Here is a 288358-nt window from a genome sequence, read left to right as displayed (position 1 = left end):
ACATATATGTGCAATTTATAACAAAATTAATTACTGCGGCTATTTTTTTATAAGCAACTGCTATACATCGCTAAACCTATGCAAACCTGAACATTTATTTAAAATTAATTTCATCCAAAAAATCTGCAGAATCGAGCAGTAGGACCGTAGTCCATGTCATTGACTAATCCGACAAACAATTTCGTAACAGAAACTGTTTCGTTGATATACGATTCATTCATTTATTATTCAGCATCGAAAATATCTATAGGGAAAATAAATAATGACCCAGCACTTTCCAGCATACAAATATTAATTACTCATACTCCTTCAAAGATTTGGGGCTGAGTGAAGATAAAGATCCAACAGAGCAAACTGAAAAGATTCTCTTTTAATGCGGTCGGGACAAACATTCCTTTGTACATTCAAACATTACGTAGGATAATTTAATGTAAAAAGGAGATAATGTGCTATTTTAAAGTCATATTATCTTAAAAGGGAACTTTGTTATTTTGGTTTTGACAAATGATAATGCGTGTAGAATAAAAGTTATCTACGAGATGTGAGTTCGTAAGGTAGATATATTTTAAATAATTAATTCGAACCGAAATTCACTGATCTTAGAACGGAAAGCGATTCTTTGTATGGGTTAAAATACCTGGTATGATCTGCAAAACTTATTCAATACTATACCCAACGCGTATTTTCAAAGGAGATAAACAAATCGAATGGATGTTTAATAATAATATACAAGCAGACACACACATTTACACACCCCCAATTTTACACATTACCACAAAACTCAACAAATAAATTATTATTGCATTGTCTTGTAACAAAATAATCCGTTATGGCTATATTTTCAACTCAAAACTTGTAAATATTATCTTTCAAAACCGTGGATTATCAATTAACTGTTAAATAGATTAATAAACATAAAACCAGTATTTCAATTGTCGTTTGAGTGACAACTACTTGGGATGTTATAATTTTTTTTATTCTTCTAAGATTCCTTAAAGTTATTGGATTCTAAGTCATCAATACACATCGCAGGTGTTCATCAATCACGAAGTGTCGATGCTGTCGTGTTGTTACAATGTTAAGGAAATTTGCTGACAAAATATATTAAGACGTAGATTTAGTTTCATACCTGTTGATATTAAAGGTTGAAAAACAACAAAACTGTTGAAAACGAACGTATTGAGTCAAGCGTTTCCATAAAGTACACATATACATCAAACAAAATAGTTAAAAAAATCGCAACTTAACGCAAGTAACATTAATAACATGAATATATAATGGGTGTACTCTTCTAACTAGAGGAATAACCTAGTAGTGTCAGCTACACTCTCAACTCTCAAAGGCCGTGTGTTTAAGCCCGGCTGTGCACCAATTTTTCTACCTATGAGCGCAAGTTATTATATTGGTCTTACGGTGTATTTCACTAGTGAATCCAGTGCGTGTCAGACCCACGACCAAGGTCAGGCACAGTCTACCATTTGCCTATGATGAAAAATAATACAAATATAGGAAATTGAGGCCACGACTTTTTTATAACTTAAAGAGAGTTTCTAAAGGCTTGAGCTGATAAATGTCGATACAAAGTTATAAGACAAATAAAATTGTGTTGTTTTTCTTAAAGTTCAATGAGACCATATCTAAGTTCATGATCGAGATGAAATTTATCTGAAAAGTTTTGATAGAATTGGTCTTAGCTGGAAACCAAGTCATTATACTTTTATGAACTCAAATATTAAGAAATTAATTATGATTTATATATTAATTTTCTTTTATGACACAAGAGAATTGGTGTCAATATGGTACTAACTAATTAACAGTTGTTAAACAAATGATATTAGGAAACTATCGAATTATGTTAGCACAGAAATTAAAGTCGCTTATACGTTTTATAACCGCTCCAACATTTAGATATCTTACGTATACACCCTCCTACGCTTTATCTATTATAAACAATTAAATTATTACGTGTTATAACAGAAAGTAACTTTGGTAAAAATAAACCAAAACATTTCGGGCTCACGAAACTTAACTTCGGAGGAGGTATACAATTCAATGCGAAGGCTTTCGCAATCGATTCAATGGCTGCAAATGGTACGCTCTACCATGGAATCAGAGATAGGATTACACACAATTTCTATTGTACACATAGACATGTGTGGAGGCTTACCGCCCGAAGGGACCAGTTATCCTATAAGAGGCTAATCCTATTATTTTACACAAATTGAAATTTAATTATTTATTATTCATGTTAAACAATTTTCCCAACAGATTACAGAGTCGACTACATACATACTTTAATTCTAAATTGTTATGTTTACGTTTGAAATGAATAAACATAGAGAGAACTTACAAGAAGTTTCCAATTCTCCGTAGTGGGTTTAGGCTCTATTTGCTTATATTGATGCCACTAAATTAATAGAGATTGGCTGCAGCTCTGCACTCCCATACAGTAGGCAGCTAAGATTTTTTCTTCAAAACCAACATGCCAAATACCCTGGATTTTACCAATTTTTAGTTTAGTTTGTTATTATTTTGTTATTCCTGTTTAGTTTTTGTCTTAATAACTGTGTATAACATGTATTTTTGCACTACTTGTATATCTTATGGTTGCCTATAATAATAGTCACCGTGACCACGCACGCTGTAAGGCACGCGGCACGTGGGAAAAAATTAAATTTAAAATTATGTAAATAATTATAAGTTTATAATAATAATACATAGCTTCCGTTTATAAAGTGTTTACTTAATAGTAACTACTATAATAACTAACAACAAAAAAAATTCTAACATTTGTTGTCTCAGTTCTCGAATTACATAAGCCAGCTTTTACAACGCTTATATAAAGATATCTTACATGCTTCGTAGCAAAACATTAAATACCGTAAAATATTTATTTTATTTGGATATATATGTATTATATACTATATTAAATACGAATATCGAGTAACACAACTTGATTCTCACAAAAGCGCAAAAGATTTGAAGCAATTTTGTACTAGTTCTATTGAAATGCGACCTCCTTACGAACAAAATAATGTAATATTGAAAATAACTTGAGCTTTTTAACATCGCTTTTCTAGTTCTGCTATCGCACGTAGAAATAAAGTGTTGGAATATAGTTGAGCTGTTTAAGATGATTTTTTGGGACTCAGCCAAAACGCGTTTACGGCTAAAAGCTATTATTTATTTATTCATTAAAATACATCCCCTATCTGTACAGTACTAAAAACGATAATACGAAATTAAATATAATATTGAATACATCGAATAAGTACACAATATCGCTCCTGCTAATATATAAAGATGTATATAACATGACTATGATATGATACATAGAATAATCCTTTCTCGACAGTGTCGAGGACAGCATTCAGCAGGGGTCAGTGCAGCAGACTGGTTCTGGGTCTTGATACCACAACAAAGCTTGTTCATCGCCCTTACATTTTTTTCCCATTAGGCTTCCCATAGACATCTTAGACAAAAAAGTTACTATAATTAAGTTCGTTCTTGTAGAACTACACCTGTAAACACAGAAGTAAGAACACCGCCTATAAGTTTCCTTTCTATGTTTTCAATGAATACTGCAAGAAAACATCGCGAAGAAATGTGTACCTATCAAAAATATCCAAAAAACAGGCGCAGAAACGTTTTCGTCAAGATTAATTTATTTTGACGTATAACTTGTGGCGCCGTTTTCCAATTTAAGAAGTCACATAATCTATATAACCTATGGTTACGGTATCCTCCTACCTCCTCATATTTATTTGTTTAATGGGTTTCGTCAAATCATGTTTAGGGGCTAACTGTGACCGAATCGTACATTCCATATAAGAATTTTATTCATTCACGTATTAGTAGATTGTACACAATCACTTGTTGATAGGGAGTATAAGTATATCACAATTTCATTTATTGTGTTCCGCGCCCTCTATCGGCTACTTTTAAGGTATTAAAAATATATAGTTCCATAGGTGTACACTAAAACACAAATTACAATAGCGCCATCTAGTGGTATATTAATAAAGTGTTTACATATATCATCTACATCTCGAGGAATTCGTAAAACATGAATCCGTTTACAGTACAAAGATGGTACTTTTATAAAAATTAATTAATTCATTCATCAAAACGTTAATATATGAAGCTGTACAACACATAAATATAACGGGTGATTCTAGACAGTCAATTGCTCAGGAACAAACACCTAGAATACAAACTTAATAAAGCAGGGATCGCCTTCTATCAATGCAAAATGTTAATTGTAAATGCCGTTAAAGGCAGAATTCGTCGAAACCCCATTAGGAAGCAAAAAATGTTATAGCGAGAAATGAAGATTCCCGCTATGACTCTGTCGCGTATATATACATATATTTATAAATCAAAAACTGAAGCTCGCTGCTTTTCGTCGATATACAGGACATGCCCCAAATGAATCTTTGCAATTAAAGAGAGTGGATCGACCAAAACCACCTTCTGTCGCGTTAAGCTGTCGAAAAAAATTTTCGCGACTAAAGAAAATTACAATAAAAAAATGATAAAGAGTACGCTCACAGTTCTAATGAAGCTGCTCCAGTGGTCGGAAAGGTACAACGTGGTCATCATTCTGTGTTAGTGATGGTGGGGCGTGTGTTATCAAGGAGTCAGAAAACTAAATTTTTGTGAAAAAGTGTGAAAGCTTCAGCCGAAGTGTATCAAGATGCAGTCTTGGATCGTGTTGTGAAACCTCTCAGCAATATACTTTTAAAAAATAAACCGAGGATTGTCCAGCAGGATTCAGCACCTGGTCACAAGGCACGAACTACCCAAGCCTGCCTTGAAACCAACGTTCCGGACTTTATAAGAGCTGGAGACTGCCTTTATCTAGCCCAGACCTCAACCCTTTAGACTTCAAATTATGGTTAGTTTTAGAAGTTTTAGGCCTGCTTCTAAACGTCACGATGACTTTGAAGCAAGCAGTGATGAAATTTCTCTTGGACTGGGAAACGTTCACGTAAATCCATAGATTCGTGGCCAAACAGATTATTATTGTTTTATTTTTTGCTGAGACTTTCATAAATATGTAGGTATACATTATAATAATATGACATTACTTTTTAAAATTGCATTTTCATTTGGGATCATAGGAACTGACGGCTAAAAACAAGGTGTGGCTCCGGCGCTGGCATAGTCTCTTTTGATCACAACACCAACATAGCTTTAGGCACAAATAGATTTATTTTTCAGTGTTTCGCTCTAAACAGACCACCTAGAGACGTACAACGGTTAGGAATTGATAACTTCAGTATTAAATTCGTATCTGATAGTCCCTCTGTGCTGATGTCGTTTGAAAAAAAGAGTAACAACAAACTAATACTGGAGGCTTACCATGCACTGGAGGCAACCCTGTTAGAGTTACCCTCTAGTGGATAAAAGAACACAGTGGATCTCTTGGCAATAATGCTGACGATGAGCTGGCAAAGAGAGGATCCGGAATGTTCCAGCTGGCCCGTGTCGACACCGTCCTTTGCCCTTCTTGCAAGTACGAATCTGGATTCACCATGAATCCTGTGGACTTTAAAATCTCCGTTGGTCAGAAAATTGCAGATATATTGCAGGTGGACTATAGACAGTAAACCGAGTGGCAAAGCGACAATCAATCAAATCAATGTCAAAATAACGATATGGACGTTTACGGACTGCCGTCTAAATAAACATTTCTTTGTCTGTGCCACATACAGTACCTTGTGCAGAGACTGTATGAGTGCGGAGGAATCATTCACCTATGTAGTTCTGGAATCACTCTTCGATCGCTCCGTGAAGCTGCGAATTGCCCAGGAAACTTTTGAGTTTCTGTAAGAGCTAGACTGGCTTAATCAGCCAGAACTTAACGCACAACGGACCAAATGTGCGTCTAAGTGCGGAATGTTCTTTAAAAGACTTCTTACAGGATTTCATCGCTACATTATAAGTGGCTAGGTGTGACACACAAGCATTTATAGAATGACGACTGAAAGACTAAGAATAGATAAATTTTATAAAAATGTAATTACATTTGAAGGAATATAAATTCTTCTTCACTAGATGGTCTATAGAGTAAGAGATGTTGCAAACCTCGAAAGAATACATAAAACATATAATAAAGACATACCTTAACGACTCTTTCCTTCCTGCTGCTCTTTCTTTCTTTCCTTGCTATTATTATAAGGTGTGTCGATTTGATGTTTTGTGTCTTACAGACATGGCATATTACAAATGTCATATTAATTTAATTTATCATAAAAAGTACGCACCACCGCTATGTAGAAGCTGCCCACTGAAGTATTTCCGAACCAGTCCGACTTAGGATCCTTCAAGAAAAGAGCGTACCAATTCTAAAAAGGAGCTTCCGAGCCTCCTGGCAGTGTGAATGTCTATGGGAGGTGTCTATCACTTAACATCAGGAAAGCCGCCTGCCCGTTAGCCAGGCCTGCCATAGCCTATAGAGTAATACTAAATATATATCTTGTTATTACTTAGTCTCTTAATGAAAAATTACAATATAGAAACAATAAAATAAATTAAGCCTAAAAAAATCACCGATGCGTCAGTCAACGATTTATCAAATGAATTGATGGTTTGCATCAAACAATATATTTTCATTCGAATAATCTCCAGCTTTTAGTGGTCTTTTGTGAGGTGAAAAGCTCTCATATAGCGTGTTATCAAATAAGGTGTGAATTTTCACAGGCGGTAAGCCCCACCCACTAAGATGGCGGGCACCCCTCTACCGTCTTACTAACCAGTAGCATTTGAGTATTTCACGACAGTACCTCCTCCAGCCTGTTTTGTTGTTTACACGGTAACACCTATTTTGACAGGCAATTATCAGTTCGCGTCAAAACTGCGGCTCATAATGTCACTGTTACGTTTATTGCAAAGAAGTTTCGTACCAAAGATAAAACAATGAACATGTCAGAACGCATATCCAGTTCGTGTGATGGCGGTTATAAAAAAAGTAAAAGCGCGTGCGATTCAGATAGTGATAGTGAAAATGAAATTGATGTGATTTGTGAAAATAGTGAAACTAGTGTTGATGGTCAATCCGAAGTTTTTAGTCATCCAACTGGGGGAAATGTTTATGAAAAATTATTTAATAAAGACTACGTCTTATCTAGTCATGATTTGCATAAAAACTCCTTGCTTACAGACAACAAAAGTAAAACCTTTTTGATAGATAATATTTTAGGTAATTTTCAAAATAAGCCAAGTGATAGAAATGATAATCATCTTGAAGGTGGCGATGAACATAATGGTAATAGTTCATTATATTTATTGAATTTTTCTTACTTGATATAATGAGTTCTTCAAATTAGAAGACAAAATGTAGGATTGTAATTTAAAAATATATACTTGTCATTTTTATTTCCTAAAAAGTCTCCTTCTTTTTAAAACTATAGTCTAATTCGAATTCTAAATTTCGCCGTTAATTCGGGTTGAAGCGCTAAAAGGGCTGAACTGTCGCAGAAATATCCTCACGGAGGAATGTAGAGCAAATACAAACGCTCACATTTTTTCTATATCCGATATTGTTTAGAACTTTATTACCGTCTTGTGAAGCTCTAACACTTATCTAACTAAGACTATATCGTTTTACCATAAATAAATACATTAAGTCAGTAACTCACTCTCTTTATAACTTTACAGTTTTAATTAACATTTCAGAATGAATATTAAAAAAACGTTTCGGATACATAATTACTACAGTCACTTTAAAAAACATTTTAAAGAAAAGTAATTAATTAGTAAAAGGTTTAAATTATTTTTAGTATATATTATGATAGGCTTAACAGTCGTCATCTCGGTTTGCTATATCTTTAAAATTTGTTATTGTTACCATATGTTTTACCATAAATTGGAGTTTTATCAGCTATACTCAACATACCTTTTGTTTTTAGTATCATCAACGTCAACGTGTGCAGAACTAGGTGTTTTGAATGGAGCAGAAATTCTAGCTGGCCATGCCTACGCGCACTGGCTGGCGACAAGGCAGACATCATCAAATTTCTATGGTGTGTAGTTTTTAAAAATTAAACGTAAAAGTAAGCATATTTTATCTGTTAAATGGTTACGTTAATTCAACTAAACAGTTTGTCAATTTGTCACTAAGTATAATGACATTTAAATAATAGACAGTTCAACTAAGTAACAATCACAGATAATCAGTATCGGATTTACAAATTTTCATAGTATAGACTATAGCATATATAGTATATGAAGTTGGCCTTTGTCTCTACAATCCAACAATTTCGTTGAAATTGCATGTAACATAATTTTGGTTTGATTTTACTGGTAGGGGGCGTACTATTTGGTTTACTCCAGAATATTTGGAAGTTTGCTACTCCGAATGTCCAATGACAAGTGAGAGGGGAAGATCATCGGGAATTTTGTTGCAGAAAACAATTCTATCGGTAAAACATTAAAAAATCGTTAAGAAAAAATCTTTTTGATATCTCTAAAGCAAAAATAAATTCGGTTACCAAATGCCGCCCGTAAAATCTGCCGCCCTAGGCTCCAGTCTACTCAGCCTGCTGGTAAATCCGCCACTGCAGATAATAAATATTACCGGCCAATCTAACGATACTATAATTCCGATTTGTCTATAATCATTTTTATAAGCTAGCTTAATAAGCTACATTTTGGTATAAAAAAATAATCAGTTTTACAATATATTTAGGTCTGGGCCTGATATTTCTGTATCTGTATCTTGATCATCTGTTAATCTAATAGGCATTTGAAATTAAGAGAATTATAAAAAGAAACCAGTGGCGCTACAACCTTTTTAGGTCTGGGCCTCAGCCTCTTGGGCCTGACACACGCCTCCTCACGATGTTCTCCTTCACCGTTTAGGCGAATGTTAAATGTGCACATAAAAAGAAAGACAAGGGGAGGGATTGAACCTACGACCTCAGGGGTGAGAGTCACACACTAAAGGGCAAGACTGTACAATATTTTGACTATTTTATTTGAAATATTTAAGAAATTCAGTTATATCGAAACGAAAAATTTACTTGCCTTTCAGATTTGGATTACTTACCATTTAATACATATTTCTACTGCAAAGACAGAAACAGTTTTGGTTATTTCTGTTATTTAATTAATATTTTTAAGCATGTTTAGCATTTTAAAAATGGAACATTACAGATAAACTGTTAATTTATAAAAATAAAAATAGGTTTTTCGTTTTACGTTAACCATACCAAACAACTATACAAATTTATTTTATATGCATTCCGTCAATTGCCACGTCCTTCCTCAATACACTTCAAACCTCTTTCGATCTTAGTATTAGATTAGTGCATATTAAATAGGTATCTCCATTTCTTATTGGGTATTCCCAATGCTTAAATTTTTTATAGCGCTCTGTCCAGCGTTTTGCCAGCCTATTGCCATTACAATATCTTCTCTCGGTTTAAGTTTCGATTTTTCCTAACATTAACGATTTCTATTGAATTGAATAGTGCAACCAATATATTTCCGAACCAATTCGGGTCCTTTAAGAAAAATGCGTACCAAATCTATCAAGGCCGGCAAAGCATTTGCAAGCCCTCTGGCAATGTTTGTGTCTATGGGCAGCGGTATCACATAGCATCGGATGAGCCTCCTACCCCCTTGCCCCCTGTTATATAAAAAACAATCACAGAAATGTAGGTATGATATCTTATGGAAGGCAACGTGCATTTCATACTATTCAGCTATTCGGTTTGTGATATTTACCTAAATATCCAAAGGTATCGAGAAATAATAAATATCTGTTAATCTCTTACGACGGTGCTAAAACGCCGTGTAAGGTCGCGTGATCACGTACCGGTGTGATTGTTCACACGTATTTATCTCCTCTCTCACGCAATCATCCCTCTCATAAATTAATTTTATTATCCGATTTCCCTTACAACAGTTAATCAATTACTGAAGTGAGTGGGAATTATGAGAGTGGGTAAAACGAGATAGGTTTAATAGGGTCAGAGCAAGTGTCTCTACTCTTTGAGAAAAAGCTCATAAAATATTGATTAAAGTCCGTGTTTTACAGAATACATACGTATATGCAATTTTATAACTTATAGTTTTCAAAAATATATATAGGTAGCGATGAAAGGTTCAATTGACGGCAAAGTTAATAAATTTGAACAGATATATTATTTCCATAATCAGTCATCAGTTTCATTAATATTATAATGTTAGCCACCTCTGCTTGAAACAATAATAAAATAAATATAATTCTAACTAGAATCTTCTGCCTATACGAAGCAGCGTTATGCTTAATTTACTTAAAAAAACTGAAAATAAAAATATACCAAGTAATGCATTACCATACCGTTATTTAAGTAACGAAATTTACAAAAATCCTTCCTTACTTCGTCATACTCGTACAATGCATCGACTGATCTATGTTCCTTATACTTTTGGTTTAGGCTCTGTATAGATGAGTTGACTAGTAGTTTTGTGAATACAAGTAAAATCTCAACTTTCATCTAATGTTCATATTTAAAGTGTTATGCTCTAAAGTATTAAAAAAGAATGTGTTAAAATTAATAGTAGAATTGTGTACGTAGCTGTTTCTAGTAGACACGCTGAATCACTTCCTGTCCTCTGGGTAGGCCAATCTAAATACTTAATAAAAGCATTATGTACCGTCATTTTACTTCATCACTTTTGTATTACCAGTAATCACATTGCGTACTTATGGATTTTTTTATATTTATTTATGTAACTCAATGAAGGAGGTATAGGAATGTATAGTCCTGATATGTAAATTAAATATATTTATACGCACAATACATATTTTAAATTCTTGCAAATAGGATTTAATGTGAAAAACGTCATGTAAAACCTCTAACTGTTTAAGCTAATATAGCTTACACGGTGCCGTAATTCTAGCGATGCGTCTGAGGATATTCGACGAAATGTCACCAGCCGACGGTCGGTGGTCGCGACTTCGCACCGAGGTGTCGACAAACAGCTGCTGCAACGATAATTATTAACAAAGCTCTTGTTTGTCCCCCACCTTAAGCCCTACGGAGTACGAGCTAAAGAATTTAATGTTACGTGAAATTTTTACAGAATGTGTCAAATTGTTTTATTCTGACACTTTATAATTGATAGTTTTATTTTATTATTTATATCGTAGAAGTTACGCTCCTTGAGTATAGCCAGGCACTCTTCGTTCATTAATTTAATTGCATTGTGATATGTACGCAAGTGGATCTTATAGAGTTAATTTTCTAATTCTATCATTTAAGGTATTGTACAGTGTATATAAAACGTATCCATATAAAACAGAACTTGTCGTAACACCTAGTTGGATTTGTTATATTATACCTGGTTGAAATAGGAAGAATTACTTAAACAAAAAGTCATGATTAGCTTTTACTAATTTACTACAGTCAAAATGTTTGTTATTGATGTTTGAATAAATACTTATTGATTCCCAATATCAATTTCGTGACTACCTTTTCACTTAAAGTTCTGGATCAATAGGTATATTATAGATACGAGAAATGTGCCTGTAATTTGTGAACTACATTCGCAAATAGTTATCAGTCTGTTAGCGAGGCCATCACACACCATACACACGACACAAAGCCGTGTTGACACACGAGATGTCAAACTGCGCAGGCGCAGAGCAAACAAACTGATTGTGTTTATAGCCACTTAACGAGAAGCTGCGACAATTCCGATTAGTGTTCGAAAAAATTGTCCCGTGTTTGTCTTAAGTGAGAGCAGCTACTTTGTAAATGAGGACGTACTTTATTTAATCTGTATACAGCATTTATTGAATAATATTTTATATTATTTACAGAAAAGACTATGTCAGGTTATGGTTGCTAGATGATAAAAGATTTTATTATTCGTTTGAAGCCCCGTAACTCCTCCACTTGTGTGGACATATCTCAGCTTCGAACCTAGGACTTCCGGTTTATACGTTATGTAAGATATCCACTGTTAGTAATTGTGGAATGCCTTAGAGGAGACTTTTACCCGTACCCATATAAATAAAAACAGAATATTTTATTGTATTACTAACCGGCACATTTACCTGTAAGCATACAATAATTATATTATACAGATAATTTGTTGTTCACAGATGACAAAGCCAATCGAAGAACGCGTCGATCGGGACCCGAAAGAAAGCCGCGTCAAGCATACAGTGCAAAACAATTGGAAAGACTCGAAGCTGAGTTTAAAGTGGACAAATATTTAAGTGTATCAAAACGTATGGAACTGTCAAAGGCCTTAGATCTAACAGAGGTTCAAATAAAAACGTGGTTTCAAAATCGTAGAACTAAGTGGAAAAAGCAATTAACATCTCGCTTGAAGATCGCTCAACGGCAGGGTTTGTTTCCGGGACACATCTTGGGACACACTCCACAAACATACTCCCTTTTGAGTCCTTACGTCTACCAACCACTAAGTTGTGTGTTCACACCTGTAACGCTACCATCTTCGCCTCCATAAACTATTTGTATATCATTTATATAATTTTATCGAGCAAAGGTGATTACATTGTAATACTACCTACATCGAATAAAAGAAGTAGTTAATATGGAAAAATAGTACTAATTGTGGGGCCATCTACAATCTGCGCTTACAAATCACTGCGAAGACGTCATACCCTAACGCGCCAACGAAGTTATAAGGATATATAGTGCCTCTCGACCTTAGCCACTGGAGCCTTCAGACCGGCCACTGACTGGTCGAGAATTCCCTAAGGTTAGAGGAATAGTACACCATCCATCTATCACACAATATTTGAAATCACTACTTGACACCAACGGTACTACAGAGAAATCTAGACTTCTGCTAAGATTATATTTATGTTTTGAGATGGGGCTAAAAATTGAGTAACTTAAGTCGTAAACGTTTATCGACAGACTATAGCTAGGCTTTTTCATGGACATAGTGTGCCTGTACACACTGGTTAAAAGGCGGTTGTTTACTATATAAGGAGTGTTGAATAAAAAGTAATAATGAGTATGTAATTAGTATAAATCATCAATTTGAAGCCAGCATCGTGAGTAGCAGCCACCGCAAACCTGGACTCGTGCGCGGGGGTGTTACCTAAGTGAACCAACTTTAGCGAGATTTCTACAGCGCACTTGATAATTTCGTCTTTTGTTTCACACTCCGTCTTCAAAAATTTACATCAAACTATATGTAGGTACTGTACACGTTTCTTCTTCTAGTGAGTCTAGTTATTACTAGAGACTGACCACCAGTCTCACGAAGCATGTCAAGTCTTGTGCTAGATGCGACAAGTCTACAGTCCTAGTACTCAATCACTTCCTAACATAAGCGATGATGTTTCCCTTCTACCAACGGTCTTTTATTTGGATCTTGAACCCACCACAGTGTGTTGAAGCTGCTAGCAGCGCAATACGCAACTTTCCGTTGCAAAGTTTAACGAAATTTTTAAACCTAATTACTTCGTATTTATGTACAGTAGTGCTAAGTTTATTTATTAATATGAAAATAAAGTATTTTGGTATATTATAGATCTTCCTATTGTACAAATATTTTAAAACTATGCCATTGTAAAATTTAAAAATAAGCGTATAATATAATTAGGTATTAGTTTATAGAATAGATGTAGAATGTACATATTATAAGTATAGATAATAAAAATAAGATACTGTAACGTATTTGATTTTTTAGTATGCAACCTTTAAACACATTATATTAAATGACTCATTAATTCAATCAGATAGTAGTAATTAACCGAATCGTAAATAAACTATAAAGTTTAAGTACAATTAAATAATGTCTTATATATATGTATTTGATTCATAAACAATAAATCAGTATAATTTCACCGTTCTTATCTTTTCTTTTTTATCACAGCGTAAATAGAATTTGAAAGAACGAGACGACTCATTTAATTCTGAATAATTATATATATACACGCATGTCAAAATCAATCCGTGTTAATGATTTAATACGGTCTTTTGTCTCTTTCCGTTGAATTGTATTCACGCTGTGATAAAAACCGATAGAATAGTGCTTTTGTAAAAAAGGTGCAATTCACGGAATCACTTTTTTGAATAACGGGCTACATATGTAAACGAATCATTGATAGAACCGACCGATGATTAGGTAAGATTTTGTAAATGCATATAGATCCATTGATCGTAAACGTCATAGCTAATTTAAGTATGGAAGTGAATGTTTGCAGAGGACTAGCTTTTTTGTCATACGTAGGAGTTGAGGCAAAAGTTATTTCGATTATATTCTAGCCATTTTAAAATCATTCATATTAAATATCAATGGTACCCTTACTTATTTGGATTTTTTTTTGGATTACATAATTAGAACAAACACATGATATAAATTGACATACATACAAAAAAAAATATAAAAAGCGGTGCCGTCCCTATAACATGTGGACACTACCATTATAGAGAAAGAGAGACTGATCATTTAAAAATGATCAGAATATACAAGTACCAGTACTAGAAATAATAACCAAATTTATTGATAACACATATCTTTCGGATAAATTTTATTGCAGTCGGCATCACCAAGACCTAGGGTAGCTGCGCGCAATGCTCCCAAAGTCACGCCGCGGGTCCAAGCAATCCCAGCACTGGAATATACAACATGATAATAATAGTACACTACATTCATGACAGAAATATGGTTGTGACAAAATTGATCTAATGCGAATGCCCCACACTAGGTAGTCCCTGTTGGGTAACTATATTACAATTATTCCGTGTTAATAGTGCATATTTAAAACTGTTTTTAAACAAAAGCATGACTGCTATAATGAGTTTTTATTTGGATAACATAATAAATCTTTATTACTAAGCTTCCTTAATCAGAAAGATCTAGAAAAATATTTTTTTTTTATTTTGAACAAAATCTTTACTAAATGGCTTACGTAACCTCTGAATGAAGCATTTGCTCTTTCATACTTAAATATAAAAAATATTTTGGATTTAACAAACTAGAGTTATACTTATAGTTAAATCTGGATTCTGAATCTTAAGATTAATTCATAATCCTGAGTCGGTAAGTCGTTCCGTTAGAGTTCAAAACGCATACAACAACAAAAAATATCAGTCGAAAGAAACTCACTGAATCAAAGGTAGCCAATATCTTTCCTTATCCCGCAGAGTCCTCATATGTTTATTCCCCAAACACAGTGTCCTGTAAAGGCACATATTTGTTTGCGGCTTCAATGCCATAAGAGCGTACCGTGAGATACTATTTAATGATTTCAATTGTCGGGGTTGTGTTTCACGTTTGAAGCGGAATACATTATCAACGTTGATATTATCTGTGTTGTCCACCATTTGCATCACTTGGGGTTGTTGCTCGGTCTAAAAACGTAAAGCTATAAAAGTTATACAATCTGTAACACTATACTGCCGATTCAAATTAACAAGAATACGGCACATTCAATATAATAATAAATAATAAATGTCAACGGCGCAACGCAATTCTGATCTTTATTTTAATTATATATAATATTTATTTGCAATAAATAGGATTTATTTGGTTTTTTATTTCGTGCTTATTTAATCCGTTAAGTGATGATTCCTACTTATTCCCGACAGATGAATAACTGAAGCTAAACTAAAAAGACTAATTGATACCTATTTAAAATTATGATCCACTCATAGCTTTAAGCGAAAATATTTTTTTCGGTGATGTTGGAGTGCCTTTTAATTATTTTAATATTTATTAAAATGGCACTAAATCTGACGTCCCGAACTCCATTGAGGGGTTACGGTGTTATTGATTTTTAGCACTTACCATAGTAATACACATGAGAACTTGCAGGACAAACATGCCGAATGAAAGAAATGCAATGCCTGTAAGTGATATTTCGAATAAGTCTGCGACGCTCAGACCATGCGACTCCTTCTCTATGTGATGATCATCTGGCTCGTGTTCAGTGTGGTACATTGGTGGTGGCGGGGGAGGCATGGAATACTCGTAACCCCCAGCTGCAATAATTGTTAGTACATCATTACCAAGGGTGGTCGAGGAAGTCACAATCCAGTCCTGAGGCCTGAACAAGGTCTTCCTTGTGCTACTTACTTGAAACTTGTGTTAAAGTGCAAAAGTCTTTAATCAGTATTATTAAGTATTAGGCATTTATAGATTACTAGCGGACCCGACAGATGTTGTCTCGTACTTGTAAAAATATCAAACCAATAAAAAGCAAAAAATCATCTAATTGTAAACATACAGTGTCGAATCTACACACAATAAATTCGTAAAAATTGAGCCTGTTAATTTAATTACAAACACACGCATAGAAGATTTATATATATAAACACACACCAAATTGGTCATATAGGTATTTTAATTGTCTTTGTAGACTGCAAACGTTACCATTCTACGTCCCAGGTTTTATAGATGATTCATCATACATATCTCCAATTATTTACATTTAAATTAGGCAATATTGCATTATACTACAAGAGCGTTTGTCAAAATTTGACTTAGAAACAAAGTATTTTAAATAGTATTAACTTAGTCTCACACATAAATCCTTCTCCCAATCAGGAACCGTATAATAAGGAGCATGAAGAAACAATAAAAAAACGTCTCTCCCATCGGTAATTTTTATATGCTTTTTTACTCTATAACTAACCACTCGCGTATATATATGCAGAATAATTAAATGATAATTGCTATGAACCCAATGATTGCAATATAACTGTTGAAGAGAGTGCCTACGTTTGGCTATGCCCTCGGGGCGTAACTCCCACGATTTAGGTAATCGCCATTTTTATAAGAAAGCCTGAGTGAGCAAAATGTAGTCTTGGCTCGTACAATTATATATATACCTATTTGTTAGCCTTCTTTTACCTATAACATACGATTTAACTAACAGGGACTAATTTATGCATATTTATTAAGATATAACTTTCATTGGACAAAGTGAGATTCGACTTACCGTGTTTAGATAAGTCATGTGTCACATCCGGGTCACCGAAAATTGTTTCGCCTGACTCCATCACTTCATAACCATCTCTAGGGTTGGCCTGCACTGTTTGAGGATTGACTGGTAATGAACCGGTTATATTTGGATTAATAGTCATATTGTAATGACGGTATATGTCGTTCATAGCCGATACCCTATAGTGACAACATAAGAGATTAGAACAAAGCGTTATTAGGCAAGTAACTTTATCACGCACCTCGTACTTGTCATAGAAAGCTGATCATACCTGCCAATTAAAAAAAACTGGGGCAACTCTCGCTTTGTTTCTTTCTTGATTTAACATCACCCGGAAAATCTTTCTCGATAACTAATACGAATCAAGCAAAAATTGCGTTTTGTAGCGTATTTCCTATATAAGTATATTATTATATATTGATATTAACGATTTCACGAGCTCGAATCGGTTTTTATTATAGAATAGCCGCTGATATCGACGGCCATGGCCATTCTCAATGCCAGAGAAAGCGTTGTTGCCATTTTAATAATTGGTACACTCTTTGCTTGAACTACCCTAAGTTGTGGAACCTCGACATCGAGGTGATACAGGTGGAATTTCGTATTCTGCCTCGATGATAAAATTGCAAATTAAACTCAGCGGCAGGTATATATCCAAACAACTCCTTTAAATACTCTGGTAAATGCGGTAGAAGATGCAGTAAGACCCCACATCTTGACACAAGGGATCAAGCCGTTGGGGAAGTTCCTGGTGGTTGACGATTCGAACCGAATTCCTTGAATATGGTCAAGTGGAAGGAGCTGGTACTGGGGAGCCCGCCCAAAGGTGAGTACAGTAAACCGAATTGGCACTTTATACAGTTGCAATCAATGGCCCAGAGTGAAGTGTGAAGTTAAGTGTAACAAAAAATTGCTGCCTCGCAAAATATTAGGTATCTACTTGAAAACTATATTCTAGTGTCTTTGTTACTTACTTGGCAAGCCACTCTTGATAATTTGCTGAGCCCACGTCGTATAAATTTTGAGATCGCGGATAACCACTTTTGCTTTGGCCGATATCAAATGGCATCCCGAGACGCCTTTGCAAGGAATTTTTGCCTACCTCTTCCAGAATTTGTTCAGCAATATAATTTCTACAGTGATATTCATTCATCATTTTTCTGTAATTAAAAATGTTTATAAAGTTATTAGTATTTAGTTAGCGACCATACATATTAGGTACAGCAATTACACGTCAATACCAATTAATGGAATAATTCCTTACACTATATTAAAAACAATAAAAGCTAAAAACCTACAATATCACAGACCTAACATAATAGTTTAGGATATGTGACGATGTGTTTCATCAGATATAGATATTTTAAATTATTTTTATATATAATTTATTATGCACACTATTCTGGTATATATAATTTGTATATATGTTAATGATTTAAATATGTTCGACGTCCTGGTGAAAACAAAAACTGTATACAGTTTGTGTTGCCACCACACCAACTTCCTTTATATTAAGTTCATTTATACAATGAATAAATAAAGAAAAATCAAAAATGATAATGGATGATAATGGATGCTGGATATTGGAATAAAGAAAAAACCTTAATGCAAGTATTTTTTTAGATACGATAGCTTAACTGAAATTGTTTAATGTTCTACGAGTATAGTTTTCGTTTATAAGTTATATTAACTATTATCTAAAAATTTACCTGTGAAATGTGAGAGTCGATAAAGCCGCATCGATTGACCCATTAGTAGATGGCGTATTACTTCGTTCCCTCGACTTTTGAGACGCATCATCATTCGCCAGAAAAAATGTCGGCATCAAATCAGTACGAAGAATATCATTCACATTTAGTTCACTATAAAACTTGTCTGATGACAAACTGTAATGAACCTTTACTAAAATAATAATAAGCACAGTAAAATACATTTTTATTGAAAGGCTTGGGTGCTGCAAGACGTTTCTAAGAAGCAAATGGTATTTTAGTATAGAATTTTCATGTCATTATGCGAGTTATAGAGCAGAAAATTCTTTGGCGTGGAGATTTTATCACGTTTAAAACTGTTGTCATAATAACTAGGTAGCTACGGGTTGGTGGGCACAGAAGAACCGCTTGACATCGAAGTCTAGATTTTTCTTAGGTATCTAGGTAGGACTTATAGAAATTTCATAGTATACTAGGGAAAAAAGATACATTATTGTGTACAACATTGCATTATCAAGGTTAGTCAAATTAAAATTAATTAAGTAAACTAGTAACATAATCTAAAGGTTTAACTCCCACACATCACTGCACTAGATTTATAAATAAAACAACGCTTTTTCTTCCATTATCAGAGTAAGCAATACTTACTAACTAACTAACTACTTACTCTCCCAGACTTAAGAGGTAGATTATCTACTGCCTATGTGCCCTCGACTTTGCTTAATGTCACACAAAAAATTATAATTAATTGTTTCCTCTAAGAGGATAACAATATTCTGAATTTATATTTTATATACTGAACAACATATAGTCTACAAAATGTATCGTTCCGGGGCCAGTTCAGCTAATTGCAGTTTATATTTTACCTTTCTTATTTTGTTTGTTAAAATTCAGGTTCATAACAATGTATGTAAATGTATGTTGTCATTTAATATAAAGAGTCGACCACGACGAAAAAAATACGATCTTGTTTTAATACGATAATAAATTTAATAGCGGGGATATTTGTAAAAGTACGCTGATAGCTATTTAAACACCCCTGGTTCCTTAAGTGCCCCGTCGAGCTGGTAAAAGGATCTATTGTAATACACAATATTACAAATGTTTGGGTGTCAGCAGCGTGACATTTGACGTGGGAACAAACCCTGCTGCACTCCATTCCAAAAACCCTCTTCTCCAATATTTCGTACGATTTCATCTCAAGTTACTTGTGTGCTCACTTTTTAATAACACTTATAGGTTCGCAATGTTTCTTAAGCGTGACATTTTTCTATATTAATAATATAAATAAAAAATTACAAGTCACAATGTTCGATGTTTTAATTCAGCGCGTAACCCGAATACACTTTTACATTTTTATTTATTGCTATGATTATCATCGAGATTATGTAAGTTACTGAATTTAATAATGTAGTATTTAAATTTCCGTAATCCTCAAATGGAGTAGGTAAACCGTGGGCAGCAACTCTTCAGCACGGTTAGGTAGGGACTTTATAGGCAAGTAAAGGCTTGACCTGTTTTCCAAAACAGTGGTGATACCAATATTTGCTCGTGCCCTCGAGGATTTCTGCATAAATTAGCTTAATGAAGGTAATCTTTCTGTCTGACTTACGTGGCTTAGGATTGAGCGCACCTAGCCACGAAGTTAACTTCCAATAAATTTACAATAGGTAAGAATTACACAGGCCGTAATTTCTCGGGATGTGTAAAAATGTGCTGAGCAGAGAAATTATGCTATTATTATTAGGTTTCAATGTGTGGCCCATCACGCAGGTCATTAGTCAAACCAAGACATGTTCTCTATGAAGTAAAGCATGTGAAATGTACCTTGTTATAAACGTTTAAAAAAGCAATTTCATATGAACACCATCATCAATCCATTTTAACTATGAATGTTGATTCTCTCAAAAAAAATTACCGCTTCAACCATACAAAAGAAACGCATTTCTAGTTTAATATTATGTAATAAATAAATCTACAATCCATGTTCAGAATATTATAGACGTGTTTGTTTTTCTAAATAATAATTAAGGAAAATCAGGCTGAAGTTTGAGCACTCTCAGTGTGTCAGTCAGGGTCCTTTTTTTAACGTTCATAAGTTTACATTGTGTTATTCATATAATAACTGATTTTTTTACATTGACTTTGACTAACATATAGCAAGGACAGTTAATATTTTAAGAAAAAAATAAAAGATTCTACTATACCACATTTATTCTTTCAAAAAAGTTACTTCAAAAACGTATATAAACATGATTTTGACTACATTACATGATAGATATACACTAAAGTACTATAACATAATAAAATACAATGGATTTAACAAACATCTACTCATATTATTTATAGTCATCTTGAAACCTAATTATTACATATTGGGAGTTAATTTCATGAATTTATTTAGAATATTTTAATTTATTAGTACTACTAATTATGTCAAACCTTATTTGAAAATCAAATTATTATTAAATTTTATTAGTTAACAAATATCTATAAAAATATTTTACAAGTTTCAAAGAGATTTTTAAACACATACAAGTTGAACATTTGTCATCAAACATTCCAGCCTTACATTGTTTTGCTTCCATTTGCATACAATCGGCTTTCAAATGATTCATTATGATACACTTCTCTCTCTAGCCATATTTCATAATTTTCCTTAAATTCTTCATCAAGCTCAATGTTTACATCAAGCACGTCATTTATATTTGTGTCAACAGGTGCCCATTCAGTATCTATATACTTTCTTACACTAGTTACAGGTCCCGTTATGTAACGCCTCCTATTAAAATTCTCAACACAAGCCCGGAGGGTACATTCTTCATCCTGAAAGTCCCATGGCCGAGCATCTACGTCATTCCCATACGCCCAATCGTCATTGAGTCTATGTCGCACCTTAGAATATATAGCACTTATTGTTTTCATGTTCGTTTTTCTCCACTGTCTTCCCAAATATTTTGTTTGCATTTTTAAAAGCTTTAGAACATAGAACTGCATCAGCGCATGCCGTACTTTGAGAGTGCGTTTTAAAATTGGAGCACTTTTAAACACAACTAACATCATAATCCTTGCATTTTTCCATTTAGTCAATTTATTCAGTATTCTTAAAAGATTTATACATGAAAAAACATTTCTCCAGGAGTAGGGGACAGATGTTTCACCAATGTCTAAACACTCTTTAGTAAGTTCTGGTTGTTCCCCAATAACACAAGCAGGGAAATCAAATATAGGTATAGTATTTTTTGCCCCAACATAGGACAAAATATTCTGATTAAAAAATTTTAAAACCAGGGGCATACAGTTGGCAAAAACCAAATGTTGGGACATGTATTCAAATTGGTAAATATGATTTTGTTTAAAATGTTTTAAAAGTAACAGGAGGATTGCAGTAACTGCCTTGACTATGATTTCTTTATGCCTGTTAACATCTATTCCTAATTTCAGTGACTGAAGTACAGTCATTGGCATCTCCTCAGGTAATAAATCAGCCATAATATTCATTGAATACGTTTTTGCTGTAGACGTTGGAGCAGCAGCTAACAATATTTTTAATAGTGCTATCATGTACTGGGGTAGATTAGGTAACATTTCCCTATACAAAAGTTCTGTTTCAGTCTCCTCAATATCTTTTTCACCTTTGGTGAGTGGACTTCGGGAAATTTCTATTTCTCGTTCAACTTGAATTTCAGAAATGCTAGTATAAATGTGTTTTTTTAATACCTCTAATCCTTCATGAATAGGGTTTGGTAGGCCTGCGATAGTCTGCCTATCACCTGGTAGAGAATACCCAATGAACTTAATTCTCACATTATGGAGAAAGTTATCAATATCTTTCTGCCGGACTTTTGATTGCCACGGCAGACTTTTAGGGGGTGGTGGAGGAGGGGGACTGTCTAATTGCTTAAAGTACATGTAATATGGACAATTTTGATTTGAATTTTGTGAACCATCATTAGACATGGACTGAAACTCCATAGAATAGTCCTCAGAACCATTACCTGTGTCTTCTTTATCCACATATAGTTGCTCATCAGATTCGTCCATAGAAGTTTGCTTCATAAATGTTTGCCGCCTTATAGCTCTCTCACTTTCCTTCAACATGATTTTTTTTCTTTGAACTGGATTCTGATTTTCAAGAATATCAACAGCACTTGGTGGTGGAGAACTGGCCCTCATGCCTTTTACAACTTCTAAAGTGTCTTCAGCAATTAAAGGTAAGCCATATTGTTCACGTAATTTAGTTTTCTTCTCTTTAAGCTCTTTAATACCCCCCAAATATACCAATAAAATTTTCCATAATAACAGTAAAACCTTTTTCATTGGAAAATTAGGAGATGAACCAGCACAAAGCTGAGTGATCATATTTAAAAGTTGAACTGGCAACAATTCTTCACCATAGTGTGTTCCTAATTCCTCTTTAAAAAGTTTTAATAGATGGACATACTCAGAATTAGTATTAGCTATTTCAGTTCTCATGTGTTCAGTGATAAGATACAAGACAGAGAGAATTACTCTTAAATCAGTGGAATCTGCTAAAGATTCAGCTAGCTTTCTAGATGAAATAGTGGATGTTTGACTTTTTGTTATTTCGAGTTGCAGCAATTCTACAAATGCTGGAAATATACCCATTTCATAGAGCAAGAAGATGTTTCTGCGAGCCCAAAGAGCCTGTTCAGTATCAGATTGCATTTCAGCCCAACAACCTTGTGCTAGATACAAAATACATCGAGCGGCTCGTGTTCGTATTTCACTGATTACTATGTCTAAGTATTCTAAGAGTTTCATAATTACAGCTCGCCTATGAGATTCAGATAATCGCTGCCAACTGGGTGGGAAGCTAAATTCTTCCATGACTTCTTCGAATGCTTTGACATTTAGTTGAAATTCCGGATGTTCTGTATAACTATACAGTTCAGCAATTTCATTATTTTGTGAATCGCAGTCGTCATAAACAAAATCTAACTCGGGGCTCTCCATATCATTGTTACAATCGCCTTCTTCCATGTTCATTTTTGCGCCACCACTCCTTCCGTTACCGTTTGTACCCATTTTAATCAATATTTTTTAATATACACATTATATGGTTCAGGCGATACCAAGCTTTATAATTAAAAGAAAGTCAAATATAAAAATTACGATATAATATCATCACAACAAAATCAATTTTCTAGGTAGTGCAAAGTGTTGCCGCTTGCCAACCACCACAGAACAAGTTTAGTCTAGAATCTAGACTAGACTAGAGATTTTATTAAGTTGATAAATTAAAGATATGATTCCAAGTGTTCAGTTTACGTTTTATTTTATTTGTTGTTACAAATAAAATAAAACGTAAAAGTAGCAGCACCTTGCAGTTTTGATTGAAATCATTAATGATTTAGAATCTAGGATGTTTTTTACCCTGTAGATCTGATGCTGTACACTGTTACCTCATGCGTCTGTGGTCAGCCATATTAGTATTAACTTACCTCTACTTAATCTATGGTTTATCAAATTTGAATCCATCTGCGGTTAATTTTATTTTACTCAGGTCTTAAACACCTAAAAATTAATTTTAAACTACCACTGAACATATTCATAATGTAAGGTAATTAATTGAATCAAAGAATTCCGTAAGTTATCATAATTTTATTAAATCTAAAATGAAATTGAACATTCGTCAAACCTTTACTTTTTAAAACCCAATTCAGTAAGCTAAACCAACTAACTTTATATTAAGTATTACTTTATTATGGTTATCTACACATATTTTGTACGAATATAGAATAAAAATACAATATATATATATATATATATATTAATATAAACATTAAACAGGAAAGATATACGAAAAAGATACATTTTTAGGGTAGGTGCACAGTGGCAGTGAGAGTAGCAAATACTATGTATAAATTTCATAAAGTTTACTTAGTTTACACCTAGAAAGTGGGTCACAGCAATGATGTAATAAATGTGTTTCTACTATATGGTAAATGTTTTCTTTTTCTGTATCTTTTATATCTTGCATTAAAATTTACCATATTAGGTGAACAACCAATTGAATGTTGATTACAGTTATCATTTGAACTGTCACACCCTATACACTCATTTATTTATTATTATTCGCTCACATCTGTACCTCACTTGAACTAGTTTTTGAGTATGGTATTTGCCAGAAGATATCTTAACATTGTTCTAACCAACTTTGATGTACGATCAGATGCCATTTTTTTTATTTTTCTGATGTAGAAAGGTGTTCCTTCATTCAAGTCTAGATATCATCTAAACATTGTGTCTTATCATGGAATTCAGTTCCAGTTGTATAATATTCTAATTGCATTGTAATTTATCACTAACAAATAACTAGAATTTGATGTATCTTTACCAAAGGAGCCGAAACAGTAAATCTTTTATGTATTTTAAGTAGATTCAGTGTAGGTTTTGATAATAATATAACAAATACTTCTCAGCACACACAGCTTTTAGGAATATTTCAACAGTGTCATTGGAAATAACATCCAATTTTCTCTTCTCTTTCTGATAAACAAAAATCTTTTTTTATTATCTATTAATGATTTGTTGTTGACAAAATAGAAGCAACTGTTTGCATTGAGTCTCTCAGTATCAGTAATGCAGGGTGCTATTCAGTGTAACCTCTTCATTGTGATGGTATATGTGATCTACTTAAACCATTCTTCAACTATGCTGGTACCATTGTCTTTCCCATTACAATTTGTAGTTTTTTTTTTTTTTAATAGGACTACCTTAATTCTGTTTTTCTATTAACAAATTGATTTATATTAGTAGCTTTTTATTATAGCCTTTGTTAATAACTCTTGCATTCGTAATATGTTATCATCTTATCCCTATTCTTGATAGTTGAGCTATATCCGAAAATTATTTTTTTGGTCGTTGAAAGTTCCCTTATATTTAAAGCTTCAAAGTCTGGTATTTCTTGAAAAAATTGAAACTGGTTAACTGTCACATTGATAAGATTTTTTTTCATATTGCTAATACAACTATTTCCATTTGCGTATTAATTAGACTCAAAGCAGTGTCTGCATAATAGGTTGTTATAGGTACCTTCTTGACATGTTCACAATAGGTGTCGTAAGTCTTCCTAACTTGACTTTACAAATAATAATGCATGTACTATGACATAATTCAATAGAATAATAGCTGATATACTATGAGTTAAAATTCGTGCGTCTAAGTACAGACTAATGAAGTCCTTATGCGATCGCACTTTGCAGAAAGTTTGCAAATAGATTTAAATCGGGTCATTAGGTAATCGGTTGGTGTCTCTTCCCGTACTGACGCCCGACGTAGAGATTGATACCATTTCTTTTTCAGGTACCTGTAAATTGATTCTGTTTTTGATGAATGTTGCTTAAAAATTGGCAACAATAATATATTTTATTATTGAAAAAAAAAAAAGGAGTTTGACTTACAATCGAAGTTTGTTGGTTATGATTTATGAATCATTCTTTTGTCTTTCCATTGTCGAGTTGCGATCTAAAATTCATAATATCATCATAAGCCTTTAATTAATTCATTCTGAATCCACGAAGATTACGCAACTATTATTTTCGTAGTTAGGGTGAGTGAGATGAGCAGAGTTGTGTTTAACCTCTTGTAGAACAATAAATATTAATCTGTACTAATAATATCAATGACATATTGTTAAATTGGTTCAAAAACAGAGATAATAAGTAAATATAAAAACAAAGATGCGACTACAAAATAGGGTAAAAATGAAAACGTGACGAATGTTTTTTTTTCTAAAATCGTTAAAATTAATGTGAGACAAAATTGTCCCAACATAATGTTAACATTCTTTTTTGTTGGAAACTGCACAGCATATGGTATTTCAATTAATCCTCATGCACGTAGATCTATATTCTCTAAATCTTCGTATCATTCTTTCAATTACTTTTCTATATATTGTTACAATCAGAGTCATCGCTTTCAATAGTCACAACTCCCATTTCGCTAGCCGAACTTTCTGTGTCTGAAAACAATATTTTTATTTTCTTTTGTATGACCTTACTTGCTCATTTTGTCTTATTGTCTTCTTTTTTATTTTCCTTTTGTTAATGTATGTATCCTTTCTTAATATTTCAAAGTCTATTTTTCTAATATTTTAATTACATTTGGAGTATTTTCCTCTGGTAGTGTTATATTTTTTTTAGGACATTTTGTGTAGTTTGTTTGCTCAATCGTTCTTTCATACTGATTATAATTACGTCCGCTCGTATCGCTGCGCGATTTTTGTGTGAGTTAATTTCTGAGTGCTTTTTAATTATTGAATCTTAGAATGGACTACCAAGTATGATTGGTGTTCGTTTTGTCACATTTTCGTTTAATAGATTTTTAGATTCACATTTTGGGCATTTTTTTTTCCCGGTACGCTATGAATGACTAGCCATCTTCTTTGTAATTTGACACGTCCGCCAACGTATGAACTTTTATTGACTCCTCCGCTTGCGAATTCTTATTATTATTTTCGAAACTTAACTATGTTGTCATATTGGGCATTAATGGTAATTATGCAGACCTCTTTATCAATCCCGGAATTTTAATTATCTGGACTTGTAACCGGGTACCTGGCTATGAAAACTGTATATATCTAAGTAAGGGCACAGAATGCTGTGTATCATGTTTTGTCGGAGATTGAGATTGTTTTAGCATTTATTGAAATTTTTGCACTTCTTCCCAGCGTTTATATACTATTGGGTCATACTTTTCAATTGTATGTGCCTCAAGTGTGCCTCCTGCTTTTAAAAATCATTTAAATTAGTTTCTTCTTTGATATCATTCCAAACTTCGGCAAAATGCGCAGAAAATAATTATTAAAATATTACATCTGTATTGTGTCTTTGCCATTCAACTAATTTAGAGTCCCATTCACGATTGAAGGACTTGAATACCGCCACAGGGCTTGTAGGAGTTGGGATGTGTGGGGTGGTAGTTTTAAAATTGTGATATTGTTTTTTAATAGCTAATTTAACCACTTGGGGTCAACATGTCCATCGTAAACAAGTAGAACTCTTCTTTGGTTTCTATTAATATCTTCGTATTCAACCAACTTTAAGAAGTTAGCAGCATAAGACAGCTCAAAATCATATTTATTCTCAGTTTCAGCCATCTACAAATCCCACACAAATTTTCCTTTAAATATAATTAAGGGATTAATTTTCTTCGCACTTGCATTAACGGCCGTTAAAACAGTTATATTTTGTTTGCCTGAGCCATGTGTTGTTCGAGAAGATGGGGCTCCCTTCATTCCAACTACTTTTGTCTTTGAAGGGTCTAAGCACACTGATATTTCGTCCAAGTTCTATAAAAAATGAGGGTTGTGCTCTAAATTCAATTTATTTAATGTTGTAGTATTCTATAATAAACGGGTCATTTTATAGAAATTAATGAACCAATCTGGGCCTGGAACATTATTATTTAATCAAACATAGCATTCCACAAGAAAAAATACTTCTTTTCTAGACAGCCCGAAGCCTAATTTTAAGTCTATTTGCTAATCTCATTTCGATTTCATGAAGTAAGATAGGAGGGCGGCCTTATTGATATACTTTTACCGCCAGTTGTAAAGCGTAGCAATTGGTATTTTAAATTTTTTGCTGCTACAAATAATGTCAACTCCTTTCTTTTTACTTTTTCTATGGCTTCGGGCACATCGTCTTGAGCATACACATTTCTTTTTTTCTCTCACTCTAATCAGAATCAGCAGGTATTGTATTATTATTAATTTGGCTACGTAGCATCTTACTCTCATCGGCACACTTTGTCGTGATGCTTTTTCTGCAAGCACGATTTTTATCTGGAAAACAAACTTAGATAAAGTATTTCAGGCATAGTCTGGCCCTCCATCATCAACAGGTACGGGATAGGGAAAAAACCCTTTGGATATCCCCCAACTACCTTTAGAGTTTTCGTTTGGTCCTCCGCGGAACAAAACTTCTGGTTTCAGGCGTCCTTCTTCGTCCCGCATATTTTCCTTGAAATTGCTTAGAGTAGCTAGGTTATTGCAGGCCAGTATGTAAAGCGTAAGTAGAAGCTGACAGAGAGGAATGTTTGCCATTATAATCGCCACGTATGTAGGCCCTGGGTACGTAATTGCTCCAGCACGGCCCCTATCATATCGGTTTACACTCACAATTAATTTGTGCCTCGTAGCAATCACCCAATCATGATCAAGCTATGAAACACGATATACAACATGCATCAAGAAAGGACCTTGTTAATTTGCCGCTGTCAAGCCTATAAGTACCCGGGAATTATCGTCTTGCGACAGGAACAAAACACTTGGTTTGGCCCTACAATAACAACTGGCAACTGACAAGCTGAGCCCGGCGTTCGTCGCGGCGCGCGGGAATTTCGTTCGTTGCCTGGCGAGTCAGTTGAGTGACTGACGCCGCTTTACACATTATCGAAATCCCTTTCAAGCCGGCTCCTAAAAACAATAATTATGTAAATTAATATACATACGAAGAAGAGGTGCAGGTCCTTTTGCGATCGCAGACAGTTTGAAATTAGCTTAAATACGTCGTTGGGTAATAGGTCTTCTTTTGAATGGTCACCTGACCTGATTTCATTTGATTTCCAGCGTCTCCTAGTTCCTTTCTTTACATGTACTTGACATTTAATATTATTCCATGCTAGCCTAGAGCCAACAGTTTTAGAAATGTATTTCTATATTACGGAACAATCAACATTAAACATTATAAAATATTTGATATAGATTTTTATAAAACTGAATATTTTTACCTGTAATCAGAATAAAATGTTGAATGATTTCCTTTCGAGGATTGCCATTAATTATTCCTATTTTGGCTACGTTGCATCTTGCTCTCATCGGCACATTTTGTCGTGATGCTTTTCCTGAAACAAGAATAGTAGTCTTTTAAATTAATTATGAAGGATCTGGAAAACAAACTTAGATAAAGTATTTTATTTTCCCTTTTCGAGATAACTAGACAATATTATAAATCCTAAAACTCTTCCATTTGCAATGATTTTACCAGGCTAATAGTCCTAATTTCACCACCGATATGCTGCTGTATTCCTTGTCATTTCTAAGGCCTTCTATACAGTTCGGCACGCAAGCCTCTTGGGCAAGCTCTCATCATTTGGTCTACTGGATGACCTCTGCAAATGGATAGCAGATTTCTTGAGGTGCTTGTCGATGGCTGCTCTTCTGATCTGGTGGCTGTAAATGCCGTTGTACCAAGGATTTGTTCTTTCTGCGACTCTCTTCCTGATAAATATCAACCACATGCTGAAATCAAATATTTTCGGCTATTCTGATGACGGAAGTATCATTGAAAGATATCTGCCTAACGCTAGAGCGTCGTTGAACGTCTAAATTGGACCTTAAAGGAGGTTTCTTATTGAGGCGATGCAAATCTAGTCCAATTTAACACAAATAAAATATACAATATATATAAATACTGTCGCCTTTCAGTTGCCTGCTTTCCAGTCTTTTATAGATTACAATCCGAAGAATGCTCCGTGGAACTACACAATCTGGTCCCTTTGTCGCCTTTTAAACAATGCTCATCTAAAAGCTCGCTGGAGTTTCACCCCTTCGTTGTCGACATCTCCCGTCTTCCCTACGCAGTATGATATGGGTTTATTCAATCGGCGGTTGAACAGGTATCTCCTGGAGAACGTGTCCCCATTAGTCCACATCTCGCTTAACTTTAGCTTAACTTAACGAAATGTAAAAAGATAAAGACATACAATACAGATAAGCATATTTAATGAAGTTTTGCATTTATGTGTTTATATGGAACACATTAAATTTATTATGCAAGCAGGCTGACATGACATTACTGGGGATTTTTTGGTTGGGTTTTTCTGATACAGCGTAGCGTATACAATTAAGAAATATCACTTGCTATATTTTACCGGAGGGGCGTAAAACTGTTCTACACAGAAGGTGAAAATGTAATGTGTTTCTACACTAAATTAGATTGCACAAAACTTACTGCCGAGAGAAAACAGAACTCAACAACTTTCTAGTTGCGATGGTATAGGAAGAGCCAGCTAGATTTTCCAACAACTTTGCTGGTACTATTGCCTTTTCCATTCCGATTTGTACCTAAAATATATTTTATTCTAAATAATATTGCCTTAATTTAATTTATTTTATAAACATATTTATTGGTATTAGTAGCCATCAATTATTGAAAATCGTAATCTTTTACCATTTGTTCGCCATTTCCGGAAACAATTTTTTGGCTGTCGGAAGTTCCCTTACGTCTTTTATTTGAAGGTACGCCAAAGTCAAAGTCCGATATTTCCTAATAGAAAATTGATTTGAATGATTATTAATTGTTACATTGCTAGTTATCATTATCATATTCCTAGTACAACTATTTCCATTTGCGTAATAATTAGACTCAAAGTAGTGTGTATATTATGTTATATTAGGTCCTTACATATGAAATTGTCGTTTTGTATGGGAGGAACAAAATGTCGAATATTTTTAAATATAATATATTTAATTAATCAAAGTATGAACCATTGTTTTCTAGGCACTTTTGCCATCTCGTAGGTAGTTCATTTATCCCTTTACTAAAAAACCAGTCGGACGGGAATCAATAAAATATGTGAAGGCGATTTGGACTGCTCCATCAGAGTTAAGTTGCCCAAATTTCTAAAAAAATGGTAATCTGTTGGAGCAAGGTCCGGGGAGTACGGAGGATGTCTTAGATATTCCAATTGAAGCTCTTCTAATTTGGTAGCCGTCTGTTGTGCAGTGTGTGGTCTAGCGTTGTCGTGAAGTAGCAGTTGCGTGGAGCGATTGACCAGCCTAGGTTGTTTAGCCGCTAACTTTTCCATCATGGTTTGCTATTGCTATACAAAAAACATCAGCCGTAATAGTCTGGCCAGATTTGAGAAAACTGCAATGAACAATACCCGCACTAGTCCACCAAACGCTTACAAGTAACTTTTTTGGGGTTAATTTTCGTTTGGGGCAGTAATTGGGCTGGCTGGCCAGAATCCAGCCATTGCGCTTAGCGCTTCCGATTATTTCAATCGCCAAGTTTTTAATACAAATTGTTTGAACTGGAGCAAATCAATCCCAAGGATTAGGATCATTTAGGTATTCGTCACATTTATAAACGGCTTTATTAATTAATTTGCTTTTAACAAGGGCTTTATTAAGTGACAGTTCTCTAATTTCGCTTGGGAGTTTGTTGTAAAAACGAATACAATTTACATATAAGGAGTGGTTTATCTTCCGGAGCCTGGTTGGTCGCACACTCAAATTAGTTCTATTACGCGTATTATACTGGTGAAAGTCACCATTTGTTTTAAAATCGTTTAAGTTTTTTTGTACATACAACAAGGCTTCAAGAATATATTGACCAGATAATGTCATAATATTTAGTTCCTTAAATCTATTCCGTACCGACTCCCTCGGGAAAACACAACAAATACCCCGAACAGCCCGCTTCTGCAACACAAATATGGATTGAACCTCTGCACCAGCACCCCACAGTAGAATACCGTACGACATAATGCTGTGAAAGTAGCTATGGTACACAATTTTAGCCGTATCCTTATCAGTAAGCTGTCGGATTTTCTTTACTGCGTATGCTGCAGAGCTCAGCCTATTCGAAAGAGTTTCTATTTGTGGGCCCCACTGGAGATTACTATCTATTGTTATGCCTAGGAAAACAGTTTTGTCAACAAAGTTTAGTTCACTGTCCTTAACTTTCAGGTTACCAATATCTCGCTTTACGTTATTAGTGGTAAATCTAATACATTTGTTTTATTCTCATTAAGCAGTAAGTTATTCACATTAAACCAGTTAACTATACGAGAGATGGAATTGTTTACATCGTTCAATAATATGTTTTTCCTATTCACTTTAAATAAAAGTGAAGTTTCATCTGCAAACAATACCATCTCATGAACTTCGTTGACAAAGAATGGGAGGTCGTTTATGTAAATCATAAATAAGAAAGGCCCGAGAATCGAGCCTTGGGGGACGCCGATTGACACCTGCGAACCCGGAGAGGTGACTCCATTGATATGCACTTTTTGGATCCTTCCATTTAAATATGAATTCATCAGGCTGGAAGCTTTGCCATCAACGCCATAGTGTTGAAGCTTCCCAACTAGTATATCTGGATGAAGACAGTCAAAGGCCTTTGACAGGTCACAAAAGACGCCGACTCCATCATATGATTCTTCCCAGGCGTTAAATATGTCCGAAATCAACTTCACACCGGCATCGATTGTAGAGCGACCCTTAGTAAAACAATACTGTTTATTATGTAGGAGTTTATTTTTATTAAAATGTAAAGAAAGTTGGTCTAGCATTATCTTTTCAAAAACTGCTCAACGCGGGGAGCACTGAAACAGGTCTGAAGTTCCAGGAAAGACTCCACAATCGATACATCTGTTAAAAATAATACAAAATTCAGAGCTTATTACATCAATAACGGAATTTAAAATGACTGTTGACATACCCCAAATATCTTTACTTTTTTTTTTAATTAATAAGCTTAAAGGTTTTGACGATATCATTACAAGTTATATGTTTAAAATGAAATTTAATATTACATTTAGGTACACATTTTTCTAGTAATGGCATCGCAGCAGCAGGTGAAGAATCCATGGACTTGGTCGTACTGTAAATATTTATTAGTAAATTATTTAACTATTTCGCGCATGCATACCGTTTGAAATATTATAGAAATCCGTCTTTTGTTTTTCACAGGTAGAAAGATCAAAAGTATTACAGTAGGTACCATTGTCTAGATTCTCGCAATATTCCTAATTTGTTACTTCTTAAAAGGGAAATATAAATAAGATGCTTGTACAGGTAGTATTATATAATAACCTATAGTAACAATCATATTTTTAATAACAATAGTTTGGTACTGCTAGTCGAATCATAATTCAAGGTTCTGGAACCCGTCCGAATATTGCCGACTTCCGTTTGCTTATACGTTAAGTTATTTCTGAAACCAAACCAAAAAGCTATTTGTCATATTATTGTAATGATTACATTCATATTTTTTTCCCATGGTGTTTAATGGTGTACATATATAGTCTAAACTAATAAGTTTCGATATAAGCTTAGGCAGGGCCACCACACATTTTACAATAATCTTTAAAGATTCAGGTGTTTTCCTGAATGGCATCGATTATAAGTAATAAGATAGTAACGCTGCATCACGTAGTAAGACAAGGAGGTTTCAGTTATCTCTACTTGATCAATCTGTACATTAGTGGACTGACCGTTCCTTGATTCAATTAAGAAGTGTAGATATCATCTAACCATTGTCTTAATCTTTTGCTAAAAAGTAAAGTAACTATTTGCTTTTTATTTAAATGTAATGGAATTCAGTTCCAGTTGTATAATATTCTAATTGTATTGTAATTTATGACTAACAAATAACTAGAATTTTATGTATTTTTATCAAAGGAGCCGAAACAGTAAATCTTTTATGTATTCAGGGTGCTATTCCAGGGTGCTATTCAGTGTAACCTCTTCATTGTGATGGTATATGTGATCTACTTAAACCATTCTTCAACTATGCTGGCACCATTGTCTTTCCCATTACAATTTGTAGTTTTTTTTTTTTTTAATAGGACTACCTTAATTCTGTTTTTCTATTAACAAATTGATTTATATTAGTAGCTTTTTATTATAGCCTTTGTTAATAACTCTTGCATTCGTAATATGTTATCATCTTATCCCTATTCTTGATAGTTGAGCTATATCCGAAAATTATTTTTTTGGTCGTTGAAAGTTCCCTTATATTTAAAGCTTCAAAGTCTGGTATTTCTTGAAAAAATTGAAACTGGTTAACTGTCACATTGATAAGATTTTTTTTCATATTGCTAATACAACTATTTCCATTTGCGTATTAATTAGACTCAAAGCAGTGTCTGCATAATAGGTTGTTATAGGTACCTTCTTGACATGTTCACAATAGGTGTCGTAAGTCTTCCTAACTTGACTTTACAAATAATAATGCATGTACTATGACATAATTCAATAGAATAATAGCTGATATACTATGAGTTAAAATTCGTGCGTCTAAGTACAGACTAATGAAGTCCTTATGCGATCGCACTTTGCAGAAAGTTTGCAAATAGATTTAAATCGGGTCATTAGGTAATCGGTTGGTGTCTCTTCCCGTACTGACGCCCGACGTAGAGATTGATACCATTTCTTTTTCAGGTACCTGTAAATTGATTCTGTTTTTGATGAATGTTGCTTAAAAATTGGCAACAATAATATATTTTATTATTGAAAAAAAAAAAGGAGTTTGACTTACAATCGAAGTTTGTTGGTTATGATTTATGAATCATTCTTTTGTCTTTCCATTGTCGAGTTGCGATCTAAAATTCATAATATCATCATAAGCCTTTAATTAATTCATTCTGAATCCACGAAGATTACGCAACTATTATTTTCGTAGTTAGGGTGAGTGAGATGAGCAGAGTTGTGTTTAACCTCTTGTAGAACAATAAATATTAATCTGTACTAATAATATCAATGACATATTGTTAAATTGGTTCAAAAACAGAGATAATAAGTAAATATAAAAACAAAGATGCGACTACAAAATAGGGTAAAAATGAAAACGTGACGAATGTTTTTTTTTCTAAAATCGTTAAAATTAATGTGAGACAAAATTGTCCCAACATAATGTTAACATTCTTTTTTGTTGGAAACTGCACAGCATATGGTATTTCAATTAATCCTCATGCACGTAGATCTATATTCTCTAAATCTTCGTATCATTCTTTCAATTACTTTTCTATATATTGTTACAATCAGAGTCATCGCTTTCAATAGTCACAACTCCCATTTCGCTAGCCGAACTTTCTGTGTCTGAAAACAATATTTTTATTTTCTTTTGTATGACCTTACTTGCTCATTTTGTCTTATTGTCTTCTTTTTTATTTTCCTTTTGTTAATGTATGTATCCTTTCTTAATATTTTAAAGTCTATTTTTCTAATATTTTAATTACATTTGGAGTATTTTCCTCTGGTAGTGTTATATTTTTTTTAGGACATTTTGTGTAGTTTGTTTGCTCAATCGTTCTTTCATACTGATTATAATTACGTCCGCTCGTATCGCTGCGCGATTTTTGTGTGAGTTAATTTCTGAGTGCTTTTTAATTATTGAATCTTAGAATGGACTACCAAGTATGATTGGTGTTCGTTTTGTCACATTTTCGTTTAATAGATTTTTAGATTCACATTTTGGGCAATTTTTTTTCCCGGTACGCTATGAATGACTAGCCATCTTCTTTGTAATTTGACACGTCCGCCAACGTATGAACTTTTATTGACTCCTCCGTTTGCGAATTCTTATTATTATTTTCGAAACTTAACTATGTTGTCATATTGGGCATTAATGGTAATTATGCAGACCTCTTTATCAATCCCGGAATTTTAATTATCTGGACTTGTAACCGGGTACCTGGCTATGAAAACTGTATATATCTAAGTAAGGGCACAGAATGCTGTGTATCATGTTTTGTCGGAGATTGAGATTGTTTTAGCATTTATTGAAATTTTTGCACTTCTTCCCAGCGTTTATATACTATTGGGTCATACTTTTCAATTGTATGTGCCTCAAGTGTGCCTCCTGCTTTTAAAAATCATTTAAATTAGTTTCTTCTTTGATATCATTCCAAACTTCGGCAAAATGCGCAGAAAATAATTATTAAAATATTACATCTGTATTGTGTCTTTGCCATTCAACTAATTTAGAGTCCCATTCACGATTGAAGGACTTGAATACCGCCACAGGGCTTGTAGGAGTTGGGATGTGTGGGGTGGTAGTTTTAAAATTGTGATATTGTTTTCAATAGCTAATTTAACCACTTGGGGTCAACATGCCCATCGTAAACAAGTAGAACTCTTCTTTGGTTTCTATTAATATCTTCGTATTCAACCAACTTTAAGAAGTTAGCAGCATAAGACAGCTCAAAATCATATTTATTCTCAGTTTCAGCCATCTACAAATCCCACACAAATTTTCCTTTAAATATAATTAAGGGATTAATTTTCTTCGCACTTGCATTAACGGCCGTTAAAACAGTTATATTTTGTTTGCCTGAGCCATGTGTTGTTCGAGAAGATGGGGCTCCCTTCATTCCAACTACTTTTGTCTTTGAAGGGTCTAAGCACACTGATATTTCGTCCAAGTTCTATAAAAAATGAGGGTTGTGCTCTAAATTCAATTTATTTAATGTTGTAGTATTCTATAATAAACGGGTCATTTTATAGAAATTAATGAACCAATCTGGGCCTGGAACATTATTATTTAATCAAACATAGCATTCCACAAGAAAAAATACTTCTTTTCTAGACAGCCCGAAGCCTAATTTTAAGTCTATTTGCTAATCTCATTTCGATTTCATGAAGTAAGATAGGAGGGCGGCCTTATTGATATACTTTTACCGCCAGTTGTAAAGCGTAGCAATTGGTATTTTAAATTTTTTGCTGCTACAAATAATGTCAACTCCTTTCTTTTTACTTTTTCTATGGCTTCGGGCACATCGTCTTGAGCATACACATTTCTTTTTTTCTCTCACTCTAATCAGAATCAGCAGGTATTGTATTATTATTAATTTGGCTACGTAGCATCTTACTCTCATCGGCACACTTTGTCGTGATGCTTTTTCTGCAAGCACGATTTTTATCTGGAAAACAAACTTAGATAAAGTATTTCAGGCATAGTCTGGCCCTCCATCATCAACAGGTACGGGATAGGGAAAAAACCCTTTGGATATCCCCCAACTACCTTTAGAGTTTTCGTTTGGTCCTCCGCGGAACAAAACTTCTGGTTTCAGGCGTCCTTCTTCGTCCCGCATATTTTCCTTGAAATTGCTTAGAGTAGCTAGGTTATTGCAGGCCAGTATGTAAAGCGTAAGTAGAAGCTGACAGAGAGGAATGTTTGCCATTATAATCGCCACGTATGTAGGCCCTGGGTACGTAATTGCTCCAGCACGGCCCCTATCATATCGGTTTACACTCACAATTAATTTGTGCCTCGTAGCAATCACCCAATCATGATCAAGCTATGAAACACGATATACAACATGCATCAAGAAAGGACCTTGTTAATTTGCCGCTGTCAAGCCTATAAGTACCCGGGAATTATCGTCTTGCGACAGGAACAAAACACTTGGTTTGGCCCTACAATAACAACTGGCAACTGACAAGCTGAGCCCGGCGTTCGTCGCGGCGCGCGGGAATTTCGTTCGTTGCCTGGCGAGTCAGTTGAGTGACTGACGCCGCTTTACACATTATCGAAATCCCTTTCAAGCCGGCTCCTAAAAACAATAATTATGTAAATTAATATACATACGAAGAAGAGGTGCAGGTCCTTTTGCGATCGCAGACAGTTTGAAATTAGCTTAAATACGTCGTTGGGTAATAGGTCTTCTTTTGAATGGTCACCTGACCTGATTTCATTTGATTTCCAGCGTCTCCTAGTTCCTTTCTTTACATGTACTTGACATTTAATATTATTCCATGCTAGCCTAGAGCCAACAGTTTTAGAAATGTATTTCCATATTACGGAACAATCAACATTAAACATTATAAAATATTTGATATAGATTTTTATAAAACTGAATATTTTTACCTGTAATCAGAATAAAATGTTGAATGATTTCCTTTCGAGGATTGCCATTAATTATTCCTATTTTGGCTACGTCGCATCTTGCTCTCATCGGCACATTTTGTCGTGATGCTTTTCCTGAAACAAGAATAGTAGTCTTTTAAATTAATTATGAAGGATCTGGAAAACAAACTTAGATAAAGTATTTTATTTTCCCTTTTCGAGATAACTAGACAATATTATAAATCCTAAAACTCTTCCATTTGCAATGATTTTACCAGGCTAATAGTCCTAATTTCACCACCGATATGCTGCTGTATTCCTTGTCATTTCTAAGGCCTTCTATACAGTTCGGCACGCAAGCCTCTTGGGCAAGCTCTCATCATTTGGTCTACTCGATGACCTCTGCAAATGGATAGCAGATTTCTTGAGGTGCTTGTCGATGGCTGCTCTTCTGATCTGGTGGCTGTAAATGCCGTTGTACCAAGGATTTGTTCTTTCTGCGACTCTCTTCCTGATAAATATCAACCACATGCTGAAATCAAATATTTTCGGCTATTCTGATGACGGAAGTATCATTGAAAGATATCTGCCTAACGCTAGAGCGTCGTTGAACGTCTAAATTGGACCTTAAAGGAGGTTTCTTATTGAGGCGATGCAAATCTAGTCCAATTTAACACAAATAAAATCCAGGCATGTCTAATGAGTTGCTAAAACTCGTTTAATCTTGACTCTTGACTGTCGCCTTTCAGTTGCCTGCTTTCCAGTCTTTTATAGATTACAATCCGAAGAATGCTCCGTGGAACTACACAATCTGGTCCCTTTGTCGCCTTTTAAACAATGCTCATCTAAAAGCTCGCTGGAGTTTCACCCCTTCGTTGTCGACATCTCCCGTCTTCCCTACGCAGTATGATATGGGTTTATTCAATCGGCGGTTGAACAGGTATCTCCTGGAGAACGTGTCCCCATTAGTCCACATCTCGCTTAACTTTAGCTTAACTTAACGAAATGTAAAAAGATAAAGACATACAATACAGATAAGCATATTTAATGAAGTTTTGCATTTATGTGTTTATATGGAACACATTAAATTTATTATGCAAGCAGGCTGACATGACATTACTGGGGATTTTTTGGTTGGGTTTTTCTGATACAGCGTAGCGTATACAATTAAGAAATATCACTTGCTATATTTTACCGGAGGGGCGTAAAACTGTTCTACACAGAAGGTGAAAATGTAATGTGTTTCTACACTAAATTAGATTGCACAAAACTTACTGCCGAGAGAAAACAGAACTCAACAACTTTCTAGTTGCGATGGTATAGGAAGAGCCAGCTAGATTTTCCAACAACTTTGCTGGTACTATTGCCTTTTCCATTCCGATTTGTACCTAAAATATATTTTATTCTAAATAATATTGCCTTAATTTAATTTATTTTATAAACATATTTATTGGTATTAGTAGCCATCAATTATTGAAAATCGTAATCTTTTACCATTTGTTCGCCATTTCCGGAAACAATTTTTTGGCTGTCGGAAGTTCCCTTACGTCTTTTATTTGAAGGTACGCCAAAGTCAAAGTCCGATATTTCCTAATAGAAAATTGATTTGAATGATTATTAATTGTTACATTGCTAGTTATCATTATCATATTCCTAGTACAACTATTTCCATTTGCGTAATAATTAGACTCAAAGTAGTGTGTAAATTATGTTATATTAGGTCCTTACATATGAAATTGTCGTTTTGTATGGGAGGAACAAAATGTCGAATATTTTTAAATATAATATATTTAATTAATCAAAGTATGAACCATTGTTTTCTAGGCACTTTTGCCATCTCGTAGGTAGTTCATTTATCCCTTTACTAAAAAACCAGTCGGACGGGAATCAATAAAATATGTGAAGGCGATTTGGACTGCTCCATCAGAGTTAAGTTGCCCAAATTTCTAAAAAAATGGTAATCTGTTGGAGCAAGGTCCGGGGAGTACGGAGGATGTCTTAGATATTCCAATTGAAGCTCTTCTAATTTGGTAGCCGTCTGTTGTGCAGTGTGTGGTCTAGCGTTGTCGTGAAGTAGCAGTTGCGTGGAGCGATTGACCAGCCTAGGTTGTTTAGCCGCTAACTTTTCCATCATGGTTTGCTATTGCTATACAAAAAACATCAGCCGTAATAGTCTGGCCAGATTTGAGAAAACTGCAATGAACAATACCCGCACTAGTCCACCAAACGCTTACAAGTAACTTTTTTGGGGTTAATTTTCGTTTGGGGCAGTAATTGGGCTGGCTGGCCAGAATCCAGCCATTGCGCTTAGCGCTTCCGATTATTTCAATCGCCAAGTTTTTAATACAAATTGTTTGAACTGGAGCAAATCAATCCCAAGGATTAGGATCATTTAGGTATTCGTCACATTTATAAACGGCTTTATTAATTAATTTGCTTTTAACAAGGGCTTTATTAAGTGACAGTTCTCTAATTTCGCTTGGGAGTTTGTTGTAAAAACGAATACAATTTACATATAAGGAGTGGTTTATCTTCCGGAGCCTGGTTGGTCGCACACTCAAATTAGTTCTATTACGCGTATTATACTGGTGAAAGTCACCATTTGTTTTAAAATCGTTTAAGTTTTTTTGTACATACAACAAGGCTTCAAGAATATATTGACCAGATAATGTCATAATATTTAGTTCCTTAAATCTATTCCGTACCGACTCCCTCGGGAAAACACAACAAATACCCCGAACAGCCCGCTTCTGCAACACAAATATGGATTGAACCTCTGCACCAGCACCCCACAGTAGAATACCGTACGACATAATGCTGTGAAAGTAGCTATGGTACACAATTTTAGCCGTATCCTTATCAGTAAGCTGTCGGATTTTCTTTACTGCGTATGCTGCAGAGCTCAGCCTATTCGAAAGAGTTTCTATTTGTGGGCCCCACTGGAGATTACTATCTATTGTTATGCCTAGGAAAACTGTTTTGTCAACAAAGTTTAGTTCACTGTCCTTAACTTTCAGGTTACCAATATCTCGCTTTACGTTATTAGTGGTAAATCTAATACATTTGTTTTATTCTCATTAAGCAGTAAGTTATTCACATTAAACCAGTTAACTATACGAGAGATGGAATTGTTTACATCGTTCAATAATATGTTTTTCCTATTCACTTTAAATAAAAGTGAAGTTTCATCTGCAAACAATACCATCTCATGAACTTCGTTGACAAAGAATGGGAGGTCGTTTATGTAAATCATAAATAAGAAAGGCCCGAGAATCGAGCCTTGGGGGACGCCGATTGACACCTGCGAACCCGGAGAGGTGACTCCATTGATATGCACTTTTTGGATCCTTCCATTTAAATATGAATTCATCAGGCTGGAAGCTTTGCCATCAACGCCATAGTGTTGAAGCTTCCCAACTAGTATATCTGGATGAAGACAGTCAAAGGCCTTTGACAGGTCACAAAAGACGCCGACTCCATCATATGATTCTTCCCAGGCGTTAAATATGTCCGAAATCAACTTCACACCGGCATCGATTGTAGAGCGACCCTTAGTAAAACAATACTGTTTATTATGTAGGAGTTTATTTTTATTAAAATGTAAAGAAAGTTGGTCTAGCATTATCTTTTCAAAAACTGCTCAACGCGGGGAGCACTGAAACAGGTCTGAAGTTCCAGGAAAGACTCCACAATCGATACATCTGTTAAAAATAATACAAAATTCAGAGCTTATTACATCAATAACGGAATTTAAAATGACTGTTGACATACCCCAAATATCTTTACTTTTTTTTTTAATTAATAAGCTTAAAGGTTTTGACGATATCATTACAAGTTATATGTTTAAAATGAAATTTAATATTACATTTAGGTACACATTTTTCTAGTAATGGCATCGCAGCAGCAGGTGAAGAATCCATGGACTTGGTCGTACTGTAAATATTTATTAGTAAATTATTTAACTATTTCGCGCATGCATACCGTTTGAAATATTATAGAAATCCGTCTTTTGTTTTTCACAGGTAGAAAGATCAAAAGTATTACAGTAGGTACCATTGTCTAGATTCTCGCAATATTCCTAATTTGTTACTTCTTAAAAGGGAAATATAAATAAGATGCTTGTACAGGTAGTATTATATAATAACCTATAGTAACAATCATATTTTTAATAACAATAGTTCGGTACTGCTAGTCGAATCATAATTCAAGGTTCTGGAACCCGTCCGAATATTGCCGACTTCCGTTTGCTTATACGTTAAGTTATTTCTGAAACCAAACCAAAAAGCTATTTGTCATATTATTGTAATGATTACATTCATATTTTTTTCCTATGGTGTTTAATGGTGTACATATATAGTCTAAACTAATAAGTTTCGATATAAGCTTAGGCAGGGCCACCACACATTTTACAATAATCTTTAAAGATTCAGGTGTTTTCCTGAATGGCATCGATTATAAGTAATAAGATAGTAACGCTGCATCACGTAGTAAGACAAGGAGGTTTCAGTTATCTCTACTTGTTCAATCTGTACATTAGTGGACTGACCGTTCCTTGATTCAATTAAGAAGTGTAGATATCATCTAACCATTGTCTTAATCTTTTGCTAAAAAGTAAAGTAACTATTTGCTTTTTATTTAAATGTAATGGAATTCAGTTCCAGTTGTATAATATTCTAATTGTATTGTAATTTATGACTAACAAATAACTAGAATTTTATGTATTTTTATCAAAGGAGCCGAAACAGTAAATCTTTTATGTATTTTAAATAGATTCAGTGTAGGTTTTGATAATAATATAACAAATACTTATCACCACACACAGCTTTTAGGAATATTTCAACAATGTCATTGGAAAAAAAATCAAATTTTGTCTTCTCTTACTGATAAACAAACAATTTTTTATTATTATGTATTAATGTTTTTGTTTGTTGACAAAATAGAAGCAACTGTTTGCATTGAGTCTCTCAGTATCAGTAATGCAGGTTGCTATTCAGTGTAACCTCTTCATTGTGATGGTATATGTGATCTACTTAAACCATTCTTCAACTATGCTGGTACCATTGTCTTTCCCATTACAATTTGTAGTTTTTTTTTTTTTTAATAGGACTACCTTAATTCTGTTTTTCTATTAACAAATTGATTTATATTAGTAGCTTTTTATTATAGCCTTTGTTAATAACTCTTGCATTCGTAATATGTTATCATCTTATCCCTATTCTTGATAGTTGAGCTATATCCGAAAATTATTTTTTTGGTCGTTGAAAGTTCCCTTATATTTAAAGCTTCAAAGTCTGGTATTTCTTGAAAAAATTGAAACTGGTTAACTGTCACATTGATAAGATTTTTTTTCATATTGCTAATACAACTATTTCCATTTGCGTATTAATTAGACTCAAAGCAGTGTCTGCATAATAGGTTGTTATAGGTACCTTCTTGACATGTTCACAATAGGTGTCGTAAGTCTTCCTAACTTGACTTTACAAATAATAATGCATGTACTATGACATAATTCAATAGAATAATAGCTGATATACTATGAGTTAAAATTCGTGCGTCTAAGTACAGACTAATGAAGTCCTTATGCGATCGCACTTTGCAGAAAGTTTGCAAATAGATTTAAATCGGGTCATTAGGTAATCGGTTGGTGTCTCTTCCCGTACTGACGCCCGACGTAGAGATTGATACCATTTCTTTTTCAGGTACCTGTAAATTGATTCTGTTTTTGATGAATGTTGCTTAAAAATTGGCAACAATAATATATGTTATTATTGAAAAAAAAGGAGTTTGAATCGAAGTTTGTTGGTTATGATTTATGAATCATTCTTTTGTCTTTCCATTGTCGAGTTGCGATCTAAAATTCATAATATCATCATAAGCCTTTAATTAATTCATTCTGAATCCACGAAGATTACGCAACTATTATTTTCGTAGTTAGGGTGAGTGAGATGAGCAGAGTTGTGTTTAACCTCTTGTAGAACAATAAATATTAATCTGTACTAATAATATCAATGACATATTGTTAAATTGGTTCAAAAACAGAGATAATAAGTAAATATAAAAACAAAGATGCGACTACAAAATAGGGTAAAAATGAAAACGTGACGAATGTTTTTTTTTCTAAAATCGTTAAAATTAATGTGAGACAAAATTGTCCCAACATAATGTTAACATTCTTTTTTGTTGGAAACTGCACAGCATATGGTATTTCAATTAATCCTCATGCACGTAGATCTATATTCTCTAAATCTTCGTATCATTCTTTCAATTACTTTTCTATATATTGTTACAATCAGAGTCATCGCTTTCAATAGTCACAACTCCCATTTCGCTAGCCGAACTTTCTGTGTCTGAAAACAATATTTTTATTTTCTTTTGTATGACCTTACTTGCTCATTTTGTCTTATTGTCTTCTTTTTTATTTTCCTTTTGTTAATGTATGTATCCTTTCTTAATATTTCAAAGTCTATTTTTCTAATATTTTAATTACATTTGGAGTATTTTCCTCTGGTAGTGTTATATTTTTTTTAGGACATTTTGTGTAGTTTGTTTGCTCAATCGTTCTTTCATACTGATTATAATTACGTCCGCTCGTATCGCTGCGCGATTTTTGTGTGAGTTAATTTCTGAGTGCTTTTTAATTATTGAATCTTAGAATGGACTACCAAGTATGATTGGTGTTCGTTTTGTCACATTTTCGTTTAATAGATTTTTAGATTCACATTTTGGGCATTTTTTTTTCCCGGTACGCTATGAATGACTAGCCATCTTCTTTGTAATTTGACACGTCCGCCAACGTATGAACTTTTATTGACTCCTCCGCTTGCGAATTCTTATTATTATTTTCGAAACTTAACTATGTTGTCATATTGGGCATTAATGGTAATTATGCAGACCTCTTTATCAATCCCGGAATTTTAATTATCTGGACTTGTAACCGGGTACCTGGCTATGAAAACTGTATATATCTAAGTAAGGGCACAGAATGCTGTGTATCATGTTTTGTCGGAGATTGAGATTGTTTTAGCATTTATTGAAATTTTTGCACTTCTTCCCAGCGTTTATATACTATTGGGTCATACTTTTCAATTGTATGTGCCTCAAGTGTGCCTCCTGCTTTTAAAAATCATTTAAATTAGTTTCTTCTTTGATATCATTCCAAACTTCGGCAAAATGCGCAGAAAATAATTATTAAAATATTACATCTGTATTGTGTCTTTGCCATTCAACTAATTTAGAGTCCCATTCACGATTGAAGGACTTGAATACCGCCACAGGGCTTGTAGGAGTTGGGATGTGTGGGGTGGTAGTTTTAAAATTGTGATATTGTTTTTTAATAGCTAATTTAACCACTTGGGGTCAACATGTCCATCGTAAACAAGTAGAACTCTTCTTTGGTTTCTATTAATATCTTCGTATTCAACCAACTTTAAGAAGTTAGCAGCATAAGACAGCTCAAAATCATATTTATTCTCAGTTTCAGCCATCTACAAATCCCACACAAATTTTCCTTTAAATATAATTAAGGGATTAATTTTCTTCGCACTTGCATTAACGGCCGTTAAAACAGTTATATTTTGTTTGCCTGAGCCATGTGTTGTTCGAGAAGATGGGGCTCCCTTCATTCCAACTACTTTTGTCTTTGAAGGGTCTAAGCACACTGATATTTCGTCCAAGTTCTATAAAAAATGAGGGTTGTGCTCTAAATTCAATTTATTTAATGTTGTAGTATTCTATAATAAACGGGTCATTTTATAGAAATTAATGAACCAATCTGGGCCTGGAACATTATTATTTAATCAAACATAGCATTCCACAAGAAAAAATACTTCTTTTCTAGACAGCCCGAAGCCTAATTTTAAGTCTATTTGCTAATCTCATTTCGATTTCATGAAGTAAGATAGGAGGGCGGCCTTATTGATATACTTTTACCGCCAGTTGTAAAGCGTAGCAATTGGTATTTTAAATTTTTTGCTGCTACAAATAATGTCAACTCCTTTCTTTTTACTTTTTCTATGGCTTCGGGCACATCGTCTTGAGCATACACATTTCTTTTTTTCTCTCACTCTAATCAGAATCAGCAGGTATTGTATTATTATTAATTTGGCTACGTAGCATCTTACTCTCATCGGCACACTTTGTCGTGATGCTTTTTCTGCAAGCACGATTTTTATCTGGAAAACAAACTTAGATAAAGTATTTCAGGCATAGTCTGGCCCTCCATCATCAACAGGTACGGGATAGGGAAAAAACCCTTTGGATATCCCCCAACTACCTTTAGAGTTTTCGTTTGGTCCTCCGCGGAACAAAACTTCTGGTTTCAGGCGTCCTTCTTCGTCCCGCATATTTTCCTTGAAATTGCTTAGAGTAGCTAGGTTATTGCAGGCCAGTATGTAAAGCGTAAGTAGAAGCTGACAGAGAGGAATGTTTGCCATTATAATCGCCACGTATGTAGGCCCTGGGTACGTAATTGCTCCAGCACGGCCCCTATCATATCGGTTTACACTCACAATTAATTTGTGCCTCGTAGCAATCACCCAATCATGATCAAGCTATGAAACACGATATACAACATGCATCAAGAAAGGACCTTGTTAATTTGCCGCTGTCAAGCCTATAAGTACCCGGGAATTATCGTCTTGCGACAGGAACAAAACACTTGGTTTGGCCCTACAATAACAACTGGCAACTGACAAGCTGAGCCCGGCGTTCGTCGCGGCGCGCGGGAATTTCGTTCGTTGCCTGGCGAGTCAGTTGAGTGACTGACGCCGCTTTACACATTATCGAAATCCCTTTCAAGCCGGCTCCTAAAAACAATAATTATGTAAATTAATATACATACGAAGAAGAGGTGCAGGTCCTTTTGCGATCGCAGACAGTTTGAAATTAGCTTAAATACGTCGTTGGGTAATAGGTCTTCTTTTGAATGGTCACCTGACCTGATTTCATTTGATTTCCAGCGTCTCCTAGTTCCTTTCTTTACATGTACTTGACATTTAATATTATTCCATGCTAGCCTAGAGCCAACAGTTTTAGAAATGTATTTCTATATTACGGAACAATCAACATTAAACATTATAAAATATTTGATATAGATTTTTATAAAACTGAATATTTTTACCTGTAATCAGAATAAAATGTTGAATGATTTCCTTTCGAGGATTGCCATTAATTATTCCTATTTTGGCTACGTTGCATCTTGCTCTCATCGGCACATTTTGTCGTGATGCTTTTCCTGAAACAAGAATAGTAGTCTTTTAAATTAATTATGAAGGATCTGGAAAACAAACTTAGATAAAGTATTTTATTTTCCCTTTTCGAGATAACTAGACAATATTATAAATCCTAAAACTCTTCCATTTGCAATGATTTTACCAGGCTAATAGTCCTAATTTCACCACCGATATGCTGCTGTATTCCTTGTCATTTCTAAGGCCTTCTATACAGTTCGGCACGCAAGCCTCTTGGGCAAGCTCTCATCATTTGGTCTACTGGATGACCTCTGCAAATGGATAGCAGATTTCTTGAGGTGCTTGTCGATGGCTGCTCTTCTGATCTGGTGGCTGTAAATGCCGTTGTACCAAGGATTTGTTCTTTCTGCGACTCTCTTCCTGATAAATATCAACCACATGCTGAAATCAAATATTTTCGGCTATTCTGATGACGGAAGTATCATTGAAAGATATCTGCCTAACGCTAGAGCGTCGTTGAACGTCTAAATTGGACCTTAAAGGAGGTTTCTTATTGAGGCGATGCAAATCTAGTCCAATTTAACACAAATAAAATATACAATATATATAAATACTGTCGCCTTTCAGTTGCCTGCTTTCCAGTCTTTTATAGATTACAATCCGAAGAATGCTCCGTGGAACTACACAATCTGGTCCCTTTGTCGCCTTTTAAACAATGCTCATCTAAAAGCTCGCTGGAGTTTCACCCCTTCGTTGTCGACATCTCCCGTCTTCCCTACGCAGTATGATATGGGTTTATTCAATCGGCGGTTGAACAGGTATCTCCTGGAGAACGTGTCCCCATTAGTCCACATCTCGCTTAACTTTAGCTTAACTTAACGAAATGTAAAAAGATAAAGACATACAATACAGATAAGCATATTTAATGAAGTTTTGCATTTATGTGTTTATATGGAACACATTAAATTTATTATGCAAGCAGGCTGACATGACATTACTGGGGATTTTTTGGTTGGGTTTTTCTGATACAGCGTAGCGTATACAATTAAGAAATATCACTTGCTATATTTTACCGGAGGGGCGTAAAACTGTTCTACACAGAAGGTGAAAATGTAATGTGTTTCTACACTAAATTAGATTGCACAAAACTTACTGCCGAGAGAAAACAGAACTCAACAACTTTCTAGTTGCGATGGTATAGGAAGAGCCAGCTAGATTTTCCAACAACTTTGCTGGTACTATTGCCTTTTCCATTCCGATTTGTACCTAAAATATATTTTATTCTAAATAATATTGCCTTAATTTAATTTATTTTATAAACATATTTATTGGTATTAGTAGCCATCAATTATTGAAAATCGTAATCTTTTACCATTTGTTCGCCATTTCCGGAAACAATTTTTTGGCTGTCGGAAGTTCCCTTACGTCTTTTATTTGAAGGTACGCCAAAGTCAAAGTCCGATATTTCCTAATAGAAAATTGATTTGAATGATTATTAATTGTTACATTGCTAGTTATCATTATCATATTCCTAGTACAACTATTTCCATTTGCGTAATAATTAGACTCAAAGTAGTGTGTAAATTATGTTATATTAGGTCCTTACATATGAAATTGTCGTTTTGTATGGGAGGAACAAAATGTCGAATATTTTTAAATATAATATATTTAATTAATCAAAGTATGAACCATTGTTTTCTAGGCACTTTTGCCATCTCGTAGGTAGTTCATTTATCCCTTTACTAAAAAACCAGTCGGACGGGAATCAATAAAATATGTGAAGGCGATTTGGACTGCTCCATCAGAGTTAAGTTGCCCAAATTTCTAAAAAAATGGTAATCTGTTGGAGCAAGGTCCGGGGAGTACGGAGGATGTCTTAGATATTCCAATTGAAGCTCTTCTAATTTGGTAGCCGTCTGTTGTGCAGTGTGTGGTCTAGCGTTGTCGTGAAGTAGCAGTTGCGTGGAGCGATTGACCAGCCTAGGTTGTTTAGCCGCTAACTTTTCCATCATGGTTTGCTATTGCTATACAAAAAACATCAGCCGTAATAGTCTGGCCAGATTTGAGAAAACTGCAATGAACAATACCCGCACTAGTCCACCAAACGCTTACAAGTAACTTTTTTGGGGTTAATTTTCGTTTGGGGCAGTAATTGGGCTGGCTGGCCAGAATCCAGCCATTGCGCTTAGCGCTTCCGATTATTTCAATCGCCAAGTTTTTAATACAAATTGTTTGAACTGGAGCAAATCAATCCCAAGGATTAGGATCATTTAGGTATTCGTCACATTTATAAACGGCTTTATTAATTAATTTGCTTTTAACAAGGGCTTTATTAAGTGACAGTTCTCTAATTTCGCTTGGGAGTTTGTTGTAAAAACGAATACAATTTACATATAAGGAGTGGTTTATCTTCCGGAGCCTGGTTGGTCGCACACTCAAATTAGTTCTATTACGCGTATTATACTGGTGAAAGTCACCATTTGTTTTAAAATCGTTTAAGTTTTTTTGTACATACAACAAGGCTTCAAGAATATATTGACCAGATAATGTCATAATATTTAGTTCCTTAAATCTATTCCGTACCGACTCCCTCGGGAAAACACAACAAATACCCCGAACAGCCCGCTTCTGCAACACAAATATGGATTGAACCTCTGCACCAGCACCCCACAGTAGAATACCGTACGACATAATGCTGTGAAAGTAGCTATGGTACACAATTTTAGCCGTATCCTTATCAGTAAGCTGTCGGATTTTCTTTACTGCGTATGCTGCAGAGCTCAGCCTATTCGAAAGAGTTTCTATTTGTGGGCCCCACTGGAGATTACTATCTATTGTTATGCCTAGGAAAACTGTTTTGTCAACAAAGTTTAGTTCACTGTCCTTAACTTTCAGGTTACCAATATCTCGCTTTACGTTATTAGTGGTAAATCTAATACATTTGTTTTATTCTCATTAAGCAGTAAGTTATTCACATTAAACCAGTTAACTATACGAGAGATGGAATTGTTTACATCGTTCAATAATATGTTTTTCCTATTCACTTTAAATAAAAGTGAAGTTTCATCTGCAAACAATACCATCTCATGAACTTCGTTGACAAAGAATGGGAGGTCGTTTATGTAAATCATAAATAAGAAAGGCCCGAGAATCGAGCCTTGGGGGACGCCGATTGACACCTGCGAACCCGGAGAGGTGACTCCATTGATATGCACTTTTTGGATCCTTCCATTTAAATATGAATTCATCAGGCTGGAAGCTTTGCCATCAACGCCATAGTGTTGAAGCTTCCCAACTAGTATATCTGGATGAAGACAGTCAAAGGCCTTTGACAGGTCACAAAAGACGCCGACTCCATCATATGATTCTTCCCAGGCGTTAAATATGTCCGAAATCAACTTCACACCGGCATCGATTGTAGAGCGACCCTTAGTAAAACAATACTGTTTATTATGTAGGAGTTTATTTTTATTAAAATGTAAAGAAAGTTGGTCTAGCATTATCTTTTCAAAAACTGCTCAACGCGGGGAGCACTGAAACAGGTCTGAAGTTCCAGGAAAGACTCCACAATCGATACATCTGTTAAAAATAATACAAAATTCAGAGCTTATTACATCAATAACGGAATTTAAAATGACTGTTGACATACCCCAAATATCTTTACTTTTTTTTTTAATTAATAAGCTTAAAGGTTTTGACGATATCATTACAAGTTATATGTTTAAAATGAAATTTAATATTACATTTAGGTACACATTTTTCTAGTAATGGCATCGCAGCAGCAGGTGAAGAATCCATGGACTTGGTCGTACTGTAAATATTTATTAGTAAATTATTTAACTATTTCGCGCATGCATACCGTTTGAAATATTATAGAAATCCGTCTTTTGTTTTTCACAGGTAGAAAGATCAAAAGTATTACAGTAGGTACCATTGTCTAGATTCTCGCAATATTCCTAATTTGTTACTTCTTAAAAGGGAAATATAAATAAGATGCTTGTACAGGTAGTATTATATAATAACCTATAGTAACAATCATATTTTTAATAACAATAGTTCGGTACTGCTAGTCGAATCATAATTCAAGGTTCTGGAACCCGTCCGAATATTGCCGACTTCCGTTTGCTTATACGTTAAGTTATTTCTGAAACCAAACCAAAAAGCTATTTGTCATATTATTGTAATGATTACATTCATATTTTTTTCCTATGGTGTTTAATGGTGTACATATATAGTCTAAACTAATAAGTTTCGATATAAGCTTAGGCAGGGCCACCACACATTTTACAATAATCTTTAAAGATTCAGGTGTTTTCCTGAATGGCATCGATTATAAGTAATAAGATAGTAACGCTGCATCACGTAGTAAGACAAGGAGGTTTCAGTTATCTCTACTTGTTCAATCTGTACATTAGTGGACTGACCGTTCCTTGATTCAATTAAGAAGTGTAGATATCATCTAACCATTGTCTTAATCTTTTGCTAAAAAGTAAAGTAACTATTTGCTTTTTATTTAAATGTAATGGAATTCAGTTCCAGTTGTATAATATTCTAATTGTATTGTAATTTATGACTAACAAATAACTAGAATTTTATGTATTTTTATCAAAGGAGCCGAAACAGTAAATCTTTTATGTATTTTAAATAGATTCAGTGTAGGTTTTGATAATAATATAACAAATACTTATCACCACACACAGCTTTTAGGAATATTTCAACAATGTCATTGGAAAAAAAATCAAATTTTGTCTTCTCTTACTGATAAACAAACAATTTTTTATTATTATGTATTAATGTTTTTGTTTGTTGACAAAATAGAAGCAACTGTTTGCATTGAGTCTCTCAGTATCAGTAATGCAGGGTGCTATTCAGTGTAACCTCTTCATTGTGATGGTATATGTGATCTACTTAAACCATTCTTCAACTATGCTGGTACCATTGTCTTTCCCATTACAATTTGTAGTTTTTTTTTTTTTTAATAGGACTACCTTAATTCTGTTTTTCTATTAACAAATTGATTTATATTAGTAGCTTTTTATTATAGCCTTTGTTAATAACTCTTGCATTCGTAATATGTTATCATCTTATCCCTATTCTTGATAGTTGAGCTATATCCGAAAATTATTTTTTTGGTCGTTGAAAGTTCCCTTATATTTAAAGCTTCAAAGTCTGGTATTTCTTGAAAAAATTGAAACTGGTTAACTGTCACATTGATAAGATTTTTTTTCATATTGCTAATACAACTATTTCCATTTGCGTATTAATTAGACTCAAAGCAGTGTCTGCATAATAGGTTGTTATAGGTACCTTCTTGACATGTTCACAATAGGTGTCGTAAGTCTTCCTAACTTGACTTTACAAATAATAATGCATGTACTATGACATAATTCAATAGAATAATAGCTGATATACTATGAGTTAAAATTCGTGCGTCTAAGTACAGACTAATGAAGTCCTTATGCGATCGCACTTTGCAGAAAGTTTGCAAATAGATTTAAATCGGGTCATTAGGTAATCGGTTGGTGTCTCTTCCCGTACTGACGCCCGACGTAGAGATTGATACCATTTCTTTTTCAGGTACCTGTAAATTGATTCTGTTTTTGATGAATGTTGCTTAAAAATTGGCAACAATAATATATGTTATTATTGAAAAAAAAGGAGTTTGAATCGAAGTTTGTTGGTTATGATTTATGAATCATTCTTTTGTCTTTCCATTGTCGAGTTGCGATCTAAAATTCATAATATCATCATAAGCCTTTAATTAATTCATTCTGAATCCACGAAGATTACGCAACTATTATTTTCGTAGTTAGGGTGAGTGAGATGAGCAGAGTTGTGTTTAACCTCTTGTAGAACAATAAATATTAATCTGTACTAATAATATCAATGACATATTGTTAAATTGGTTCAAAAACAGAGATAATAAGTAAATATAAAAACAAAGATGCGACTACAAAATAGGGTAAAAATGAAAACGTGACGAATGTTTTTTTTTCTAAAATCGTTAAAATTAATGTGAGACAAAATTGTCCCAACATAATGTTAACATTCTTTTTTGTTGGAAACTGCACAGCATATGGTATTTCAATTAATCCTCATGCACGTAGATCTATATTCTCTAAATCTTCGTATCATTCTTTCAATTACTTTTCTATATATTGTTACAATCAGAGTCATCGCTTTCAATAGTCACAACTCCCATTTCGCTAGCCGAACTTTCTGTGTCTGAAAACAATATTTTTATTTTCTTTTGTATGACCTTACTTGCTCATTTTGTCTTATTGTCTTCTTTTTTATTTTCCTTTTGTTAATGTATATATCCTTTCTTAATATTTTAAAGTCTATTTTTCTAATATTTTAATTACATTTGGAGTATTTTCCTCTGGTAGTGTTATATTTTTTTTAGGACATTTTGTGTAGTTTGTTTGCTCAATCGTTCTTTCATACTGATTATAATTACGTCCGCTCGTATCGCTGCGCGATTTTTGTGTGAGTTAATTTCTGAGTGCTTTTTAATTTTTAATTATTGAATCTTAGAATGGACTACCAAGTATGATTGGTGTTCGTTTTGTCACATTTTCGTTTAATAGATTTTTAGATTCACATTTTGGGCATTTTTTTTTCCCGGTACGCTATGAATGACTAGCCATCTTCTTTGTAATTTGACACGTCCGCCAACGTATGAACTTTTATTGACTCCTCCGCTTGCGAATTCTTATTATTATTTTCGAAACTTAACTATGTTGTCATATTGGGCATTAATGGTAATTATGCAGACCTCTTTATCAATCCCGGAATTTTAATTATCTGGACTTGTAACCGGGTACCTGGCTATGAAAACTGTATATATCTAAGTAAGGGCACAGAATGCTGTGTATCATGTTTTGTCGGAGATTGAGATTGTTTTAGCATTTATTGAAATTTTTGCACTTCTTCCCAGCGTTTATATACTATTGGGTCATACTTTTCAATTGTATGTGCCTCAAGTGTGCCTCCTGCTTTTAAAAATCATTTAAATTAGTTTCTTCTTTGATATCATTCCAAACTTCGGCAAAATGCGCAGAAAATAATTATTAAAATATTACATCTGTATTGTGTCTTTGCCATTCAACTAATTTAGAGTCCCATTCACGATTGAAGGACTTGAATACCGCCACAGGGCTTGTAGGAGTTGGGATGTGTGGGGTGGTAGTTTTAAAATTGTGATATTGTTTTTTAATAGCTAATTTAACCACTTGGGGTCAACATGTCCATCGTAAACAAGTAGAACTCTTCTTTGGTTTCTATTAATATCTTCGTATTCAACCAACTTTAAGAAGTTAGCAGCATAAGACAGCTCAAAATCATATTTATTCTCAGTTTCAGCCATCTACAAATCCCACACAAATTTTCCTTTAAATATAATTAAGGGATTAATTTTCTTCGCACTTGCATTAACGGCCGTTAAAACAGTTATATTTTGTTTGCCTGAGCCATGTGTTGTTCGAGAAGATGGGGCTCCCTTCATTCCAACTACTTTTGTCTTTGAAGGGTCTAAGCACACTGATATTTCGTCCAAGTTCTATAAAAAATGAGGGTTGTGCTCTAAATTCAATTTATTTAATGTTGTAGTATTCTATAATAAACGGGTCATTTTATAGAAATTAATGAACCAATCTGGGCCTGGAACATTATTATTTAATCAAACATAGCATTCCACAAGAAAAAATACTTCTTTTCTAGACAGCCCGAAGCCTAATTTTAAGTCTATTTGCTAATCTCATTTCGATTTCATGAAGTAAGATAGGAGGGCGGCCTTATTGATATACTTTTACCGCCAGTTGTAAAGCGTAGCAATTGGTATTTTAAATTTTTTGCTGCTACAAATAATGTCAACTCCTTTCTTTTTACTTTTTCTATGGCTTCGGGCACATCGTCTTGAGCATACACATTTCTTTTTTTCTCTCACTCTAATCAGAATCAGCAGGTATTGTATTATTATTAATTTGGCTACGTAGCATCTTACTCTCATCGGCACACTTTGTCGTGATGCTTTTTCTGCAAGCACGATTTTTATCTGGAAAACAAACTTAGATAAAGTATTTCAGGCATAGTCTGGCCCTCCATCATCAACAGGTACGGGATAGGGAAAAAACCCTTTGGATATCCCCCAACTACCTTTAGAGTTTTCGTTTGGTCCTCCGCGGAACAAAACTTCTGGTTTCAGGCGTCCTTCTTCGTCCCGCATATTTTCCTTGAAATTGCTTAGAGTAGCTAGGTTATTGCAGGCCAGTATGTAAAGCGTAAGTAGAAGCTGACAGAGAGGAATGTTTGCCATTATAATCGCCACGTATGTAGGCCCTGGGTACGTAATTGCTCCAGCACGGCCCCTATCATATCGGTTTACACTCACAATTAATTTGTGCCTCGTAGCAATCACCCAATCATGATCAAGCTATGAAACACGATATACAACATGCATCAAGAAAGGACCTTGTTAATTTGCCGCTGTCAAGCCTATAAGTACCCGGGAATTATCGTCTTGCGACAGGAACAAAACACTTGGTTTGGCCCTACAATAACAACTGGCAACTGACAAGCTGAGCCCGGCGTTCGTCGCGGCGCGCGGGAATTTCGTTCGTTGCCTGGCGAGTCAGTTGAGTGACTGACGCCGCTTTACACATTATCGAAATCCCTTTCAAGCCGGCTCCTAAAAACAATAATTATGTAAATTAATATACATACGAAGAAGAGGTGCAGGTCCTTTTGCGATCGCAGACAGTTTGAAATTAGCTTAAATACGTCGTTGGGTAATAGGTCTTCTTTTGAATGGTCACCTGACCTGATTTCATTTGATTTCCAGCGTCTCCTAGTTCCTTTCTTTACATGTACTTGACATTTAATATTATTCCATGCTAGCCTAGAGCCAACAGTTTTAGAAATGTATTTCTATATTACGGAACAATCAACATTAAACATTATAAAATATTTGATATAGATTTTTATAAAACTGAATATTTTTACCTGTAATCAGAATAAAATGTTGAATGATTTCCTTTCGAGGATTGCCATTAATTATTCCTATTTTGGCTACGTTGCATCTTGCTCTCATCGGCACATTTTGTCGTGATGCTTTTCCTGAAACAAGAATAGTAGTCTTTTAAATTAATTATGAAGGATCTGGAAAACAAACTTAGATAAAGTATTTTATTTTCCCTTTTCGAGATAACTAGACAATATTATAAATCCTAAAACTCTTCCATTTGCAATGATTTTACCAGGCTAATAGTCCTAATTTCACCACCGATATGCTGCTGTATTCCTTGTCATTTCTAAGGCCTTCTATACAGTTCGGCACGCAAGCCTCTTGGGCAAGCTCTCATCATTTGGTCTACTGGATGACCTCTGCAAATGGATAGCAGATTTCTTGAGGTGCTTGTCGATGGCTGCTCTTCTGATCTGGTGGCTGTAAATGCCGTTGTACCAAGGATTTGTTCTTTCTGCGACTCTCTTCCTGATAAATATCAACCACATGCTGAAATCAAATATTTTCGGCTATTCTGATGACGGAAGTATCATTGAAAGATATCTGCCTAACGCTAGAGCGTCGTTGAACGTCTAAATTGGACCTTAAAGGAGGTTTCTTATTGAGGCGATGCAAATCTAGTCCAATTTAACACAAATAAAATATACAATATATATAAATACTGTCGCCTTTCAGTTGCCTGCTTTCCAGTCTTTTATAGATTACAATCCGAAGAATGCTCCGTGGAACTACACAATCTGGTCCCTTTGTCGCCTTTTAAACAATGCTCATCTAAAAGCTCGCTGGAGTTTCACCCCTTCGTTGTCGACATCTCCCGTCTTCCCTACGCAGTATGATATGGGTTTATTCAATCGGCGGTTGAACAGGTATCTCCTGGAGAACGTGTCCCCATTAGTCCACATCTCGCTTAACTTTAGCTTAACTTAACGAAATGTAAAAAGATAAAGACATACAATACAGATAAGCATATTTAATGAAGTTTTGCATTTATGTGTTTATATGGAACACATTAAATTTATTATGCAAGCAGGCTGACATGACATTACTGGGGATTTTTTGGTTGGGTTTTTCTGATACAGCGTAGCGTATACAATTAAGAAATATCACTTGCTATATTTTACCGGAGGGGCGTAAAACTGTTCTACACAGAAGGTGAAAATGTAATGTGTTTCTACACTAAATTAGATTGCACAAAACTTACTGCCGAGAGAAAACAGAACTCAACAACTTTCTAGTTGCGATGGTATAGGAAGAGCCAGCTAGATTTTCCAACAACTTTGCTGGTACTATTGCCTTTTCCATTCCGATTTGTACCTAAAATATATTTTATTCTAAATAATATTGCCTTAATTTAATTTATTTTATAAACATATTTATTGGTATTAGTAGCCATCAATTATTGAAAATCGTAATCTTTTACCATTTGTTCGCCATTTCCGGAAACAATTTTTTGGCTGTCGGAAGTTCCCTTACGTCTTTTATTTGAAGGTACGCCAAAGTCAAAGTCCGATATTTCCTAATAGAAAATTGATTTGAATGATTATTAATTGTTACATTGCTAGTTATCATTATCATATTCCTAGTACAACTATTTCCATTTGCGTAATAATTAGACTCAAAGTAGTGTGTAAATTATGTTATATTAGGTCCTTACATATGAAATTGTCGTTTTGTATGGGAGGAACAAAATGTCGAATATTTTTAAATATAATATATTTAATTAATCAAAGTATGAACCATTGTTTTCTAGGCACTTTTGCCATCTCGTAGGTAGTTCATTTATCCCTTTACTAAAAAACCAGTCGGACGGGAATCAATAAAATATGTGAAGGCGATTTGGACTGCTCCATCAGAGTTAAGTTGCCCAAATTTCTAAAAAAATGGTAATCTGTTGGAGCAAGGTCCGGGGAGTACGGAGGATGTCTTAGATATTCCAATTGAAGCTCTTCTAATTTGGTAGCCGTCTGTTGTGCAGTGTGTGGTCTAGCGTTGTCGTGAAGTAGCAGTTGCGTGGAGCGATTGACCAGCCTAGGTTGTTTAGCCGCTAACTTTTCCATCATGGTTTGCTATTGCTATACAAAAAACATCAGCCGTAATAGTCTGGCCAGATTTGAGAAAACTGCAATGAACAATACCCGCACTAGTCCACCAAACGCTTACAAGTAACTTTTTTGGGGTTAATTTTCGTTTGGGGCAGTAATTGGGCTGGCTGGCCAGAATCCAGCCATTGCGCTTAGCGCTTCCGATTATTTCAATCGCCAAGTTTTTAATACAAATTGTTTGAACTGGAGCAAATCAATCCCAAGGATTAGGATCATTTAGGTATTCGTCACATTTATAAACGGCTTTATTAATTAATTTGCTTTTAACAAGGGCTTTATTAAGTGACAGTTCTCTAATTTCGCTTGGGAGTTTGTTGTAAAAACGAATACAATTTACATATAAGGAGTGGTTTATCTTCCGGAGCCTGGTTGGTCGCACACTCAAATTAGTTCTATTACGCGTATTATACTGGTGAAAGTCACCATTTGTTTTAAAATCGTTTAAGTTTTTTTGTACATACAACAAGGCTTCAAGAATATATTGACCAGATAATGTCATAATATTTAGTTCCTTAAATCTATTCCGTACCGACTCCCTCGGGAAAACACAACAAATACCCCGAACAGCCCGCTTCTGCAACACAAATATGGATTGAACCTCTGCACCAGCACCCCACAGTAGAATACCGTACGACATAATGCTGTGAAAGTAGCTATGGTACACAATTTTAGCCGTATCCTTATCAGTAAGCTGTCGGATTTTCTTTACTGCGTATGCTGCAGAGCTCAGCCTATTCGAAAGAGTTTCTATTTGTGGGCCCCACTGGAGATTACTATCTATTGTTATGCCTAGGAAAACTGTTTTGTCAACAAAGTTTAGTTCACTGTCCTTAACTTTCAGGTTACCAATATCTCGCTTTACGTTATTAGTGGTAAATCTAATACATTTGTTTTATTCTCATTAAGCAGTAAGTTATTCACATTAAACCAGTTAACTATACGAGAGATGGAATTGTTTACATCGTTCAATAATATGTTTTTCCTATTCACTTTAAATAAAAGTGAAGTTTCATCTGCAAACAATACCATCTCATGAACTTCGTTGACAAAGAATGGGAGGTCGTTTATGTAAATCATAAATAAGAAAGGCCCGAGAATCGAGCCTTGGGGGACGCCGATTGACACCTGCGAACCCGGAGAGGTGACTCCATTGATATGCACTTTTTGGATCCTTCCATTTAAATATGAATTCATCAGGCTGGAAGCTTTGCCATCAACGCCATAGTGTTGAAGCTTCCCAACTAGTATATCTGGATGAAGACAGTCAAAGGCCTTTGACAGGTCACAAAAGACGCCGACTCCATCATATGATTCTTCCCAGGCGTTAAATATGTCCGAAATCAACTTCACACCGGCATCGATTGTAGAGCGACCCTTAGTAAAACAATACTGTTTATTATGTAGGAGTTTATTTTTATTAAAATGTAAAGAAAGTTGGTCTAGCATTATCTTTTCAAAAACTGCTCAACGCGGGGAGCACTGAAACAGGTCTGAAGTTCCAGGAAAGACTCCACAATCGATACATCTGTTAAAAATAATACAAAATTCAGAGCTTATTACATCAATAACGGAATTTAAAATGACTGTTGACATACCCCAAATATCTTTACTTTTTTTTTTAATTAATAAGCTTAAAGGTTTTGACGATATCATTACAAGTTATATGTTTAAAATGAAATTTAATATTACATTTAGGTACACATTTTTCTAGTAATGGCATCGCAGCAGCAGGTGAAGAATCCATGGACTTGGTCGTACTGTAAATATTTATTAGTAAATTATTTAACTATTTCGCGCATGCATACCGTTTGAAATATTATAGAAATCCGTCTTTTGTTTTTCACAGGTAGAAAGATCAAAAGTATTACAGTAGGTACCATTGTCTAGATTCTCGCAATATTCCTAATTTGTTACTTCTTAAAAGGGAAATATAAATAAGATGCTTGTACAGGTAGTATTATATAATAACCTATAGTAACAATCATATTTTTAATAACAATAGTTCGGTACTGCTAGTCGAATCATAATTCAAGGTTCTGGAACCCGTCCGAATATTGCCGACTTCCGTTTGCTTATACGTTAAGTTATTTCTGAAACCAAACCAAAAAGCTATTTGTCATATTATTGTAATGATTACATTCATATTTTTTTCCTATGGTGTTTAATGGTGTACATATATAGTCTAAACTAATAAGTTTCGATATAAGCTTAGGCAGGGCCACCACACATTTTACAATAATCTTTAAAGATTCAGGTGTTTTCCTGAATGGCATCGATTATAAGTAATAAGATAGTAACGCTGCATCACGTAGTAAGACAAGGAGGTTTCAGTTATCTCTACTTGTTCAATCTGTACATTAGTGGACTGACCGTTCCTTGATTCAATTAAGAAGTGTAGATATCATCTAACCATTGTCTTAATCTTTTGCTAAAAAGTAAAGTAACTATTTGCTTTTTATTTAAATGTAATGGAATTCAGTTCCAGTTGTATAATATTCTAATTGTATTGTAATTTATGACTAACAAATAACTAGAATTTTATGTATTTTTATCAAAGGAGCCGAAACAGTAAATCTTTTATGTATTTTAAATAGATTCAGTGTAGGTTTTGATAATAATATAACAAATACTTATCACCACACACAGCTTTTAGGAATATTTCAACAATGTCATTGGAAAAAAAATCAAATTTTGTCTTCTCTTACTGATAAACAAACAATTTTTTATTATTATGTATTAATGTTTTTGTTTGTTGACAAAATAGAAGCAACTGTTTGCATTGAGTCTCTCAGTATCAGTAATGCAGGGTGCTATTCAGTGTAACCTCTTCATTGTGATGGTATATGTGATCTACTTAAACCATTCTTCAACTATGCTGGTACCATTGTCTTTCCCATTACAATTTGTAGTTTTTTTTTTTTTTAATAGGACTACCTTAATTCTGTTTTTCTATTAACAAATTGATTTATATTAGTAGCTTTTTATTATAGCCTTTGTTAATAACTCTTGCATTCGTAATATGTTATCATCTTATCCCTATTCTTGATAGTTGAGCTATATCCGAAAATTATTTTTTTGGTCGTTGAAAGTTCCCTTATATTTAAAGCTTCAAAGTCTGGTATTTCTTGAAAAAATTGAAACTGGTTAACTGTCACATTGATAAGATTTTTTTTCATATTGCTAATACAACTATTTCCATTTGCGTATTAATTAGACTCAAAGCAGTGTCTGCATAATAGGTTGTTATAGGTACCTTCTTGACATGTTCACAATAGGTGTCGTAAGTCTTCCTAACTTGACTTTACAAATAATAATGCATGTACTATGACATAATTCAATAGAATAATAGCTGATATACTATGAGTTAAAATTCGTGCGTCTAAGTACAGACTAATGAAGTCCTTATGCGATCGCACTTTGCAGAAAGTTTGCAAATAGATTTAAATCGGGTCATTAGGTAATCGGTTGGTGTCTCTTCCCGTACTGACGCCCGACGTAGAGATTGATACCATTTCTTTTTCAGGTACCTGTAAATTGATTCTGTTTTTGATGAATGTTGCTTAAAAATTGGCAACAATAATATATGTTATTATTGAAAAAAAAGGAGTTTGAATCGAAGTTTGTTGGTTATGATTTATGAATCATTCTTTTGTCTTTCCATTGTCGAGTTGCGATCTAAAATTCATAATATCATCATAAGCCTTTAATTAATTCATTCTGAATCCACGAAGATTACGCAACTATTATTTTCGTAGTTAGGGTGAGTGAGATGAGCAGAGTTGTGTTTAACCTCTTGTAGAACAATAAATATTAATCTGTACTAATAATATCAATGACATATTGTTAAATTGGTTCAAAAACAGAGATAATAAGTAAATATAAAAACAAAGATGCGACTACAAAATAGGGTAAAAATGAAAACGTGACGAATGTTTTTTTTTTCTAAAATCGTTAAAATTAATGTGAGACAAAATTGTCCCAACATAATGTTAACATTCTTTTTTGTTGGAAACTGCACAGCATATGGTATTTCAATTAATCCTCATGCACGTAGATCTATATTCTCTAAATCTTCGTATCATTCTTTCAATTACTTTTCTATATATTGTTACAATCAGAGTCATCGCTTTCAATAGTCACAACTCCCATTTCGCTAGCCGAACTTTCTGTGTCTGAAAACAATATTTTTATTTTCTTTTGTATGACCTTACTTGCTCATTTTGTCTTATTGTCTTCTTTTTTATTTTCCTTTTGTTAATGTATATATCCTTTCTTAATATTTTAAAGTCTATTTTTCTAATATTTTAATTACATTTGGAGTATTTTCCTCTGGTAGTGTTATATTTTTTTTAGGACATTTTGTGTAGTTTGTTTGCTCAATCGTTCTTTCATACTGATTATAATTACGTCCGCTCGTATCGCTGCGCGATTTTTGTGTGAGTTAATTTCTGAGTGCTTTTTAATTTTTAATTATTGAATCTTAGAATGGACTACCAAGTATGATTGGTGTTCGTTTTGTCACATTTTCGTTTAATAGATTTTTAGATTCACATTTTGGGCAATTTTTTTTCCCGGTACGCTATGAATGACTAGCCATCTTCTTTGTAATTTGACACGTCCGCCAACGTATGAACTTTTATTGACTCCTCCGCTTGCGAATTCTTATTATTATTTTCGAAACTTAACTATGTTGTCATATTGGGCATTAATGGTAATTATGCAGACCTCTTTATCAATCCCGGAATTTTAATTATCTGGACTTGTAACCGGGTACCTGGCTATGAAAACTGTATATATCTAAGTAAGGGCACAGAATGCTGTGTATCATGTTTTGTCGGAGATTGAGATTGTTTTAGCATTTATTGAAATTTTTGCACTTCTTCCCAGCGTTTATATACTATTGGGTCATACTTTTCAATTGTATGTGCCTCAAGTGTGCCTCCTGCTTTTAAAAATCATTTAAATTAGTTTCTTCTTTGATATCATTCCAAACTTCGGCAAAATGCGCAGAAAATAATTATTAAAATATTACATCTGTATTGTGTCTTTGCCATTCAACTAATTTAGAGTCCCATTCACGATTGAAGGACTTGAATACCGCCACAGGGCTTGTAGGAGTTGGGATGTGTGGGGTGGTAGTTTTAAAATTGTGATATTGTTTTTTAATAGCTAATTTAACCACTTGGGGTCAACATGTCCATCGTAAACAAGTAGAACTCTTCTTTGGTTTCTATTAATATCTTCGTATTCAACCAACTTTAAGAAGTTAGCAGCATAAGACAGCTCAAAATCATATTTATTCTCAGTTTCAGCCATCTACAAATCCCACACAAATTTTCCTTTAAATATAATTAAGGGATTAATTTTCTTCGCACTTGCATTAACAGCCGTTAAAACAGTTTTATTTTGTTTGCCTGAGCCATGTGTTGTTCTAGAAGATGGGGCTCCCTTCTTTCCAACTACTTTTGTCTTTGAAGGGTCTAAGCACACTGATATTTCGTCCAAGTTCTATAAAAAATGAGGGTTGTGCTCTAAATTCAATTTATTTAATGTTGTAGTATTCTATAATAAACGGGTCATTTTATAGAAATTAGTGAACCAATCTGGGCCTGGAACATTATTATTTAATCAAACATAGCATTCCACAAGAAAAATTACTTCTTTTCTAGACAGCCCGAAGCCTAATTTTAAGTCTATTTGCTAATCTCATTTCGATTTCATGAAGTAAGATAGGAGGGCGGCCTTATTGATATACTTTTACCGCCAGTTGTAAAGCGTAGCAATTGGTATTTTAAATTTTTTGCTGCTACAAATAATGTCAACTCCTTTCTTTTTACTTTTTCTATGGCTTCGGGCACATCGTCTTGAGCATACACATTTCTTTTTTTCTCTCACTCTAATCAGAGTCAGCAGGTATTGTATTATTATTAATTTGGCTACGTAGCATCTTACTCTCATCGGCACACTTTGTCGTGATGCTTTTTCTGCAAGCACGATTTTTATCTGGAGAACAAACTTAGATAAAGTATTTCAGGCATAGTCTGGCCCTCCATCATCAACAGGTACGGGATAGGGAAAAAACCCTTTGGATATCCCCCAACTACCTTTAGAGTTTTCGTTTGGTCCTCCGCGGAACAAAACTTCTGGTTTCAGGCGTCCTTCTTCGTCCCGCATATTTTCCTTGAAATTGCTTAGAGTAGCTAGGTTATTGCGGGCCAGTATGTAAAGCGTAAGTAGAAGCTGACAGAGAGGAATGTTTGCCATTATAATCGCCACGTATGTAGGCCCTGGGTACGTAATTGCTCCAGCACGGCCCCTATCATATCGGTTTACACTCACAATTAATTTGTGCCTCGTAGCAATCACCCAATCATGATCAAGCTATGAAACACGATATACAACATGCATCAAGAAAGGACCTTGTTAATTTGTCGCTGTCAAGCCTATAGGTACCCGGGAATTATCGTCTTGCGACAGGAACAAAACACTTGGTTTGGCCCTACAATAACAACTGGCAACTGACAAGCCGAGCCCGGCGTTCGTCGCGGCGCGCGGGAATTTCGTTCCTTGCCTGGCGAGTCAGTTGAGTGACTGACGCCGCTTTACACATTGTCGAAATCCCTTTCAAGCCTCACGTGATTTATGGCCGGCTCCTAAAACCAATAATTATGTGAATTAATATATATTCGAAGAAGAGGTACAGGTCCTTTTGCGATCGCAAACAGTTTGAAATTAGCTTAAATAGGTCTTTAGGTAAAAGGTCTTCTGAATGGTCACCTGACCTCATTTCATTTCCAGCGTCTCCTAGTTCCTTTCTTTACATGTACTTGACATTTAATATTATTCCATGCTAGCCTACAGACGACAGTTTTAGAAATGTATTTCCATATTACGTAACAATCAACATTAAATATTATAAAATATTTGATATAGATTTTTATAAAACTGAATATTTTTACCTGTAATCAGAATAAAATGTTGAATGATTTCCTTTCGAGGATTGCCATTAATTATTCCTATTTTGGCTACGTTGCATCTTGCTCTCATCGGCACATTTTGTCGTGATGCTTTTCCTGAAACAAGAATAGTAGTCTTTTAAATTAATTATGAAGGATCTGGAAAACAAACTTAGATAAAGCATTTTATTTTTATGTCCCTTTTCGAGATGACTAGACAATATTATAACTCCTAAAACTCTTCCATTTATAATGATTATACAGTTCGGCACGCAAGCCTCTTGGGCAAGCTCTCATCATTTGGTCTACTCGATGACCTCTGCAAAAGGATTGCAGACTTCTGCTTCTTCTTCTTGAGGTGCTTGTCGATGGCTGCTCTTCTGATCTGGTGGCTGTAAATGCCGTTGTACCAAGGATTAGATCTTTCTGCGACTCTCTTCCTGATAAATATCAACCACATGCTGAAATCAAATATTTACGGCTATGCTGATGACGGAAGTATCATTGAAAGATATCTGTCCAACGCTAGAGCGTCGTTGAACGTCTAAATTGGACCTTAAAGGAGGTTTCTTATGGAGGCGATGCAAACCTAGTCCAATTTAACACAAATAAAATCCAGGCGTGTCTAATGAGTTGCTAAAACTCGTCTAATCTTGACTCTCTTGACCGTCGCCTTTCGGTTACCTGCTTTCCAGACTTTATAGTTTGTAATCCGAAGAATGCTGGAACTACACAATCCGGTTCCTTTGTCTCCTTTCAAACAATGCTCATCTAGAAGCTCGCTGGAGTTTCACCCCTTCGTTGTCGATATCCCCGTCTTCCCTACGCAGTATGATATGGGTTTATTCAATCCGGTTGAACAGGTATCTCCTGGAAAACGTGCCCCCATTAGTCTACATCTCGCTTAACTTTAGGTTAATAACGAAATGTAAAAAGATAAAGACATACAATACAGATAAGCAATATTTAATGAAGTTTTGCATTTATGTGTTTATATGGAACACATTAAATTTATTATGCAAGCAGGCTGACATGACATTACTGGGGATTTTTTGGTTGGGTTTTCTGATACAGCGTAGCGTATACAATTAAGAAATATCACTTGCTATATTTTACCGGAGGGGCGTAAAACTGTTCTACACAGAAGGTGAAAATGTAATGTGTTTCTACACTACATTAGATTGCACAAAACTTACTGCCGTGAGAAAACAGAACTCAACAACTTTCTAGTTGCGATGGTATAGGAAGAGCCAGCTAGATTTTCCAACAACTTTGCTGGTACTATTGCCTTTTCCATTCCGATTTGTACCTAAAATATATTTTATTCTAAATAAGACTGCCTTAATTTAATTTATTTTATAAACATATTTATTGGTATTAGTAGCCATCAATTATTGAAAATCGTAATCTTTTACCATTTGTTCGCCATTTCCGGAAACAATTTTTTGGCTGTCGGAAGTTCCCTTACGTCTTTTATTTGAAGGTACGTCAAAGTCAAAGTCCGATGTTTCCTGATAGAAAATTGATTTGAATGATGATTAATTGTTACATTGCTAGTTATCATTATCATATTCCTAGTACAACTATTTCCATTTGCGTAATAATTAGACTCAAAGTAGTGTGTAAATTATGTTATATTAGGTCCTTACATATGAAATTGTCGTTTTGTATGGGAGGAACAAAATGTCGAATATTTTAAATATAATATATTTAATTAATCAAAGTATGAACCATTGTTTTCTAGGCACTTTTGCCATCTCGTAGGTAGTTCATTTATCCCTTTACTAAAAAACCAGTCGGACGGGAATCAATAAAATATGTGAAGGCGATTTGGACTGCTCCATCAGAGTTAAGTTGCCCAAATTTCTAAAAAAATGGTAATCTGTTGGAGCAAGGTCCGGGGAGTACGGAGGATGTCTTAGATATTCCAATTGAAGCTCTTCTAATTTGGTAGCCGTCTGTTGTGCAGTGTGTGGTCTAGCGTTGTCGTGAAGTAGCAGTTGCGTGGAGCGATTGACCAGCCTAGGGTTGTTTAGCCGCTAACTTTTCCATCATGGTTTGCTATTGCTATACAAAAAACATCAGCCGTAATAGTCTGGCCAGATTTGAGAAAACTGCAATGAACAATACCCGCACTAGTCCACCAAACGCTTACAAGTAACTTTTTGGGGTTAATTTTCGTTTGGGGCAGTAATTGGGCTGGCTGGCCAGAATCCAGCCATTGCGCTTAGGCGCTTCCGATTATTTCAATCGCCAAGTTTTTAATACAAATTGTTTGAACTGGAAGCAAATCAATCCCAAGGATTAGGATCATTTAGGTATTAGTCACATTTATAAACGGCTTTATTAATTAATTTGCTTTTAACAAGGGCTTTATTAAGTGACAGTTCTCTAATTTCGCTTGGGAGTTTGTTGTAAAAACGAATACAATTTACATATAAGGAGTGGTTTATCTTCCGGAGCCTGGTTGGTCGCACACTCAAATTAGTTCTATTACGCGTATTATACTGGTGAAAGTCACCATTTGTTTTAAAATCGTTTAAGTTTTTTTTGTACATACAACAAGGCTTCAAGAATATATTGACCAGATAATGTCATAATATTTAGTTCCTTAAATCTATTCCGTACCGACTCCCTCGGGAAAACACAACAAATACCCCGACAGCCCGCTTCTGCAACACAAATATGGATTGAACCTCTGCACCAGCACCCCACAGTAGAATACCGTACGACATAATGCTGTGAAAGTAGCTATGGTACACAATTTTAGCCGTATCCTTATCAGTAAGCTGTCGGATTTTCTTTACTGCGTATGCTGCAGAGCTCAGGCTATTCGAAAGAGTTTCTATTTGTGGGCCCCACTGGAGATTACTATCTATTGTTATGCCTAGGAAAACTGTTTTGTCAACAAAGTTTAGTTCACTGTCCTTAACTTTCAGGTTACCAATATCTCGCTTTACGTTATTAGTGGTAAATCTAATACATTTGTTTTATTCTCATTAAGCAGTAAGTTTATTCACATTAAACCAGTTAACTATACGAGAGATGGAATTGTTTACATCGTTCAATAATATGTTTTTCCTATTCACTTTAATAAAAGTGAAGTTTCATCTGCAAACAATACCATCTCATGAACTCGTTGACAAAGAATGGGAGGTCGTTTATGTAAATCATAAATAAGAAAGGCCCGAGAATCGAGCCTTGGGGGACGCCGATTGACACCTGCGAACCCGGAGAGGTGACTCCATTGATATGCACTTTTTGGATCCTTCCATTTAAATATGAATTCATCAGGCTGGAAGCTTTGCCATCAACGCCATAGTGTTGAAGCTTCCCAACTAGTATATCTGGATGAAGACAGTCAAAGGCCTTTGACAGGTCACAAAAGACGCCGACTCCATCATATGATTCTTCCCAGGCGTTAAATATGTCCGAAATCAACTTCACACCGGCATCGATTGTAGAGCGACCCTTAGTAAAACAATACTGTTTATTATGTAGGAGTTTATTTTTATTAAAATGTAAAGAAAAGTTGGTCTAGCATTATCTTTCAAAAACTGCTCAACGCGGGGAGCACTGAAACAGGTCTGAAGTTCCAGGAAAGACTCCACAATCGATACATCTGTTAAAAATAATACAAAATTCAGAGCTTATTACATCAATAACGGAATTTAAAATGACTGTTGACATACCCCAAATATCTTTACTTTTTTTTTTTAATTAATAAGCTTAAAGGTTTTGACGATATCATTACAAGTTATATGTTTAAAATGAAATTTAATATTACATTTAGGTACACATTTTTCTAGTAATGGCATCGCAGCAGCAGGTGAAGAATCCATGGACTTGGTCGTACTGTAAATATTTATTAGTAAATTATTTAACTATTTCGCGCATGCATACCGTTTGAAATATTATAGAAATCCGTCTTTTGTTTTTTCACAGGTAGAAAGATCAAAAGTATTACAGTAGGTACCATTGTCTAGATTCTCGCAATATTCCTAATTTGTTACTTCTTAAAAGGGAAAATATAAATAAGATGCTTGTACAGGTAGTATTATATAATAACCCATAGTAACAATCATATTTTTAATAACAATATTTCGGTACTGCTAGTCGAATCATAATTCAAGGTTCTGGAACCCGTCCGAATATTGCCGACTGCCGTTTGCTTATACGTTAAGTTATTTCTGAAACCAAACCAATAAGTTATTTGTCATATTACTGTAATGATTACATTCATAATTTTTTTCCCTATGGTGTTTAATGTTGTACATATATAGTCTAAACTAATTAGTTTCGATATAAGCTTAGGCAGGGGCCACCACACATTTTACAATAATCTTTAAAGATTCAGGTGTTTTCCTGAATGGCATCGATTATAAGTAATAAGATAGTAACGCTGCATCACGTAGTAAGACAAGGAGGTTTCAAGTATATCTCTACTTGTTCAATCTGTACATTAGTGGACTGACCGTTCCTTGATTCAATTAAGAAGTGTAGATATCATCTAAACCATTGTCTTAATCTTTTGCTAAAAAGTAAAGTAACTATTTGCTTTTTATTTAAATGTAATGGAATTCAGTTCCAGTTGTATAATATTCTAATTGTATTGTAATTTATGACTAACAAATAACTAGAATTTTATGTATTTTTATCAAAGGAGCCGAAACAGTAAATCTTTTATGTATTTTAAATAGATTCAGTGTAGGTTTTGATAATAATATAACAAATACTTATCACCACACACAGCTTTTAGGAATATTTCAACAATGTCATTGGAAAAAAAATCAAATTTTGTCTTCTCTTACTGATAAACAAACAATTTTTTATTATTATTGTATTAATGTTTTTGTTTGTTGACAAAATAGAAGCAACTGTTTGCATTGAGTCTCTCAGTATCAGTAATGCAGGGTGCTATTCAGTGTAACCTCTTCATTGTGATGGTATATGTGATCTACTTAAACCATTCTTCAACTATGCTGGTACCATTGTCTTTCCATTACAATTGTAGTTTTTTTTTTTTTAATAGGACTACCTTAATTCTGTTTTTCTATTAACAAATTGATTTATATTAGTAGCTTTTTATTATAGCCTTTGTTAATAACTCTTGCATTCGTAATATGTTATCATCTTATCCCTATTCTTGATAGTTGAGCTATATCCGAAAATTATTTTTTTGGTCGTTGAAAGTTCCCTTATATTTAAAGCTTCAAAGTCTGGTATTTCTTGAAAAATTGAAACTGGTTAACTGTCACATTGATAAGATTTTTTTTCATATTGCTAATACAACTATTTCCATTTGCGTATTAATTAGACTCAAAGCAGTGTCTGCATAATAGGTTGTTATAGGTACCTTCTTGACATGTTCACAATAGGTGTCGTAAGTCTTCCTAACTTGACTTTACAAATAATAATGCATGTACTATGACATAATTCAATAGAATAATAGCTGATATACTATGAGTTAAAATTCGTGCGTCTAAGTACAGACTAATGAAGTCCTTATGCGATCGCACTTTGCAGAAAGTTTGCAAATAGATTTAAATCGGGTCATTAGGTAATCGGTTGGTGTCTCTTCCCGTACTGACGCCCGACGTAGAGATTGATACCATTTCTTTTTCAGGTACCTGTAAATTGATTCTGTTTTTGATGAATGTTGCTTAAAAATTGGCAACAATAATATATGTTATTATTGAAAAAAAAGGAGTTTGAATCGAAGTTTGTTGGTTATGATTTATGAATCATTCTTTTGTCTTTCCATTGTCGAGTTGCGATCTAAAATTCATAATATCATCATAAGCCTTTAATTAATTCATTCTGAAATCCACGAAGATTACGCAACTATTATTTTCGTAGTTAGGGTGAGTGAGATGAGCAGAGTTGTGTTTAACCTCTTGTAGAACAATAGCTATAATGAATACTTTTCGTTACTAATGTAATTATTATTTATTACTTCTCCTAATTTGCAATACTTTACCGAAAAAAATATAAAATTTACTACATACTAATAATACCGTTATATTGATTCATTTGTTCTTATTATAATCACTTATGCAACTGTTCTCTTGTTCAGGGCCTTTAGTTAAGATGCCTTATCTACCTATGCCTACACTACTGTGTACTATGTAGAAAGTCGAAAACTAAATTTGTATGAAAATTTGTCGACACGAACTGTCATTTTCATTCAAATTAAGTTCTCTGCATTCTTCATACATTACTGTTGTCTTGACTAAGCCCCTTCAATAAATATTTCGATAGTAAAACCTGCCATAAAGTTATTTTGTTCATAAACGCGTTTATAAACGTGTTTTTTTTATTAAATAGGAATAATTTGACACCGTAAATAAACAGCTGTTACGCTAATTTAATTACTTTATCGTTACATATTATGTTGAATAGTATACTTACTCCATGTTTGAAATGCTTTTGTGTATAATTTTTCAGATACTAAGCGTCATTTAAAGGAAATGAAAGTAATGTTAGAACGGCAAGATAATCAAGTGAAGAGCGTGCTATCACTATGTATGAATACAATCAAAGAAATGAAGACTAGGACAATGGTATGTTGATGATTAAAAATGATGTATTCATTTAATTATCATCATATAATATTTTATATGAAGGAAGTCAAGTAGCAAGATTTAGAGTCTCAACTCGTTTAGAGTAGACTTAATTCAAAGTATGACTCCCGTTTGCCAAACTTATTGAATTGAAAAAAATGTAACAACGCTCTGTAGCTACGTTTGCAAAACGTTTGTAGGAGTATACACTAACCTACCTTGAAAGTATACTGGCAAACAAATTGAATTGTCGCAACTCATGAAACGTCAATTCAAATAGGTACCTACCTCGCCATTGTTCTCTTCTGACAAACCGGTTCATAAAGTTGGCTATTATCAAAATAATTCTCAAAATAAACTGTTATAACATTGGTTTAATGCTTATCCTTCAAACACTGGCACCCTGCTCCTTGTGTACGTTAGCCCCGTCTCACCTCCCTCGGATAAGCAAAAAAGCTGGGGCAGCCGCATAGCAGGTGGAAAATAATAAACGGCTCAAATATAAGAGTCATTCCTCCAACTTCGATTCTGTTCCATTTAGAGTAGAAACGCTAATTAAAGATTTAAGTTGGCGTCTGGTAGACAGTACCTGTGACCCCAGAGCTGGTGCTCACCTCGCTCAACGAATAAGACGTATGCAATACAGGGAGGAAATGCTGCCAGCGTCAAACTAGATTAAACTTTTTAAATTTATTTAAATTTTCTTTTTTTTTTTAATTTCTAAGTAGGTTGAGAAAATATTGAATACTGTATATTTGATTGTTATGTTTTTTAATAAACGATTTTACATTAGAACTAGATATTATTACCACTATAAGAAATAAGCTTATTTGAATTATTTATTATTTCAGTTTCCGCCTCAACTTAACCAAAGTGGTCACGTATTGCAAGAAAGAAATGAAATTGATAGCAGTGATAGTGAAACAGATCAAGAGGTTCGTATCTAAATGCTTTATTTATAGTTATTACTACTTTGTAAATATCTAATACTCCGCGAAGTTCAGTCGCTGGTTAACTACCTATCCTATCAAAAATCGTATTGTAGTATAATATCATTTCTATTTCTCTGACTAGGCTGTACCACCTAATCTCTGGGCTCGATTCCGTTCAAAGATGAGTTTACGTAGAAGTATTCTTGACCAGAAGATACTTAAAGCGTTAACAATATATAAATTAAATAGTATTTTTTTATTAATGTTTTAACAATTTTTTTAAGGTGAATCCAGAATTAAATTTCACCCAATCATCCATAAAGATTAATCAGGCTAATCATCCGGAATTTATGAACAACCAATTGATTCGTAAACTTTATGAAAGGACATTAAACCGTCGATCAATGGCAAGCAGTACACCTATACCTCAAAAGATCGCCGAACCTAAACTAACCTTTGACCAGGCAACCCAAACCGAAGCAGTTTTACCAACACCGGAAAAAATCACCGAACTAGAAGCCTTAGTACACACTCTACATAGACAATTCTTGAATTTAACTTCTAATCTAGAAAACATTCAAGCACAATCTGCCCTTTCTGAGGATTACTCTGAAGTTGAAAATGGTGAGATAAGAGAAGCAAATGAAACCCATAGTTCGACTAGTGGAAATCAAGACATCAATATCAAGGGTCTAATGGTTCGAAGGGCATCTGCCCAGACAACGAATACAACCGTGGAGGTTGCTGCATCGCATAGTGTTGATAAAATGGTAAGTACAAGAAAACCTAATATTTTGTATAAATTACTTAGAAAAAATACACATAAAAAAATCGCAGCTCGGATGAAACTACTTATTTCACCCAGCGTTAGAAGGATAGGAAGGTTGGTATGAGGTCGACAGCCACACTCATGTGGCCATTAAAGCGGAAAAAATGTACGATAATGTTCTAATGTTAGGAAATTTGCAGGTTGGTATCGGAAGTGGAAATGTAATGGTACCAGCCCGAATTTTGGATGAAATAGATTGGACTTCGTACTCATCCGCAACGCGGCAATTATTGCAAGCTGTATTTCCAAGAAGGTAAAATTATGCTAATTTTGAAGATTACATATTATCTAGACGCAATATGGGCGGGCACTTTAATTCACCTCCTTTTTATAGTCTTTTTAAAGTAGTTTAGTGCCCACATTTGCCCTCATGTAATGCCTCATGCCCGAAGGTAACGCCTGAGGGCAAATGTGGGCAATTTTAAAATCAAGTAAAAATTTACATTGTTTTTTTTTAAGGCTGGATAAATTATTTTGTCATAAGATGTTGACGTACTTTATTGACTGAAGGTGTTGTGGACAGTTTTAATCCATTTACGTTCTTTATAGAGTACTAGCAACCCACTCGTTGACTGGCAAACAGTCACCTGCATTTGCCGATAAACCAGCGAAGAAATGTTTAGACCCAGCTGTGGTAGATGACATCGTCAACACGGTTTCTGAAAGATGCGGTGTTCCAAAGGGCGTTATTAGGTATTTATTATATTAATATAATCAAATTGTTATTTTTTTGCTGGCAATTATTATTATCAAATGATTTCGCATTTTTAAATATTTACGACGTTTTATTGTTACGTTTCTTCTTAACCTGAATCGATTTATATGCATAATAGTATAGTGATAAAATCGCCCATCGAAAAGAGGCTTGTTACCTATCAGCCAAATTTTCACCAATACATTAAAATATATGTCTTTTTAATCAAAAATAATTAAACTGGGTAATAAATTATTTTATTTTTTTATTTTAGGGGTTGCATCACAACCAAATGTACCGACGAAGCAAAACTTTATCGCAATCGTCAAATGTTCAAAAAGATACGCCAACAACAGCACCAAGAGAACAATCCACCGTGCCCAGCCTCATCTAATGAGGCTCCCAACGTTAGGGAGTAAAACATCCCTATTCAATTTTAAAATTTATAATAAATTCACGTAATGAGTGTAAATGGTATTTTATTTATTATTTTATCTATTAAGAGTAATTCTAGTAGTTTAAAACGAATTAATAACAATTAATTGTAAATGTAAACTCTTTTTGCTTATTAAAATGAATATAATATTTTACATTCTAATTCATTGATTAGAGTAGGTAATATAGTCAACAAAAACATAATCTAAGAAATTTTCAACAAAAGCAAAATTCGTTGACCTCTCTTGAATATACAGGGTGGGCTACGGAGGCTTACGAATTTAAAAAGCTATAGCGTTGAAACGGCGAATGGAAGCGAAGCGCGGGAGCTGGGGCTCTGTAGCTGGATCTCGGAAATTTAGTCGTGATGGAGCACTTGACGGGTGAACAGGATGCGTTCTGTGTACAAAATTATGACAAAAATGCCGATTCGTGCGTTATTGTTCGACGTTTATTTCCCTCTCACTATGGATTGCATAACTTAAATCAGTGTCCGAGTGAAAGTTTGATTAGGGCGTGGGTCAGAAAGTTCGAGGCTATCGGTTCGATCAAGTACAAAACGGTCAGAGGAAACCATAAACGTACTACGCAATCCTGGGTAATCAACTCGCAAGCGATCATCTGAGCTCTCTGTACCAAGAACGACTTTGCGCCGAATTTTAAAGAATGATTTACAATTGCACCCCTATAAAGTTCAACTAGTACAAGATTTGAAGCCGAATGATCACATTTTATGAAGTGATTTCGTCGTTAGAGCGTTTTCGAAGCTTCAACAATATTCTTTTTTCAGACGAAGCCCATTTCCATTTAAATGGGCACACACAAACAAAATAGTCCTTATTCGACTTAGACAATCCACGTTACAAACACCAAAAGCCTTTGATGAAACTTAAAAGTTTGGGCCGCTATTTCAGCACAGTGAATCATCGGACCCTTCTCCTTTGTAGACCAGCAATTCTGTGACAGTAACTTCTGAGCAATATATAGCCATGTTAGGCAATTTCTTTTTCCCGCAGCTGTCAGAATTTCAGGGGTACAATAGTGCGACATGGTTTCAACAAGATGGCGCCACATGATATACATTTCGCGGCAAACTCATTTCGCGTCGAGGTGACACCTTGGTAGCCGGATTTACCCCCACCAGACTTTCCTGTGGAGATACATAAAAAGTAGAGTCTACACCAATAATCCGACAACAATTTCCCAGTTGTAGGCCAACATCCGCGGAGAAATGGCCGCTATTCCGCGCGCCATGTACGAACGAGTATCAGCAATTTGAAGTCAAGATTCGAAGAGTGTTTGCAGCGCGATGGTGCACATCTAGATGATATTATTTTTTTAAAGTGAATTTCTCAAATGTTCACATTAATTTAAAAATAAATTTGTATTACTAATAAGTATAGCTTTTGATTTTTTCAAAATCAAAAATCTTCGACCCTGTACATTATACACAAACTACAAAATATTTTTACATTTAGACATTTTACAAACTCCATTGTCTGTATCGACTATAATACTCAATTCTCATTATCTTCTCTCTGTTTAAGAGCGTCATCTTTTACTTATTTACTTAAATGAGGTCTTGATATAAAATTGCAAAACATAATGGCAATACTGGCTTAAGATACAATTCTGAGTTAAAATATGTTCAAACTTATTTAAAGAGTAGAAAAGATGTGGTCAGAGGATGTCCACTTCATCACCGCGTTATATTAATCTTAAAATTATGGATCGGATAAATACATAAACTTTACATTTTTAGAAACAATCTGAACATATACTTACTTTTATAAATATAAAGACTTCCTTGTACTCTAATTATTCTATATCTTGGTATTCATAGTTAATGGCAATAATAATTTTAGAAAACAATCAAAAGATACCATAAAATATACCACAAAGGATACCATAAAATATAGAAGTAAGTGAGGGACGCTTCAGCGCATTTGTTATCAAGAGCTCTAGTAACGCTGGTCATGGTCTCTACTCTCTGCTCATAGTGATAGATAATAGATTATAAAATTTTGACATCTATTAAATAGTTAAAAATAATCACAATAATATCTTTAAAATATAATTTCGTGTGCACTGTTTTTGTTTGAGGAGAAACCGAATCCTTATTAGAGATTAGGCCGTTCTTTAGTCTTACATTGATCACAATTCATACTTGATACGACTAATATTAAACAGGTACCTATTTGTGTTTGGGCGTGTAGCAAACCAACTGTGCACTACTTAAACTCAATTTACTTGTCTTTAATAAGGATTATAATAATATACCTGTGAAATTACTTTTGACTGCAGTTTCAATATGGCTGAGCTTGCTGCATTACTACAAACAGAGATTCCTGAAGGACGAAATCACCTTACAGATAGTCATACGAATCTCGAAAGAGTGGCAGAATACTGCGAAGCAAATTATTTCCAGTCTGAAAACAAACGATTAGCACTCGAAAGTACTAAGAATTATACTACTCAGTCTTTGGCAAGTGTTGCATACCAAATCAACACTCTTGCATATAACTTTTTACAATTGTTGGAGCTACAAACCATGCAGTTGGCGGAAATGGAGGGACAAATGAACCACATTGCTCAGACTGTTGCTATACACAAGGAAAAGGTTGCTCGCAGAGAAATTGGAGTTCTTACTGCTAATAAAGTAACTAACAGGCAATATAAAATAATCGCACCAGCTAATCCTGAAAAGCCTATAAAGTATGTAAGGAAGAGTATTGATTATACAGGTAAGACCTAGGTCTTGATGAGGATGAGACTAGTCTCATCTTTATTCTGAGTGTAAGTCTATAAAAAAATTCAAGGCCATCTTAAATAAAGACCTCTAGGCATAGATTATTTTAATTAAAAGCTAACTAAGCAATATTTCATAATTACAGCTCTGGATGATATTGGTCATGGTGCTCGTTGGAACAGTAATGCCAGTGGAACCCCTCGTGGACGTAGGTCGAGCTCAGTGCCTGGGGCTGCACCTCTTCCGGCCCCAACTACAAAACCTCCCACACCTCCAGCTGCTGTGCGTTCTGCCTCAGCATCCAATACTGGCACTTTAGGACGTGGTACACTTGGTAAATTGATAAATCATATTAATATTTAAATTTAATAGGAACATTTTTATGATCTGACATCCTCCTTAACTATAATAAATAATTTGGATATTGTAGTTAGTAAGTTTAATGTATGATTATTTCAGGCAAGTCATCACGTGAGTACCGTACACCTCCTGCTGTGGCTCCCCCTCAGGTGCCATCACATTATGCACCTAACTACCCTCGACGCCCTCCTGGCTACTCCACCTTACCTGTAGCACAACCTCAGGTAATCTAAAAAAATTATCTAGTAACAGGAATAGAGAAATACAATTACAATTTACTGTACAATGTAATGTAACAAATTATATATGTTAAATAAGACTTATAAAATTTTAGAATGTTATGATCTCTGCAAATAGGGTTAATTATTGTATTGCCACTAACCTGTAATCCATATAATTGGCTTATCGAAATCACATTAAATATTCATTTTGAATTTCAATAGGTTGGTATGGTACATCCAACTCAACATCAGTCTCCTAACAACTATTCTCAACAAGATCTGCATGCAAGTATGCCACGTAAGTATAAAAAAATTCTTTGACAATATTAACCCATTATTAAGTAAACCAAAGATTAATTGAGTCTTTTTAAGTGCCATTCAAGCAAAAATATTATTAGAGAAAGATATTTTTGAACAGTTTTATTTATTGACAGCATACATAGACAATATTTAAAATGACATTGCTAAATGTTGTCATTTCCAGCCTACTATTGTACATGTGATGTCTTACAATTATAAATTGTTTATTTCACAGAAATTGTTCTTGACTAAATTAAGTATAAAGAAATATACAATAAGGACAAAGCTTATTTTATTAATTTATGAGCTTCATGAAAATATTTCAGCCCCTCCATCACCTTTGATTGGATCTGATGGAGAACACAGCCAGCATTCTATGAGCCTTCCTGGTCAGGTATGAATTAATAAATTTTATAAGAAACTAAAAAAAATAGTTAAGATTATCTAACCTTTCATTTATTTCATTATTATATAATTTCTTTAATAGCGTGCGTCTTCATCTTCGGCGGGTGGGTCGATCCGCGGTGGTTCGGTCTCTCCTCCCCTCCCGCCGCCCCCCATGGACGACGAACTGGCGCACGACGGGTTCGGAAGACAACAGCACGTGCATGTAAGTAATTATATTGGTAGCCAGAGATCACAAAAACACCTCAAAATTAATTTAATAAAATAGTAATAATTACAAGCTAGTCGAGTGTATTACCTTGATGGTATATATACATTTAACAATAATGAAATGGAATCTTACAAACTAAAATGTCCAAACCATTTTGTTTTTGGGCTTCAGGCTGTGTCAATTGCACGCGTCATTTAGGGCTGTTGCATAAGTCACAAATACACACACACACACATACAATAATAAAAGAAAAAAACATACATTAGGCACATTAATTTCATCTGCATTCCTGGATTTTAGTTTGTCTAACTATTTCCAACTATAAATATAAATTACTAGAATTTTTAGGAGTGGGATCAATAAAACAATTGCACAAATGTGCCTGTAGCTTGGTATTTAATTACTTTCAGAACAAGATGGGTCCATACAGTGGAGCAGTGCCGGCCATAGTACCAGATGAAGAAGACTTGCCCGGGTGGGTGCCCAAGAACTACATTGAGAAAGGTGAGTATTAAATGGAAGGAATAATTGTTTGTAAATAATGCCTTCGAATTTTGTAGTCGTAATATAATAACAAAAACTATAATACATGAATACATTTAGAATTGAAAACTAACAAATGCAGTTTTCTATGCTAATATTATTAGGAGGAAAGATTTGTATGTTTGTAAACTAATAATCTCATACAATTAGAATGCTAATTAATTTAAAAAAACCATGCATGCATGATACTTCATATGTGGTGAGAATCAAATGTTAATTGGTTAATGCTTGGTTAATAGTTAAATGATTTAAGTTTGGTTTGTCTGGTCCGACCTAATAAAATGTAATTAGGGTTATGGATATATACACACGATTCCTTTTAAAATATCGCTTAGTAGAGATAAGGCTGCCCATTGCACCATGTTTTTCTGTACTCTATTGTTAATATTATCATATAATTGCTGTGCTAATAGCATAAATAAATAAATCTCATATCTCTCATATTCATATTCAATTCTCATATTTATTTTCAGTTGTGGCAATATATGACTACTATGCCGACAAAGAGGATGAACTGTCATTCCAAGAGAGTTCTGTTATCTATGTTCTGAAAAAGAATGATGATGGATGGTGGGAAGGTGTTATGGATGGAGTCACTGGGCTCTTCCCTGGTAATTATGTTGAACCCTGCGTGTAATTAAAAAATGTATGTTATTATCATCCTAAATTGCTGATATCTAACTTATTTATGGCCCACAATCTGTCACAGACTATCAAAATTTGGCTTAAAAATATTACATTTATTGCATTTTGTGGAGCTAAAACATTAAAAATTTACACAGCTGTCAAAACGCTTGTTTGTACAAGACGGCATCAAGTAACAACTTAGTAGTTACAAAGTGGGGAGCAAAGGAATCCAATGAAATATTATTTAAGTATTATAAAAATGCCAACAGAGCTTTTGTAATAAACTGCAATGGTTTTGAAAAACTTTTTTGTATTGTCTCTCAATCGAATGTTTCAAGTGTTTAAAAAGCCAATATTTAAAGCTGTTGATTTAGTGGTCCCTGTGTAGGAAATGCCACGAAATCACTCATTAAAACAGCAAAATATAGAACGCGTGTAATACGAGTGAAGTCTGGTATTAGTACCATATTTCCAATTAAAGATTTTTATTATTATTCCTAAGTAATTGTATTCTTGATTAAAATTAGACAATTATAGTTTAATAATTAGAATTTATGTTGTTGGATTATGTAATACATATATAATATTCGTAATTTATCTGTATTTTGTAAGCCAAAGGAGTAACATTAATAGCATTCCATTAATTTTGATGTTTGGAATGATTTATTTTAAGGTATTAACTGATAGAGTTAAGCGATTTAGATTTAATAGTTCAAGTCATATCTTGCCGGAGCATAACACATTTACATGTTTTATATTAAGGGGTTTTCACGTTTTTCTTTGTAACCCATTATTTTTTATGTAATATATATTTTAGAATATTGATAAAAAGGTAAATTTCCGAGGTTTGTCAGATTCATTTTTTTTTAACAAGCCTGAATGTCCGTAATAATGGATAGTTTTCTATACTCTAAAATTTTGGCGCCATTTTACGATATTACGCTTCGATATTATAAAACTCGTGTTTTGTCGCATTTAAGTGTAGTATACACTCTAATGCGACATATAAAATTTACTATTTTCATTAATTATATAATTAGGGATGCCGCCGATACCGATATATTGGCGATACTTAGGCTTTGCCGATTTATCGGTATCGATATTTTAATTGCCGATACAACGATACTTTTCAGATTTCGCGCTTTAAAAAAATAATGTAAACGCGTATTCCATTCCGCTAGACACTTAGTATTTTAAATGCTATCGCGTAGTATTTTTTCGATACCAACTTAAATAAAATACAGAATTACAAAAATTTTAATCTTAACAGTTATTTATTTTATTCTTAAACTCTTAATGTTATTCAAAGTTTGTGACTGATTATATTTTATAACAAAAATTTGAAAAACTTTAACTAAACTTGATATATTTTACCATAATGTAATTTTAATTCAATAAGCGTTGGTATAGGCGATATGTCTATAAGAGTATCGGCATCGGTAAAAAGGCTTAGTGACGCATCCCTATATATAATATATTGGACAAATAGCGATGCCTTAGCTTTTTAAGTTTAAAGTTATAAATATTAAGATTTTATTTAGGTTATGTTAATTTAATACAACAATTTTCATACTCCAAGTATTGTATTTTAGGATAGACTCTTACATCTATGGTTATGAACTAATTTACAAAATAAAATTATTATTATCCATAGAACTATTATTTCATTCCATTACTATTAATAGACTACAAATAGTAGAAGTTGTCACCAAGCAGCTTAACCTCAATGTGAGGGTAAATAAATGACAAATAACTATCGTTATTTATTCAAGTTATGTTTTAAACTGTTTAAAATTAGTTACGTAGGTCCCCTGGAGTCATTTAGCCATCCCATACTTTCACACAAAAATTAAAATTCCTTTTGACTAATACTAAAAATATCCACATATCAAGAATTTATCAGAAACAGTGTCGTGTTATTCCTTATCATCTAAGTCCATATTTTCTGTACTTATAATGTCCTTGTCCTTTTTGACGTCTTTATCTTTCACCTCTTCCTTTATCTCTACTTTTACTTCTTTCTGTTTCGATTCAGATTCCTTTTCCTCTCTGAAAATGAGTTTTAAATTAGTATGACGGATAGAAAATACGCTTCAACTGACTGAAGAACACAGTCCAAATTTGGTCTAGCGGTTTAATTTTTGGATTTAAAAAGCAATTGCAAAAACCGTCAGTATTTTTTCAGTCGATCAAAAATTAGTATTTCTATAGTTACTAAAATTGAATAAGTTTGTTTTTTGAATAATTGGCCTACTTACTTGGCCGGTCCGTTGACGACTTCAACGACGTCATCATCTTCGTACTTTATGTTGACCACTGCGTCTGCTTTGCTCTTTATGCTCTTTAGCGCCGCGTGGAAGATCTTGGAACTAGCCTGATATTTAAAAAAAAATTCAAATCAAGTCACAGTGTACATAACTATGTCAATATTAAAGCAAGATCTAAGATTACATTTACCACCAGTTCCCAAATAACTGGCAAGAAACTCTCCGCCACTTTTTTTGGTGTAATAGGAAATTGTTACGAACGGCGCTACAACTCTTGAGTTTGGCCTAATATTTATGTTTAAAGAACTTTATTTCTCATTTTAAAATTATATTTTATTTACATGAGAAACTTAATATTATTATTTATATATTTTTTATATAAAATAGGGGGCAAACGGGCAGGAGGCTCACCTGATGTTAAGTGATACCGGCGCCCATGGACACTCTCAATGCCAGAGGGTTTGCGAGTGCGTTGCCGACCTTTTAAGAATTTGTACGACCTTTTCTTGAAGGACCCTAAGTCGAATTGGTTCGGAAATACTTCAGTGGGCAGCTGGTTCCACATAGCGGTGGTGCGCGGCAAAAATTACTTGAAGAAATTTATGTATATAGGAGCGAGATACACGTCCACTACATTCACTTTGACATGCATTTTTAATGCCCCCTTGAATCTGTCAAACACGCCAATATTGCGAATTTTAGATGGCAACTGATTAAACAGTTGCACACCCTCACACCCAATCGACCTCTTCAAATAATTTGTGCGCGACTTCGACAACATAAGCAAACTCGCTCGACGAGTGTTTGTGTCCTTGATATTTTTAAATGATAAGCCACTATGGAGAGAGCCATTTAATTTTTTTTGTAACAAGTGCTATAAACATACAGTTGTTTAATAGTCATAATTTTGGTTTCTTGTTAAATTGTATTATGTTTCTGATTCGTGATCATTTCGTTCTTTTTAAATAGACACCCTGATATAAATCCTTGACACAGGCCGTCGATGTTTGGGTCTAAAGACGGTTACTGTACCAAGTTTGCTTACTTAAAGGCGAGCCTTAATCACACATGGAAAAGAGAGTCAGCATAGATACCCATACGAGATCTTGACCGCAAGGGTCCTACTATTGATTTTTCGTAAATCACCTATGCTATTATTATTTTAAGATTTTATTATAAAAAAGTACTAAATGGTACCGTATTAGTAAGTATAGTTATCATTATTTTCACGGCATCTAAGGTCGAATTAATTTGTCGAATAAATTAAATTACCACATCGATATTTGATGTGGTAATTAAGACATTTAAAAAAAATCTAACCATAAGTGACGTGATTCTAGCCCTTGCAGCGGCGAGGTCAGCGTTTAGATCGCTAAGTTGGCTCTTAGCACCCCGCTCCGCCTGTTGCGTTGAAGCCGCAGTCGCCCTAGCTGCCTTTAATGCTGCCTGCGCTTGTTCCAGCGCTGTTTGCAAGCGAGCGCGCTCAGCTTGCCATTTAGCGGCCGAGTTTACTAACGCACCCACGTCCACTATTCGAGATTTGTATGAGACTAAACCTGGTGAAATAAACTTTGTATTAATGTAACATAGAGTAATTAGGCTCTTTAAAATAAATCCAAGAAATTTGTTAGTCTTGAAAATAGTAAATGTGTTTAAGATATTATATATATTAATCGATTTATATACTTTGAAGATATTATATATATTAATTGATTTATATACTTTGATTATTTATTTATTTTAGATATTTCTAGCGTACATCGAAAGAAGAATACAATATATATTTAAATAATTTTGATATCTAAAGCAATACCAACCTGTATCACTAACGTCCTTTGTCTCTGCGGTAGAAGGTTGTAAAGTGGAGTCCTGTGCGAAAACCGGTAATAAATTACGATTACCGGACGCTATTACCGATTCCAAATCGGCAACCTGTAAAATACATCATAAATTCAGGACATAATTTTTCCGCAGACAGACATATTATGCCTTTAACAAAAATATGTATGTTATTAATTGAATTTTATTCAGTTGTAAGAAATTTTGTCACGTGACCAATTCAACTATATAGTAGTAATTCTTATATTACAATATAAATAAGGAGGTAGATCATACGTTCAAATTCCGGTTGTTCACATATAAATATATGTCTTTGTATGCAAACACGCTGGTTCGTTCATTCGTTCGTGACTTGGCTTACGCTAAAAAATATCAACTGTTCCTGATACACAACTAATCAAAGTTAAAGTCAAAAATCATTTATTCATATAGGTAGCAAGAATGTACACTTATGAACGTCAAAAAAACTAATATATATTAAATGCTTCTCATTTTACATTTACTGCCAGTTCTCAAATCAAGGTCGTGCGGAAGAGAAGAACTGGCAATAAACTCTCAGCCGCTCTTTTTAATCGCCAAGGTTTTTTGTTCTACACAACGTTTGTAAGGAGCTGCAACCATTACCATGTTCCACATGACATATATTTGTCATAGATTGTCAAAGATCGTCTATCAGCAGGAGGCATGGTGAAATAGAAGCACGCACTGACATTCTCGTGGGAACAACATGCAAATACATCGTCGAAATAACTAACATCACCGCATACACGAATTCAAGTACGACCAGTCACCACGAGTAGCACCCGTTCACAAGTATCACGCATGGCCATCAGACCCCTCGCCATAATATCCATAAAACCAAGACCAATGCGTTTTCATACCATAGAAATTGAGCGTTTGCGCATATTTTACGTATGACTGCATCGAAGTCTCAAAATCATAATGAATTTTTGAGTTTATTTCAGTCAAAAATTTCTAACAAGGGAATGCACAAACAAGAAAGTTTATTTATTTCAAATTACAGAACTATCTTCAAAGTTAAATAGCTAAGCGATAGTTGTCTTTAAACAATTTAATGCAAGTAAAATATATATTAACTTAAATAAGAATATTTATATCATATAACAGAGAGCAGTCTTTTGTAAATTCACGCTAATTTTATTTTTATTGCTTAATCATTTAAAATAAACTAAAAGTACAAAAACGTTAGTTAATAAAGTAATAATAATAAAAATAAAGAGTTAATAAATACAATCAATACACATACGAATCGACTACCGTATTTATACCATACAATCTTTCTTAAATTGGAGCCAAGCAATCCCATGCTAGATTGTCAAAAAAACACCTTTAAATTTTTGAGTGTTATTTTGACGTTTGAGGGTAAACAAAAAATATGTTGATTATTTCGAAATCAGTATTAAGAACGTGTTTGTTAAGGCTACGCATTCGTTCTGCCATTATATTTAAAAAATATATATTTTATTAAAAATAATATAAATCTTCAATGGCATTATTTAAACTCTATAAGTGATAGATTTTTTTTTCGGTATACGAATGACTCAAGATAAACGTCTGTTTTTTTACAAATTAGGGCGCCTACGACGCCCATAAACGACAGCCATTGTAACCTAAGGACACCCATTTTAGTGGATGTTTGCCGTCCTTTATGTCATACAGTTTCAAGGTAATATTTTCCATGTGTGTTATGGCTGGTTTACATTTGCTATAAATTCCGTGCTAATTAGCATGGTTTTTTTAGCATGCTAAACTAAAAGGGTGCTAATTAAGATGCCGATATACATTTGCTATGCTATTTTCATCACAAGTTGACTCAAAAGCGACGAAAGCACTCGCATCACAAGTAGAAAATATGGAATCTCTAATTATTTTGCAAGCGGTGGAAATTTTTCGACAACTTTACCTTCTTAAGTTCTGTACTGTAAGAAGATCGAATATTCTTCATTTTTAGTTTCACATAATTTATATTTATGTTTAAAGTTTAACCGCACTTTTTTAAAACCACAGATAACGATAAAAAATCTCACGGTAATTTTTAGCGTGCTTTATATGCGTGTTTTTTAGATTTCTTGGAAAAAGAATGCTAAAAACGTATTAAAAAGTAGCAAATGTAAATCAGCCTTTACTGTGCCTTGTGAATAAATGAACTAATAACTTAAATAGCAAGTAAATAAATACTTACATGAGGTGGTTCTTCAGTAGACACAGCGGAATCCAATGATAGATCTTGAATACTGTCCGCTCCACTCCCCAAGTCTTTAAGTGTTTGAATCAGGGGTCTGGAAATTAGCAAAAGCAATCTCTATAATTGAATAGTTATGCTAGAACTGGGACTTGATAATGAAGAACCGTAATCACGTTACTACGAAGGAACCTAATTTTTAGGTAGTTCAAGAAATCCCAGTGGCCCTACAACCTACGGCCTTCAGATTTCAAAATGTTTCGTCATTGCTTTTAATAGATAAATTATCAGTCTTCTGTGCTTCACGCCGTCGACTTGTTGCTAATTAAGCATCCGTGTAAGAGATATTTTTATATGCTTTTTTTTATATTCGATGCCTACTTTTAACTATCTGCCTAGAAGATATCCCTCGAAAGCGAAAAGGCCGCCAGTTGCCCTCCTTTTTATTAAATTTTACTGTTTTTCTTTAATAATGATATTAATCGTTTATTTGCCATCGGCATAAGTAGGCAAGCAAATGTCATATAATTTTTTTTTACTTATTTAATTTCAACAAAGTATAAATTAATAGCTGTACTTTTGCCACTTACTTGTAACTAAAATTATCCCGAACGCAAACTTTTTCCAATACAGCTCGTATCTGAGACCTGGAGAGCTGAAGACCTAGACTGATGAAAAGGCTCTGCAGATCTTTTCTCGAGACAGTTCCACCTCTGGCTGTGTCAAAGTAGACCAGGGATAATAGAAGGTAAGGGTCTGCTGGCAAGTCAACTCCACGACTGCGTCTACGCGGCGATTTGCTACGCTCGTCGTCGCTATGCGAGTCCTGAAACAAAAACATAATTAAAAAATATATATATATATATACTAGCTGACCCGGCAAACGTCGTTTTGACATGTATATTATTTACAGGAAACATTTTTTTAGTTTAATATAAATAACCTATCTACTATAATAAAAAATAGGGGTTGATCGTAGAGGGTTGACAAATAAGAGTTGTATGTATGTTTGCATGCTGTATCATAAAAAAATAAACAATAAATAAACAATTTTTTTTTCTAAAAAATAAAAAATAGGGGTGGACACTCCTTATCACTTTGGGGTTAGAAATATAGATAGTAGCCGATTTTCAGGCTTACTGAATATGCATAAAAGATTTCATTAGAATCGGTCGAGCCGTTTCGGAGGAGTATGGGAACGAACATTGTGACATAAGATATATATTTATATATCTAAAAGTAGGAAAAAAATATTATGATCTGGTAAAAGCGCAGATCAATTATTAAAAAATTTAAAAATGTATGTGTGTGTGTGTTATATGTAAGTCCAGTTATCTAAAATAAAGTTATTGTCATAAAAATTTTAAATGCAATTTTTTTATAGCAATTTTAATCGAATCTTTTCAAAGTAATATAACGGTAACTCTGAAAAAATAATTGCAGAAAGTCAAGATCAAAGAGAAAAACACGTTTTTGGAATATGGTCTAAGAAAGTTAGTTACCCTTCGATCACGCCGGCGAGCATCACGTTTGTCGTCCTTTTTATCTTTATCCTCTTTATCCTTGTCTTCTTTCTTTTTATCTTCGTCTTCTTTCTTGACATCTTCCTTTTCATCTTTCTTTTCTTCTTTCTTGTCGTCTTTTTTCTCGTCTTTAATTTCTTCCGCTTTCTCGGGCAGAGTATAAAGTGTCTTGTAGATGTAGAACCCAAAGTCACGCATCAACATTTCATTGAAGAGTTCTGCGAACACGAACAGCTGAAACGATTCATTATTAAGATTACAAGTGTAGAAATAACGAGCAGTGTTGGCATAGTGGCTCGAGCGCATCCCAGAGGCCGTACGTACCAAACCCCGGCCATCATAAGACTATACTATCTATGTGCGCATTTAACACTCGCTTGTACGGTGAAGGAAAACATCGTAAGGAAATCGGCATGAATTAGATCCAAGAGTCGCCGGCGTGTCAGGCTCAGAACTGATCACGTAGGTATCTATTATGTAAAAAAATATAACAAACCAGATACAGAACGCTGAGACCTGATCAAAGGTTTTTTTTTATTTTATTTACAAAGAAATTATAAAAATAAATAGATATTTATAAAAAATCCAAAAATACATTAATATTGAATAACATTATTTCTATATCTTACAGATAGGCTCCCTTATTATATTTTAAATACAAAAAATATTGTATAATAATCATTATAATCGATTCTTACCTCAAAGCTATGTTCCTTATTATCTGTGACGCGGTAATCCAAAAGTAGAGATAGTGTGGCAACACTGCAACCAAACTTGCCACCTTTTGCCGTCGCAGACGGATGGACAATAATATGAGGTGTGGTTGGGAGCTCATAGCGGGATTTTATCATTTGCTTTTCTTTTTCTAGCTAAAAGGATAATTAGGTTATTTATTTAGAACGCCAACACCAATTAAGAGGTTTACAGACTAAATAATAAATACAGAGAGAATGCGTGTAGGATGTTGGTGTGTATTTGTTTGTGTAACAGAACATGCAAAATCGGTCAGATTTCGTTAGTCTGGTATTCTACGGACTATTTCAAAAGAGTTGCGAGGGGAATCAAATATCACTAGTGTTGAAAAAATGTGTATAGTGTAGTTAATCGATTAATTAAATTAATGTTCAGTATAATTATGAAATGTACGCAGAACAGGGTTTCTAGTCCTTGTGTTAAATACTCCTCCTCCTCCTAGTATTGAAGGTTATATAGCCCAGCAATTGAGGACAATCGAATTTATTATTAAGTACATCAGCCAGAAGTTAACACCTTTCATTTAAGATATTGATATGGAAGAAGGAACACGATTCCCGATAATCATTAACATTTAAAAAACAAACTAAAGCCATTTTTCATAATTATAATTAACACAAAAAAGATTTAAAGTAACGACACAAACTCAATGAAATGAATTTAATAAATGAACCCACTTTAATAAAAATTAAAGGAATAGTAACTATGGAAACGATTATTGATATAGATGTAAAAAGTGATTGTTAAATGGAACTAACCTTTTTCTTATCTTCTTCAATTTCCTTCTCTGTTTTCGGCTTTTCTTTTTTCACTTTGTCATCTTTTTTTTCCTTATCATCTTTTACGTCTTTTGTATCTTTATCGTCTTTCCTCTCCTCTTCCTTTTTGTCTGGTTTATCTGTTCTCTCCTCTTTCTTTTCTTCAGCTTCAATTTCTTTGACTTCCTCATCCTTAGTGGCTTCCGGTTTGGTTTCTTTTACATCCTTGTCTGAAGTTTTTTCTTGTTCATCATCATCTTCTACTTCCATTATCTCTTCTCCTTTTGTGTCCTTATCTTGTTCTCCTTTAAATAGTTTTGAAAGACGCGAAATGAGTTGAGATCGTATGCCTAAAAATTGATAAGATATTTAAATCTCTTAGAGCAGAAGCAGTGCTTAGGGTCCCAGTTTTTTTAAGTCCAGACCAAAATAATATGCTTTGCGATGTCAAACCAGAAGATTAATGTACACATATAAATTACAAATGACTCAGTAATTATAAGAGGAACTTTGTAATATTTAGATATATCTCATTAATCTCAAAATATGATTTAATTTATATGCAAGTATAATAAAAATAAAATCCCAACATCAGCTTATGTTGTTTTATGGAACATATGTATAATATACAGATGTCCAATACACAAGGAGTACAGTGAATCTCAGATAAATCAAACTTTTTAAGCATCAACTCTGCCTTATTGACAATATATTAAAGAATATAGAGTAAGCTTTTACAACTATTGCTAGTGTGGTGGACTGCTTACTTGATTGACAATAAACATTTACCGCTCTACACTACAACCAATTCTCTAGTATTTTTTTAGTTGTTTATGCATTTATCTATTATATGGAAGGGCTCACCTTTACAGCTAACACCACGCGCTCTTAACTCATGTCTCAAAGCGTCCACTTTAATGGTCCTTAGATCAATTTTTGAATAGTGAGTTGGTTCAAGTTTAGCCTCATCGTCATCATTCTCATCAATAGTTATCGTGCTATCCAGATCTTGGTTTTCCTAAAAAACACAAATCTTTCAGTACCCAGCGGAGTATACAAATTTCGATGTCGTCGTTTTTACTTTTATACTTCAAAACATTAAACTTTAAAAGCAAGTAATTCAGTACACCTAGCTACTTCTATACGGGAACCTGTCCTTCGCAAAGGTCTCCACCTATCGGAGAGTTGCAGATAGGACGCCATTGCGCGATCGCAAAGGCTGCCGAAGTCCTTAAAGCGCACGCAGCCGGAAGCAAAACTAAACAAAACTGGGAACAAACAATTTGTGATCTCTCCGGGATGTCCTCTGCCGTAGTAGACTGGATGGCGTCGGGGCACAGAGCCCTGAGGGCTGCGTCTTCCGTGGCCTTATAGCGCTCCCCGAGGCCGGCCCACTCGGCCCCCGCCAACTGCACGGCCCACACGTCGGGCAGGAACAACACCACACACTCAAGCCGCGATTTTCCACCGCTCTCGCGCCAGTAGTAAAACTCCACCATTCGGTACCTGTACGGTTAATTATGTTAATAAATACTCACTGCTAGACCGCTCCCGGCAGACACACATCCTCTACGCGAAAATAATCAGCGCTATTAGCCTCTGCTTCCCAAAGGTTGCTACGGAATCGCCCCCATACTATCACATATTGAATGTGTGCTGTACAATGTTTGACTTTTCAATTAATATCGAAAGTTTCTTTTTGTTCGAAAATGATCTAAGAACATTTAGCACAGCCCTTACATTATTATCTTGAAACTTTTGATATTAATATGAGAATAAACATCTGCAAAATAGCTGCGAATGTCCAAAATCAACAAAAACTTACCATTGGGTGCATTCAGATAGATCAATGCCAGTAAGTGCTTTACATGTTCGAATTGCAGTTTTGACTAATACTCCAGGATCTGATTCAGGCTTTTCTCCATCCAGAGATGGACTCCAAGGTCCACCTATAGCAAAATTTTCAGTACCCTTGCCTTTTTGACCCACAAGAAACTTAATCAATCTAGTAGGATGTAATGGTGATTTACTACTGCGTTTGTCTTTTTCGTCTACTTTGGTGAGCCCACATTTCTGATAGAGTGACTCCAATGTTGGCATACTAATAAGCATTACCTAAAATTAAAAGTTAATATTATAAGCATAATTACAAACTATAAATAATTGTTTAAATATATTAATTAATTTACCTTTGCTGAAAACCGATAATCTGCATCTGGTGGTTCAAGAACTGCATCATTTGGGTGAGGTGTTGAGACTGTCTTGTCCAGAATATGGTATTGACAGGAACTATTAAGAGAAAATGGTGATTGTGGAGGGAAAGTTTCTCCCCATTTTACGTGTGCATTGAAAAAGTCAGAAGGTATGTACAGATTACTGTATCTTTGACTTATTGCAGGAACATCCATTTTTTGTCTGAAATAATAATTTTTTAAGTTCATATTTTTTTTAATATTTGCTATGAATATAGATATAAGATATATAAGACCTATTAAGTTATTCTCAAGCATATATTTAATAAATCTGACATTAGAATTTTTTAAAGTAGTTCTTACATATCAAGGGGCATCTTTGGTACTCTGACCATATACTTGACCGGAGATGGCTGGTGTACAATGGGACGTTTCCGAGGGGGTGAATCACGACGATTGCGACTATCGCGCCGATCACGCGAGCGTGAACGGCTTCTTGAGCGGGAGCGTTTCTGTAATAATACAACTTATTATTAAAAAAATTAAGTGAAGAAGCGGGTATAGTTTTGTAAGCCTTCTTTCAATTGCAATAACAGGCAAATAAACAGATTTTTTAGCTTCGTGTGAACAATTAAATAGATAATGATCAAAACTCTAGTTTATAATTATCATATGACAGGACATCATATTGAAAAATAATGTTTTCCTCACCACCCAAACAAATACATACTGTACATAAAATACTTTTTGTAAAGAAAATAATTTACATGTAGCTTTTAATTGTACCATCTCAATCACATTAAGAATCAAAAGGATAGGTAATAATACATGTAACAATATGTACAATAAAAAATATGTATAATTTGTATAAATACATATTTTTTTGACAATGAGAAGTTACAAAAATGGTTTATAATAAAGCATGACTATTCCAAAATACTCAAAAAATATAAACTCAGTATCGGCTAAATCTCAATCAATAAAAGAAAAAGATAGAAGAATAGAATATATATGAAGCTGAGATCCTGGTAGTTTTATACTTACATAAAACAGAATTGAAGTGAAAATAAAGGAGAGCAAAATTGATATATAGTAAATAAACTGTAAACAAAAATATAAAATTAAACCTACCCTATCATCCCTCCTTGAGGAGCGATCATCTCGACGATCGTCATTTCTCCGAATCATCATAGGTTTCTTATTTGGTGGTGGTACAGCAGCATAATTATTAGGTTTTGAATTTCCCCCCTTCTGATTTGGATTGTTTTTGGGTAGAACTTGCACCCTAGTCGCATTCCATTTAAATGGCATATTAGGATTGTATGTTGCTTCAACAAGAACTCTATCGTTTACTTTAGGAATAACGCCTTTAGCACATACAGAGATTTGGTAGAAAACGTCATGATCAACAAAACCAAAATCATTATGTGTCTTTGTGACAGTGCCGGTAAAAACCCGCTGTTCATTTCCTTGAGGTGCTTGATTTGCAGTATTTTGGTACATATTTGGATTCATAGCACGCGGTGTAGGATACGCTACAACATTTCCTGGGTACATCTGTCCTTGCGCCATCTGATTAAGAGGCATTTGTCCACCCATCGACATAGCCATACCGCTTTGTGTTTGCATCATACCTGGATTAAAAACGGCTGCAGTTTGCTGAAAAGGCATTATACTTTGTTGTGACATCATGGCATTTGGATCCATTATTTGTGGATTAATGCCGGTTATATTTGAGTTTACATTCGAGCGAGCCCACGGCGGGTTTTTCGCTCCACTTCCAGTTTGCATAATTGGACACTGTTTTAAAATATTAACGTAAACTACTTATACACCAGGATGATAAATTACAGCATTAAGGGAAAAATATTGAAAAAGGTGCCAGAACCCCAAACATTGAGTAATCAATAAAATAAAAATAATGTATTTCAAAGACCAAATCTGCAATCACAGAGCACACATCAGAGACTAGAGATTCTTAAACCACAGTCTATCATAGATATGACCAACATAGGTATTAATTTAATTTTTACTATAGATATACGTTATTAGAAGAAGTATTATTTGTTTTATTTTTGTTTATAACGGATAAACACTAATTAAATTTTTAAAATTACTTAATATCTTAAAGGCTTAACAATCAGCAATTCATTTTAATAAGTTTAATAAAGATCTCTACGAAAATTACTGCTTTTCAGAACACTTTGATATCCATATAGAAAATTGTTATTTTTCATTAAATACATTTTTATTAAAGAGGTCAATGGTTAATGTGATTTTAGTCTGGATTTAGGTGGAATCAGTTGTTTTTTTAGGGTCTTAGTGAGAAAAAATTGTAAAAAGGAAAAAAATGTATATTTATATACAATTTATATAAATCATAACGTAATGAAATTAATAATCACTGAATGAAAAAAATAGACTATTAATTAATAATCAGTGTAGAATTTCATAGCAGTGACATTTACCGCTATTACACTATATTTTGTATATAGTATGTGAATAGTAGTCTAAATATAATAAATCAGGATGCTTTCCCTCTTTTAACAAGGTCCATCTCTGTCTGTTAAACTTTCTTTACACGGTGATAAAAAGAGACAGATAAGTAGATGCTTTAGCTAATGCACTGTGCATTAGACTAATTTATTTTTTATGAATAAACGGTAAATCTAAGCAATCAATTAAAGTTCGTAAAATGACATTGAATTGTATTTGCCTAGCCCAGATTTCATGTATAACATAAGAATTCTCATATATCATAATTAAACATATTTTGACGTTATCGTAAATATGTTTGTTTATTCAGAACTAGGAGTTGCTGTGAGTTATCGCTTTTACGCACTTTACTACACAGCGAGACCATATCAAGACTATAAAATTTCTTATTCACAAGTCAGAAACTCGACGTGACAGCGCGTTTGCACATTTCACGTCTCTTGTGAAAAACGCGGGAAAAATATTCGACATCTACAGATTACAGACGTATTTGCAAATTTTATAGTGTTTTTTATATATTTCTCTACTGTGTGGAGGTCAAGGTGCAGTTTAATATTAGATGTTGGGCATAGTGCCAGTATGTTAGTAAACAGTGTGTTATAAAAATAATTACATTCGTATACCAGTGATATTAAATTGTAATAAATAAAAAAAACTAGGTCAAAGTCAATATTATTTACGTTTTTGTGAGGGTTTATGACTGTACAATTTAAAGTGAACTATAGTAAGAAAAACAAAGAAGTGAAATCGTACCTCTGTGTTTCTTATCTTTTGGGTAAATTTATTTAGAATAGTCATGAAGTTAGTAGAATGAGTGTCGATATGAAATCATCGGCACAAGAAGGATCAAGTCAAATTCAGGACGTCCCTGACAGGAATGAAAGATCAAGGGCCCCAAAACAAACCCTAGAGTCAAGACTATGGGATTTATTGCAGCCCCTGGCTAGGCTATGGGGCATCATTACAGCCGTAGGTAAGACTTTCGTTTAACTAAAAAAAGTAAAATTAGTATATTCAATAATACAATTGATTATAAAAGCTAGAATTGTTTTATTATTAGAAAAATACATACAATTCAATGCTATGTTAAAAAAACAACAATTTTTTTTCTTAAAGACGTGTATATAATTCTCGAAGAACATTATGGTGTGCATTAAACTTTTTATGTCAACAGTGATGAGCGGTGCTGGGGCAGAGCTTACGGTACTGGAGTATGATGTAGCACCGGCTTTGATGTAAGTTCTTGTATTTAATTTAGGTTTTCTTGTATTTAGTTGGTCGATTTACAGACTAAACAGTCGATTCCAATTTCGACCCTTTATCTAATTTAAGGATCATCAATTACGGCTTCGATAAATAAAGTTGTTTAATCTATAATTTGTTTTGGGTTTTTAATTTTTTATTTATTTATCAGAGGCGGGGCGGCGTTAGTATTAATTATGGAGACTATGTGGGTGATTGCTCTCTTTGTGGACCTGCTGGCTCGTCGTGGGGAGTACACACTTGGTTTGAGGTGCTGGGACTTCTTCAGATGGTGCTGTGGTAGGGCGCGAGCGCCATTCTATGCTTGCGTTGCTACTGCTCTGCTCTTTGCCAATCTCACACTACTTGCTACAGTATCGGGTAATATATTAGGAATTAAACACATTTCGGGGCATTTCTATGGCATTGTACCTCATGCAAAAGGCATATCGTATCAAATAAAAGTTATATATGTAAGTTTCATGGGCGTAGAGTCCAAGAGTCAAGAAGTATTTTCGAAAGGAAAAATGCAGGTTTTTAAGCCTGAATCAAAGAATTTTAGACTTATAACAATTTAAATAAAGAAATATAACACAAAAGAAATTCTAACGAGTGAGCAAAGGCGTGTGGTTGATATGTGAATAAATGTTGTTAAAGATACCAAACTGTGTCATTTCTCTCAGTTTTCCATTCGCACATATAGTCGTCAACGACCTAGCTCACAGCGAGATTTCCCGATATTTTCTTTTCTAAGAAATTGTGCGAAAACATGGTTAAAGTATTATTGTTGCGATAAAAGTTAAAGCGATAAATATATCGAGTGATAAGTGCGTTTGTATTAATTATATCTAGTTCAGTTTGTAGTTGATACGTTTAATAAATTTGTATTCTTCCGGAATAAATCTCTCCCCACACCTCAATATTTTCTTTATTCTATTTAGATACATACAGCAAAACCTAAGCATTTTTTTTATTTATTATTATTAAAATATAATATAACATAATGCACCACCGCTACGGCTACAATGACATGAATATAATTCAATTTGTCAAATTTCATAAAGAAAAATATGGAGTTTGACTGCTCTTGTCACTAGATAGTTAAATTTGCGCTTAACTTTAACTAACGTACTGGTCTACTACGTTGTAAGGTAGTTTTTAAATATAATAATAAGTTTTCTACAAAAATAATTCATATATGTTCTAACATTTCTAAAAAAAAAACTAAGTCAAAATTTCGTGTGCGATAAATAGTCATAGCACGTACCGGTGTAATGTGATGAGTTCAGAGGAGATTCGTCATATTTTACACACAAAAATCTTTTCACGATTCCCGTGCATGAATTTTACCGTCTTGCGGAAAGTACGGCGTTACTTAATTCTATTAACCATCGCATATATTTTAATTGCCTTATTATAAACGTTATTATAACAAAATATCATGCTACTACCGTAAATCAGTTTTACTTAGTTTTCAATACGACTAGTAAAACGATTTGTCTGTAAGCTGTCGTTTAAATGTAGTTTCCACTCAAATTTTATTGGAATAAAGTGTTTATAAATCATTAAGCACTTTATTAATTTGTTTTAACTTTATTAAGTTATACCGAACTAACTTGAGTTTTTGACTTTAAAAAAGTGTAGCCAGTTCTAAAATCTTAAAACTTGTTTTGTATATTAATGCTAAAATTGTTAAATAATTATCAGGTGGAATGTTATTAGTACTAGCCGCCCTACGAGCGGCAGTACCCTTCTCGCCTTACGCTCGACAAGGGCCCCATTCACCAAGGGCGGGCAGTTCCTTGCTGAGCCAACATGAGAATCTACCAGACGTCTACTATAACGCAGCTAATAGTAATGGTGAAAGGTCTGTGAAGTTTTTGTACGAGGCGTGCTTGAAATAATTATAATATTCTCCGTCTTTCCGTGTGGTACCTTAATTATTTTACAATTTATATTTAACTTTCTCGAATTAAAATACAGAATTTTGATATTCAAAAGATTCTCGTAACGATATTATTCGACTTTAGGAAAATACAATAAAAAATAAAATAATTACATGTTGTATCCTATTACGTTGGTCTTCATATGTTTCATAATCTTTTTAAATCTCTTTTCAGATGCGAAGAAATGACAGTTTTAAATGTACAATCTCCGAAGAAATCACGTTCTGTTTCACCGAAACCGAAGCTTTTGGAAATATAAAACATATTTTAAATTGTCTCTTGAATGTATTACTATTATCAAAAAGATTTACTATGTTTAAATATGTTTGGTTATATCAAAGAAGTACTGGTTACATGTTAACAAAATGGTAACCATGGTAACCGAAATCGTACTCTTTTTATAAGGTTATCATTCATTTTTAATATTGTTGTACGACTAAAAATAGGTAGTCTTTGTACAGTGTATTGTGCGTTTGATTTATTGATCCAGCCCCAGATATGAGGAATTTGACCAGTTCAATGCAAACACTATATAAATATAATAATAGGTAGCTTAGACCGACCTCAATTACAATTAAAGTTATACATATTCAGAACTTTACCGCAAGATCTAGAACTACTTCGTGTACTTATTTAATTAACCAGATACTTAAAAATACTTATTAATTAAATATCGAATAAGAAACTGTGATAGTTTGTGTAAGTGTTCGTGTGATTTGTTAATAAATAGTAATTGTAGTACAAATAAATAGTTTTATTTTACGACTTCGCAAATGAAGTTGTTCATTGTTTTTGACTTAATACGGCGTAATATGAATAGGCAGCTTTCATTATCTGAAAAATATATTTTATCAATTAAATACGATAAGTGGAAGATTTTCTTTATTAATTAATTCAATCGTTTGCGCGGATAAATAGGTCACCTTATATTAAACATTTTTCAAATAGTTCAATGCAATTACTGTATTTTCCATTTAATAAGTTTAATTAACATGTATACACATATTTTTTGGATAAAAACAGACCCGATTTAAGCACCTACAGAGAGTTCAGGGTTTGAAATGACACATTCCTTATTGTATATTCAGTTCAATACTTACTGCTAGAAAGCAATTATTGTCCATATTAGCAAATCCAGCTGCAGTCAAACGAAGAGGTCTCTGTGTTCTCATCATAATCATGATTAATAGGGGGCGAAGGCGCGGCGGCATTTGCTCCCATTTGCATTGCATTACAGACTCTGATACTAGACTGGCCTGCAACATGCCTTTAAAAACTTATCTGTAATAGCGAAAGTATTTAGAGATGCTTGAATAGCCTTATTAGGCTTTGTAAGTGAAACTACCGCGTATGTCTGTATTCTCATCTTTTAAATACTTGTTTTATGTCTGTATTCTCATCTTTTAAATACTTACTTATCTTGCATACAATATGAAAACCCCTGAACCATCTCGTTTATGAATTAGAAACGTCGGTGTGTATCATTTCTAATTTTGTGGGAGTAATAGGTCGTTTTAATAAAATAATAATATCTGTACACAAACATAACCATAGACAACATATGCATATACGAGTATAACGCACATCTCGTCTGGTCTCGTTTGGCACAGATAAAATATCCTACTTGCCTATCCTTATAACTTCATACCCCAACGGATGTTCCGCAATCTTCACATGATATTCTAGTAGGTATGCCTACATACTTTTTTTTTATAAATGTTGACATTTTAAATTCTGGCGTTCATATCCGATTCATAATTTTGTAAAAGATTGTGAGTTTATAAAAATAGTTTATTCGAAGAAGTTATTAAAACGATTCCCTTCGAGGAATGTCGATTTTTTAGTTTTATTTTGCAGTTAACAAATAATTTAACTGAACACAATTCTCAGAACGAGCTCGCTGGACTCTAACAAGTTTTATTAATTTATTTTTTGATACTCCATACAAACGGGCAAATAAATGCATATTCTAAACTACAAATTAAATAATAGAATATTAAAGTTTTTGTTATATTACGAACGTAATTTTGGAAAGTATACATTTATTGTAATTAATTTAAATTCAAGCTGTTTAACGTAACCTAATTGCCACCTAATTTATTGAATAAAATTCCTTCAGAATATAGCAAAAGTTAGCAGGTATGGTACTAGAACTTCAACTTATAGCGGTGTAAAAGTACCTACGAATATAACGTTTGTATGTAATAGTATTATGAAACCTAAAGTACCGTGATTTTATTAGACACGAAGTGGCACAAGAAAATTGGACAATCATACAATGTAGAAACTATACGTTTAATTACATGATAAACATTACTTGGTTGGAAAAAGTATGCCACGAACTTACTTGATATGTCAGTTCATTCGCTGTGAAGCACTGAATAGCCAACTGTATAATCATTGCCGCAAAGAAAGCTAACGATGTAACCAGTCGTATGGATTTAAAACTAGATGCATCTTGCTATAAAATGTATGTAAAATTAATGAAATGTTAGTTAGTTAGTATATCTATATATATAATAAAGATCTTACTTTTCGCTCTAATCTAACACAGACTTTGGGATATTTTAGGTCCTTCTAATCTCCATAAATAAATAAATTTTCTGTTAAAATTATTTACCGAGATATTCGACGTCTTATATTAAATCTTATATTTTCAAATAAACATAATTTTACTTTTAAAAATCGCTTCACCGAAAGAATCGAAATAAACGCGCTTTTTATCCCAGATCGCATTTACGCATTTTCTAATTACAATAGAAGAGAATTATTAGGTACTATTATATTTATAATACCATAGTGATTTATAAGATTAACAACGAGCTAATTACAGTTATTAATTAGAGACCGTTCCGCATGAAAAATATTGTGCTAGATATTTTTTCATACAACCTTACCGAAACTTGAACCATTACAACGCAAATCGCCGCCATACTGGATAGAAGCTGCGTCATAAAGCCATAGGAATACGTATTCGCAAATTTCTCTACACATCTGTAAGGAAAATCACGCAGAACAATTAATTAGTAGGGTATCTCATAAGGGACATAATATGCTATTTTCTCGGGTGCCTCATAACCACGCCATATAGGGTATAGATTTTAAGTGAAAGACGTTGACAAAAGGTATACATATTTCTGTGTTATAAAAGTTATATTATATTATTATATCTAAAAGGAAGAATATCTTGGAAAAGCACTAATTCTCCTAATCACGCAGTGTAAGTATCACCAGTAGATATTATTATGGATGAACATTAGAAGTGAAACATAGTTCAGCAATAAGCAAAATTGTAATTAAATTTCTGAGCAAATAATTAAATAAACAATTTGTTTAAACAATAAAAATATATATATACGATAGATGAAGTTGGTTATTATAGATACTAATAAATAATTTCTTCAATTAAGTAACTTGTAATATAGATGATTAAGTCTAGATTACCAAAGTAGATTGCGATTTACCTAATACATAACGTATGGAAACCCTATGTCTTTTTCAAAGTATTGATAATCCCTTTGCTAGTAATATAAAGTAAAATCATCATCAAATAAAAGTAATACGCAATAGTGGATAGTAGTGTTGATTGCTACGCCTTCTACGGTGCGACTTAGTACCTAAGCGTCAAAGTATTTGAAGATTTATCACAAACTATGCACCCCTTCATATCGCACTAGAGGTGAATATGAAATGCCGATTATGTTGATTCAGGCGTGAGAAAAAAGCATTTTATATTACAATATTTGGGCGGTAATCCGAGAATATTGCGTCGTATCTTTATAGAAACCGGCATTTATTACTTGCAGGAGTTTTGAATGATCTCGCGTTGGGTGAAGATATATTTGTAATTTCAAATTCTACTACACAAGAAATAATTTATAGATTACTGGCCTTTTTATGCGCGTAATTCAAATTCGGCTGGTTCACCGAGACTGCTTGATGCGACTTTTCTTTCCCTATGCAATAAACCATGATTGTGTCAGCTCTTCTTGACATAGGGAACATGAAATAACTAATTATCATATTATATAGCCGTTTAGTTCGGAGATAGAAGTCAGTAGACAACATTATTATAGGTGACGTGCCAAACTTGTCTAGACTTCTGATAATGTACATGTTTTCAACGAAATATACGATTAAATAACATTCAATTATATTTTTACGAGTATAATTTGAAAGGAAACTAAGGCGGTGAAAACAATTGATTAAGGTTAAAAATGATAACGCTTTAAATAATTTAAATGATAATCATTTGCAATTTAAAACATGGCACTTAAAAAAAATAGGTCGGAATTCGTTTTTTAAAGTCTAGTGCCGGTTTTTGATCATATGTCATTTGTATCTGTCAAGATAGTGTTCTGTTTGTAATTGGACATCGGTAAGTCATATTTTGAATATAGAGTGTTTGTAATACGAGTTATCGGACCTCCGTCCGATGTTACGATAAATTACAAAGGCGAAAATTGTATGTGAACCAATCCATAAAATACCTAACAATACTATACATGAATCACAGAACAAAATTAAATAGATACTGCAGTAGTAACAATAAACATTTGTACAAAAACATAGTGCAGTATTTGGAACAAAACGGAAGCAAATACATACATCGTTCGAATACTAACCGCATACTTTGGTACTGTTAGAAATTGACAGTTCCGTTGTGATGCAATATACTTGACTTATATAGTAAACTATGTATAAGTGAACTTACGAAATCAACAGCTGATGCTGCTTTATGCAATCCATTAGAGCTATATTTAATGCCTTTTCAAAATCTTCTTCTTTATTCATTCTTAAGTCCAAATCTGCAGCCGTATTACTTGCATCTTTAGCTAATTTCATTCTAGTGCGGTCATAAACTGTTATCAGTGCCTCTTGCAATATCGTGAACTGATTACTCATGTGCAGTATAACTGATCCTATGAATGTGTCTATAGTCATTACGATATGTCCCGTCCATAACAGACCTATGGTTTCTAATAAAAATGTAGAAATGTAAGCTTTATCCGTCTGATAAGTCCATGGTATGTAAATTGGTTGAGGTAAAGTCCTCGGTGGTCTTCCAGTGTCATTATACAGTGTGAAATCGTCTTTCCATCTTATATCCTGTATGATGCCGTAAACATTACTATTTCCAATTGTTATCCATCCAAAGAACAAAAATGCACCAGTCAATATTCGCGTTACCTTAACTGTTCGTCTATTTCGTTCGTTGTTCTGATAGAACATTTGCAAGTCGATTTCCAAAATGTGCACGATTTCCTGTATATCCTTGTTCTTAAAGAAAAATATATAGAGCTTTATGAGTGTTAAATTATGAGTTATGACAAATGAAAGGCTGAACATGAAGCGGTCGAGATCTTTCTCTCCAACGAAAGGGTCAACCGTCTCCAGACCGACGAAACCAGCGACCCAAACCAGTTCTGTGAGTATGGCATAATAAAGGTATACTCCAGGAAAATTCCTGGTATCCCCCTCGTCAGGATGGTGCCAGTAACCTAATCCTAGGAAACGCAGTAAAAGGAAATGAATTGCAAAGTAACGGCGAGGTCCGTCCATTCCTTTTGGTTACATCAGAATTACTCTAAAGCACAATTCAATATACCTACTCTTCCAACCAAAATTCAGTCAATAACGTAATAATTATTATATTTCCGTACAATTTAGTAGCGAAGGCGATTTTGTTCTATTAAATAAAAGAATTATAAACACATCGATTAAAATGCAACCCTAAGTGTTTTGTGTCCATTGTTGGACAAAGGAAATTGAAAACTCGCACTCGGACCTCGAACGACAAGATCGATTAAAAAAACAAAAGGCAAGGGTAATTGTGTGGTTTTGTTTATATTTGTCTCACTTATCGGTCGGTTTCACAAAATTTTGACACAAAAATGTTGACGAAAAAAATCTTGTTTTCTTATAATTGGGAAATCTGTAACGACTATCTTCTTTACATATATAATTCTACCGTACGTGCGTATGTAACTGCATTTCTCTTAAACGGCTGAACCGATTTCAATCAATTTTGGGAAACGTTTGGGTGGCGCCCTGGATGGTTTAGATTCACAAATCAGCCCGGCAGATGGCGATGCAATTGCAAACTAAGTTATGTACCTATACAGCAAATATACAGCTGGTATATATATAAATCTTTTGAGCATGTGCTCGTATTTAAACTCCTAAACGGCTGGACAGATTTTGATGAATTTTTTGTTAGTTCAAGTGGAGTTGAGAATGATTTACATCAGATATTTTTAGGATAAAAGACATGTCATACAGGACAGCGTGTGTCGGATCCGCTAGTAGTAAATATAAATAGAGTCTAAAAGTTTCATTGTTTCATTGAAAATAAAAATAAAACGACCTATGATAAACCTACAATAATTAATTCTGACATTTTAGTAATTTATGTATACAACTATAGAAACTTTTTTTTTCTTTGTATAAAATATTTTGTAAAATATTATTGTACTACAACTGAAATGCCTAATAAAATATTAGCAGAAATATATTCTAGTATTGTCATTAAAAGGCGTAATCTAATTGGTACTTTCAGAATAACGTGTAAGGTATTATTTGAAGCGAACATTTAATTGCAGGGCTTTTAACGCCGGTCATTTAGCTTAATAGCATTATCATATTTAAGTAATACTATAGACGTAGGTATATAGAGACCATATTTCGATGGGCCTTGTCCACCCTAGGGTGTCGGGTTACTGATCTGAAATTCTATGCTGGATACTTAAGAAAATTCACACAGGTTCCCAGGTCCTGTAAAATATTCCTGCAGAATTGTTCCTTCTCGTGTTGCGTACTCTAATACCAACTAAACACATCATACACATACAGTATATACGGACGGCAGCAAACAAAACGAAGGCTCTGTCGGCGAGGCATATGTTGTCTTTCCACCCTACGCGCAGGCACACAAATTTACAAAACTGTTTAAATTAAACAGCACTTTCAAGCTGAGCTGTTCGCAATCCTCCAAGCAGTATTCTACATCCACAAAAATAAAATAACGCACTCGCTCATTCCTACTGATTCACAATCATCGGTAGACGCACTCAAACAAATCACGATAATTTAAGATCAGTCTCATGTCAGTTAGTACGAAAGTTAGGGATACGATGTGGACAGGTAATGTTTGTACAGAAGAAATTTTAAGGAAGTTAAAGAAGGAGCCAAGCCAACACTTATTCAGTTGATGACTCATATCGTTTTAAATTGCCTTAAGGAATTCAACCCAGATTAGGTTTTCACATTTTGTTTTTTTGTATATTTTATTTTAGTATTTTACTCTGTATGTAATACAGATTTTTAAAAAAAATTATTAATGTTAGCCATATTACAGTGGTACCTTCACCCTTCTGTGTATCATTTTTTGTTTATTTTATAAGCCTCACTATACATTAAAAAAACCACTGAGACTAAAATAATTATTTAACAAAAAGAAAAAAAAAAAACCTAAGTACAGGCACCATTGCCAATGAGTTCTAGCTTAAAGCCTGATGGTAATTTCTACAATTACTAATTGGACTGACTACTGTATTGGAGGTTCACTCAATGAGTGCAGCAGGATGATCTCTAATAGTAAACGATGGCGAAACATCCTGAATCACATGAGAACATTAAGTAATTCACGATTGATTTATTTTTCGTAACATATTTTCCTATCTTACAAACCCGATGTACAACATTCTTCATACAAATAACTAATATACTTCATCATACTAAAGACAAAAAAAAGCATCAAGATCATTCAATTATATATCATTCATGTACACACACTTTTATTTCCCAATTTACCAAGAGATTCCGGTAGAACTATGTACAATACATATCCAGTCGTCCCTCTTATGACAGACAAATTGAAACAAAACTTAATTTCTCAAACATATTATAGTATATATACGCACCAACAATACAGCTTAAAGTTACAGAAATACTTATACTTCTCAATAGATGGCACTTATTTATGTTGTAAGGTTTACTTTATAAGTATGTTTTGCATGGCAAGTAATATGTTACTAATTGTTAAAATTAAAATATTTATTATTTGAGCATAAAAGATTACAAATAAATTACAGTCGCTCAAAATCATAAACTTGGTTACTTCACATGACAAGTTGTACGAGAATAACGCTTTTAGTATTTATAGCGCTTAAGGTAGCGTGGTTTTATTTGTAAATACTTTTTTCGTATTTTTATTTGTTTTAAACATATTTGGTATAAATTTCAAAATTCTATAGCTTAATTTAAATCATAAATATTTTATATCAGATCAAAACCCGAATAAAACAGTTATATTATATTCAGTAATATCTCAGCGCTTTCAATGCTGACGTGAAATCGGATGACTGTCCGTCTAATCGTATCCATTGTTATTGGTAAAATTCCATCTGTCAAATCAAGGGATGGCAATTGATTAGTGAATTAGAAATGAACTGTTGAAGTGTCCAATGTGCGTACGGGAATAAATTCTCTTAACCTAAATTATTGATAGCTTTAATTTTCATGATAAACAAACTAAATAAGTAATTTTATTTTCTTCCGCCATAGCTATATCTGTATTCTGTGCATTCCGCGAATGGAATGTCATTTACATTGACGTGTGTATCGCGCGATAGCAGCATTCATATTATTTAAATTGTGTGTTAAATTTTATTTGTTAAAATTGTATTTTACATAAATGAATACAGTATAACAGACAAATGCCCGTGATATATAAATTGTATAGTTATTGATCTCTTAAAACTGGCAGCCGCTGATCGAAAATTAATTACTAAAACTAGAGTTTAAACAAAATAATCAAGACAATAATTACTCTTTATTAAATGTAATAAGGGATCAAGAAATCAGACAGCATTCAAGTATTGTAAGTATTATTGGTTTATTGTTCGTTTTATTTAAAATAATAGTATTTACTAAAAAATAGTTACTTCAATAATCCAAGATATATATTTTTACGAAGATTCCTTTAGGTGGTGCTTCTTATTGTATCATTAATTAAAGGATAATTGAGTACCTACGTCATGTTATTGTTTCTTAGACCTGATAATCTAGGTAATATGAATGTTTTTTGTATAAAGGTATCCTATTAAACAAGTAGGTAAAATCTATTGTTATTGTCAATTAAACGTATTTATGTCAATTTACGTAATTCCTAAATTACGTAAACATTTTTTAAGAAAATTATAAAATACATTTTATTATTTCGTAGATAATATCTTTATCAGACCTATCGTTTTAATGTTTTTTGTGTAATTTAAGACGCGTATAGTTATCTTGTAGTAATGAACTAAACATTGATGGTTCCCATGACCTATAATCTAATTGTACTAAATGCTTAAAAGGTTGTGTTATTTCATATAGTTGTAATATATTAATGTGATGTTTGTTTATTAAATATATATTTATAACTGTTCCATCGAAACAAACGGTAGAAACTTATCCTTCATATTAACGGTTTAACCGTAGATTTATAATCTTTTTTATTCAGTTTCAGAAATCCTAAAAATCCCACATCATAATTGCTTATACTAGGTTCCTACTTTTTTATATATATTTCTTTTTTAAAAATTAAATACTCACATAATACTACATACATAGGAATGATGTCTTTCGTACACACCATTCCTATACGGTTTTAATGACGTAATGTCAATGACTTAAATCTCATCCTTGCTCTAGTTACAGCCTTAAAGACGGGTAAACAAAATGTATTAAACTAATTTATTTAATTAAGTCGAATGTGTGAACACGAGAACTAATTTCGGCATACATTACGCACTCCAGATATGAATACATATGTATACGTTATATTTTTTTCGTATTCCTTTTGTTTTAACAGAAAATTTGGACTATTAAAGTATGTCATTAAAATTATAAAGATAAACGTTTATAACGCCTATTTTCTTTATAATGTAGTAATAAATATTCTTTAGATTATGAAATTAAGATAACTAAACTACATGTTATTTTAATACAATTATATACTGAAATGTGAGTTTAGTAGCACCTCATGTCGGAGCCTGTGTAATATTACAGCATGCGCTTTTTAAAGATGAGGTCTAAGGATTATGTGCGCAAAGAACACTTGCTCGTACGGTGAAGGAAAACCATCTTAAGGAACTCGACTTGCCTTAGATCTGAAAATGGACGCTTAGCACTGAACATTTATAATCTGCTATGAAAAACTTTATCACGAAACCATTAAAAACATCACTGCCCAAGACCGCTTAGGCTGTAGTGCCATTGCTTAATTTAATAAAAATTAATAGGCCATATTTTTGCTATAATTATTACAATTTATATGTTACATATACAATTTTGTTTTGTAATAACTGAAAAGTAAATTATAACATTCATTGTAATTTCAATAATAGATGACACAGTAAATTATGACGAAATGGTCTAGTGTTTGGTAGAATTCACTTACGTAAGATCTTATTTACATATATAGATTGAAAAACCGACCGCAATATGTTTAAAAGTAAAATTGAAAATAGTCTACAAAAACCCTACAGAAAAAAGTTTACAGTTTCGCTGGAGTTTTTACTTGGTATCAAAGTGCTTTTCTAATATCATTTATTTTTGCCAAAAAGAACTTGATTAATTGTGCGACGGCTCTGTTTAAAATTGTAAAAAAAGTCTAAACGTAAATAAAAAAATCAAAAGACGTATATTTATTGAAAAAACTAATTAAAATTTAAGCCTTTTGTGAATTAAATAAGAATTGTTCGATGGATTGTTATTGTTCATAGTCAGTCAAAATGTATGGAAACTTATTATACGAATTACTAAGATCGCTCAACAGGACTAGAGTCAAGACCAATCGCATTCAAGCGAAGCCATATGTCGTTTCGTTTATTTACTTGATAAATATTAGGTGGACTGAAATGTTTGCAGGCTAACATAGAAAAATCTTCTTCTGATAGAATTTCATTTGATTATTCAATATAGTTGCCTTCGGTACAATGAGTATAGCGGTCATAAAAATTTTGATACCATTTTTATAGTACGATTTGTCTTCAGTCTCAAAAAAGGCTTCAGGTTCGGCGATTACCTCTTCATCAGCGCAAAATTTCTATTCAGAGAATCTTTCGGTCTGAAAATAGGAAAAAGTCACTGGGTTGCATCTGGAGAATATGGTGTTAGATACCAAACCCAATGTATGATCTACTGACGCCCTCTACAGTTAGATTTATGAATTGCTTATCAAAAAACTTAAGAACCTTAAGAAGAAGAAAGAAGAAAAGAGATGTCAAAAATCTATAGATATTGTTTAATATTATATTAATATGCAAAGTATGACATGTTAAAAAAAACATTATCGTCTAAGGAGACGCGTAAGGCCGCGATCGCGGAATTTGCATATTAAATCATCTTCGTTCAGAATGTAATCTTATAAACTTATCTCGTACTGTCAATATAAGCCTTAGCTATACGTTTTATTGTTAAGAATATATAACGATTGCAGATATGTTGTCTTGTCTACATTTATAGCCAGAAATAAATATTTAAGAGATCCAGTTTTTATATTGTTTTCAGCAGGACAAGATGGTGCAATCAGTTTTTGGAGTATGGGACTATATTATAATGGTTGCCACTATGGTGTTATCGGTACTTATTGGCATATATTTTCGATTCAGCGGCGGAAAACAAAAAACAAATGAGGTATTTCTTGCTTTTTTATACCGTATCACATGTAGGTAACAGTATACACCACCACAATTTAATATAACTGTTCCATTATAAACTGTCAATACAATACGAAACTTTATACAACTGTGGTTAAATTTAATTAAAAAAATTCGTTTTATTTATTAAATAGCTATTATTATTTCAGGAATATCTTCTAGCCGATAGGAACATGTCAATATTTCCCGTGGCGGTCTCCCTGGTAGCATCATTCATGTCAGCTATCACCCTCATGGGAGTGTCAGCGGAGAACTATTACCACGGCATGATTTTTTTTATTGTGAACATAGCCTATGGCATTGCGACTCCTATAGCAGCCTATTTCTACCTTCCAGTGTTTTTTGGTCTACAAAAAACAAGCACGTATGAATATTTGGAATTGCGTTTTGGGCCGAATATCCGGATGTTGACATCGCTTACCTACACACTGCAAATGATACTTTACAATGGCATTGTTCTGTATGCCCCAGCGATCGCTTTGGAAGCGGTGACAGGGTTGGACCGGCTTATTTCTATTTTAGTGGTTGGACTTGCCTGTACATTTTATTCGTCTTTAGGTGGAATGAAAGCAGTGTTATTTACGGATCTATTGCAAATGTTTTTAATGTTCGCTGCTGTTACAACTATACCAATATTTGCCGCGATTCAAATGGGGGGATTCGGCAATATATTTTCTATCGCCAAGGAAGGAGGCAGGCTTGACTTCTCGAAGTAAGATTAATGAGCCTTAGAGATATATAGGCCTTGCATGTATTATAAAATATCAGAAACACGTGTAACGAAAAGTGAAAATTGTATTTTCTGATATAATTGCTTTTTCAAGCTTAATGTGTCTCTACGATAACGCAGAAACATTTTTACGACTGCATTAATTGCTAGACTCAGTAAAACTACTTTCTATGTAAAATGTACTAATGGGTAAGAATACATTGCTTTAAAAAAACAATTTTTTCAGTATAAGTCCTGATCCAACAGAAAGACATACAATATGGTCACTTGGTATTGGTGGTTTTTTTACATATCTCTCCCTGTATGCAGTTAATCATACTCAGGTAAGAATCAGTCTAGTAACGCATTCGAACATGCTATCTGTATCTTCATAGGTTTTTTTATAATAATTTTAGTTAAAATTTGACCATACAGGAGATGTAAAACACATAATAATATCGATGTTTGCATTATAGGTGCAGCGCCTTATGACTGTTAGTACTGTGGAAAAATCTCAGAAATGTCTATTGTGGAGCTGGCCCGTCACAGTGCTATTAAGTTTCGTTACTTGCTTAAGTGGGTTGGCGATGTATGCAGTCTACAAGGACTGCGATCCGTTCGTATCTAAGAAGATATCAGCAGTACGTTTTTAGGTAGCCCACAAGAGGCTGCTGACAAAATATCAAAACATTGTACATATACGGCATAGTCTTTTAAATACGGCGGTCTGTCCTGAGTTTCCACAGCTGGACTATTATTCAATATAATTTGAAAAATAATTAGAGTTATATACGTAACTCAGGGATGTATATGTTTTGTTATTTTATATGAGTGAATTAGAAGCAACTTTGAGTAAATTTAAAAACTCGTATAATTAACAATAAGATTGAGCTGAAATCGTAATTAGGATGACTTTTCGCAACAGATAGACCAGCTGATGCCGTACTACGTGGTAGACGCGATGCGCTCAGTGCCAGGTCTGGCAGGACTTTTCGTGGCGGGAATCTTCAGCGCTTCTCTTTCCACCATTTCCGCCTCTTGCAACGCGCTCGCTGCAGTCACTCTCACAGACTACGTTAACAGGTATAAGAACTTAGTAGAGCTTTATTCACGACTTCTTTCAGGTATTCGCAAGGATTTCCAGAACCTATAAATACTACAAGAACAGAAAAAATTTGCTCTACTTACGAATATCTTTACGTTAACAATTTTAGGAGATTTTACATTTTTACGAGCAGTGGCTTCAGTGTGTGACTCTGATCCCTGAGGTCGTAGGTTCTATCCCCGGCTGTGCACAAATGGACTTTCTTTCTATGTGCGCATTTAACATTCGCTCGAACGGTGAAGGAAAACATCGTGAGGAAACCGGCTTACCTTAGACCCAAAAAGTCGACGGCATGCGTCAAGCACAAGGCTGATCACCTGCTTGGCCATTTGATTAACAAGTGATCATGATACAGATACAGAAATCTAAAAAGGCCCAGCCCTAAAAAGGTTGTAGCACCATTGGTTTATTTATTTTATACAATTTTATAGGTGGTGTAAAATAAAGGAAGAATACATAATATGGCTGACGAAACTGGCTGCATTTGCATATGGTTTAGTGTTCTTAGTGCTGGCATTTTTGGCTCAATATTTGGGTGGAGTGCTGCAAGCAGCTCTTACGATATTTGGGGCTGTGGGTGGACCCTTATTTGGAGTATTTACTTTGGGGATGTTCACAACGTACGCTACTGAAATGGTAAGTTATTCACACGCGCAAACGATGTTATATAATATGTCGCGTTGCCATTCCAGGTCTTATCATTACAAGATTTATTTTAAAATAAATCTTGTAATTCTCATTAATAAAAAGTAAGAAAATCATTTTACTTCAGATTCCTACTCTTCTAGGCATAAATATTTGTAACAACGAAGCAATTGTTATATTGGAATCGTTTCGCAGATATGGACATTCAATAACGTTGATATCTTGACATATTTATTTCGTAGTCGAGGCCTGTCAACCCGTTAATTGAGACTAATAGGCTTGCTTGTTCTTATTAAACTTTATCAAATATTACCATATAATATTGCTTTATATTTGTTAAATACGCATGTTAGCTATAAAATACAGCTTATAACGAATTAGTAGACGTCAATAATTTACATAAAATAATTCAGATATTGACCCATGGTTGAATGAAAATCAATTCTTGTTATAAGTTTTGGGAAAAGTGAAATGTCTTCTTGATTTGTTTCATATGACTGAAGTGTTTATAAATATCAAATTCGATTAATTGGCCAGCAAGTTGGTTACTACTTATAAGCCTAAGTTCAATGTCCAGCAAAATTGTGAGCCTTGAACCATTTTATGGAGTACATATGGTTACACCATAATAATATTTTTCAAGGGCACATCGGTAGCTTTAATAAGCGGACTCTCAATGACCTTATGGACTAGTTTTGGGGGACCGCGGCCATCACCTGTCAAGCTACCCCTTAACGTTGACGGCTGCACAAATTTCACTGCACCCCTGGCGATGACGTCAAACACAGATTATTTCTACCTGTACAAATTATCTTATATGTGGAATAGTCCGGTAAGTATTGTATATCTTTAAGTTTTCTTATACTTTGATAATTTTCGGGTTTTGGCTTGTAATATTCTTTCTTTTGAGAGGACAAACAACGAGTTGAGCATGACGTACAGACCCGAGCTGTTACGCAAGTTTGGCTCTGTACTTCGATAGCAAACAACATCTATAGCCGCGTTCCTTACATGACTACATTACTACAGTGATTTTTAAATGTACCATGATTTAGATTGTATAGTTCTGTAAAATAAAATAAAAAAAACTAGCCTTGGCCTAAGATGATTTCGAATTTTGAATTCTGCTATGTGCAAGTAAACACTTCTTCAGAGAGCGAAGGAAAGGAAACTGTGCCAGAAGAGTGCAGGGCTTCTCCTCCTTTCACTCCCTTCCTTGATTATATAAAAAACTTTTAAAAGACCCATAATGGCCCACTGGACTATAAAAAGGCATCCAAGCCATCTCTAACTATATTGCATTTAAAGTAAAAACATTTTTTATTATTTGTCATATTTAAGATTGCATAAAAAAGCGAGATAACGATTTTGAATGAAGTTGCGTGTCAAATAAAAGTTCAAAATCACTAACGTACTTGGTGTGATAAGATCGTGTTCGTGACGTCATACGACAATGGAATCTGGAGATTCGCATTTACTTGAACCTTGTATCTCATCGCGGTTCTAGAGAATTTCATCAAACTATGTAATTAAAATTTAATAAGAAATTGGTCATTTTTTGTTTGGTGTTTTTTTGAAAGTTACGACAAGTAAGATATTTTAAGTTAATTGACTCGCAAATTGTCCGCTAACTCCGGTAGACGTAGGAGAAAAATTAAAATCAAATTAAAAAATAAATTTATGAATCGGGACAACAAAGATACTGTGGGTGTAGGTGCAATACGTTTGTAGTTGGAGTACATTTCGCTGATAAGATAAATTGACATCATTATCATACCACAGCAGAATGCTTCTCAAGTGGTTGTTTTATCTTTACAAACTTCTATCTCTTTTGGTTACAGTAGGTAAATAATTTGATAGTTATAAGCAGTGTTAAACGCCTGTTGTTCACATCCGTACTATGCCCTTGATTCGAGATGTGGCAGGAAATGTAAAAGCATACATTTTTTTTAAAACAAATGTATATTATTGACGTTTTTAGGTATAAATAAATGATACGATTATAATTTGGATGGATCAAGCTTTTACATAAATATGTTTTTTTACAGTTAGGATTTTTATGGGTCTTCATAGTGGGCTCTATAATATCGCTTGTATGGCGTCAGCCTCAACCCTGGATGCGAGCGGGAAAGCGCCATCCTGATCCCAAACTTTTCACTCCTCCACTCGCCAACTGGCTGAGGAGGAAATATCAAATTAAAGAAGAGGTTCAGGTAGAGTAGACTGGGTGCTATGAGACGCTTATTTAAGCTTTAATTAATTCTAAATACATCTTAAAACGCTATTAACCTTGTAAAGCGGGATTTCTTATGATTTATTTGGTAATTTTATCATTCTTTTGTTTGGGGACTATACGCTAATATTAATATTGCTCAACCTTTTCAACTTCAGCATGAGCTAACTTATCTTGGAATGGTTAATAACGCGATATATTGCTGTAATATATTTAACCTCATTAAATAAGATTTCGATTAAAATATCATAAGAATACTTTAAAAAGTGTCGAGTCTCACGAGTATTCAATTACAAAAATCTTTCGCGGAGTACTACGAAGACGTCTAAAGAGTTCTATATAATTTGAATGTTATGCATTTTAAGTAGACACCATAGTTCACCGAGTCCTGCTAATGGTATGATCACTAAATTTTTAATAAATTATGTATTTAATCAAATAATCAGAAGTCTATTATGTTAGTGTCGTGTTACAATATGGACAATAAGTATTATATTAGTAGGTAACTTTCAAAGCATATTTTAATTCTCTTAAATCTTGCAATATATTTTTAGTTTTAATATTATATATAAGAATGGTTGTGGAGAAAATGTGTTTTTCGCTTATCGCGGGATCGGTCGTACCACTGACTCGTCCGCCAGAAGAGCCGTGTTGCTAAGTTTGAGAAGTTGTATGTATCGTAAGCGGCGGGAATAGTTTGTGACGTCATCGTAAATTGTCATTTAGCAATAATTTAGTTCATGATATCATTTAAAAAAGTAAATTCCTTAAAACTCAAAAAAACACAAATGTTACGAAATTGTTTGAACAATCGAAAGTTGTAAGCAATTTTTTATTGCTTATTGATGAAACGCTCAAATTACAAGAATTGATTGATTTTTTCATTCACTTGTAAATTTTAAGAAGCACTTTAAAGAAGTTGTGCTCACCGATACACGTTTGTATATGTATAACTTAAATTTAAATTTACTAAAAAGTAAAACCCCAAAGACAAAAATGTGCTATAACTTTTTATAACGGTCCTATACATTACCGATATTCAAATGTTTTGTTCAAATACACATATTTAGTCTCTTTGACCGGATAGGACCGAATATATTTTTACTAACTTTTACTAGGGTAGGCAGATCTAGAGACGGCTTATGCTTGAAAAAAGTTCTTAGCTTGTACCACGTAATTTGGCAAGAGTCGTTGTGAAGTAGATTTTTATCCCCGATGTCTAAAAATCGTGTTTCAAAATGTAGTCCGGAACACTTAAAACTATTGAAAAATTGTTTGACATTCGTTAATTACAACTAAAAGGATAATAAGCCTTTTAGAAGAATGGCTGAAAAAAACAACTACAAACTTTACCAACAGATCTTGCCAAGTTACGTGCGCGATAACAGTTGGCTGGTAGTTTTATAATTGCGCACGCATGAATAGTTTATTTTCTAGATTGACACTGGTGTGGTATTATAATCAAGAAATTTCTGACCAAGGGACTTAGACGAGGTAAACTATTTCGATATTTTAAGTCTACTATTATTTGGGGAAACAGATTGTCACGGGCTTGGAAAAATTCTTTACTAATTTACGATTCGAGACTGTTATTTATGGGAATCACACATTAGCGATAAGGCGGGTTAAATCACGATTAATTGGGGTAATGTAGAATTAAAAATAAATTCTATTAATTTAAAAAAAATATTACGTCCTTTACGGGTTTTTGTAAGCACTGATTTATATGAATAAATTATTTAATAAGTTATTGCTTACGTTCAAATAATGTAAAAGGCATTCAAAAGTTTATATTAATCCTTAAATTTTTCACTTAATGTAAGACTTTCTAGAGAAGTATTCATGATTAAGAATTCAAATCGATTATATTAAGTTATACAAAACTATGCTATTTACGAAATATATTTATTTTACAGTGTGAATTATTGAAACAAGACGGTGACTTCAAATAACATATCTTTTCTTCTAATGATGTTTTAATTAAGACAAAAATATACAATTGAAAATAATGAGATAAATCAAAAAGCAATTCTAGAACCGTCAAAACAGGCAAAGTTGCAGTATTCTATGGAAAGTTTAAGTTAAACACTGCCTTTACATTATAAATGTATAGATAAGTGAACACAGAAAAATATATTTTTTATTCATGTTACATACACGAACGTTTTTAATGATTTTTGTTTTTGCGGAAGCCCTAAAATATTTAATCCGGTAGATGGCGCTCTTAAAATAAATCAGATTTATCACGCTGTACTAACACTAATTTGTCTTCAATAATACAAATGGTCAGAGATACTTTTTATCTAAAGAACTACGTATACTTTAAGTGCTATAGGTAAAGCAGTGTAATCAGATTGATTTAGTTTTTAGTGTGTGAGTGAATTTGTATTGTACTTAAAAAATGTGGTACCTATGTGGAAAGTAGGTAAAATTTGTTTTTAAATTTACGAGTTATATAATTAATTATACAGACACAAGTGCGTGCCTTAAGCTTCAATTTGTGCTTCCTTCATTTGACGAAAATGTGTAAAACATATCAATCACCATGGACTTTACATTACAATGTCTAGATAATCAGAACTAGTGCTTAGCATATACTCAGTTACGTTGGCTATTTTATGTAAGTTTACATAGTAATAAAATATATATTAAAGTATTCTGTTATTGACGTGAGGTCGACCCAATGTCGTTAATTTGTTTAAAAAGATAGCAAACTATAAAAGTTTGCTATCGATGTAATTGATAAATCAAATTTGTTATAAGTACTGGCGTTCTTTTCCATTTTACATATAAGTCATATGACTTAATCACCATTCCGTTCCTAAAACTCATATTTAAAATACACTCGCCGACTTATGGCACAAGGTCAAGTTTATAGGTTCGTGAACTTTGAGCGGTGAATGAACCGACGTTTGATTTTTTTAACTGTATTACCATAAATATACGCATAGCCATATACTGAACTATTTTTATCATTAGCTTTAATTAATAAATGTAATATTGAGTTTTTGAATAATGTCATGTTCCAGACATTTAAAATGTATTTTTATTAACTTTTCACAGGTAGCTCAAATGTACATAAATATATAATTTACTTGAATATTTGTTGGTTTTTAGTTCCTATGGTGAAATGTTGTGTTTTGTAGGTGCATGTAAAGAAAATACAGCCATTAGATTATTGCTATACAGATTTTAAATAATGTGTATCAAAATGTATTATTTGATAAATTAAATACTATTTTGTATCTACTTATATTATAAACATTATAATTATTAAAGACAATAATTCTTACAATATCTCTAATTATTTCTGACGTTTCTTAATTATTATTGTAGTTTACTCCAGTATTTAAAAGTTTTTTTTCCATGTACCTATTTAGTTATCTTAATGAAAATGTGTAAAAGGTAATACTTAATTTATTATTACAGTGTTATTGCTGTTGTTGGCACTACTTAAAAGCGATTATAAATGTACTATTAGGGGGTTTGTGACAATACAATTTATTTATAATATATGTTGGTTTTATTTTTAATTTATCAAACCCGCCTAACAAATTAGAATGAATGAAATTCCCATATTACATCTCCTTTCGAGTATTCGAGTTGAAATTACTACAAAGTACAAGGTTAGTATATATATCTACTTATTATACAACACCGGGCGACGGGCGTCTGCATAACCTAAAAAAACGTATCGTACGATGTCGACTGACGGGAATGGCCTCTTGTTTCGCAGTTCGCACTCGATATAATCAATAGATTGGACGTGTTCCGTGCAAATTAATTCGAAATAAGATAAAATATTAAGTTATGATAACTGTTAATTTGTATCATAAAGTGTGGTTACATTTATATTAGAAAATTTTTCCGTATTTAAAATATTGCACAACTATGAACTAACGTTAAACCAACGTGGAACGAAGTATAGACTACAGAATTTTAACCTTTGATCAGTCAGCTGTCTTATGTGACAAATTGCCGTCGAAGTTTATGAAACCCCAGAAATTAGTAAGGATTAATATTTTTATATTATTTTCTAGATAAATTACAAATTAATAATTAAATAATGTGTCTCCTTTACAAACTTTAATCACCTTTGCATTTATGAAAATACATAATGATATTTAATATGGCGCGAAGATTTAAATATATTGATGCCTATAAGATTTCGTGTTAGAATTTTGCTGTAAAAATTAATTGTAACTTTTATTACAGTTGATTGGTAACAATTACTCATAGAAAACTCGTAGTGTATATTAACTACTTGTAATGTACATTTATGCCTGACATACATATAATAATATGTTTATTTAGATACATCTCTTTTGGTAATCATACATATTGTTTTACCCATAACAGTCTGTAAAATAAGGAGTTTATATGAATAATATTATGGATGGATAACCTATAATATTTTGGAGGTGACCTATGTTCTTGAACATTTCGGCTATGGTTATTCTGCCGCTTGTTATAATTGCCCGCACCGTTAATTTTGCTTATACAGTGTGAAAAATGTTTAGACTAAACGCTCCGTACTGTACACAAAAATAAAATCAACCCGTTAGACAATACTGTTATTTGCTTATATTTCGTTCCGTACTTTCGAATGACGATTGTTATCAAACATGTGCCTTGTGATCTTATGAGTTAAGTATGTTTTGTCGAAATCAACAGCTAAAAAATCCTCTTTATATATTATCTTTCTTTTAGTTCAATTAATTCTAAATGATGACTTCAACCTTTGAAATTGACGAACCCAAATACGATAAGGAGCACAAAGTCCAATAGGACGGATTTCCAAGAAAATTATGCTGGTCTGAACGTGAAGGACAATAAAAAAATTACAAAGCAATCGGAAAAGATACCTTTTAAATAAAACTAAGGTACTTAATCTTAAGGTACTTATCTTGATCCATATATTAAGGTTCATAAAAATTTATAATTTCATGCATTCATTTTTGTTTTCCTTTCCGGAATAACATATATTCTAATCCTAATATCGTCTTCATCGAAAAATGGAATAAAAAAAGTCAGAACACGAAAGCGGCAATTTCAGTAAAAGATAAATATATTTAAAATTAGTATCTACCTAATTACTGAATATTTTCATTTTGTTTGAGTGAACGGGATACGGCCTAAGGGATTGATAAGTATGTAATGATGATGTAGCCACCAATTGTTCTCCAATTATGTTCACTGTGTGATTAAACAATCATATTTCATAGATTTTGTGTTTTGGTGCAACGAAATAGTTTTAGTCAATGTAATGCTGGTCACAATTCACAAGGACTTATAAGCATGATTGTAAAATGCGTAATTAGAGATTTACGATGAATTGAATTACGTATTTTTTAGATGTTTTATTTATTACTTATCTCTTACGATATAGTCATGATTCAATTTGTTAATTAGTAACATTTCCATCTATACATGTTAGTAAATTCTTAATTTCTATATGGCCACTACACACATACGTTCATTTTTCTTTTTTTATCAATCATTTTGTATATTTTAGATAAGATGACGCGAATGGTGTTTGGGCCTTGGGACTTTGTCATTATGACATTGACTATGATTACGTCCATCGGCATTGGTATATATTTTAGATTTAGTGGAGGCAAGCAGAAAACAAACGAGGTATGCAGTTTTATGTTATAGACTTCGGGGTTCATAGTTATAGTCTCAATGTTACCCTCAGTTACCAGACGTAGGTCCTATGCTGCTTGTCAATCCACCAAAATACCACCAACTTCTGTGTCATCTGTGGCCCTGCAATGTCGGTGGTATATTTTAAAGCTTTCACCATAGATTATATTAGATTAATACTAGATTTTCACGTAATCCTAAATCATATCACAATAGGGTATTGTCTGTCAAGTTTAAAGGTCAAAACACAACGTAACTATTACTGAATAACTAACACTGAATTAATTGTTTCAGGAATACCTCATGGCCAATCGTAATATGTCAGTATTTCCAGTCGCTGTATCATTGATGGCATCATTTGTATCAGCCATTACCCTATTAGGGATATCGTCTGAAAATTACTATAATGGCATGCAATTTGTTGTTATAAACATATCTTACTTTTTGGCTACTCCGATAGCTTCTAGATATTATTTGCCGGTGTTCTTCGGCTTGCAGAAGACAAGTACTTACGAATATTTGGAATTAAGATTTGGCCCGCGTATACGCACGTTGGCGTCTTTAACGTACACACTTCAGATGATACTTTATAATGGAGTTGTGTTGTATGCACCAGCGATTGTTCTAGAATCAGTGACGGGTCTGGATAGAGTAATCTCAATACTAGTGGTGGGACTTGTATGCACGTTTTATTCGACTATAGGAGGTATGAAGGCTGTTCTCTTTACGGATTTGCTGCAATCGTTTCTGATGTTTGCATCTGTGGTCAGCGTGTTAGTATTTGCATCCATACAAGTTGGAGGTTTGGGAAATATATTTGCAGCAGCCAAGGAAGGCGGGCGTTTGGATTTTTCACAGTGAGTAACATTTAATTACAATTAAAAACTACTCCTTATTTGTAATCTGTGTTATTTGTCTCTTATCCTTACTCGTTACTTATATTACGTCAAGTTCATCTCAAAATGAATTCGGTTCTGTAAGCATTGCCCTACAAAATATAAGTTGCCTGGAATAAAATCTATTTACGTTGCAAATTGCGTATAGACGCAACGTATTAATATGATTACAATGTATAATTATACTTATAGGCATTATAATAACTAATTTAATTAATTAATATTTTTTTAGCGTAAGCTTGGATCCGACAGAACGCCATACATGGTGGTCACTCATCATTGGTGGTTTAATTATGTATCTATCTTTATATGCTGTTAATCATACGCAAGTGAGTATATTTATTTGTAGAATCGGAACTTTGTGTGATTTGCCGAAAATAAAGGCTATGATAATAAGAATTTTTCGTTCTCAATCCGATAACTACTTGTTTCACTTCACTAAGTATGCAATGAAAGGCTAGTCTAGCATTATAAGGCATCCTAAATAATAAAGTATTTAAAATGTTAGTTCTTATTCTAATGAAATTATATCTACTGCAAAAGTTATTATACAAACGTAAAATATCATAAAAAAGGTATGTATCCATAAAAAATAAAGTAAGTTCATTATATTACATGCAAGTACTTTAATTGGTAAATGTAAGGTTTTTTTTCTGTTTATAATGTTAATATTAAGTAACACGATTTTCCACAAACTTCTCCGATATACAATAATATACCTGACGATCTTTTCTCCGTGGTTATCGCACTATCGCGTAATAGCGACTTAAATGCTACGGATATTAAAATATTAAAATTGGGAACAAACGTCGATATTGAAAGTTACAAAACACCTGTTCACGTAGGGTTATTATGAAGCAGCGAAGTTAAGTATCATATATCTGCCTATGCCAGCATTGAAGCTTGTGGAACTCCTTTTTATTGAAGTAGAAATCGTAATGTTTTGAAAACTGCTGACTAATTCATTTCAGATTCAACGTCTGTTAACGGTGAGCACATTGGCCCGTTCCCAGCAATGTATGTGGTGGAATTTGCCCGTATTGTCTATCCTAAGTATTGTAACTTGTATCAGTGGACTCGCGATATATGCGGTGTACAAGGATTGTGATCCGTATGCTGCTGGATATATCACAGCTGTAAGTAGAACGTCATTAAGGATCGCCATTCATTCACATTGTGTGAAAAAAATTACGCACAAGCACAAAAGTTAAGGACGTGATGTGAACTATTTATTTATATTATATATATAAATGTAAATACAAATAAATTTATAAAGAATATATTATTTTTTTCTATGGTTCGTTCCGTTAAGGGCCAGTTAATAGCTATATAAAACAACTTTGGTAGGGTGTACTTTGAATTTTGACTCCCTTTGTACTTCATATGTCAAAGTCAAAATGTATTACTTTTGACATACGGCTTCTGTAAGTCTCGACTCTGATTCTTTCCCTATGTATATACACGTAGTCTGTGTCGTGTAGTCTAATATGGTTTTTGATGAAAATTTACCGAGCCACTGACGAGGTTGTGGAAATGTCGATTCTGTGACCCTAGTCGTATTGGACATCCTTTTCTTGGCTTTCAGAGTTATGGAAAATATTTCATCTGGGCCCATGATATACTCCTACTACTACAGCCTCAATAAAAATTAACCGTTGTTTATTTTATTTATATATATTTCCAACAGATAGACCAGCTGATGCCGTACTACGTGGTAGACTCGATGCGCTCAGTGCCAGGTTTGGCAGGACTTTTTGTGGCGGGAATCTTCAGCGCTTCTCTTTCCACGATTTCGGCCTCTTGCAACGCGTTAGCTGCTGTTACTCTCACAGACTACGTCAGCAGGTATAGTTTAGTCCTTCGAAACAGAATATCTTGAATTACTTCTTCCTTTTAAGCTTGACAGTTTGAGCTATGTTGCCAGAATAATCTACAGCTGACACTTCCACTATCTACTTTACAATGATATTGACTGTATTAAAAAATCCGACGCAAAGCAAATCCTCTAAACAACTACTTCTATTTGTGTCCAATATATTTGTCGGAATGTATACTTAAGGCAAATTTACACCTTCCTTTTATGCATGACTTGGTCTTAGTCTTGGTCAACAAAACAATTTACGTTTTGGCTGAATAAATGTAGTCACAAATACAATGTAGGCATTCTATAATCTATAATAAAGATAAGGATGAATTTGTGGTTTTCCTTAAAATATTTTAACGAAGTTTCATATACAGATGTACCACTGAATTTTATGTAGTAGACGTGGGAATAAAACAGACAATAAGTACTTAATGTAGGTACTAATCTACGATAGACAGTAATTACTATCGAAATTTTTATTGACCAGTTGCATAGGGGACGTCACCGACCGCTCTCCTATGTCACTTTCCCAAAAAGCATAAAACTCGGTTCTCGTCACAAAATAGGACTGAAAACTCAAATACTTTCAATTTTTTTTAGTTAAAAACCATCACACGTATTTTCTCAGTGTAACTTAATTTATAAAGCCTGTTTAGTTCCAATCAATTGTTTAGAATAAACCATTTAAATTTATTTTGTTTTACTTATTAGGTACTCGCTACTTCCTTGAGTGCCATTAATCGGAACCCCATAAATGGCTTCTCCACCTTTTTCCAAATTTCTCTATCAATGGATAGACAAATGGAGAAAGAATCAATTGCTTTCTTTTTTTATATCTTTGTCTCCTCCTGACCCTCTTCTCCTTCCTCTCATTTATATTTGCGTATATAACATTGTTGCTTTGGACAATTATGTGGCATCGTTACTCGCTAAGAAACTCACGACGTCATCTAACGATCAAAACCCGATGTAGTTCTTTTGCTGTTGAAATTGCAAATTCAAATTGCGAATTATGAATACTCGTGAAATGAATTGTAAGCTTGCAGACTCCACTTTTTATTAAGATACTTTTCAGATGGTGCAAAATTAATGACATGTACATACCTTGGTTGACTAAAATCGCGGCGTGCGGATATGGCTTGTTGTTTCTGGCTCTAGCCTTTTTGGCTGGGTATTTGGGAGGCGTTCTCCAAGCTGCGTTTACGATTTTCAGTGCTGTTGGTGGGCCATTGTTCGGCGTTTTTACTCTTGGAATGTTCACTACGTATGCTACGGAGATGGTAAGAGGCTTGATTACTAGGAATTAGTAACAAACGACTGTACAAATGTATATTTTTTTCATACCTGTTGAATGACATTAAGATGAATAAAACTTTTAAAAACAATAGTTTACAATTTCAAAAGTTATCTAAGTTCAATAATAAATATATTAAAGTTTTAACTTTTAACGAATTGTAAGAAATACTGATAATTTTGAATTCAGATTGAACCTTTTTATTCTCTCACTTTTAATAACCACACATCTATTTAATTCATTCCCAGCATATTAATAATTTAATTATGAAATACATTTTTACTGCTTTCATATGGATTTCTGCATTCTTGCTCTTGGTATGGCACCTAACGGTAGTTAGGTAAATGCCATTGCCATAAAATATATAAACAATAGCGGATTACGCCTATTGCTAAGAATATTTGTCTAATGTCTAAATTAATAAAGCATACAAATGTAATTTTTAGGGTGTAACGCTATCTCTAATTAGTGGTATGTCTCTCACTCTATTGATGAATTTTGGCCGGCCTCGCCCTGCGCTCGTAAAATTACCCGTGAATGTGGGTAATTGTCCGGGAAATGTGACACTCACACCAACACCTATTGTTGACCCTAGTGAATACTTCTACTTGTACAGGATCTCATATATGTGGTCAAGTCCGGTGAGTTTTTTAAGTATAAAAAATGCAGCGCCAAAATGCACTTTGATATGATTGTTTCGTTAGTATTTTACCTAGACTTAAACTATACCCTCTATCCTTTAAGTTGTTCGTTTAAAAATCATTTTACTTTAAAAATGTAGTTAAAATGTTAATTCAGATTAAGAACTTAGGGGTACGTTGAATTACCGTATGTTAAATCATTCTAGCATATGGCATATCTATCATAAGCTTTATTAACAAGTGAGTGCGTATATTTTCGTACGTAAATATATAGATACATAAAAGGGAACTTTATCATCGTTTTAAAACTATTCTTGCTCTGTTTGTTGCAAATACTGAATGTGTTTTTAATGGAATCTCGTTCAGCTAGGGCTGTATTGGCCGGAATCGGGTTGTAGTTCGCGTAGCTTAGTTTTTCTATTTAGCACAGTCCCAGATGAAACGTGAAGACGCTCCTTAAGTTAAAGGCTTTTAATTATTGTGTAAACTTTTGATTTTAGATTGGCTTCGTATGGGTTCTCGTAGTGGGTTCTATAATATCGCTGGCCTGGCGTCAACCCCAACCGTGGCATCAAGCAGGAAAGCGCCATCCTGATCCAAAGCTCTTCACTCCACCACTAGCTAAGTGGTTAAAGCGTAAATACCAAGAAGACCAGAGCGTTGAGGTAAAAATATTTTTTTATAGCACATTTAATTAATGAAAAAATAGCATTGCTGGGAGTCGAATCCAAGACCTACAGATAAAAAACTTAATATAATACACGACGATGAACAAGCAAAATAAGTTATATTTCACAATAAATTTATTTACAGGTACACCTCATCAACGCCGAATATAAATCGTAATTTTTTTTAGGATTTTTAAAACGATGACTTTTAAAATAGATTTTGTAGAATTTTATGATCTGATCGTGTATTGTGTTGCTAAGTAACACAAAATGGCTGTGAAGGGCAGTATTGTAACAATGATAAGAAAAAGTACTTAATTAAATGCAATTACATCTACAGTGATTCTAACCTACACCTTTGTCCGACATTCCTTTATCTAGAATATCTATTTATTTGTTTTGAATTTCCTGTCCAGTATCCCAGCTGGCTTTTTAAATCTGCCTTGGTCACAAGTTAGGCGAGTTTTTTCCAGGGTACTAAGTGAGGGTACCAAATTAACACTTAATTCAAGCACTTATGTTATTGCTAAAATATTCTAAATTTAAATTTGGATTATAAAAATTAAATAAACGAAACAAATGAAATTTTTGCTATTCACATGAAATATGCAATTTATTGTATTCAGTATTCATTTGTCATAGATATTAAGTATTTATGTAGTTAAGACATGAACAGTTTATATAAATAAAAACAATTAATTGAAAATGTATTTTTATTTATTTCTCTAATGAAGCTCATTTCTTAAACTCTATACTGGGTTTCAGTAATAACTTAGAAGATTAAAAATTGTTGGTAGTATTGTCATTTACGCTGAGAAAGCTCCACCTTGATTGTCAGTCACTTGTTCTAAGCGTCGTCGTAACATCACATTCTGTACAGAAAATTTAAATATGAAATCAATTTTTTTGCTTTTCTTCTATAAAACCACAAAACTACCGAGTGCCTAAACATATTCTAGTTATTTGTAGGTGTATAATCTAAACTTGGGCATTATCTCGGAAACATCTTTTAAAATTTGACTTTGCAGTTCACAACAATAATATTTGTATGAAAAATAAAATTATTCTTAAACCATATTCGAATACAGCATAACTTTATTTCTCATAAGAATTGCATACAGAATTCACATACATGAGAGAAACAATATGTAAAACTAAGATTAATAATTAGAGTATAACGGTCAGTATCGCTTATAATTGAAATATACGGGGCTAAACTGTATGGTACCTCTTGAAGTAAATCTTCCTCCCTATCTGCAGCGATTTTCAGCATTTCCTTTGATTTTTCCAGAAGCATATCTTTATCGTGAATGATCCGTTTCAGATTGGTAATCTCAATTCTTAAAGAGTCTGAGTTTGTGTTGCGATTCTAAAAAAATAAAATGTAACTCCAAGAAGTGCTAGTCAAAGGAGGCCGCCCCAAAAAAGTTTTCTGGATAATGAATGAAGACGAGTCGATGGTGAGTGTTTTGATTGTTGGCGACACCTCGTTATCTCTGATTCGGTTGACCTAGTCTTTCTGTTTGACCAATTAAAATCGGTTAAGTTTTCTTAACATTTGGAGCAAAATAATATAAATAATGACGTCATCTTTTCGTCTTTGGTTTTATTGTGCAAACATAAATTATTTTGCAATGTAGACCAAAAACCTGACACGAGGCTAACGCAAAAGGGCTCTCGAGTGCGATGCGATTTTCAAAGAATAGAATGAAATGAAAATTATTAAAATATAAGTCTTTTGATATCTTTTGTAATTTACATATTATTTAATTAATTAAATTTATATTGCTACAGCTAATACATAGAAACAATTATTCTTAAATATATAGCTTATGAAAGACACTTTTCTGAAAATGCTTTTAAACAATTTGAACTTTTAGTTGGGTAAAATTTTTCGGATTTATTCGTATATGTTATTATGTAACCTAATTATAAAACCTTTTTAAACTATATTTAATAGTATTGTCATTTCTTAACATAGCTTTTACACATTAAGAAAACACTTTTTAAACGGATTGAAGCTATGTATTATTAACATAAACTTATTTACATAATATTAAATTTAAATTTTTCCAAAGGTTCGCGTGCTTTACAGCGTGCGTGGTCGGTGAATGTAGACAAAAGGTGTTGAATGTCAAAAGTATCAAAGTTACTAAAGGTTGTAAGTAGTTAGGTAGTAAGATAGTTAAGTATCAAGTACGCACGCTGTAAAGCACGCGAAACGTCGAATTTTTTTTAATTTAAAATTATGTAAATAATTATAAGTTTATAATAATAATATATAGCTTCAATCCGTTTAAAAAGTGTTTTCTTAACTATATTTAAATAAACAACAAATTTGATTATAAATGATATTAATTCTTACTCTATCCATAGAGTTGCGTCCACTTGTGGGTCGGGAGTCGGGTCGCTTAGAGATGGCGTGTGATGATTTTTGTTCCGCTTGTAATTTACTGACTAATCCTGAAAAACAAAATAATTTATTATTGACACGTGTGAAGGAGTTTTCAGCAATACTAAAATCTGATTAACTTAGCTATAGATTTTTGTATGGAAAATCTATATACCTATTTTTCTATATATATAGATGTCAAAAATGACAAAATTCCATCTGTCAAAAAGCGACAGTTACGAAAGTAAGGTAAAATGCCTGTGTACCTTTCGACCACAATTACCTCTTAATGTAAGAACAGTCTGTTCCAAGTCGTTGACTCGTTGTGAAGACGCAGGCGCACATTCTAAAGAACTCACGCGAAGTGATAACTGCACGTTTTCTTCCTTCAGCATTTCACAATAACTGGAATTGTATTACAATTAATCCGCTATAACGAGTTCAAATTAAGGTTAACGTAAAACATAACTAGTGAAAAACTACTTTCACTTATATTTTCATGAATCTGGAAAAAATGTAAATGTTTTGCTGTTAAAAGTAAGTGAATTCGAATTTCGCTCATACTCAAGTGTTAAAATCGCATTGAATTATGACATACTCAGCACTAAGTCTCGACTGCAAATCCAACTCTAAAACACTTTAAACACACTCTAAACATCTATGCTCATAATTTCTGAACGACTGCCTCAGATTGGGTATTTGTGTTAATTTTTCTTATTATAAAGTTCATGTAAAAGAAAACTAATAAAAACCCTTAATTACCAAAAAAAAAAATACGTCAATCACGTGACACAAAACATTTAGGGTAAGCCGAATCGATGATTGCTTAGGATGCATGATTTTTTTATAGTATAGGGTGCCTTCGTGATACCCAAAAAGGGCAGTCATCGCAGCTCATGAAAACGCATTTTAAGCGGTTGCGTTGCCGGCCTTTGAGGGAGGAGTATATTATTTCTTTAAACAATTGGAGGTCTCTTCTCCCAGACAATACCCCCACCGGAAGTCTATACCACAGTTCGCATTCTAATTAGAAAATTATATACTTTTGCCTGTCTATTCCAAATGGAATTTGGTCTGATATTATTTTTAATCGAAATATAATGTGTATATGTATTTATATAATTAAAGAATGACAATAAACACGTATCACACTTGACCTTTGTTTACAAGCATGATACGTCATAGGGACAGGTGCAATGCCATCTTGCCGCGTATTTGAGGATTCTCGAAAGTATGAATGTTTAATTTAAATCTCTAAACAATTAAAAATAACAAAAATTGTACAGATTCTATAGTCACTGATATGGTTTTTAATTCTCATCTCTATTTGGAAAATCAAACCTTTTCCAATATTCAAGTTCGGGCTCGTTATCGTGACTAGACTTGAGCGGAGATTTGATTTGAGCCTCAAGCAGCGCCGACTCCAGTTTGAGCACTTGTCCCTTGAGCGATGTTATTTCGGCCAACGATTTCTCGTATTCAGACACTAGGGGTTCATTACCCTGGAATTATTTACAAAATGTAAATTAATATTGGAAAAATGGAATATCTGTGTTCCGAAGAACTTTTTGGACCAGTTCACCTTCACGTTCCAAGACGGACCGCTTTTAAAGATACTTACCGCGCCCCAGCACTATGGATCCAGCTGCCATTCCAGGTTTCCCAACCATTACGTTAGGGACCATCCTACTACTAGTTGCAAATATCCAGGTGTTGCGGATGTCCATGAGCGGCGATAAACACTGAGCTTGAAGTTGCCAGTTCATTTGCCCATAAAAAAACCTTGCACATTACCTTCTCCGCAAACTCCAGTGCCACAATTCTTCTCTGTTGGGCTTCGATTCTTTCAACCAAAGCCTTAGTAGAAACGGGCGGCATCTCGCAGTAGTCTGGTCTTGCTGATTTTTCTGATGGTTCACAGTCATGTTTTTCTATAGCTAGGGTTTTTGTACCTGGATTTTTTTTATAAATTAAAAACCAATAAAATTATTATATTTTACATACGCAATTTCTAAAAAGCTCGTACGTCTTCGTAACCAGAAATGCGTATACGTACGCAAAAACTACGTAACCGATTTTAATAAAGCTTGGAGCGTCAATTTAAAAAATCAAAAGGTATGTTGATATGACTTTCAGCATCAAAATAAACTAACATAGAAGTTTAACACACACGCTTGGAAGCATAAATAAATCACCAATATAATGACAGCCTCCATTTTTTTGAAGTCTGTTAAAAAGACATCAAGGAGAACAAAACTGGATCTACACTTAGCCTCAGGTTGCAAACAACACGCCGTTATTTTTTAGGTCTAAAGCATTCCTTACTATGTCTTCCTGCACCGTACGATCAAGTGTTAAATTCGTACATAAAACGAAAATTCCATTGATAAGCCCTGATTAGAACACGATATAATTTTTATGTAATAGGAGGCAAACGGGCAGGAGGCACACTTGATGATAAGTGACACCTCCGCCAATGGACATTGCCAGAAGGCTCGCAAGTGCGTTGCAGGCCTTTCAAGAATTGCTAAGCTCTTTTCTTAAAGGATCTAAAGTCGAATTGGTTCAGAAATACTTTAGTGGGCAGCTGGTGGTGTGCGGCAAAAAATGCCTTAGAAAACGCTCAGTTGTGGCATGACGGCCAATACTGCTCAAGAACAGAGAATAAAATGTCATACTTTTTGCTTCTAATCTTGATAAAAGCACACGTTTTTCCTTCTCCAACCGCTGCATAGACGATCTCGCTAGATTTAAACTGGATTCAAGTTTTATAACCTCTTGGCATTTCTCTTCGTATTTCGTTTGCCAACGATCCGACGACTGTTGTGCCCTGAAAATAAATTTAGATTTTTGTATCTACTATTAACATTTTAGTAATCATGTTTTCATACTTACATTGGCTTTTACATTTTCTCTCTGTTTTGATAAGTTAATAAGGATTTATAATATAAATTAGTTGCTCCCGCGAACTTCGTTTCGTTCGCTTTCTATGTTTGTTACTTTATAACATGCAAGTGATGACAGAATACACTTGTTTGAGGATTTTAATACGTTTATGAAAAAGGATATTGAACTACCTCCTAATTTAAAAAATAAATTAAATAATTTCATTTCATATCAATTTCCTTCGTAATATTCGCTCTCGTCCCTATAAACAATATTATGCTACTACCACATATATAATGTCTATATGCTATTCTCACTCAAACATATTGTTACGAAGACGGGTCGACTGCAATGTTTCTAGTTTTTCCACTACTTAGAGAACTGTTTAGCAGGCTGTAATATGATTTCTGACCGTTTTAGGAGAGGGTCAATCACATATTAGAAAATTGTAATTTCCATAATGTTACCCTAGTTTTCAGGAAGCTGAAACATTTTTTCAGTCAGTTTCGGCACATGTCTAGTCGAGTGGTGCAGTTTTCAGGAGACCCGTTTTCAGGCCTAGTTATACCCCTTTGAGGGAGGAATATTCTAGACCGAACTTTCTAGGTGTGGGACAAGGAGGAAATGATACGAGAGGGAGAGAGGGAAGATTGGAACCTTCTCGAAGCTTGACTAAGCACTCTAGAACGCCGTACGACAAGGACAGAGCAATGTGCGAAAAAGACAAAGGGTACGGACGTTCTAGAATTGGGCAATCGCTACCCCGTAGCTATCGCGTATATTTTGTGCTCATAAATTCCTCATTGATTTATCAAGAAACCTTTGCAGAAATCTACGGCATTTTCTATCCGATCCCCTAGCTCGTAACAATATATTTATGTTTCCGAAGTGCACAATTGCTGAACTTTTTTTCAATTCCGATAACATATCTATTGTAAATTGACAATAGAAGGTGATTTAGCGATTAACTTTTACTTATAATCCACTCATAATAAACAATTTCAGTACTAACAAGAACTGACACGTTACCAAAAAATCGAAAGTTGATAAATAGAAATTAATGTTATAGTTTGTAATGAAATATAATAATGAGAAAACTAAATACTAAATTTTATAAGAACTAAATTCAATTATAATGTTTGAAGTTAGTATCGATAAAATTGGCCATAAACCTGCAATTGTATTTGTAAAAATATTAGCTACGTTATAATTGAAATTAATGAGTCACGTGTTTTTTTGAATTTTGTTATATGTAAGTATGGGGTAGTGCCGAGACTTGGGTTGTTGACCCAAAAGGTAGCATGCTTATGTGGGACTCCCATATGAACCACACCAGTGTCTCAAACACTTAAAAACTCGGTGAACAATACCCACTAAAACCTCCGGTATTTCCCGACTAGAGGCTTTGGGCTCGCTCTCGCATTCTACCGGGGCAAATACTTTTATACTTTTTAGGCAAATACTCCCGAAGGAGAATAATAAGAAAAACTTTTTTTTATCATACCTCTTCCATTTATCCCAAAGAGCAACAGTGGAATGCGCGTCTCTTCTTGCACTTGTCAGCTGTGCTTGTAATGAGGCGATTTTGTTTTGAAGCGTGGCTGATTCTACTGACGAGACTTTGTTACCGGATGTGCTTCTGAAATTTTATCCATCAGGAGATTAAATTTTTTTTATATTCAATTAAGTTTCATGAGGCATTCATGTTTTCTTGCTTAATTATTGTCGATTATGTCTCGACGTCAGAATCACGAACATTTGGTACTATTACCTATCTAGCCAGCAAATATATGGTTATACATTCGTAAAATAATTACACAAAAATAATTACTTTTTTTGTTAATATCCATATTTTTAGTTCGTTGTATTTATAATTGTAACAATAATATTAACCAGTAGCGGTACCTTTTAGGTCTGAGCTTCAGATTTCTGTATTAGTTTCGTAATAATTTATTTTTCTAATAGGCTTTGTGTGTCGACTTGTACAGCTAAGAGAGTTAAATGCGCACATATACACAACATCGTTTATGGAGTCTGGAATAAACCTACGACTTCAGTGATGAGTCGTACGCTAAAACAAATACAGTAATCTGAGTCCCAGAACTTAGGTTGTAGCGTCTTTTCTTTAGTATTTAAAAAAAAATTGTCGGCAGGGAATGTTTATATATATGTCGCAGATTCACCCAATTAATATTTGCAAAATTAGTGTTACTACCGTCGTCCGACATTATAACTCAATATTTAAACACAGTCAGTGCGCACATCCGGCGCAGGCGCCGATCAGAGAGCTGCTTCCGTCTGAACTCAACGATCGATTCTACGCACTACTGACAAATTGACAACTTACAACCTGTAAGATTTCGTGATGTTGCCATTCTAATAAAACGAATGGCATCGTGTTCATTTATTACGTAATCTCTAATATATATATATAAGTATATATAGGCATTTATTACTGATAAATGCCTTACACACCATCCGAAAATCCTGCAAACCTGGCCGGTTACATTTAATATAAAAACAATTATTCATTAAATACTCACATTCTAAATACTTGGTTTTTAAGATTTTGTGCGTCGAGACGTGCTCGTCGTTCTCTCCCAGCGAGTGCTTTTATTTGTTTCCGTAGAATTGCATTTTGTTTGCTGACTTGTTGTTTTTCCCTTCGTAACCTTTCTATTAACGGCTCCTGCCTGAAAGTGAATTAAATTGTTTTGTAATGCGTCAAAAATATAATGTCTACCCTAAAATTAAGCATCTACCCTCAAAATATAAAAATATCTAAAGGTAGAATAAAATCATTACCATATAGCTGTAGAACTGCTAGGAAACTTCAGGTCATCTTGGTCATTAAGATCGCCCGTTGAACCGAACTTCAGCTCCAGTCGGTCTGAGTCTTGATGTGAGATCGCGTCGCTCGCTTCTTCAACCTCCACAATAGCGGAGAGGTCAAAACTGGGATCATTTATCGAGATCATAGTTTGCATGTTAATTATTTGAGTCTGTAATTAAAACTCTAATTAATACAGCTTCATTGTTACTGTCAGTCTCGTCAAGTAGAAACTTATTGATAATAACAATTTGACTTAAAATGATTGACTTCCTAAAATCTTTACGGAAGTCATAGTCTCTAATATTATTAGGTCACCGTCTAATCATCTAAAATCTAGGCAGGCACTCAGGTCTCTTAGATACAAAAACTTGATATTGCAAGTACTAAGACAATACATATTGTTGCATGCTTTTCAATTAGTAATATTGAATATGGATTAAAATATGCCACACAGGAATAGAGAAACTATTTTTCTAATCTTTGTTATTACACTCAAATGACAATTGGACCAATGGAAAATGTCTTTAGTGAATCATCTTACAATGACGTTTACATTAAGAAACTTACACATGTAATGAATGTAAGTTTATGTTACTAAAAAATGTTTCTTAACCTTCCTGATTTTTCCAACCAGTTTTAGAATTAAAATCCCACATTTTACGTATTTTCGCAGTACTTGTACGCAGTTATTTATAGAAATTATTGGTTCGATCATTAAAATTAATTATTTTAGACTGATAATTTCAAAAAAGGTTTGTAATAAAAGGCAATTTTGGTGCCAGTAAAAAATCAGTCAAACAAAGCAGAAACAATTCTTAGCTTTAAAGTTTAAATAAAGTTATTTAAACCTTATACATTAATCATACAAATTCTTCAATTGACCTCTTTTTAACGTGTCATCTATATGTTTATGTATAATAAGTACAATAGAATATAAAAAAAAACAGAGCCAACACGGAGATAAAAAAGGAAACATTTAAACAATCAAACTACGCTTTATTTCCATCACAAAAGACGAGAGTGTCTTCTCCTTAATAGAAACTGTAATTAGTGTTATAGGACACTTTCTTATGTTAACTAAATTAATTAGCAAATAACATTAGACTTAAATTACTTATTAGTCTAAAGTTACGCTAGATCGTTATTAAAAAAACAAACTTATACGTTGGCTGGTAAGCAATAACTCACCTTAAGATTGTTGATAACGGAGCGAAGGTGTTCGATATGTGCGTCCTTTTCAGCCATTTGTTTTATGTGCAACGATTTTTGTTCTGCGAGCTTATTTCTTAACTCGACGTGTTCGCGCTGAGTTTCATTCAATTGCAGAAGCCAGTGTTCGTTCTCTGCTTTATATGAATCCACCTGTAAATTTATGTATTTATCAACAAAGAAACATAACTGACACATCACAAATACAAAAAAAAATACAGATAAGATTTTTTTTATTACAATTTGGAGTACATGCATAAAAGACAAAACTACAACAACATCGATTTTAAAAAGCGATAGAAAACAGAATCACAAAAACATATAAATATTGAAAAAGTGTTATAGCAATTACACATTATATGTATGAGGGCACGAATCCTGATGTTAGTATGCGTAATAGGTTAATCAAATGGAAGCGAAAAGACCTGGCTGGAACCGACTAAACTTTTATTAGACCGAGGAAAGCGGAGGATGTCAAGTCGGCAGTACAAATTTTTCAACGGATAGTGCAATCAATTAAAGTTCAGCGTTGAAAATAATATTACGAATGTATATCTTTTATGAGTTTAACACAAAAAAATCCTTTTCATACATGTATAATTTTCTGAAGTCTGGTAAAGCCGATTTATTACTTTTACATATAATATATTTATATAATTATGTCAATCTATAAGATCACGTAAAGGCAGCCAAAATCAGAAATGAAATGAAAAATAATTACATTGTGGAATGAATGTCTTATAGAAAATAAAAAAGCTAAAATGGCGATGGTCAGGGCACAAGATAGGAGCAAGTTGTGAGAAAGAGACACTGAATGACAGACCCGAGGTGGTAAAATAAAACGTAGACAGGACAGACAATAAAGGAATGATCTGCATATAAGGGATGTTGAAAGGGCCTGTAGAGACAATATTTTGTTTTATATTATCTATATTTAAAATTATTCTAACGTAACAGAAAAAAACAAGTCTTATTATTTACATAATGTCATCATATAATATAACGTAGAAGAAAATAATCTGTAAATTTTACTATCCGATAAATATCGGCTAAAGCGTTTTCACAAATTGCTAAATTATAGCATGGTTAAATTGAAGATTTAAGATTCTTTGTCGATAATTAGCTCGAATTATAACTCCTGTATTTTTAAATCCAAGAAGTATAAAGTACATAAGAGAGTAAGGAAGTATATATCCATACAGAATCATACTTAGCGCCAAGTCACGGCTCTGAATATTATCCTAATTCTTAATTAATTAATTAATCCAACCACTTGGAACAAAATAATGTACATACTTCTTGGTTGTGCCGCTCCTTCAGTTGATTGCTTAAGTGCTCCATTTTTGTAAGTCTTTCCGAAGCTAAATTTTTCCAACGTTCCAATTCAGCATTACACGTTTTCCTAAATAATTAACATGATTGTTTAACACCTTATTGCTCTTATAGCCTACTTCGGCTTCACGATTGGAAATTTATTTGTCAAATAAATATGTTAGTCTGGTTCTAATGGTAATTTTTTTGCAATTGTTCTAGTAAATTACAAAACAGGCTTTTATCTAATGAGCCAAGAAAGAGTTTAAAATAACACACACTTTCAGGATAATATCATTGTTCTGTCTTAACTTTGCTAAGAAATGATTATTTCAGAGAATCTCAACAATTAGACCCTGATTCACAGAAATTGAACACATATAAATTTTCCTGGAAATACACAATATTCATTATAAAATTCACACAATTCACTAACAGGTCCGACTCGCATGTATCCAATTCCGTGTTCAATTTAAAACATTTATCTTCTAATTCTGCAATTTTTGTATTTAACTTCTCCGGTACAGGTTTCTCTGAGACATTGTTTCCTTTACTGAAAATTTTACGTAATACAAGATAAGATTATCATAGCATCTAATTGATTAATGAGGATGAGGCATCGTTACAAAGGTTCTTCGGCCTTCAATTTGTATGCTCTCGAATAATTATAACATTTCTGCAAATGACGATAATTTATCTACTATAAATTTAATGGCAAAAAGTATTTCCCGACCCTCAACCGTGATCAAGTCAGGTCGTACGAATGATGGAGTTGCACCAATTATATTTTCTTTCTATTAGCGAAAAAGACGCTTACTACGTACAGGCGAACTTCGTGACCGTGACGTGTACGCATCCAAAACTCGACATGTTTCAAACACAGAAGGCTGCTCACCTGCTGCTAAGAAACAGAGACCCTTATAGGGTCACATAGCCACTAAAGTATAATTCTATTTATTTGTGTTTGGTCCCCCATTTACAAGAAATACATTGAAGCAATAGAGAACATTCAAAAAAAGTTTCTTAAGTTTTAAGGATTTCCGAAAGTATAGTAGCTACATTGATTCCTGCAACTACTTTAGAATCTCTTGAATAATAGACGTAAAAAATACGACCTAATGATTTTACACGCTATTTGCAACGGTTTAATTGACTGCCCTGACTTATTGTCGCTTTTACTATTTCACTCCCCTTCATCATACAATACAAGGCAAACCCAACTATTCCAAATTCCTCGGTCTAAAAAAAACTATTTACGTAACTCAGCCATGTATCGTAACACAAATTACCAGCAAATAGATATATTTAATGTCACTAAAAATGCTTTAAAAAAACTCACTCAACCATTAATAATGGCTTTGTTATTCTTACTTTATATTAAATATTTATTATAATTATCAATGAATCTTGGAACTTATAATTTAGAATTTAGTATAAATTTGTACTTTGTTATATTTTTTGTATAAATAGTTAAAACTGGGCTTTATGTTTATGGTTGAATGTGTATTCCCTTTTTGGCTTTTGTGTATAATGTAATTGTTTGAATGAGTAGCTGTAGGTATACTTTAATAAAAAATAGAAAAATTATCTGGAAAGTGCTAAACAGTGTAATAAATTTATAAATGAGGTAAATCAATAAAAGGTCTATTACCCTATGAATCACGAGAGGCAGTACGCATCAAGTATATATCACTTCTAAAAAATAAAATCTACTACAATCTCTTGAAGCACATACTTATCTAATTCTAACTGCAAAACTGCGATTTTCGTTTGAAATTCGTGTATTGATTTTGCAAAATCATCTCTCTCGTTATTCAACAAATTTTTGTATTCCTCTATAATATACTTTTTATCATTCTCAAGCTTTTTGATTAGTAGAAGGCTTTTATTTTCTTCATCAGTTTTGCTCTGTGCTCGGATAGTTTCGTTATTTCTTAAATCATTTAATTGTGTTTGTAATTTATCTGCTGTGGTTTGGAGATTCTGGCATATTACATCTTTATCTTTGTATGAATCCTTTAACCTTCTTAAATTCTCTTCTAAGTCACATTTTTCTTTCGTCAATTGATTTATGTTACTTCGTAATAGACTCATGTCTCGTGATTGTTCTTTATACGTGAGTAAGATTTCATTTAATTTTTGTTCGTATATTTTCTTGTCATTTTTTAAAGTATCAATTTGGTATTTGAGGTCTTTGTTAGCTTGATCACTAGCTTGTATTTCTTTGTTTTTTGTTTCAATGATTGTTTGTGTATGAACAGCTTTTGTTTCAATAATTTTCTCTTGAATTATTAGAGATTTTTTTTCACTCTTTGGAGATAATGTATAAGTTTCATTTCCTAAAATGGATTTCTAATTTAAAAGCTTTAGTCGAATGATTAGAATATACAGGGCTATTAGTAATTCGACTTATTCCCGTCAGCAGTTGATAAGGGTTGCAATAACGTTTGCCATGTTTATTTTGCTATTAGTTTTTTTTTAACTCAAAAATGCAACATCAATTTAAATATCATTTTTTATTCTGATTTATGAAAACGGTTAAACACTGGTTATCTATCAATAATAAAAAAAAACCGCTATCACTTGTCGAATTAAAAAAACCCAAATAATAATAAGTATAAGTATTCTGTATATAATCTATTAAAATTTATTTTCATATGGATTTAATGATTCCTTGTGTATCGCAATATCAAAATCGGTAGTGTAGTTATAACTTACCTTTTTCGTTCGATTCAGAATCAGACTGTACATCTTCCACTTCAACAGAACCGTCATCACTACATAGAGTATTAATGGTCTTTTCAAATGCTTTAGGTTTGAATCCCTGGTTGATTAAAAGTAGTGTTTTTTCTAATTTATTATACCGCTGTAGTAAATGATCACGTGACTGTTCGGTAGTAGCTATCTTTTTGTTGCAATGATCTAGTTCCAATGCTTTGGTTTTTTCCTGTAAAATTTGTATGTTTAAATATTTCTTTTTGTAGGACTTTATATTAGAGCATGATTTTTAAGGGCTCCTAGACGGGTCAATATTTTGAGTATGGTGGGGATATGTTGCCAAATATTTTTTGTATTTCCGATGAATGTTTGGCCGGAACGATCCCATTGCCATCGAAAATACTGCAATATTTCTCAGCCACATAATTGCCGTCTTGCTTTACGGCTGAAGTTCGTCCCTTTTTCATACAAAATGCTAATACGAGAGGTAAAAAACGGACTTTTTTTTTGAATTGGACGTTTAATAATATTGTAAATACATACCAACATCATGTATTTTATTTTATGTGGGCAGGCATCCCCACATTTTGGTTTCAAATTCAGTATCTGATCGCAAACTGTGTGTTTAATCATCAAATTATTCCGTATGTCTTCAATATCGTTTAACTTTGCATCAACTTCAATATTTTTGCGATATAATTCTTCTACACTTTTTAAATAATTCTCTATCGAAATAGTTGGTATTATTCCCTGATATTGATTCCTTAATACTTCTATTATATCGATCATGTTTCTGTAGTTAAATCATATTTAGTTATGAAATGAAAAAAAAATTGTCTTCTATACAATTAATAAATATTAAACTGGTGTCTAAAAATAAATTTTTACCAGGTTAAAACGCAGTTTAAAATGTCTGTAAATATCCTATATACTCTTTAGAAAAACAAAAACGAAGCACCTTAGTAAATTTAGATTCCAAAGTCGATTTCACTTCGAAGATTATTAACATGTATTGCAATGTCGGGAAAGATTTATAATTTTAAATTCAGGGATTTTATGGCGATACAACAATAAATAAAGAGAGATAAACATACAAACCTATTTCTAAAGTAATTATATAGGGGCTGTTAAAGTATTACGTAAGCACTAAAGGGGGGTTCTTTTATTGTCTTATTTGGTGATTACGTCAACAGTAATTATTTACTTTTTTACACGTATTACCCACACATTGTCTATGCTTGAACGCGACATGCATTTTCAAGAATTCCTAAAAAAATGTATACGTTTATGTACTATTATTTTTGAGAGCTGAGCTTACTTTTGCCGACAAGAAGAGGCATGGGGGGGGGGGGGATAAATTTCAGTCAATCTGCTTACGTAATACTTGAATGGTAATAACTAACTATTTTATTTAGAATTAACATTTACCTGAATTGGAGATTATTTCGTGTGACATAAATATCAAATTTCTTCTGTTGCTTACGTAAAATGTCCTCTACGTCTAATCTGAGTTTTCTTTCCTTATTATATGATAATTTAAGACTTTCCACTTTATGCAAGTTTTCCGTCGCTTGCAAATGACATATTAAAATTTCGTTGCTTAGTCTACAAGTACAATATTATAACATAAAAATTTGATATTGTAGTGTTTGATATTTACAAAATTTATTAAAACCGACAAAACTCTATCTGCCTCATCCATACATAATATAGAAGATTTAAGTTTAAGTAATCTTCACGTTACTTGATCTTTAGAAAAGTTTTATACGTATAAAAATTGGACTAAAACTATCATCGTGTTGGTTACTATGGTAACGATATTTTCTTCACGATTCTTCTATGCGATAAAAGTATTATGTCGTATTCCCAACGCCTCAACTCCCATATCTTTCCTGTCTCGTCTCGTACCATTGGGAAGAATACATAAAGCAAGCAGGGTATTAGGATAGCCAATGACAGAGCAACATTTCGATTCCTTTGTCGAGAGACAAGCTGATTAGTTACAAGTTACGTAATGTAAATTATTTGACGTCCTTCACATCAACGCAACGCAAACACTTAGTTTTGTATACCACAGCCAGGACATACAACGATCACTATTAAAGCTTTATTTAAGCTATTACGTTTAAAAACAGTATTCAGAACGCTGAAGAGTGGTTATCATGAGCATCACTGAAGCACCGGAATTATGTATAGTTAGTTCAATGTTTTAAATTTATTCTTTTTTCTTTCCTAAGCTTCGTAACTGTCTGAACCTTTTCGTCTATATTTAGCTGTTTTTGTAGAATAATTATTTTTTAAATAAAGTAAAGTACAGTAAAGGATTTGTTTTAGTCTTTGCTTAATGGATTTATATAACGTTTCAAGATCATGTTGGCTTGTAAGATCAGTGTAAGGTCCATACAAATCCTTTAATTTTAGTTTTTTTTTAAACCTTACCTTGATACCACTGCATTTTGGCCACTTGATTGTAAGTCCAATATTTGATGTCGTAGAAAGTCAAGTTCTACATCTGATGTTAATTCCTTTTGAGTATACGCTTGTAACTGAAATCAAAGCAAATCTCAAAGGAATTATTGTGTTGTTAAGTTATTTATGTATATATTTTAATAAAATTACGAAAAAAATTAAGTATCTAATAAAACCCGAGTAAAATAAATAAAAATTATTGACGAAATGGCATAAGTAGGTTATTGTTCAATTTGTACTAATATTATTAACAGGAAATTTGAATTTTTATAGCGAATGTATTAAAAACTAAAAATTCTTTTACCGATGTATTGCTGCTAATGAGGGTTTTTTTTGGGACTGGCAGTCTTTTATAATGATTTTTTTTTCAATCTTTAAGTGTATTCAAATTCATGAGTACTGTTGTCTCAGTGGCTTCAGCGAACGATTTCCATCCGTGGTCGTATATTCGAACCCCGGCTGGGCAACAGTACTTTCTGTCTATGTGCGCATTTTACACGGGCTCGTGTCGTGCGGAAACGGGCATGCCCTTAAACCTGCTTTATACTTGCGGCTCGTTTGGGGTGCCTACAATTTCATTTATTTCATGTGAAATACCTGTGTGGTGACGAGGTCCAACTCTGAATTGAGATGTTGACAATGTTCTTTAAGAGATTTATTTTCACCTGATAGTGTTTTTAGATCTTCTTTCATCGATTTCACCTCTTCGTTTGGTAATGAAGATGACAGTGTATTTCTGAAACAAAACAATTAACATATACTTTGATATAGTTAAAATTCATCGTAACTAATAATAATAAAATAAAAATTAGTTTAAAGAAATATAAACCCCGATTTACAACGTTTTAATACGAAAGTGAATGCAAGATAAGTTTCTTTGTAAACAAATCAAACAGGAAGAAAAAAAAATATTTTAACTTTATAGGTAATATGCGATAATATCGGGAACTTTTTCCTAGGGCTGTAAAACGTGTAGTCTGTGCGGAAACAGAACGAAATAGGGTTTAAAAACCTTTTTTATGACGTCATATTATTCGACAGCTATCGTGATACGGAATATGAAAAAAAAATCGTGAATAAAATGACATAGCAAATGACAATTGTGTTAATAATAAAACTTTATTCAGTAACTAGTCTCCACTCTATGGAGTTGTTGTGCTTAACTAAATTACTATTGTATTTGTTAAAAAAGCTTTCTTAATGTGTAAGAAAAACACTTTTTGAACGGATTAAAGCTATGTATTATTAATAAAACTTATAGTTATTTACCGTCGAGTCACCGTGACCACGCACGCTAAAAAGCATGCGACCCGTCGAAAAAAATTTGAATATAAAATTATGTAAATAACTATAAGTTTTAATAATAATACATAGTTTTAATCCGTTCAAAAAGTGTTTTTCTAAATTACTATTATTCTGTGGTAGATGGTTTCAACCAATTTATTTAAGAAAGATGGAACACTAAGTATGTAAGACTACTTTTACATAATTAGTGTTACATCTCATAAAACTATTATGTATATATTCTGGAAAGTATTCCAGTTACGTAATAACAAAACTTACATAAATTGATTTTGTGCTTTTTGAAGCTCTTCTATAGTTGTGTTCAGCTGTTGTATTTCTTTGGTCTTACCGTGTAATTCATTTGATAACAAAACGAGTTGTTTTTGAGCGATCGATTTTTCAATCTCAATCATATGACTGCGTGAGTTTTCGATGTTACCTAAAAAAACTATAGATTAAAGGCCATCCATTTACATGGAGAGTTTCTCGTCTCGAAGGTACGATTATCGAAAGAATGTAAAAAAGTTTCTTCGCCTAAACATTCACACTTCTCGCTCTTCCACTTTGGCGACAATTGCCAAATTTGGCAAACATTGGCAAATTTTGTCCGTGTAAACAGAATTTCAAAAGCAATAATCGTAGAAGAAAAAACCTGCAAACTTAAAAAAGACAAAGGCCCACCCACTAACAAAGTGTCCATGGGCTACGGCAGCTATTTCTTAGACTTGTTTATCTTATTTAAAAAAATACCATTTCTCATTTGATCCTCAAAATTCTTCATGATATCTGCTTTAGTTTTTTTCAATTCTGCCGAAAAATCCACACTTTTCATACAATTACTGGTATTATTTTCAATTAATTTCCGATATTTTAAATTACACTCATTAAGTAAATTATTTTGCCTCCAAAATACATCAATAGGTATTGATTGACGTAATCTATCCGTTATACTAATTATAACCGCCATTAAATCTTGTACTTTTCTCTCATAATCAGAAATGGTTATAAGAGATTCCTTTTTGCTGTCCAAACATTCATTTCTTAAATTTTCATTCAATGTCCGTAAATATTTGTAATTCTCTTGCAAGAAATTACATTTTAAATTAATCGCCAGATTTGAGTTTTCAACGAGTCCTGGCGATGGTTCACTTATGTCGTCTTGTATTTCCGCTTTTAGTTTAACTATTTCTATTTTATAGTTTTCTTCTTGTTTGAGCCACTTATATTTTTCTTCTTTAACCGTAATAACTAGATTAGTAAGTTTTTCGTATAGTGTTTTAAATTTATTTTGGAAATATATTAGGCAATATTTAATTTGGTTTTCATATATTTTTTCTCCCTTTGCGAGTATATTTTGTATTTGTTCTGTGTCTTCAAAATCTGTATTGTATTCGGTATCTAATATCCAGGGACCAAATTCGCCATCACTGAAGTTTACCGATTCCTTTTCAGTCTCTACATTAGACTTGAGTTCCGTTAATTCCTTCTCTAGATCAATAGCTTTTTTACTTTCTTTAGACAGTTGATGCATTACTTGGAATGTTTCTTTCCTGAGAAATTATCAGAAATATGAATCACAGGGTTGCCATGGCTAACAATTTAACGCTTTACTCAAGATTTTTATAAAATAGACTCCATTTTAATTATAAAATAAAAAACCAAATACACAAAAACAAAAGACATCTAATTGATAAGCTCAAGAAAAGCTTAATGAGTTAAAAAGGGAAAGGTTTGGTATCCTCTAAGAACAATTTTAGTACAATATTTTAAATCTGAGGTCATCATTTCGTAAACTCATTTTTTTAATATGTAATTTTTGATATCTACACAGTTTAGGCGTGGCGAATTTTTTTTAGTTTTCGTATGTAAAAGATAGATATATATATAGAATAATTATATATATATATAAGATATTTAGAATACCTAAAAAATTTCTACGCAATTCTTCCTTAAGACCTATTTTACCTGGATTCATGTAAGGCAGTTAGGAGTGCATCCCTTCCACCGAGCGCAGTCCTCAATTCCAAGACCGTCTTCATATGAGGAGCAAACCAACCAGCTATCTTACGAGCCTCCATCGACTGTAATACTGAGTCTAGACTTGGACACTCCAATGTTAGAATACCGGAAGTTGTAGTACCTGAAGTAACATAATTATGATGCCCAAAAAAAACCTAACGGCTTATTGTAATTTCGTCTCATTCTTTTAAATTATATTTACGTTATGTGTAACAGAGATGGGTACTTTAGTAGTAACGGTGAAATTATTATTTTTTTTAAATAAAAAAGTTATATTGAAATTTACATTCAGTACCAGTCCCAGTCCCAGTACCAGGTGTTAATATTTTATTGTTGATTAACTGTGCCGTGTGTGTAAAATGGACTATACACTATTTTGTACATAAGGGCATCTCCGCATATTTATGTTAAACGAACTTTATTTTTCATTACAAAAAATGTATTATTGACATATACGAACGAGATACACGTCGGCATCAAGAAAACTAACCATCCAACTTACCAGGTCTAGTGTAGTTTTATTTCTAGTTAAATATAGATGGTTAATGCATTTTAATGCGCTTACTGACACACTACAACCAGTAAACCTACCACGCAACTTCAGTAGCGTTTCTGATTTTAATATAGCTTTCGTACCATGTAAATTGGTATTGAAGTAACCTTGCTTGTGTCATGCAAAGAAATGAAATTAAACCTAAATACGTACTGTTATCCTTCAAACAGTTTAATATCTCAGACAAGCTGGAACGTAGAGCTTCGTTCTCCTCAAGGATTCTTTGATAATCATCAGGCTCTTGGGTAATGGATGAGACGGGAATGTCACCTTGATCGAGGGATTTATTCCTAAAATTCAATTGGAATCATTCTTTTATGAACATGCTACGGCAACGTTGGCAGGTTAGCTGTATTAATATTCATAATATAGTATAGTTAGGAGTTGATATAAGCGTTTTCTATAAATGTGATTGCTTGAAATTTAATTATAGGGAGGTAATTTTAAATAGTTAAAACGCCTCTGCGAAGATATTGTTATAATTAGATTATTGAGTTAAAATATTAATATATAAATAAGTGACCAGTGGCGCTACGCTTTCAGGTCTGGGGCTCAGATTTCGTGATGATTTGTTTTCTCTAATAGGAAAGTAGGTGATCAGCCTTCTGACACACGCTGTCGATTTTTTATCGTATGCAGGTGTCCTCACGATGTTTTCTTTCACTATACGTATGTAATATATGCACATATAAAGACCATTGGTGCACAACCGGGGCTCGAAACGACGACCTCAGGGATAAGACGCTCAATCTACTCTTACACATGATTTTTATAATTAAGAAATAGATCTTTCAAAATTGTTTTTTTAATAAACTATTTTAATAGTTTCCGGTATGAGTCACTCAACCCGCTATAAAATGAATAACTTCTTAAATTATTACAATTAAAATTACCTATTCTGCTTTGAACACGAATCTTCCATACCATCGTCATCATTCAAGATTGTATCCAGTTTTTCCTTTGGATATTGCATAATTTTGAGAACATTAACCAATTTTGTTATTCGTTTATCGTTTAAACGGTTTTCAACTTCCATATTTAAAAGTTTATTTTCAATTTCCTTTAATTCCTGTGTCAGTGTGACGTTCTCTTGTTTCGTATCGTAGTACACTTTTAGAAATCCAGTTGTATTGACTTTTTCATTTATAGGAAGATTGAGTTGTTCCCTGAAATTTAATTTTCAATATTTCATAAATGCTGTTTATTTATTGAGGGATACTCGCTGTTGGCGTTAAGGGCCTTTACAGTTAAGCTAGGGTTGTCTAGCATAGCTCTGCCTGAAGAGCAGCAGTCGGAAAAAATTTGTTAGTGCGATTCAGTCATCCTACAGTAGCTGCAGAATATAAGTGTCGCAACCAAAGACGTGAACATAACACAAGGACGCGGCAATATCAAACAAAAGCGAGCTATCTTCTATCAGCTGAGCTAGCTTATAAGTATAAACGACACAAAACAGAAATAAATTTGTTATGTTCCTTTCATGACTTTTTCGTCGTTAATAGAACCCAGGTCCTCCGAGTTATAGGTTGTTAACTATGATGATACATTTATATCACAACTCATTGGTAAAGCATCACTCCTGCTTTGGGTAATTGTTAGTTGCTTGTACTAACCTCATACTTTCATTTTCAATTTGTATATCATTTAACTTTTGGTTAAGACTATTAACCTCTTCAACTAGGGACTTAATTCCATCATCCTTGACTCTTATCTGTTGTTTCTTGTTTTTTAATCCATTTAAAAGAGTTCTTATACCATTGTCTGTTTGCAATAGTTGTAACTGAGCTGTGATTTCAGCAAGCTACGACAGAAGAATAAGAAATATAGGATTGAGTCTCAAGCTAGATAGTATGGTAGTATTAAACATTGATATTTTAGTGGGTGCTTAATTGTTCATAATTCCCATAATAAAATGTCATGAGTCATATTAGATTGAAGTAACTATAGATATCTCTTTCTATCACAATATTCATAGAGGTGAAGAGAATGAAACAAATGATTAGTGTAATTAAACAGTGGTAATAATACCAAGTATAAGTAATAAAACCTTCAGGTTTTTTTATAAAAAAGATAGACTTTTGTAAATGCTAGGCTATGTAATTATAAGTGATGTGTGTGTAGAGGGCTGTATTTCTAATATACAGCACAATTTATGTTAGGAGGACTTGAAAAAAATTATCTATAGATAAACGGATCAAAAAGTGAAATGTGTGCAATAATTATATAATTTGAATTATCTCTCTCTAGTATAAAATAAGTAATATAAAAAACAAGAAACCTGTAAGCCATTTGTAGCCTTTTACTAAAAGAAACATAAGTGATCTGAGTAGTAACTCACCTCCTTTTCTCTTAAAGCAATCATCTCTTCTGCTCCATGCAACGAACATGTCAACCTCATTATTTGTTTTTGTAAGGTTTTAATTGCATTTTTTTCTTTTGTATCTTTAACATCAACATTTTTTTCATGTTCACAAGGGCTGACTTTCATATTCTTTTTGTGATTATGATTTTCCTTTTTTAATATATTAATGAGTTCCGCTGACTCTAACATTTGTCTTGATGCTTCCTCTAGTTTTTCTTGCAATTCTTTAACTTTTAGTTCTTGGTTGTCATGCTTAAAGTTTAAATTGACATATTATGTCAATATACATTAAAGAATATTTAAGTTTCTTATACATTAAAGAAACTAGCATTTAACACAAATAGAAAGACAAGACAAGACAGATAATAGTTTTATGAATAAGGAGGTAATTGTTTACAAGTTAAATATTTGAAAGGCTAATTAATGATCCAAATAGATAGTGAAAACTAAAGTTAACTTGTTAAAATAAAATAAAATATGAAATTACAAGATATATTAATATACTAATAGAAGTTTGATGAGTTTGAATGTTAAAATTACAAAAAGTAAATGTACTGTAAACAATAACATCATATAAAGAAAACTAATTTTTACCATTACATTGAAGCAAATCAATTGTTACATTAATAAAATGCTATGTTGTTTTTATTTTGTAAGTAATTTCAAATGATATTCGCGTAAATAATAATACCATACTTGTTTTGATGGGGAACCGTTGTTCTTTAGTTTAGCAATTTCCTCTTTTTGATTAATATTTTCCATTGTCAATTGTTTTATTTCATTATTTTGCTCTTTGATAATATCCTAAAACAATTACATATTTAAATTATTTTTATATATTATCATAACATTAATAACTACATATATAGAGTAGTATTGTTGAAGTTACCTTAAATTGTTGAAGTTTTTTTTTTAATTCTTCCTGGACTCCATTTTTCTTTAAACTGTTATCTTGTATTTTTTTGTTTGAACTTTCAATATCTACTTTGTAGCGATTCTTTTCTTCTTCAGAATTTCCTAGAGCAGCTTTATAATAATTTAAGTATTACATTGTTTTTAAATGGTATAAATTCCTAATAATTTATTAATTACGAAATTGTAAGTGAAATATACTTACTTTTTAATTGTGAACATTCACTGTTAAGTGTAAATAGCTGTTCAGTTAAATTTTCAATAACCAATGTGGATTCTTTAAGTTTTTCTTTAAAAACTGACAGCTTTTCCTTAAATGTAACATTTTCTTCCTCAAGTGTCTAAAACCAACCAAGAATTTATACATTATTATACCTTAATGTCTTTGATAAAATTGTTATATGGATTGTTGTTTAAGGATTCATCAGGCAACAGGATAGCTAATGTTATCCAGCCTTACTGAAGAAGTCAATATCTTCGATGTTGCCTAGCCTGTAACGGTTTTCGTTAAACATTGTATATACAAATATCAACTTGCAAAAATAAACACTTTTTACTTGTTTAAAACTCATGGTAGAAGGTAATATTTGTAGTTTATACGTAAATTAAATTAGAATTAAACAAAGTACGAACAACTGCGGTAATCGTTATGGCAAATTGAAATTTGAAAATAATATGAAGTTAGGCGTTTGCTCCTAACACAAGTTATATTATTTAAGAACGGCGAGTCCCGGATTGGATATAGTTTCTTAGGTAAATTACAAAGCAAGCAAAATCACGGCAAAGTATTTCGTTTAACTGCTAATCAGGATCAAAAACGAATTAAATTTAATAATCTTAACATTTGTATCATTCAAATGACATCCACAAACATAGCATTAGTCCATGCAGGAATAAAAATCACCTCTAAAAGGAGCGCGCTTATTTTTAAATAACATTAAATTTTTAAATATAATATATAATTACCGTGAATTAAAATTAATTTATTTACACTTCATTACATTTATTAAAAGAACAACAAATAAATAAGGGACTTAACGGACGACCTTATTGCAACAAGCCTACCTACCAACCCTCAGAAAGGAAAAAAACAAAAAACAATATTGTGGATAAAGAGCAAGAAGCGCATAACTAAATCTTATAAAAAAATATAAAATCACCAACCTTAATCTAAAATAATACAAAAGGAAATTGTAATATAAATTAAGAACTAAGAAGCTAATCGCACGGATTCATGCAATACAAAAGAATAACAAATACAAGAATTACAAAAGTCATGATTGATCAGGATAGGATATGGTTAAGTTGAAGGAGATGACCGCCACGAATCGACTAGCCACCTGAGCTGCTTGCGGAATTTAGACACATGGTAATATTTCCAAAGAACAAATATAAAACGTATGCAGAAATTATGTGGGCGATCGATCTTGTCCAGCAGCTTTTCATTTATATCATTCAGAGGTACATGAGTCCGCATAATCATGAAGGAAGGAAACAGATAGGAAGAAAATTAGAAAGACGTCTCATATCATTAGAAGTGGCGTAAAGTTTGCGCCTCATTTCCATTACGTGATGACCTCAGAGTAACATTAAGTTTTTTAGCAGCCTTATTGAAAGCCAAGGCCACGCCGTCAAGGTATCTGGCGAGGAAGCTGAGCCCATTTGACCCATGACATAAAGAAATGGCTTCCGATGATGATGACTTGGCTTTTGGCAAGATTAATTTTCAGACCAAAGTCTTAACTCCAATTGTCAGTCGCCAGAGGAAGTTCATCCAGTATAGACTGAACGCAAATTTGGAAGTCATCATAATTTACATTTACACATTAACATATTTTATCATTGTTTGGTAACACAGTATTTTTTTTTAAAGTCTTACCTTTACGTCATTTAGTAGTTTTCTTATGTGTCTATTCTTTTTAACTACTTCGTCTTCAAGTTGTGCAATAGCACCCATTTCTGACAAAGCATCGCGACTAGATTCACTATCTTCTTCCATATATTTGGTTTTACGACGTTCTAACTCTGCAATTTCTGAATACAATTTCTCCAATATTTCTTTGTTAGCTTTAACCAGTTTGTCATGATGGGATATTGTTTCTAAAGCGCCTGAATCACTCACAGGAGAATCTAAGAAAAGTACAGATACAGATAGAAAATGCTATAAAAAAATGTGCAACACGTTCGTTGACAACATCGCGTAAATTTATCATACACTGTAAGTACTGAGTTCCGGTGCACAGCGGTTAATCAATTAATTAACCGTAAATGTCATTATTGCACAATTTATATAATTGATTATTATAAAAGTAATCAATCTAAGTCAATAGTATCCTTTAAAAGTAACATACCCATTGTGACAATTTTTTCTTTAGCCTTCCCGTATTTCCGCTTAAGCGTTTCCACCTGACTGAGAAGACTGTGTACCTACACCAATCAATCCACCACACAAAATCACAATTGAACGTAATGCAAGCAAATGTTATATTTCTATAAAATTCATATGTAACTCTATCTTTGAATCAACAGAAGGTTTTTTTTACTTCATAGATGTTTGATCGCTTTTTCTTTCAGGGTTTAGAACCAATCAGAGAAACAAAGGGCTTTGTTTTCCTCTCTTGAAAGTGGAGATATTTTTGGTAGAATACAAAATCATTACAAGTTTTTACTTTAGAAAAAAAAACTTACCTGTTCACTTTTAAATTTCAACATATCTTGGGCAAGTCTAAATAATGATTTTAAATCGGAAAAGTTCAGTTCTATATCATCAGCTTCCATCCATGAGAGGTTTTCACAAAGTTTTTCTTTATCCGTCTGCTTTAATTCTTTTTGAGAGTAGTTCAGAATTTCTCTCCAATCTGTTTCAACCATTATTAGGGTTTTAAGTAATATTAAGACTCTATGTAAATATTTATATTAAGTTATTTAACTTTTCGGGTTAAAAACTTAATTATAACTTGTGTTTACTGTGTGTCGTTGCTAAGAAACGATGACATTTTTATTATTATTTAGGTTTTTTTATATTGGCGCCATCTAGTTTACAATTTATAAGACACGCTTGAACATTGGTAATGTATTTGATGTAAAATAAATTACCGCTCCAGTAAGGCTCAATTAATTTGGGTAAATTTATTGTTCAATAGACAATCCTAATTATAGAAGCACTTTTACAGAAACACAATTTTGGAATATTCTCATATTACGGAATATTGTGAGGTATACAGTTTTTGCAGGTATTTCGTAAGCTTTTAAGCGGTACTGGAACGTGCGTAATTTTTACCTTTTTGTCAAACTTGCAAAGTTACGTGTTGATTAAAGTCTAAATAAAATTTATATAAACTTACTTTGTGTATTAGCTAAAATACATATTTATTAATTATTTCTAGGAGATGATCACTAAAAATAGGTAAATGGGGAACTTAGTGAAATATTTAAAGTATCAAATATTTTAAATGGAAAATGTCACACCTGTAAATTAATTAGAATTGGAATATTGCGTTTCTTCTGTTTAAAGTTCTGATTTGATATGGTAACCTCGTGCCTAAAATTTCGTCGATAAAATTCATTTCACGAGCCTCGATTGGCGCTGCACTAGTCGCCACGTAAAGGTAAATAATACAACAAATAGAAAGATTATATTTATTAGATGTGTCGTTTATGAAACAATAGCCGTTAATGACGATATACAGAGGTGTCAACAACAAATAAAACATTTGTGCTACTAAAATAAATTAACATGAGAACAACAACTATAGGGTTAAGAACTAAGACATCTAAAATCCTACATAGGGCGAGAAATGTTTTTAATTATAGGAAGTTCGATAAAATATAAAAGTAATAATAAATAATTAGAGGATTTCAATATAAATAGAAATAGGCATAAATCGACTAGGTACATAGTGTATATCAGCGTAAAATATTACAAGCTCTTACATATAAAATACATAGACATTTATTTCCATAAAATTACGATATAATAATGTATTGTCAAACGTTGCCAAGTTACTCGCCCTATAACTAACGAATATATTGAGTATTGTATGGTTTTATGGTAACCAACACAAACAAACTTTATATACAATAATTTATAAATTAAACATTTTTTAGAAAATTTTTAGTTGAAAATGAAAAGCCAATTGTGATGCCAATTTAACAAAATGTCCAACTTAAAAGATATTAAAGTTCGAATTTTGTAAATCTTTTTTTTCTTTATTCGCGACTAAGGCAAAATTTATTAAAGTTAGTATGGATTAACCACGCCCAGCTACGCTCTTTTAAAAAAACATTTTAAAAGATGAGCTCATAATAAATAATTACATCTAACACACGTCTCATGTTATTTTGTACACTTATACATTTTAAACATAATTATTCAATAATCAAACTCTTTGGAAAAATAAAACAACTTTGGAAATAAATGGTATGATTTCAAACTGATACTTACAACGATTTCCTAAATTATTGTGCAGTGTTAGGATCTTAATGGCGAAATTAAATTGATAAATAACGAAGTCATGGGTTGATTTTGGTAACAGTACATTAAAACATCTTGTAAACAAATGTCAATATGTGACACATGCCGCGACTACTAATTGTGACGTCATTTATTAGGATCAAAGGGTTTTTATTTAATGATATGGCGTTACAAGAGTTCATCTCAGTTTGCGCGTACAAAGCGTAGCGCGTCGCAGCCGCCGAAGCAGCGAGGTCGGCCGCTATCAAATGCGCTCCACGTAGTTACCTAGAGAATTGAGGGACAATTTATATACAAATAAAACCGCGAATTAATTACACTATTAACACAACTCAGTGAAGATTGATTTTCAGTCATTTTGGTCAGAAAGAGATAGAGAATAGTTGATATGTATTTGATATTATGTTTATAGTCTATTTAAAAGATGCCGCAGTAAAAAAATCTTCAATAGATTAAAATAGACATAATATCAAATAGTTTTACTTAGAACTGGCATAAAGTTGAAGCTGTTGCCATAATATTAAAAAAAATAGTCATCTGTCAACTTGGTGTGGCAGTCCATTGCTAAAACGCGCTCGAAACGCTAGTAAATATCGTCACAACGTTTGTGCGTTTACCTCTATTAACGAAGTTTTATTTATTTATTTCAATTTATGCAATGTAACATGAATCATTTTAGGAGAAAAGATTTGCAACTGACCATCCAAAAAAACATTTACATAAAACGGTTACGTTGTTAATGACAGAATGTATGTATGTATAAATGTGAGTGACAGAGAACTATGAATAATTGTCACAGTTCGATTTCGAATTCAAATACCATAACACGTAATACATTTTTAGGAGATATTATGTTTTTATATATTAATAAGATCGTGATCATTATTTATAACGGTATATGTAGTATAGTATATATAGTTTATATGAGTAAGTACATATAACGTTTTAGTCTACTGATAAGAGCAGTTTCTTCCAAATGCGACATTTAAAAATACTTTTATTTCAGGTTAACAGTATAACTGAGCTATATCTGTAATTAAATAAAACAATATACCTGGGAAAGTCCCGAACCGTCCAGTCCGTTGACTGGATCCGACGTACCAGCCGTCGTCACATTTCTCCAATACATATACGGTATCTCCTTCATTTAACTCTAGTTCGTCAGGGTTCTGGGGTCGGTATTTGTACATTGCACGATATCTTAAAACAGAGAAATAATCTTAATTAGCTTTTAAACTTAAAGCTTTACCGACATTTTGCCTCAACCTCATTTCAGTTTAAGATTGATCATTTATGGAATTTGGTTGACAAATTAATAATTATTAATTCGATTTTGATCATATTTTAGGAAGCGCTGTTGATATTTACAATTCAATTAAGAATAGTATGACAAGAAAGAAATATTATAAAGGTACTTAAATAATATTTTGTACAATAATGCCATCTATATTCAATTCGGTTTAGTTTTAGTTATTAGTTCAAATTTATTCCAATAGGTGGCGGTGTAGCAAATTTTATTTGCATTAGAAATTTGATTGTTTAAACATTAATATAATAATTACAGTCTAGTATGAGAGACTTACGGAACAGCTTCAGCGTTCGTGTCGACATAAAGAGGCTCTGTGTTATTGAGGTTTACACTCGCATTTAATCCACGGTCAGCTGGTGATGAGTGGCCTTTAGCGGGATGACCTGAAATAAAATTATAATAATTCAGAACAACTAAACCAACTTTAAATAGCTCTCAACGGACAAACCTCAGTAGAGACATATACCACAAAAACTACTGAACCGATTTTCATGAAACTTGGACTCTTTTTTTAAGTTGGAGTATACCAGATCGAAACCAACAGTATACAAAGACGTCAAACAATTTTTTTCAAGTTGGTTAATGATCATAAAATATTATTTTTTGATCTGGCAATTGAAATTATAAAACTGAAGACGTTTATAGGCCGCAGGCCTTGACCATTAAAAAGTCTAGTAACTTTTTATATACGCATTTCGTTAATTGTATATTATAAATTTATGCTAGTATTGTGTAGTTTAGTTTTTTTTATTCAAGTATTGCATTTAAGTTAATCTAGTTACGTTATGGTAACCTTATGTGTATAACTATTGATAATGTTTTGTTGTAAGAAGACTTGTTAGTTTTATATTGTAATATTACTACTTTTAAATATGCGGTGTTAGGTATTAATTTTAATACTTTGAGGTTATTATTGGCAATTTATTTGGGTTATAAGCTGATCAATAAATCAATTACTCACCAATGAGTGGTTCAGTGGCCGGTGGGGCGTTGCCGAGTGCTGCGCTGTTGTGTTGGGGGGTGTAAGTGTGAGCCCCGAGACTTCGCTTGTCTCCGTTCACCACGCCGTGAGCTGCTGGTGAAGCTACTGGCTTGTCGGTTGATAGGATCGGCTGCGGTTCTGAAGTACAAAATTTAAGATAGTTATATGATTGATATATATATATATATATATATATATATATTAAATCAAACGTGTTTTATTATACTTGTTTGATTTAATACCACATTATTAAATAACACTCTAGAGGTTAAAGACGTAATCATCCACTCGTAAAGTTGTTGCATTTTTCATAAAAGGTAATATGTTCCCAAAGGGGTAGGCAAAAACCACGTATACCCACTCTCCTTCGCAAATTCTAATAAATTCACTTCTCCATGACAATGGTAGAGACAATAAAGTATAACCAAAAAAATTATAGTACATAGAAAAATTATTGCTATGGAAAAGATGCAACTCGTGTTACAAAAGTTTGACATTGGATGTCACAACCTCTATCAAAAAGTTATGTTTACGTAATAATTCGTATTCTTGTTATAATAAGCTTAATCTATTAATACACTTTGATTTTATAAAGATTTATTAAAACTACTTATATTAGAACAACTAATTATGAGTGCTATCATCTAACGTCAAAATGTATAGTAATGTTTTGTCTATTTACTTGACAATTGTGTTTGTTAGAACGTTGCATTTGGTAGATTGATGAAGTTCATAATATTGAGTATTCACCTTCACAACAAATTACACGCTTTCCACAATTTCTTAGCATGTACAATTAGCTAAACCTAGACAGATTTTACCATGGAAATAAAATTATTAATTCATTTTAATCATTTTTTAATATCACAAAATGTAAAAGACTCGTAATCTATAACACACTCGTCGGCTTCCATCTGTACGTCGGCGATTTTGGGGTTAAAATAGGTACAAGGAATTTCTAGAAGTTTATATAACTTACCCGGCTTACCCTGACTGGGTTCCTGCAGGATGGTGACGTAGCTGTCCGGGAATATTCCCGTCTTGTTCCCCACTCTGCCCTCCCACCAGTTGTGGTCTATACGCCTCGCAAGAACCACTAATTCACCCTTCTTGAGCGGTAATTCGAGATTTGTTTGTGCTGTGAAATCGAATTTCGCCCTCGCCCGACCTTCGAGGATTAATGGCTTCTTCGGAGACTGGGCTACATCGCCTTTTAGTAACTGAAAAAAAACATTAATTATATGTTTTTATTATAGTTTATAACTCTAGAATGGCTGGATCAATTTATATAGTTTTGTTTTTCGATTTGTCTTTGTCCGGAATAAGATATATATTTTATGTATGTATCTATAATAATTATACCTTAAACGTGTAACGCCACGTGAAATATAGTTATGTTAGTTTTATTTATTAACGAACAACAACTATTACTATTATATACATATTTTACCTATACTAGTTTAAATTATGTGATATGTAATCTAAAACTAATTTTATTTAAAAACTCTTAAGACAATTTAATATTACCTCAACATAATTATACGGAAACAATCCAATCCTTCCGTGAAATTCGCCTTCGTACCAATTGTTATCAATTTGCCGCCTAACATTAATAATATCGCCTTTCCTGAAGCTAAGTTCTCTTGCCGTCTGCCCGTTGAACGTATACAAAGCCCTTGCTACCACTCGATCAGCCTCGTCATAGCGATTAAGAGGCACGATTGTCTTCTGAGACGGCATAAAGTTATCTTGATGCCTTCTACTCTGCATATCTTGGAGCTCCTGAAATTACATTAATTTATTATGCTTGTCTACAATAAACCTGAACATATACGATAGTAATACATGCTGCGATGAAATTTAGAATTTTGATAGAAATGCCAATGAGTATAGCCGAATGTTATTTAGCGGTTAAAAGTCAAACTGTGGGCACTCTGTTAATAAAATAACCTTAATGGACGCATCAAACGCTTCTATGTCGATCGGGTGGTAGTCGTTTTCCTGAAATTGACAATTTAGCTATTTAGACGTAAGAGTTATACAGACCAGTGGCTCAATGATGTTAAATACATATTTATGGTAAGGGAAAATGTTAAATATATAGCTTTAACGTAAGCCACAGATACCGCCCTTGACATTTCTTCACATCAATAATACCCGATTTGCGAGTGCGTATTTGCTTAAAAACCACATAAGCCCGGCTTATAAGATCTACCGCATAATAGTACTAGACAAAAATAAAAGATATATAATTTTAATTGTAGAGTGATTATTGCAGAAACATTTAAAAAGAAAACACGTACAAGTTATGTTATTACTTTCCCAAATGTTTGATGACCCAAATATCTCAATACAACGTACATTGATGTACAATGTAATTTTAAAGAGTGTATTTTAAATTTTAATAAACATATTTCTTTAATATTCACATAAATGTCTCATTTATACCAGTATCAGTTTTAACTGGTCACCACCGGACAAAATATTTTTTGGCTTTACTAATTTCAAAGACATTTAAAGTATTGGTCACATTTTGTTATTCAAGGTCAATTCAGAGTCAAGGTCTCTATTTGGTATTCATATATTCGGACAGTCTATTATCGTGAATGGCTTTGTTTATCGCAATACCAGTTCAAAACGCCAATCAGGAATTCATATGGAATTAATGTACTAAAAATCCTAACATTAATTAAAAGAGCACTTGGACACAGGAGGAAGAAGTTCGTGATAGTGGTGGAAAATTTCTTTTATACATCGAAGGTGTTTAATGAATAAATTGAAAAGTTACGTTTGTATTCTTTCAAGGTTTTCTTTAAAATTCAAACTAATCAAAATTTGTATGAATGTGGATTTAGATAAGAAAGAACTTAGTTTTAATAACCTTATCCCAAAAATACGCTTTATAACAGTAGTGTGTTAAGATATAAAGCGTATATAAAAAATACGCCCGAATCGTTTTGAATTTATGTAGCACTGTATAGTATGCGTAAAAGAATCGCATTCTTCTAAAAATGGTATGCTTTTTTGCAAAAGAGTACAGTATTATATTATTTAGTTACACAATGACAGAGCCATGTCACGCTTTCACAATCTAAATGCACTAGTAGAACCAATTCCGTACAATGATACTTTTAAAAATGTTATTTTTTATAAAAACCTTGTATTTTGAATTAATGATAATAAAGTTATTGGAAACAATTAAAATCGTTTTGAGAAGTAACTTAAAATTTATAATGAGTAATTTGAAGTATTTATTATTTGATAACGATTCATACAAATTATTCCAAATTTGTGAATGAAAACGAGTTATTGGAATCAAATGCGTAATCTCATGGTACAATTTAAGTACTGTCACTAGAGCGAGTAGCTATTTCGGCCTATTGAGGACTTACCACAAACACTACCGCGTCATAATTATATAGTACCATTATAGCCAAACATGATCTGTATGTGTGAAACTTTATATATTATCTAGTAAATTTATCTTAGATCTATATGGACGAATGGACAAATTTCACGAACGCTAGATATACTTAAATTGTACTTGTGTGAAAACTATACATTTAGACTTTAGTCGGAAACATATATAGAAACCAGAAATAAAATAAGCAATTATAAATTATAATAAGACAATTACTTTATAATATCTACCTAATGTATGTTGCCCATTTATGTTGGAGAAAGTTACAATACGAAAGTTAATGCGGTTACAAAGCCGCTAACTTCATATAAGTGGATTTTACTTACTACTTTACAGATATAAACAAAAAAATATTTAGTCGTCATAGAAACAGATGCGCAACCGTGTAGTATTATTATTTATTTTGGTCACAGCCCAGCTTTATTTTCCTATATTTTATACGACCTACATGGAAAAATATAGTCGCGTAAATCCTCGGACATCGAGCGACCTTCTTTCAATTAATCCATTAATAGTGCCATTGAGTATTAAGAAAATTACTTAGATAATGATGACTTAAGGGTCAAGTATCGATCAAACTGCATAGCGTGCGTCTTTGAGTAATTTAAATATTATCGGAGCTCGCTTGACTGGCACGGTAATCGCAATTTTCCGTTCGCTCTTTGAATTTTATCACGATTTTCATTTAACTTTTTCCCGTTTCCGATATAAGTAGACGCTATTATAGTACCAACTTTGTTTAAGTTTAATGATGTCAAGTTTTTGTCAAATATGATATTATTTATTCTCTGTATTATTATGACATTTGCGGTTCTTCCCCTCTTAAAACTAACTAATATTATAACGAGACTGAATTCTTATAAGAATATGTTTTCAAAGATAAAAAAGATATTTTCTTCCTCATTTCAAATCTATATTTATACATATAATCTGTTTAGTTAGTAAGTTGATATAAATGTGTCACTCACTTGTAAGTATTTATTCCTCTTCTGTTCTCGGTAGAGCCGTTTCATATGCTCTGCTTGTTGACGGGCCAGCTCTCTCTCGGGCACCAAGGGCAAGGGATCGTGTCGAACTGGACAGCGATAGTGGATATTTACATCGCTCTCGACATAACGACGGCTCGGTGATTCTAGAAAAGTAATTAATAGTATCTTTTCATAATTACAAGGTTTTTTTAAGCGCGTGTGACGTTGAACACAAATTAAATTATTACATTCCATAATTATATTAATTTGTTTTCATATTTTAAAATTCTTCAAACGTAGTTTACGTTACTTTGTAAAATAATATTATTTGGAACGCATTACATTTTTTAAATATTGATAGTTTATTTATGAATGAACGTATATCGATGCGCCATTTCGGTTAGTCGTGGTGATTAAAAATAATTGTTTATTTTACATAACACAGAAAATAAATTTGAAAATAAATGTTTATGGCTGTATCAAACTTTTTTATTCTGTATAATTTTCATACAGATAAAAAGAAATTCATTTCTACAGTTTTTAAAAGTTAATATTGAGCAGCGTCTGACCTAAATTCTCCATTTGGTAGAATTTAACAACAAAATTATTAACTTAAATGAACACTATTGACAACCTATTTACTATTTGAATACATAAAATAATACATCAATATTTTTTAACTTATTTATCAAGATAAACAATAACAAGAAATATATAGAACATCTCGGATTTGAATACATAAAAGAGTGAAAGTGTGCATGATTAATGCTGTAATAGCCATCAGTATAATATTTCGTAGTTATGTGACGATACGTAATGTTATTCACGAGTTCAACCGGTTTTTACTATGTCGGAAGTAGGGCGTAACGAAAGGCTATATTTACCCAGCATATAAAAATATATATCTATCGGTTTTGATATTTTTTTTATGTAAATGTTTTGATTAGTTAATTTGTTGATTATATAATTAATATAAATAAAATAATATAATTTCATACATTATATAATTAGATGTCGAAACCTTATAATTCTCTCGAAACAAATGCTTAAACAAATTTAAACAAAATTGTATTTATACAAATACTAAATGAAGCCATTTCTCTACATGACTTATATTCATCTTTCTTCGTAATAAATACTTGTTAGGAATTACAATAAGAAAATACTTCTACGGCTTGAGATTTAAGAATAATACGTTTTGAATTCAAGTTGCTAGTAACTTTCTTTATCGAGAAAAACGATTTTCTTAAGGAAATGGAAAGCCCTTAGCAATTCGTCTCGGCTTTCTCTAAATAAGTATTTTTAGCACGTGCTGATGCTAAACACAAGTTTCTCGCATCAACTACATATTAACGTGTATGGAAATCATTAAACCCACTTTACAGACAATTGACTTCGCCTGAGTTGTATGTTAATAGTTGAATACATAATATAGAAAACAATATTTGCAAAAGGATTATTAAATCATCTTTAATAATAGAACAAAATCTACATATCTAAATAACAGTGCAACTCAGAAAACGATTGCCCAATTAGTTAACTAACTAAAGGTAGTATAGACAGTAAACTTCTTTAGAATTATATTATATTTATAGAATTATATTTATAGCGTAATAAAGTTAATTTCATTAACATTAACAAAAGACAATACTAAGTTAATTTCTACTAGTAAGCTGATGACATCTTCCGTTTTATAGATTAGATCAAGATAACGCCAGTATGTAGAAACTACTTTTCGCTTCAAATATATACTAATATTTACAAATAATATATGTCTTAAAAAGGAATATTTTAAAAATATTTGTTTGTACTGAGTTGGAGTTTAATGCATCTACTAGTATATACTTTTAAAAAGTAAGAGTAAGATTAAGTCATTAAAATTATACTAAAAGTAAGTATATGGTATACCATGGTATACGTTACCCAGAGATATTGTAAGTAAAGCCAAGTAATTCTAAAATGTTTCAAATACCTAAAAAGTAGCAATATAACATCGGCGTTAATTGCGAAACTAAGAATTTGTTGCAAAACAACTTGTCTCGTAACGAAAATTACGAAATTTGTCAATCATGGCAAAGTGTTTGTTCTTATTTTGAATTTAGGTAATCGCGGACGTACAATGTTTGTATAACTCAGAATTATATTATCAGAATTATATTTTTTTATAATTGTACTTACATTTTATAAATTAAAACTAAGCAATAGAGTCAATATTTTTTACCAGAGAACTTAGTATGAGGATTATTGAATATAAAACGAACCATTGGATGTTATTTTCTTAATTTGTTTCAAAATTCCCATGTCAAAACACAAGACGCGCACGCACAACAATTATATAAAAAGTCCGACCAGTCGGTCTGTCACCGTCGCGATAACTGACGAACACCGTGATTACTTCAAATCACTTTCATCGTCTCCCGCTCAGAGCTTATCGTGTCGCCATCAAACGTTTTAACTTTTAATCATCATTTAATTATTTATCATTAAGGCACGTCGATACGTGTCCAAAATACACTAATGTTTAGGCTTATCAACACGCTTCAGCGTAAATCGTATGTTTTTCATGGAATTTAATATTTTTCATTCATACAAAGATGTTCGTGTATTGGAATGTTGGTCATACTGAAGGATTAAAAGCAAACAATTCATATTGTTACATTAACTGTTACTGTTACAGCATCAAGTGTAAAACACAACTTTAAGGGTTTTGAAAATAGAATTTCAAGAATTTAGTAACTAGTTTTCTAAGAATTCCATCGAAGTACACATTAAAATCATAACAATAAAAATTGTCTAAGAAGTATTGCACATTGCAGCAGTGTTGGCCTAGGGGCTTCAGCATGTGACTCTCACCCCTTGGGTCGTAGGGTCGATCTCCGAGTATTTAGGAAAATATTGTAATTAACATATCAATAACCATATGGACTTTTAATTGTCTGCGTGAATGAATAAATTAATATTATAAAAATGTTGTAGCGCCATCGGTATATTGTACATTATCCACTTTGTTGTAGTTGATACAATAAAATACATTAAAGACTTACTAAATGGCAGTGGTGCATAGACATCTGGATATATATTAGTCCTATTAACCCAATTAACATCGTGTACCGAATGTCGTTGTGATTTTTCCTTAGTAGCCGATCGTCGTTCAACAAAGTTCTCTTCATTTTCTTTAGTATTGCCAAATGTTTGAGAATAGTTTTCTTCAATTAAACAGCGATCATGGTCCTGGTTTGGAATGCTCTTTGAATTGGAGTAACGGCGTAGAGAAGGGGGATTTTCAAGAAGTTGTTTAAATTTATAATCGTCTGTTTGTTTTGTGGGATCGCTTTTGATTTCATCTTTTTCACATACGTCGACATTCACTTTTGAAATGGCAGGGTTATGTATCGTATACAGTTCATTACTTTTAACACTCTCTGTGTCACTTTTAGCCACAGAATCATTTGGACTACTTTCTTTAGAGAAATATGCTCCGTCATTGTTAATAGCTTCCGTTTGATCTTCACTGTCATCATAGAGCAAATTCTTTTTTACGTATTTATTTAAAGCCAACAAGGATTTTGAAAGTTTACCCGAAATCGGAACATCACTGTAAAAGCCATCGTCTTCTGGCATGCACACTTTAGTGTTAGCACTGCTTTTTTGTTCACTCGAGTTCATTTTCACAGATTTTGTTTCATTATTACACACTGTTCAATAGATTATGACTTGGAGGACACAAACTAAACATATCGATATCGTTATCAATAAATACTTAAAGATAATAATTCAGATAACATTTGTAACAAAACCACTTCTGGAAATATTATCGAACAAAACTGAACCGGCCTCGATCAGGAAGCGTGGAGCACTATTTACAATCGAAAAAACTGAGTCGGCAACCTTAAGCTGTGACGGGCTTAAGTGACGTAAACATCTGGTCGACCTTTAATGATCTTAATAAGAAGATTTGTGTTGTACTTATGTTATGGTACGGCGGCCAAAACCACGCACAATCACGTCTACCGCATGACTACATAATTTAGTTGAACAAAGACTATTGTTTCAATTCTGTAGATATTAAAGATATAATTGTAACGGGGCTTACAAAATACTGTATAAACATTTCTCATTCACATCACGAAACAGTTCATGTGTAGTAGACAAATTTGTCACTTTGCCACATTATAAACCAGTTTAATATATAACTAATTATTGTAATAAATCGAGTAATATATGCATTACCTGAATCTGAGAAGCTGCTCTGTGGCATCCTTCGTGGTGGCTCCGGAGTGGAATCGGTTTCTACCAGAATACAATAAAATATGATGGGATGCAAATAAAAGCTAATGTTTGAAAGTGATAATTAACTTGTTTTGAATAGTAGTTTAAAAAGTAAAGAAATTCTTTGTGAAATAAATCCTAACTGTATATCCGAAGTATATACAGTTTTAAATATTTAAAGATACTATTGCCGTTTTATTCATTTTACATTCTTGGAAAATATTGAGTGAATGTAATTGTTGTTTGACTCCAATATTAAACAGTTATAAAATTAAAAAAAAACACAAATATTAACCTTCAAATTTGACGTTATGTCGCGATGGCGTGACGAAGGGTGGTAACTTGTAAGGCCATTCAGCTGGCGGAGGGCGGGCGGGCGATCGGGGAGGTTCATAGCGGCTAATTGGCCTGTGTGCCGATGGATTAAATTCTTGCCCTTCACTTCCATCACTTTTTAAAATTGAGTTAAGTTTAAAGACACCTTTCTTTGGTATTTGTTTCTTAATTTCCTTCTTAACTGGGGACACTTGGCCTCGAACAAACTTTTTCGTATCGAAGACCGACCTATTGTTGTCACTCGGCTTTGGATACCTATGCGCAACCCAAGGTCCTTCCAAGTATGGTGCTATATCTTTAAGTTCACTTACATCAGGAGCGGATGAATATATTTGCCCAAGTAGTGACATGACTTCGAAGCGTTTTCGAATTCGTTCTACTTCCCCAGGTCGACATTCTAACGCTTCTTCGGCTGATCGCGATCTTGGAGCAGTCCTTCTCCTCAGAGCCGCTAATTTTGAAATTATATCAATATGAGGCATAAATCGATTGGTGGATCTAAGTGGCACGCGTGCTACTGTGTATGATGTTTTACATCGTTCTCTATGCCTCGCAGATTTACCCGTACATAGACAACTTCTTAAACCGATGTTGTTTATTTCAGGGTCACTGCGATGCCGGCGTATTACTACGCTGGTGGCAGGGAGTGTATCGAACCGCCGAGCGAGGCGACGTACTTCACCGGCACGCGCCAGTTTTAGGAAGGCTCGCCAGTGACGTTCCGGATCGGGCGACGGACTTCGACTCCGCCAGATTGTCTCGTCACTGGAGAAACGTAGCGAGTCAGGCGATCGCTTATCGCAAATATACGCGTCTGAGTACGGCGAAGTCGATCTCGAATATAGTTCAGGCTTCGATGGTAAAGATAAAAACTTATTTTTATCACTTTCACCAAAAAGTTCCTTAATATTTGTACACGATTGTGATTGAGATATATAACCTGGAGATAAAATATCACAAGACTTCATTATCGGTTTACCTAATGGGATGCTATTTTCAATTTGTATACTATTATGAGGTATTTTTTTTACAGATTCAAAATACTCAACTTTTTTTTTAACTTCTTTTTTGGGTGCCACAAAGATTACAGTATTATTGGATTTATCTGATCCACCCGTCTCCGTTTCACTAGCCGAAGAGGGCAATTCTTCTTTATCTGATGCATAAACTACATGCCTTTTATTAGTAGGAAGATTACATACATCTTTATTTTCATTACTATTTTTTTCACAATACTCTTCAGAATTACTTTTTGTATTAATTCGTCTAATTACTTCTTTACTAAGAGTTTGAGAAATTTGTTTTTTTTCACTTTCACTGAGAGACATCTGTGTATTATTAACATTATTTTTTTTATCCTTTTCAGATGGAACTGGACATATTGCAGCAATCGATTTGGATTTGTTTAACTCTTGTAAGATGTCTTGAGTAGGCGTCGTTGACAGTGAGCTACATCTAACGTGTAAGTTGGAATTGTAATTTTTATCACTTTCTTTTACCTCCATTGTATATTGGTTTATTTCTTTTTGGGATTTCGATTCAAGTTCTTTACTATAAATTGCATTCAATTGACTTTTTAAAGCATTTACTTGGTCTAAGGATAAGCTGCTCCAAAGACGATTTCCAATTCCTATCTTTTTACGAAGTTCCCCTATCGATAAATCTGTATTTTTACTAAGTGAAGGTTTTGTAATAGAATTTGTGTTACTTATATTTTTACATTCATTTTTATTATTGATACTGAATGCAGTTTCAGCTACACTTTTACCCCTCCACAAAGGTTTATAGACATCTTTTTTTTGATTTGGTTCTACATCTTGAGGACAATATGAGGATTTTTGTAACAAATCATCCTTAAGATCTTCAACTGACTTTTCTTTTACTTTCAAACCCCTTTCCTTCTCAAATTTCCAACGAAAATCTTTTATATCTCTAGGATAAAAGAGAAAATCTTTTTCCGTTTGTGCAATGTTTAACTTCTCATATAAAATATTGAGTTCTTCTTCGGCTCTTTCAATTGCTCTAATTTTCTTCCATCGATCAAAATCAATAATTTCTTCATCTTTTTTTCTGTGCCGTAAGTCGGTAATTGAAGTGGCTTTTTCAAGTTCTCCAACCCTTTCTAAATAAGTGTAGTACCTATTTAGCTCACGAAATCTCTCAGATCTATTTTTATTATTTTCAATATCTTTTATATATTCCTCATATTCTGGGTCACTATACTGAGATAATGTATCACTTTTAGACCTCATCTGAAGTGAAGGCAACGTGTTTTTCTTTTCACTATCTACAGTACTACGTGGTCTCGTTCCTACAAGGTTCGCTTTATGTTGGGATTTTACATTGTTAATTCTTCTATACGACGGCGATCTAATAGAAATTGGCGACGTTGACTGGCTTCTAGTAGAGGATGAAGGTTTTTTTGAAACTTTCGGAGATATCGGTCTGGAAGTTTGTGAGAAAAAAAGAGTTGGTGGATAATTTAAGTTAAGATCATCATAATCTTCCGATTTTGAAATAAAACGGACCGGAGTGGCACTGACTGTATTGGAATCATGTGAAGGTTTTAATTTAAGATATTTTTTGGATTTAGACGCATGTAGCGCCTGTTGCTGCACTGTTTTTGAAGGTAAAATATTGATTTCGGAGCTTTTAGAATCTTTGTCATCATGATTTCTGTGAAATATTATAACTGGTGACTTAGGTCTTGAAGTTTGAGAAAAATATAATTTATTTGTCGGTGGTTCACTATTACTGCGAATGGTAGATAGTGACATCGAAGATCCATAATCTTCCTGACACTTTGACAAACTGTCAAATTTTTTGATTTTTCCGTCCATTCGACCGGGCCATGATATAGACCTTGCGCTCGGTATGCTTGAAGAACTATCATTTTTATCCCACATTTTAAATCGTGAAAGAGACACAGGTTTGCGATGTATCAAATATGTATTTACAGCACTTGGACTATAATATACTCCAGTACATAAATTAGATTGAAACATTCGGGCCTTTTCTTTTACAGTATTAGCATGATATGAATCTGAAACTGATAAAACTGGCATAGGCTGGGCATTCTGAAGAAATAAGTGTTGAAAAAAGGAGTCTGATACTATAGCGTCACGACCGGCTTTGATTTCTTTTACATGCAAGTATTTCTGAGATAAATTTTCTTCGGGATGAATTTCATTTACATTATCTCCAAATTGACTCCTACATTTTTCATTGATAATGCTATCGCTTTTCTTTTTCTTATGTCCACTATTTTTATTTACAGTTTGTAGTACCTTTTGTGCTTTTAGTTTATTTTTACTACATTGTTCCTGACTTGGAAATACTTTTGGTTTGATAAAAACAGTTTCTAATGACTTCTTATTTAATTTGTTTGTAATTTCATTCGTCTTTATAATATTAGCCTTTTTGAAATTGTTACAAATATTTGACGACGACTTTGATACATTCGCAAGAGTTTTGATATTTGTTTTAATTTGCCTCTCGTCTCTTTTGTTTACTAAGCATGGCGTTGATTGAGTGTATGATTTTAACTTCTGCACCTTTTCAGAAGTACGAATCATATCACGGCTTCTATGTGTTACGGCCGTAAGTGTTGATGATTTGCTTGATGGTTTATTAGTTGAGATTTTTAATTGTTTATTTTTGTCACATTTACCTTTTAATTTTGTTAAATCTATTTGTTCATTTCGTTTCTGCGATCCCCAAAGTTTGTCAATAGGCGTTACTTTATCCAATATGCTTGTTATAGGAGTTTTTCTTCCTGCGCCTCCTTCTATTACGATTGATGTTGGAGATGTTCTATATTTGCAACGTGATGGTGTCGAATATTCTGTTGGTTGAGTTGTCTTTCTCGGAGAACCAAAACTACTAGTACCGAAATGTTTTACACCGACTACTTTATTTTTTTCCTTGCATGTTGGTAAAGATGTACTTTTATGCCTAATTAACACAGGAGGTGCGGAATTCGAATTATTTCTTCGCGTAGCATTCCCTGTTGAAATGGTTTCTGAGCTTTTAAGAATTAAATGTGTATTTTGTCTATTCAATTTGCTACTTATTTTTTCTTTTATTAAATCCACGTTAGATGGCATTGTTACCCGTTTTGGTGATACTGATTTAGGTTTCGATATGGTTACCAGTTGAAGAGTACGACTACTTCTTGAAGATACTCTGCGTGGTGGAGGAGGTGGCAATAGGACATCCTTCGCTCCTTTCATCGTTGTCCTTTGATCTGTTTCTATTCTTATAACGGGATAACATATAACTTCATGAAGACTTGGTGACTTTTTGTGTATTCTTATTTTCGTTAACGTTGAAGATATTGGAATGTATTCGATTTCAGATTCCTCTGCAAATTCCCACTGTCGTTGATTAATAAACTCTTCTTTAGTTTATTAGATTTGCGTGTATTGTGTACCCTGTTATAAATGGATAAGTGAAAGCCTTGTATTCAAACGTGGAACTAAACGTGTGCCGGAAACTAATTTAAATTTGTGTTTAACAGTGTTTGTGGTTTAATTATGGAGTTTAACAACATTATAATCAACTACTTATGATATCCATGCATTTACCTTTATCCGCAGCCATACCGATTGTCCGAAGTTCCATTATTCAGATTTAAGCATCATGCATAAGTATTGTGATAACTTACCTTAAGCGCAGTTAGTTAGGTATTAATTTAGCCGAAGAGAATATCACCAATGCCTAGATTTTGGCCTTGTTGTCAATAGCGCATGACAAAATAAACGTGCCCACTACAAGTGACCTTGTATCATTTAAATAGGAAACATATTTATATTCTCGTAAAGAGTAAATGTTATAGCCGAAATATTAAATAGTGTATACCACCACCGAAGAATACATGCATCTTAATCTAGATGTTTAAGCCCTCGTCTCTTCAACTTTTTCTTACTTCTTATAAGTAGACACATAAATAATGTGTAAAATTAATTTTGAATTACGTAAAAGGTACAATTATATTGAAAAATTAATCTTATTTTTTACAACAACAACAATTTTTTTTTTTTTTATTGATTAGCATACAACATCAATATAATCCTAATATCAAACTTACCCGTTCTTGGTGGGGCAGGTGATCTGAAGCCCCTAAGTGGGGGTTCGCCCCCCGCTTGAAGATCTCTGTACGCAGCTCGGCGCTCCGCTGGTGACAATGGAGCTTCCGTGTCTTCACGTCGTTTGAACACCAACGTCGAATCTGATTCGTAACCAGACTCTTTCAAAGCCCTGATACAAAGTTTCAAAGAATGTGAGTAAGTATCTAAAAGTATTGAATTAAATAATATACTGAAAGTAAATGTAAGTATATGCTTATGTACTTCCGTATAAAATAAAATGTTCGCTGTATTATAATTATATGCTAAAAAATAATTCAGGAAGTTAAGTTAATGTGATTGGTCAATACCGCCTCTGGACCAAATCCAAGTGACGTTCATTGTTATTGGTCAAACTGGAACACGAATTGCTTCGCGAGTCCCAAAACTAGGAAACAAGACGTATATTAATTTATGATTAACTTCTAAAACATTAAAACTTTCATGGTAGGTATTTACTATTTAAATTAAAATAGACCTAAGTAGACTTTCAAAATACAAACCTTGCCATATTAGACTTCGATAAAATAGCAGAGGTGATGTCTTTCTTCTCCTTTGGTAGCGACGTAGTACTCATCGTGGTACTGGACTTGTTTTGCTGAAACGTTTGTAAAATATGACTTAAAAACGCAAATATTTGGAGTATGTTCATTATTTGTCAGTAGGTGAACGATCTATAATAACCCCGCGATTCAATTGTTTTATCTAAAATAGGTACTCGTTTGTTTGTTTCTGTCGAATTGTATCATAAATGTGACAACAGACATGCGGCTTTATAATCATTTAAGCGTCGTAACGAAAAAGAGGTAACATATTAGTAAAATATATGTATCTACTAATATTAATATTTTACACAAAGAGTTCTGTGAAATTACTGGTAAAGCTACAATGAATTTAACAATGTTAGTTGATTTTTGATATAAAAATTGCGTAATAGGTCCCAATCGTATGAAGATAAGTAATAAGCTAGTAAAAAATACTTTTAGGATCCAAAATTGAGTTCCTTAAAAGAAAATAATATAGTAATTTATTTTAACAGGAACTATTAAATATGACATTCTGAAAATTAAAAATACCCTTATGCTAAAAATTTCAGCAATTCGTGCTAAATACTTCACAAAACACTTCAAATCTACAGAAATATTTAATTAGCACCAATGCTCATCCAAATATTTCTATGCATAACAATATAGTATATTCGAACACCAAGAGAAGAAAATAACTCATATTAAATCGTAAAAGAACCATTCACATAAAATAAGAAAAACAACGAAACAATAATATTTTAATATAGAAAATAATGGAATACTAGCTCATTTTCTTCGATAAATATTTAACATATTACGCCTGCGCAACATGCATGTAAACAAAGCTCTTGTTATTTACATTCAGTGTTACAACAAGAAAAGATATAGGAGAAACATTGTATTTTATACATGCATATAAAATTTTCCTGAGCTTACTGTTTCTAGCTAAGTAAGCTTCAAGTGCATAATAAAATTCACTTAACGACTAATTTGTAAGGACGTTTTTTCATTGATTGGTTCATAACGTCGTATAAATAGAATTCTAAGTCAAAAACATCGAAGGCACAACATGCCAACATGCAATTTTTAAATTAACCTTACATTCTTTTGTATGGCGCGAGCGAGCAATGTCGAATAAGGCGGTAGAGGAGAGTTGTCGTCTAGCCACTGTTAGTGCACCAACGCCGCAACACCAACATATCGTTATTAACAAAACCTCAAGTTAATCCACAGATACAGAATTTATTAATCAATAGAGCATATTACAAAGACAAGCAAGAGTGGCGATAGACAAGGGACGCAGATTCGAAATTTCGATCGGAAAATACTAGTGTTGCCATCAGATCCAAAACGTGCATGACTAACAGTGTAAATGAAAATAGGATTATAAACGGTGTTAGCACAAATACACATATAATTATAAAAGATTCGTACCCCATCAAATATGTCCATGACCTCGTCCCACCACTAGAAAAGAAAAAAAATCTGGATTTCTATACACTATAACAGGCTGTTAGGTTAATGGTGTCTATATTAGATGATGAACCCGTGATATAGTTTTATTTCCAAAGGAACAGTTTTTTTCAAACATTACCTGTTTGGCTTCCTTGTCAACTACTGATGATTTACCGGGCGTGTAGTTCTCAATTTTTCCTGGCTGCGACTTATATACCTCTTGACTTGCTCTTGTCGATGCTAATGTGCTGTACCTAGATATAAGAAAACATTGAATGTGAAAAAAGTTTTTTGTTTTTATATATTACATACATAGAAAACGGGCAGGAAACTGTCCTGCTGTTAAGTGATACCGATACCCATGGCACATATCAATGCCAGATGGCTCGCAATTTCGTTGACGGCCTTTGGTACGCTATTTTCTTGAAGGACACGAAGTCGAATTGGTTCGGAAATACTTCTGTGACTGGTTCTACATAGTGGTGGTACGCGGCATAAAATGCCTTAAAAACGCTCAGTTGTGGAATGACGGACGTCGAGGTGATACGCATGGTATTTCGCATTCTGCCCTGACGTCCGATGACGCACTCAGGTGCATGTTTTAATCCCTACAACTCCTCTAAGCACTCTTCGTGGTAAATACGGTAGAAGATTCAGAGAGACTCCACATCTCTACGCAACGCCAAGGGATCAAGCTGCTCGGAAAGTGACTGGTCGTTTCGACAATTCGAACCTCTGTTCGTTTATTATGCCCAAGTGGAAGGAGCGGTGAACTAGTATCAGTGTTCACAGCCTGAAGCCGGCAGCTATCGTACAATTACCGCATATTGGTAATTCTGGGTCTTAATCATAGTATCCACTAGGATAATGACCAGTAGTACTTTACCATCATAGAACATTAAGAAAAACACGTTTTGAACGGATTGAAGCTATTCAACATCTTTTGTCTTCAGTCACCACGCACGCTGAAAAGCACGCGAAACGTCGGAAAAAAATTAAAATTTAAAATTATGTAAATAATTATAAGTTTTTAATAATAATACCTATGTATTATTGAATCGGATTGAATCTATATTCAATCCGTTCAAAAAGTGTTTTTCTTGATGTTTAAAAACTATGTTAACAAAAGACAATACTATCATAGAACATTATAAATTAATTCCTCGATATTTACTTTTGGGAATCCTGATTACTATAGATTTAAATTTTTATAAGACATTCACGAATACGCCACTAATACGACCTTCAGAAATGAAGAGTACGACTAAAGAAGAAGATCGCCTTCATTCGCATCTTTATTTCTCTTACTGTCCCAAGACTACACACCAATAAATAGAAGTACATCAATGTATGGGGAGAGAATATTGAATAATCATTAGTGAAATATACCAAGGAGTATCGTTAACTTTTTTAGGGGTGTAGCATTTTGTTATAACACTTTAACATGTGTTATAACAAAATGTTGGCCTTGTGCCATCCCTGGGGGATGAGAGCCGCACGTAGGTTTGATCCATTGTGCACCAATGGGCTTTCTATTTATATGCGCATTTAACACTTGCTCGTACGGTAAACATCCTGAGGAAACCGAAATTCCTAGAAAGTGGACGGTGTGTGTCAGGCACTGAATGTTGATCACCAACTTGCCTATTAAAAATTATAGGCCTAGACCTAAAAGGTACATATATCTAAAACATATTTTTTTTATACTGGAGATACAGCTTAAACTTACGAATTACTATAAAACTATTCGTTGGTTTATAAACTCTAATCCAAATCTGCCTAAGATTTTATGAATAAAGGAACAGTATATATAATTTAAGTCCCTTACTTATTATTAGCCAGATACGGTGAAGTGACATCGTTCCTCCTGTCTTCCTGTACGGACGCGGTACGGCGGCGTGGACCGGATGTTACGTCACTATCGTACGCATCACTCCACGTGCCGGACGTAAGCCTACTTAGACCGCCCTCAGGTTCACTCAGATACCCTGAGCGTGGGTCGAAGTACGCGTACTGGGATTTACTGCTGCTCACTCTCTGTGGTTCGTCTAAAAATTATACATTTGATTTTAGTACAACACATTTGTGTATATATATATTAAAATACCTTATATACAGTATTTGATGTTAGCAGTTCAAGTTAAGCGTGATTCGCCTTACTTTGTAAAGAAAAATAAGTCATGAAGGCCTCTTTAAAAGGAGGATTTAAGCCAAGACTTAAATCTTAAACCAACTGCCTTCTTTGTGGATCGCATATAGTAGTCTTGAGTTCATTTCCTGGGGTAACAATTGTATCAGCACGGCTCACATAAATTTGCGAAAAAAATTACAAAACAAACGCAGAAATGAGTCACCCCGTGCCTCATCCGATAACTGGATTCAATACAATGAAACAACTACCTTCACCAATATTTTAGTATTTATTTCTAAGGACGGATATTTATTATTATAGTAAACCAATTCATATTATTGCATAAGCCATTCTAATAGTATAGCATTAGTTAGCAGATTAATATTAATTAAACTTATGTCTTTGTACGTAAGAGATATTAGTTCTTACACTCAATGTGATTAGATCAAACCATTTATAAAATTTAGCATATAAAGTTATAATATTGTGTAAAGCCTTATATACCTATCTGCCGTTAACTGTCTTTACATACATGTATATATTAACGTTTGAGAGTGTAATTTTATTTAAAAATGTGTTTAGATATTATTAAAAATAGCTTGTATATGATTTCAGCCACCGATGAAAAATTTGGAATAAAAGATAGTCACCTCTACGGCTTTTGTATCGTATCGTCACATAATCGTCTGAAAAAAAAATGTATGTTCATTTATTGGGTAGTTTAATTGAATTATTATGCGGAATATAAATCTACTTACTGTCGTATTTATTTTTGTGGATTGTGTCGTACATCTTCTTATACCATCTTGAGGGATCTTTGACTTCCTGAAATAGTCAAAATTAATAATTATTTTCAGTATTTTATACTTTATCGTATTGTTTTTCGGCTCTGTTTTCTATTAGACATATTTAAACAAGAAAATTAAGAAATTCACACAATGTTTAGTTGCGCTACCATTTTTTTTTATTAATTCGCCCTTAAGCTCAAAGTCCTACCATACCGCAACGTCTTATCATCAAAACGTATTAAATGGCGCCAAAAGCCAGCGCATGCGCTAAAGCTGGCGCTGCCATGCAACGCAATAATTAAAAATATATTACAGAGATGGCGCGCTTAGCATATGCGCGTTCGAAAAGTAAAATAAATCTATGGAACTGCGTCAATGACCATACCTTCTTGGACTGAGACTTTGGCTGGTATCATTTAATTTTTGCAAGTAATTTTGTGATAATAAAATATGATTTTTCTGAGACATATCAATCGTTTCCATTTAAATTAACTACAAGTATGTGATTTACCGATCTCAATGTAACAGGCATGCCGTCATTTGTGATTGGTCCTATTCCTTCGATTTTTTTCTGCGTCTCCGCCATTTTTGTTGTGCTCCGATCGCGCCTTTCGCCTTCCCCTTCACTCACGTAACCACGACGTAACGCGTGAACTGAAATAATTTTTACCAAACTCAGTTGTCAGAAAAATAAATGACTATTTTTGTTAAAGGAGTCCAGTACGACTGATTTAGTTTTTATAATTAGATGAAAATATAGCAGTATTTATAGTTCTTTCAAGATACCTCTATGGCCGTGTTGGACCCTGTGCTAGTAAGCTAAGAGCCTGGAGTAAATATGTTATTGTTATGGGCAGTGCGTCAATGTATTTGCATCTTAGCTATTGAAGAAACTGAAACTTGTTGGTAAATATTCAATTTGATTTGAACCAAAAAAACTGGCAGCAATCATTTGAGGTTGGGTTGTTTAGAAAATAATTTGTTTTTCTTTCACTTCAAACCAATTCTAAATCCTGTTTTCCTTTACATTCATAAGTTAGGAAGTTCCAGGAAAGTATTCCCGCTAAGCTAATTTATTCACGGAAACGGAAGTTACGCCACACCCCTAATTAAATAACGAAACCTTAAATATTACGTTAAAATTTGACAACAAAAGTTTAACGATCGTTATTCAACTTGATATGAGATGAAATTTAATAAGGAATAAAAGTTTTCTTTAAATTTTTCCTGATAAAGTAAAGCCAAGGTAAAACTCGGGTTTTTGTTTCAAACAATAAAAAAAGTTAAGGTTTTTATTGAGTTTGATCCTAGTGTTTTGGATAAAAGTAAACGTAAAAGAACCTAGGTTATTTTTTATACTAAAATCAGGCAAATTTAATAATGATTAACGCATTTTTATTTTAGTGGAAGTTTTTGAACAACAAAATCAGTGTTTTTTTGTTATGAATTAATAAAAAAATATTATTTATAATTCGGAGAAGCTAGATTACGGTGAAACCATTTTATTTATTTACATTAACACCCGAGATAAAAACCACGAATCTTCACTTGCCACGGTCCTGATGTACTTTCTTGGCATGTATCGCATCGCATGATCATCAGTAAAGGGTACTTTTAACTTGTCCCTTCTCTAGTACATCCTGGTATTTGGTCCAGGTATGTAAGACAAAGCCTATTCGACGATGTCACCATATCGTACTAAAATAAAGGCGCATTAGCTAATAGTATACAATTTCTTTTAATTACTTACTAGGGTCGCCAAAAGGTGGTGATGGTCTGTCGCGTGGAAGACGGGAATTACTATCACCTTGTACTTGCTGACTAGCTCGTGATAGCTGTCCTTCTGAAATGTAAATATAATTTTTAAATAGAAATATTCAAAATCAATAGCAAATGTTACTTAGTATACATAATGATATATCGTCGAAAATGTTTATTTTTCAAATAAAGGACATTTTTTAAATAAAACAATTTAATTTCACGAAAAATATACTTTTTTAATTTCGCGAATTTGGAATTTGTTCCCGGCCAGCAACTTTTATGTTATTCCAAACACGAAGTTCTATTTTTGAAACAATACAGCACGCTTTTTATTAAAATAAACAATCCATGTTAAACCAATTATAAGTAAAAACAAGTTCCAAACTAATAACGTATGCTAAAATAAATTGGATTTTCTTTAGTGAAATATCTATTTAACTTAATAATATCCCTAAGGACACCCAAGCGTAATATTTGCGTAATAGGGTTGCCATTTGAATAGTTTTCACTCACAGCTTGATAGGAACAGCATGGTGCCTTCCTATGAAAGTTTAATAATAACCTTACCCTTGTCATTTGCCCTACGAATTGAGATTGTATAAAATTCTTGGGATTCTATAAAGTTGGAGACACCAACTATATATTAAGTGCAATTTCATTCATGATCTAAGAAAAAGGTAGATAAGCATGAAAGTTAGGAAATTAAGTCCAATATTTTCAATATATTGGACTTAATTTCCCTTACTTTTCAATCGATCACGAGTGAGCCTGAGTTTGGTTAGGTTTTTGTTTAGCTTTAAAATAAATTTGAATGCGATCTTTATAAACATTCGCCATAGAAGGAGTATATCATGAGGTAGACTGTAAGGTATTGGAGGTGTAATTGGTTAATAAAAAAATTGGAGGTGACAAATGAAAAAGTATAAAGTAGCGCGAATAAATTACAAAATTACAAAAGGTGATTTATTTGAGATAAAATATGGATAGAAGCTAATAAAAACGAATCATATATTTAGGATTTCTCATTCACATCTGAAAACTGAATTTATATAGTGTTTTAACAGTACCAGTATTACTTTAATTCCATCATTATAACCTATATTAAAGCTTGTTGTGTCTTTTATTTTTAAACTTTTAATATATACATATTCTATATGGAAGAACGCTTTGCATTACTATATTCATAACGAATATATTAAAAAAATATTGGACCCATTTCATAAATTCTTTCACCATTAACTAAAAGGCACTATTGCCTGAATAAATTGAGCTTTATTTATTTTCTAAGACTGTAAACTGAAATGGACATAAATATAACCAAAGTACGACAATACACAAGCATTCGTGTCTCTAAGAAAAAGTTAAGATTACCTTTTGTGTTGCTTTAAATGTGTTTGAAAATTAGATCTAATTTAGAAGCAGAAGCTTTGTATTTAATTACTTCGAGCGCGGCGAATAAAGCTTTCCTCTAATCCCATTAAAGGTGAATGACAATAATGCCGACTAATTAGAAAATACACAGATAAGGCAAGCTGAAAGCTATTAGCGATATAGAGCAATTAAATGAAATAGAAATTAAGCCGATTCGCCACAATCTACATTTCAAATGTATTTCGTAATCCGTGATACAGTTTAGTCTCGCTGTATTTTTATCTTAAATCAAGTTAAATTATAAATCTCTGATAGACTTATTTATACATCTGATTCAATTAATTAAAAGTGAACATAATTATTACCGTCTTTTCATGCGTCATCGGCGAAGAGTTGTATTATAAGGCACAACAAACTTCCATAAAATTAATTTAGGAATAAATTGAGAATATTATTCAAGACATATTCTAAGTCTCTCATATATTTTATTATATACCCCTAATTCGTTTAATTCAAAGTGAACGAAATTACTATCGTATTTTCATACGTCGGGAGCGAAGAGTCGGATTACAAAATTAACTTTACTTACGAATAAATTACAAAGTTATTGTTTAAGTAGCGACGCCTTAAAAATGACCTTGATGTTTGAGCCATTAAAGATGTTTGAATTTTGATTTTGTCACGAAATTCATTGTTATTATGTTTGAGTTTGTTTGATCGGTTGAGCGCGCTAATCTCAGCAACCGCTCGTTCAAATTGTATCTTTCTAACCGTCTTCAAAAAAGGTCATCAGTTTGTCGTATGACGTTATTAATGTTGTAGGAATTGAATAATAATTGAGTATAATGGTTAAGGAAGGTAAGAGTTCGTTAGTATACGTTTCCACAAATATATTGAGAGCATATCGAGATGATTTTTATATAGAATTCGTATATTCCAACTTAGGGAAGTTTCACTGAAATCGGTTTCGTGTTTTTTAAGTATTTAAAAAAAACGACTGAAAAAGAAAATGGTATAAAGTAGGTATAAATAATAAAGCCTATAATGGTTTTCTTTTCCTATACTCTTGACTGATACATCATCTAAGCAATATCTATTGAGATCTCAGTTCTTGTGTTCGATTATTTACATACCTCGAGCCTTTTGAAGTAAGGTAACCGTAGGATTCGGTGCTTTAGGCAGCTTGCTTCCCAGTGAGTTGAAGCCGGTCACAGGAGCGCTATGCGACGTTCGAAGACGACTCTCACCCTCAGAACCACTCATGCAACCGTTCGCTTCTTTATTCTGAAAAATAAAACATCTTTTCAATTTCTTCTAAGGTGTAATAGTTCTGCTTATATATTTTTAAAATTTGTACAAACAACAGTGATCAAAGTGAATTAATTAAATTTAGAAGCTGCTGTTGTACTATCATTGTTAAAACTATTTTATGATGTTTGTTAATCATAAGTTATATTTGCGTATTGGAGTGGATTGCCCAGAAAAAATTCAAAGCCGGGATCGAAAATCCGAAGCGATGATTATCGCACTGTGCACTACTAATAACTAACTTCATATTGTGTATTAGGACAGTGTTGCCCTCGTGGCTTGAGCGTGTGAATTGAGTCCTTGAAATGGTTCGTCGAAGTCCGGCTGCCCGCAAAAAGGAATATTCTTCCTAAGTGCGCAGTTAACACACACGTACGGCGAAGGATAACATCGTAATGAAATGGCTTGTGTTAGACTTAAAAAGTCGACGGAGTGTGTCTGGTAAAGGATGATCATCCTTTTGCCTAACAGATACAGAAATCTGAAGCCATAAACAAGAATTGTAGCGCTACTTGCTTTATAGATATTTAAGCTCTTTGGGTCATGAAATTTTATTTTGTTAAAGTATGATCACGGATCACCCAAAAGTACGTGTAACTATACACCTGTATATTCTAGCTTCCTAATTCTCTTGAGAAACATTACCATATGCAGACCTTACGTAGAATAGAAATTATACAAACTGGGTGGCTGTGCTGTTGCCTAGACCGCAATACTCACATCTTGTATAAATTGGATGCCATACAGACTTATTGAATACCTCATCGTATGCATTGATTTGAATTTCACAATATTGCAGAATATTGGATATTTGATTGAGGTTACTTTTGTCTGTCACTATAAGTACTATGTTAACTTTGTCTGCAGTCTTAAAACGACATTTTACACTTTTGGCTACTACTTACATCGACGGTACTCGACCTTTATTTAACAGACTTTTCTTATACAAGATTATAGTAATATCACAGAAACATTATAATTTCTACATGATTTTCAGTAATTTACGTCTTTATGTTCCTTTAAAAATATAATAATAACAAAACCGACTCCAACACTAAACAATATTAAATAACAGTATTTCTATTGAGTGGTCTTAAATCACCAAGACAATTGAATGTATTAAACTATATTTATATACGAAGTATGCAGGTATTAGGCTATTTTGTTTCTTTTTAAAATCGGTTACTAAATTAGACATCACATTGCAAATAACACAGTTATTTCTAGATCTTTCTTTAAGATGGTTCCGTTAATTTGTTTTCCCGAAGTGATAGGCAAAGTCCACAGATACACCTACGGTTTTTATATATCTCTCACTTCATCCACTGTCATGACATCATGCTCGTTGGTTATAGTTACTAAGTTGCCTCTTCTCTAGTTCCTCGTGGATTTGGTCTAGGTATGTACGTTAGGGCCTACCTAACCCGACTTGATCCACGGGTGCGTTGTATATCCTACTTGTCAACTGTTTCTCATTCATCCGTTCTACAAGGCCATACCACCTAAGCATTCCCTTTCGTATTTTTGTTATTACCTTCTTAAATTACTCGTAAATGATGTCAAAACAAAACAAATACTCAAGTTTAGCATCATGTTTCTATTAAAAGTTCTTTATAAGCTTGCTTCTTACACAAACAAAGTGGTTAAAATGAAGGAAATTGAATTTATAAAGTTGCGAGAGGTCATTGCGAATATCTTTGCTATGAAATCACAAACGAGAAGTTCAAAGAAAACTCATAAACTTTGCAGGAACTAGGAAATAAGACCATTAATAGACTATGCTTTTAACTGTCAAGTCGTCGTATATTTTGTGGAAGAACGTCATCCGCACACAACTTTAGTTTGTGTGTTGTACTCACAAGTATTGAGTCTGGTCCGATTTTCTGGAATATTTTAACCGTTCTCACAAAGTGACGTTTAAATGTTACGTATATGATTATATTTTTTAATTAATTGAAAACCAACACATTTTTGATTTTATATTACAAAAATAAAGCAACGGTAATATAATGACGTAAATCAGTAGCGATACAAAGTTTAGAATTTCCATTTAAAACATAAATAATTTCACTTAAACTGTTGTGGCCTGTACTTTGCATTACTCAGAGCTTACTGATAGTTTGTGTATGTACTTAACTGACTTTTAGTTAGTTATAGTAGTGCAGTGCTGTTTGATGTGTAAAGAAATACGAACTTCAAATTTTCTGCGGGCTGGTGGTGACTCCTCGAAGTGTACAGGGCGGAAAGTTTTACGCGGTGTTTGTGGCGATGCTGTGGCGCTGTTTGGGGTCCAGACAGGCGGTGGGGGCGGTACGGGCGGCGTGGCAGCGCTGGACCCGCTGTCGCCCGCCGGCGGCTGCGCCCCAGGCGTCCAAATAGCTGTAATGGTCAAAAGTTATCAGTTACGTCACTATTAATGTCAATTATGACAGTTACAGAAGTTTTGCCGCTTTTTTTAAATTTCTTACAGACTGAAAAATATAGAAAGCAATTAGTATTGTCTTTTGTTAACATAACTTTTACACATTAAAAAAACACTTATAAACGGATTGAAGCTATGTATTATTATTATAAACTTATAATTATTTAGAAAGCAATTTTTTATTTTTAATGTCACTTATAAAAAAAATAATTTGGACCAATCGAACTGATGATGAGCTGTTCAAGCTGTCAACTTAGTTGGTAATTCATATTTTACGGAACGCTATTTGTAATTATGCTAAGCAAAAAAGTTGGCACGGCCGCAGAGCCAGCGGAAAATAATAAGTCTTCCCTCCAACTTGGATTTTGTTCCCTTTGAAGTAAAGAGTCTTGGATCGTGAGGTTCATGTGCACGGGCCCTAATTTAATATTTAAGTTGGCGCCTGGTAGATAGTACTGGTGACCCCAGAGCCTACGAATAAGTATCGCAATACAGTGAGGAATTGCTATTATAATTAAAGGTACACTGCCACAGGAATCACTTTTTTTAATTGTTTAAGTATTCTTTTTATTCAGATTTAATGATTATTATTACTATATAGGGTAGAAATATGGTTAATACAATAAAATCATTTTTTTATGAATATAGTGTTTTTTTTATATTTTGGGCCGCACACGAGTGAATGACATAAAACCTTTGACCGTAGGTTCTGCAATTTTTTTGAACCAGCCATTATTTCCCTCAAATATTATGTTAAACACGACTTATACTAAGTATTAAACAACAAAAAGCAATTTATAATAAAGTGGATATAAAATCGAGCAATGAAACTAAATTCGACGCCCTTCGTGAGCATCATAAAGACAAGATAGAGACAATTTGACTGTTGATAGGTATCTGCCCTTCAGTTGACCTGTCTTATTCGTTCATAAATCAAAGTGGTTTGCAGATTCGTGAACTGCTTTGACGAAAAAGAATCCGCTCTTACTTATATTATATATTAATTCTTTTGCATAATAATGTTAATTAGTCGTTCCTATGCAAATCTAGCAAGGAAACTTGTCGTTGTTAGTTAAATTAGTTTTTTAGGAATCCAAGAATAAGGTTATCTGTGCGAACCACAAGTTTACGAAGTCACTGCTTCGGGCTATAAAATTTTTAAACGGCAACAAAGAAATACGAGCTATGTAATTTCATTACAACGTTAACATAAACGTTTTGATATATGTCAAAGTCATACTTGTTTTATTGCGTGAGCACATTATAGTGATATGACTTAGTGACGTTTTTTAATCTTGCGATACTATATTTAATATATTTACATGTTATACAATGTTTATTAGGTAGACCTATCAAATCCCAGAAAGGGCAATTTTTTAGAATGTTAGTTGCTTCAATCGAACATAATTATTAGAACGCAGCTTATTTCTTTTTAAAAGTATTCATAGATAGCCCACATATTTTTTCTTTATAGAGCAAATTCAATAGCCTTTATAAGGTTCCTGTGTCAGCTACGCCGTAGCAAACCTATGAATAATTCGTAGATAATTTATTAGATCATGTTGAGATGTTATCTAGGTGACATCCTGTCAATATAACCTTGTTTATATAGGCTTTTTAATTGAGTTTATCTACATACATCGTAACGGAATGATATTAACTACATACATTTTCAAGGTTATGATATAAATTTATCCAATTTTTATTTAGACATTTTTATTGATAGGGCTGATCCTACTAAGTATGGTGCATATAACAACCGAAAGGTCCAGGGCTCGATGTCTGGAGGAACGATAAATATTTCGGTGGAGACTGATCATTCACTTTCTTTAAAAATATCAATGAACGCGTTAGTTCTCTGACTTTTTGGGGGGTTTGGGGAACAATTGTTGGTAAATATAACGAATTCAAAATAAAATATGCTCTGTGCAGTGCTAAGTGTAATATCATTGAATTGAGAAACGTTTGCAAGGTAACATAGTAAATAAACAGTAGCGATTCCCCGTGCAGCAATAAACGTAATAATGCTTAACTTGAATATATTGAACAGCTCCAAACAAAATACGAGCAAATAAAGCCGACGTACGTAGGCTTTGTAGAGTACATTTTACGTTCTACAAATATGCACGGCTTAGATCATAGCAATAATTAAATAAATTTACATAAAACCATAGTTTTATGAAAATTCCTCTTTTCATTTGGAAATGCTCTTTTAACAATTAGCATTTTTTACTACATTTTTAGCACGGGCACTTTGAGATTTGTTAAATAAAATTTGGTAGTAGAAAGTACCAAATCTGTTATTGCGTAGCCAAAACCTAGAAATATATGGTTATTTATTATTCATCGCAATATCTTTAACGAAATTTAATTATATTATATAAACCAAAACCTAATCGCCTAATAAATTGGTATTGTGTGTATTTTTGCTTTTAGTTGGGTTCAAATTGGGTTAGTGGGTGTGCCCTGTCGGATGGGGGAAGTGTGACTACATACATATAATGTTTACAATCACTTATAGTGTGTATTCGGCTAATTTGATTTAAGAGTCCGATATCATTTAATAAAATTAGTTATTGCTGTGTAAACATGACTTCTATATTCGTATTTTTAATATACTTTTAAATATAACTTGAATAGTTAATGGAAATTGCGAATTCACATTTATCTAAATGATTACTATGATCTATAGTAATGATAGAGTCAAATACAATAACGAAACAGATTTATAAAGTATTAAATGCATCAAAAAATACACATAATTTTATTATAAAAATATCTCCAGGGCAATAACAGTTATCAGATTAAAATTGCTGAATTATAGGCACGGACGCGAGCGTAATACACGTTTATTCCAGATCACATGCCCTCGCAGGGAATTAATTCGAATTGAGATAATTGGTTATTTATCTAAAACACGGAGCCGGCATCAAAGGAACGTAAATAAATTAAAACTTCCCGAAAGCGAATTCAATTAAGGTAAATCTGAGAAAAATGCAAGCACACGTGATTGTGAATTTTGAGTGCAAAGTGTGAATATTCTGGATTGAAAAATCGATCGTTTTTTGTTGTATATATATATATGCTGAATACTTTACTCTCCAATGATTTTACTGATTGTAAAAATAATACAAAATTATCGTATTTGAATATTTTAGTATGTACATAAAACGTACATTGATTGATACGAAGCTTTTTTACCAATAGTTAATATTTATATAACATATTTCCTTGAATGATATCAAAAGGATCAGCAAAGTAACATGTCAATTTATAAAAAGAATCACGTACGTGGGGCACAAGTTGTCTCCATCTCAAGGGACCGTCTATACTCGTACATTAAGCATTCTTATCACAAGCGCTCGTCGCACGCGCTGGCCGCCTCACTAACTTACAGTTCCTAATTTGATTATATAACTTTAACTGCGGTTCACCATTAATTCAATAGTGCGTCTAAAATGTACTCTGAACTTGGTACTTAAGCCTATATTGTCTCGCTTTGTGTTTTTATAGGTCCAACTGACTTGGGTGACCCAGAACTGTCTAAGGTGCAACCAGGGCGAAATTATGTGTGGTAGCCAGGAGCGAAGAAACAAAAGGGCCCAACCATGGCTACGTCAGTATTTATTAATTCTACTACGATATTGGAATACATAAGCATATAATTAACTAGTTTTAAGACTCTGCCTTGTTGTAGAAAGCACTGTTTAGCTTCAATGTAATCTTTGCACAGTTGTGAAGACAAATGGAATAATTTGCATTACACTGCATAACTTTAGCGAAACGTTTTGTTACAGACGAGAGCAGTAAAAAAGATATTAAATTAATTTAAGAGACGTTAATAGGATCATTATTCAAGAAAAGAAATCCGACAAAAACTCTGTGAATAGAGTAATGGCTCATTTAGCATCGATTCTCTGCTCTCTTTGTGATTTCGATTTATAAATCCAAGTGCTCTGTTTAAGCAGTGTTGAAATAGCAAAGCTATTAGTGAGTTTTCAACTACAAGTTGGCGACAAGATTTGCGAAAAGAAAAACAAGTTTTCTTACATTAATTGATGCGATTTTAAACTTTACGTATACGATTACGATAAGAGATACTGCATCGAAGTAAAACGATTTTAATTGTCGGAAGTTTACAATAATAGCATTATATTTTCGTAATACTCATATACAACTTCAAGTCTATTTTCTATTTAAAAGTCTATTTCTCCTTAATCAGTTAATCATAAATATTTCAATCTCAAATTTATTAACCTTGTAAATCAATTGCAAAATAACATTAGCAATAATAGCTGTTTAGTTTGAGAACTGTTATGAAGAGTTTATTAGCACATAATATCATATTTTAATATATTATTACAGTAAACTTTAGATGGTTATAATTGAAAAGGCGGAAGGAACGAGAATCGCCGTACCTACTTATATTGTTCTTGTAATTATTATCATATGGAAACATATTTAATATTGATAAAAATACTTTCTATTTGTACACACAAAATCAAAGTACACGCTGCTTAACATTGGCAATGAAAACCGTATTCTATCGCGTGATAAAAAGAATGATGGCTGATAAGACTTAGTTTTGATAAGACTATGTAGTGTTTATTATAAATTCCAGAATGTGTCTATTAATAAAATTTAACCAGACTAAAATATATATTAATTAAATTACATAAAAATTATAAATATTAAAACTCTACTAGGTTCCAAAAATCACTGTTATGAATGCTTTAAATTTATTCACAATTTAGTTTTGTTTTGAATTTATAAAAAATAGGAATATTTCTTAAAACGTATACATATTAAACACACAGATCATAATTCAAGTGAGTGGCAATACATTAATTGAAACTAAGGTGAACCTTCACTGACGTAACGTTCAAGATTTGTCGTTGGCTATTTCCGAAGGGCTTTTAGACACAAACAAACTATATTTTATTTTAGTGACTCAAATAGCCATGTTTCCTGCGTCTGCGGTTATATTACGCAAGTTGTCATCGTGCCAATCGCTCAGGTGTGCTAACATTTACGAATCCTATTTGTTATCCTACACCTCATATTATAATTCATTTTTCCTTTTTTACATTTAAAAAGACGTACTGATCACTTGTGTTATAAGTAGTTGATTAAACTTAAACAGTGACACTATTAATGAATTACACTCTACACAGTACCCATAATATTTGAAGAGACATTGTTGAATAAATATGAAGTTCTTCGTATTTTAAGAGAGAATTCGACATTATAATGATCTGTGCATTATACAAATAAAACTTAAAACAATGGTTGAACATTTTCAGATCAATAAAGTTTTCTATTGTATTCTTACTATGTTGTAGGATAATTTGTTCCTGTGAATAGTTGTCAAGTATTTACAGATACACATTTTGAAATCGAAATATTTGATAAAAACGAAACAAAAAATGGTTATAAATATTACAATGACTCCGGCAAACTTTGAGCAATAGTAAAATATTTTATTTTATTTAAATCAAGTCGATAAATATTTGGTATTAAAAATACAATTAAGTATGCTGCGATGTAAGTCTTAATATAGGTCATGTATTAACAGATTGCATCGAAGTTTGACATTCGGAATACAAGCCGCAAAGCCTTCAAACAAGGCTTTGACGCACTGTAGTTGATTACAATGCACTATATTTAGGGATTAATTCACAGCCCATTTCCATTTTCAAATGACGTATTATAGCTAATATATCTAATATTAATATGCGGTTGGGTCAAGATTTTCAGGTCTAGGCCTCAGATTTCTGTATCTGTTTCATGATCATTTGTCAATCTAATAGGCAAGTAGGTGATCAGACTCCTGCGCTGACACACGACACACTTAAAATTGAGTAATGTCCAAGTTTTGTCTATGCCCAACCAATAGACCTTTACTGTATGTTATTAAATTATCAATTAACCAACATATGACATACATCAGTGTCACACATAGTAGCTTCTATTTCTGTCTTCACTCTCTTAATGACTTTGAGTTTCCCACACGTCAAATTTGGCTTAGCATTGCGTAACGACATCTATTTATAATTTACTAGTATGCGACTTCGGATATAGATAATTTTTACGGCTTGCTCTGTGCATCCAGTATATTATTATATAGAACTATACAAATTATATTAAATTATCATTACATAAATATATTAGGAACACAAAGTATATAACTGCCTCTTTTATAAAAGCTACGGTAACAGAATGTATACCTATAGGAGAGACATACATATATTTTTATTTATAGATGACGCGAAATAAACAATGTCCCAAAATAATTTAGTAGTAGGGCGTCGTTATCGAAAAATAATAGATTTTCCACTTCATCATACATTGTCTTCTTTGTGAAGTACAACACAGGTGCATTTATCTATACAGCTCATAGGCCGTTCACTGCGTTAACAGAATACTTGAACGCTTGCATAATGTCCAATATTGAAAACAATTCACCATTATGTACGACCAGTCCACTATCAACTAAGACATGATAATGATTGAACGAGAAAAATAAGGAGACATGAATGAAAATGAGAAACAAAAAGTGCGTGATTAAACTGTAATACTTAATTCATTTCGTATGTGTGATACAAGTTTCTATATACTTATAAAAACGGATACTAAAATTAAGTGTCCTTTTACCGGGTTTTTAATATTTAACTGACAAAACAACATAAATACTTTAATGAATTTAAATTAACTGAATATTCCAGAGTATTGAACTATTTTAATAGACTACCGCATGAATTGCTAATACATAATATCTTACAATATAATACGTTCTCCATAGAACTGTAAACAATGGTATGACTCATCCCTTATGTACCATATACATATAATATACAGCTTAGCACAATATAATATTAATAATGAGCATATTCTATAATGATTTGGAACAGACGTAGACGATAGATTGTAGATGCTAGGAGTAAAACCATAAATAAAAGCTAGTTCACTATAAACAAGTTCAATATAGACGAGTGTATCAGCGAGTTATCGCACAGTGATATTCGAATTATTTGGTATTCAGAGCGTAGCAGTCAAAGCCTTGTACACAATGCAGTAACATTGACCGAATGGCAGGTGAAATGCATGAGCATGCATGAGCATACACGTGGGCTTCGAATATTGCTCATCGCTATGCCTTTATTGGATTGTTACTTGACTGACTTTTATTTCAGTCATTTTAGTTTGTTTTTAATTAATATCGGAGAAATCTCATTAGCTGAGGTACTGATAACAGTATTAATAAGTAAATAAATAATAACGCTAATCTTCTGTAGTAACTTCGAGGATACGCAATACAATATTGACAAAAAACCATGTAATAAAAAAATGTGTGTGTGTGTCAGCTACGACGCACGATTGGAGTTTACTCCTTACGAACGATAATTATGATATAAAAAAGGGTAAATGAACGCATCTGCTAAAATGATAAGAGAAACAAACATATATCTGTAATTATTCGGATTATTTATATTACTTCAATAAAGCGTATTACATAAAGTATGTTACACAACAATAATAATAATAATAACAATAATAATTGTGTTCAATTTATACAAATCCAATTTTAGAGAGAGAATGAAATGAAATCATTCTTTTACACGTTCAATCCTACAGATATATATGTTTGTCTCTTTCTACGTAACGCCTCAACTTTTCGTGTTACACTTGATTTTACTCCTCATAAAATTTCCGTACCGGGCCTTATAACTCATATCCTAAGATTAAGCCTACTTTATTGCTTGAAATTACACCATTTGCTTAATATACGTTTATAAAATACACTATTACAAAACTTACTTTATTGTTTTCAAGGGTCTCCAAATGAGTACAGTTTTTTCTGGCATTAATATTTCTATTGTTAGATGATGATTTGTGATTACTAATTCGAGATGTATAAGAAGTGTTATTGGGAACCTAGTTTTTAGAAAAACAATGTAGGAACGGTTTATAAACGCAAATATATTTGGCTGAATGTTTAGTAGCGAAAAAACTTTAGATGGTATCACCTGACAGATATATTAAAGTAATATTTATGCACATACATTACGTACCACTTTAAAGAAGGCGTGTGTTAAAATTAATTTATATCCGAAATTTAATCTTTTCACGATATCATCATCATTATCGATCATTTTTTAATCGTTTACGAATATATTCTATTTTGTTTTATTCCTTGCATTACTCGTAGTACCTAAAAATAATTACTTAAATCTTTTACGTTATGAGTGGTTGCTTTCATCTATGAAGATCCTATTTTTCAATGAAGTCGGAAAACGTAAACGTGGTGTGAAACGTAGCAGATATTTATAGTGTCCGCGTCGTCTTGGTGCAAAACGTTATAAAACAAAGTAAGGTCGCAGGGCATCTGGTAGCGAACGAACATGTGGTATTTTTATCGCGGCCATTCACAGAACCGATATCGAATACAATTTTTTTAAAACAATTTAACAAAAGACTGTATAGAATTTACAAAATCCTAATTAACATTTGTACATTCGAGTCTTTTTGTGTTCTTTGACAATTTTTCACCGTGCTATACAACTACTCTCAAAACGGTGTTTGATATCACGTATAATTAATTGTAGTGAACGGGGCTAGAAAAACAAATGACTACATTTCATACTATTAAGCCAAATTTTTAGTTATTTAACAGCTCTTCGAAATATATTCATTTAATAAAGTTTAAGCTCATTGTTACATTTATATCAAAATATTAAGTTTGTACGCGAGGTAGTTTTTATTCACATCTCGTTGTAAAGTTTCATTGAGTTTCGTTCAAGCATCTTTTTGCTTCGAATAATATTTTCTTGTAAATCCGAACATCGTAATGGGAAAAGTTGTAACAAGTATTCACTACGTATTATAGGCCATTAATTTCTGGCATCTCTGTGGTACGAGAGAAGTATCAAAAAGAAATTTAGACAGTTTTACCTAGATTCTGTTGTGTGAACATTTTTGAGTAATTATTATCAATTAAAAACCCAACCTCTCTGTGTATTTTCTTTACATAGGCATAAAACAATTCATTGGCATTGTAAGAGTTACACAAAACCACAGGTTTATAATCCTACGCTTTAACAATTGGCCAACGCTCAAGACACAGTTAAGACAAGAACATTTTTAAAAGTCTTAGAAGGGAAGAGAGAAAGTATAGGAATCTTTCTTCATCAAGAACACAGTATGCTTCTTCACATGCGAGATAATATATATAAGTAAGTAATTGGCTTTATTATATTATATGTAATTAAAGGTATTATCTTTAATACAGTTTTATCTAAGAATGGCATGCTATATTTATGTAAAAAAGTTTTCGAGATTTATTGTTTCCTTTTCCGCTTCACTTTGAAGACATAGGTACAATTTTACAAACACAATTTAATTATTCAATTTTCATTAATTTAATAAGATTTTACGGCAGCCATCAAAACAATATTAAGATTAAAATCTATTTATTACCAAAGTTTTAAGAGTTCATTACGTGGCCACAAACGTTCATTAAACGAGAAAGCGATAAAAGAAATTGTTTTACGAATTAAAGTGTTATAAAGACTGTCTTTGTTCGAAGCAATTTTTGTCGTGAAAGCCGGGGTATGACTGTAAAATCTCGAAAGAGGTCTGAAGTAGGATGCCAAGTTACAAGGGATTTCGACATGTGGAGCACAATACGCGTTGTCGATAATCACGAAAAACTAGAACAGTGTTGACGAACTGCTAACAACGGGTTGTACTTCTTATGTACACATATTGAAGGGAGCAATTTCCTTGTTATAACGTCAATTGAATAATTAAAGGACCTTAATGAAGATTGTTCTGTCGTTTTGATAAAAATACCTAATCTACAATATAATATATGATTCATTAAAAATTTAAATTAAGAACACAATATGTAAACAACTGTCTTCAGCTCCTATTTATTTATATGATCCAGATATTATTTAGTTCAATCTAACCGTCAACGGAATTGATACATTATGTTTGATTTTGAAAGTAATAAGGAACCTATCTTTGTATGTCGGGCACAGAAAGTATACATTAATTATTTCTTATTTAAATAAGATTTAAAACAATGAAATGTTGATACACAGACTTTCATGTTAAATGATCATGGAGGGGAAAGCATAGTAAGCATTTATACATAAATGTGAGCAAATCTAAATATTCTGCTAAAAGGGTTTAATTTACAATTTGTTTTGCTAAGCACTTGCAAATAAAAGGCGTTTTCCATTACGGCCCTTTGTTTGGACACAGAAGGGTGATAAAATATTTCGACTGAAGCATCATTGAACTGAATAAATAGCATATTTATGACTAAAGTACTGTCTAATTAAAAAAGTATGAAAATTTTGCGCCGAATTAAATCTCAGTTGATATTAGCAAATTCTTTAGAATTATTATCTCGGATAACCGAATGTTTATAGATATATATGTGAGGTTTCACTGAGCCCTGACCATCCTCCATAGCAGAGTTATACTAGTAGCTATGCGTGCGTTCAACCCTGAGTGCGTTCCAACTCCGACTGAACAACAACGGCTTTGTGTATTTCACACATTCAAAATTGTTCGTACAGAGAATTAAAACGTCAAAAAGAAAATGCCATATACTATTCCCAAAAAGATGATCAGACACTGATCTTGATTAATGAAACATACTGCCTTATTGGAGAACTTTATACTTTTGTTATATGTCTAACTGTTTAAGGACGACTGATAGGTCTCCTCTGGTAAGACCTCTCTTAGGAAATAATAATAAATCATGTAATTTCTAATATTATCGGGTAATAGATTTGAGACGTTTAGTATGAAAACTTTTTAAATAAACTTTGTACAGACATCAAAGTGTCGCACATGACAAAAGACCTTGTAAGCGAAGGACAATGTCACGTACTTAACGCTATAAACTGGTTTTTTATGCGCATTTACGTTAAGGAAGACATTCAAATTTATTTATTAGACTGTAAACTGTCAAATAAATACTAAAAAATTCTTAAGGCCTCGTAGCGATAACATTGCATATTTTTACAATGTAACCTTTGTGGTACTTCGCGCTGCAACTTACGAATGACAATTTTGAATTTAGAAATTTAAAAATGAATAAGATTACTGTGGATTTAAAAAAAAGAATATTTAGATATCAATAAAATCGAAAAATCATGTGTCATGTATTATGTATTTCACTGGATTTCGAATCAAATAAAAAAATAGGGAAAGCTAAAGTTTCTAATGAACCTCGGAAAAGCCGGTGTTTAACATTAATAACCCTACAGATTACACCCGATATCTTCCATTACAAGACTAAGGAGGTCTTTAGCCTACTTTAATCTGCCTTGTAGATTATAGTCTTAATAAATAATGACGATAAAATGATACATGTAATGTGGTTTTACCGGCCTTGGCATATTTATAACAGCTGATATTATATTTATCATTAAGAATGAGCCACGTTATGAGTCATTAATTTTTAAAATTAGAAAGCCACCAATTTTACCCATTGAATTCGAAATCCAAATAATTTTCATATTTGACAGTAGCACCATAGTTGACCATTTACAATTGTCATTAAAAAGGTGCAAAAATCCTTGTACCACAGATTAATGAAGAATACATATCCTAGCAAGATACGGATGCTGTAGTGCATGTTTAGCTGCCTTATCTGTAATGACGCAATATTTACTTACGTCGCGTCGAGAAAGGCCACCCGCAGGCAATCCCGAGCCGACGCGGTTATATGCTAAAATGTTTACCTTCATAACAGTTAGGATAGTATACTTTGGATTATTAAAAGAGACACGATGTTATAATGAGGCCATATGTCTTAAGTTTCAAAGAAGACAACTCTATGTTTGAAGTAGAGTGAAAGGAAATATTCGCATTTATATTACTTGTTTATTTTTGCTCTTAAGGAAACTGCCTTGAAAATAGATTTGCTTAGTGACATAATACTGAATACCGATGCTATGACGTTTATCGAATTTTTATCGAATAGGCCAAGGAGGGTCAAGAAGATATCGTATGACCTCGAAATCCCCATTAACGATATTTAACCGTATTAAGTCGTACACAACTTATCCATTAACAACAATCTACTATTTGAAAAATAAAGTTCTATTAAGAGCCGGTCTAAACATGGCTTTAAAAGGGTGTAAAATTTATTTATCAAAAATATCACATACAAAATTAGTCGAATCGACCATGACGTAGCTTGCTTGAAAATATATTATTGATAATATATGTCTAATCCTAATATTGTCTTTTTCTTTAAATAAAATATAAGTTTAATTTAAGAGTTATAATTGTGTTTACAAGCATGGTACGTCATGCGAACTTGTACGACGCCATCTTGCCTAGGGAAGCCTTTTGGCGGGTTCTTGAAATTATGAATATTTAATTTGAATTTTTAAAGTCAATACTTAACAATTAAAAATAATAATATGTATAGGTATTACAAAATAAATGACTGAACAATAATAAAATTCAGGTTATTCTTAGTGTTGACTTTAGACAGTTATTGTTAACTTATGTATATAAATATTTTAGAATTTCATAACTAAGAATATATTATAAAACTTTTCATCCGTCTAATGTTTCGAAATAAAAAAATCTAATATTAGAGTACGATCTGTAAACCATCAAGGTATCTTATCGGTGCGTCGCATTTTTATTATTCATAAGGTGCTTTTTACGTCTGCTATACAAATATAACCTTTGAAGTTCGAAGGGAAAATTAAAATGGTAAGAATAGATCGTAAAAGTACCAACAAAACGTAAAAAAACACTAATGTTCTCTTTATGGGCGCCATTTTATGTCACTGTAAATGTTTACAGCAAAATATTTAATAATCAATAAACAGTGTTGTTCACATAATTTTAGCGTTTTAATTGCTAACATACATTGTTTCGGCTTCAAATCAAAACAGATAATAACGAAACTGTGGTCAGTGAAACTTGAACGATTTCTATGTAACCCAAAATCGATGTATTACGATTTCTCGCTGTAATGATTCATGCAACATTATAAACCAATTAGTATCAATTAGTAAATCACACAGTAAACCCACATGGAAACCAAACGTAAAATTAACACTCACATTAGTTGGACGCAAAGAAAATGTATTCAAATAATTTTCACGATTTTCTATCGCCAACGTGGGCGCGGTACAAGGTTATCATACCATTATTATGTTAATGCCTCTACAAATGTATAAAGCCTTTTTATTTACATTGAACATTCATTTACCGGTAATATTTAAATATATACATAGAAGGGAAATTTTATATCGTTCCAAAACCCACCAATTAACTAATTGTTATATAGGTGTACCAAAATATTTTATTATTAGATAAATATTTTATAAGTTATCCTAGGTTTAATAAACCAATTGAACCAAGGGCAAAGGGCGAGGACTAAAATTAATATTGAGCAAAATATTGTTCGGTAGATGAATATTCGAGTCGGAAGTACAATACTTTGGCAAACATTCGATACCTGGTGAGGTAGAGCGCGCTTTGAACGTCGGCGCAATCATGACGGTCTCTGAAAATTGTAATCAAATCCATGAGTCTCATATGCGGAATACAATTATAGCGAACCATGTAAGTGATCGCCAAGCACGCTGCAAAATTTTTTTGTACCTAAAAATAGGTTTCATTGCTTTTTAAATTTCGAACCACGTGAACAGATTTAAACCAATAATGGCGTAATCTGTTTTAATTTAATGAAAACTAATCGATCTGTAGGTTAACGATGTTAAACTTTTTCTAATGTCATTATTTTTGAAGTACAAGACAGTTTACATTGTCTGTTAAGGTGAAGGTGAATGATGTGGGTCAGTCGGCACTTCGAGAATGGTGTTAGGTAAATATTGAATTAACGCGCATGGAATAATTGGAGAGAAAGCCTAGTGCGGCTAGAATAATCAAATAGTGTTTGCATAGTACTGTTTGGTTCGAAATGTTTCAACACATTTTACCCTGCTTTATAATGGATTAGCCATACAAAATGTAACCAAAACATTGCGATTAAACTGTAATAAGTAATATAATACAACAGGGGATTACAGATGGTTTAAATTAACAGCTTGTACCGAGTTCTGGGAATTAATGTAGGGGTCATTCACCCTTCTCAGGGCAGATAACTATCAATGACCCATCAGCTGTTCGCTAACATACATAGATGACCATATACAATAATATAGGTGATGCGATTTTGTTTTTACTTTTTTATAAACTGACATATTAAGTTCTATTATTTAAATTTAGAATGTGGTTAGAACTGAGGCATATTTACTTATTTCTAGATGACCTGGTGAACTTCATTTCAGCTACATATATTTGTGACAAATCTTTATATATTTGTAAAACAGACCAAAGAGATCGGATCTTATGCTATAGCTAAATATAAACCATCACAACTAAGTGAAAACAATATTTTTAAAAAGGCATCAAAGAGTTCCAAGCTAGGAACAGAAGGTCATTTAAGGTAGGGACATTTAATTGTCGTTTTTAGTATTTCTCTTAAATAATTATTTATGTTTCCCAACATTTAAACCTTCTCTGAACTTCCACTTATGTTTCAAGATCATTCATTTTTTAATTAACAAAAAAATAAGGGTTGATCGTAGAGAGGTGAGGGTTAAAGGTTGTATATATTTTTCACGAAAATCGGTCGAGCAATTTCGTAGGAGTTTGATTACAAACACCGTGACACGAGAATTATTTAGATATGAGCACAGAGTTTTAGTATTTTTGTAACAAATTAACTAAAGAAAGATTGACCTATAAAAAATAAACAAAGTAAATCAGTGTAAATATTTATTTCCTTGATAAATTATGGCCCATAAATGAATAACCAATTCCGTTGTCCAATTACAAACTTTTAATGCACAATTAATGGAACGGTGCGGCAATAATTCGTCAATCAATAATTTAACATCGGCGGAAAATAGATTACTTATCATTCCGTGAATAAATCTCCATAATAAGGAATTGCCATGAACGAGACATTCAAGGTTCTTAATTACTAGATAATCATTAATAACAGGTTAATGAATATGAATTTATTTAGATTTATTTGTTATACATAACTATTATTATCACCCTATTACTGCAAAGTCAGTTGGCGCGTTAAAAATCATTAAAAGGTCCACTGCTGTGGAATGTTTTGATGATAAGAAATTTTACACAAATAAAATAAAACACGATTTGAACGTGAAAATGTTTGAAAATATCATATTTGATTTAACTATAATTTTCGTCTCTGGAAAATCTGTTCGTTTGGTCGGGATTATCTAGGTATCACAATTTCCGCTTGAGCACTGCGAATGTCAAAGATCAAATTGAAAAAATGGTTTGATAGCTCTTCAAAGCAGAATTAATGTATTTAATAAATCTAAACTTTTTCTAAAAGTTTTTCTCATGATAAAAAATTGATTTGATACGACATACTATTTTTTGAAGTGAAACTTCTTTATCGGCGTTGGAAAAAATTTACCGTCTGTTCTTTTGGTTACGCGTCACATTTTTCCGTTACGAGCCATCGTTTACTTGTCCCTACTAGAGTTGATTCGAAGAAATTTGAAGCCATTAATAACAAAATTATATAATAACGATAACAATGAAAGTAATAATTCTATTAAAAGTAATGAAATTTTGTAATAAGCTTAGTATTAATAAGGTAAAATGAAATAATTGTATGATTTGTATACATGTCTATGATAATAAAAGTATTTTGTTAAACTTTATCTAATTTATTTTATTTAACCAATTTCTGTAAAGTTGCATATAGTATATCATTTTTCGAAAAATAAGAAGAATAGTAGTAATAAAGAAGTTTCACTTCTTACGTGTGTACACTACACACTAGTACACGCACACATTTTTTAATATCATAGTAATTGAGCCTACGGAACAGCCATAACGCAGCTTCCGCAGGGCATTAGTGCGTGCGATGTCGACTTTAGAAATATAGAATACAATTAAATAAATATATATTGCTACATACACGTAAAAGTGTACATAAACAAAGGCAAGTTTATCCAAGTGAATGCCTATTGTTTGCTTAAACGAAGCATAGACAAGGTAGAGCAAAATATGATTCAGACAGGTTACACATTTGCCAGTTGGCTCTGGCAGCATTCGGCGTGAAATCGAATTGGCTGAAATTCAGAGACGAAAATATCGTGTTCTCTGAAAGTAAAACATATAACTGCTTATTATTATAATCCAAACCACGACATTTAGTTAAATCAGCTGATTCATAATGTTATTTACGGAATATAGATCGCGGAAAATTAATTTAGCAGGCAAACGTGATTGTTTTTATAAACTATAAAAATGGTTCTTTTCTCTCTGCTGTAATGTTTTGTTTCGTTTTTGTGTTTGTATTTCTTTTAAACTATTTAGTTATTTAATTTTTTACTGTGGTGTCACCCTTCAGTCACCAAGGTTAAATCTAGGTTACTTCTCTAGGTTTATATATAATATATTAAGCAAAACTAGTTAAATATGTACTAGTAAAAATAGAAACTTATTTATCATCATTAAATTATATGTTGTCATTAAATATGTATCATTTTCGTGTCAAAGTATGAAAATTCGTACGCCCTACAAAAAGCGTAGTGAGGTCATTGATCTTTGACTATAACCTTTAGAACACAATGGTTATAACTTCAGAAACAATTTTCCTCATGAATACTTGCACTTTAGTAAATTTATTTGATGTGAAATATTAAAGTATATAATAATGCAACAACAATAATAATTAGAGTTGTTAAAAATATGATAATCAAACTTCCGCGATCCCGTTCTCTTTCCTTTTCAACTTTTGGTATTATTATGTACATTTATTATTATATTATTAGATTTTTGTCTAACAATGGTTGAAAACAATGTAATAATCAAAAATATTGTGTTTAATATTTTGGTCGTATTTAGTCCATTACGTTAGCAACATAATATTAATGTATAGGCAAGTTAATTAATTTAAAATTAATTACAAAACTACGTTTATTGCGGCCGAATAGAATGGGTCGAAAATGGTATTTGTCTATTATTTACCAAATATTTTTTACTCTTTATTAACTACATTGGTTCCTTATGATACCCTAAAACTATTAAACATTACAATATCATATAGGCAGTAGACTATGAAGCGCAAATTTCTGACGTAAATTTAAAATGTCAAATCCCCATAGTGTCATGTTGTTGATGAATCACAACAAATAGTTTTGTAGATTTAAAATATATTCAGGGTGCGGTGTCATACATGACCGACGCAGGCGCAGCAAATAGAGCCCAGATCCTGTGCTGCGTGTGAAACGACCGCGCCTATCATTGACAATCACATCATTGATCATCTTATATATTAAAAAACGAGTTCGCAGAAGAATGAATTTTATACGACGGTAAAAGGATGGTCCCTTTTACTTTTAATGGCGTACACTATTTTGTCAGGATAAAGTCAGTATGAGCGAGGCGACTATTTCCTTCGAAAAGGTTTTCAATCTCTTCTTTGGCATATATTACAACTGAGAAGTATGTATATTATTTAATTAATTATCTGTAAAAAAAGATTGTCAAAGAAACAAGAAGAATGTTAAACCATAAACTATTTTTCTGCCATATACAGCATGGTATTGCCTATTAAATTATATATATTGTGTTAAATTTATGGAATTTCCTTTACGCAGATAATGCTATTAAATACGCATAAATAAGATACAAATCTCCGGGAGCCATTTGCTTAATCCCCAAAAGACAGCTAAATCTTACAAGGGTATCTTATGGCAATGGTAATTCTTTGAATGTATAGATTAAACGGAAACGTCAATGTGTCTATATAATCTTTGTTGAATCTGTGTATATATATTGAGAACAAAGTATTTTGTTTATGTAAAAATCTGTGTCTTTTCAACGAAAGAGTATTTAAGTAAAGGACATCTCCCTATTCTTATTAGTTTCCTTGAGGAGTTTGCTTATTCGAATCCACAACAATACAATATGTAATTTTTATTAATATTGTGCTCTCTTGTTTCTTTTCCCAAAAAAGTCTAAATTAACTCTTATCAATAGTTCCTAATGTCCCAATCATCAAGCATTTCTGCATCAAACATTGCTCCATTTCTTGGCTGCCAAGTAGGTCTTCAGCGCCTCCTAAAAATGCATGACATTTTTGTGCGATACACAAATAAACTGAACTGTCACGAGTTCAACTATAACAGTTAATTTTAGCAGTTTAATTAACAGTCATATAATTTCAGCAAACAAACATTGTTTGGTATAGTTCCATTTTTTTTCTGAAAAACGTTGTTTCACTGTTCCGCTTATGACAGTTTCAGTTTGTGTTATAATTGTATTAAAATCTTTATAAGATATGTATTACTTAGATGGCACGCCAGTCAATGACATAATATAATACTCCAGTCTTTGAAGCTTTGATTAATAGCTATGTGAAGAGACTACAGAATTGATTTACTAATTTCACAGATCTAATCAACGCTAATGTCATTTAAGTGCAATTTAGATCAATGACAGCTGACACAGACGGGACGTCCATTCACCTTTCACACAATTTATAGATCAGTGACAGTCGCGCAGAATTTTTAAAATAGTTAAAGGGACTCAACTCAAACCTAATAATTCAAACCTAATAATGTTAACTAAGCTTTGATTATCATGTAAGGTAATTTATTTTGTGTACTCAATAGCGATGAAATACTTAAATTAAACCTTTTTAAAATAAAAACATCTCTATGAACACATTTTAAAAAGATCAGAAAATTTTCCGATTTCAAAATGTCCAACATAGTTGTTTGTTTTTGGAAACATATTCTAAATTTATAAATACAATCTTTTAAATATCATCATCTATTCTTGCATGCCCAACTTAACATGTAAAACTTCTATCCTAGAGACAACAAAAACGTTCTAATTTTTAAATGTCATCCAACATCGTTGTTAGTTCATCGAAATATTCTAAATTTAAAATTACATGTTGGTTATTACTACAAGTATCATGTTAAATAAGAATTTGAAATGCGTTTCATTTCTTCCAGTTTGAACGGATTCTTTTATCTTACTGTATACAAGAAATTGAAGAAATATCAAGACAAGAAGATACCGCGTTTCAAGCTAAATAAGCACCCATGTCTATTTCTGAATGTAATGATAACGCTATTAAGTCCCTAACCTTGACCTTCTATACCTCGTTAGTGAGCCTTTTGTAACGTTTCATACCCAAAATGGTAATTACGATGAAGATTAATTTTTGAATACAGGCTAATAATAATTGAGTAAAATATAAAAGGGCGAAAGTTATTATGTATTGATTTACGAAGCAAACAAGTTGGATTTGATTTTGGGTGACTTTTTAATGATAATCTAATAAAGATTATTACCAGATTAGCCAAACGGTAATAAATATTTTTCCAGAATTGTCAATCTTTTAAATTTCTTAAGACGAAATTTAATTGTGCTTGCGCAATTTATAGACCTCAAGCGAAAATGAATTCGCTCGCTTCGCCAAACGCCTATATCTTTAAAGCAATATTTTTCCAAGCTGCTACATAAAAGTGGAACGGGTTATAATCTTATTTGTTGAAGCCTTTGCTCCAGGAATAAAAAGTTAGGAAGCTGTTATACAAATAATATTCCGAGAACGGCGTTGAAATGAAATGTTGTAATAAATATTGCTTCTTGAGCGCTTAGTTCAAGAATTTCCATGAATGACAGTATTTAAATTACATTAAATTTTCTATACAACCACTATTATATTTTTTATATAATCCTTTTATTAATATTTACGAATTTATTATGCCTTTCGACATTCGTAGTCAACGAGAGACCACCTTATTATGTAAGTAATAAATACGTATCAACCATAGAAAATGTTTTCATTAATTAAAAATAAATTAAATGCCAGAAGGTCCTGAATTCGATGCCTGGGATCTTACTTATGACGAACAGTGAGAGAGAAGAAAATCTGTCCCCGATAAACCTGGGGGATAATGGCACAAAAAAAATTCCTGTGACATCCAAAGGAGAATATACATAGACCCAATGGTTGCCTTGCATCTGCTGCAATAATATGTTGTCTTAATGGAAATGTTGGCAAGTCGTCAATCTTTGTATACTATTTGATATTTTCTTTATCGTCAAATCGGATTCGCTATGCCTGAAGGGCTTACATTTTAAAAATACGTATCCTAACTCCAATTGGTTCAGAAATACTTTTAAAAGGGTACTCCACATAAAGGTGATGCGCGATAAAGCTTACAAAACGCTTGGTTGAGGAACTACAGACGGGATGAGGTACCATTTCTCAACGAATATAAGACATACACAGTAAACGCACGATGTCGGAGTAAAGAATCGATTTTAACCACTAAGACTGTCCTCAGACTGAAGTGATCAAAAGTGTTTCTATTCATTGGGTAGCGATTAAGAGCACGATATCTTTAACAAAATCATTTTTGAAGCTCACTTCCGTTTGCCCTAATATATTAAACGCGTCGACTGTTGTACTAATGAACATTAATTTAACAAATGAACTCACTTGTGCACTAGGGAACATAACTGTTACATTGAATAATTGTTCACAAACTATTCTATTGTGTTTCAATTAAATCATTTCATTTCAACTAATTTGATAGTTGATATTGAATAATTACATTTTTATCGATATTTTAAAGCAAAATTTTTCGAGTTTGTTCCTATTATTTAATTATTATTTTAAATTTACAACGAAATATTTTTACATGAAAAATGCGCGTTAAAATGAAACTATTCGTAAAATAACAACTACAAGTGTTACAGTTGACTGTAGAATTAACTAGAGTCAGTCGCGGTTCCCATAAAAAATCATATCTGTCTATAAATGGCTTTGAACTCTGAACCGTCAAATTATAATGTCAACGTAAAACATTAAACGCTCACCAAAAAGAGTGTTAACTGGTTTGCGTTTTTCAATCTTTACATAATCCGGTCAATCTAATCATCTACCTTGACCTAACTCCGTTAAATGAACGGATAGATCACACCCACATTATTACACCTACTGATAAGATTATAAAATTATGTGTATTTATAAATAATCTAAAATATTACTTAAAGTAACAAAACACATGACAGTGTTGGCCTGGCGGTTGTGCGCAAATGCATTTTTATTACTTGCTTTTACGACGAATATATTTTATGACAAAATTCGACTGCATGAAGGATAATTACTTACCTATAAAGAAATCTAATTAAAGAAACAAATACAGAAATCTCAAGCCAAGAGTGGTAGCGCTATATTTTTTTTAATTATACGAGGGTTAATCATATCTACGAGTATGGTATATAAGCGTCTACAAGTTTGAAGAACATAAACAATTTATGAATGAAGTCTACAATTCTGTTTCCAAAGACATGAGAAATTGTTATAAATAACCCTGACACTAAATAGAATATATATCTTACGTATAGATTTTACTACTATGGTTTTTTTCCCTATAAAGATTTCCTTATGATTTTCCACAAAGGCTTTTATCCTTGTTACACAATTTGTATTGAACTACAAATTGCCGATAGCAATTAATCCATTAGCAGAAATTGATCGCAATTTTTAAGCAATTTATTTGCAACAGTTCTTACGGTACCTTACGACGGGTTTCATTAATGGATTATATGGCAATAATAAAAGCAGAACATATTATATAGGATTAAAGTTATTTAGAATCTGAAATGTTTTATAGATCAGAATAATTCTCTATGAAACTCATGAATAATTTGAATTAAAAGAAAATTTAAAATTAAAATTGACCTTCACCAGTGACTTTAGCGTAATCGTCGTTAATCTAATGCTAATTAAACGTTAAAAATATTTATGGGAAATATTACACTTACTTTAAATCCTTAGATAATGATCACAAAAACACATGTCATCTACGTTAACTAATAACTTTGAACTAAAATTGACTATACTAAAGATATATATACATTATAGTACTAACTGTATACAGTGAATATAATGAAAATTCGCGGAAAATGTATGGCTAGACCGCGTACGTGTGTCGTAGCAAGCGATCTCTAACGGACTGATGAAACTCGCATTGATAACGCGTTGTGACGTGATATCTACATAGGAAAATAGAAAACAATGAGAATGGTACTCCATCAGCATGTAGCCTTGGTATTCTTTGGATTCAAATGAGATTTACATATTTATAGATACGTGTTTTATTATTATTTATTTAAAAAGTAATACATGCAGACTTTGCAGTCCAATTTCATCGTTTTAACCGCTCATTCAAAGAATGAGAGCTGTAATGAAAAGTGACAGACCAGTCTATAATTTAAAGCAGTACAATAACTGATTTAACTTTTAGGGGATAAGTATGTCCCCCTCTAACTCAGTCTAAATCAGTCTGCATTCTTTCAACTAAAGTACTATTTTATTTCTGACTCAGATTGTATTAAAGTAATGAAAACAGACTAGGTCCAAATAGACTGCTTTAGTTTTTAAGTATAAGGGCTTGTATTTGAATAAAATAATTTACAATATAAGTCTCTCACAGACGTAAAAAGTATTCGGAATGTATGTAAAATATGTAATATATTCACGCTTATATTATCTGTAGAAATATCATTTGTATTTTTTTTCAGACAGGAAGGTCCTAAATAAACCGGAACAAATATACTGAAATAGCTGTCACTAGTCCAGCTAGTTCCATTAGATGCATAATTTGTTATTTGTTTATAAATGAATGAAAAAATTGTAGGACAAAATCAATACTTTTGCATTTTTTTGAAGTATATTATTCGCGAGCGACAAAGACCATAGCGTCACATATATAGGTATATTTCCGTTTCCACGTGAAGGTCAGGCACCGGCTACTGTACCAATTTAAATTAGTACGTTTCTCAATTAATATTTACTTTTGACATATAGATTTAAAAATGAAAGTACATTCTAATGTTTACACGTAAAATCAATTATGATTCATAAAATATTATGTTTTAGTCACGGACTTGTAAAAAACAATTGTTGGAGAGAGTTAACAAAGACGTAATAATGTGATGTTCCTACCAGCGATTGAAACTTTCCCCTCCTTGTAATTTCTAACCATAATTTTTAACGTTTAGTAATTAAAATGAGACTTATATGGGTCTTCATTCATAGAAAGCGCAATTAATACCCACCCATTCCAAGTAAAATAAATGAGTCGGAGTAATTGATATTACTCTTTACTAAAATATTACTTATATATATATATATATATATATATATATATGAACTATCTATTTAACAATTCTTTTAAACTGTTTTGTTTAATAAGAGTTGCCTGTATCCTAGTAAAAGGACTCTCGTTGCACCAACCCGTTGTAACTTTTTAAATGTATTATTATTATTAATTTATAAAGTATATCCAACGAGTTTATACAAAATATAGTTAAATACTTAAAACAAATTTTAAGTCCCGTAACCCCAATGGCAAATTAATACTGTTATTTTTTTTATATAGTACGGGGGGCAAACGGGAGGAAGCTCACTTGATGTTAAGTGATACCGCCGCCCACGGACATTCTCAATGCCAGAGGTCTCGCGTTGCGTCGCCGGCCTTTTAAAAATTGGTACGCTCTTTTCTTGAAGGACCCTAAGTCCAATTGTTTCGGAAATACTTCAGTGGGCAGCTGGTTCCACATAGTGGTGGTGCGCGGCAAAAACTACCTAGAAATCGCTTCTTGTAGCCAAGTATAAGAACCACCCTGAAAATATGCAAGTGACTCGAAAAAACTAGGAATATAAATAAACGATTTGCCTAATTAATTCAAATAAGGTTCTAAACTATAAGCTGATCTATTTGGTATAACAAAGGGTACCTACATAGATAAAAGCTCAAAGCCTCCAGATAACTCATTGTAAACCGGGATCTATAAGGAAATGGGATATTAACCTTTGGTGTTAGTTATTACGGTCGTAAGATTGTAGTTACCCGTTCATTGTCCGAGTGGTTATAGACGTTTTAACCAAAGAACCCCTTATAATAAGTAATACATAAATGTCGAAATTTTCAAGTAATTACATTAATTATTTCACAAAACGATATTTTTAAAATTACGAAACAAAATGCACATCGGGTTATGACACGATTGCCGGACCGTCTATTCTACGAAGATTTATTTCGACAGTAGATGCAGAAGACTATACTATGCCCCATTTCTCATTGGGACACTATAAAAGATAGGCAGACATTTTACTAATCAACTGATTGCTAGTATTCGCTAGGCTTTTGTCGGTCCCATGGTTCCAGGGACTTTGCTATCTCTAATATTTTCTTGTATACATGTTTCTTACCCAAAAAATATTTATTATTTTATATATCGAGATAAAATAATCCTCTACCGTACCTGCTTGTATAAGTTTAGATATATATAAATGGGCTATTAAACTCAAAGGCACTGGACGTCCAGGGAGCGTGTTGGGACGTTATTAATTTAACCACAACTCTAATTAATCTTACCCGCTGCGAGTTCACACGACCGCGGTTTTAACTATAAATTTTGACTGCCATAATTTGTATAATATTGTTATGAAATTTCATTGCGTTATTGGTGTAGGTCTGAATGTAAACAGGGCGTGAGTCACGAAAGCGGCTTGTCCTGATCGAAGTTAAACAAAATATATGTAGTAATAATAATAATCCAGTGGCACTACAAACCTATATGTTGTGGTTTTGGGTTCTTAGATCATTTTGAATTCATAGACACCTGGACCGATCAGATCAGATCAGAAGACTGACTCACAATGTTGCCTTTTTGAATCTAAGGCATGGCGCTATCCTCCCTATTTTTTCTTTCGACGTACGAGTGTTACATGTATACAAAGCCTGTAAGTTCATTGGTCCGGACATGGAACCTACGACCTCAGGGATAAGAGTCGCAGGTTAAAACCACTACGCCAACACTACTTGCAGAACAGTATTTTAATGTTTAAAATAGTCTATTAGTTTCTAGTAATGAAAAATCTCTAAACTTGTGATTCTAAGATCTTTTAAAGAATTTTGTAAAGAGCGACATCTATCAACCACCAAAGAAAGTTTTCACTATAGTAATAAAAACCGCCAATAGATAGCGCAGTTGTGCATAAATACAATATTTAAGTATTAGTTTTTTTATTATATAATTGTATTATATTTTTCTATATTCAACTTTGCGTATAAAACGTAATCATATCAAAATACACTCAAACGGCCATGTTATAATCTAAATTGAAAATTATTTATTGCTGACTCATTAGAGTGTCAAATGAATAACAATTATTGTAATATCACAAGCATACACAATTGCAATAATGTCGGATTTATACAGTTAGTAATGATATAAAAGGTTATTTATTTTTTTATTTACCTTATTTAATGTTTTATTCTTTATGTAAAGGGGGTCAAACGGACAGGTGGCTGATCACTGATGAATCACCTGATGTTAAGAATACCATACCATAGATACACTCAATGCCAGAGAGCTCGCGAGTGTATTGCCGGCCTTTTAGAAATTGGTACGCTATTTTCTCAAAGGACCCTAAGTCGTATTGGTTCGGAAATACTGGGGAGCTGGTGCCACATAGTGGTGGTGCGCGGCAAAAGCTGCCTTAAGATTTAAAAACCGCTCACTTGTGGAACGATGTTGTTGATGTTCAGATGTTCCAACGACATCTCTATAGAATTAATAAATGGATTTTACTGTACGTTTTTCAAAGACCGGCAACGAACTCGTGAGCTGTCCCTCTTAGTCACCTGACACACACCGTCGTCTTTTTTGATTTAAGGCATACCAGTTTACTAAAGATCTTTTCCTTCATAGAACGTTGTTAAAAGCGCACATAGACAGAAAGTCTATAGGTGGACAACTGGAGATCGAACCTGCTACCTGAAAGAAGGCCACTAGGCCAATACTGCTCCATACACATCGAACAAAAAAAAACAATTTTTACAATACGTCATAACATAATACGTCAAGAAATCCAGATGTGTGATATGAATTTCTGCCCTTGGGATCCTGTACAAGGTCCGATTTTGATATTTGTTAAATTATATCAAAACAATAAATTGTAACAAAACAATAAATTGTAACAAAACCTTGGACCATTTCTTATCTCATTCTACATTATCCGTAGATAAACTTATCAATTATCAAAACTTTATTCAATTGTAAGGTCATCGCATCTAAGACAATACACGATAAGAGAAAAATAGGTTAATTTCTGTATTGTGAAATGAAATAGCGGAATAAGTACGTTTTACAAATGATTGGGGCCCGGCGGGACGTCACTTCCGCTGTCAAAGAGCTTCCGGGGACTCTTTGTTAGGGTCTGTCATTTTAAATGACTGGTCACATGTAATGCTAGCGTTGTCAATACAAAATCGTAAAACATTGTCAATGTAACGATTAATTACTTGGAAAATCTTTAACTAGATCAATATTTTTATAATTATTAGCAATAATAGTTGATTTTAAACTTCGCAATAGTTAACTTAGTTTTTAATAAGTCATTAAAATATATACGATACATCTTCAAAAGCAGTATTGGCTTAGTGACTTAAGGTTCGATCCGGCTCTGCAGCAATGGACTGTCTATGTATGTCTCATATTGTAAAGAAAAACAGGCAAAAGACATGTCTCAAAACCATAAATCAATATGTGTCAAACTAAAGGCTGATCACCTACTTGTCTATAAAAAAAATAAGCAAAGTAACGCATATATTACAATGAGTTGTATCCACGACTTTTAACACAACGCTTAGCTCTTGATGACCTTCAAACAAAAGTTAAAGAATATGCTCTTGCATTAAAACATTTTACGTCGTGCTTACAACAGTTGGCGAACGATTTTTAAAATAATTTTACTTTATTTAAGTTAAATTAAAAAACCTTTCGCGTATTTTACAACACATCCATAAATTGTTTGTGTAATATTATTAACATTATAATGTTCAATAAAATAGGAAAAGAGAAAGCTTACAAATATATATTAGATCATAAACAGTTCATGAAAAAACAGTGTATTACTGTCCATTACGTATTGACGTAAACATCAGCTTGCCAATGGTATGGAGCCAGGTTTAAATATGTTTTGCCTATCTTTACGACTGACTGAACGGCCAAGCACAGGCAACACTAGACTTTGCCAGAAAATGGAACATCTTAGTCTTCATCTATTTTTAGACAAATCAATACCAAGAATATAAAGATCTTCAATAGTTTGATCTTTCCGCTGGCTATAAATTACCCTAGAACAGTATCAACGCATGTTTCTTACTAATGAACTAATAAAGTTAATTACAAAACAAAACGTAACACACACATTTACTCAATAACTATTAAAACTGGCTGGTTACGCTTTTATACGAAAAGTATTATTATTATCTTTTAATACGTGTTAATACGAAATCCCTAAAAAATATATAAATGCAATTGAATACATATTTAGTGAGTCATATACATTTATATGTACTCTAAGCTAGTAACGTGTAAAATAAGTCAATGTAAGAGGATAGTAATAATAACTTTTGTATGGACTATATGGAGATACGATGTACGTTCGTTCAAAAAGCATTCGTAGACTATACAAAAATACTATACAATACTTAATACAATTATTGAGCTACCACCCGCAGCTACGTCCGTATCAATTTCGGCATCCGTTATATTTCAGTAAATTTTCATAAAACCCTAATGAATACATCGAAATTTTCCTCAAACATCACATCTGTGAACCATGCAAATACCGTTTGGTTACTTTGATCGTTTTATATATATAATTTCAGGATATTGTATACGATTCTCTCCTTGTTTGTAAAACAAAAGACTGTTAAATGGTTTGATTACAAAATAGAACCTCTACTATGCTCGCTTTGGAATAGATAATTATAATTGAAATTTCGACCCTCATTTATCAGGGCTTAGATTAATAATTTAGAGTGCACGTCGATCTCGTCAACAACAGTATTACATCACTTTATCATAATGGAATTTAGTAAATATTTCATATAAAATGTAATCTAAATAGTACAATGTATAGTAAAATAGTAATAGTAAAATGTAGTCATAAGTTCATAAGTTCAGTGATATTTGTGATTTCCAATTGTAAATAATTATATTTTTATAGGTATCTTATCCAGGGTCTACGGTTTACTCTGTGTATCATAAATGTAATTATTTACACTAAAAAATTAAAATAAATTTTGAGTTTCAAGAATCGAAAGCCAGTCTCAATTATGATGTTGATTTAGTATCAATCTCAATAATATCAAGGTGCCACAAAAAATATTATCGCTTGATACATTTTCGAATAAAAACTAAGAAACCGTCGCATAAAGATGAAAATGTTAGTCACCAAAGGCCATTTCGTACGAATATAGCCTGAACTAAATATTTTCACGGGCATTGCTCTCTTGCAAATGATATTTGGTAGTATAAGCTAAATCAGTTTTTCATAAATAATATTTGTAACAATTCACTTATAAACACGTTGATATAACACAACACATTTACACATTTACCGCATTATATTCTATAATTTAGACACGTTTCAATCCGACAACCATATCCTCTAAATATTTTCAAATAAAAATATGAAGTGTTCTGTTCAAGATCCAATTCATTGCATAAATGTGACAAGTTTTGATAAATTAATTCTATAAATAAGTAAATAAATTCTAATAAAACAAAAGCCTCCTACAAAAATCATTTTACAAAATAATGTTTATTTAGTAAATCATCACAAACACACAGGTACTCATAAACACATACATACGGACAAACAACTCCAATATTTATAAGTACATATTCTATATTATTACTAGGGAAGGCCATTTGGTTTTGTAATTTGATAAAAGCCTATGGCTATCTAAATAAATAAAAAAACATTTTTGCCAACAAAAATAAACCTAGTATCGTCATGTTAGTAATTAACTTGTTTATGCATTTGCCATTTTGATAACACAGTTATCTAGCAAATGCTAATTTCCATACGTAATCAAAATGCCTATTATATATCTACCATGAAAATTGATAGAATGTAATGATGACTGTAATATTAAACCACTAACAATGTAATACATAATTTTATTCTAAATGCCAACAAGCTTGTTAAATCTAATAAAGAAATCCATGACTCTTCTAACTTAACTATGTCTTTTAATTTAATATTACGCAAACATTTTTTTAGAAATAAAATGTATATTAATGGATAAATAATGTATTTTCCTTTTTTATCAACAGGGGTAAACGGACAGGAGGCTTACCTGTTGTTAAGTGATCATCACACTTGCAATTGCAAAGGGCGCCAGTGCGTTGCTGGCTTTTTAAGAATAGGTACGCTCTTTTATTGAACGATTCTACGTTCGATAAGTTACAATCTTAATTTGTTATTTAACATTATTTTTAAATCAAAACAGGTAGCGACATATTGATTAGAAAATTTTATAGAACTATCTTACCTTAGTCATTTGCGTCTTCTCTAGATTAATTTCGCCATTTCTACAAATTAACACTTATAATAACATCAAAACATGCGAAATATATCATGCTACTACTACATTAAATTGTTTTAAAAATCCATAATATACATCAACGGCGGAATAACCGAAATATATATTTAGTTATTGTTAATATTAATATTATCACTGCACACAAAACCACACCATGCGAAGCAGTTTCTTTGGATTCTGACTCACCAGGACTCTCACTTTTAACACTTTTGTCTTTTGCTCGAAACTTCACAAAGTCTTGTAAATGATTAGGCAATTTTTGAACATCTTTTTCTTCACCCGAATCAATCACTTTTATTTTATGTTCAATCACTTTTGGTTCTCTATAAGAGTTTCTATCATATTCATCTTCCGTTTCTGGATCCTTAATGCCTAACTTATTCCACCTATCCTTGGCTCTGTCAATAAATTCTTTTTCAATGCGATTGTTAACTTTGGAATCGTAAGTGGTTAATTCCGATGAACTCTTAGAATACGAATTAATTGATGGTGTTTTAGTTATTTTAATAATCTTCTTTTGTTTTCTTTCCTCGCGTTCTGCCATTTGGCTGAGATATTCAGAATACATTTTATTTCTTAATAATTCTTCTTGGCTTTTACTAAACACTGATGACAATTTTCCGGGACTTGGTGAAATTATCGACGGTAAAACCCCATGACTTTGGCTATTTCTAATGCGATTAAATGACGTAAAAGATTCCCTTTCAAACTCTTCATTTAACATAGGAGCTCTAGGTCCTCTTTTATGAGGCGTATTAATTCGTTCCCTTTCTAGTCGATAAATTTCTGCTTCAACTTCTTTTTCTTTTCGGCGAATATATTCCATTTGTTGATCACATAAATCTTTAGGCAAAGATGGACGTCTTGGGTGTAGATCTTCTCTTGCTTGCCTAAACATGTCATTATAATGTCTGTGCATATTTTGAATAGAGGAAATATCATCTTCTATCTCTTGACTTAAGTTACCGGTCGAGAAGTGAAAATATTTTTTATGATTTTTCACTGACTTAAAAGAATTATCAATAAAATCTGATGACTCATCACTTTCGTACAAAGATGATGAATATTTTCTCGGCTTTGGCGGTGGTATAGGCTTAAAATTATTTGAGGTGCTATGAAGTATACATTCTTCACTTGTTGGCTTAACAGGGAATTCTATACCACTCACTGATACTTTATGGCCTTGACTTGTATGTGTCTTATATATATTAGAAATATTGTCATCGTTTGATTTTGGTTTCTGTGAATTGGTAGTCACTGATGGGTTACGTAATAATGCTAATAAACGACTTCCAGTTTGAGATTTAAATGGCACATCAATCGTATTATTGTTGATTGGATTAGACAATTCCTTTTTGTTTTCTACGTTTTCTTTTTGTTCGGAAGTTTTAGTATTTTTAAGATGAGATAGTGAGTTTGTTGTCTCCATTAACATTTTTTGCGAAGGAGATAGACAGTTATATCGCATACTCTCTGATTTTATAGAATTCATTTTTAAAGTATCGTCTTGATTAATTTTTAACGAAGATTTGCGAGGCTGTACTGCAGGAGGCGTTACAATTTTGTCGCGTGATATCGTGTTGACATTAGATCCATTTTGTTTTACAATATTGGTATCCTTAAAAGTTGTGATTCTTGATAAACCAATTGGAGCAGCGTGGTCACTTAATGTTTGTAATCGTTCCGATACACTGGCTAATTCTTCTAATATTTGTTCACCATATGGCAACTTACAAATTTTTTCCAAACACATATCTCGAAGACTTGGGGTTTCTATGGCCTTTTCATGTGTAATATTATGATTTATATTTTGAACATTTGTTATGACATCTTTAACGTGACTTTTATTTTCGCTTGAGCATATCTGGGATTCATTACTTTTATCGCTTTCATCAAATTCAGGCATAGAAATATCATTAAGTGAAGAACACTTAGGATTATACTTTGCAGTACATTGGGAAGAGCCAACGCTGCTAGATGAGTCTTCCCGTTCTAATGAATCACTGCGATATTCTTGCGTTGCGTCTGTTTCTGAGACTACTTCCTTTATTAAATTATTAATAGCATCGTTAAGTTCACATTTCAACACTTTTATTTCAAGATCATATTTGTCTACCACTTTTTTGGTATCCACCGATGGCGTCGGTATTTCAGAACTAGGCTTTTCTACATCTTTTACGAATAGATTGGTATTTATATTGTCTGTTGATAAAACAAGAATCTCGTGATTTTCTTTTGAAATATTCTTATTGTTTCTTTCATTTTGTTCGATTTCAGAATAATTATTGTCAAAATTCTGATTTAACTTCTCATTATAATCTTCTATGCTGTTATTATTTATTTTATGTTCATCTTGTGACTTGACAATGTTAAAATTATAATCATTTTTTAAGAAATTATCAGTATCAATAACTTCAATAGTCGGTGTTATAATACGAACAGATACATCACTATCGTCATGTTTTTCTTCAATATCATTATTATCATAAAGAGAACTAGTGCTACTAGATGAGTCAGTGAGATATACAATTTCAGCTCCTGTAATTTTTTCAACAGTTGATGTCGTCCAGGAACCTCTCGCTTCAGTTATTTCTGGATTTTTAAGTTGAGCATCAACACGTATGCATTCTTGACTTATTAAATTATTCGATTTGCGCCCCTTTCTAAACTTTATTTCTGGTTTTGTTTCATTTGTTGCATAAAATACATCATCGTCTAACTCCTCATCCTCACTTTTTTTGTCAATAAGGTAAGAATGACGACGCGAAACTGATGAAGATTCCCCGCTTGCTTCTTCATCAATTACATGTAAAGATCTTGCAGGTCCTGTCATAGACCTATAACTTTCTTCAGCCTGTGGTTTCTTGCGTAAGCGTTGTTTTATATCATGATTTACTTGCTGCTCTATTTCTGGTTTTATTTCCAACTCTTTAAAAACGCCTGTATTTGAAGATAACTTTAATGTATTTAAATATTGTCTTAAAGATTTCTCTTCTTCTGGACTCATTGATTTAACCTCTTCACATTCTGCTACGTGAAGTGGTAGAGTAATTACAGATAAGACTCCTGGAGGTACATTTTCTTCTTCGATGTAACTAATTTTTTTTATATCACATGTGTTTTCCCATTCAACCTCCGGCTCAAATTCAGTTATGAGAATATTACTTGAGTCTGCTAAGGAACTGCTAAGCTCATTTTTATCAAGGCTTTCAACTATTTCTACAATAATTGGTCGATCATCATTATCAACACTTTTACTTTTTATATCACTTCGTAATTTTGGTATTGATTTTATAGTTTTTTCTGGAGATTCTACTTTATAAGCTTCGAATAATTGAGTATTTTCTTTAGTTATTATGCCTGCAGCTGACGTTGATTGGTAGGGTGGTATAGCACTAGAGGATTTTATTTCTTTTGGTAGTTCTTTTAAGTCAGTTGAGATTTCAGAAGCAGCGTTTGAGGTCACTGCTTGAGTAGTAGTTTCAACAACAAGTTTTTCTTGCGATTCCGTAATTTCGTCTCTTGTTATTGGCGAACAATTAGTTTTTTTTAAACATTCTGGTCGCTGGTTACATGCTTCAGTTGAAATACGTGAATTATTATTATTTGGTTGCTGCTGCCCTTTGTTCTTCCTTTTATTTTTATTATTCTTGCGCTTTTTATTTTTATCAGGCATATCGAGATTCTCACACCAATACTTTAATCACTGATAAGAAACGTTTATATACAATGCACAAACACAAGCACGATGTGTTAACGTATAAAGTACACGTCTGCGCCGGTATCTTTAGCGTGGGTGCTAACGTTGACGTAATATATTACGTAGGCACATTGACGTTAGGGATTTAGTTTCGGCTTTCACAAGGGCTTGTTAACTGGGCTCGGAATAGGTACACAATCGTTTAAAACTTTGTATCGCGAGCGACAGCTAAGCGCGGCAGTCATGCGCCCGCACCGCGATTTACTAATAATTATAAATGGGTTGAAGTACGCAGGCGCGCTTTAGAATTATTTTTACGCTGAGACGTGTACGCGGTGCGCGTTCGTCGAACGAAGGGAAGTCCGCTCGGCGCGCCGGCTACTTCATACTAACAAACAAATGTATTATCAGCACGGGCGATTTAAATTGTTATTAATTAAAATTGCATAGGCGTTTCTTATCCATTTTTGGCTTACCTAACGGAGAAAAACAATAGTCTATTTGAAACTAATAAGGAGGTAGCGGATGGCACGTATAATTTCGTAATTAAATTTTGAATTACTAAATATTGAATAAAAACTATTTTATCTAAAATTAATTGACCCACTTACCTGTTCGCTACTGTATACGAAAGAGGGGCATACGTTTCCAAAATAAATATTTCAATTTTGGTTTTAATGCGCTCTAATTTTTGTCAGAAGGTATTCAAGATTTTTCCTTGTTTTATTATTTATACTAGTATAAAAATCCACAATTTTTATTATTCTAACAATCATATCCAGCAACGGCGTAGTTCATGTTAACAATTGACGGTAAGGAAGTGGGTGGTTACAAATTAATTCGTAACAAAAGTGGACTAAAAGTAGACCAGTTGATCTAGACTTGCAGGTCACCCAGACTGATTGGACACTTCCACTGCAGTATATATAAATTACGGATGTGGTCACAATGTATTTAAGAAACCGGTTTACAAAGAACAAATTGCCAAGAGAAATTCAAGGTAACTTTGTGTATAGTTTAATTTTACCAAATTTTGCTGCGAGTGACTATCATGCAAGGCGAATACCTTTTTCATTAGAATCTGGATTAATACCTCCCAAATAACTAGATAATACCAATGCGTGAATTCGTAGATACACCTTGGTTACTATGAGGGCCCTAATTAGTAAGAAGCACGTTGATATCGCGTTGCAGGTAATCATGAGACGCGGTTTCAAAGGTAATTAATTGCTTAAGAAACTTAGGGAAATAAATTAATGTGCGGTACAGTTTATGTTATAGATATTACTAGCAACAACTTATTAATAATACAAATAACAGAATGACTAGAGATTGGTGACGTATCCTATGATCATATGATAATAATGGCTTACAACACTTGGCCTTAGATTACATCTGTTTTTTTGAATATTTTTATTTTATAGAATATAAGTCTATATCTGACACATACCTACGATTTTTAGATTGGACATGCCGGTTGCACCACGATGTTTTCCATCGCCATACGAACGATTATTATATGCGCACACAGCATAGTCAAACGTTGCACAGCCGGGGATCGAAGTTATGATCTCAGGGAAAAGAGTCGCATACTGAAGCCCGTACATATGATATCATAAATATGTCCGTTTGTTTAACCACTTTACGGCAATGATGATGGTCATATATCCATGCTGATTTCCTAATGTATTCATTCACCACAATTGTGCACATTTAAAAAAGACCATTGACAAAGTCGGGTATTAGCCCATGACTTTAAGCATTGAACAATATTAAAAATCCGTATATTATAAAAATAAGTGTAACACATTCCACACTGCAATGTCAGATGCATAAAATTATTTTTAGTCGCTGCCTAGTTGTTTACAGATTTGACGACGATGACGATATACATTAATAATAACGTAGAGTAAAAAGCCTGTGCTATTTTCCAAGGTTCAGAATATTATATAATTGTACAGTAAATTATTTTTTCTTCTAGACAATTTGTCCAAGCTTAAAAAAACTCTCAGCCGTACTAAAAGTACCTTTAAAGAAGTCAACAAAAAATTCTGCTGTTTTAATATTTTCTACAATCTACTCGAAACATTGAAGATAAAACAACTAAAACAAATACATAAAGATTCGTTATATCAATATATTCTGAAACACTGCAGAGGATCCAGTATAATGAACGAAAAATAGGTCAAGACTTATAAAAAGCTTTTAAAAATAGCAACATTCGTAACATTAACTACATACAACTTACGTCACATTATAAAATATATCTGTTTTTTAACTCATTGATTATATGTAAGTATAGAAAAGGGTCAAAATTTATTAACATTCCTACCTAGCATTCAGTTCAATATAATTCTTCGATGTAATTAAATTTTTTGCGTATATCTATTGCATAAATAACAAAAGCCCAATAATAACTTACAAAAATACGAACAGCCCAATTATAATTCAGAATAAAAGTGCACACCTTTTATTCTGAAGGAGGAGGGTAAAAAACAAAAACTTTGTAACATTATGTGTCTTAAGGAAAAATTATGGATAACATTAGTCGGTATAGGTTTAGTGCAAAATCCATACTTAGAATGAAAATTACAAAGCATATTAAAGGAGCAGATGTCATAAATCAAGCTCCCGAGGGTGACCTTCCAGGAATATCACAAAATGACACCCGACTTTCTGCATGCATATTGAAATACTTCTATTTAAACGAATTTTTTGTAGCATATAGATTGAACAGCTAACTTAAAACATAAATAAAAATCTTGTTTACAAAAACGTAAAAGTAATAAAGTTACCAAAAGTGACCAAAAAGAATTAAAAAAAAACTGTTAATTTTGTAATAAGAAGAATACGAAAAAACTGCGACAAGGATATTAATACAAAACAAATTAGTCCATGACACTGTTATCAGAACAGTAATTCCTACAAGTCCAAAGACAAATTTTACAGAAAATTAAGTATTTCTGTCGGAAACATTCTATATACATATAATGTATGTAATGAACTCGGAAGGCAACTGGCATGTTTGATCTCACAAATACGTTAAAATATGTCTCTTTTTATGGGACAGGAGGCAAAAGAGCAGGCGTGTCACCAGCCAGCGGATGAATTGCCGACCTTCCAGGGTTTTCACTGGTTTCTTGAAGGCCCATAGGTGGTTTCGGTTTGTAAATATCTGTACCGGCAGCTGGTTCAACAAAGAAGTGGTGCGCGGCTAAAGTCCCTCAAAAAGCACCACGCGTCGAGATGGAAAGAATTTTGCATTCTGCCTTAAAGTTCGATGATGCAACTCAGAGGCAGATATTGTTGGTCCGAACAATTATTTAGAGTACTCCCTATAAATGCAGTGGAAGATGCTGAGGGGACCAACATATCTGCGCAAAGTCAAAGGATTAAGCCGATTGGAAAGAGCGGGATCGTCGACGCTTCGAGCCACCCTGCGCTGGATGCCATCAAGTGAAAGGAGCGGGCACTAAGAAGCTTACGCCCAGATGTAAGAAAAATATCCTGCTTGGGAATATGTCTGCTCTATGCTCTATGGTAACATGCAATTTTTGAATGGGTACTGTAAAATTAAACTATGATTTCAAGACAAATATTGGCGACTCGATTGGCGACTGGAAAGCAGACGAACTACGATCCATGACATAATCGCCGCATAGATCCGGACCGTTGTGCCAAAAACGCACGGCCGATAACTTCTGCCAGTTTTTTGGCAAACATTCAAAGGGTAATAAGGTAATTGTGCCGAATGCAACTTATAACATTTCAGTTGCACGCACTCGATTATAAGAAATCTAGCCTTGTACTTGCGTGTAAAATATTCGAATTATATACTGCGTTCGCGTGCATTCATACTATTAAGAATATTATACAGTTTATAAATTTGTTGGAAGTGATCTGATACGAATAAAATGATTATTAAATTTATTTAACCAAGACTAATCTACATTCCTGGATAATTACAATGACAATTTTGATAGTAATGAAAAAAGAGCAAAAATACTGTAAGAAATAAAATAGCATTGAGCAAATCATTCTGTAGTCTATGACGCTGTCAATATATAAAAAAAATCCCATGTTAATTAGTATTTAAATAAATTATTCTATTACGCCGAATTCATTATTAAGTTACCTGAAAGCAAATCTCGAATCCGTTTAATTCGAAAAGGTCTAAATCGTTTTTGTGGAGATCGTTAGTGAGACAAATCCGGCTTAGCTTTAAAAGAGTGACATAAAATTACTCCGTATTTAGATTAACGAGCTTCGTCAAGGTAACGTGTAGATTATATTACGACCTCTATAGGGTTACATAAACGGGTGTTTTTTTTTAAAAAAAAATGGGACATGTCCAAACATGGCTTGTGTTGTTTGTGATATTGTTGTGTTTGGCTATTGTTTAAAATAATCAAATGTTATGTTATCATCTACACATCGTATTTATTATAGTTAAATGATTTAGTATCGTTAATGTCCTGTCTTTCAAATTGTATCAAATTTCTAATAATGGTAAGTATTCGTTAGATGACAGACAGTCTATGGAAAATTTAAATATCGATTATAATATAAACGGACAAATATTTAGTAGCGCATTCAATTCACGTTAAATCAAACAAAACTTGCCCAGGAGGTTTAGATATTACCGCACCCGTCTTAAAATCTCTTCCAAACAATGGAAATTCACATATCAATTGCTACAGAGATTATTATTTTATATAAAACTGTCTACTCACGTTTGCTGGTCGGACTCGGTGTAAGTGTAGAACTAGGAGACTTCAGTGGAGGTTTAGAAACGTCAATTGGCTGTTCATCCGCTGAAATGAAATATATAGTATAAGTAAGTCTACAAGTGTTGACGTCAGAAAAGTTTTTAAAATTCAAATGCATAACTTTTCACGTTATGTGTATTTTACAACAGTCACTAAATTCAACAAATCAATGCACTTGAATTCGTAATTTTGTTTAAAAGTGAGTTTTCATCATACAGCAAAATATAGCCCGACCATGATGGGACCGTGTTGCTTAAAACCAGGACAAGAAAACTCAAGACGATAACTAAATACAGGACAATATTTGTTAACATGTGAACAAAATTCTCTCGCCTTCAAAATATAAGTATAGACCCATGTATGTGTATAATAAAAATAAATTTAATACAAATTTGGACCTATCCTCCCTAACCTGCGATCGTAACCTCGGTATGTGTGTACATTATGTTCATAAAGCGCCAACGAAAAGTGAATAAAGTGTAAATTTGTATTATACGAGGAAAGGGAAAAAGGAGTTCACAAACAATAAATTATACCACAGCCGACACTCGCGCCTTCTGTGTTTGTTTGACATCTACTACAGTCGACGAGTCGTAAATATACAGGAGAATAAATATTAGAAAACAAAAAAAAAACATAAACGTCGAATTGTAATAATTCGTTTATAATCATTCGTTTTACGAACGTAATTAATAAAAAATGAAAATTTTATTCTAAATGTTGAAAACGTGTTGTGTTCATGTTATGATTAATTATCTGTACAGTGAAAATAAATTTTATAATGCGTTCATAAAACAATATAAAGTAATATTGACATAACCTAATTTTAGTCTAGTTTAGTCCAAGACCTAGCTGTTGACCACGCGCTTTCATTCGTGAAAACAGGAATCACAATCAAATCAATCTATAATTAGAGAAAGTTTGCGATTTGCTTTCCATTTCGTGGAGTGTAAGATCCTAAAATCAACGATGTGTATCAGGTGCACTAGGTGGATGAGGTTATGAAAAAAGAAGAAGAAACGTAATTATAATTTATCAAGAAAAAGAGACCGAAATCTGGCGGCATTACAATGCGTTCTAGAGCTGTTTTTCAAAGAAACACATATTAATCAATTTATACTTAGTAATTTAGCTTAATATTGATAAGTCTCCCCTATCAAAACATTTTTAGAAATTCGACAAATTATATGTTTCATTTGTTAGTTAAAACAAATATTATACATTTAAGGCAGAGGCACCGAATACCACTGGGGTTGTAACTTTGGTGCCTGAAAATAAATAAAATTTGATAAATACCTATCTATAAACTTAAATATTGATATGGAACTAAGCAATGCTTCTCAAAATCAACGATTCCCAGTAACACTAAAAATACATCGCAAGCGTGATTGTATATGTAATAATTGTAATTGATCGAATTCGTTTCCGTTCAGTGTTATTGTTCTTATTTATAAATAATTCAATACACTTACACCTGTGTTTCTGTGAATTGTAAATATTTGATTTTAATAATTAAATTATAATAAAGTAATGTAAACTATATCTCTATATATATAATTTTTTTGTTCCCATACTCCACCGAAACAGCTCGATATTCAGTAAGTCTGAGAATCGGCTACTATTTGTCTTTCAAACACCTAAGTGATAAGGGGTGTCCACCACAAAAACATTTATTTTTATTTTTAAGACAATTTTTGTGTGTTTATTTCTTTATGATACAGCATACATAATACATACAACCCTTAATTGTCACCCCACTACGACCAACCCCTATTATTTATTACAGTTAATAGGTTATTTTTATTGAACTTAAAATAATGTTCCCTGGAAATAATATACATGGCAAAACGACATTTTCCTGGTCAGCTAGTAATGATATAAATGAGTGGTCTAATGTAATAAACTTGTAACATATTTGATAGAAGTAGTCGTACAATAATCAGCCAGTAATAACTAGATAATTATTTTGAAAAGCTTTAATTTGCTTTCTTAACTGTTGTCAACAACAACAACGCTCAAGCGTAAAACATTTCAAAGCACAATTACTTGAGTTATCTTAAATCAGAAATTATCTTATTAATATTTGTTTAACTAATATAAATTAATCATTATGAGCCCTTAGATTAGCGTTCACATATTATTATTATTTTTTGTGTATTTAGGTTTACTAAATTAATTTATATTACGGACATATATAATAAATATATATAAATGCATATAAATACAAATGCATATAAAAGTAGCTTTTCAACTTACTTTTTATGTTGGTTAACGTTAGGCTATCTAATAACTGACTGGGTCGTCCATTTATTAGCTGCGGTAGCAAATACCTAAACGTTCGCTCGCCACATAGGTTGTTAGTATTTCTAGTGTGTTAGTTTTTGTAAATTGTTGAAGCACTTTTTGTACTTTACACTCAGTTGGTGTTTTTTTCTTTCCCTACCAGTGTTGTCTGGAAGGAATCGCTTGTTAGTGTAGCAGTTGACTAATAACTTCCGTAACCTTTTTTATACTAAATATTGATATATTGATTACTTAAGGAAACTCGAATTTGTTTGCAACATCTAAAGATTCAATCAAACTATCTGGATGGTCCTTCACAAAACGTCGAGTTTATTTTTCGAGTACCCGATTGATGTTGGAAATCGATTGAAACTTTTCAACTCGAAGAAGATTAAATTATCCGTCAAAGGATTACAAATTAATCGGATTACTTAAATATATTGTTATGAAATCCTGATGACGATAACTTCACCAGTACGATTTTCTGGTCTCATATAAAAAAAACCTCAGTTTTGAGTTAACGTTGGGGATATAAGCCCAATTAACAATCAATTAGTTAGCCACAAATTAAATATACCTTAAAACCAAATTTAATACAAATAGGGTCGATGTTCATGCTTCCACAGGAAACACGTTTACAAATAACTTAACAATCATTAAATAAGTTATTTCCCGATGTCCTAGTGTCAAGCTTCAGGCGCAAAATAATGACACCTTCTAACCAGACATTACGTACGCCGACCGTTATATCATAACTTTGATTTTTTTCTTTCTGACCAGAGACGGCGCGTTTAATTACAAACAAAACCGAACGCTTCTCACCTTTAACTTCTATACTTCCACATATTAAAAACCACTTGTACAATTACACTTAACCACGGGTCAGGTCAACCTCACTAACAGAGGGGCACTGTCACAGTGATCCTCTACAATGGAACCCGAATGTGGAGTACAATAAAATAGCCGCTTTGTACGTTGATTACGACATGCGACACTAAGCACGACCCGACAATCACGAAATATTGGATTCAAATCAGTACTTTTTGGATTTCATTTTACGAAAGCATAGTGCCAAAGGTCTATACTAGTACGGTACCATATCGCGGTAAACTACTTTAGAATACGGTCTTAGTGGCGATGTTTTTATATAATTATTTTAAGAACCTAATTGAATTTTTTTTGTTAAGTTAACCAGATGTTTTATAAATTTTATTACAAAACCATATCATTTGATTACCGTAGCGTAGTAGAGATTTTAAATTATATATCTCCAATAAAATTATCGACAATTTAAACTTGTACCTTGGTGAGACAACATCATCATAGCCACAGTAATGGATTTTTAAAACTTTTGCATTGAATAAGTCGTCGTTCACAAAACTACACAATTAATATTGGATACAAGACATAAAGATAGAGTTTTCATGGTAGCGAGAAGTTTATAGTTTGATAATGTGAAAAGGCCGGCAACGCACTTGCGAGCCTTCTGGCAATTTGAGTGCCCAGGCGGCAGGCACATTTAACATCAGGTAAGCCTCCTGCCCATTTGCCTCCTGTTAACAAAAAGTTTAATTGTAAGCCTTTACAATATTGAATTAATTGTAATATACTGTTAAATGTATACTAGGTATAATTTCACTAAACTATTTCATTATTATGTTGTTCCGTTTATATATAGAAGGAATATATGAGAATCTGCAATAGCAATTGATGCATTAAAATGTATCAAAAATAAATACAAAAATGGTGTTTTGGCTCGGCGATATATTGTCATATAACTGCGCCAAGGTGCGGCATGTCAATTTGTCAGTACAAAATGCGAATGGTGGCGTCAGCTTTAAGCTCATCCATCATTTACATTCTAGGCATTCAAAAACATCCATTAAGCTATCAAAACTAACACGTAGGCTTTCTGTAATTTATCAACTGTTACGTTCATTTATTATTTTATGCATACCCTGAAATATTACTATAAATTGAAAGTATTGAATAATTTCCAGTAAATTTTCTTATAGACTCTAACTTTAGGTGGACGTTCTAAATGCTTTACAGTAGACGTGGTTAGGGACTGACCATATCAAGGTGACTGATAACAATAATTAAGATAAGTCTGGTAATAGGTTGCCGTTTTAACGTCAATTATTTGAATAAACACTTAAATATGTTGAATTATTTTAATGTGTAGTATTCGTGTATAAGTGGGTAACACTGAAAATGTTTAGAACGGGCCAGTTAGAAACATTGCTTATGAAAAGTTTTTTGAATTTCAATTTTTGAACTCTTTAGTAACCTAATGTCAATGTACTGAATTGTCATTTGTTTTTATGAATTGGCAGCAAATCTAAAACTCTTGTTACACGTGAAAATGAAACCAACGCGAGAAAATTTTCGGTCAATGGTTTATTATCTCAACAACAAAGCTATGATAGGCTGCGATTAGCATTTCTTAATGAAGCCCCATTTCATGCCACTATTTACAATTGATTTAACTATGGACCATTTAAGCGGGTACGTAGCAATCTCAATGATGATCCGCGTTAGGGACGTCCTTCAACAGCGACTACTGAAGATAACATCAGTGCTATGCGATGCATGATAGAGGAAGATAAGAGAGTGACCTATCAGCAGATACGGGTAAGCCTACGCATTGGTTTGAGTCAAGTTCAAAAAATATTACACCAACATTTAGGCGTCCGGAAGTTTGTACCAGATGGATTCCCCATACTTTAACCAACGATCAGCAACACCTTCGCATGGACTGATAAATATTTGACTATGTCAGGTGTCGAGATAATGAGTCATCCGCCATACAGTCCCGACCTGGCGCCCTGTGACTTTCATTTATACCCAAGAACTAAAGATAAAATTCCAGGTATTCGCTTTACGAGCTCTAAAGATGCGGTGAAAGATACCCCTAAGGAAGAATGGGCCCACTGCTTTTCTCACTGGTTCCACCGAATTCGACGATGTGTAAAGAGGAACGGAGATGTCTCCGAAAAACAATGAAAGTATTGGCAACTTTCTACATGAAGCCGTTTTTCATTTTCTAAACATTTTTAGTGTTATATATACGTACCAATAGACATATTTTTATAATTATCCATAAGTTTTAAGATATTTAATATATCGGGCGTGAAGAACTGGTAGGACACTTTCCGTCAATCTTTTTAATAGGCATGTTTTGGTGTTAAAGGGACCGACTGCAACCATTACGGCTTGATTCACTTGACATGAAACAAAATGTTATAATAATATAGTTACAACATCAACGAGCAAACTCGAAGATCGCACTAAAACAATATTGAGAACAAAACAAACAGAAGTATGTCTTAAACTATTCTAATTTCTTAGTAAACAAGTTGTTTTGGAGGACAAAAAAAATTGTCTACTTGTGAAAATCTATTTTTAAACTTTGTAAAAAATAATATATAATTCTGATTTACCTCTAGTAACTGTGAGATTTAAACATAGTTCTCAAATAATATACGAATAGTATGAAAATTGAGAATTGTATACAACGGGTATACACATCACGCAAATATTCGATATAAATGAATTCAATGAACCAAATTACACAAAAATTTAATTCTCGTGGGAAGAGCTCTGTACGTCATTTCCTCGCAATTTTCAAACTCGCAAACATTTCATTGCAATCGTAGAGTGTAGTAATTGCGATAAGACAATGAAGGTCATCCGTCCAAAGGTTATTCTGATCTTAAATGATGGCCTGCGTCTAGGGATGGGACTTCCAACTTCGGGGGGATGACAATGTTAAACAAAAGACGAAACGATGGCTCGTTCTCTTTGATTACGATTGGTCAACACCGGCTCTCGTACTACAGGTGTAGGCACTCGGCATGAATCTTCATGCCAGTGAATTTTCTGATTCAAAGGAAGCTTATAACGCGATTTAATGACTAGGTATGCGATGGTGAGGATCGAGAGCGTTACGATTATTGTGTTACACACACTTAACACATTGTTTTTCCAATACACTAGTAAGCCAAAAAATACCTGCTCGTTCGGTGACGGAAAACATCGCGGAGAGATCACAAAGCCACAAATTTGACGGTGAGTTAATCACCGTTTCATATCACTAAATAGGTGGTTTATTCTAGAATGGGTTTCTTTATACGCAAATTCCTACAAGGAAAATGATTAACACATAAACAGAAGACTGTAGTGGTAGAACGTCGCGTCGCTAGGCAACCAGAGCAGTACCAAACTTATACATATTGTTAATAAAAATAGAAAATTTAAGGTAAAGTAGGTCATTCAGTAACAATTAGGTCGTTATTGAATAGATTGCAGCAATAAGATGTGGCCGGATGCAGAATAAAGGTTTCACAGCGCAGTGGGGTGCGTCTACGCATTATTTTGACAGCCACAGTTCCGCCTTTTTCATAGCAAATATACGCTTCAGTGCTTTAACATAAATGTGATTTACCAATACATTGCGTGATTATAATTGTGAAATAAATGCTTTTAATTTGTAATTTATTCCTTAATTATAAAAAATTTAATGTACAGACAAAACTACACAGTAATGGAAGTATTTATCATCACAAAAATTATTATATTTGTATATACTAAGATATGATATGAAAGTGTACGTATAAATTATTACATTAACTAAAGGGATAGGAAGAGGTTAATATGTATACAAAAAAGTCCCCAAGTTTGTTTGATGACATCTGATCTACTGACTCTTTCCGTAGGTCTGTGGAGCCTATCATTAAGGCTGCATGAATTTTCTGCATCGCGAACATTGATTTTAAACCACAATTATATTCCAGTTATTGCAACTACAAACGCATCGTTTTATTGAAAACGTTTCATACAAATCCTATATTTGCAGCGTAATATGAGAAAATAGAATGTAAACTGCGGTGTACATTTCAAAGCAACATAGTACGCGTCCGTTGACCCAAAACAAATAAATCGTTGGCCCATTATGTCAATATTCGCATGCACATTGTGCGATATTTAATGTAGTTAAGTAATTAGAATTCTTTACTTGTCGTATGGAATTGAAGATAGAGAAATAAAATTAAAATATATCTCAACTTTTTGTCTGAAATAAAGGCGCATTTTCATGTTGTCAATCTAGCCTAATCAGAACAAATTAGCAAAAGGTACCGTCATTGAAAATAGACATAATACCAGAATTTATAAAAAAGTGCCTGCGCACAAAGTATACATGTCAGAAGTGAAAGTTCTTTGTAAATTAATTATTACTAAGGTAAAAGCCCCAATAGATGATCTTGTACAAGTATATGATCTTGGACCGGTATATGATCACTCTATGTATTTGTATATTTATATTCACACTGTTTACACACTGTATACGTGCTAATGATAATATTAATAAATAAAAAAAATCTGCGTTTACAGCACGACGTTATGTGACAGAATTGCCATCTAAAGTTCTAATATGTAACTACTAAACGAATACATCAACCAATAGGGTATATTTTTTCTCGATCTCCCTTTCTCACTCTCTCTCAATCGGTCTCAATCGCGCTCTCTCTTTTCTTCGACAAAAACGCTACACATCTTCGTGACGTTTCATCCGTAAAAATTTCACCCTCATGCGCCTAAAGAAGTTTCACTTCAAAAATTCTTCGTATCTTACATGAACCATCTTAAATTACAACTTACATTTTTCTTAAGTACTTTGTATTTATAATTAATTATTTCTGATTCTGATAATTAATTATACAAATGAATTATTATCTACCACAATATATCTTTGAATTATACTAAAAATATATTTTTATATTCTATTTACTAACGTGTAATCTATAATGTACGTATGCAGTCCTCAATCTAAAAAATCTAAATATAACAAAAACTTTATCACAAATATTTCACCGAGATTGAAGGGTCTATTTATTATAATATTTTTGCATAGAACCTTATTATACGATACACAAAATGTTGCAAAGGCGACCGATAAAGTATCTTGAACCTTTCTTACATACAATAAGATTATGATAATTTAACTAGTCTATGTCCGTATTTATAAGCCCAAGCCCAAATAATGTTACATACGATTTTTGGGCTTTTTCAACTTTTTAATTATTTTAAATTTGGAACATTATTTTAAAAACTTCTTTCGATTTTTTTCATTTCACAATTTTTTTAGTGTTCATTATCAAATTACAATATGGAATAGGGGTGTCAAAGAAAATGTAATGTAAGCATTGCAGTGATCGCCTTGCACTAAGTGGGTATGGCACCGTTGGTCACATTCCAGGCACTTCAAAAACCGTATGTTCGTATACCGTACTATCAACATACATACCAAAACTTTGTTGGTCGAAGACCAAAAAAGATCGGGGTGACCGCGTCCTTTACAAAGTCTGTTAATTTAACAGCATTAACAGCCAGTATTCGTTGAAACCCCATTAGGAAGGAAAAAATCTTATCGCGAGAATTATATAACCCAACATTTTTTAAGTTACATATGTATTTTAGTTAAATAATTAGAAACGTAAACAAATGTAAGCAATCGTCGCACACTTGAAGCCAATATGAGCTCTTTAGTTTTTGTAGAATGAGTGTATAATTGTCAATTAGATTTATGATCTCTTAGATAAGCCAAGTTAGTTTTTTTAGCGTCGCAACTCCTCTTCCCATAATTTCGTGTTAGTTATAATCTCAAGAAAACCATTACAGTCAGTTGTTACTTGCTTCAAACAGAGAGTTTTATTTAAAAATATACCCATACAAAAACCGCTACCAATCTTAAATCGAGCCAAAAAGCAAAACAAGACAAAACAAAACGCTATATAACAAGACCTGAAGTTCGGTGCTTAATGTGGATGTACAGGGCATGCCCTAACTCAATATTTATGATTAAAGAGAGTGGATCGATCAAAACGCGATACGCAGGTGAAAAGCATACAAATATTCTTTTTACCGATGAAATAAATTTCACGATTGAAGAACACTACAATAATCAAAATGATAAAGTGTACGCTCACAGTTCTAAAGCAGCTGCTCAAGTGGTCGGTAAGGTACAACGTGGTAATCTTCCTGCGTCAGTGAACATTTGGTGGGGCGTGTCCTTGTTAAATCAAAACAATTGTTTTTTGTGTTTTTCACAAAGCAATACACTTCTTTTTGGAGTGAAAACTTCACCCAAAGTGTGATGTTGTGAAACCTCTCAGCAATACACTTCTTATAAAAATTACCGTGGACTTTTCAGCAGGATTCTGCACCTGGTCACAAGGTACGAACTATCTAAGCATGGCTTGAAACCAACAACGTCTTAACGACACGGCGACATTGAATCTCTTAAAAAATCTTTGGAACAAGTAGTAGCAAAATTTCCCTTGAAATAAAGGCCTGTATAAAAGTCAAATGTTGCCATTTCGTATACAGTATTTTTTGCTGCGACTTTAATAAATATATAGGTAACATTTAAAAAAATTAAACGGTGGAAATTTAACGGTGAAGGAAAACATCGTGACGAAACCGGCTTGTCTTAGACCTAAAAAAGTTAATGGTGTGGCACAGGAGGCTGATCACATACTTGCTTATTAGATTGACAAATGATCATGAAACAAGGCCCAGGTCGAGAGACCCAGATTGCAGCGCCACAGATTTATTTTTATTTAAAAAAAATCATAAATAGATAATAAGTGTGTATGTATATATATATATATATATAAGAAGATATAAGCTATAAGAAATAGACCTCGATATTTAATGTGTTAAACTTTTTTAGAGGTTGTAATGGACTTTAAAAAAATTATAGGTACTTCAAAGTGCATTTTTAAATTATTCATAGCAGTTGATCTTGTCAGTCATTTAAAAGGTAAGCGTAGTTAACAATCGGTTTAATAGATACGAAATGATCTTTAAGACAAAATATTGATTTAAAATATTTTGTATTGTAAAAAATATTATTAAACATATTTTATAGTAATACCTCTTCAGACAAATATCTCCGGACGGAAATATTTACTGCAATAAAAATTTACAATTTCTAATAACATTTACAATAACACCAAAATTGCTTACCTTTTGCTCGTTTGTCTGAGTTAGCCTTCTTCACACTCACACTTCTTTTTATACTGCATGTTAATCGTTCAATTGCCTTAAGTATCTTTTTACTAACTTTATTAATTGTTCTTCGCTTCGGATCGTTATATTTCGTTCTAAACCCTTCCACATTTTTTTCACAACCGGAATCAGAACTATCATCAGTTTCAGAAGTCGAACCATCCGAAATTGTATGAAAAATATATGGACTACTCGCGAAACAGGGGGAGTTCATTTTACAACGCAAATCATTAAGATATGCAATTGGTTATAAAGTCTTGGGGACAATGACGGAACTGAGAGATTTTTTCGCTTACAAGACGTCTTTGGAGCGTGACACCGCTCCCTTTGACAAGCCCAAGACCTTGGTCTTGTTGTTCCAATAATTACCCATTATTACTAAATAGCAATGAATTATTTGTTTATGTCATTTTCGTATCATCTTCGGTTTGTACGAGAATTTATGTGTATTAAACATTAAAATAAAACATAATTTAAGTGAAGTTTCTCTCGTCTTTGACTGACCGCGTTTGATGAAAAGTACTTAAATCGTGTATATACCTAAATTAATTTTTATATAAATATAACGTTTTCATAATTGAATTATATATTGGCAGAATGATAGCAAAGTTTTATATGAGTCTTTTGATACTTCCTGGGCTATAAATAATAATCCTCGATGGTACGTCGGACATTTGCAATACCGCCATTGTTTTAAACCCTCTGGATCGCTTAACAATCTCTTTTTATTGTGCATATACATATACATATAATATTGTAAAACTGTAAATACTAGTAATTACATTTTATTATAAAATTAGTCTTATTAGAATGTATTGTCTTAGACAAATTTTACTAATTTATTTAATATTTTAATTAGATTAATGAATAGAAAAAGACATTAATTCTCTTGTTTAAAATAAGGAAGAAGTTGTTTCATTTCGAAACAAATAAAAATAACAGATTACTAATTCTTACAAATACGTTTCCTCTACGAGATAATGTAAACTATAATTTGACAATGTGCCAAAATGTTGATATAAAGTAGGTGAATGGTGTATCGAACTTGATTATATTAACGAATCAACGAGCTTTAGAGAACTCTTTATATTAATGATTTTTTCAGACTTATAAATCCAAAAATATAAAACAGATGCAAAAATTCATTTTTTACATTTCAAAATTAACCCTTTTTTGGCATATAATCGCATAATCATTGTTATTCATCCAAATTCACTCCCTTTATATAAGAATTTATCTGTAATTTCGTGGCCAACATATACAAAAGTTATAAAAACGAATTATTAGCATTAGACCTTAATATACAAAATCCCTTGTAATCCTGTCATTTAAATTTGAATGTTAGTTTTGTTTATGCTAAAAGTTATTTGGATTTCCATTATCCTTTTTAACCGCAAAGTGAAAATGGAAGGGACCGGGAAAAGCTGTTAAGCGAAGATATTTATTATTAACATTAAGAGGTATTTACGAATACAAAATAACGTTGATTATAAAATTACAGATATAATGTGTTTTAACCAAACTTTATTCATTTGACACCGCGATTGCTAAAACGCACTTGTAGCGTACGTAAACAATGTAGTAATGCGCTTAAATGATTTCACACCGAAGACATTATAACGTATTTCTATAAATACTTGCATCAAAAATATCAAATTACATGTATAATTTAAAGAAAAGAAATGAATCAGCCACAATATATAATGGTAACAATTCTACTAATAAAAAAATTACCATTATACATTTTTGTTTCGGTATTTAGTTCTGAAATAATAGAATACCTACTGAAGATGTGAAGTGTGAATTAGCCTTATTTTATTAATAAGGCTACAATTTAGTACTTCTAGTTTACATCGTGCTAGTGCTACGAATATTTAAGCTTGGTGAGAGAAATCATCGTAGGAAAGTTTTATTCTTTCATGCCCAAATTATTATGATTACTAAGTGTAAAATGCATCAACAAATAAATTAGTTGAATTCATGTAAAACACATTCTCTAATTAAAATTTTAAATTATACCAAAATAGGAACGGAAGCTTTAAAACATACTTTGCATACCCCAGTAATTTTGTCTAAATAGTTCATAGTTCGTTTGAGAAAATCCGCAGGTAACTTCATGCATTTTCATACAATATTATGAGAGTTTTAACTTTTACAAAACAAGTTTCGTAATCGCAGTCGCGCTCAGTCCTCTTCAGACTAAAACATTTCACGTTGGTGACTTAGCTCCAAGAGGTTTAAGTAAGGAGGTACTCTATAAACTAAAGCGAACGTAACTGTATTTTAAAATAACATTTCTATTTACTTCACCGGCTCTTAAACATAAGTGTAAGAAAATTTCAAAATGAGATTCGGTTATCTTTGTATTGTTCACGGATAATTTTGTATACAAGATGTTATACGATTTAGATGTGGATATTAGTGTGTTGTAAGTATATTGTTTCGTATCGGCTGTACGTATACATCTTTTTAATAATGCAATCAAACATAGCTAATATATATTATATATACATTACAAAATTATATTAATAGATATTACAAAATATTGTAGAATGGGTTAAATTGTAAATTTTTAAACCTAGGTTTTATTTTTGTTACACAAAATTATGTGAACTGGTGGCATTGCTCTACTAAAACAAGCAGGCGCATGAATTACGACAGTTTAGATTTGTATTATCCAACGTATCTATGATATTCTATAATTTAAATCAGTACCTTTAATTCTATTTTATATAAAATATCAGAACACTAAATATAGAAATAATAATACTAATTATTAAAATATCGTAGAGCTGAAGTAGGGCTGGTGCAATAGCCACCATTCGAAAAATAAAATTATACAATCGTCATCGTGCATTAATCTGAAAGTGTTAGAAGGTATTAGAATTAGAACACTCACCTTGTGGCTTGTAGTGATTTCTCGGCGACTTGTAAATTACTGAAGAACTTAATCGTCTTTCCAGATTACCACCGTTCTTATTAAATTCGTTATAATTCTCAAGAGTTGGAGTAATTATGTACTCATTTTGGCTACTGTTTCTCAAGTCACTAACCTTCGAGTGGTTTTTTAAATGTTGCAAACCGTTAGATTTATCAATCGCATCACTAGAGCCGTTCAACACCATTTTCTTTATCGTCTTTACTTCTTCTATTTCACTGAATTTCTCTTCTATTACCGAATGTTTGGTTATTTCTTCTTTTGAATAGAAGTCTGTATCGCTTTTAGAATTCAACATATTGTGTGCATGAGTCCCATTTGCTTCGGGTCTATGATAGTTTTCAAAAGGGTCACTGTTGCGTTTTGTCTCAAATGGATTTCTTCTACTGTCTTGCGCTGCCGATTGAGAATCATTTTCAGTGCAATACATATTAGTTTCTCTTGTAATCGGTATATTTACAGACCTTGACTCAAATATTTGCGACTGACTTAATTCTGATGCATTGGGTAACGTCGAATTAAACTCATAATTAGATTCTTTAGATTTGTTAATTGAGTTATTCCTATCTAATGTAGAAAATCGACCGTTTGGTATCGGTAACCTGGAAGCACTTGTACAATTTAAAGGTAACGTGGTGTAAAAGGGGTTTGTTGGGTGAATCTTCGGTGGTTCTTGAGCGATTGAGGTATATGTTGTAGGCGGAGAGCTAAGTGATCTTAATTGCGGGGCTGTGGGCCTGTGTTGTGGAGGTCGGATAGTAGCGTAAACAGGAGCTTGTAAGACTGCTTTACCGTTGTTAAGATCAGCCAACAGTTGTGATGGTCCTGTAATAAGAGAAGATTGTTCGAAATTCGAAAAAAGCATTTTAAATGTTTTGTATATGCAACATCAAAACTTAATGTTTACCATTAAATATTAATTCCTTAACCTCGCAATAATTAGAATTAAAAATTAAATTCTCTAACACGGCTGTTGTTTGACAGCTTTTATTTCATGAAATTAAATACCATTAGCGTCACATCTAAAAGTTAGCTATTGTTACGTTATATCCTCGTAGCTCATTCATATTTTGATGTTAATTCAATGTTACAAAGTTATTTGTATAATTGGTGAATATTGTTTTTATGACGCCTATTAACCCATTATGGTTGCAAAATATATTTTTTTTTGAATTAAGCAATTCAATTTTTGTTTTAAAAGGTTTTAAAAATTAGATAATAATTCCTTGTTGTATTAGAGAATTTATATTTATGGAAATAAGGTCACATATAGCAAATATACCAGACATTCTTATACAAGCGAGTGAACACTGGCACACAATAAAGCTTAAATCCTAAAGATGAAAGTTTGAAATAATATTTCCTAGAGCACTTCCATTCGCATATCGGCTTATGTACGCTTTTAGAAAATGGAATATGCCATACAAATACCTTCACCTAGATTTCTATTCATCAATTGAATGACTAGATAGAACTACGAGACTGATCGTATTCATAATTTTTAACCATAAAAATACAGGATAAGAAAAAACTTTGAAACTCGAAATTTATAGTACATGTTATGAATCAATCAATAAAATTTTCCTTTTTATTGGTTAGTTACAAACTGTCACAAAACTCTGACACTACTTTTGATCACAAAGTTTTTAGTTTTAATAAATGGCCAGGGCAATCATTACACCATCTGACATACTGTAGCAATAGAACTTGTATGGAAGAAATATTATTTATAATGCGGTATAAGCAACTAATATTAGTAACTACTAGTTCCTCTGTAGTGGCTAATACAAAGGTTTTACGATCGATTTTTGTCAACAGTAGAGTCTAAACCGATAATTACCAACAAAACTGAATCAGAAACGTCCTATGCCATAATAGTTACGTGAAAAATATATATAAATATTTTATGTGACTAATATAGGTAAAATGTTTTCTAATATTTTAGTAAAATAATTCCCAGTGAATAAAGGTGAGCTTCAAAATATTTTTTCCCTACTAGATGATCGAGTTTCAAAAGACAAACAAGCTAACTTACTTTTCAAGTCCGCAGCCTTCCCGATGGATCTTCTTCGAGGTGACATCTCCTTGTCTCTGACAACAAGAAAACTTAGATTAGAACTTGAGTTGGGAGCAGTGTAATATAACTTTTCTTTAATGACTAAACTGTTTTCAACCATGACATAATTCCTTATTTCCTACCTATTTTATCGCCACATACTATGTATATTCGCGAATATATAAGTGTAAGTTAATAATTTCAAATTCCATAAATGTGAACGTAACACCTTACGCACACAGAAATAAATTATTTAGATTTGGGACGGACAATAAACAATAAATACATTTAAATCATTTTTACCTTTTAAGTTACTACACTGATTATTTCTCAAGGAATAGAACGTTAGGTTAAATAAATATCAAGTTACTAACATCACACCTTCGAATCAACATTAAACTAATCCGAGTTCTTTTTCTTCATGTTTCATCTCATTTAATATGCCTGATGGTTCATGTCTGATGTCCAAGTCTCGTGAAATGGCGAAGAGTGATCGGATTAGAGTCAATCCTCTCCGGGTTAGTACGTGTGTGGAATATGATAGTAAGCTGGTGAGATTTTTTTAGCTTACAATCTCATAATTCAGGAAAACAATGTTTGGTATGATACTACGATATATATATATATATGAGAAGTGCACTTTTTACATTTCACTAGTGTAACTCTGATTAATTTGACTCTGATAAAAAAATGTATTAAAAATATATAATAAAATAACCTTGACGATTATACAAGTTTTATTATTGTTATTGTTGTTTATTCGGGAAAATTAGGCTTCGGATCGTAACTTTTTGTGCATCAAGTAATTTAGGCAATAATTATACTGATTAATTATACGAAATATAGCTTAGGTGGATTAAGCTCGGAGGTCTTCACTTCCAAAAAAAAACAATATTTTTTTTCCGCTACTATCGTCTACATCGATTATTCGATCGCTTATACTAAAAATATTTATGAAATAGTACTATCCGCTCCATTCACCATTGGTGCATCGGTAATTCATACCAAAATACAGCATAACTGCCCCCACTCATAAATTTGGGATTTCATTCAGTAGGAAATAATAGAAATATAACTAAATTCTTACAAATGAGATTCAAAAAGGCAAGTTATAGCATAATATGAATAATATCAAAGCTCAGCATGTAATATGTATGTTTACATCTCCAAGAGCACGTAGCATTCAGTGCTCTTGGGTACAATGTAGATTTCACAGACTAGAATACCTAAATGTGTTGTTAACATAAGAGTTATTTTTCGGCTATTAAATATGATAACTGAGATCTTCTGTGCCCATTTCCTTGTAAAGTTAATTTTAGATGCTAATATTATAAAGTGGAAAGTTTTTGTTTCTAACTAATAAACTCAAAATTGGCCGATTTCAAAAATACTTTCACTATTAGTTTGCTTTATCCCTTAATAATATATTAATTTCTAAAGTATTTCAAAATAAAATGTCTAACCGTCCGAGGGATATTCTGAGGGAAGCGCTGCTGCACTTTTTACATGGCTTTCACGCGGTTATTAAAATAAATGTTCTTATTCTAACCAAGTTTTAAGACCTGTTTTATGCCGTCATTAAATCTCAGTGGCGTTAAAAGAGAGAAACTAACAATTATTTAGGGTACGATTCTGGTAGGGTATTATTCCGCACGGCTAATACCTAGGTAACACTGAAATTGTTTAGAAAATGAAAAACGGCTTCATGTGGGAGTGCGATGCTGTTGCTTTTTAGTGGGAGTGCCATGCTGTTGCTTTCGGGCTTCAGCCAATCGGGCAGGCACGACCGGGGCAGTACCACTGTCTCACAGAAAACCGGCGTGAAGTGATGCAATAGGTTCATCTTATTGTACTCGCGTTTCGTGCGGTGAGTGAGACTCCCGGAGCCCATCAATTCCCCCCTCCCCCAGAATATGAAGATGCAGTTTAAACAGAGATTACCCCAGGGGGGTACCACACGTTTCCGCTGTGGAGAATCCCCCTCTGAGCGTCCATCATCGGAACAATCAGTATTCGGTGGTGGATGCACAGGCTGCCCTTCGTATTCTGGGGTGGGCAAAAGCTGCTCAAAAAACTATAAGTTTCGATCTCGGGGCAAACGGAAGAATTTACCGAAGGCATCCCCTTCCACGCTCTCAGTGGACTTTACCAATGTTAGGGGGCTCAACTCTAATCTTAACGCGGTTCACTTTCACCTCGAAACTGCGAAGCCGGCCTTATTCTTCCTTACTGAGACTCAGATATCCTTCCCGGCTGATACTTCCTACCTCTCCTACCCGGGGTACAAATTGGAACATTCATTTGTGCCGCGGGCGGGAGTTTGCGTGTACGTCAGAGAGGATATCTGTTCTCGTCGCCTCGGGTCGCTTGAAGGAAGGGACCTATCTAGCCTCTGGCTGCGCGTAGACTGCGATGACCATCCGCGATTCTACGCATGCCTGTATAGGTCCCATAGCGGAAATACCGAAACTGAGCGACTCATTGAGCACATCCAAATGGCTACAGATTCCCTGCTCGAAGGGGTTCCTACCGCTGAAATCGTGATACTTGGCGATTTTAACGCTCACCATGCCGATTGGCTCGGTTCGGAAACCACCGATCACGCGGGAAGATCCTTTCACGACTTTGCTTTAGCTTACGACCTGTCACAAATGGTCCCTGCGATTACGCGAATACCAGATGTGGATGGTCATAAACCCTCTTTGTTGGACCTTCTGCTGACCTCACATCCGGAGACCTATCAAGTCTCTGTTGACCCGCCATTGGGTTCATCGGATCATTGTGTGGTCCGGAGTACTGTGCCTACTACGCGCCCTCCTCGGCCCCGTTTTTCGGGTTGTCGTCGTATTTGGCACTATCGGTCAGCAGATTGGGATGGGATGCGGTCTTTCTTTGCGTCCTACCCTTGGGGGCCTATGTGCTTTTCGTCGGAAGCTCCAGATTCCGTCGCTGCCTCTGTCGCCGAAGTGGTTCTGCAGGGCATGGAACTTTTTATTCCATTCTCTGCGGTGCCGATCGGTGGCAGGTCACAGCCCTGGTTTAAGCGTTCTTGCAAGGCGGCATCGCGTCGAAAGCGAGAATGCTTTAATGCATGGGCGGAGGCGGCAATATCTCGTGATGCCAATACCAGCGAACATAAAAAAGCATATAACTCAGCCTCCAGGTCCTTCAAACGGGAAATCGCTAAGGCAAAGTCAGAGCACATCGCCAGATTTGGCGAGAGATTGGCCCAACTCCCTTCTGGGACCCGAGCTTTCTGGTCTCTCGCCAAAGCTGTACAAGGGAATTTTTGTCAGCCATCGATACCACCGCTGCACAGAGAGGATGACTCGCTCGCCCACACTGCGAAGGAGAAGGCCGACCTCTTGGGCTGTCTCTTTGCGTCCAACTCGACTTTGGATGACCGGGGGAGATCACCACCGGCGATTTCGCGGTGTGATAACTCAATGCCGGAAATCACATTCCAGCAACGTGCTGTTCGCAGAGCACTATCTTCCTTGGACATTCATAAGTCGAGCGGGCCGGATGGTATCCCTCCAATTGTGCTGCGTACATGTGCTCCTGAGTTGGCTCCGGTCCTGACGCGCCTTTTCCGGTACCTGTACTCGCTCGGCACTGTCCCGAAGTGCTGGAAGACCGCTTCGATACATCCGATCCCTAAAAAAGGCGATCGCACTGATCCATCCAACTATCGCCCAATCGCAATAACCTCCTTGTTCTCCAAAATAATGGAATCCATTATTAATGGCCAGCTCTTGAGTTATCTAGAGGGCCACCAGCTGATTAGCGATTATCAGTACGGCTTTCGTCGTGGTCGTTCAGCTGGTGACCTTCTAGTATACCTTACTCATAGATGGGCAGAGGCAATTGAGTCCAAGGGGGAGGCACTAGCGGTTAGTTTGGACATAGCGAAAGCCTTCGATCGGGTGTGGCACAAAGCACTGCTCTCGAAGCTACCAGCCTACGGGCTTCCTGAGAAATTATGCGACTGGATCTCCAGCTTTCTAGCCGATCGGAGCATCAAGGTCGTCGTCGACGGAGCATGTTCCGACCTTAAACCCGTGAATGCTGGGGTCCCACAAGGCTGTGTTCTGTCCCCGACCCTGTTTCTTCTGCATATCAATGACATGTTGCAACTTAGCAACATTCATTGCTATGCGGACGACAGCACTGGGGATACTCTTTACACTGGCCGGGCAGGTATTTCTCGGGCAGTTGTCGATGAGTACCGGAACAAACTTGTGTCTGAAGTCGAAACTCTTTTACGTGGAGTCTCGGACTGGGGTAGACTAAACCTAGTCCAATTTAACCCCAAGAAGACACAAGTTTGCGCGTTTTCCGCGAAAAAAATACCCTTTGTCGCTACTCCTCTTTTCGAAAACACTCTTCTTGAAGCCACAGCCAGCATCGGAATACTTGGCGTTGACATATCGAACGACGTTCAGTTTCGCGGTCATTTGGAGGGAAAGGCTAAATTAGCCTCCAAAAAGCTTGGTGTGCTCAGCAAGGCGAGACGGTACTTCACTCCGGGCCACCGCTTGCAACTCTATAAAGCGCAAATACGGCCCCACATGGAATACTGTTCTCACCTCTGGGCGGGGGCTCCCCAGTACCAGCTCCTTCCACTTGACCGTATCCAACGAAGAGCGGTTCGAATCGTCGATGACCAATCCCTCTCCGAGCGGCTCGATCCTTTGGCGTTGCGTAGAGATGTGGGGTCACTCTGCATCTTCTACCGCATTTACCATGGAGAGTGTTCAGAGGAGTTGTTCGGATTAATACCTGCAGCTGAGTTTCAGCATCGGACGTCGAGGCAAAATACAAAATTCCACCCGTATCACCTCGACGTCCGACGTTCCACGACTGAGCGTTTCTCAAGGCAATTTTTGCCGCGCACCACCGCTATGTGGAACCAGCTGCCCACTGAAGTATTTCCGAACCAATTCGACTTAGGGTCCTTCAAGAAAAGAGCGTACAAATTCTTAAAAGGCCGGCAACGCACTCGCGAGCCCTCTGGCATTGAGAGTGTCCATGGGCGGCGGTATCACTTAACATCAGGTGAGCCTCCTGCCCGTTTGCCCCCTATTTTATAAAAAAAAAAAAAAAAAAATGTAGAAAGTTGCCGATACTTTTAATGTTTTTCGAAGTAATCTCCGTTCCTCTCTACACATCGTTGCATTCGATGGAGCCACCGCAAAAGCAGTGCGACCATTCTTCCTTAGGGGTCTCTCCTATGGCATTTTCGTACGCTTTCACTGCATCTTCAGGGCTCGTAAAGCGATTACCTCAAATTTTATCTTTAGTTCTTGGGAATAAATGAAAGTCGCAGGGCGCCAGGTCAGGACTGTATAGTGGATGACTCATTACCTCGACACCTACCATAGTCAAATATTCAATAGTACGTTTTGTGAAGTGCGCTGAAGCATTGTTGTGGTGTAGTAGTACTAGTCTCTGTTAAAGGACGTCGCTTACTCGGATCATCATCGAGATTGCTACGTCCACACTTAAACTCGTTAAACCAATTGTAAATAGTGGCACGTGATGGGGCTTTATTACCAAATGCTAAACGCAGCCTATCATATCTTTGTTGTTGAGTAAGCCCACAACGAAAGTCATAATAAATCGTTGACCGAAAATTTTCTCGCGTTAGGTTCATTTTCACGTGTAACAAGAGTTTTAGATTTGCCGCCAATTCATAAAAACAAATGACAAATGAATTCAGTACATTGACATTAGGTTACCATAGTTCTAAAATTGAAATTCAAAAAAGTTTTCATTAGCAATGATTCTAACTGTCCAGTTCTAAACATTTTCAGTATTACCCACGTATGTATTGCACGGAGGCGCTCAACCTCGGTGGCAATTGTAAATGTTGGTTGGCCTAAGTTCTGGGTTGTTATTGTGGCATTAGGCTAAGGTGTTACCTGCCTCCGCTCATTAGCGAACTGAAGGCATCCGTCGAGTTTTAGTTAATTCCTACTGGAATAAAATGCCGCTGGGATATGCGTTCCTGACTTTAAAAAAAGGGGTCCATGACCCAGACATTTTTATTACCAATGTAAGAGATGCAGAAATGAAATCCATAGGAGTTTACAGGACTAATAATATAAAACTTTATTTTGTAACAAAATAAATTTATATGTTGTTAACATACGTTTAAGCCGCTAATCGAATTTTGGTTAGATGTATACTCAGACTTAAAGCCCATCGCCTAATATGAAAGTAAAAAGGTCTTAGCCAACTTATACCGAACTTTTTATATCCATTAACGAAAAATCCTTAACTACAAAGAGCCAATAAATTTAGCACTTGTACTTCTTCACATGTTTTATTATTTTTTGTCATTCAAGCTGTTCAGTTAATCACTGTTTAGATACTAAGCTTATCGAACAACATCGTATTATTTAAAACTTTCCGTCGACTCTCAACTAGCGCTCTCAACTAACTCTATTATACTATTAAGTATTATTACCTTGATCGTGAAAGAGCCGTAACACTATTTGAACAATTTAAACACTCACTCATTAAGTCCTAATCTCATGCTAGGCCCGGCAGATCTCAGAATGGCATGAGCTTCTGAATTAGTCATGTTCTTAGTGGACTGGCCATTGATTGAGGTGATTACATCACCCTCACGAATGCCGCTGAGAGATGCTTTCCGACCCGGATTCACCTGGAATTAAAAATAAAATAGGTAATTACTTTTATTAATTGAAGGGCTGGGGATTTTATTTGTGTTAGGGTTGAAAAACATGCACTTATTCGATTATGGAACTATGGATTCATTAAAAAAAACGTATATTATTTTCTATTTGCGGTTTACTTATATGGTTTATTTGTTTGTGACTCTAAACATAAGAATGCACACTAAAAGTAACTGTAATAATAAAACCAGTTAACATTTCAACGGGTAATTTAATATTTAATTTTGAATTTGTTGCGTATATTATTTTCAACAAAATCTTATTGCAATACTTTTTTCAAGACACAATCTACATAAGAATTGTCAAGGATTGTAAAGTACGTACCCGAGATAATGTAATTTTAGTGACAGCAGTTCATATTATGTATTTAACTATACACGTAGACATTCTCAATAAGTTTCATTAAGTTACAAACCGCATTTGTCTCACGCCGGCGTGCAGCCGGTGAACAAAACTTCAACATGTTTCCCGGAAATCTCCGACCAGCCTTAACATAATCCCCACACTACATCACTTTTGTTCTTTATATAATTCACGAATAAAACAATATTAAATTAACCTACTACTATCAATATAATTAATATAACACTGTTTTTAATTTGATAGTCTTCGCAAAAACATTTCTAACACATAACTTTAAGTTAAAAGTTACGTAACACGGAATTCTAAAACTTCCCTTCCCGCACGAGTCAGGGGTTATACTAAGTTAAGGTAAATGTAAAAGCCAATTTCATCAAACATTATATGGACATTATTCGAATATGCATGCGCCGTGAGGACGTGGCTATTGTGTTGGGGGTCGTCACTTGCTTCGAATATTAATCTTGTCCACGGCAAATCGTGCTTTGGTAGCGTTCTAATAAAGCCAATGAACTTTGTATGGTGATATTTCTATAAAGAGAAATTAACTGCTGCAGAAAACCTTTAAATGTATGGGGATTTAGCTCATTAATATTCCTTGCAAAAATAAAAATTGAAATCTAGTATTTATTATTAATAATATTTAGACATTAATTGATTCTACTTAAATAGAGTCTATAAGGTTAAATTTAGCTGTATTTTTTCTTATTTTTCGTTGTTATCAAAGTATATTTAATTATAGAAAACAAAACACATATTATTATTACGTCGATACTCGTGATTAATTGAGCGGTGTAACCCCAGTGGCATTATTCTACGATTGTCGACCTTGAGGTCGTGCGTATGATGCACGACTGTAGGCAATTTTTTTTTCTGTGTGTGTATTTAATACTCGCTTGTACTGTAAAGAAAATACACCGTGCGGAAAACGGCATGCTTTTGACTATAAAATTGACAACGAGTCAGGTTGATCACTTGCCGATTTAAAAAAAAAGACATCAAGAAACTACACATTTTATTTGCATTGTAACAGAAAAATCGTAAATGTTATTATTTTACTAATTAAAGTTACGAGTGCGATAAAACTGTATCTCGGCTTTAAAATGCTCATTGCAGTGATCGTGCGTGTTACGAGCACTTAGCTTTAAGTGATAACCCCATAATCATTTACATACATGCCTTAATTTTCATACATTTGTACGTGATTTTCAGTATTATTCTGTAAGGAAATGCATGTAATTTCGATTGTAAATTTCATAGTCTTACGCTGGGGTTACCCAGAATAAGTAAGGAATGTTTGAAAGAAAAACGTTTCATAGAAAAATATTCAAATAAAGCGTATGTAAAAGATTACAACTCGTAACAATTACCTCTAATATTGGATGTAGAACTCGAGCGTAAGAACAGTGAAATGAATAAATTAATATTTCTTGAATTCCTTTTTCGATTGCTAGCTTGGGCTTGAAGTAATAAATGATTACTACATATAGTGAAAAAGTCCTAACGTATATCTTGTCTGTATAAACTAAAAACATCAAATTCAGTTCTTCAAGGTAGAAACGAAAACGTTTCGTTTCGAAAAAAATTAAATTGTATGAGAATCGAGGGTAATATTATGCAGAAATTTTTAGAGGCAATGAATATCGAAGGAAGCTTAAGGAAATAAAAGGTCTTCAAGTTCTCTAAGAGTCTGTAAGATAGTGTAGATAAGTGCAGATAAACGCTTTGTGAGCGCAGCGTTCGCACTTATTGAAAATTTTATGATAATCACCTCGTTATTTGTACATTTAAAATTTAAATTTAAGTTCTAATACTATTATAATATATTACAAAAACGTTTTATATATAATTAACCCAGGCTCTCCGTAAGGGTAGACCGCCATTTAGTTACAAAAATCGTTCAACAATACAAAAAAATATTTTTTCGTTACAATGCATTCCGAAGACTAAATCTAATCCACTAGTGGCCGTTATAGTTATTCAAAGGATGGCGCATTAAAAGATAAAGCATGACGTAGTTAAAATTTACAACTTGAAAATCACTTTGATTTTTTTTTCAAGAAGAATAAGTTTCTCCCTAACCGCCCGCCCTAAATTTATTCGAAAGCTTGATAAACGTAAGATACGCCTATATTCCTATACTAGTAAATGTTTATTACCAAATAGAAATTCCAATACTTTTAGAACATACCAGAAATAGTTGTATTAATATATTAAGGACCAGATTTCAAAATCAACACATAGCTATAATGTTTAATTCAAAGTGAGTATCTACTTTGTGGCTAGAAATTTTTGTACTAATTAGTTGGACGAGGTGTTTTTAATTTAACTCTGAGTAGTACATTTTAATTAATATTTTCTTACTTAACAAAGTTAAAGTAGCAAAAGTTTCTAGAACTAACATTTGTCGTCATTTTAATTAAAAGTGTGACTTGAGCGATCTTAAATCAACTTCCGAGTTTGTGTCAACATATTCTTGAAAGAAGGAATCTGTAGAAACATACAAGCCGGGTCCAAACCGTTCAAACAATATTTTTGGCTTACTACAGCCAGACCTGACTAGTTGTAGGTAAGCGGTATATCTTCTAAAATAGTGTTTTTACTCGCATTGAAGTTGGGTTAGGTATTTTGGCGGTATGTTGTAATTAAATAAATATTAGTTTTCTACTAATAAGAAAATCATACAAATCTATATTATTCTTTACATTTTTATTATACTGAATACATGTTTTCAATTAAACCATGAATGTACGTATTAATAAGGAATTTGCTGAAAAGTAACAATATAGGAAGCGACGTAACCAGAATAACAAGGACCGTCAGAGATTTGAGGGTACACAGTAAATCTGTAGTTGTATTAGCGATGTTGAGATTATAGTAGTTCAAAGCTGCCTGGTCAGTCAAACTATTGGATCGGAATTCCTTGCACGTATGACCCGTGACTGAGACGCACGTGAGCCATTTTACGATATCAGTACGATAGGGATATACTGATAAACGCCAAAGTTTGTTAAGCAGGATGGTTTTTTACATTTAATATTAAAGTGGTAATCAAATTTGACGATTTAAATCACCAGGTAAAGTCAAAGATGTATTGGCACACTAAAACCTACTAGTACCAATATCTTTTATATATATGATATAGAAAAAAGAGAATTTATGTTTTAAATTGTTAATAATGTTACAAGAAGTTCTATGGAACTAAGATGTAAGTGATGCATCCATGTTATTGCAATACAACTCTTATGAGATCTACGATAAAAAATGGCCTATGGACTTGACAACGTGTCAGGTGTCACAACGAATACTCATTTTTTACCCTACTATAACATACCCAATTATATACTGTGATAATATAAAAACATAATAACTCATTAAAAAATATTCAGTAAGCTGAACTATTTTTTAACTCAAAATCGTATTATTAACGCTTATAACATTAATTTAATCGTTTAAATTAAACCGTCTTTTAAATGGACCGATAATTTTGGTGATAATATTATCATGAATCAGCACCATAAGTGTCAGATCTGTCATAAAATATTGAAACTGACATCGTAAAATATTTGCAAAAGTAAGCTATAACTTGGGTTTAACGGGAACACCTTCTTCAATTTAATAAAGGAGGGTTGGATTGTGGCCAAGGATAATGCCGTTTGGCTGAAGGTTTTATTGCTATTAACAGCCTAACGAAGACGTTGATACAAAATTGTTGATATGATATTTGATTGGAATGTGCATAGAATGCATTAACTAAAATAACTTAAATATTTTTACCTTTATGCACTCTGTGTATGCTTTTGTTTCACAAAGCTTTATTATAAATAATTAATTACAAATTTGTTTTTAAAAACCAAATTAATTAAAACTTACGAGAGCAGATAAATATAGATTCACTAAATGTTTCATAACTGGAAATACATATAATTAAATTTGAAAAGAAATCATAATAATCCTAATATTTATTGCTATTGATTGTTTTGTCCTTATTCTGCACATGGGACTTTTAAAATAATATAACATAACATGTTAAAACTATTTGAGGCTTATATGGCGATCATTTAAAGCCTAGATAATGTATTTATTTATTTACTATTTACATTTTCATTGTTTCAACTATAATTGTACCACTAAATAAAACAGAAGTGATATGAGAGCACGGTTAATACTGTTTGTTCCAAATTTAAAAATTCCCCAGTATTACCTAGCAGGTAGCAACCCACTGCAATCCTCAAACACATTTATCTTTGTGCAGCGGAAAAATGCGGTTTTAAATCAGGCTTGGGGAAAGCACATACAATAAATTCCTGCACATTTACACCTCAGTGTCAACTGTCAAGTGAAACGCGGAAACCATTTCAGTCGACGCGACGTTAGCGAAGAAGCCTGTGCGAATACGGTGTTGTGAGTTCTTTCATTTTAAAAGATGGAAGTGCCATTTTCCGTATGGCAATTAATGTCCAACACTCAAAACCCAATAATTAAAACAATAACATTAAATAAAAAATACTTTTTCCTTGGACAGTTTTTAATTTTTTTTGCCTAAACATTATTAATAATTTAAAACAAAAAAATCACAAGTGGTTTAACCTTGGTGTATGAAGAGCTACACCAAAGTACGACATTCTATAAATTCCTCATAAACTGAAGCATTACAAAAAAACAATCAATACCAAAAAAAAATGGTTACAGCATACATTGGGTAGCAGATAGAGAGAGAAAAAAACGGTTTTATACCTTATACATATATCATAAAATCCATCTTAAAATTATAGAGCCAAGATTGCACATCCCACAACTCTGAGGTGGTTATTATTTACCTATTTCTGTTCTATATGGGCGTATAGCATTTGCGTACGTCGAAACGCGCGTACGCGTGCGTACGGAAAAGCATGGAAACCCAGTCATATAATTGTTTAATGCCGGCAACGCAACGATTTGGCATTGTTTATCATTTAACAATGTCACCTACATTCCTGCCCATTTCCCTGTACTATAAAAAACCGACATGTACACGACCCACAGAAGGCTCACTCACCTACTTGTCTAAAAAGATTCAACGAAGTTGACTCGTTCAATGACTATTCATATATGAGTTTGGAATTATTATATCGGCACTTCTAGTGCTCTCTCTGCATGTGTAACCGAGCAATTTCCATTCAACATCTACTTTTACAGTTTTACACCCTCTAGAACCACTTGAAGTATAAAGCAACATTAAACATTCAGACCAAAGCCGTCAGGTAAAAGACGTTATGAGTGAACAACTCTCGTTTCCCGCGTCATATAATTGTTGTACTGAGCAATAGGACCTTTGTTACATTTTCTTTGTATACGAGATTTATATGAAATCTTAGTAGAGTAAAGTGTTGCTGACCCAATAAAAACTTATTTCTAACTGTTGATCACAGTTTAGATATTTAATATATTATATTACATTCGAGTGCTTCAAAACGAGTTGTGGTCAGCGAGAGATTGCTTTAAATCAGTTTTAACGACTTATAAACAATTTAATCAATCGCTTTAGTATCTGTAATTAGAAAAACATTTAAATCTCATATATAAAATTCTCCTGTCACGGTGTTTGTAATTTAACTCCTTCATCATTCCTTGAACTATTTTCGTGAAATTTAGGTGGTGTTAGGTGCGCATTTCACATCGGCATGCCGTAGACCCAAAAAGTCGACGGCATGCGTCAAGCACAGAAGGATGATCACCTACTTTTTCGATTAAAAAATGATCATGAAACTGATGCAGAAATCTGAGGCCCAGACCTAAAAAGGTTGTAGCGCCATTGATTTATTTTATCGGTTAGGTCTACGAATCGGATCTGTATTTTTCATCCCACTAAATGTTAAGGGCTATCTATACCCCCTAAATTTAGACAGCGTTTTTTGGTTTTATATTTTATGATACAGCATAAAAAAATACATACAACCCTTCATTTTCATCCCTCTACGATCAACCCCTATTTTTTATTTGTTGATTAAAAATTTATGACCTGAACTCTGACAGTCCTGAAAAAACTCTGTTTATTTAAAGAAAAATTCACAGAAAAACCTAAAAAGTTTTCATTCCGGAAAACCGAACAGTCTCTTGGGTCAGCAAAATGTTCCATGTATGTACTAAAAAGTTAGGTTTAGTAAAATCACATTAAGGAGAAACGAAGTACACGGCGGCAGCTAGTAACTAATATTAAGGAAATAAAGTAATGATAGAAATGAGCAGGCCATGAAGGTAAAGTGACCAATCATAGATGCCTACAATGCCAGTTAGCTTGTGAGTTCGTTGCACTCTTCGCATCTAAGGTAACTACATATTTTACTACGATTATCGGCTATCGGTGTTAAATACACGCTATTGTTATATAGATGGGTGATTTAATTGATTATAAATATTAACAAACAGTGTTATAGAGTTATTTAGTCACTAAATGTAAAAGCTATGTTGATGAAAAGCAAGTAACGAAGTGGCACTCTCGTTAACTAAAAAGATTGATCACTGTGTGTTAAACAAACAATTCCGTCACAATTTTACTCACATCAATTCGTTCCATTGACTCACTGAAGCTCTGAAATGAAATTACCCAATTTGAGAGATGACAACCACAGATTCGTTTATTTTCGAATTAGCTAAGTACACACTCTATTTAATTGTCTGTTTTTAGAATAGAATCTTTTTAACTAATATTTTTCACCAACTTCAAAATCGTAATAGGTTCTAAATTATATATTTATTAATAAATAATAATAAAATAATTAATATACATTTTTATGTGTTCGCGGATTACTTCGTTGTTTATGAACTGATTTTGTAGTTATTTTTTGTTGGAAAGGATAATACGATAACAATAAACTAGAATCTGATGATTCTAGTTCATTGTTATCGTGACCCAGAGACACCGAAGGACCCCTTCTGTAATCTGTTCAAATAAAAAAATGATTATCGATATATATATATATATATAAATCGAAAGCCGAATATTTTGTTCGAAATAAGTAATTTTAGTTTAATAAATCTTAAAGAGGAATCTTAAATATTTTTTTAACTTGGCCGATCGTCATATTTTTTGGATTGACATACTGCTTTGTTTCACTTGGATTATGTTAGACGCAATTTTATTATGATTTATACCCTTTTGTTAATAGTTACGTCTTCCATTTTATTATTTTATAGTGAGTGGTTTGTGCGTTTTGTGAACAAGGCAAGGTATCAGTAGGTTATCAGTCTAACCTCTCTTATTGTTCCCAAACTTATATAATTTCTCGATATCCTTACGACGGACAATTGTGACAATTTCGTTTTGGTAAGGCTATATGGAAACGATGTATGTACTCAGGATCTATTATTTCACTGATCACTGACATATTTAAATTATAATCTTTTTCACTTGCGAAACTCCCAAGCGAAATTTGAAACTTATCAGTGAATAAATTCTTAACTCTCGTTAAACGCAAGTTAATCAATAAAGCTTTTATACAATTGATGATTATTTAAATGATCCTAATACTTGGGATTGATTAACTCCAATTCAAATAATTTGTATAACTCAAAACTTGTCAATTAAAAAGAGGGGCTAAGAGTTTCTGGCCAGTTCTTGATGCCCGCTCTACGCACTTGAGAACTGGTAGTTAATGTAAATTTAGAATAAATTTCACATCTTCTCTGTGGACGTTCATAAGTGTACTTGGTTACCTATATGAATAAAGTTATTTTAAGTTTAAGTTTGAACACTAAGACCAAACTCCGAACAGGATTGAAATCTCTTTTCAGTATCAACGATGCTTTATAAATAATTTTGTTGTTAACAATAATGATTATGTGGACAAAGAAAGTCTTTGAAACCCAAAGTTTGCGCTATTTTAATATGGGCTAGTTGGCACTGTTTGGCAAAAGAATAGCCACAAAGGACGTGCAAACAGATTGTACGTCTAATGAACACTGCACAAAGCAATACACTTAACAAATTACGCTAACATTCCGGGTCTTCGTACATTTTCGATGTTTTTTTACAGCGAAATCTTCTATGTGTAATTAACTTCTAAGATTTTAAAATCTATTAAAGCAACTTAACAATTTTGTGTGCTGAATTCATAAGTTCGTGCTTTACGGCCTGTATTATCACGGTTTAACGTAACAAGCTATATTGAATTTGTAAAAAAAAATATCTTTTTAGTAATTCTTATTATATTATTTATCGATATCTACATAAAATATAATTAATAATAGTATACTTAATTATATTTTACATTATTATCTTTAATGACTTAAGTATCCATTATTTTTAATATATCGTTTATACCATTCAAGCTGAGGCTTTTACAACTCGTCGTTACCTTTATACAAGCTATACAAAGGAAAATCTAGTCTGAAAATAACATACCCGTGATATGCGCAATGGCTGGTTTTGATCGAGGCCGCCGTGCATACGAAAACCCCACGGCGCGCCGCCTGTCAACTCCACTTCCTTTGATGTCATCGCAAAATTTTCACTTCATAGCTCCCATTCAAGCGAAGAGAATTTTGAAATACTTTTCCACACATCAATGGATTGCTTGTAATTACAAAACATATTTCAGTCATCGATGCATCTTCGTCGATATTCGCTTTCAATCTGAAACAAAAATAACTGATCAATATTGATAGGTGAAATAAGCCTCTACGAAATAGAATTTATAGCTCTTAACCACAACGTTAACAATCGTTCTAAATATAAGCTAATACTTCAGGTTTAATGCTTTCAATATTAAATAGAAACCCGGATTTTCTCAATCATAAGAATTTTACTCATTCGCTTATTAGAGTTATTGGTATCTTAGATATTTGAATTTGAAACTATTAAACAGCGCATTATTGGCAATAAAAAACAAGCAATAGTTGCAAGTAGACTAGTAATCGGTGCTAAGTATTGTAAATTATAAAATAAATTTAAAGACGATTTTAAACATAAAACTTCCAACAAGTGACATTGAAGTCCGCACCAATACGTGCCCTAGACTATAAATCCATGGACTTATGTCAAAATTTTCGACATTTTAATATAACAAAGGAGTGAATGAATGGACAGATCTTCACGTAAAATTTGGTTTAAAATAATGGCTCAGATACTGAACCAGAAATAGCAATGACAGCTATATGTTAGGTTATTTAGAGAGCCCTTACGTAAGCTAATATCAATGTTACAGTAAATGCAGGTATATTTAGTTTAAAGACCAGTTTAATTCCTCTTAAACATTGGCAGTAAAAAAACGTTCAAATCTTGATACTCAACCTCATTTTCAATCAGAAAGTACAACAGCGAAGTCTGTAGAAACATAAGAGCATTTTTAAGTGCCATCGTTATTCAAATGAAATACAATATTTTCTCCATCTTTTCAATATAAAAGGCTTCCTAGAACTTATCAGTGGGAATCCGTATAAATGAAGAAACATTGATTGAGTTTTGAAGTTCAATTTCCTTATTCAAATTACATTTATCACTGCAACACACCGCTGAATTCGTTTAATGTAAATAAAAATATTGATGATTTTGTAAACACCTTGTTTGTGTCCTTTTTTAGGTTTAATGATGTCCGTATAGGACTAGGATTTAGTTTTAATGTATCGAACCTGAACCCGAATTTTTTTTTGCACGATCTTTAACAATTTTGACAGTTCTCTAAGATTAGAAGAGATACGAAGTAGAATATGGACAGTCTTTTGAAAATATTTTCGAGTTGTACAGTAAAAATTTTATGCAAACTAGTTTGTTTCGGTTAATATCTGGGTAAAGTGGTGAATCGTAAAGTTATATTTGTTAGGCCGAGGCCATTTTGCTTTATTATTTTCAGACTATGATCTCAACGATCTGAGTAGAAGGTCAAATTATCGAACTAGTATCGGCCCACAACTCCAGGTGTGTGGCGTATTAATTATAGTATGGTATATTATATTATAGTTATATCGAAAGCACACATACATATTTAACCGTCAAACCCAGCTTTATTATATTTAAAAGCTTGTTTAATAAGTTAATAAAATACGATGTTTATTAAGTCCTCTGTCATAGTTATTATTTATGTTAGTTATACGAGTTTGTAGTTAGAGCTGGTGCTTTCATCAACAAATAAATATCGCAATACAGTGAGAAAATTCTGCCAGCATTAAAGGTACACTGCCACAGGGACCAAACTTTTAAAATTTATTTTAGTTTTCTATATATCCATTTTTAATTACTATTTAGGTAGGTTTAGAATATTGTAAATACTATACGATTGTTTATAAATAGTGTTATAACGAAGAGATCTATAGCGTATATAGCAGGGGGTGAAGTAGTTACTTCACGTTAGTTAGATAGTTATCTAGACAAAAAAATTATCACGACCACTAACAACAGAGAGGATGATTAAGAAGAATCACTGTTGGCCTCGTGTCTTGAGCGTGCGTCTCTCAAACCAAGGGTCGTGTGTTCGAATCACAGCTGTGCGCTAATGGACTTTCTGCCTATGTACCCATTTAACACTCGCTCGTATGGTGAAGGAAACCGTTGTGAAAAAAATCCGGCACGCCTAAAACCAACTAATCGATGCCTATTAAGAAAAATTAATGATTATGAAACAGATACAGAAATCTGAGGATAAGGGCTTGTAGCGCCACTGTTTTTTTAATAGTTTGTAAAAATTATTAATCTCTCAGTGGCGCTACAATCGTTTATGCGCCTTAGTCTCCATCACAATAATCCTCCACGGGTCAAAAAAATGTATTTTCAAGATTAATATATGAAAATATTATCATAAAATAATAATATTAACGATTTTAAACGATACGAAAAATTTAGATCCAAGAACGTTTATTAAAGTATTATTAATCGGTTAATATACATGAGATGTTTGCTAACATTCCGTTCGAAATTATCCGCATACCGTCGTGAATTTAAGAATTAAGGAATTCTCATTAAATATCTTGAAGCAGTCATCCCTATATTATATAATTTTAAAAGCTACTTATAAAGATTAATTATATTAAATAGACACATAATTTAATCCTACTAGCAGTTTTATAAACAGATCAGGAATAGGCGCATAACCTAAGAAGTACGCACGACCAAAGATTGTTTGAGCTTTGGCATTCAAGAATTATTAATTATATTATTTTTCTATGATATATTAAATTCTTATAATATTGTAGGAGTCTGGATAGCAGATGCCCATTTATTACGAAAAATAATATGGGTAAAATTGCGATCATGCACGTGTGCCAATGGATCAGATCTTTTTCAGCTTTTAAACAGTAATATACAATACCTTTGGTTAACATAGCTTTTACACATTGAAAGAAAAAATTGAATATTAGACGTTTTGATTTGGAAATTTCTTTCGTCTTCCTTACTATTAAGGTTTAACGTCAAATCATATAATGGTTGAATCTTAGAAAAACACGAATTTTGTCGTGCTTGCATTAATACACTTATGCAATATGGAACTTGGAACATGTTCCAATTCGTTTAGTGAACATTTACCGGACTTTGTTCTTGTTCTTTTGTCCATGTTATCTACAAATAATTATTAATTATTCCACGTTTACTGTGAAACAGTTTTTTTAGATATTAATTACGCATGATCATTCTCACCAAATCAGGCCCATTCTATTATTGAATACGTTAATACGAAATACGGATAATAGATTTATAAATACATATAATATTTAAAAAAAATCTATATTAAGGTGTCGTTATACAGGTAAGAAAATACCCACCAGTAATTTAACTTAACGCACCTTAAATACGTTAAAGAAGATACGAAAAATAAATATGCCTAACTAAGAGATATGATACATATACGGATCGAGAAGGACAAAAAAAGCTGTGTGAGCCTGGGTATCCGGAAGCTATATCCAGGATGCTCCCTTCCCTCGGTGAAATAATATGCGCTGGTTCGGCTGTCGCGTGTCAGTATAATAAAAAAAAGGAATCCAATAATCGATAAGACTGAAACTAGCACTTACCATCAACAGTGGCGTATCTCACTCCAAACACTGGATCCTTCAATGATGAATTAAAAAAAGTAAATGCTATACGGTATGCGGTATATATTTAGTGCGCATGCGACAGCGGTTAAAATTTAACTCTCTTGCGCCATTACCCCGGGACACCACCTACCATCTCCGGTTCGTGTGTCAAAGTCAAATCGACAACTGTCATCCTTCTTTCATAGACACCGATTTAGCGCGAACAGTGACCATGCATGCTGTAAAGCACGCGAAACGTCGGAAAATTTTAAAATTATGTAAATAATTATAGGTTTATAATAATACAAATAGCTTAAATCCGGTATAAAAAAACATTGTTTTCTTTCAAAATATAGAATACCCATAATAGTAGTATATCAGGCGCACGATACAGTTTATAAAGTTCCACCAATGTTGCTTAACGGTGTTTTTCTTTATGCAATAGGAGGCATAGGGGCAGGACTCCAGGAGTTTCATCTGATGTTCAGGTGTTGTTTTCATTTCGGTTATAAACGTCGCGTATTAATTCTTGTAATCGAAAAAGTGCAACGCGCTGTCGCGTTACGATGAAACATTGACGTAGTGCTTGTTATAATGTACTTAATTAAGACGAGGTTTTGTCTTTATAATTTAAATTTATTAAGTTTATGCTGTCATCTCCAAATATTATTGAAATTAAAACCCAAAACGAGCAATTACTAGTGGGTTTACCTAAAAAAGAAAGAGATCGATGCTCAGACCTGGAAACTATTATTCATTAACTTAAATAACGAATAGCTTAGCTCAAACTAAAAGTAGACCAGCCCTTGAAACAAAAAAAGTATTTAAAAATAATGGCATGGAATGCTAAAAAATCTACCTTATTGAATATAATTTTATGCTTAACACAGCATACTAATTAATTCATAATATAAGTTTTTAAACCGCGCTGTACGCTGCCCACCCGATAATGTAACCACACATCAGACTGTCCATCTGTTTGGGTAAAATGTTATTTTATTTATTTCGGTTATAAATGCAAATATTTTTTTCTCATTTACAACGTTTATTTTGTAAATACGAAATTAATATTAGGCCGACAACATACTCGCTATTCTAGACACTGCGTCCATTAGCAACGGTATCACCTAACCTGCCCTTTGTTTTATCCTCCTGTAAATAATATCGGACGATATTATAACACAATTTCTATTATTTTGATGTGGTAATTTTTGTCAAGACAGCATTAAAGTATATATTGTCACAGAAAAAAACTAAAGCATACATATACGAGATTTATAACGTAACGTTTGAGCCAGGTAAGCCGCAACACAGGCAAGTGTTGAGGTTTACCTGTCTATGTCAATTTTGTCTGGTTATGTGATAACGATAGACCTCTCTGACTGTTCGTAGATTTTGGGTAAAATTGTCACATAGCATAGCATAGCATACATGTCCCATTGGATTGAAATGTTTTATATAATAAACATGATTTTGTCTCTTATAAATGAAGTGAAGCGATGAAAATAGCCTGATGCAAACCCGATTTATTACGAACGCTCATTCAGAAAATAAAATTCTTTGCCTAGTTAAAACGATTTATTGCTTTTATCAACTGGATGAATCGACATCGGCTCTAGAATCTCAGGTTTGCACCTGTTCAGTGATTAATTTATCCGTATCAATAAAATACAAGGATTTAACTGGATTCAGACCGAGCTTTACTAACTACATTAAGGGAGATATTTTAAATTTCTAATTATATATCTAAAACGGGAACTTAAATCTAAAAACCTTTTTTTTTTCAAAGAACTGTCAAAAGTGTATCTTAACTTAGTCACTTTTTAACGAGTTATATCATATTTCGGCCATATAATACGCAGAGGCGATGAGAACTTGGAAAAACTGATCGTGTTTAGTAACACAGAAGGCAAATGACCACTTCGCCGATCATCAACCAGATGGACCGATGAAATGAAAAGCTCATCATCATCAAAACTATTAAACGTCATTTAAATTGTCATCAAAGCTAATTGATAAGACATTCCCTATTCACACCTTCATAACCGTCGCATTGTATGTAAATAAACCCCAGAGAACGGAAACACTGAAAGGCATTTAAATCAGTACGCGCCTTAAAGGGGTGTCACTCACTGATATGGCCCTGAAAAGGGTTCGGAACATACTATTATAGAGATCTGGGAGTAAGGAAACAGGGGTAATAAATATCAAAGGTCGATCACCTCATTTTTTCACAGAGGGGTGTTATAAGACTTGTATTTGTCTGACGGTCTACCGATTTATATAATGCATTCAGCTGGTTTAGAGTTGCCAACCATTATCTGTTGAAATCTGATGTTTTTCCTAAATCATCAATTTATATAAATCACATTGTAGGTAGATATGTAAGAGGCTTCCGGTCTGCAATTTAATAGTCTAAACTTCTACAGTCGCACTCTTCATTTCTGAAGGTCGTGTTAGTGGCCACTAACTTCTTTGGTGAGCCTCTGCGCCTGGGTAAGTACCCGTAAGGGCTTTTACTTGTTCGGTCCAGTGAGTAGGGGATCGGCCTCGAGGTCACTCTGCTAATCACGATGAGCTTTTCTAGACTTTCTGTATATCTTTGTTTTACATGTCCAAAAAAAATCTTAGGATGCGTTAGTAACAAATTGTCGAATGACGATTTTTTACCTTAACTTAACTCTAACCGTCTTAGTATTCACACGTTCAGGGAATCGTTTAGAATCGGCCTCCAACACCACATTTGCAGATGTCGGTATTTTCCAGGATTCAGCGCTATAAAGGATCGGTAATACCAGACTCTCAACCAATTTCTTCTTTATTTTTAAGAAAATATTCAGGTCCTTCCATAAACACAACTTTTTTCATTGCGTCTGGTCATCTGGGATGTTCTTCGGTTTTCGTTTTTACTTCCTCCTTGACTGTTTATCAGGGAACCGAGGTATATAAAATCGCCTACTATTTCGAAGTTTTTCAGTTTACCAATGCGTGTGAGTTTTCCTGATTTATCGATTATCGTCACTTTAGTTTTGGATTTATTTATGTGTATAAATCTATTCAATATTAAGTAAAAATCTTGTGAGTGATAAGAAAAGTGATAGAATTAACCTACATACTAATCACCAATTACTTAATATGTCAAACAAGAGTGCGCAATTATAACGAATTTAAGGCCGCCGCGTGTGACGCCTACTTGCCTATAATAAGGAAAGTACATAGGTAACACTTATTGCTAAAATTAAAAAGAAATTTGCTAGCCGTGCGAAACCGGAACCGCTGGTTATCAATATAAATCAACAAGGATTTTCGAACCTGCAATATTTTTACCACAGATCACGAATCGTTTATTTTCGAGGCATATATCAAAACCGACTACTCTTTGATCAACGTGCAGCTTTGCTTTTTCCTTTTTTTAGTTTTGCTACAATAGCGAGCTGCAGCACAAACGAGTCTTAAATTTTAGTCTACCTTGAATATATTTTAACTAATTCTAGTCTGATATAATCGTTCTAAATTTAAAAGTGACTTTGTTTATTGTTACACACATACAACAAACAACATCTACGCATCTAATGCCATCCAATACACAATGATCTTTATACCGGCAATTATTTGACCGGGAACTATCGCAATCCTAGAAATCATTCCAGGTTTCATCCGCACTACCTCGATGGTAGGAAGTCTTCCACAGTCGGCTTTTCTAGATATATGATTTTGTGACTTGGCATGATGTGAAATCAACTTTCAGTGGATCTTTCCTGGAAGATCCAGACAAAGAAAGTACACCTCTTCAAGGCCGCTATCGCTCTTAACATGGGAGTCTACGGGCTGCGGCAGCTACCTCTTATTATACCCTGCGTAACCTCGCTGGCATATCATATAAAAAAATATAAAATATTAATAGCTAGGCAGTATAACTAAAGTTTCGTCTTGGATCCTATTTATCTAAGAATATAATTCAAAATCCTAATTATGTAAAATGGTATGATCAACTTCAAAATACATAATTAAAGTCCCTCTCGACGCGTTTCTTGAATAATCCACCCAGACAATTTTTCCCCAATTAATTGAATACCGAACCTGCGGGGTGTCATATAAAGCAAGCCATAGACGCTGGAGACGTAAGTAATTAGGTCACGTTACATTTTCGTGTTTTAATTATTGATTTGTACTACGAAACACGAGTTTATTTGTGTAATGGACTGAGCATCGTCCAGTGATTGATAGGTTTATTTAAGTCGGCTTGCGTCAAAATGTCGGTACGAAGATCCCGAGATGAGTCACGGAGCATTACGTTAATCGAAGGTTATAATTAACTCTGCAGTTGTTTTACAACTCAGGTTATTTAGATGACCTAATGACGTTTTCAGCTATTTCAAAATATATAAAATGTAGCTATTGACTGCGGCTGTCGTGAGTAAACATTGAACATGACGAGTTTCCATACGTTTATACCTTTCAACTGTATATAGTTACTTTGCCAAAAAGAGAATAGAAATTATGTCAAAATTTGTTTAATGCGATAAATATGCATTATACGTAATATGTATTACCAACACTATTTTTAATAAAACGTATATCGTTTGTACTAACATCTTCAGTATACTTATCAATAATTAAAAAACAACCTATACTGACTGACACACAAAGTTCCAAATAAATATATATAAATAAAAATAACTTTTAATTAGATGGAAGGATGTTTGTTATTTAATGCACAATTATTCTCAACAAATGTCGCTCTTAACCATTTGGGTCGTCCTCTCTTGTGAAACCAACGAAGGAGTGGAATTCCTTGCCTCTTCAATATTTCCCAAAGAACATAGGTTCATTCACACGCCACCTAAATGAGCATATTCGAGACAGGCGTGCCAATAGGCCGCATATCATTTAATATTAGGTGGGATTACGGCCAAGCGTCTGTCCAGTTCTGTATAAAAAAATATATTATCCTGAATATCTACTATGGAAGTATTTTGAAAATTCCACTCCAAAGGTACAGTACAGTAATACGAGGGAGGTACACCGCAGTCAATTCCTATAAATATAGTTTATGAACACGAGAGATCTAGGACCTATTCCAAAATCTTTGATGACTATGAATCCATTAAAGGGATAATTCCCTTTGGTATAACCTGACAATAATTGTATAAGATAATAATAATTAACACTTGTTCATTTCCTTTCTATTCATACAGGATTGAAGAGGGTTTACCCAAGATAACACTTTATTTCGTTGAACACAAATATTATAGCCCCTTTTTTTTAAATAAATCTCTAATTAAATTTAATAAAAGTATTTGTACCATAAAGAACGGTTTGGTGGCCGTCGATATACAATTTTATACTAGAATAATAAGCCCTGACGAGCGAGCGAGGTATGAAGTACATACCTCGTTACAATATCTTACCAGGAAGAAAGGCACACAATATTATCAGCCGTAAGGATTTGGAGAAATTCTATTAGTTTGGGAACAAAGAGAGGTTAGACTGATGCTAATACCTTGCCTCACGATAGTTCTCATAAACGCACTAAACACTCACTATAAAATTCTTAATAGTGGACGTAACTGTTATAAGTTATAATTAACGAAAAATATATTTCAAAATAAAAATGTGTCAAACGTAACCCTAGTAAATCTCAACAATGACTTAACTAATAAATGTGACAATCGGCCGAGAAAAAATATTATGGATTATGGATCATCAAAATTTATTAAATTGAAATTATGTATTTCGAATAGTATTCATGTATGACAAAACTTTCATAAGATGGAAGTGAGCTTAGAACGAAAGACCTACGAAACACAAAACGTTCAACTGTCATATAATTGGAGCCTATCATTATTCAAACGCTATAAGGTCTCTCAATCACCTATTGACAATCTATTTAGATGAACAACTTTGCCAGCTAAAAATATATTGATTTAAAAATCTAGTTAATTGTTTATATTATTAGTAGAAAAATATTTTAATCCATTAAAGCATTAATGTTTTCTTATAGATATAAAAAAGATTGCACGTGAAAAATTAAAGCTACGAAATTCGTGCGCCGGTCAGCAGGGACAACTAAACAAAATCTCAAGAGTTTGATTCCAGCCGTATTTCTAGGACAATGAGCACATTTTCCGTAGTTTTCGCAATGACCACTGGGGTTGCTTTAGGAATTTTATTGCTTCCAACTTGCCTAATGATCCTGCGAGGGATCTAGGGGCCTCGACTTTATCCCGTGTTTTTGTTATTTACCTGTTTATTTCTACGTGATAAGTTTAAACAGGGTTTACAACTTAATTTCTCAAAATAACTTTTATATTATGGTATGCCATCTGAATTCTATATTCATTACTCTTGTTCAATGCATATTCTCTGTATTGTATCGTACTGTCCAACTTTGCTGGTATAATAAAATTAGTAGTTGCAACGGAAACATTATTTCATAACATTCTTATACAATACAACTTTAAATCTAGAAACCTAATAAAAATTATATCTATATGACTTTCCAATGTCTGTATGCTCAGGTCTGCGCAAAAAATTTAATGAGATTTTTATAAATAGTACGTCTATTTATAAAAAATCTCAAAAATTCAAGAAGGAAATGTCCTATAGTAAAAAATCCGTTTTCCGTCGTCTGATTGCTTAGATCTTTTAAAATATGCTTTCCTGTTATCACGCCAACGAAAACGGACAACATCTAGTATAGAATAAAAGTTATGCGTGTGTACGAAGAATGCGTGTGGCGGTTTCCATATGGAACTGTAAATTAGGTCAATCTGGATTAGTTGCTCGTATGTAAACATCCGTGCGTGTACGTTCTATTTGAGCAAAAATAAGGCGGACAAAGGACTCATCAATAGCCGTAGAACTCTTGCTAATGAAGTTGAAGTTGTTTATAAAAGTTTATTTTGATTCAATGCGGACTTTGTCGTTGGGTTTGAGTAGAAACATTTATAAGTGTATACTTTATTAATACAAAGGAATTTAATTGTATAGGTTTGCGTATGATGATTTTATGAATGTACTTTAATATGGAGAATACCATCATTGTACATCCTTTAATGTAAGAAATTTTAAGTAGAAGGTGTGTAGAGCTTTAATGGTATTGAAATCTTTATATACGGATTGAGATACTGAGCTACCAATAAAAAAATTGTATGGTCTTAAAGTATTAAACTTTAGAGTAAGAATTACACAATAGTCCCATTGTGGTTAATAATTTTATATTCGAAATAATTCTGATTTGGGATTCATAGTTGGGTTTGTCGTAGTGTTATTTTGTAAGTTTTAATTTTTTTTTAAGTTTTAAATTGGTCCACTACCTACTTCCACGTCATTTCTATATTTAACATCTTATGCTTAGTGAAGACATCCTATCAATATTTTTAACAAGCTAATTTCTATGTGTCTCTCAAGTGTATTCCCAAGATTCTTGCAGTAATCAAGCTATATGCGGCGATCAGTCTTATCGCTTGTAATTGCAATCATAATTACGAACAGATGGTGTAATTCCGCTGCGAGATCTGGTTATATGTAAGACTCCTTGTACTCCGTTTAGTCATTGAACTACTAATGCAGTTTAGTCCTTTCTACATTTTAAACCGAGCAAAACAGAGACATCCTTTACTCTAAGTCATATCCGTACCGTACGTAGTCATTACGTATTGAAATTGTTTTATTATATTGTTAACCCAGCGGTACGACAACTCATGTCATTATTAATTATTTTTTCTGGGTACTGCTGTGACTCTCTTCGACGATTTCTCTGTACTAAGATATGCCGGTATCCTCACGATGTTTTCTTCACTACACAAACATCTTTAAATTTGTTTCTTTTTTATAGAACAGGGGCCAAACGCGTAGGAGGCTCATCTGATGTTAAGTGATACCGCCGCCCATGGACACTCTCAATGCCGTAAGGCTTGCGAGTTTGTTGCCCAGCTTTTATTTTATGAACATATAATAGAAATATGCATTGATTGCATATTCCTATGCAGTTGAACATCAATGCAATGAAGAAGGTTGAGTTCGTACATTATTATATTATAAAAGTACTTATGTATTTTGACTCTCTGCCTGATTATATACATTTTAGACCTAAATCCTAGACTAAAACGTAGTTATTTATCAATTTACATGGCATTTGCTTGTCTTTTATGTCGAAAATGTGTGCCTGAAACACTTTAATAAAATGATATATTAAAGAGTACAGCTATAGTTTCGGTCCAGTATATCGAATGTTCAGACAGTGAAAAGGGTTGGGTCAGCAATAGATAAGAGAGCAGTTAGGAACGTCTTTGCCAGATCGTAAAGCCATTCCATGGGACCCTACTTATCAAGATATCTTTGTTCAAATTTCAATTTGAAATGAATCCATGAAACTCTATACGATTATCTCGGAACGGGATATATTCTATGAATTTTAAGATTCGTCTAACCTTAGCCTGCTTTCTGCTATAAATTGTTTATGTAATTTCGCGATGAAGTATGTGCTATTTTTAAAGAGAACTTTATAAACCAGTGCTGAATCTAAGGCAAAATGTTTAGTACAGAATCACCGTGGTTTCTATATTACCGCTTTACCAATAATCTCTCCTTTGAAAGATTAAAACGGCCCATTGCAAACGCGCCAACATAGAGAAAAGGAAATAAAAAGCGTGTCCTGATATCGATTAAAGTAAGACCAGAAAGTATGTACGAGTAGTTTCTAGAAAAATCTGCAAATAATAAGTGATTATTGTTCGTAGATTTTAGCAAATTTTTAAGTAAGGCCCGCAATATCGCTTAAGCGTGTAGGTATAATAGGGACACTTACCTCGAAAGCCTTATTAGTATCGTTTACAATGTCCTTATTTTATAAATATTTTCATTACATTTAAAGAAAATACAACGAATTTCAACATCGGGCACACTATAGTTACAATTATTCTTAAAATAAGGTGGTTTGGATTTTTGCAATATTATTGACAAACGGAAATTTTAAATTATAATAATTAAAGCATCCACAAATTATGCAATATAAATAAATAAGTACTAATAATATCGCAACAGGTCAACGAAATTAGTAGGTACCGAACAGTGGCTTATTATAACTAGATCTAAATGATTGGTCGACACCAAAGGCTTTATAGAACAACGGTTCTTGGTAATAACGAAATAACAAGGCGTGCGATAATTACAATTAATTAAGGGTAATTTAAAGTAATAGCGGTTGATAATGTTTGAACTTATGTTTAGGGCCACCTAAAGAGCCGTTTCTCATATATTCTTCAAGAAATAAAATCATTATTTTAAAATTTACTATTTTGCTTAGACATATACGACTTGTTATCAAGATTAGCCATAAAAAATTAAATTAAATATACAAATTCTAACGACATTACAGTCTAACTACACATAATATTGCACCAGTCGTACTCGTAAGAATATTGGTTACAAAATCGCGCGTGATGGCATAATAATTGATCTTATTACTGAGATGTAAATGGATATGACTAAGGTCTAAACTAATTAGCTCTCAGACCCAGAGAAGAATTATGTATAAATCGAGTGCATATATACTACAATTTAATTGAAATATGAACTACGAAACTAACTAAACGTGGTGTGATTGAAATTTATTCTATTATTATTAATGGATCTATGAAAAATCACCTTAGGTATTATATTATTTACGTGATTTTTAATATTATTTGTTACATTTTATATTGTTTTTAACGTACCTGATATCCTGATTCCTGTTGAGATTTATTGATGTATTAAATAATTACACTCAACTTATCTCTATCGTACGTCTTACACTGAATTAATTTTATCCGTGCGAATACAATCAAGAACTACATCACTGTTCCAAATTACGAAACGCGAGTCAGTCTCACTCGAAGCCGGCTACACTGTTGTCTTTCAATACATAAACAAACCGACTAGCAAACTGAAGCTAGCTACGAATACCGGCATTACCACATGTTCTACAAACGCTCATCTGAAAATATTCACAGAAATCTTTAATTACGAGCCGAATATCAAAGACATCTAATTCGTTTGGTATATCTACCCGAATACAAGGAAGTAATAGGTTATTTATAGACCGTTTCAGCCTAATAAAAAGATAAGTAAATTTTAAAGGGAACACCGAGTAGGGGTCATATTAACGCTAGCGGCGTGACGTACGGACAGCTTCCGCGGCTGCGCTTTAAGGGGCAGGCGCCGTTCACATCTGGACCAATTTGTACACTGTGACCTTGCAACAGAGTTCATTTAAAAATGCATTGTTTTACCTAGGAGCTTATCTAATTCTGCTTTTGAATTTTCCACTTTAAATAGAGGTGATAAGGTCGATTTTCAAACCTTTGGTACAGATACTGCATGGGGGCCTAATATGTGATAGTAGTAAGCGCACCCCTCATGTCGTATAGGATTTCCAGCGGCGAGCATTTTATTATTCCAAACACGTAGGAACTTTATACTTGGATTACAAAAGAATTTAATATATCTAGCACAAAATTGCTATCGTACCAATAATTGCTATGACATGTGTTTTGGTATTAATGCGAAAGTATGGAAGCATGTTAATCAAACACATCATAACGTCTGATAATATAGATAGATTATAGCTATGAATACATAAGTTACTTTCGAGCTAAATATTATACTAAGTGTCTAAGATCAGCTAGTTTCAGTTTCAAGAAACCCATTAGCCTTAGGTCCATATTCGTATCTCAAGTCACAGTCTCGTCTTGAGCCCTGTCAAATTTCATACAGTTAAAATGATTTGTCAGTCCTTGAAACTAGATTAGTGTTGTTACTTTAGCCCTTCGGCTCTAGACCTTGATTAATAATGCATTGGTCTAACGTGTTGTGGAAGAATTGAGAATTGTAATGCCAAAACTTACAAAAGAAATTGTTTAGTAGAAACTAAGAATGCTTGAAATAACTTTTCCGTAAAAACATGTAAGGCTTCTTAGTTTATTTTTACTTTGAAGGCATTATCTCTAGAATTTAAGGATCGCACTAAAATATCAATCTAAAGAACATTAAACAAAATGTCAACAATGCATTTGAGCTCAACGTTACGCCTGAAAAGTTCTGAAATTTGTATCAAAAAATTAAGCTAACAGTCAAGACTAAACATTAATTTTAGTCATTAGATGTGACGATATAGATATACCTGGCAGCCCTAACGTTGCGACTTAGATATGGCAAACATTTAAAATTAATTTAAAAATTGAAATCTGTAAATATTTCCCAACCTTATTCATAAAATCTTTAGATAAAATGGTGCAATTACAATGATGATTTTTATGTTAAGAAGAGGGTTAGTATAAAAGTATAGGGAAATGTAAATAAAAGACAATTTGAATAGTTTAAAATTATTTTCAAAATACATTTAAAATAATGACAATTTATAAATAAATTTACACTTATAAAATGGCAGCTTGGTCAGGAATGTTCAATTTAAATATGTTTTACTTAGGGTCTAATAATATTTTAATAAATGCATGTCATATTTGGCTAAGTCAAAAAGTTTACATCTAAAATTTGATATGGATTAAAAATTGATTCTTACAGCGGTAATAATGTCAATACTGAAGATAAAACCAGCATAATATATTTGTGCTAGTAAAACACCCGTGTATATAACAAATAAAAGGGCAGCATACAAAACCTTAACTAATTAGAACATTCTCATTAAAATTAAGCGATATTTTTACTTAATTACTTTTAATTCTTTGGCATATAATCGATTTGGTGTCTCCTGTTTCTTCCTCTTTGTATATAACTCTCGTAAACTTTAGAATAAACAAAAAACATATTATTAAAATTTAAAAAATAGCAGTGACTAGATAAAACATCTTTGGCAAATTATGAATAACCTTATTCACATTTCCTACAAAAAAATATGAGATATTAGTTGGATGTCTGTCGTATTTCTGCTAACGTGTTTTTTTTTATATCTCAGCCTATTTTATACGGTAATACTTACTTAGAGCAGAAAAATGGACATGAAAATCTTTATCTAAATGTACCTAATTTAAATTCGGGTGGGATTCGCATTTTTTGAATGGGTGTATGAACTCCCACTCTTTTAAATTTCAACCCAGTTGGTACTACTGACTTATGCCAAATACCAAAAGAATTCGAATGAGTAAAGAAAGCATTATTAAATGTCTACTTTAAGTTATACATATCGGAGTTTCATTGCGAAAAAAGGTTTTCCGTCGTTGAAGATAGATTTTGGTCCTTCGGAATTCTGTATTCAAAACGCAATCAAAACACAATTTCAAAGTAGGACTTGAATCATAAATATTTTTCTGTAAGCAATAACTAGTTCCATTAAATATAGAAGCAACATCATTTTAAAATAAGCACATAATAACAATATTTAAAATCTTATAATACCCTTGATAATATTTAGTAATATAATAAATGTCATATCTTCTCTAAACTCAGTGTTAACAAAATACACAGTAATGTATAGAGTAATAAGATTGTCTGAGTCATTCCCCTCATTCATTTAAGCTAAACCTGTTACACTTACTAAGCCATTGATGTCTCTGTTAATCACAGTCTAAAATCAATATGACATAAAGATGAAGAACTGTCATTTCATAAATTTTCTCCATCATTTTATATGAATAAGGGGAATCAAAGACAATTTTAAGTGCAAACTAACTCTTATATCTGTTAAAATTTGATTAGAATTTAACAGATAGGAGAACTGGTTCACGATTTAGAATTCCCTAGTAACCGACTTTATGATAACATCTTATAATAAACATATAAACTCTAGAAATTCTATATTTGAAGACTTAGCAATTTGACGAAGTTTGGCTATAAACACTGATGACTAAAATCTATAATAAATAAATGTAGACCGCAAAACTGTCCGAAAAGTTTCTATATAAATAAAAATCAGTCTATTAACACTTAAGCATAGGTATACAGTAGTAGTAAGTAAATACAGAGCTATCAGATTAAAATATGGTATATTGTCTATGACAAAATTTAGGGGTAACAAACTAAGCGTTTTGCCAAATTTTTAATTCCCCGTTAATTTTTACAATTATCTATGCGCCAAGCCCAGAGTTTAATAGTAATAATAATAAATGAATTACATTCACGTAGGTCCAACTTTCAAGCATACTATTATTTCGACATACATCTGATAAAACTGTATTCACTATGTAATAAGAGATATTAAAATTGTAAAAGCTCTGTATACATTTAGATTGTATATGAATCACAGGATCAGCCAGTTATCATGGCTTTTATAATTAAATTTTCTTAATAATTTTTCATGAAAATATATATGATTATAGATATTAAGACCAATTCATTTAAATACACTGTAATAAATTACTATTACTATGAAATATATATTATAAATGGTATAATCAAATATTGGAAATTGGTCCAGTAGCTTTGCGTTTTTTGAAAATTTTGAATAAATAAATGTGATGTAAATTAATATTACTAAAATGTTGTCTCGCTTTAACAAGAACAAAACTTTCGGTCCTGTTTAGCTTGGAGCTTTTGCAGGGATTGACGACGGCGTCCAGTCGCACACAGCATTGCATACTCAACTGAAGTCTCCATTCTGTAACAATGTTTGATTAATATTAAACAAGAAAAAACAAAGGTTAGTTATTGTATTAAAAAAACGGATAAAATGCTTTAAGATGCTAAGTTCTGTTTTAACATAATAATCTGATGTAAACCAAATTATGAAATTAGTTGACCCTCACAGTTAATAATGCAATTCCTAAACGGTTGTGAATATATTCCATGTATGTTTTATATACCACAGACATTATCTAGGGAATATTAAAAGGATAACCTGAGAAACATGGCATGTCTTAAGCCATGCTACATAAACTTCAGGTAGGTTAGCAAGAAAAGGCAAGGAAAAAATATAAATAAAACAGGTACAGGACTGTCTTCTTTCATGCCCCATAAGGGGTTATGAAAAGTTCTACTACACTATAGTAACTAAGACAATATTTGAATACATTCATGAGATTTTAAGTTAAAAATATGGCATATATGAAATTATTCCCAGTTTCTGCACACCTGATTTAAGAATTGACAGTATTCAGATATATAAAAAAATTAATTGAAATTTTATAACTGAATGTGAGCTTAAGTGAATATTGGTATCTAAAAAATATCTTGATTTGACTTTGACATATAGAGAATTACCTGAACATGACTTTATCAAGTAGAATCTCAATGGCTCTATCAATATTCTGTCCAGTTTTGGCACTTGTCTCCAAATATGGAAGATTGTAGTTTTTAGCAAATTCTCTTGCTCGATTTGGGTTGACTAATCGCTTTTCTTGAAGATCACATTTATGCCCACACAGTACTATATCTGGGTCATCACTAAGGCTGTGTGTCTGAATAAATAACAAGTACTAATATTAATAAATATATAATTACACTCTTAATCTTAATTAAACTTATATGCTGATGTTAGCTTTCATTTTAATAATATGATAAGAATCAATAATTTAATAAAGCTTATCTCTTGTAAAGATAAAACTACTTATCTCTTTATTGTAGTGAGACTTGACCAATATTAAAAGAACTATTTTAAACTCTCCAATGCAACACTCTATTTACATCCTACTATCCTAAACATTCTTAAAAACTTTTTTTATAATGTATTAATATAGGTCAGTTGTGCATAAAGCCCTAGGGAAAATTAATGAATATTTAACAATCAATCAGACTTTAGACTTCATCAAAAATATTATTATTAAAGCTTTATTATAATCAATCCATACAATAATTGTTTAGTTTACATTTCTAAATATCAGTACTAGTAGTGTTAATATAAGGCCTAAAATTAAGGTTAGTTTAATTAATGAGTATCTTAAAAAGGGGTTATATAAATATAATATGGTCCCTTTTAAGGTAATGCAAAGTCATGGCAGAGCAGACTGGAAAAATATGGAGATATTTTCACAGTGAGTCACCATCAGAAAAACAGAAAGTTAAGAATGTTATAAAAAACTCACCTTTAATTGCTCAATCCAGTTTCTCACTTCAAGAAATGATGCCTCATTAGTCAAATCAAACAACAAAAGAAATCCCATAGCATCACGATAAAATGCTGTTGTCAAACTACGGAACCTGGAAATGATAAATAATAGAGATAAAGGAATAAATGTTGTAAAGTTATTGAATTTTAAAAGATTAATGATTATTACAATTATCTCTAAAAACACTATTAAAATTTAAGATTACATTAAAAAACTATTTTTAAGAAGAGATTATTTTAATCTATATATGAATCAGTTAAATTACTTTTAAACAATCAGTAAAATTTTTAAACAAATATTCAACTTTATTTTACCTTTCCTGTCCAGCTGTATCCCAAAGTTGAAGATGTATACGATGCTGTCTTCCATTCTGTTGATAAATCTGAAATAAGGAGTTAGCTTTCTTATTAAATAAGATATGATCAATGTCGATTAACTAATAGATTTTCATCAATTTCCAGATACTACAATGTTTAAATATTTTAATACATTCTAATAATAAATTGTAAATAGTCAATAATATAGTACGCACCACAGTCTTTTCCCTGAAATCTATTCCCACTGTGGATATAAATTGAGTGTGAAAAACACCGTCAGTGTATTTATAAAGAAAGCTCGTTTTACCTACTCCTGAATCACCAACACATAATAATTTTATAAGGTAGTCGTAGTCCATATTGGATTTGTCATAAGGTACGTGCCTTAAGTGAAAGGTAGGATCTTTGTAATTAATAATTGCCAAAAAAATTACTTAATGTTAACTTAATTTTTCACTTTAAGTCATTTAACAAATTAACATTAATCAAATATTATCATATTTTGTTACTAACTAAACCCATCTGTGATCTGTGCAGTGCTGTGATTTATATTTGACATAGTCACAGATAAGACACAATAATTTTATTTCAGATTTTATCAAAAATAAACATAGAAACTATGCTAAAATAAAATAGTAAATGCAGAAACATATTTGTACTATCGCCATACTAATACGTAGAAAGGAGATGAAACAAGATTTGTCATGTTTTATCTAGATTTTCTTCCTACATTTTTTAATCCCTACTATATATATCTCTATCACTATCTACTCTTTGGAAAAAAGTAACAGACAGTCCACTGTCCGACTGTCCAATCAGCTTTAATTACATAAAAAATCTTACTAACATTGTTGAAATTTCAAGAAAGTTTATTGACAAAATGAATATCAAAAAAATATAATATTTAAATTTTAAGTTTAATAAGGATAATGGAAACAAAAACAGAATTGAATCATAAAATGATTCCCAAAGTTGATGTAGAATATTGGTTAGTATATTATATAATATTTAGGGCCTGTATAATTTACACAATAATGTTGGTAATCGTATTAGAATAGTATTATAATTTATACTATACAACATTATAATATACACTAAAATCTTTTAGTGGAGCCTGTGACTATGGAGGGCATTGTTTGACATTAGCAAAAATGATTAATGAAAAAACTCCAGGTGCTAATATTTATTGTAAACGAGGTCGACAAGGTTAAGTACCTAATTACTTTAACTTTTACAATTTTTGTTTATTAATTTGTCATGTAAATCACTATTGACACAGACCAGTGAGTTCTCACACAAAACAATTACTTCAAAGCTGTATCAAATAACATGCTATGGAATTTAACTGCTTTTTGTTAAAACATTTTATTACAAAGTACTTATTTCAGGATCATTTGAAGTAGTAATTAATGATAAATTAGTGTATTCAAAACTTCAAACTATGGCTCTACCAGATTATGAAGAAGTTGTAAATGTTGTTAGTGATGTCTCAAAAGGGTTGGAACCCAAGGAAATAAAAGGCCAACAGCCAATTAATTGTGTCATTCAATAGATATATTCAGAAAATCAACAACATCATCAAATCTAGAAATGGTTGACAAAACACTTAAAATAAAGTAAACTGTAAATGATGAAATATATTATTTGTAAATATAAATACATATTTGTTATTAATTTTAAAATACGTACATATCAAGACAACAAAACAAAAGTAACAAGTAGCTAAATATATGTCACCTGAAAGATTATGCTTTTATAGAATTCTTTATTCATCTATAATACACATCTTTCATTAAATTTATATAAAGTGTAAATAGTTAAATCACAGTTTATTTTAATAGAATATAAAGTAATATTGGCAAGACAAAACAATTAACAACCATAGTGCAAATATAAACTATAAAAATATAGTAGCTATTAAATCCATTACTATCAAAATATAAATTGAGAACATCTGTATGTTAAACAACAAATATGGTACATCTCTAACCATTTCTTATAATGCAAAATCACTCTTACATACTTAAATTTATTTAGCTGTAATAGTTTTGTTATACTAAATAGAAGTAACTTCTTTCATTTTAACAATGTATAATGGAAGGCAGCACAAACCCTGTTATGTAATATTCTATATACTTAATTTTTACATTTAGTTAACACTAATTATTTTTTATTAAATTCGATTAATTAATCATAAAAAAGGTAAACTTCAACTCACAATCTAGAAAAATTTGCGAAGCAAAACTATCATAGCTTCCATGAAGAGAAAATATTTATTAATAGTTGCGGAGAGAAAAGGGTGTAACAAAAAATCTAAGCTTAAAAACTTGACAATATTTCACTGTTAGTAAATTTGAATAAAAAATAAAAAAAAACTAATTAACCCTACCTACTAGTATTATTACTAACATCATTGTATATTGGCACTACTTGTGCGTATCGTTTCAAAATCGAAGATTTTGAACCGTTAACTGTGCCAGCGTAGCTCAAATAAATTCCGAAGCGAAGTTTTCCAGCAAATTGTTCAGATATTGTTCTCAGGGGCTCAACTGTCTTCTGTCCTGTTTTTTGATCAATGCAAACCATCTGGCAGCGTGGACACTGGCCATCAATCTGTAATTATGATAATAATCTTAAGGAAAAGCGTAGTACGACGTAAAGTATACGAAAATATAGTTGTCGTTACAGTTTAAAACAATTCATAGATAATGTATACAAACTACAAACATACACATGTGATTCAAATTGGCAGATAACAAAACTTGGGAAGTAAATCCTATGTCAGTCGTTAATAATATGAATTGAGTGTTATTTTCTTGTCACTGCCCTCATAAATAGAAATACCAACGACTTGTTACAACTGTGCCGTCATACAACTTGACTCACGTTAAATAAGTGATCTCCTATAATAACTTTTTGCCACTCCTTTTCTGCTAGCTCTTGTGCCATATCTATTATCAAGTTACCTCTGAAGCGATCAGTTAAAGAATCTATGTCGTCCGTGAACAAGGGATCATCTATTTTATTTCTCAACCATTTTACTGTAGCTTTATTTACGAGTAGAAATTGGGCTTGGTTACTCAATGATAATAGTTTATTACTCCCATCATTCTTTTTCTTTTGTGATCGAGTGTCGTTACTCGACTGTCTTATTAATCTCAGAAATGCTATTCCTAGAGCATTTGAAATCCAATCAGCTACAGCGTCGCCGCAATCAGTCCCCTTTATAATATCAGTGCATACTTTACTATGACAAAGTGATGATTCTTTGTACTCATTTGTTGAGATTTGCTCTAATGGTATTGATATTGAAGGCATTCCTGAAATTCAATAGTACAGGGTTTAGAAAGTGTTGAGTAAAATAATTCTACTCCGGTTGTGTATCTGTTAACAAATTATAGAAAGTGCTCGAATACAATCGGAATTCCAAGTGGGTGACGTCTTAAGCACCAACTAGATTAAGACTTATTTCCTAGAAGGTTATTTTATTACATTATTATATCCAAGTTATATAAATATATATACCAAAAGTGATAATGGCAAAGTTGATACCACACGAATAGTGGTATCAAAACATTGAATCTTTCAATTTTGCCTTGCAATCAAAGAAGAAGTTGTACACCTGAACTTAGTTGGACACTAAGATAATAAATAGCCTAGCAAAAGTCACCACATACTTGATATAAATAAAAGGGACTTGAGACAGCATTTTTAAAAGAAAAAAAACTATGTAGGCTTTAGAACCCGTAATAATATGAGTTTTCTTAAGACTTTTTCCTCATTTAACCTACCTTGACAATGTAACATCATAGATTGCCTTTCCAAGTTGATTTCAGGGCAAACTGTACACATTTGTGGGCATTGTTTCTGTGTTAGGCAAACACCATTATCCTTAACAACCATCCATTCTCTATCAAATTGAAATCCCTTAGGTCCGATTTTCCAGTGTCTATTAATTTTAAATGCACCACAAGATTTTATTGGAAATATAGCAATTTCCATTAAAGTAATATCTGCTACTCCTGTATAAGTTATGGAATAACATTCTTCATTTAATTTACAAATATTTTCAAGCTGCTTTTCTATTATCGGTGTTTGACTGCTTTTATAGATATTCAAAGTTCTTATAGGCTTTTCAATTTGAATCTTAACAAAGCATTTACATATCATATTAATCAATTTATCAACATCTCGAAATGTGTTATAATATCCAAATGAGACTCTTATAGCTCCAGTAGGTTTTCCTTTAAGTAAATCAATATCATCTCCACATTTATGTCCAGCATTATACATAGCCTTCATACTTTTATTACTGACATTTAAATGCCTTTGACAAGTGCCAGAATTGCAAAAGCATCCTGTTCTCACACTGATGTTAAATAAATCGGCCATGTGCTGAAACTACATACAAAATGTTTAATGAAAATATTATATTTAGTTAAGGGATTTTAAACCTGCTGGTAAGATATTTGAAGGATTGAATAAAAGAAAAGAAGTTTTATAGTTGAAATAATGCAGATTCTTATTTTCTTTTGTGTGTTAGAACTATTAACAGTTTTATTACCAAATATTGTATTCTAAAATTATTTAATATATTATATGTAAACATAATATCTTTAGGTCTTTTTCATTTATATTTTATTGTATATAAAATGTCATATTTGAATCAAATATAGTGTTATTAATTTACAGCATGTCTATGCTGAATTTAACCTATATATAAAAATATAAATTGTTTATTTAAAGTGTAGTATACTAACCCTACAAATTTTACTAACAAAGAATTTGGCTACAGTATTACAATAGAATAAATCTTGTTGTGCAAGAATGATTATTGAATATTATTATAAACAAACCTCAGCATATCCAACAAATAATCCATTCTTTCTCTTTAAATTGAATGTAACAATGGATCCTTGCTTAGAAATATCTGTAAAATCTGAATCCATATACAAATGTCCAGCTTTATTTCCATTTTCATGTGTTAATATCTTCAGTTGATTATAGAAGTCTTGAGCTAAATAAAATGTGTGATGGGAAATAGTCTCCATAACATCGTTATTTACAATTTTTGGTATTAAGGAATATAATGTGTCAAAGCAGTGCTTTAAAGCAAGAATAGATAAGAAAGAAACTGTTCCATCTTCATACCTGAAACAGAAATAAATTGGATAATTATCCTATTTCAAACCATAGTGTAGGTACATGTAGTTGTATTATTTTATGATCAAGTTCTAGATTATATAAAATTAATACAAAATTACAATGTTTAACCAATTCAAAGACTCAACACTGCCATCTTCTTGCAATACCTACCTTTCACATATTGTTTCTCTCTTTATGTGGAAGTCTTCACTACTTAAAACAATGTCCACTGTACCACCACCAAAGTATTTCTTCCCATTTAAAACAGGTATACTTTTATTTTTAACTATAAGGGCTCCTAGTCCAGTTGGATATCCAAAAATCTTATAGAATGATAGACATACAAAATCAGGTTGTGTCTTTGATAGATCTAGTTTATTGGTAGAGACATATGAAGCTGCATCAATTAGAATATACCAGTTGCAGCTTGTTCCACATAATTGTTTTTTTAGATAACTATTAAGACATCCATTTTTAATTTTATCTATGCAATCTAAGGGATATTTGTAACCATTAAAATTATTTTGAGCTGGATATACAAGAAGTGAATTGCCTTTTCTGTCACTTGACGCATTCAAAGATGTTACAGAATTCTTAATAGATTTTAAAAACTCCTCTTGAGAAATGTGTATAACATTAACATTTTTTTCTTTAGCTATTTCTCTTAAACCAATAACAGAGGTATGGTTATCTCTTAAGTACACAAAGGAACCTTGATTCAATTCGACTTCCTCACTTGAGAATTGAAATGACTCTATAACTAGTTTAAGTGACTGTGTTGTACCAGATGTAAATATCACACTATAATTTGATGGATCAGTATTAAAGTGTTTTAGTATTAAACACCTTATTTGTTCAATACAGTCTTTGGTATATTTATCAGAATGTGGATTCATATAAACATTATTGGTAAAATCTTCATTAATTTTCTGAAGAAGTGAAGCTGGGTATAATGCAGCCCCAGCATTTTCTAAATAGCACCTTTCTGAAAAACATAATTAGCAGATAAATGTGTTGAATTTTTTTAACTCTTGCTATTTGGATGTAAAATTTATTTATTACCTCTTAATCTGCTAAATTCTTTGGAAATATCTACCATTTGGTCATAATTCAAGACTTTGCTGAGCGAAATCATGATTCTTGATACCTAAAAACACACATTGCATTACATAAAATAGTTTGGTTAATGATGAAATAATAACATTCAATTAGAAATTCATTGAATTCTGTGACTTACTGAGAAAGGTTAACAACACAAGAATATAGCTACCTCTTTTAATTGTAACTATTACATTATCAAACATGATACCCTGTTATATCAAATATTTATTCTCGTAATTAGTCGTTTCCTATTCATTGCTTAATATTTTTAATGTATGTACTTTTTTGTGATAACATTTGGACTGTATGTAAGTGTTAAAAACTTAAATGTTAAGTATTTGTTTGTAGTTTGTACCACAACACAGATAACAGATATATAGGCTATGCAATTTGAACATTGAAGTTTAACCTACATAGTACCACAGATATAAGGGCATACACTGATATGGTTTGATGTTTGAAGTCTGACCATTCGTGATTTTTTGCGACAAGTCTTTATAAGTCAATAGGAAGAATCTTTTACATTCTTTAATATTGGCGCGCATTGACAACATTTTGGGCGAAGTCCGTTATTTTTGAAAACGGGAAGCTATTTTCAGAAATTAAGAATCTGTTAAATGCCAATGCCGAGTACAGCAAATTTTCAGCTTTTTTATTTTCCGTAATAATGAAGAGTTCGTTTTGCTTAGTTATGAGAATTCATTGTCTGTTCGTTATAATTGATTCTCCATTATATACATAAAATTAGGACAAAATATTGCTTCCAATTTTACATTTGACACAAAAATGCAACTTAATATTTTACCATTCCAAATATCACCCTAGGAATTAATATTACAAGAACATATACCGATATAGAAGCACCTTCCGCAGCATCGCCTTACTAAATTGAGTTACGGCAATTTAATTATTGCTTTTATGGAAGGCTTTTAGTAGCTTTTAGTAGCAAGCGGGCGTGATCGACTCCTCCTAAGTGAATTGACGTCCGTGGTGGAAGACACTCAACAGTTTTACATGAGGTAAAGACAGGATGAGCCTCTTAAACAAACGATTTACATTGCTTCATAAAACAAATCGTAAGGCGTCAAAAGCTATATATATTAAGCTATAACGAATCTCTAAATTATTTTAAATTTCATTATTTTTATCTAGTAAATATTAGGTATGTAGATTATTTGTACCTTTTAAATACGGTTTAGCTAATTGACTTGAAATAATAAAGGTATATTGCCTTATGATTAAATTATTCCGCTCATTCATTGTTTTTAAATTCTCAGAATATTCCTTGTAGACTTTTTAAATTATTAGAAATAGAGATATTAAAAGTTCCTCTTACTCAGTACTTTATTGTCTAAAGTCCACCCATGTAAATATTGCCAAGAGTTTTGTTTAAATAGTTTAATTATTATATAATTATAATAATATTGAATAAAAAATAATAAAACATAAATATATGGCTAAAAATATATTAAATTTTGTAGATTCAGTACATAAACCGTGAAATACGGAAATACTTATTTGCAAAGATAACAATGCGAGGCCACCTGTTATGCGGAAATAGGGGTCATCAAATTGTATGCCACATATTGTATCTTCAATCATAACTTCTAATTATTTTTTTTATTAAACATTTACTAATATCCTAATTAGTATATTTATAATGTTTCAAAGACAATTTAAAAAAGTGAAATGTTGAGTTAGTTTTGAAATTTCTCTTCTCCAAGACTCTAAGCACTGTTACTCCGTTCAGTATATGTTTCTTACAAATAGCAAAACAGCTGCACAATTATATAATACAATTTGTCCTACTCTTTTCTGTATTTTATAATATTTATTTGTTTAGCACGAAGGTCACCCATAATTGTCGGAAAGTAAGTTCTAGGTCATTTTAAAATTAAAAACAAAAATTCACTCACGTATATGAAGAGAAAAGTCTATGAAACTTTAAAGATAAATAAAAATATCACTTACATAGTTGAAGGCTCAATAGAAATCCAAACTATGGTAATTTTCAGTGGAATGATGTAGGGTGACCGGCACAATGATGCTTTTTCCGGCGTGGGTCGATATTTATGTAATTTTCTTTAGCTATAAGTATCATCAGGTTAATAATGGCCATTTGTGACAGGTAACAATGGTTGACAATAATGAGATTGCTCTCCGTTTATTGACAGAGGTAGCTCATACCACTTGAACTGAAATGTTTACAAACAACGTGGAATATTTGGTTTGCGCGGTTGTTTCTCCTGTCAATATAATAACTCAGTGGCGCGTCAATAGTAAACATGGCGTGTGAATGTTAATTTAAGGCAAACGAATTCATTTAATTTTCTATTTAGCTATTCATATAAAGGGATAAATACGTATTTGCTAGAAATTATTTAAGTCTTAAACTATTGTAAGATACTGTGGTTCGTGTCGTTTAAACCTTGAAATTTCATGAATGATTTTAAATAGACATACATGAACGTAAATAGTTAAATAATACATATAAATTTTATTTGTTAATAAGTAAAATGTGATCTTATTACGATCAATATAATAATTAAGGGCTATAGCACCAACGTATAGGAATAAGGGGGATAGGATAGGGAGTGAATATAAAATTAGGAGTTTTTCACTCATGCGAAATGCAGTTGTATACGAAATAGTTGACCAAATGTTTGAATGTTTTTATAATTACAGCGTCGATAAGAAAAATGTTATACCGCGCGTTTCCGAGGCTAATAAGTTCACTTTTTTTAAAACTTGTTTTTTTCACCTTGCATGGTCAAGATAACTTGACATTGGTTTTGGCCACAACGTGTCAATAGCTTCGTCTACTCCAAACTGTTAAGTCGTTATTTAGCAACTCGCGAAATGAGATTTGTTCACGTGATTGATATGGTGATATTTTTGCTGCTATCAATGGATATTACCTGTTCTCTAATAAAAATTAATTTGGACGACGAGACACGCAATCCAAAGTCGGACATTTATCTTGATTCCATACAATTAATTGAGAGATATCATTATCCAGTTGAGAGTCACGTCGTATTGACGGAAGATGGTTATCTCCTAAATACCATTCGAATACCGCGAAACGGACCCCCGGTTTTATTGGTTCATGGTATTGGTGATAGTTCAGATTCCTGGTTGGTGCTGGGACCAACCAGATCTTTGTCTTTTATGCTAGCGGATGCGGGATTTGATGTCTGGATTTACAATGCAAGAGGAAATAGATATTCCAAGAAGCACGTTAACGCAGTACCGCCTGAGGAGTTTTGGGACTTCAGTTTTGAAGAAATGGGCACTCTCGACATGCCAGCTACTATAGATTATATTCTGGAAAGAACTAATATGAAGACATTGACTTACATTGGTTATTCACAAGGTACAACAGCTTTTTTCATAATGTGTAGCACAAAACCAGAATATAATGACAAAATTAATCATGCTATTCTACTTGCCCCTGTTGCTTGGTTGACGCATACGAAGTATCCATTTATAGCATTTTTTAAACAAATTTTGAGTGACCTTATGCAGTTCTCTAAAAAAAGGCACATCTACGAAGTGTTTCCATTTAATAAAAGATTGAATTTTTATCACGCTAAGGTGTGCAACACTACGGCGTCCTATAGTTTATTATGTCACATCGAATTATATTTGAATTTTGGCGTGAGGAATTTATTAGATTTATCACCCGAACGATTACCTATCATTACTAGTCACATACCAGCTGGAGTTTCTGTTAAAACTTTGTTTCATTTCCTTCAACTTTATGGCAGCAAAAGATTTCAAAGATTCGATTATGGTATGAATAAAAATAGACAAATTTATTCATCTTTGATCCCACCAGAATATAATGTTTCGTCCATTACAGTTCCTAGCTCAATATTTGTTAGTGAAATAGACTGGTTTAGTGATGAAAAAGATACGAATTTACTGAAAAATAAATTGAAATATATCAAAAGATTTAACGTTATAAATAAGAGTAACCAATTTACACACCTGGAATTCGTATACGGTACGAGGGTTAAAGAATTAATTAATAACCCAGTGATCAACATATTAAAAGAACTAAAAGTTTTGGACACTATTGATATTAGGTAATTAATTGTGATTATTGTTATAAAATCTGTGATTGTTATTAGTGTTATGAGAATAAATTTTTATAAGTGAAACCAAAGATATAATAATTGCGAGATGCAGTAAGTATTAAAATCAAATTATCGTATTTCTTAATTTTGTACCTCTTACAAATACTATTATTATTTTATAACATTATTTTCTTGCAAAGCTACACTCTATAAAGAATAATTTATACGAAATTTCTAACAAAAGTTTAAGTAGGCCGTTTATTGCGTGACTTTATTGTCCATGGTAGTAAAAAAATGTTTTTTAAATAATAGAAAATGTACATCAATTGTTTTTGTTATTTTATTGCATATGAAGGTCGTGGTTTCATTACTTGTTAAAAGTTTTTGTGACATGAAATCTTTTGGAGCAAGTTAATTAAGATGTTACGGATTATATTAATTGCCGTAATTACGCAATTGATTCAATTGATTACGCTCGCCTCTTATGTATTGTCATTGGAGGAAAATTGTCAAAACCTATTACAGTTAGTAAAATATTAACGTTTCAAGAGAAACAAAGACAACTCGTTAACAAAATTCCATAGAGTTCAAAATACAATGCGGTTTTCGGCGTCACGAATGCAGGATTTTAATTGAAAAAATGCTTGACTGTCGGCTGTTACGTCGTATGCAGACCATATTGCCTCTCTACACCCAATTTAACGTGAAAACACTCTGTTTTGTTCAGGTAATGAATGTGAAGTCCATGTACCGTCAACAAGTACTTTATCAATGTCATATCGTGATTATTTTGGCTGATTAAAAATTTATAGCACTTGGCACGTTTTAATCTAGTACTCTTTACTTAATTAGCGTTTATTCGTATTCATTTACAGTTGATAAAAAACACCATGTTCGGTGATATTTTATTTCGTAATAGGCAAGTAGACCCTTCTGTGCCTAACATACGCTGTTGATGGTCTAAGACATGCTGGTTTCCTCATGACATTTTTCTTCAACGTATGAGCGAGTGCTACATTTGCATGTAGAATGAAAGGTCCGGGGTTCGAAGCAACGACGTCGGGAATGAATATCACACGAACAAGCTACTGCAACACTGATTTTACCACTGTAGTCTGAAGTAAAACAAAATAATATAACTTTAATTTTGATTCGCATCTTCATTCAAATTAAATAAATGTTTCAATTTGCTTGTGTTAGCAATGATACATACTTAACACTACAAAATTAAATTACATAATATATATTATATATCAAAAAAATATTCAACGTATTTTGTAAGTAAATCAAGGCTCGGTAATCGGTATGCATATAATAAGAAAAATACATATAGGATGGATAAACGTCGTGGTTCTGTGAAGGTCGGTTGTTAAAGTGGCCTAAATTCAATTTTTTTTAAAACTTAATTTATATCATTGCCAGCCGTGTTTTATCTGTATCATATTTATTGAATTTAAATTTGTCTGTTTACTAAGGGGTTATTATAGGTCTATTACAGAAACAGGTGAAAAAAACAAAAAATGCCGATACGAATCCGGACTGTATAGTAATACATTGGTTACGCCAGCTTGTGCTTACTAGGTTGCTAGTATGACAGCACAATCTGGTTTTAAGTTGATGGTCAGAGCCTAGATCACGGCCACGGCCTTTCTTGTACCGGATCGAGAACGGTGTATATTGCGTAATTTATATTATAGTTATGTGATTTTAATAATTATAGATAGTAAAAAATTTAAACAAGGCGAATATTTGCTGTTTTTGATGAGGCTAGTCTTACGATAATATTACGAATATAGTTTTCATAATATATAATAGTTTTCATATAAGTCATTTAAATATAAAGGGAAATAAATTGTTTCTATAACTCCTAAGTTCTCCCCAAAAATACATAAACCTACCCATATTAAAAAAAAAAACTAAACCGATTTTAATGAACCCTGTGTGTTCTCTAACCTGGAATATCTGATTTAAATCAAAAGAACTTCTCGATTGTTCGACCTTTTTCAGCCAGTAATGCAGGATATCGGTTTAAATAAGAGAAAAATAGATTTGATAAATATTCTATATTTGCACAGTTTATACTTAACAATTTTCGTGTGAATCTCTAATTGTTCCCCAAATTATAATACCCACCCGAACCTAGCGCCTCCCTTGGTTGTTCCGCCCTTAACCAATTAACGCCTGAGACCGCTGAAATTTTCCCGCGTCATAACTCGAGAATCAACAAATCGTGGGGCTTGTCAATAGAATTATTATTTACTACATTAAATATATATTTTACGTATTTTACATGCTCATAATTTAAGACATTAATAGTACAAATCATCCATTTATTAAATTAACTCATTTATAACAAACTAGTATTTATTGTAAAAATCACCGGAAATTGAATAAAGTATGAAGTACCACAGACCAAGCGGTTTCTGTGATTGGCTAGCGCCTTCGCGGGAAATATTAGATATTGTAACGTACTCATCATACAATTTTAGAAACCGTAACTCGATATGTTTTAAAACTTCAATATTTTCCAATACCCACACTATCTCATACATACCATGTTACAAAAACCCTGTTTATTATCGGCAGGTTAACTCTCAATTTCACCCGCCATTCCCATGGCCTATAAGGAACCTTATCTACTGTTGCTAAAACTGGAAAAAATGGAATCATAAATAAAACATGCCATATATAAACGTGTACATGTCCTCCAATGAAAGAGAGCAGAGCGCAAGGTGGAACTTCAATGTGAGTGAGTGAGATTCCACCCTTACCGTCTCCGTTGTTCTCACTTTAATGTGTCTACATGCTCCCATTTCGCCATTATTACTGGTGGTAGAAGTTCAATGTTTGTACCTTAACATTAAATGTTCATTCATTACTGTTCTTACTGCAGTGTGGCTCTCGTGATTTAGCTCTTAATGAAAATTTTGAGACATTTGACTTTGTTCTTAAGTCATAAGTTACTAGTTAACTTAATTATATTTGTTTTATAAGTGACCTAAATTTATATTATTTGGAATCATACACAAATTTAATACATTTTCTCCGAAATAATCTTACAGGTATTGAATGTATTCTAGTCCTAAAAAATTAAGGAAATTAATTCCCCTTAGGTTATCTATCTAATAAGCCTTTGAACTTGTGCGTATTACTTAGAATTAAGGGGCTTTGCACTACAATCAATTAGCGATACTTACCTCTAGGGTCTGAGTGCTTTGTAATGTAATATTAGAGTTATTAGAAGCATACTGCTGCTTCTAATATCTCTTGATATAAAACTATTTTCAGATATTGTATAAAGGATAACGTATAGGCAAAGGAACTTCGGACAACATACAAAGAACAATATTAATGAAATCTGTTTGCAGGATCTCAATATAATAACTAGTCGGGCCATAAAAACGTTTTTTCAACGTTTTAATTATTTTGAATTTGTAACACGTATATTATTTTAAAACCACATATTTTTTCGTGTTCATTATCAAATTATACGGAATGGGATGTTAAAGAAAATAGGATTGCAGTGTGCAAGGCGACAAAGTGGGTATGGAGCCGTCGGTCATATTCCACATACTCCAAAAGCTTGGTATCAGCCGTATGTTTGTATATCGTACTATCAATAGATACAACAACACTTCGTCTATCGAAGACCAGAAAAGATCGGGCCGGCCGCGTGCTGTTAGAACTACAAAGGCTGTTAATGCTGTTAAAGCCAGAATTCGTCGAAACCCCACCAGGAAGTAAAAAATCTTATCGCGACACAGGCGTCGACAGGCGAAGACACAGGGTCATTGAGTCTCTTAAAAAATCTCTAGACCAAGCAGTAGCGAAATTTCCCTTGGAAACAGTGCGTAAGTCCATGGATTCGTAGCCTAACAGATTAAAGGCCCATATACAAGCCAAAGGTGGCCATTTCGAATAATATATTTTTTCGATGAATTAATAGCTAATACAAGATTAGATTCTTAAAATACAAATCATATTATTAAAGTGATTTATGAGTCATAAACTTGACAATAGTTATGTATATTATTTATTAAACATGTGTACATGAAACAAATGACATTTACTTATTTTCTATATCTTCGTCAATTGAATATTATGATGCATATTCCTTTTGTGAACTAAAGTCTCTATAAACGTTTTGAAAGGTAGGTTATATTAAAGCATTTACATATATTTGTATGGGGACGTGACGTGAAACGCTGCCGTGGATTTGTCGGCAGGCTTTATTTCCGGTAGTCGCGTGGAAATGTGATAGCGGTTATATTTTATTTCCAATATTTCAGTAATCGAAATAGAAACTGCTGCGGGTTTGTTAAACGTGCCTTCGTATCTCAGTTTTGAACAGCGCAGATGTTTTTTCACATGGACTTCGCTGCTTTATACGATTGTTATGCATGGCACAATTATGTAATGTTTTTGAAAAAAATATTGGTATAGAAATAAAAACTAATACAATTTTTTTTGAATATCGTGTATTGTGCAATAATCTATGTATTTTTAACTTGTTAATGGCAATGGCATTTGATTAAGAAATAAGCAATCAAAACCTACATTCAAACTGTCAATATCATATACACGTGAAAAACGTGTTATGCAAAGGTAGCCTCTGTTGAATTTAACAACATATTATCGATAGAGTTATTTAGAATCTTTATAGTATTAGTAATCTATGAACGTGATATTGGACGTATGCCAAGTAAAGCTAAGCTTACGGGCCATCATTGTAAGCCCCAGGTAACCAGAGCATATAACTATGTTTGCGGCTAAGGTTTCTATGTACAATTACGCTGTGATTTTTCCTTACGTTTTAAATGGAAAGGAAATGTTATTTTTATGCCAATAAATTGTATTTAGCAATTGAAATAATGGTTCTTGTCACCTTGTTGCTGTCTTGATTAGTTGTTTTATATGATCAATATTTTTTTATTTGTTTAGTTTGTCCGCAGTTGAAGTATTGTGAGCTGTGTCGTCCTAGTGCGAACAGTAGGTTCGGATCGTAAACTCGAATTCATTTTAACTTCTATATGCGCCTTTAGAAGTTGCTCGTACGTTAAATTAAAACATCGTGAGGAAAGCGGTATGGCTTTGACCCATGTCGATGGCATGTGTTAGGCACGTAATGGTGATCACATTATTAGCCTCCAAGGAGCTTGGTGTGCTTAGAAAGGCGTGACGGTATTTCACTCTTTACACACATCTCTTGCAGCCGTATTAAGCGACAATGCACATGGAGTACCTACTGTTCTTACCTACCGGCTCCTTCTGTTTGACTATCATCACGAAACAGATACAGAAATCTGAGGCCTGAGACATAAATGGTTGTGGCGCCACTGTTTTTTCCTGCATTTTACTGCGGATTTGCCTAGCTATAATAATTGTAAGTCTCGTTCTTCTTGAAACTATAAACCAAAACAAAAACATTATATTCAGTTCTACAGTCCATCACTTAGATATTTATGTATTGGCTAAAGGATTTAAATATCTAACAGAGCTTATATCCCTTCGAAAGGATTTATTTACATTTGTCACATGGTTTCTTTGTTCAATAACACGTTATAATTTGTCTAACATGATTAAGCAGCTCACTGGTTGGGTGGATCTTTCGCCTAATTAACCATACTAGGTTTGCCTCACTTCAAAGTAAAATAGAAATAAAACGTATTAAAGTAATGCTTATTGAACCGTTAAGCTTAGTGAGGTGTCCCCTACGCTCAGCTTGACATATGGGTTAGTAGCGTTGAAAAACAGTCGCCATTTTTGCAATAATGCAAATTGAACGGCGTTATTGTTTCCGATCCTTTTTACGGTGGACGAGCCTAAAGTTCACAAGAATAAATTACACGAATACTATGGAAGATATTTTAAACCGGTTGTCTTAATTGTTGTTTTATACCTACTTTGTACTTATTTTTAAAGTGTTTATGGTATTCTTAGTCATAATAGAGCATGCGTCAAAATTCAATGATTAGAAAACACGTATTAGTTTGAAGTATACTATTCTTCTATTATTACCAATCAGATACATCTACAAGCCAATAACATTTAAAAAAACCTTAATAATTCTTGAAGAAATAAGCATTTCCAGCTTCCAGATTAACCCATTAGTCCAATTATTTTATTACTTCAGTCCATTATACTCGTAAAATACATTACGGAAGGCTATATGGAAATTGAAATTTTATTGACCTTATTTCGTTGTGAAATACTAAAAACAATTACTGAAGTACGAAAACAATACCAGTGTCAATGTAAAATGTTCAATAAATCAGCTCAAGTGATTTTAATTGTTGATACGTTTTTAAGTTTCTTATTTCAGTCGACAATCAGATGTCTGAAGCTGCTTTATTACCACTATTGAAATAATTTTTCACTTACAATTTAGATATAATCTAGACTTGTAAAACAAAGCGTCCACCCTGTGATTAAATTTTAAATTTTATTTTAAATAAATTAGTTTATATAACTTGTTTTTTTGATACCTCCGGTGGCAACCATCATTATTGTTTCCGTAATGGGTCTTATTGTTTTGCCCACAAAAATATAATGCTTTACCTTTAACAGTAATCTACCTACATACATATTTATATGACCTTATATTGTTTTATTTGATTACTTTGTACATTTCAGATTTAACTGAAGGATTACATACTCAAAATCTTTAAGTTATACTAAATTTTGTTTGAAATGCTTTGAAGTTGAAGTTACAAATAACTTCGTGTAATACTATCCCGGGAACTATCTACATTATATTTATTTTAATGATAATAGCTATTATTAATATAACTTCCTAGCAAGGAAATATACCCTTTATGTTTACGAAATAGAAGTAAATGATATACTATTTTAAACATATCATATTCACACGCACAGGTATTCTATGAGCACCAGTTCACCTCGTTTCTAGTCAGGAAGCCTTAGGAAGTCTGGTCACCTATATGCCTATAAATACAGGTCAATGAAATATTAAACTTCCTACATGAGGAAGGCAATAATTTATTACTGTATAATTATATAAGAGGTTCTATTAAGATTATTTCATTATGTGCCATTATCAGAAGGCCATTATATTGATTAAGTATTTGTTATGAATTTTTAAGAATGATGCCACCCAGCTTTAAAGCCCGTCTAGTGTTATCTTTTTAGTTTGGATTGGATGGGTGAACTTATTTATTCTACCAAGTCATAAACTCATTTTGACACACGGTCATAGTGCGCGCTTCGTCTGGCTGTCTGTGTCTGTGTCTCGGCAGCTCTAGGTACTGTTGTATACAATAGAATGAACTATTTATATAAAATGGACTTTATAATTATATTTTATTGATATTAATTCTAATTGAATTTTACGTAATCTAAGCATTGTTGCCAAATAATAAATAAATAAGTACTCTGGGGCTTTTCCTTATACGCCTTTCATTTAACCTTGATGATTATAAATTCTTTCATATTATAACTTAGAACTCAAATATTACCTTAATTACATGAAAGGGGAGATGTAAAAGACGCTTATGTTCACGAGACGCCGGAGAATGTTGCCCAACAGCGTGTGAAGTCGTTTTCTACACACGGTAACTTTCTACCCTGTAACAATTTACTTTAAACCACTTCACTTTTTATAAGAAGACTTGTGAAGTATTTAGTTTAAATCCTCGCCTTGTAATAGATTTTTCTTTTTAAGTTGCCAGTTTGTGTCTATGTTCACGTCTGTTAAGATATTTCTAAGATATTCAATCTTATACTTCGACGTTATTTAGATACTGTTCGAGAATTTTTAATACTATTTTAATAACATATATTAATCGAAATTAGGCTAAATAAAATACTGCTAATAATTGTTGTAATTTTTAAGTTGCCTTATTCAAGTACTGTCTTTTGTCCTTTAGCTTTAATCCGTTCAAAAAGTGTTTTTCTTAATGCCTTATACAAATCAAAAAAATCGCGTCCATTTAGTTCTCCATAAAAGCGTCAACGTAGATAAAGCTCTTTCATAGAATGTAAAGTGTGGATGATACCCGACAGTCAATTGAAATAGTGCCTGCGACGTTTCTCAGGAAATAAGGTGTCACTCAATGGCCGGCGATGGCCGCGCTGTCACATGTCCTCTAACTGTCATAACTTCCTCATACAGCTATATCAAGCCATTATTTACATGAAAATTTGTTTTCAGTTTGAATTTTCAATGTACTGAATGTACTGTAATGAGTTTAAAAAATAAGGTTTTTTCATTGTGTGTAATTTCTTAATCTTGTTGACCCCGGTACTAATGAACTATATGGTGTTACGATCAGGTCTGAATCCTGGAGAAACCAAGAGAGCCTTTCAAATTATATAGACATTTAAAGAGTTTATTCTACTCATTCATTTGTTTGTTGATGTCCATCATTAAATAATTAATATCAAATTAAAGCTGTATTGTACTCATGATTAAAATTTGACTTTTAACGAGTAAACTAAGTTAAAAGCTACAAGAATACACGTGTATTTCGTAACAATGGATTAAAAATAACTCGTTTTTGTAGAAAGAAAACAATTCAATCGTGTGTTTCACTGAAAAATCTACAAAAAATAACCGGACAGTATTAATATTTTATAAGAACCATTTTCAGAAACAAAGGGTTGTGATGTTGTTGTAACAAGAATAGACAGATTTTAATTAAAACTAAACGTTAGAACAATATACGTAGCAAAGGTTAGTTCGACTTGTGGGTGTGTACGCAGGATATAGTAATTGACATGTCATATCCAGTTACGCTCACAAAGGATAGAGATTGTAGAAAATTTGTCCCGCCGATAATGCCAGTCCGACAAATACGTTGTGTGACCACAGCCCGCATGTGGTCGGCATCTCTTGGATGCAGATATTTCTGAAACCTAAAAGTAAAATTACCTTATAATGAGTTAAAAGTTTTACTTGAATGTTACATGCTAAGATTAAATAAAGTTTACATTTACAAAGGGGATACCACCTTGTCAAACACCCTAATTGCACTTTCATTGACAAAAATAATCTTTCGTCTATGAAATTGTATTGTGTATTGTATTAAAATAGACAGATGAGTACTTTAGTTATAAAGGTTTAATTATAATAAATTCTTTTTTGAGAATAAGTAGGTTTGGAACACCTACTAAAGCATATGGAACAAATAGTCGACGCGTCAAGTGTATTGATACGCACTGCTGATTTTCAACTATGAGCAGCGAGGCATACGAAGCGCCTTATATAAAATACAAATTATACTCATATAAATCGTCTATGTTTGTAATTAAACGATTGGACCTATTTTAATGAAATTTTATGTGTGCGTTCGTGGCTTCGATTCGAGGATTCTAAATCTCGTGGATTCGAGAATGGCAGATTTACAATGAGATGATTTTTATGTGTTTAAGATCACTCGGCTGTCGGCTCCTCTAGTATCGTATAAATGTTTCATAGTTTTAGTGGAAAATATTATGATTACGTTATATACTAGTTCTAGATTAAATGCCGCACATTTGATACTGCTGGGTGACACCGCTTGTGCAGGCCGTTGAACAAAATTATCGAATCTTCAGACACGAAACTTGCCAGATTTTATTCTCTATATGAAAACGTCAAAATATAGGGGTATTTACCTCCCCCATGAAAAAGGCGATAAACAAATGAAAAGTGGTAAT

General features: G+C 33.0%; 15 protein-coding genes across 28 annotated transcripts; 7 read left to right on the top strand and 8 right to left on the bottom strand.

Annotated features, from left to right (window-relative positions):
* Nucleotides 1-6907: 6907 nt before the first annotated feature.
* Nucleotides 6908-12526, top strand: LOC123711516 (homeobox protein ceh-19-like). Its single transcript, XM_045664126.1, has 3 exons — nt 6908-7270; nt 7914-8027; nt 12101-12526. Exons 1-3 carry the CDS (start codon nt 6922-6924, stop codon nt 12469-12471), a joined length of 834 nt encoding a protein of 277 aa, XP_045520082.1. The 5' UTR covers nt 6908-6921; the 3' UTR covers nt 12472-12526.
* Nucleotides 12527-14481: 1955 nt separating this feature from the next.
* On the bottom strand, nt 14482-18860 carry LOC123720489. The gene is made up of 6 exons (XM_045677119.1): nt 18637-18860; nt 17902-18087; nt 16925-17106; nt 15772-15965; nt 15091-15335; nt 14482-14596 (listed from the first exon to the last, which is right to left on the bottom strand). The coding sequence occupies exons 1-6, from the start codon at nt 18858-18860 to the stop codon at nt 14482-14484; spliced, it is 1146 nt and encodes a 381-aa protein (XP_045533075.1).
* A 1769-nt stretch (nt 18861-20629) lies between these two features.
* LOC123711658 (striatin-interacting protein 1 homolog) lies at nt 20630-23830 on the bottom strand. The gene has a single exon (XM_045664327.1). The coding sequence runs from the start codon at nt 23683-23685 to the stop codon at nt 21205-21207; it is 2481 nt and encodes an 826-aa protein (XP_045520283.1). The 5' UTR covers nt 23686-23830; the 3' UTR covers nt 20630-21204.
* Nucleotides 23831-71861: 48031 nt separating this feature from the next.
* On the top strand, nt 71862-75004 carry LOC123709856 (early boundary activity protein 2-like). Its single transcript, XM_045661439.1, has 6 exons — nt 71862-72077; nt 72929-73012; nt 73294-73779; nt 73979-74091; nt 74388-74531; nt 74807-75004. Exons 1-6 carry the CDS (start codon nt 71985-71987, stop codon nt 74949-74951), a joined length of 1065 nt encoding a protein of 354 aa, XP_045517395.1. The 5' UTR covers nt 71862-71984; the 3' UTR covers nt 74952-75004.
* A 1934-nt stretch (nt 75005-76938) lies between these two features.
* Nucleotides 76939-82032, top strand: LOC123713784 (abl interactor 2). Its single transcript, XM_045667672.1, has 9 exons — nt 76939-77157; nt 77272-77711; nt 77862-78050; nt 78176-78300; nt 78520-78595; nt 78924-78991; nt 79085-79207; nt 79624-79717; nt 80230-82032. Exons 2-9 carry the CDS (start codon nt 77279-77281, stop codon nt 80391-80393), a joined length of 1272 nt encoding a protein of 423 aa, XP_045523628.1. The 5' UTR covers nt 76939-77157; nt 77272-77278; the 3' UTR covers nt 80394-82032.
* LOC123713696 (cell division cycle and apoptosis regulator protein 1-like) lies at nt 81986-93867 on the bottom strand. The gene is made up of 15 exons (XM_045667549.1): nt 93050-93867; nt 92282-92430; nt 91916-92141; nt 91552-91841; nt 91007-91232; nt 90591-90744; nt 89727-90076; nt 88914-89084; nt 88195-88449; nt 87283-87518; nt 86693-86789; nt 84468-84582; nt 83971-84206; nt 82642-82757; nt 81986-82432 (listed from the first exon to the last, which is right to left on the bottom strand). Exons 1-15 carry the CDS (start codon nt 93707-93709, stop codon nt 82300-82302), a joined length of 3414 nt encoding a protein of 1137 aa, XP_045523505.1. The 5' UTR covers nt 93710-93867; the 3' UTR covers nt 81986-82299.
* An 883-nt stretch (nt 93868-94750) lies between these two features.
* Nucleotides 94751-98338, top strand: LOC123714310. Its single transcript, XM_045668534.1, has 5 exons — nt 94751-95387; nt 95589-95649; nt 95829-96037; nt 97364-97523; nt 97777-98338. Exons 1-5 carry the CDS (start codon nt 95225-95227, stop codon nt 97859-97861), a joined length of 678 nt encoding a protein of 225 aa, XP_045524490.1. The 5' UTR covers nt 94751-95224; the 3' UTR covers nt 97862-98338.
* On the bottom strand, nt 98294-103164 carry LOC123714301 (odorant receptor 2a-like). The gene is made up of 5 exons (XM_045668522.1): nt 102317-103164; nt 100500-100596; nt 99950-100063; nt 98703-98858; nt 98294-98436 (listed from the first exon to the last, which is right to left on the bottom strand). The coding sequence occupies exons 1-5, from the start codon at nt 103162-103164 to the stop codon at nt 98386-98388; spliced, it is 1266 nt and encodes a 421-aa protein (XP_045524478.1). The 3' UTR covers nt 98294-98385.
* Nucleotides 103165-106046: 2882 nt separating this feature from the next.
* On the top strand, nt 106047-117506 carry LOC123707111 (putative sodium-dependent multivitamin transporter). Of its 5 annotated transcripts, XM_045656927.1 has the most exons (11): nt 106047-106483; nt 109159-109284; nt 109457-110019; nt 110264-110360; nt 110493-110657; nt 110942-111099; nt 111553-111757; nt 112410-112598; nt 113815-113979; nt 115437-115493; nt 115916-117506. In XM_045656927.1, the coding sequence occupies exons 2-10, from the start codon at nt 109168-109170 to the stop codon at nt 115458-115460; spliced, it is 1683 nt and encodes a 560-aa protein (XP_045512883.1). In that variant the 5' UTR covers nt 106047-106483; nt 109159-109167; the 3' UTR covers nt 115461-115493; nt 115916-117506. The 5 variants fall into 5 exon arrangements, 4 of the variants coding, with proteins under 4 accessions (XP_045512883.1, XP_045512891.1, XP_045512872.1 ...); XM_045656935.1 differs by lacking the exon at nt 115916-117506 and having other exon boundaries at nt 115437-115868; XR_006753461.1 differs by lacking the exon at nt 115916-117506 and having other exon boundaries at nt 106048-106483; nt 113815-115118; nt 115437-115484.
* Nucleotides 117507-117699: 193 nt separating this feature from the next.
* On the top strand, nt 117700-125691 carry LOC123708562 (putative sodium-dependent multivitamin transporter). Of its 2 annotated transcripts, none has more exons than XM_045659346.1 (11): nt 117700-118007; nt 118710-118882; nt 119515-119636; nt 119940-120502; nt 120774-120870; nt 121513-121677; nt 122229-122386; nt 123481-123685; nt 124146-124340; nt 124841-125005; nt 125154-125691. In XM_045659346.1, the coding sequence occupies exons 3-11, from the start codon at nt 119520-119522 to the stop codon at nt 125184-125186; spliced, it is 1698 nt and encodes a 565-aa protein (XP_045515302.1). In that variant the 5' UTR covers nt 117700-118007; nt 118710-118882; nt 119515-119519; the 3' UTR covers nt 125187-125691. The 2 variants fall into 2 exon arrangements, with proteins under 2 accessions (XP_045515302.1, XP_045515294.1); XM_045659338.1 differs by having other exon boundaries at nt 118710-118897.
* Nucleotides 125692-125713: 22 nt separating this feature from the next.
* On the bottom strand, nt 125714-150849 carry LOC123720459 (centrosomal protein of 290 kDa). The gene is made up of 32 exons (XM_045677072.1): nt 150645-150849; nt 150308-150383; nt 149836-150086; nt 148162-148297; nt 147934-148070; nt 147741-147848; nt 147021-147296; nt 146296-146483; nt 145576-145848; nt 144836-144972; nt 144076-144250; nt 142861-143660; nt 142390-142549; nt 141424-141562; nt 140797-140903; nt 139786-139962; nt 138901-139150; nt 138358-138586; nt 137375-137978; nt 136076-136192; nt 135625-135730; nt 134308-134481; nt 133092-133288; nt 132830-132979; nt 131791-131925; nt 130079-130230; nt 129195-129352; nt 128742-128902; nt 127684-127805; nt 127374-127471; nt 126237-126377; nt 125714-125880 (listed from the first exon to the last, which is right to left on the bottom strand). Exons 1-32 carry the CDS (start codon nt 150825-150827, stop codon nt 125815-125817), a joined length of 6183 nt encoding a protein of 2060 aa, XP_045533028.1. The 5' UTR covers nt 150828-150849; the 3' UTR covers nt 125714-125814.
* A 732-nt stretch (nt 150850-151581) lies between these two features.
* LOC123710488 (sorbin and SH3 domain-containing protein 1) lies at nt 151582-262895 on the bottom strand. 6 transcript variants are annotated; one of them, XM_045662500.1, is made up of 27 exons: nt 262738-262895; nt 249417-249647; nt 247575-247604; nt 240491-240642; nt 233949-234004; nt 231875-232738; nt 218584-218664; nt 194109-194156; nt 180377-180561; nt 178008-178158; nt 175493-175585; nt 174254-174396; nt 173713-173779; nt 173605-173640; nt 172652-172871; nt 170963-171077; nt 170803-170835; nt 169345-169439; nt 168805-168974; nt 163341-163400; nt 159111-159274; nt 156249-156503; nt 155701-155941; nt 154701-154859; nt 154014-154122; nt 153485-153630; nt 151582-152697 (listed from the first exon to the last, which is right to left on the bottom strand). In XM_045662500.1, the coding sequence occupies exons 2-27, from the start codon at nt 249510-249512 to the stop codon at nt 152675-152677; spliced, it is 3792 nt and encodes a 1263-aa protein (XP_045518456.1). In that variant the 5' UTR covers nt 249513-249647; nt 262738-262895; the 3' UTR covers nt 151582-152674. The 6 variants fall into 6 exon arrangements, with proteins under 6 accessions (XP_045518456.1, XP_045518429.1, XP_045518410.1 ...); XM_045662473.1 differs by lacking the exons at nt 218584-218664; nt 231875-232738; nt 233949-234004; ... (2 more) ...; nt 249417-249647; nt 262738-262895 and adding exons at nt 156672-156722; nt 170470-170535; nt 210337-214223; XM_045662454.1 differs by lacking the exons at nt 218584-218664; nt 231875-232738; nt 233949-234004; ... (2 more) ...; nt 249417-249647; nt 262738-262895 and adding exons at nt 156672-156722; nt 163675-168078; nt 210337-214223.
* Nucleotides 262896-264400: 1505 nt separating this feature from the next.
* Nucleotides 264401-268867, bottom strand: LOC123714145 (ras-related protein Rab-27A). Its single transcript, XM_045668313.1, has 5 exons — nt 268592-268867; nt 268374-268441; nt 268036-268150; nt 267215-267411; nt 264401-266612 (listed from the first exon to the last, which is right to left on the bottom strand). The coding sequence occupies exons 1-5, from the start codon at nt 268733-268735 to the stop codon at nt 266507-266509; spliced, it is 630 nt and encodes a 209-aa protein (XP_045524269.1). The 5' UTR covers nt 268736-268867; the 3' UTR covers nt 264401-266506.
* A 677-nt stretch (nt 268868-269544) lies between these two features.
* LOC123709255 (molybdenum cofactor sulfurase) lies at nt 269545-276656 on the bottom strand. 4 transcript variants are annotated; one of them, XM_045660441.1, is made up of 7 exons: nt 276594-276656; nt 274584-274668; nt 273693-274506; nt 273233-273527; nt 272168-272777; nt 271263-271696; nt 269545-270989 (listed from the first exon to the last, which is right to left on the bottom strand). In XM_045660441.1, exons 2-7 carry the CDS (start codon nt 274654-274656, stop codon nt 270762-270764), a joined length of 2454 nt encoding a protein of 817 aa, XP_045516397.1. In that variant the 5' UTR covers nt 274657-274668; nt 276594-276656; the 3' UTR covers nt 269545-270761. The 4 variants fall into 4 exon arrangements, with proteins under 4 accessions (XP_045516397.1, XP_045516387.1, XP_045516377.1 ...); XM_045660431.1 differs by lacking the exon at nt 276594-276656 and adding an exon at nt 274759-274957; XM_045660421.1 differs by lacking the exon at nt 276594-276656 and adding an exon at nt 274792-274957.
* An 849-nt stretch (nt 276657-277505) lies between these two features.
* Nucleotides 277506-278714, top strand: LOC123720441 (lipase 1-like). Its single transcript, XM_045677047.1, has one exon. It carries the CDS (start codon nt 277506-277508, stop codon nt 278712-278714), a length of 1209 nt encoding a protein of 402 aa, XP_045533003.1.
* The last annotated feature ends 9644 nt before the right edge of the window (nt 278715-288358 follow it).

The sequence above is a fragment of the Pieris brassicae genome, chromosome 1 (assembly GCF_905147105.1).
Source record: "Pieris brassicae chromosome 1, ilPieBrab1.1, whole genome shotgun sequence".
Lineage (NCBI taxonomy): Eukaryota > Metazoa > Arthropoda > Insecta > Lepidoptera > Pieridae > Pieris > Pieris brassicae.
Note: the sequence above shows the minus strand (reverse complement) of the source record. Positions and strands in the feature narration are given on the sequence as shown.

Bases quoted from the DNA above. Each gene is read 5' to 3' on its own strand.
- LOC123714310 (XM_045668534.1), top strand. From the start codon at position 95,225: ATGAGTGTCGATATGAAATCATCGGCACAAGAAGGATCAAGTCAAATT. The intron at 95,388-95,588 runs GTAAGACTTTCG...TTATGTCAACAG, and splicing joins GGGCATCATTACAGCCGTAG to TGATGAGCGGTGCTGGGGCA. The intron at 96,038-97,363 runs GTAATATATTAG...AATAATTATCAG, and splicing joins ACTACTTGCTACAGTATCGG to GTGGAATGTTATTAGTACTA.
- LOC123720441 (XM_045677047.1), top strand. From the start codon at position 277,506: ATGGTGATATTTTTGCTGCTATCAATGGATATTACCTGTTCTCTAATA.
- LOC123708562 (XM_045659346.1), top strand. From the start codon at position 119,520: ATGACGCGAATGGTGTTTGGGCCTTGGGACTTTGTCATTATGACATTG. The intron at 119,637-119,939 runs GTATGCAGTTTT...TAATTGTTTCAG, and splicing joins GCAAGCAGAAAACAAACGAG to GAATACCTCATGGCCAATCG. The intron at 125,006-125,153 runs GTAAAAATATTT...ATTTATTTACAG, and splicing joins AAGAAGACCAGAGCGTTGAG to GTACACCTCATCAACGCCGA.
- LOC123720459 (XM_045677072.1), bottom strand. From the start codon at position 150,827: ATGGTTGAAACAGATTGGAGAGAAATTCTGAACTACTCTCAAAAAGAA. The intron at 136,193-137,374 runs GTATGTGCTTCA...TAAAATTTTCAG, and splicing joins TTGCAGTTAGAATTAGATAA to TAAAGGAAACAATGTCTCAG. The intron at 125,881-126,236 runs GTACCATACAGT...TTTTCTGTACAG, and splicing joins AGGAAGATTTACTTCAAGAG to AATGTGATGTTACGACGACG.
- LOC123713696 (XM_045667549.1), bottom strand. From the start codon at position 93,709: ATGCAAACTGGAAGTGGAGCGAAAAACCCGCCGTGGGCTCGCTCGAAT. The intron at 91,233-91,551 runs GTAAGTTTTTGT...TTAACCGTACAG, and splicing joins CTATCTGAATGCACCCAATG to GTACCGAATGGTGGAGTTTT. The intron at 88,450-88,913 runs GTAAGAATCGAT...GAATCGTTTCAG, and splicing joins ATAAGGAACATAGCTTTGAG to CTGTTCGTGTTCGCAGAACT.
- LOC123714301 (XM_045668522.1), bottom strand. From the start codon at position 103,164: ATGGACGGACCTCGCCGTTACTTTGCAATTCATTTCCTTTTACTGCGT. The intron at 100,597-102,316 runs GTAAGTTCACTT...TTTTCCTTACAG, and splicing joins CAGCATCAGCTGTTGATTTC to ATGTGTAGAGAAATTTGCGA. The intron at 98,859-99,949 runs GTAAGTTCGTGG...GGCATGTTGCAG, and splicing joins CGAATGAACTGACATATCAA to GCCAGTCTAGTATCAGAGTC.
- LOC123711516 (XM_045664126.1), top strand. From the start codon at position 6,922: ATGAACATGTCAGAACGCATATCCAGTTCGTGTGATGGCGGTTATAAA. The intron at 7,271-7,913 runs GTAATAGTTCAT...TTTTGTTTTTAG, and splicing joins AGGTGGCGATGAACATAATG to TATCATCAACGTCAACGTGT. The intron at 8,028-12,100 runs GTGTGTAGTTTT...TGTTGTTCACAG, and splicing joins GACATCATCAAATTTCTATG to ATGACAAAGCCAATCGAAGA.
- LOC123710488 (XM_045662454.1), bottom strand. From the start codon at position 213,826: ATGCCTGATAAAAATAAAAAGCGCAAGAATAATAAAAATAAAAGGAAG. The intron at 175,586-178,007 runs GTATGTAAATAA...TTTACATTTCAG, and splicing joins CTTACTTCAAAAGGCTCGAG to AAGGACAGCTATCACGAGCT. The intron at 153,631-154,013 runs GTAAGTCTCTCA...CTCTGTTTTAAG, and splicing joins ACGAACGCTGAAGCTGTTCC to ATATCGTGCAATGTACAAAT.
- LOC123711658 (XM_045664327.1), bottom strand. From the start codon at position 23,685: ATGGGTACAAACGGTAACGGAAGGAGTGGTGGCGCAAAAATGAACATG.
- LOC123709255 (XM_045660441.1), bottom strand. From the start codon at position 274,656: ATGATTTCGCTCAGCAAAGTCTTGAATTATGACCAAATGGTAGATATT. The intron at 274,507-274,583 runs GTAATAAATAAA...TATGTTTTTCAG, and splicing joins AGAATTTAGCAGATTAAGAG to AAAGGTGCTATTTAGAAAAT. The intron at 271,697-272,167 runs GTAGGTTAAATG...ATTGAATTTCAG, and splicing joins TATGATGTTACATTGTCAAG to GAATGCCTTCAATATCAATA.
- LOC123714145 (XM_045668313.1), bottom strand. From the start codon at position 268,735: ATGGACTACGACTACCTTATAAAATTATTATGTGTTGGTGATTCAGGA. The intron at 267,412-268,035 runs GTGAGTTTTTTA...TTATTTATTCAG, and splicing joins ACTGGATTGAGCAATTAAAG to ACACACAGCCTTAGTGATGA. The intron at 266,613-267,214 runs GTAATTCTCTAT...ACATTGTTACAG, and splicing joins CTTGATAAAGTCATGTTCAG to AATGGAGACTTCAGTTGAGT.
- LOC123707111 (XM_045656916.1), top strand. From the start codon at position 109,168: ATGGTGCAATCAGTTTTTGGAGTATGGGACTATATTATAATGGTTGCC. The intron at 109,285-109,456 runs GTATTTCTTGCT...TTATTATTTCAG, and splicing joins GAAAACAAAAAACAAATGAG to GAATATCTTCTAGCCGATAG. The intron at 111,758-112,409 runs GTAAGTTATTCA...ATATTTTTCAAG, and splicing joins CAACGTACGCTACTGAAATG to GGCACATCGGTAGCTTTAAT.
- LOC123720489 (XM_045677119.1), bottom strand. From the start codon at position 18,860: ATGTATTTTACTGTGCTTATTATTATTTTAGTAAAGGTTCATTACAGT. The intron at 18,088-18,636 runs GTAAATTTTTAG...TTTTAATTACAG, and splicing joins TCGACTCTCACATTTCACAG to AAAAATGATGAATGAATATC. The intron at 17,107-17,901 runs GTAAGTAACAAA...TTGTCACTATAG, and splicing joins TATCAAGAGTGGCTTGCCAA to GGTATCGGCTATGAACGACA.
- LOC123709856 (XM_045661439.1), top strand. From the start codon at position 71,985: ATGAAAGTAATGTTAGAACGGCAAGATAATCAAGTGAAGAGCGTGCTA. The intron at 72,078-72,928 runs GTATGTTGATGA...TTATTATTTCAG, and splicing joins AAATGAAGACTAGGACAATG to TTTCCGCCTCAACTTAACCA. The intron at 73,013-73,293 runs GTTCGTATCTAA...AATTTTTTTAAG, and splicing joins ATAGTGAAACAGATCAAGAG to GTGAATCCAGAATTAAATTT.
- LOC123713784 (XM_045667672.1), top strand. From the start codon at position 77,279: ATGGCTGAGCTTGCTGCATTACTACAAACAGAGATTCCTGAAGGACGA. The intron at 78,596-78,923 runs GTAAGTATAAAA...AAAATATTTCAG, and splicing joins TCTGCATGCAAGTATGCCAC to CCCCTCCATCACCTTTGATT. The intron at 79,208-79,623 runs GTAAGTAATTAT...AATTACTTTCAG, and splicing joins GAAGACAACAGCACGTGCAT to AACAAGATGGGTCCATACAG.